General features: G+C 37.9%; 1 protein-coding gene and 1 long non-coding RNA gene across 3 annotated transcripts; one reads left to right on the top strand and one right to left on the bottom strand.

Annotated features, from left to right (window-relative positions):
• The first annotated feature begins 59584 nt into the window (after positions 1 to 59584).
• On the top strand, positions 59585 to 197297 carry NXPH1 (neurexophilin 1). Of its 2 annotated transcripts, none has more exons than XM_021538350.3 (3): positions 59585 to 59831; positions 60800 to 60961; positions 195356 to 197297. In XM_021538350.3, exons 2-3 carry the CDS (start codon positions 60908 to 60910, stop codon positions 196115 to 196117), a joined length of 816 nt encoding a protein of 271 aa, XP_021394025.1. In that variant the 5' UTR covers positions 59585 to 59831; positions 60800 to 60907; the 3' UTR covers positions 196118 to 197297. The 2 variants fall into 2 exon arrangements, with proteins under 2 accessions (XP_021394025.1, XP_021394024.1); XM_021538349.3 differs by lacking the exon at positions 59585 to 59831 and adding an exon at positions 59863 to 60078.
• On the bottom strand, positions 63406 to 65052 carry LOC116183211 (uncharacterized). The gene is made up of 2 exons (XR_013341108.1): positions 64447 to 65052; positions 63406 to 64021 (listed from the first exon to the last, which is right to left on the bottom strand). It is a non-coding gene; the product is annotated as an uncharacterized LOC116183211 (long non-coding RNA).
• Positions 197298 to 222968: the final 25671 nt, after the last annotated feature.

Here is a 222968-nt window from a genome sequence, read left to right as displayed (position 1 = left end):
TTCTGTGTTTCAGTTTACACCTGTTGCCCCTGATAGCAGAGGCCCTGAAATGATAGCCAAGTGTCAGCATCTCTGACCATCAAGGTAGGACCAAAACTGCCAAATAAGACTCAGCCAGTAATCGTGGATTTCATGATGTTCAGTCATCATTAACTTCCTTATGGTTCTTAAGACCTAAAAACAGTCATGAGCAGAAGGGCTCACCTGGATTTTGCTTCATGCTAAGTTTGTGTTCACTTTTAGATACTGTTTGAAGTCCAAATTGAATATCGCTGTCCAAGTGCTGGTTCAAGTACTCTTTTTGGCAATTCCTGATCAGTGAGCTGTGCAATACACTTCATCCCTCTTTTCTGGTGTGCACTGAACATTGTTGTACATTCTTCCGCTATCCTCCACTATATGTCTCCTTTATTGGCACTATCCAGCTCCCTGGATACCCTTGCAAACAGCACACAGGGTATTCTTTCCTGTCAAATACTTTTCATTTGAATGACAGGGATGGGGCTTGTGGAGTGATTATCTATTTTTCATAACTGACATTTTGAATCAAAATAACTGTGTTAGTTAATCTGTTGTTTAGATGGAGCTGGTATTTGCAGAATTCATCAGAGACTTAGCAAGGTATTCAAAAGAACCAGGTTTATCCTTAATAAGACAAGTAGACAGTAGGGAGAGGTGAATGGGCGTAGTGGCAATTTGCACTGATTTTCATCTGAGAACAATAATATTTTTAAAAATCTTCTTAAGTATTTACTTGAAAATATTAATTTGGATACACACAACCTACAGTCATTGGTTATATTCTGAAATGCATATGTACTTGAACTGAGATTATTTTATCTACTGCGGACTTGGATGAGCAATCCGATCCTTGCAGTAAACAATGAATTTATTTTATTATAGTCTGCAACAGTATTATTGAATAATCCCCAAACTTTTTTCCCAAAGAGGCCTACAGTCTGAAAAAAAATGTAAAATGGGAGAGAGACAGCAAGAATCACTGTTTTTCCTTTGTAAATGAGAAATTGAGACACAGATAAAATGATTTGTCAGCAAAAACTGATGACAAAACTGGCCAAGGGCTCTTACACTGATTTACCACTGCCTTTAGCTGTCCCATCTTCCAGTGTTTCCAAAGGCTAGAGATTCATAAGATGGGCTTGCTTCTCCCACAGATTTGGGAATGAGAAAGGAGCAGGGTAGTAGCAGAAACCATGTTTAATAAATACAACTTATTTGAAGGATGGTATATCAATAAAATAGCTCTTCATTGAATAGATTTTCATAGTGGCAATATGAATACATTTTCTATTAAGTTCATTTCTTTAGAAGACAATAATATAGTAAATACAGGTTGAGGCTCCCAGATGTTACCATGTTCTCTTTGATGCATTCATTAGAGCTGTTCCATATAAAGACAAACACTTTGAAACAGTCATTAAAATATTCTGGCCCATTAAGAATATGAGTCACCTAATTTTTAAAGCTCTCCTGGATATGTTAAAGGATGTTCATATGTTAGAAGTGAAAGTCTACAAAAAAAGAATCTGACAGCTGTTGTCCTGTATACAGTAGACATTGCTAATTCTTAAATGTGTGAGAAGAATTCCACTACATCAGAAACTAAATTTACAGCACAATAACTCTTGCATGCAACTACAGAGTTCGCTTTACTTTCAGCCTCTCATGTATCACATAAACATTTTTGTCATAAAATGTATACTTATTGAATTTTCTGAAGGTATGACTTTTAATACTTAGCAAGCAATACTATGGCTTGGTACAAATTGAATATTGATTTTGAGATATTGAAATTCTGAACAATCCATCTGTAGATAATTTTAAATACTTGATTATTTTTTCCCAGAACATGTTAATATTTGGGTTTGTAAAATTCTTTGACATTTGCTTGAAAAGAAACTATAAAGAAGCCATTATGCTCAATAAACCTTTGTAACAGATGCCAGAGATCTTAGTGATAAGACAATCCTAAAATTGAGCATTGTGATTTAAATAATCTCTGAGATTTCAACAGCTTGAATAAGATGTTCCAATGCTGTATAGTCTCTTTGTCCTTGAAGGCAGTATGAACTAGCTGTCCCAAGATAACTATTTTGATATAGAAGATACTTTTCAGTTCCTTATGACACATGGAGTTTATGTTATTTTTGCCATTTAATAGAAAAAATGATGGCATTGCTTGAGAAACAGAACGTTGGTGGAGTTTCATCTTCTAATATAAGGAGATATCTGACAAAAATATACCTTTACCAATTCTTTTTTTTTCAGCTGTGCCAACAGGAATCATCAAGGCTACTATTCTGAAAATATAGCTTAGTCCAACTTCAGTATATCTTTGCATTTGAAAATCAAGCCACTTAATTTTCTAAGGTGCAATTTTTTAAATGATGGAAAATATAAATTATTACTGAAAACTTAATTTTCCAATCCTTTTCATACTATGCTGTTGAAAAAACAACTCACCTCATAATAAATTAAATTATTGACCTGAACAGAGAAAAAAATTATAGAAGTATTGTTTTTAATAGAAAAAGTATTCATCCAAATACTTCTGCATCTCTCATTCAGCAATGACTTTTTCCCTCCCTCTTTTGTGAACAGTATGAATCATTTGTCCCAGGAGATAACCTATACCCTCACTGAGATTCAATGTTTTCTGTTTCTGCTGGTTTTTTTCCCATGCTATATATGTATATTCCACAGAACGAAAAAGATGTGCATACTTTGTGCATGTTGCCATGAGATTGTTTTCAGTCTGGTTCTACAAGAAGTGTTCTAATATCTAAAGAGCATTTAACAAAGGTGAAACTGTTGTGGGCAATAAACCAGTTTGCTTACTAGGTTGATGTGCTCAGCTCATTCCTGCTGAAGAGAGATAAACATTTACTTAGAATATACGCTAAAATTAAAGTCTTGAGGTTCAGCTTTTCTCTAGGCAGGATTTGAAAAAGTCTCTCAAACTCCACAGATACTGTTAGTATGAATACTTAAAATACTCTGTAATTTTTGAGAATACATATTTTGTTTATTGTGAAAGCACAGTAGATAGATTATTTGCCATTTTGAGTTATTGATAACATGGATCATCTTAATACTTTTAGAGATAAAGCATGCTAAGATTTGTTGTTAAAGCAAGTTTTAAAATTTGCTGGTTTTTTAAATTTGCTGTTAAAGCCAGTGATTTGTACCACAGTAGATTTATATCATGAGCTGCTTTAGTGAAAGACCTTTCAGCTTTTCCATTATCACATCCTTTTTTTTTGAGAGGATCATAATTCATTAATTTCAATTCTGACCAGGATAAAATTTGGCTTATAATACATATTATTGGTAGTTTTCATTGTGTTAGCATTTGGAATATGTTGTTTCTCACATCTCTACTTCTTTTCTGTTGCCTCAACAGCACAAGAATTCATTAGACTGAATTCTGGAAAATAAAATATTCAGGGCTAGACTGTTCCTTTGAGCATAGCCCTGATCCATGAATGGTGTGCAATCTGTGCAGCTTGAAGACACTGTGCCTTTGAGACTCTCTCCTCTAGTGTAGTACAGTCTTCCTGCTGGTCTACACCAGCTCATTTTAACTTCCTTTGTAAGAGGTGGTTCCTAAACAGTGTAAAGAAGAGAAAACTCAATGTATTCCCCTTCCCAATGAACCTGTGCAGAGAAAAGTGTTGTGTTTGCTACTTCTGTATACCAGAATACAAGATTTAAGTAACTTGTTCCTTAGTACAAAGGCAGACCTTTTGCACAACTAGCTGCTCTAATAGAGGCATACAATGTTATCTTTCCTTTTTGAAAATGCAATTTAAAAATTTTTGGCTAGCTAGCTATCTTTTTATGTTTGATGATATGTGTTATAGGGAAGAACAAGGGATAACAGTGCAAAATTTCATTGAATGTATTCATTGTGGCTAAGAAAAAATTAGCATTTTTAGTCATTTAAACTGCGAGTTCAAACTAAAGTCTTGATGACGTCAATGACTGCTGGTTCAAGCTCTTGTACTCCTGTTTATGTGGTTTTAGAATTTCAGGTCTATTGAGCTCAGTTCTTTTGCTGAGATATGCTTTTGGGTTTTTTTTAATGAACTCCTTAAAACTGAAATAAATGCAATATACACAGTCTAAACCAAACTGTAATATTCTAACTTTGACCAAATCAAGATGCATTTATGATGTCTGTAGCATCATCTCCCAGATTTACATCTCTTTCAAACCAGTAAAAACAATACATAACCAAATATTTAATCTGAGTAAAGCTAAAGACACTGAGCCAAAATATGGCAAACTGAAAAAAAAACCCAAAGAAGAAATTGAAAATATTTTTCTTTCCTATTGGTTTTATATCTACCTTTATAAACCTTTTATTGTGAGCTTTTTCACACAGAAGAATGTGTAAAATCATAAGTATCTCTTGGTAATTGTTGGCAAGATCTGTTTGCAGGCCTCTCAAGTCTGTGTTCTTTGTAGCAGAATCCCAGTGAAGGAATTTCTATCCATGCTAGAGAGGAGCTGGGTTAAGGACCATTTTTAGGCATGCTGACCATACCCCAGTTCATTGGGCAGGCTGGGATGCTGGCTGGTGTCATGGAGGGTGTGCTGTCTGTTATTCTGGAGAGGCTGTGATGACTAGGAGATATTTCTGATGGCTGGGAAAAGGCAAACCTTAACCCTGTGTTTGTGAAGGGCCATTCATGAAGGTGACCAGGGAGATGCAGCCTGCTCTGCCTGGCTCAGTCTCTAGGATGATTGTGGAGAAAATCCTTCTGGAGGCCATTTCCATGCTCTGAAAGGCAAATAACGCAATTAGGAACAACCAGTATGGATTTGCCAGGAATAAGTCATCCCTGAGCTATTTGATAGTTCTCTGTGATTAAATAGCTGTCCTGTCAGTAACTGAGATAGAGCAAGGGATGTTGTATGCTTTTACTTTAATAGGCTTATGTTAAAGCCTGCCATAGCATCCTTATAAGCCAAATTAGATATGGATGGATTACAAGGTGACAGAAAAACTGGCTTAATCGCTAGGCTCAAAGAGTCACTTGTTTGAAGTTCAGGTAGCCACTAATGTAGCTCTTCTGCAGCTGATCATGAGTTAACTTGTTTAATGTCTTCATTAATAATATGGATGATGGGATGAAACACCCTCAGCAAGTTCATGGCTGCCACTAAATTGGAGAAAACAGCTGATACATTTGAGGGCAAGTATGCTGCATAGGGGTATCTTGAAAAACTGGACAAAGAGGTTGATGTGCTACTTAATAGGTGTGTCTTAAGAGTAGATGCATATATCTAGGCTTACCTCAGGACAGATATTATACAGGAAAGGTTTATTATCTCTTCTGCAGTATGACTTAATTATGATGAAGTACTTTAAGTATTGGAACATTATTCCTGTTTAATAGAACTATTAATCAGTGACATGAAAAATGATTGTCATTGTTCAAATCTCTGAACAACAGTATGCCCTGTCTGGCACTCAAGATACAAAGCAGAACATCTACCACATAATGCATCCTAAAATGAAAAAGCACAGAACAAGCTTTAGCATATAATTGCATATATTTCAGTGTTGTACAAGTGTGTAAACACTGCTATTTGCTCCCTCTTTCATCACATCAATGCAAAATTCTTCTGTTACATTACTATAAATGTGAAGTGAATGGACTTAATTGTTTCAAGTATATGTTTCTAACAGAAGTCAGAATTTGACCCCTGAAGTTAGAATAATCAAACACCAAAATAATTGAAAAAAATTCATTATCTTTAGTCTATCAAGCAAGTGTGGGTGTTTTGTTGAGAATCACAGTAAGAGTAGTAGGCCTTTCTTTTATAAAGCTTATACTCAAGTTCAGTACAAATTGATTGAGAGAAGTCCTGATTTGGTATCAATGGGAGGCAAGATTAGGCTTTCTATTGTGGCAGTACAACCAGCATACCCTTGTAACATGAATTTTAATTTTTTTTAAATTAGCTTCTGTGTCTGAGGAAGGGCCTTGTTATGAAGAAGAAATAATACTGTTTTGTGGTGAGGAAATAATTTTGTATGTCTAATTCTCTCCACCTCTCTGAAAATAAAGAATGGCTTATTTAATTGCAACATACAAAAGTGCTCTTTTCTATTTCAGCATAGAAATAGGAGGTAATGTTATCACAATTTTTAACTTCTTATCTTGTATATTTTTCCAGAAAGATACTGTTCTCTAGCCCTATCCCTAGAAAGCAGTAATATATCAGTGTCAAAGAATTATTCAATTTTCTGTGTATTGTCTTTTTGAACAAAATTAAGCTTTGAGTATTTTGCATGAACATAGACTTACATTGTAGTAAACCTTTATCTATAATGGCAAACATCTCATCTTAGGTGTTTTCAACTAAAATTTAATCAATTAGAGCCATTTTTCCCTGGGGTTGGTATTCATTAGTGCAACTCATAATTTCTAAACTCCAGTCTTTTGAAAATAATGAAATTAGATCAATAGAGTTGTGTTTAATGGCTTGTGTTATACAGATCATCTGCAAGGGCTCTAAACATACATTTTCATAAGGTCTGCATTACTCAACTCATTGACCAGAGTGTGATGATGAGCTAATGCTGTTATTTTTAGTTCCTACAGGTTTTATCCAAGGTATTTTGGAGATAAAGAGCTGGAAGGAATGACTGCACTGTACAGGGAAGCAGGATGCATTATGAATGATTTTTAAGTTCTGTTTTTCAGGAATGAAAAGTTAGAAAGTTAGTTGAGTAGTGTTGCAACTGCGATTTCCTTATTTTAATGACACCAGTTTATATAGGAGTTTAATGGGTATTCCTGTTGGGAATACACATTTTCATGTTTTCATGGACTGTGTCCATTGGCTAAAGGAGCAAAGAAATTGCACTGCTGTATGTGACCTGTGTGCTGTCCTGTCTTGGATCACAGCCAGCACCAGGGGAAGATGCAAAGACCTGTACAGGAGCTAGTTGCAGATCACTTATAAATCTCAGCGTAATCCCTGAATTTAAGAGCAGAACTATGAAGTTTTCTTACTTCTGCCTGTTTGTCACTCATATTGACCATTACAACCCTGCTACCACTAGTATATAGACATGGTAAGGATTACTAAGAGATAGGAAGTGACTTTGCTGTATCTAATTTCTTTTCTAAGAAAAGCAATATCAATATTTTAAATCTCCCTTTGTAAAACTCCTTCCCCCTTTTTTGCTTCCATTCTTCTCTGAATCCCCTGTAATTCTAGAGTGGACTCCTTGGGAGGCTGAGTACGAGCAGATGCACACCCAATGCAAGGAAGGCTATTTCTGTGGCTTGTATAACAGCCTCCTGATGTTTGCTGATTTCCCTAACCCTTTCCTCACACCACCTGCCAATTTGTCTGTTTTTTGGGAGAAGAGGTGCACATTAGTTATAAAATTTATTATCCTTGTTCCATTTCTGGTTGGATTCTTTTGATTCAGAGGAAATTGTGTCCGATACAAAGGAAACCTGGTTTCTTAACACTCTTTGCTTTGTGGCCACGTGTTTGTAAAGATTTAGAAATTTACATGAAGATCCTGGTTGAGTGCCTCTTAATGAAGCTTATTGGCTCAGATCCAAACTGTTTTAAATAATTAGAAAAGTAAATATGGGCCCCACAGGATATTTTCAAAGGCACAAAGGAAAGCTAGGTAACCAGCTCACAGGACAGACCTAAGGCTTTCTCCAACTAAGCCACTAAAAAAGCCCTATACCTAGGGCTATAGCCCTATACCTAGGGCTATACCTAGCTGAAAAATGTGGTCCATAGACCATTTCACCATATTTCTGCAAACTAAATCTCAAAAAAACTCTAATTAAAAATAAAAAAAAAAGGGTGATAAGAGATTTGGAACAGTAGATTGTGTTGAGATATATGATTCATAATTTCAGATAGGAAACGGCAGTAGATTATAAAGGATCTTTGGCCTGAAATGATGTAGCAGAAATCTGTGAGAAGCTGCTTAAAGAGGCCTATCAGCAAGTGCCTGAATTTCACCAAACCTTCTGAGTTCACTTACGTTGAGCATTTTCAGCTGATAATAACCAACAAGTATGAGATGACAACTTTGATTTTGCTTTTGATAAAAAGTAGGAAATGCTAGTAATTGTCAGTTTGTATTGGTTAAGCTGATATTCCATGGCATCAACTTGGCAAAACCATTTTCTTTGAATAGGTCTAGAAAACAGAATGTAGCTTACTAGAAATGGCCAGTTTTGTGCTGGTCTGTACTTCTGTGCAATGTTTGTATAATGCACCAAGCTGGGAGATATTTGTTGCTGTCTGACCGTGCTGTCATGCTGTAGGCATGGCCTTGCTCCCAAGCTAATAAAAGAAGACAAGACAGAAGCAGCATCTTGATACTGTTCTGTTTACCTTGAACTTAGCTATGCTGCTGCCTTTGTGTTTAGTGTCTTCAGACTGCAGGTGAAAATATGCCCAAAGAGCAATTAGAATTTGTGCATTTGTCTCCTCATTCATTAGTATGGATGCCAACAGGACAGAAAAATACTCCATCTTCACCAAAATTGCTTATTTGATTCAACTTCCTTTAATTCTGAAATCATGTATAAATCCAAATCAAGTTATATATGTCTGTAATAACCCATGTAATAAAAAGTGTGCAAATGTTTTATTGTCATTGAAATCAACATATTTTACTTCTAGTCTCTAGGAATTTAGACATGGTGAAACTGCATTGATGTTTAAATTAGACAATAAATTAACTCCTTTATTGCATTCTAATCTACAAATAGGAATTACCTGCATGAAATCCCTTTAGGATTAGATTTTGAAAATATTACTTTACAAATTAAACACATTCAATACCAGATTCAGTACACAAATGGAACTGAAAAGGAAATTTGGACAAAAGTCTGATTTCAGGAAATGTTTAATGTAACATTGTAATAAAAAAAATTAAATATTGGTAAAGCATATGATGGGTGGCCTTATTTATGTGACTAAAATTGTAAAGCTATTTTCAGTGAGTTGACATTTGCCATGGTATCTATGATTTATTAATAACGTTGTTTTATGCAGGATAACTGCATTCCTTGATCACTCAGACATGCTGACAATATGTGGTCTCTGCTATGTAATCACTGTAATCTCTGCTTTGTAAATAAAATGGAAATAAATCTTTGTCTCTAAATAATCCTTGCAGGGAATACAGAAAAAGGATGGTGGAAAAAATAATTATAGTGAGAGGAAGTGCCTTATCTGTGATCCCATCATATGTAAGTGAAAAGGATGAAAACAGAAGGAAAGTCTTCTGAGCCTTAGACATCTAAGTCTCCATCCAGTGGCTTGCTTGTTAGACTAATCTGTCTTTCACATGCCTTTGGGTCTCACCTAACCGCAGTAGCCACCAACTGAAATTTCACAGGTCACTTTTAAAAGCCATTTGTTATACTTGTGGTTGCACAGAAACCCTTCCATACTCAAAGAACTGGGGTAATAAGGAGGCACTGATATGAGGCCTCAAAGAAAAGCACATTTTTCAGAAGTCATATGCTGACACTGATTTACTCATGAGAGTATCAAACTTCATGTTGAGTATAAACTTACTATGAACTTCCACTTTGACCATATCCTGTTTTGCTCTGCTTGATGGTGGGTGCTGTTTGGCTGACCTCAGAAGTATTGTTTGGTATGTATTACTACATTATCTCTGCTTTATTCTAAATGAGGAAGCCATGGAATTTCCCTAATTCTAATAATAAACACAGCAGTAAAAGCTAATATTTGGCTGGACAAGGCCCAAGTAGATTTTTATCTGGGCAGCTGAAAGGACTTGCCTCAAAATTGACCACAAGTTCAGCAACTGATGTATCAGTTTGGTGTCTGCCTGAAGATAAATAGGAATTGGAAAGTAAAAATAACTAGAGAACAAGGGGAACTGTGAATGTAGTCCTGGGTAGAGGTCCTGTTAGAGAGAAGCTTATTTTGAGCTTATGATCAGGTGGAAATCCAGACTTGAAATTTATGAGGGGAAAACTTTCATGTCTGCTTCTGAGAAATTTGTGTATGTTCTTTGTATGAGTTTTTAAATGAAAAAGTATGAAACTTTGGAAATAATCGGAGTAATGTTTTACATTTCTTTTTCAAATGGAAACAAGATGGCTTTGATATCAACTGACATTTGAGGGTTGAAGCAGATTAAAGTGTTTTAAAGTATGAGACCCAAAGGGCACTTTACCATGAGTATACACCAAAGAAATTATTTGGAGATCTCAGAAGAAATGACTGCAAGTCCCTACATTAAATTAGGGCACAACTTTAAGCAGATAGGAAAATGATGAGTCAGGAGTCTTCTCCAGACACATTTTTGTGCTGTTCATTAGAGGTGCTTCCTGCGAGTTACACTGTACTGCAGTTGGAGGAGTGAGTTTAAAAGATCATCAGAAATAAACAGTGTTGGGTGCTGCACCCATCAGAGTGACTGACAGCATCCCTGGGAATTCAGATTGCTGTGGAAATTGCAGTGTAGTAGGAGATAAGGAGACTTTCAAAATCTGAATTGCACAAGGACTGGGCTTTTTTTGCCCTTAGCCTATAGAACTTTGTCTTTATAAAATTTTAGATTAAAGTGATACTATATTCATTTTTAATAAAGGAAACCCTATTTTGTTTGCATGTTGTTACAGAGCAGAGTGATCACTGTCATTACAAAACACTCCCTTGTGTAATGTGTGTACTGAGCGAGAGCCTGCACATCATTTCAGGAGTTAGAATTTTGTATAAAGGAAATAAGTGTGTTTCAGGCCTTGAAAACAGGCATACATAGAAATATGAGGGAAGCATAAAGGTATTATGGTCATCATTTCCCTTGTGGAAAAAAACATCACATGTGAAATGTGATTGCCAACTCAGACAAATTGCTGTTTGGCTTCTGCGTACAAACACGGACATATTAATTGAATTTCTCATCAGGAAGTTGTTCCAGTCTCCTTGTTCACCTGGTAATAATCCATCTGATGCAGCAGTTGCTATGGTAGCAGCTGCTTCAACATTTCAACCTATATAAATATTGCTCAATATAGAATTCTGTGATAACACAGTTGACTTGTGTAACTATTACTCCTGAGAAGAAAATTACAGTCAAAAATCAGAGCAAACAAATTCGCAAGAATTTGCTACCAAGCCAGGAAGAGACTGGTTGGATAAAGCAAGGCTGACACCTGCTGGCTTCTTTTGCTCAGACACAAATGGATTTTCAGCATTCGAGACACGTCCAGCTTTATTTAAAATAGCCTTAAAATAGCCTAATTCCTTCTGCATTAAGAGAGTTTCGGTTTTCTAGTATCATCACTTATTTATTATTTTATCCTTTTCTTTCTGAAGGTTATGAACAATTTTTGTAGAGAGCTTGAAGCTCATATTACAGACTGTAAACATGCCTTTAGTAAAAACAAGCTTTCAATTCTTACTACCCAGATTGCTTATTCATAAAGTTTGACATTTCAGACAAATTCAGTGGTGTTAATTGGCTAGTTAGGCATGCTGATGGAATTGGTGTTTTGAGAGTTAATAAGGCATTTTGTATAAATTCTAAAATGCTCTTTGTGATTTTTTTGAGGCAGAGAATAAAAAAATATGTAACAAATAATGTCTTCCAGGCAGAGCTAGTGTCTTACTAAGCACCATGCATATGACCAGTGCTTAAAAATCCACGAATAAATCCAGCAATAGGACATACATAAATACTGTATGATGTCTATTCTCCTGACACTACCAAGGGCGCAGCAAAATCATGGGGGAACTGCAGGTGCACTGCAGCGCTGGTAATTCCTGAAAGTGTTGTGCCTGTCAGCTCTCAAGGGCACGCAGAAAGTCTCAGTGTCATGGGAAGGATTTTTTCAATGACCAGTAGTTTGTACGTCTCCTTTGTGGGGGTATAGCATAAACTCCCTCTGTTTAGTTTGGTAGCTAATGTAAGAGAAAGAGAGCAGAGCTTTAACTGCCCTCCCTTCTGCTCCACTTTCCTTTGAAAAGTGTTCTGCTGCTGGCATTATTAACTCTGAAATTCCCTATACAGCTGTGGGCTGCAAGGACTGGCTCTCCTATGCAACTGTGGAAGAGGCACAAAGGTTTCCTTGTGACCACTCATTCTTTTTGTGTCCCCACAAAAGGCCAGTCACAATGTAGTATGCTGTTAATAGCTGAAGCACAAGATGTGGTAATGTTAATGAAGCCTGAGCAGCTGACGCTAAGGTTTGGGGGAAACTGGGGCCTAAATGACCGTGCTTTATCTTTCTTATTGAGTCACTGCCGCATGACTCTTTTGGCTTAATCCCTTCACAGCATTTTATGCAGAGGCACTACGTTCAGATGTTTAAACACAAATTCATTATATGCCATGTATGCTCTGATGTCCTCGCGTGTGAATATGACTTTGTTATTACTCCATCCTCAAGTATATTTTTCACCTGCCCATGTGAATACTGAGGTATTTTGGCAAAGTGCTTCATTGTGGAGCTGTACTTCCCACTCCCTGAGCTGACATTATGCTCTTCTCATTAGCATGTGTGAAAACGTACTTTTTGGTTTAATAATGAGCCATTAAGAATCTGTGAAATATCAATGTGGAAGCAAAGAAACTGAACATCATTGAAACTAGAGATGCAGTAGAAATGCAAAGAGCTCTGGCTTTTCAAAAAGAGGCAAGGAGGGAGGGGGGAGGCTAAGGGTGTGCATGCTATGAATGTTCCTTCTGTTTGTTAGCTCTACAGCAGAGTCAAAGAAGCTCCTATCTGTGACAGGCAGACCTGGTAGACATTGTTTTTTCTGTTTTTATTCCTGCTTCATCTTCTATGTGATGTTCTTAGATCCCAGTGTCAGGATAGTGTGGTACTTAGTAAGTGGAAGCAAAGTCCTGCTTTTGTAGGGCTCAGAAGTCCATGATGCAGATACTACAGTACTCTGAGATGAAAGGTGATTTGTTTTGTTTGGTTGGTTTTTTTGTTAGGATTCAGGCAAGCCAATGTGAATGTTTAAATATATTTCTAGATGCAAAATATGTGGCCCTTCATATAATTCTTAATTTGTGTACTTTTCTGTGACAGCTTGCAAAGTTAAAGGAATGGTAGTGGTAGTGCTTGATGCTACTGTGAAAAAATGCAAGGAGAAAGTCAGCTCTTTTGGTGCTGTGCAAAATCCCAATAGGTTAATAATTTGACATTGCAGAACCATATAATTTTAGGAAACCTGAAAACCTTATTATTATTTCCTGGAAAAGAATTTCTGTTTCCTACCTGATATATGCTGTGATCCTCTATGTCAGTGTCTCCTGAAATGGAGACCTACTCTAAAGCATCTGGAGTGACAAGAACCACAGCAGATTATTGCTTTTACAGAATTGTGTAGCCTGTGAGGCTAATGTGGTGTCACATCACTGAAGTTGTATTTCTCATTGCAAGTAACTATACACAGCAAGGAATAAATATGGTGGGAAGCATGCCCACCACCAGCCAAATAAAAGGATGTCCCAGTTCTCACTTTCTAGTGTAAGTTTCCTAAATCCCTCAGATGCCTCTGAAAACCTCACTCCCAAGTCATGCCCACCCCACCCCACACCTCAGTGAAAAGTGTCTCTTGAGGCAAATTTCCTGAGAAAGTCTGTATGTAAGTAAGCATAAAACTGGGGCATCACTAAAGACAGAGGAGCATATGGAAGTTCTGTACTTCCAACTTTCTGCAGCATTTCTAAGGGACCCTTGCAAATCATGCATAGAACAAGCAGAAATGCTAACTTGGAAGAAATTAATCCAGCACTGTATTCTGTGTAAGCACATCTATGTTAGCACATTCTGCCTTCCTTCAGAGAAGGAAAATATTTTGAGGCAAGCATCACAGATGCTGATAACTTTCAGTTACTTGCAGGGAAACTTGAGTTTGTGAGGAACTCTGTCTTGTTGAAGTCACTGCTCACAGCAGGGTCAGCTGGAGCAGGCTGCTAAGGCTGTGTCCAGTTGGGTTTTGAGTATCTCCAAGGATGGAGACTTCATGTCTCTATTCCAATGTTCAACAGTTTTTACCATTAAATTTTTTTTTCTTGTGTTAAAAGTGCAATCTCTTGTATTTCAGTTTATGCCAAATTTGCTCTTACCCTGTCACTACAGAGAAGAGTCTTCTTTACTCATTCCTATCAGGTGTTTATGCACAGTGATAACATCCCAGTGAGCTGTCTCTTCTCTAGGCTAGGCAGCCACCATGCTAAAGAACAGCATAAAGAAGGCAGACTGAGAACTCATGACATCTGAAATACTTCTGGAACTGACAACTTTGTGAAAATCACAGTGAAATTCTGTGTCCTGTCTCTAGAGTAGAAGCACAGAAATTATGACCCCGTATTGAAGAGAGGCAAAAGTAGCTTCAAGATACTTCTGAGCTCCTTTAACCTTGAATTGCCCTGGGGTCTGGTGAATGCTCTGGTGTAATCTGCTCAGTTCAAACTGTGGTTCTTTTTCAGTGTCCTACGGGAATGTGAAATAGGATTGCATGAAATAGAAATGTCATGGCTGGCATATCTGGAATACTGTTTCTTTTGTCTCCACTCCCAGCTGTAGCATGCTCCTTTCACCAGACCTTGAGAAAGGATGTTAGGAACAAAGCTTCTTGGGTTCTTTCATAGTGCCTCTTCTAAAGAAACCTGGCTCAGTGTGAAGGGCTTTTAGGGCCCCTTTAGACCTCCATGTTATTTTTGCATGGAAAACAGTGATGATGAGGATTTTCTGTTTAATCTCTCTAGGTCTTAGGTATAAGATGCCTGAGACTTGTCCCTAAATCGTAATCTCTTTGTGTTGGGGTTGGATTTTGAGTTGGGTTTGGACTTTATTCCATGCTTTTGGCCTAGCAGAAAGGGTGCCATTTTTTTCCCTGTGGTTTCCTGCAGTGCTGGAGAGTAATTCAATTAGGACAAGTCAAAACCACAGTACATGACTCTGCAATAGGTAATTTTACTTCTTGGGAATGGAAAAGTCAGTGGGCCAGCAGATGATTTGTATTTGCTAGGGTGACTTTCAATTGTGAGGACACTTTCCAGAAAGGTTACCACAATGACAATGTAAGTCCAGACTTCTGGAAAATTCTCTTTATGAGCTCTTGATGGGGTGGTAATGCTTCCCTCCTCATACTCCTCATATCAAGCTGGAGATGCATCTCATTGACCTCGTAATTTTGATGCAGGTCATCTTGGCAGCTGCTGAATTAAAGAGTGGTAAGAGGTAGCTTCCTCTTGCTAGGAGACTTTTAGGTCTTTTTACCAACTATTCCTTAAGTTGACTTATTTTAAAAAGAACAGCCCAATATTAAAGGTCTTTAGGACTTTTATATAGTAATATACTTCAGTACCTAGAGTTTGCTTGTAAGAGAACTAATTAAAGATCAGTATAGAGGTAGTGTGAAAATTGAGCTTTGTTCTTGACCTGGTGACATATCTGTTGCTCTTCACTTTTTGACAGTGATACATCTACCACAATAAGTGTTACAGTTTCACGTAGTTACTCAATATTTGTCAATATTCTCATTGTTATTCAAATCATGTGGCCTACTCATGTATTCATGCAGCAGTTAAGATGATTATTGCTGGATGATAGCAACCTTCATAGTCATAACTGAATTTTGTGCCTTTATTTAATTCAAAAACTTTTATGCTCCATTAATATACGGTACATTGGATATAAGACAGATGATGAGATTTAAGTGAGCTTGTGTTTTTTGATCTTTTCATCTCTGTGCATATGCATGGGATAAAAATATGGTCTTGAGGCCAACAAAAATTGGAAAGATAATGGAGAGTAAATGAATTTTTGAAACCATTTATTTGAATATTGTAGAAAGAAAATATTTATAAATGAAAATATTAGGGAAATCCAATGTTGTCAGAAAACCAATAAACATTGATAGCAAAAGAGAAATAATTGGTAGTTTATTAGTTTGGGAGTTCAGATTGTGATCTTGCAACAAAAATTTCATTAATTTCCAGTTAAATCAGGAGAAATAACTTTCTTAAGTGACATTGCAGACAGGTGTTGGTTCTCAATCTCTGAATGAATTTTCTGTTTTTCCATAAGAAAAGGGAAAAATCAAGACTTATTTAGTATCTATGTGAACTTTTAAGCCTAAAAAATCCTGGTCAGAATGGGACAATCTGTAAATATAGGGAGAAATATTTCAGCTCTGCAAATCAGATGACAAATGCTGCCTCACTTCTCCATGATAATTATAAGGTACACTAAAAATTATCAAACTGCATTTATATTACTTGTCTGAAAAATTATCAGAATTATCATACAGGAAAACAAAATTATTTTACATCTTTCCTCACTGAAAATTTTCACTAGACTGTAATGATTTGGAAGGTGAGCTTTATTCATGTTATTTCTCTTTTATCAAATCTTCTGTTTTAGCTTTTGTACCTTTAACTCTCGGTGCGAAATCAAATGACCCTTCTGCACTTTGTTGAAGTCCTTGTCTCCACTGGACAGTGACTAGACTGAATTTGGCTAGATCACATCCAATCCAAGGTAATATAACAGTTAGAACAAAAGCTGTTAAAACAACTAATTTAATATCTCTGAAATGATGCTTTGTTTCCTAAAAGCAGGCAGGCCAACCTTCTTCAACCCCACCAGCCAATATCTGCTTAAACATACCTACATATTTCTGGCTGCCTTTTCCTTTCCTTGCTTTATATCCTTTCTCATGGAGGAAAATGTGTGGGCTGACTGGCAGTCTGAGGGAGTCTGCCTGTGGCTAGAAAACCTCCTCCTGTCCCCCCAAGTGTTTACAAAGAGGTGTCTTGTCCTCTCACTGACTGTCTGCTCGTTGTTGCGTATTGTTGCAATACTCCTCCCCATCACAGTGGAAGTGTTTTGTGTCAAATTTCAAATTAAGTGTGCACAAATCAGGGCAATTTTAACAGTTTATTGCAATGCATTGTCAATTTGATCAACACAAGTCATTCAGATAAAACAGATTTTTCTAAAAGATCAGGTTTTTCCACCTCTACAGTCTACTGATTTTTTTTTCAAGCCATACCCTAAGAATCTGTTTTAAAATTCAAGGAGTGAAGATAACTCCTTATTTAATTTGTCCTCTCCCAGTGAGCTGGTGTGTAGTAGACAGCTGGCAGACCTGTAAGGAATGGCTTCAGTGCTCTCATTCTGATTTTTCCAGGCTTTTCTCAGAGATACTAGGACAGTCTTCATTTCCAGTTTATTCTTTTGGGGTTTTGTATTGAGCTCGTGACCAAAGCACCAGAGTGACATGCAGAAGAGCACGGAGCAGCATGAGGAACAGCTGGTGTATGTTTATGCTCTCACCCTCTCCTCAGGGGGATGAGTGTGCCCAGCTGAATATTTTCCTTTGCAATTACTTTAAATACTGTGCTAATAAGAGAGAATCAAGGGTAAAAGAAATGTGCTTGTTGTTCAGTGTATAAATAGTGAGTCTTGTTATGTCGCTATTTCCTTGCTTAGCCCAAGCACTGAGAAAGCTTCCAGAAGCTGTCTGCTTCACAGACAGGCTTTACTCTTTGTAGAGATTGTGTTATGGATATTCTCTTTCTGCTGCTTTAGGGAGAAAAAGCTGTGTTTGTTTGTTTGTTTTTACTGGAATAATATGAAGGAAAGCTCAAAAAAATCGAATTTCTCTGTCTCGAGATCCATAGATGTCTGATTTTCTGAGGAAAATGGGTGCTCCTAAATACAGAGAAATAGCACTGCTATGTCAGTGAAGACAATGACAATTAGGCTTATCTACAGTACAACCTCTGTGTCTGGAACAAGATGAAAATTTGACAGGTGGCACCAGTGAGAATTATCCTTTTGGAAATGAATGTTGGAGCCATTATGAATTGTCTGTGGCATCCTGTTTGGAGCAATAGAAGTGAGCCAGAATTACATTACTTTAATTTTATTCTCAGATACTTCTTTCTGTCAAAGGATATTTTCTAAACTAAACCTTGTCTTTAATCAGGGAAAATTTTATTCTATTTTCCTTATATTGTATTGCTATGGCAACACAACATGAAATGGCATTCTGAGCTGGCTATCATAAAAATGTTTCCCCCATTGTCCAGTGACCAGCCTCTGTTAAAGGCTGTGCAGTCCCCTGAGTGCAGGGTCTGGTGCCTCCTGTTCCCTCGAGCAATGCTAGCTCAGTTCTGTGAAAGAGTCTGTGAATGACACTGTGGACATTTTGACATGTTTATACTTCCACAGGTAGTGGGGCACATCAAGGACATGTTAGTCTACAGCAGCAGTGTGCAACACAGGGCAAATCATGTCCAGGAGCATTGTCACCCTCATGCATGAAGGCTCCTGGCTCACAAGGGCTGGGTGTTACACTGTCCAGTTTGGGTAGGAGCAGCAATCCCCCTGCGACAGCTGAGGCTTCACAGCTCAGCACTTACCTATGGTTTTAGGCAAGAGAGTGCAGTCTGATGGAAGCTGTGCTGCTGCAGACGTGCTCCTGTTGTTGCCAGTGATGGGCAGGTTACACCCACCTGAGATGCAGTCGTGCCTCTGTGTTGATTTACCCCCCAAGACTTCTGTTTTTCCAACGTCCCCTCTTTCCAGAGGCGGCCTGTTGTGCAGCACTGAGCCAACACAGCCTGACCTAATTTTACTTACTCCTCAACGAATATTCTATTAACCTGATGTTTCTATTCTAGAAGGATAATAATGATTCTCTCTGGAATGAAACTTTACCTGTAGCAGAATAATTACAGTGAATTATCTGGGGGTACAATTCCAAGGCAGCAGTTCCCAGGCACTTGCTTTGAAGAATGTACCTCTGCAAATGTGAGAAGGACAATTTCTGACAATCTGCTATTGATTACAGAAAATTGTTTAGTTCTAGTTTCATCCTCAAACATTTGTCTCTCTGCCGCCTTGTTTTGGAAGATGAAGCTTCTCAGAAACTGAACAGTAGGTCTTATTGATATCAACTCTATTTTACCTAACAGCTCATTTACCTCTTTCCTCTCTGCCTGCCTCCCTCCCTTTCCTTTCCATGCTGCTGCTGGCAAGCTAATTAGGCTGCTCCCTCAAGAAAAAATCATCCAAGGCCATAATAGCCATATCAGATGGATGATAGGATAAAACTCCCCTCAGTACAGCCTTATAAGTGCCTCTCAGCTTCCCATAATGTTTCCCTGCCTGCTTTTGCTTTGTAGGGAGAATTCTCTCATCATATGTTCTATGGAAGTATTAGGTAAATTAATTAAAAGAAATTATGATGTGTGTTTCCTGAAATATCATCCTTGATTTCTTTTTATCCCATATATTTATACATTCTAGGTGCTGAATCTCAAGCTTTGTCAAAAAAAGCCCACATTTTATATTTCACTACCTTTCCTTTTGTAAATCCTTAACCTTCTGTTAGACTAATATATTAAAATTCTTCAGACATGGAGTAGCAATGTTCATAATCTCCAGTTCATTATCTTAATTAGATCTGTCTTATATTATCCCACAGTTTATTCTTGTTACTTTAAAGGTGATCAGCTTTAGAAGGGAATGTGAGCAGAATTTAGTGCATTCTATTGTGGCGACATTTCTCTGATCTGGCTTTGAATCTTGCAGGTGTAATAATGATAATGCTGCTGGTGCCGTTAATTAAAAATTGCATTTGAATGGTATGAATATTCATTTTAGGGAATGAACACAGAATTAACTCAGGGGGGTAAAATGTCTTTAATAGCCCAAGGATGTGATGTGAACCTGGCTCCCCATTAAAACACAAATGAATAATTAAAAATTATGGAAATTCAAAATCCTCCCACCCTGCAAACTATTAGTAAAGTATTGCCCAGGTCGAGCCTGTCTTCTAAGGTGGCAACAGACATTAATGTTCATCCTTCAGTAACAAATTATATGACGTATACTTGACATACAGCTCTGTCCAGGAGCTAATACCTGATGCTAAATCTCTATTAAAAAATTTAGAAGGGCTATTGCTTATTTAAAATTCTCAGGTTAAAGTGCTGTATCTGTAAGATCCAGGTTACTTTTAATAGCTTTCTGTGGAAGATCAAAATTGCTTTCCCAGAAAATGATTGTGACATCCAAGATGCTGTTGGGGAAGATACAGACAAGAAGAAGTGCTGAGACCTTTGATAATGAAGCTCACTATACCCAAATTCTCTCTCAGGCAAAATGCAGGACTTTAATATTCTGGGCAGGAGTGTTAAAAATGTATCTTCGTCATGTGATTAGCACCACTGAAAATATGAAAGTGGTGTCTGTTTTTGGTTTTATTTTTCTGAATTGATTTGTTGTCATTTTTATCCGAACAAAAGAAACATCAAATAATGAATACCTTTTTTAAAAGCTTATCTGGTACTGCAGGATGTTTAAAAAAATGAGACCACAAACTAGAGATAAAGCTTCTTTGGTGTAGGAACGTTATGTGAAGTTTAATGGGCATTTGGCAGGGAATATTTTGCTGGCTGTTAGCTAGTTGCCAAGGGGATTCACAGGATGCATGTTCTAGAACAAAATGCTCTGTGAATAAACTGGGGTCAGTTAAGGTAATTTGCATGGTGCTTTTGACTGGAGCACCAGGGTCTGGGCTTGCTGTGCAGTCAGAGATAAGTGCAGTGATGTGTGCCCTCTCCTTTCTCACTCTGCATGTAAGAAGTCCTTCTTATGCAAGACACTTCTTAGTTGAGGTCTGCACCAGATATCTGCTTGGGAGAGCCCAAATCAATTCTTCATATATCCCATGCAAGACAGAATTTGGCCTTCCCTTGTGCAAGAGAGAAACAGAAATGTTGCGTCTTAGGGATTCAAGCCTTACCATGAAATAAAAGGAGGGAGGTTTCACAGTGAGAACCCCTTCCTCCTATGCTTCAAAACCAGGATAGATAAAAGCAAAAGGATTCTGCTGACCCCTGTGTTTTCTTGCTTGTGGTGAAGAGGAGATATGGTAAGCTTTTCTCTGGGGAGCATGTAACAGGGACGTGGAGAGTATGTGATTAAGATTCTTTGTACAGTGGAGATTTCCCTATCAAGCTGCTCTAGAAGGGGGGGTCTGTCCTTGGCTTTGCAGTTGTTTGTGGTCAAGAGGGCATCATTTTGCTAGTCCTATATGGACCCTTTGGAACTGAACTGTAATTGCAAATAAAATCATAGGACTAAGTAAAGGAAATACTAAAAAGTAACGAAAAGCTATTACCAATATTTAATCTGACTTTTATTAGCAGTGTTATTTTCTGTATATTAGGTTGAAGAAGTGTGATAAATAATTTAGGGTCATGGTGTCTGGATACGGCACACATAGAAGCCCAAAATCTCTTTGTTTGGCTTGTGGGGCACATTTAAGGTTCTTTACTATTGATGTCTTGTACCACTGAAGATACTGTAGGGTGTGTGTAGTTGCTAGGTCTGACATAGGACCACAGTGGATCTGCTGCCTCCAGACCTATAGCCAGTTGACTCACTCTGGATTGTCTTTGACATTTTCATCCTTGTACAGAGAATCTTTCTGTGTGTCAAGAAACTCAGCCCTTTCTGAAATCAGATTCCTCAACATCTAAATATTAGGAGAGAGTCACTTAAGAAAATCTCTACCACAGCACATCAGGGCAAATGTATGCCACTTGCAAATTCTATTGAACAGAGTAACATGAAGGCTTAATTTGGGCTGCTAATTAGACTTGAGAAGGAGGCTACGGCTGGACAGCAGCTGTGAGAGGAAAGAATGAACAAACTCAGAGTTTTGTTTCATCTGTTCATGTTTTTCACCCTTGTTTAACTGTCTGGAAATTATTGTGCATATGCTTGTGTTGGTCTTTAAAATTTATCCTGCAAGTGAGAAACTGCAGATAGTGAGAAATGGATATTTCTTTCTTTTCCCATGGTTTTATCCCACTGTGAAGGCCAGGCTTAAAGTGATAGAGTACCTGGCCTTGCATTAGTGCCAGATATTTTTCTTGGTATTTCTTTGGAGCAGTAGTCACATTAATTTATTAATGGAATGTCATAGTGGTCAGTTTTGAGGAGGAGCATGTGCTTGCCTTTTGTACCCTGCTTTTGCTTTGTATATTTTTGTGGAGTCCATGTGTCTAGTGCCTGATAGCTAATCCCAAGGATAGTGTGATTTAATAAGAGGAAAGAATGATATGGCTGCATCCTGCCCATTATGCCCTTAGGAAAGAGATTTTTATTTGCTGTGAGATGGTGCATTTGGCTTCCTTTCACCAAGTGACAATTGCAGTTTTAAGAGTACAGTACAGAGAGCCACTTTAAAGCTAAACATCTCAGTTCACAAGTAAGGGAAGGAAAAAAAGTTGTGCAGCTGGAGGATGCTATTTCTTCTCAGCAGCTGTCATTGAAAAGGCATGTGAATGCTCTAGATGTCAGATGTCATAAATGCTCCATCCAGAGTTTGTCACGTGCCTGGAAATATCATATGAAGTGTTGGAAAGAGGTTTCTGAACATATTAGGTGTTCAGAAGACAAGCTTGCTGTGGAATTTGCTATATTGAAATTTTAGGGAATGAGGAATTAATATAAGTGAGATCTACAGCAAAATCTCCATGTTTTACCATATTCACAGAGCCTTTTTATGTTACTCAGATCAAAATGTTTGACTTTGTTAGGAAAAATGTTCGTGACAAACTCTCTGCCATTTGCTTGGCTCTACAAATCTTTAGATGTACCCACAAGGGGACATCTGCACATTTTAAGGACAGATGCACACATGCAGTGGTCATCAGGAGAATAAAAGCACTATTCCAATATAAGGAGAGGGTTTACATTAGGAAAATATTATATCATGTGCCCACTATATACTCTATTAGCAGCTCTCAAACTGTTTTCTTTTATGCCTTTCTCTTTTCTTCCCTTTTTCACTGGGAGCAGATGTCATCACTGGGATAGAAGAAAAGAGGAACAGCTGAAGCCATGAAGAATATCTGGGTCTTTTCACTTGGTTCACACTCCTATCTTCTTCTAATAGGTCCTTGTTTGGAGGAGGGCAGTGCTTAAAAAGCTGATGTGTGGAGGTTGGCTGGGAGCCTTGGTTGTATGCAGGATTCCAAGTCCCCATTGTGTGGTACATTAGGTACCCCAGATTGCCTGTGGAGTTGTTCCCAAGTTTGCACAGTCTGGTCTCCAGAAAGTACATGTGAGCTGTGTGGTAGTCATTTTGCCCCTTGCTTTCTACAGTGTATTCAATGGGATCTGTGCTTGACAGCAGCTGCACTACCTATGTATAGGGGCACTCAGTAGGAGTCACTATGAGAACCGTGAACTTGAGAATCGTTTAGGTCTGATGCCTGGTGACAGCTGGGGCAAGGAGTTTTGAATCTGCTCTCTTTGGCCTTGGACTCAGGTATTAACATACAGGTTTTCTGTAATGTCCTGTTCCTTTTCAGTTGTCACTGGCTGGCTTTCTCTGCGTATCATTTCTGTCAACTACTGAAATCAGAGTGTCTCTTCCTATTCCAGCTGGCAGTTGCCAAAGCTATGTGAAACAAAACTGGAAATAGAGAAGAACACTTTTCATTTGTTTTTATGTCAGGTGAAAATGTAACACTAGAAACCTAGGGGTGTTTATTGATGCAGAGGACACCAGGCACTGAGTGCTGGAATTCTGCTCAAAGGAAGCAAGACAGATGGGAAGAGAAAAAAATTCTGCACCTGTCAAGTGTCACGTCATCGCAGTTGAGTCTAAAGAATAAAAGTAGCATCTTCTTCCAGTATACTAGTTCCTCTGCACAAGAAATCCTTTGATAACACATGCCTGTTGTTCATTTAATAGATTTTTAAATTAAGATTATGAAAAATTTACATACAGTGTGCCTCACTGCATTAGTAGAATCTAATACTAGATTTTATGAGGTAAGGTGTACTGGACCCCACTACATCAGTCTCCCTTCTGTACTTGTGGCCATAGGTGATTGAAAGAGTTGAGATCAAGGCCACCAAGGACAGTGGAAGTACCCACAACATCTCACTCATTTTGCATTGCAGTTGTCAAGTAAGTCCATGAATATTGTGTATTCCTGTAGTAATCATCTGCGCAACAGTCTCCTAAGGAAACTTGTGGTTTCACTTCATGGCTTACCAGGTGATGACTGGTTCATGATTGCACGTAGAGTCTTCCTTTTGATATTTCCAAGGACTCTTCTATATTCCATAAATCTCAATATATTTGTTATGATTGAAGAATATTTAATATAGATTAAAGTGTAAGATTTGTTTCCCAATTTGTATGAACTGCAAAGAAATACTCTGACCACTTGACTGGTCTTACAATTTTCTGTAAGATGGATTTGTATTGTATGTTGAGAAAAATGTGACTTCTAAGATGAAAGTATGGAGTGATTTTTAAAAGAATAACAATGATGGGAAGAAAGGGTTACACTGCTGTCTATCTGTAGAATGTAATGAGAGCAGGCTATATTTGTGTTATTTCCTGGGCTGAAGTTTCATTGCAGTTATTTTCCCAATGAATACATTGCATAGTATGCTATTTCCTCTTCTCATTACTATCTTTTTCATGCAAAGGCAGTTATGGAATCTTAATGATTCTGTTATTTAAACCTTTCTGATAATTTCTGTGTTTTGAACGACCTCTCTTTCGCCTCTCCCCTAAGGTTGTTGAAATTGAGACTAGGAGTTGCTTTCAAATCAAATTACTCAACAAAGAGAAGGGCAAGGTAGTTTAGATAGTTACTGTCACAATTACAGATATTATAAAAATGATGAGGAAAAAAAAGAAAAGGAAATCTGAAACTGCACTAATTTTCCACCACAAAGCAGGGAAAATAATAATTAGTGTATGATTCAAAATTCACTGAAAAACACAGATCCCTACATATGAGATTATTCAGACTTCAGACACTACCAAATCATGGTTAGTTCTGGATTTGGGGTAAAAAAATCACTGTATAAACCATTGGTAAACACTGACAATGTGCTGTTTAAAAGTTTTGTCATCCTGAAAAATGTATAAATGCGGTGGATCATGTGCATTTGAAATATTTCAGGAATGTTTATTTATAAGACTTCTTTGTATTCAAATGAGAGGAGAAGAATAGATCCCCCACATTATGATTCAAGGTGCTGGCTGGTGATATGGAGTGAAATGGGCTGCACACTGCTTGGGATCCATAGTCTGTATGGGAAAATTGGTGTGTTGGAAGTACTTATAAAACCCCAAATATTTGTGTCCAGAAGTTACCACACAGTTTGACTAAATGGACTCTCCCAGCCAAACAACTCTCACCATTTAAAGACATGACTGAGTAGTCTGTAATGCTGCACAGACGTCTGAGATAGTCAACCAAGATCATTAAATGATAAAAATCAAGATTAAGGATTCAGTACTTTCAGTATCATTAAGACTTGTGTGTGTGCACTGACCATTCTAAATGGTAAATACACTTCCTTCACAAGCCCTGCACTTTCTATAAGAGTTGTTTCCCTACAGTGGGCAGCTAGCTTGCATGACAGACTCATGGGAAGTGCACAAAGTACAAATATAGGCAAAGGATTTACCTGCAAAGAAATTGTAGAGAGTAGGGCTGCTATATTTACTCACACTCTCCAGTCTTCATCCAAATAAATAAAGTGGTGTCATGGGGCATGTGCAATACTAATAATGAGTTTTATATTCATTCAGCCTAAGAAGCTTCAACTGATACAGTTTGCCTGTCAAATGGATTTAAAATTGTATTGTCTCTGCCTTGCTTTCTGCACTGATTGCTTTTGTATTACAGCTCCATGCCTCAACAGACACTTTGATTGTCTATATCTGTCACTTTGTTCACATGAGTCTTCCCATAATCTGTAATATGAAACTCTTTGTTTTAATACTAAAACTCAACATATGCTCCTATGAAGATTATTAATTTAGGGATATGATGGCCAAAATTATATTTTGCTTTATATCCTTGGTTTTGTATTTTTTTTTTTTTCTGTGTATCTTGCATAGTAGGCAACAGTCCACTTAGTTCAAGATTTCAGCTCAGTGATAGAACCATTTCAGAAGGGATGTTGTGGGTACAGCTGCAGACACTTCCACAGGTTTGATTACCATGCTGCACACAGGTATAATAATGAACCTTGGCTACCCTTGGCTTAAGTTTTATTTTAAATTCATAAGATCTGAATCCTAACTTTCATCACAGAGTATGACTGCAATTTAACAAGTCTTTTAAGCATGTATTCCTTCTCAAATGCATTACCTTAAGAATGAATGATTTAATCCTGACACAATGATTGGTATATATCCTATACCAAAGCATTGTGTATTGTTAAAAAGCCCCCATGTCTTTGGAGAGCACTGCTCTGAGGAAGCCTACTTGGGTACTAAAAGCATCACAATCATCCTAATAAAATGGCCTTTCTAAGATTAAATTACCTTCAGCAAGTGAGTTGAAACTGTTGTAAATATTATAGATATATTCTCAGTCAGGATGAGGATTATCAATCTGACTACAGTATTTATACCTTAGGTATATATCTTAATATATACCTTAGGTGTCACTTTTGCCATTTCTTTAAAATAAGACAAAATTTCACTTTTAATGTATCAGAATACACTGGTTTATTGTGCTAGGCCCTGGATTTGGGCTTTTAAATATATATAACATAAGAAACTTAACAGAACCCTAACTCCTGCTTTAAAGAAAGGTGATAAGTAAATAAAGAATGACATACACTGAAGTGGAAGCATAAACTAGAAACCATATATTTCAATGGTAATATTTTTTTGGATGCACTATCATTGCAATAAGGTAATACAAACTTTAAAACTTATTAGAGCATATTGTTTATTTATAGGCAGAGAATAACAGTTCATGTTTCTGAGGGCACTAGGTCTTCTGATTTCCATATGCTTCTGAGCATCCTCTAAGCATCTACTGAAACACCAGAGAATTAAGTTAGCATCAGGCAAACATATTAAAGACCAGAAAAGCAAAATTGTACACACTAGATGTCTTTATCAGTTCCTTTAAAATGGGAGCTTTAAAAATTACTAACAAGAAGATTGCAAAACAAGGAGTTAAAAAATAACTTAGAAGAAAGTTGTATTTTTCAAGTTCATGTAAGGGAGTAGCATTTATAACTGTTAATCCTTTATTTTCCTTCCCCCTGACTAAATTCAGTAATTGATTTAACTCAAACTTTAGGATTTGCATTTAAGCTCGATGGCAAGAATAATAAGTGAGATAAATCAAATTAATATCCTTGCAGATACAGTTAGTTTAATAACTTTTCCATTTCCATTCCCTTTTTATCTGCATTATCACAATTCGATAACATACTACAGTAAACCAACGCCTCAATGAACTTCTTTCTGTGCCCAGCATGGAGAGGTTAGAATTTTGAATTTTATTGCTCAGATTGTCATATCTTGTCTTATATGAGACCTTTTATTGCAAAAGGAAGCCAGATGTTATGATGTAAAGAGGAATTTTTTTTTAGTGTTTGTATATATGTACTTCTGGGGTGAAACAGAGACCTTTGTCAAAGCAACCAGCAATATCACACAACCACTAAAATGGAATGCCCAGAGAAACTGGATCAGGGTGGAGTAGTTTTCCTGGGATCTTAGGGCTTCCAGAACAGACAGAACATGTATGTACTCAAATACAGAGACCTCAATATTTGTCTGTGTTCAGGGGGCTTTCATACTTACACACCCTCACTGAGAGCTGCTCTGCTTTTATGATCTCAATATATGGGCTTTAAGGGGATGGAATATGAATCATCTGTGGAGGACAAGTGTACTTTTTAACCTAGACTACTGAGTAGGGCTATAAAGTTCCTGTTGCAGCTATTGCCAGCAAACTGCAGCCTCTCTGCATTCTCCTTGCTGGAGTTACTGGATTCAAGTAAGGACAAGTCACACACTCGTCAAAATGATCTCTATTATGAAAAGCTTTTCTGTGGTATTTTTTATATCTCCCAGTGTGAACCAAGTGTCATTTTATACATATGTATATACAGAAGCACTCCCAACCAGGATGTCCTTCTCAGCATAAAGGACAGCTATCTGAGGGAGCTGTGCAGTAGTTGTGCTGGGTCAGCAGTCTCTTTAACACTTGCAGTTTAAGCCACCGTGTCCATAATTGTCCTCTGTGTGTTTACACAAAAGATTGATATATACATGTACAAACCTTTCAAGCCCATGTGTGGGCTGGTTAATAGTTTACCAAGTGTTATCATCTGCCTTGGTCCTCCCACTTATCCTTGTTGGGGCTGCCAAGTGTGCCTGGAGCAATTTTTAATGGAAGGGTTATTCATTACATGAATAGCTAGTGCTTTTGTCTTCAGTGCTGTTCCAGGTGCACTAGAAGGGAACAGCCATTTGGAGGAAAGAATTTCAACTCTCACTCCATCCCAAATTTCAATGTGACCTTGGTAAAATATATCTAGCTTTGCACATATGGTTGGGTTCAGTTCTGAAAGTAAATTGGCTCTGGGACTGGAGTTGACAAATCTGACTTAGATGCCCAATGTATGGGGAAATTTAAGACTGAGAAAGGGATTCCTTTTTCTTTATGCTTCCGTGTCAACTCATTAGAACAGATAATCACATCCTTTTCTTCTTTGAAGGTAAAGAGAAAGGGTAGGGAGAACAATAGTGCCCACCTCTTACATAGTGGCTGGGAGATGAAAATGTTCCATCAGAGAGTAGAAGACCTGAGTAAACAGATTATATAGGTGTTTATACATTTTTCTCTTGATAAAGCAGAGCAAAGACACACAATAAGTCAGAAAGTAAAATTCATATAAAAGACTGAACATGCTGTAGCTTTTTTTGTCATTAATTTCAGTAGTTTTTTCAATGAATGCAATGTCACAAGTTATTACTTTTGGTGCAAATATGTTTTTTTATTCAGCAATAAGAGGGAGGCATAAAAAACCTAGACACAAAAGCAATACTTTTTATACTAATATGACTCCAGAAACATTAGAATGTTACTGTGCTCACGTACACTCAGCTGAAATAGTTTTGGTTTCATCAAGGCCCTCCTGAGGTAGCTCTGACAGGCTATTTAACTCTGCAGAGCTCTGTGACAGCTGAAGCTAAACACATTCAGCCTTTGTAAAAGACTTTAAGCATACCAATAATGGAAGAAATGGAAAACAAAGGATTGTAGAAGCAAAAACAGTAAAAAACACCCTTTAGGATTTTCTAAAGGATTGTTAATATTATGGTTAAGGTTTCTTAGGACTTTGGGGTTTTTTCTGCCATACCTTCTTTCCTGTTTTAGGATTTGGGGTGGGGTTTTTTTTGCCACTTTTATTAGAATGTTGCTTGCAAAGCCCATTTTTAAATATTTCCTTCTACCTTTCCTCTGTATTGTTTCTATTCTCCATCCTTTCTTTAATTTGAAGCTAAAAATTGTTAAGAGTTAATGTCTCAGGCAATGGCTTCCACTGTTTTCCTGGGGAGAAGCAGTACATGGCCCCGAGATCATTTCTGTCTCACAGGCAGGGTCTCTTTTTCTGTAAATTCATTCCATGTTGAAAATAAGTCAAAAACAGAGTTCATGAATAAATGAGAATTCACAAGTCAATTTAAAAATATTCTTCAGGCCATCACACAAGATCAAAAATTAAAAAATGAACATGTTTTAAAACTCTATGTAATTTGGTGATTGGCCCTAGAATAAACACCAGGAAACTCTATTCCCTTCCTGGCCAAATACTACACACACTTGTATTCATAGAACATATGTTCTGTGAATACATCTTGACTTTGCGTGTGTTTCAAATCTTTAAAATTTTATTTTTCAAAACTTTAATTTTAAACTTTAAATAAAATTATGTGAGCTTGAGAGAAAAAATAACATAACAGAATTGCATTTAACACTGAATTTTTATTATCCTAGCAGTGTGTGGCTTAGACAAGCTACACTGTCCCCAAAAGGTAATAACTTAATAAATATCCACTGCTTCACAGTTTGTGATCAGTCAAGGTAATACAAGTTCACAGAATGAGGAATAGCTGGATTGGTACCTCAAATTTTTCCTGAAGAGATTGAAAACCACATGCTCCTCTCATTTGACCCCATATGAACCTATTGATTTATATAAAGCCTTCTCTGAGCCTCAGTGGTCTGAGAACATCAAGGGAGCTAACATGAAACGTATTTTGATTTGGATGACGCTCTTTGGGGACTTAGCTATATGAATTTCCTATGTATTTGATATGGTCTGAAAGGATGGATATTTGAGCACTTATTGTGGATCATCCGGAGTTAGGTTACTGCTTATATGTTGTAACTTCATTGTAGACCTGAGCTTTTTGATTTGGAAACAATCAGAGATCTCACTGAAGATCCTGGGCATGACAATCACTCTCTTTAAAGATAAATGAGGACAGTGAAGTGATAGTAGGTGTTAAACAGCAACTGACACAGTGGAATTGCTACTATGAACACTGACAGCAGATCCCAGCAGCTGCAAATTTCTGCAAAGCAGTCTCAGAGCCTAAGGATCTAATAAACAGAGCAGAGAATCAGCAGCCATGAAAAAAAACACAGAAAGGACCAGAAAAATAGGTAACAGAGAAATATGTGTGGCATGATGGAAAGAAAGACAAAGGGGATAAAAACAGCTTTTGGGGCAGGATGATTGTTAAAAAGACAGATTTAGAATGTTTAAACACACACACACACACAAAAAGATGTTCTATTGCTCTTCCTGTTGTATCTGGGATTTATGCTTGCTCCTTGTAAAGAAAATGGGTTGTAGCAGAGTAATCACAGACTCTCTCATTAATTTATCCCCCTAATGAAACAATTGAGAATACCCCAAATATCTGCTTAGCTACTTGGATAAGAAGAATAAGAATATAAAACCGTGAACAATATTTCCAGCTGTGGAATTTGCTAGATATGCAGTGAAGTGTGTTGTTCATCTGAGTTTTGCATAAGAAATGCATTTAATGTTGCATTTCTAATGCAAATTGCACGTATTTTACATGGACAGAATGAATTCTTGCTGGCTGGATCTTCAGCTTTTCAAATCAATAGAAAGACTCTAATGTATTTTCAATAGACTTTGGAGCAGGCCCTTCCTCCCATGCACTCAAAATGATTTACAATCAATTTATGGCAAGAATCCACTTCAGAAAGCCTGAAAACTACGAATATGCAGTTTCATGGGGAAGCTAGCATCAGTGGCCTAAAAATAGACTCAATTTCAATATACTGATCCAGATGCCTGCCTGTGAAGAATTTAGTCCCTGTGCATATGCTATCTAGCTTTTAGTGGTTTGAACAAAAGAGGCAGAAGACTATGTTTAAGGAAGTGATGACAAGTGTCTCTTTTTATCAGATGTTCTGTGCACCAAAATGGAAATACTCAAGGAGCTTATTTTGATATCATGTTATTTCTGACCCCCCCAGTAACTTGTCATGTGACTGACACCAGAATTGTTATAGCTAATTGCATCAACCACTTACATTATACAGATGGATATGTAAAGAACCTTTTTATATGGCATGTTCTAAATGCAGTAGGGCTTTTTTTTTTTTTTCCTGGCTTCATCTATATCTTAGGATTTGGGATTTTGTAGCTTCTGGCTGTGGAGGCACACACCAGTAGTGTCCCACCTTCTTCCCGAGGTAAAACTGAGGAGCATGACCCCCCTTCCTTTATGCCAAAAAACACATTCACAGCACTATATTGGGGAATACATATATAGCATATATGCTACAACCCTCAGTTTTTCTGGTATTTACAAAGAAGGGAGGACTAGAAAGAGTCAGTGAGCAGGAAAAAGAAAAAGATGAACTAGCAAATCCCCAAAGGCACAGAATATTTTGACATTAAAAACTAGGGTAAGGAAAGATGATTAGGAAAGGAGATGTTGTATTGCTCTGAGCAGGCATGTGGGGGAGTAGAGGAAGAAGAATGGGCAGTTCAGAGTAGAAAACTACCTGGAACAGTTTGAGAGTAGAAAAGGAGGAAATGGGTGAGGATGACGGATTAGTATTCTGGTTTAGGAGCTGATAACTTACTGCTGTGCATCTGACTCCTTGCAATGTGAAATAAGAGACTTTGGGGAGTCCTAATTGGGACTGAGAGAGGTTGTGGGAGTCTTATGTTCCAAAAATGCTTTCCATTGCTGTATCAGCTAAAGCACAGCAGATAGCATGTTGTAGTAAGTCCATACTATGAACATCCAGATGGGGACTGCAGGAGAGTTGGTAGAGACACTGTTTAAAAAAGATTTAAATATTCCATATTTAGCATTGTAAGAAAATAGCAATCATTTCCATAATGCTTTGCAAAGATCACAGCTCAGGGATGAGCAGACAAAAAGATCAAAGTCTCAGTACAAAACTAACAAGATGTTAATCAGACAGTTAATTCTAAATCAGTCATGAGACCGGGCAATACAGGGAATCCTAACCCCACCAAAGCAAACAGCAGATCTCAGGTCAGGCTCACCTTCCCCCATGACTGTAAGAAAGAATGGTGAATTTCATTGTGAAATGCCTGCCACCAGGACTTGGTATCACAAGTACTTGACCAGACTCCTTAGGATCAGTTCTCTAGGAGACAACTTTGTTCAGCAAGAAGCATGTCCATAATGATGATGAAAGAACTGTGGATGTGCCATACACTCATTTGGGTACATGACATTACAGCCAAAGAAAAAGCTGCACTCTGGAAACTGATGCAGAAATCCCTTACACATTATGGGAAGACACTTCTTCTCTCTTTTTGTTGATAGAAACCAACGTTTTTTAGTTTCAACCCAACAAAAATAAAGCTGAAATATACCCAGACATTTCTATAGTACTGCAAAAACTGCCAGTGTCCTGCTGCTACAATCAGTGGAGAACAGAGCCAGCACCTGGTGTGAATGCACCTGCCAGCAAGGGCTGCCTAGGATGACTTCTGTCCTTTTCTCACCCTCTGCCTCTGTTTTTAAAACACTCCCCTTCATCTCCATCAAGTGCTGCTAAATAATTTTCACTCTTTACATCCTCATCCCTCCAGACTGTAGGAGAAGTCTATGGGACAATTGCTCCCAGCTCACAGACGGGGCTTCTTGGCATTCATAAACTGCTGTAGAATTGCAATCCAGGAAGGATAGAAAATGCTGCACTGGGCTGGGGTTTTAGTGGAATTGTATTAAACTGGCAGCTTGGTCTGTGAAAGACAAAGAGACAGATAGATAAAAAAAATGTTGAGGAAATAACTGTACATTTGTACAAAATGAAGATTATTCTGAGAATCCTTTCTTTCAGCACACTAGAAGAATTTTAATAGTGCTGGTTTTAAATCATCAAGAATATAGTTCCTAGCAAAGACATCTATTGAACAAGAAGGTTTCTTCCTATTATTTTTACTATTGTTTTTTCATTTTTTTTCATCCCCAAAGTTTTTGCTTCTAGCTTTTGGATCCTGGCATGCACTTCCCAACAAATGCATGCTTTGATGCTGATAGTTCAGCTCTGGAGCCCTCTTTTCCTCCAGACCAGATGTTTGACTTCTCCCTGCTAACAGTTAACATGGTGCTACCTCATTATACACCTCTCTCTGGAAATTATGCCAGTGCTGCTTCAGCGTCAGCCAAGAGCCATGCAGAATCAATGAGACAGCTGGCGTCCTCCATGGGGATGGACTGCTCTACCTTTTGGATTCAGGCAGTCCCTGTGAGCTGAGATCCAGGATGCTGCGAATGATTTTTCATAAGCAGGTGAGAACAAAAGGGCTTTGAAAACCTACTTCAATAGAATCTGGAGACATGGAGCTCTCTTGATTAAAAAAAAAAAAAAAAGTACATACCCAGTCCAGTTGCATTTTCATCTTAATTGATTTTTGTATGAGATGGAGAAGTGAATTTGTCAAACAAAAGCATTCATAAAAATCTTTTCTTTACATAACATTAAGTGGATTTTTTCATGCACAACAGCTGTGTTGTGTTTGCAAAAATCAAATAATTTCCTTATAAAGCTCACAAAATGTAAGTTGATTGCTTTGATCTTGTCCACAACATATGCTAATCCTCAAATATCCATGGAAGAAGCGGGTGAGATAATGCAAATGAAACAAACACCTGGTTAAGATAAAACATTTGTAGAGAGTTTGAAGCCAACATGTAGTTAGTGTATTTGCTGTTGGAAAAAAAATTTAAAAAGAAAAGAAGACTTTAAAAAGAGGGGTTAAACAGGAAGAATTTGGGATTATTCTGTGAAGTGTCACTAAACTGCAAGTTGGAAATTTCTCCTGAAAATAAATGAGAATAGACTGCACTTAATTTTCTTCCTACAGTGTGTATGCCTACTTTCACAGAAGGTGCTTGAAAAAACTCATCAAGAATGAAGCAGTCAGTTTCTACAAGCACTGTATGACTAAAATAGACTGGAGGATTCTCAAGGTCATCCCTACTTATAAGACTGCCTGGTTGATTTACAGGGTCTAGTTCAGACCATCCAAAGGAGCACTCTGTATATTTTGCTATTTCCCCTTTACCTCTGACACTGAATTTAGTTTCAGACTATAAGGTTAAGGACTGATCTTTGTTGGTACTTGAAAGTCTCTCAGTCATGCTGGATGCTGCTGAAAACAAGGATTAATAGTAGCTGTTATCCTTCCAAGGCAGATGGTCCTCCAGTAATAACTAAAGATGTTTCTGATGTCTCCCTCTGCCAGGACTGCATGGAATAACATCTAACCATGTCCCGTCTTTGTCAAATTTGTTGAAAACAATTTTAACACTGTTTTTAATCACAGCTCCTTGTTTCACTTCAAGGGGTTAATGTTTCTTGGATGTCAAGCCTCCAGATCTGCAAAACTCAGTGAAATAGGGATGAAAGTGCAAGGTATACCAATGAAACCTAGGTATCTGCCATAATTTTCATCAGAAATTGCACTGACTGTGTAACTGCTGACAGAGATTTCTCTGTGTCCCTTTTTCCCTAACCCCTTGGTATTCAAAGCAAGCACTAGCTTTGCTGAATAGAAAGAAATAGAGCTGAGTCACATGTCTTCAAAGTGGCTGCAGGAAAAGACCCAAAAATGCATTTAATATGACAGCCATCCTTCACAACAGTTTTTATGCATCCTGTAGAGATCATGCCTGGCAGAGAGAGCTACTTCCTTTAAAGAAAAGCACTGTGGTTGGTTTTCCTTTCCTGTCTGGATTACCTTTCAATTGCTTTTATTTTGATTTCTCCTCTCAAAAAATGATGAAGGATACTGAAATCTCAGAAAATTATGATCCTAATTGCATTCAAAATTTGTCAATTCCTTGAAAATATGCAGGTCATCTCTATAGTCGTGGTGTTTTTTATCATAATCCTCTTAAAAAAAAAAAAAGAAAAACAAAAAGGCTTAAACTTCAAAACATTACTGTGAGACAGGTAAATCTTTTCATAAAAGATTATTTCACCTTTTACTGGGATACAGGCACCTCCAGGGTGAAACACTGTGGTTTTTTTAACTGCCTGTAGCCACACAACACAAAAAGTGAGGGGACAGGAAATGAAAACCAGCCTATCCAATTTAATTTTAAGGAGAAAGGAGATAGGAGGAATGTAAAGTTCACAGCTGGGATTTCACTGGTGTAGAGGAAATAATACACCTTAAACAAAAGTGTCACAGTGTCTTTAGTGACTGCAGTATCAGACTCACTTTATGTCTTATCTGGAAGACAAAATCCTCTGCAGGTCAGTGCTCTTTACATGGTCCTGCAATAACAATCTGAGAATTCATGTTAGAGGCTAAAATAAGATATTACCTTCTTGAGGAATCTAGATATTCCTTAGATTTTTGCAATGCAAATGCCACCTGGCCATCACTGATAAGTTATGACGGTACTGCAGTAAAAGGTGGAAGGATCCAGCAGATGTTGGAAAGTGCCAGTGCAGAAAAACACCAGAGGAAAGGTTATCTTCCAAAAGTGTTTATTCCTGTTCTCTAGAGTATCTTAACCTGTATCTTCTTGCTTATCCATAGTTCTGTAGTGACTGGAAATGTTTAGATGTCTTAGGATCATTTGGATAATTTTCTGTCTCTGGGAATGAGCTTTTGTACTTTAGGTCCCAGCTGAGAATGAAGAAATGAGAATTGCACTTTACAGCTCTGAAGTGGCTTGAGGAAAAGCACCAGCAATGGGGACAAAAATGCACAGCTGTGACTGACATGGAAGAAACAGGGAGGGAGAGAGGGAGGGAGGGAGAGAGGGAGAGAGAGAGGGAGGGAGGGAGGGAGGAAGGAAGGAAGGAAGGAAGGAAGGAAGGAAGGAAGGAAGGAAGGAAGGAAGGAAGGAAGGAAACATTTGCTGTATTTGTGCTGTGCTTGTCTTTTTGAGAGCCACTGTGAGGTTGTGGCCATTGAGCAAATACTAGGTGTGGTTAAAGGGAGAAATAGCTGCAGAGGAAGGTTTTGAAGAGGAGAGTCAGACTGGTGGCAATGGGGTGTGACCCGAAGAAACCCTGCCCCTCTAGCTGCTGTATGTGTTTGATTCCAAGAAAATCAGGTTTGCATTCTAGATGTGTTTTTGTGAAGGGGAAAAGAGGAGCTAGTAGATTTTATTCTGATTTGTATAGTTGTATGCTTTTCTTCCACTGGATTTGTGAGTGGCTTTAGCTTTGGATAGTGTAGTCCTTCAGTAAATGGTTAAAGCAATGTTTTGAATGCATAAAAAGAAGGATGAAAACTGCTTATGGAAACTCTCTTTTGTACCTTTTCTTTACATTTGAAAGGAAATCAAATGTCTTTTTCTGTAAACGATTCATCAGGGACCACAACAGCCATATTTAGAGCTTGAACAACCTTTTCTGCACACTTTCTCCATAAATCATGCGTTTATTTCTGACTTCCCTGGTAAACCCGAGCAATGTGCTGTGCCTTTTACACAACAGGTAACTTTCATGGGTGACTTTTATGCCTCCCATGCCAAGTTATAGCTCCCAAGCTATTTCCAAACCTCCCTGGGATGTTTGTCATAGGTTAGGAAGTCTGTGGGGCTGTGGAGAACTATGATGAGAAAGCATGTGTTATATCACAAGTGGTTTCTACACATTCCCAGCAAGAGAACTTTTGAACAGCATGGTCTGCCTTGCTTTGTGTTGCTAGGGCACAAAGCTGTCAGGTGTTCTTCAGTTTAAAGAGGGCAACAACACTGACGGCTGCAGGGATTTCAAATAGGTTCTGGTTTCTCAGTTATGTAGAGAAGAGTCAGTATTATTAATTTCCTGGTTAAAAAGAGTGAGAACTAATATATCCATTGGCTAGTGAAAACCATTGGGATCCAGGCAGAAAGTTGTTGACCAAGTCAGTCTCTGTGCTGTGGAGAAACATTCATTCAGCTGGAACCTATGGCAGCAGCAACCAAAGCTGAGCTGTTCACTGCCCTGAGCCACGGTCAGTCCTGCAGCAACAGAAGGGGAGGGCTAGATCCAACCCCATTTCAGCAAAGCAGTGGAACTGGGAGAAGCAATGGCCAACTTACCTTTCAGTGGTCAGCAGTGAAAGCCTTCTCCTTATCTACAAAGGGAGAAGCAGAAGGAGATGTGCCAGGAGGGGAAGAAAAACAATGGTTCTGATAATTTCTACAAAAATTCTGCACCTGGGAGAGGGCAGCCCTGTTTGTGAATGTAAACTAGGGAATGAGAGGCTGGAGCTGCAGAGAGGGACCTGGGGGTCCTGGTCAATGGCAAGTTGAACATGCCTCAGCAGTGCCCTGGCAGCCAGGAGGGGCACCCGTGTCCTGGGGACATCAGGCACAGCATCACCAGCCAGGCAAGGGAGGGGATTGTCCCACTCTGCTCTGAGCTGGGCCCGCCTCACCCTGAGTCCTGGGGCAGTGTTAGGGCCCAAAATATAAAAAACAATATTAAACTATTAAAGAGTGTCCAAAGGAGGGCAACAAAGATGGTAAATGGCCTTGAGGAGAAGCATATCAGGAGTGGTTGAGGTCACTTAGTCTGCTTAGTCTGGAGGAGTCTGAGAGCAGACCTCATTGCAGTTACAACTTCCTTGTGAGGTGAAGAGGAGGGGCAGACACCCATCTCTTCTCTGTGGAGAGCAGTGACATGGCTGCAGGAAATGGCATGAGGCTGAGCTAGGGCTCCAGGGGTGTGGATGAGGTGTGTGTTTAGGTTAAATATCAAGAAAAGGTTCTTCATGCAGAGGACGGTGGGCACTGGAACAGTTCCCCAGAGAAGTGGTCACAGCACCAAGCCTGACAGTTCAAGAAGCATTTAGACAATACTCTCAGGCACGTGGTGTGACTCTTGGGCATGTCCTGGACAGGACCAGGAGTTGGACTTGATGACTCTGATGGGTCTCTTCTTACTCAGCATATATATGATTCTCTGAAGGGAAGGAACAGAGATCTGTCCTTGAAGCAGAGACATTTCCATATTTAAAATGGTGGACAGTCCAAGACATACAGTTTTCTCAGGACTGCCAATAGCTGAAAGCTAAAGATGTGGAAGATCATGTGTTATCCATAATTCAATTGCAGTGTTATATACTGAAAACTAGTGATGATACCATAGCCATGGAAAGGTCTCTAGCAACTGGCAGAATAAAAAAAAAACAAAAAACAACAAAACTTGACTGTCTTTCCTTTTATTTCATAAATGTAAAGCTATATCATACAATTCTCTAATACTTGTTTTGCATCCATGTTCAAATACTCAGGGGGAGTGCTTGAAATCAAGCAGCTGAGACAGAGAGAAAGGGATCAGATAGCATTAGAAAGCTAAAATTATTTCAATGGAGTTTTGCAGAAGCAACCAAGCTGGTGTCTCTTACAGATTGGTCAAGTGATGCCTGGACCCAGTGTGAATCAAATCTATTGATGATTTCTTTGATGCATAGTCCCATCTCCTTCCCTGCTTTCCTATGTGAGTTTTTTTGTCTTCTCCTCTGTCTGGTACTTTGTTTGCTTTCCCTTTAGAGAGAGATGAAAATGGTCAGAGGACTAATTACTATATCCTCAAGGCAGCATCAGAATGAAGACAAGGGACATCATTGTTGAAAGACAGTAAAATGATGAGATGTAATGAGAAATACACTCAGGGAATGCTGGCTAATGCTCACAGCCCTCTCAAGGTAGTTTTAGCAAAGAGAATCTTGAATTTGTCACAACAATCATCCTGAAATCATTATGATACTTAACAAATGACGAGTTTATAGCCATGCATATTTTGTTATATGCTCAAGGAAGAATAAAGAAAGGAGTACTGCAAAGGCAAAATAAATTTCTGTTCAAGATCAATAAGAAATTAATAAAGTTAAAATAGGACTATAGATGACCTGAGATGTCATTTCAAATGGGTGTCCTCTACTTGAGGTAACTATAACTTTCTTCTAAAACAGGTCTTTGGAAGCATATTGACCAAATATTAGCTTATTGAGGAGTTTTATAGATCATGACTCAGTTGTTCTAGGGAAGCCAAACAGGTGCCATTATCAGGAGGTGTAAGTGGCGAGATGCTGTGATGTGGTAGTCTGGGCCCAAAGGGAAAATACTCAGCAGAGGCACAGTCAGTGTTTTCAGGACAAAACATCTCTGTGCAAAGATAATCTAGGGTATTTCAGATAATTTCTGCATCGGAAGCACCATGGTAAACTAAGAGATCATCTCACCACCCTTTCAGTACAGCACAGAAGTATCTGGATGACAAAATTAATACATTTTCTATAAGGTGAAAACACTAGTGACACTTCTGTGTTTTCTTCCTATTATTATTCAGAGCCACACTACCCAGCAGCTGCAGCTTCCAGAGAGTCCAGCTGAGGCTCAGCATTATGAACTAATCTCACTGTACCTTCAGGCATTGTTTTAGCACACATCTCTTGTTCCTGTAGCTTAGCTAAGACAGAAGACTGCCACTGAAATCTGACTCCCCTGTTTTATGTGAGTAGGCAAACTTAGACTCAGGAAAAACTGCAAGATTAAGTGAGAGGACCAAGAGGACCTGTGCATATTGAAACACTTGCTGTTCTAGCAGCCCCTCCTGTGGAATGAAGAAGGAGAGGAGGTTATTTTACTCAGACTTTGCAGGTCTGTTGTAAGGCAGGCAAGAAGGCAATCTGCAGACTTCCATAGACAGTCTGGGTGTTCTGTCTCCCAGTCAGCATTTTGCTGTCTGGCAGTTCCTCTCCTGTGTTCTTTCCTCACTCATCTACTCACACTGCTGCTTAATTGACCTTACCTACCAGTGCTTCACTTTTTTACCATTGATCTATTTAGGAGGCAATACATAGTACTGTGCCATTTGCACAGCTGTGCTTATTCTGAAGATATTGACAATCTTTTTCTCTTACTAAGCACGACTCTTTTCTATTATTTCTTACTTTCTTACTCTTACTCTCCTACTGCTCACTACTCTTTCCCTTCTCTTTGTTTAAAATTGAAGTGAAATTCGGGTAGACACTTGGGTAGAAAGCTCTGTAAAAAGATCTTGGACTGCATCTACACCCATGCAATTACCTGTAAATTCCATGAGTCTTTCTTAAGTAGCCTGGAGTACCTTCTTTCTGTAGTTTTGCAGGATGACTGACTCCAAACCAACCTCTCTTCTCACTACGTCCACCTCTGGGGACATACTGCACACTCAGCCACATCTTTTTTTAAGTCACAAACACCTCCTCACAGGCTGGCCTATTAGTAGTGGTGGGAACACTGTACAAACCTTTGCCATTTGTTTCCTGGCAGTTCTTGATTTCCTGCAGCATTTTCTTGATGGCTGCTTTTGCAGTCGGCTCTGATGAACAGATATGATACTTTTATAAGGACATGCAGTTGCAAACACTTTCCTACCACTCACTAGTTCTTTAAGCAGTTTAGCATAAGTTTTATAATCTTTTCATTCACTCTCTTTTCCTTTTTTCTCCTTGAGTAGTGTCGCTTCAATGCAGTCACTAGCAGCTCATCTAGCATCAGTAGATACACAGTAGCACTCTATTTCCATTTTCAAGAACCTGTTTCTATAAATAATAGGAATCCTTTCATCACACAGCATTCTTTCATCTTTGTTAGTCACTGATTCCAGTCCAGTGACCTTTTCACTTCCCTTTACAATGAGCCTGTTTACAAACATAAACCCCTTCTTGCTTTCATCTCACTTGCCTTGTTGATCTCCAAGGACAGTGTCACATCACAATTCACTGCTGTGTTATTATCTCTTTATTTAGATCTGGGCTTATGTCTCTTTTTTTTTTCCTTTCTCCCCTTTGCTGAGATACCTAGGGTAGGATCATAGAAATACAGAATCACAGAATGCTTTGGGTTACAAGGAACCTTAAAGTTCATCTAGTTCCAACTCTCCTGACATGAGCAAGGACGCTTTCCTCTACACCAGGTTGCTCTGAGCTCTCTCCAGCCTGGCCTTGAACAATTCCATGAATGGGGCATTCACAGCTTCCCTGGGCAACCTGTTCCAGTGCTTCACCACCCTCACAATAAAGAATTTCTTCCTTTTATCTAATCTAAACCTGCCCTCTTTCAGTTTGCAGCCATGACTCCTTGTCCTGTCATTACGTGTCCTTGTTAAAAGTCCCTCTCTTTCTCTCTTGAAGCCCCCTCTATGTTCTGGAAGGTGCTCTAGTGTCTTCCCAGATCTTTCTCTTCCCCAGGCTGAATGACACCAGCTTTCTCACCATAGAGAGGTACTCCAGTCCTGTGATCATCTTTGTAGCCCTTCCCTGGACTCACTCCAAAAAATCCACATCCTTCTGTTAGGGACCCCAGAGCTGGATGCAGCACTGCAGATGGGGTTTGAGCAGACCAGAGCAGAGCAGAGGGGAAGAATCCCCACCCTGCCCTGCTGGCCACAGTGCTGTAGATGCAGCCCAGGACACATTTGGCTTTCTGGGCTATAAGTGCACATTGCTGGGTCATCCAGCACCCCCAAGTGCTTCTCAGCAGGGCTGCTCTCACTCCATTCTCTGCTTAGTTTTTATTCATGCTTGTGATTGCTCCAACCCAGTTGCAGGACCTTGCACTTGACTTTTTTGAACTTCATGAGGTTTTCACAGACCCACCTCCCAAAACTATCATCCCTTCCCTCAAGCACATCAACCAATTTGTTGAACTTGTGATACAAAGCAAAATGCTTTGTGTTGTTGGCAGATTTGCTAACTGGGAAATTCAGAATTTTGACATTTCTCCCTGTGGAAGAAAGCACAAAGTTAGGACAAGTGAACCTCAGCCAACATCATGCTACTGCTACAGATTAAAATTATGTTTTTTGATACTGTGAGATTCTTTCAAATTATTTTGCAATGGTCTCTGAAACATCAAGTTCAATTTCATTTAAGTGTTAAATATAGCTGTGACTTCTCTTCCTTTGTTGTAAGCTGTATGTCACACATTCTTGTGTGGCAAAAAGGAGATTTCTGATTGAAGAGCAGCTCAGCATGTTCCTGTAATTAATACAGGAGAAAACTAAAATCTTAGTTCAGAAATGCTTGAATACCTTCAAACACAGAGATGTTCTGACAGATGAGCATCCAGTGGGAATTCTGGATAAGAAATAGATACAAATGAAGTCATTTTTCTTCGGGCCTTTGCTAATGAGTACAATTGATGAGTGAAGCAGGCAGCATATAACTCAGCCAAATGGTGCGCAGGTCACAGGTCACACAGCTTGCTCATTGGCAGCAGTAAAATAATAGAATTACAGAATATCCTGAGTTAGAAAGGACCCAAAAGGATCACTGATTCCAATTCTTAGCCTTGTGCAGGACCATCCCCAAAAGTCAGACCATGTGCCTGAGAGTGTTATCCAAACACTTCTTGAGTTCTGTCAGTGCTGTGACCTCCTCCCTGGGGAGACTGTTCCAGTGCCCAGCCTCTCTCTGGATAAAAACCTTTTTTCTGATATCCAACCTAAACCTCCCCCTACTCAGCCTCATGCTGTTTCCTCAAGTCCTGTCATGATTTATGAGACTGAATAAATCAGTACCTGTCCCTTCTCTTTCTCAGGTAAGGATGTTGATTTGTAAGAAGGATTGCCAGGAGAGCTACATAGGGAATATTAATCTATTAATATTTTGATCTATTCCTTTTCTGGAAGAGGCCAAATGCTACATAAATTTGAGTTGTTGCCCCACCACACTGATTTTTGCCATATTCAGACTGCTTGTCACGACATTGATTTATTTTCATGTCTATTAGGGCATCTCAGTCTAAGAGGGAGATGAAGAACCCAAGGCAGAAATCTCACAGCTGAGGACTTCCAGGTGCTGGTTTGTGGCACAATCCAAGGTGGCATCTAGAACAGATATAAAACTAGACTATTCATCCACTTAAATCTATTGCCTTAAACACTGAATGGGAAATTGTTTTGCCTTTAACTAGGATGGCAAAGGGACCCCAGAAGCCTTTGTGCATTATATTATTAATTTTTTTTTGACTGGGGGGTGGAGGTAGACTTCTCAGCAGAATAAATAACTAGGGAGTTTATAAAAAGCTGTTTGTTTGCATAAAGCAGCACGTGAGTAATTTCCCTGCTGAAAGCACCTTGGCTGTGTTTGAAAATAGCTGCTTGTCCCTGACAGTCAATGTTCCTGGCTAGTTTGTATCTATATGTGGTGATATGACATAGATACCTCTGTCTGAGCAAGAGCTTGACATTATTCCTTAATAATGGAATTGACTGCTCAACATTTGTATTGGAGAAAAATAAAAGGCTTTGTAATGTGACCTTTGAAGTAATTTCAAATTGGCACCAGGTTTTTTTTTTTTTTTTTTACATGGCAGCTTCTGATTTTGACCATTAAATAATTTGGACTTTAGGGTTAGGATTTTATTGTCTGGATGATGTGTCTGGAAGCAGTCAGGCAAGGGGTTGCCTACATACTGTACTTTAAAATCCACAATTAATGGTTCCAGCAAGTTAGAAGACACAGGAGGTGTGCTTCATTCTTTCTAGCTTTAGCTGTCTGAAAGCCAGGGTCTAGTCTGTTTTGTGCCCCCTTCCTCAGCCAGTGAAGAAATATGGCCTCTTGAAAAGAAATATCCTCTAACTAAAGCAGGTGTCTAATTGGTTTCAAAATGATGAATCAAATGTCAAAGTGCTCCAGAGCTTCATGTTTGAGTTAAGCAAGATGAATTGCCCTCTGGAGTTTCCTGCCTTGGACAGTTTCCTGCCTTTTGACAGTGAAAATTAGCTATCTAAGTGTGCTGATGGTTGCACTTAACGTGTTGAATCCCTATCAGAAATGATAGCTATAGAAATACTGCCCAAACTACATCTGTTTAGTGTGTTTGGCCCCCTGTACTGCTAACACTGTTTAAGAATGAGGGATCAACTGAACAGTCCTTCTGGGAGTAAATGCTCCTGGTTTCTCCTCAGAAGGATATAAAAAATATGAAGCATTTTGCTTTGTATCACAAGCTCAACAATTTGGAAATTTCACCCATAGCAGCATCTCTTGGCATAATGGTGCACCAGGTTAGTAGTTTACAACAAGTACAAGCCACAGTTTAACCTTAAGACTGGATCCAAGTTTAGCTTTAGGTTGAATAAACGAGTTTGTTTTTCTGTTGAGATTAGAATACATTTACGCCCTTAAATTTTCCATCTTGCAATTCTCTTGCATAGCCAAGCTTCTCTATTTCAGTTATTGTTGTATGATGAATGAATTGTTGTATGAAAAATGAATTGTTTAATATTTTTTAATCTGCTTGTGTGGTAAGCATTGAAACATGAACACATCACACAGTCAGAATGAATCACTGTGCATTATATTGGTGTCTGTTTCAGGTTTTTTAAGGTACTGTCTTATAACAGATACAAACACAGTGAAAACTGTTGTGTCTGCAGCTACATTCTGAAGGCTATGTTTTTTAGCAAAATATTTCTGCAGAGGATTTAATGTTTTCCGTAAATAGATAAATAAATTTTAAAAACACAAAAAACACCCAAATGATGCTGTATTTAATCCAAAATGTAGATAGGCTTTTGTTTAGAGCACATTTCTCCAGTCAGTGGGGTTCTAGGATGCCCAGACTCCTTTAGTGAGAGGACACCAGAAACAATCTGTAATGTGAAAGATTCCCACTTAGGCTTACGGAATTGTCTGTACAGTGTCATGAAGAGATGAAGACATTCCCCACAGACACTATAGCAGCTGGGTAGAGAAAACAGTGGGAAACTAATTTTGATTTGGAATCTTACGTTTTGCACCACCTCAGGAAAAGATGTAACTTATCTGCACGTGGACTTTTTGTACTGAAGACTTCTGCAAACACATAATTTCATTTGCCAGTCATCTAACTGCTGCCTTTTTTCCAGCCTGGAAATGAAACTTGAGATCATTTAAGTAAGGAGGTAATATAAAAGAGGATCTTTATTTGAAGGCCTTCAGGAGCAGTTATGGAAAGAAGTCAACAAAAGCCCACCCCCTCCAGGAGTGAGTGTATTTTTATAGGTTTTAGGAAATCAGCATAATTGATAAAAAGCACCAATTAGGAGGATAAGTGGTGATGCAATTTCCCCCCAGGTCAAGCCCCTTCTTGGAAGCCCTACTTTCAGCACTAATTGTACTTTGTCCATGAAATATATCTCAAAGGGCTGTTCTCAGCCTTGGCTCCCAGGAAGAGCCAAGATAGGACAGGGACCTTGTACTCCCCAGGGCTTGGAGCTCTGGGATTTGTTTTGTCTTTCTGCTTAGGGGAAGGCTATGGAAAGTACTGGGAAAACTAGCTACTAATACAATAGGTGACAGAGTTACAAATATATGTGTGAAGAATATAGGAAACATATAAAAGAGAAAAGGCAAAACCCAAATGGCATCATTACATACTTGTACATGACTATACCTGCCAGGCACAGCTGGTCACATGTCTGCAGGTATGCAAGCTATAACTCTGCAAACACTTAAATGTGTGCCTGATGTCAATAGTGCTAATAGTGTTATTGATGCATGTTACTGCTTAAGTGGGCAGAATGAAAGAAGGTGCCTAAAAGCTGTAGATTACACTAGATCTAAATAACTTACGTCTTCACACAGAGTTGCACTGGAGAATTGCATGTCCTGAGTGAGTCTGCAAAGGCACCCCAGAAGTGCCCACCAGCTATGCATACAGGGTCACAAAAATCACCACATGGACAGCAATCTACTTTTAGCTAGAAATCACTAAAAACAAAGTGCTACTATCAAGCTGCCTCTTAAGATAAATTATCACTAAATTTAAAATAAATCATGTAACTTTTCCAGCTCTCCATTAAATAGACTGATACAGTTTTAGTTCTGTGGAGCAGAGTTCTTTTTCAGCTGTGTGCATTACTGAACACTATATACTACACACAAATTAAGAACACAATTAAACTTTGAATGTAGTAGTAAAAGGATTAGTTTGGGTTCTTTTTTTTTCTGTTTTAGAAAGCTGTTTAATTTTCATAGTGCTCTCCACTGCTCACATATTTCTTCTTTTTTTCTTTGCAAGAGTGGCTTTTGGGGTGAAGCTTGAATCCTGCTGTAGTGGATCTTCTCTTATACACTTTGCATTAGCAATTTCCTGCTTCACTGCTCCTGCACTATGAGACACGCTTGAAGATTTAGTGATCTTATAGCAGAGTTGAATAACACCACTTCCATTTCCTTTTACAAAAATTGGCATCTCTCTTGCCCTAGTCACTCAGATGCACCTAAACAAAAATTGCATCAGAGAAAGAAAAAAGGAGCATCAGACTTTTTAACAGTGGCTCTCAGGTATCTGCATTTTTTGGAATACTTGTTTCTACAAGTTGATGAATTTGAAGGGGATTTTTTTTCCTTCACATAATTTCATTGCTTTGCCATTGGTTTTACTAGCAAAAAAGTGGTTTGTAGAGGCTTTCCTTATGTGGAAGCTGTAACACAGTGGTGATCTTATCTTTCTCTTCAGCTTTTCTACTTCTGTTAAAGCCATTTGCTGATAGAGGAGCAGACCTGTGCAGAGTCAGTGATGGGGTGTAGTAACCATTTGTGAGCAATATGCTTCTTGTTTTCTGACTTCTTTGCTTTTTTTTTTTTTTTTATTTTTTTATTAAATACTTAAGGTCTGTTTGTCTGCATGATTACCACAGACTGTTAAGCTGAACTTTCCATACATCTCTTTCCTGAGAGGAAAAAAATTATTTAGAGCATATGATTAAAGGATCTACCTTTTAATTTACTGACATTGAATTTTACATTTTGTTGCCACTCTACATGGAAGCCACTAGTAAATGAGGTCCCTGTGCAACTTTTCACTACCATCCTAATTTTTTTTCCAGTCCTGAATAATTATCTATCATCATGGTGTGCCAATCTTGTCACATCAGTGTAATATTCCTTTCACACTTTCAAGCTGCTGAGCACCAGAAATGCATACAAAGATTGAGCCCCCTGGCTCAATCTCCCTGTTGTGAAAAATTTTAATTCATAACAAGACCTCCGTCTTCCTCCAGGCAAGCAGAGTGTTTTAAAAGCCCTTATAGAGAGAATATAACCAAACTTTTAATGAAATTCTAATATTCCTACTATACTGCAGTATCCTTGCTTACATATTAATTGACATTTCAAAGAAAGGTAGTAGATTATGAAGCATGACTTTTCACCATGAAAGTCATACTGACCCTTCTCCAACATATCATGTTTATTTCTGAGTCTATATATTCTGTTCTTTAATATAGTTTCTACAAATTTACACAAGATGAAAAACAGATTTACTATGTTCATGCCAACAACTATTAAAAAAAATTGGCACCAGACTTAACATCTCTGATACCAATACCTGTGTGTGTCTTAAGATATGAAATGGAGTTGGCTCTTTAGCAATTTCATACATTAATTTATTTAGGTGTCCTGAGTGTCAGTGAGCCTGATTTGTTTCAACTTATTTTGTAGTTTTCTTCTGTACTATTTTATTCTAGATTTCAGTTTGAGACAGATCATCCTGTTCTTATCCCATATAAGGTGCTTTGTTGTAGCCTGAGCCTCCCTCAGATCCTCCACCATGAACAGTAGTGGAAAAATTCATTTTCATTAAACATTTTCAACCTTATCTTCCATGAGCATTCCTTTTACATCTTGATCATATATCTGCCTGACTAACTAGCTGGCAGCTGTCTTACTTCTGATGTGTTTAAAAGGAAGGGTTTTTTAATGAAGCCTTTTTATACCTTCAGTAAATTGCTCCTAAAATATTTTGGGCTTCCTTGTGGTTTTCTGTAAACCTTCTAGTTTTTAATGATCTCTTTTCCTCACATGGATGAAACTACTTTTATTTTTTCTTTTTTACTTTTGAAATCTTTCTTCACCCTGTTAACTCTGACTTGTGATTTTCTTCCTTTTAAAATTTTGTTATAGTAGTTCCTGGCTTACTTAGAGCCAGCCTCTAACAGGACATCTTAAAACAATTTCCACACCATGCAAAAATTTTTGCCCTTTTGCCTCTTTTTTAGTTTTCTCTTTTTTAGGGAGTTCTCTTTTTTGAAGTTAAATACCTTTCACATTAATTCTCCCAACTCTTTTGTTCATATCGGCATAGTCACTGTACCTGTAATATAAGATTATATTATGTCTCCTTTGCATCCAGTTTGAAGTAGGCCACTGCTTGGGCTGAGTCAATAATAGCTTTTTCTGGTGGGGACTCTCCAAGCTGTTATGTCATGCAATGATAAGCGTGCAATGGCTCCAGTCCTCAGCCCTGAGAAGGGGACACAGCAGGTACCTCTGACACCCTTCTGCACAACAGCAGTTCCTGGGGCTCTTGAACCAGACTGCTGAGAGCTCACTGACCTGCTCTGTCACACGTTATGTGATCCCACCCTGCCACTGTGATGAAAGGGTCTTGCTTGATTTATCCACCAGTATCTTGAAGTAGAAGGAGGCTTTGAAGTAAACAAATATTCAGAAGCAGAAGTCTTTCCCTGGGGTATTTAGTCCAAGAAAGAAGAAGCTATTATCTAATGCCAAACATTTATTCCCTGTGACTCCTTGCTAAGAAGGAATCCTAGTTTTTAATTTCCCTAGCTATGGCTGTGAACAAAGAACAGACTCTCTCTCTCAGTCCTCGAGAGCATGGTGCTTTCAGGCTGTGTTTGTCAAGAGTATCCCAAAGCTTTGAATTCTCCAGTGTTCAGCCCATCTCAGGGTACTTCCTCAGGAAAGCAGAGACTCTTTGTTCTCAGCTGTCAGCTCTGGAACTGGGTCTCATGTCATGAACAGGGGTATCTGCTGCCTGTAAAAGGACTGGGAAATTACAGGTGTTCTGTGTGTTTGAATCACCTTGGGTTATCATAATGGAGGTGAGGCAGCTTTATTTCCAGGGTCTGTCATGCATATACACCTTTCTAAATGAGAATTTATGAGTCCTCTGAGGTACAGAGGGGAGAGAGCCTTCCTTCAAACAGTATGGGGATAAGCCCTGGAGCCTTGACAGAGGTGTGGCTTTGGTGAAGAGATATGCCATTTGTTTGTATAGAAAGAGAGAGAAGTATAACACTACTGAGTTGGAAAGAGTATGTGCAGTACCTTTTTACAGGTATTGGCTTTCCTTAACTTTTATTTACAAAAGAAAAAAAAAATTAAAACTTCTCTCTAACTGCTTCAATTAATCAATGAGTTGGTTCTAATTTGGTTTTTCCTTCCTTCTTACATAGATTTCAGCTATTCCAAAGCATTCAAAAAATTAACCTTTCTGCCTTTACTGCTTTGTTAACCTTGCTTTTCAAATGCATCTTTTCTCTGTCTCTGTGGCAGTTTCAGAGTACACTTCCTAGCTCACAAGATTACATTTTCTTCCTTTGATATTTATACTGTCATCCTCCAGAGCTACCACATCCTCTTTGATGTTGTATAAGAAACTATCTAGAAGCCTTCAGAGGTCCAATGCTATTACATGTGGCCTACAAAACACTGGCCAGGTTTCCACGGTTTTGGAAACTGGATTATCTGTGTATTTGGCAATTGAATATTTTAAAATGAAAGCTATATTCCTTGTCCACTGACTGGTATCTTTGGTGAAAAAGAATATATGGCCAGCCTAGGGTTAAGGGAACCCAGGTACTGGAAAAGATTTGCTCCTTTTCAGATGAGTGGTGCCCTGATGTTTATTAGCACAGGTGCTGTAGCCCACAGCTGGGACTGTGCTGTCTCCACGTGGGTTGGTGCTGCTCTGCTGTCTCCCCAGGTTTTTTCCATTTGTCACGTTTGCCAGGGCCGGGAGCTCGGCTGCTGTGAGCACACCCCATCTGCTCGGGGGCAGATAATGGTACAGATGATACCTGTGCATCAAGTGAATCAAGTGCTTCCGCTCTCCTTCTGGTCTCATTAGATAGTTTGCTCCAAGCTTCCACAAAGGAGATAGTTAATTAAGGGTAATTAATCTACTATTGCAGTGCCCAGCACTCAAATGGAAACCAAACAGCAACCTATTTATCACTCCTTCAGACCGGCTTTATACTGAATCCAGTCAATATTGTTAAAGCTGTTTATTTAATTCAAACTAGGAAGTTGAACTACCATGCTCAAGAATTTGCTTAATTTTAATGAGTGGCGCTCAGATTGAACAAATTCTAAAACTGTATGTGTGTTTTTTCTAAGTACACTGTACCATGCTGGCAGAGTTTTAAATTAGCTGAACTTAAAATCTAATTGAATTACACAATTCCCAACCTGTCTCAAATTTAAATATAATTCCCCCTTAAGACTAGCTGATCTGTAGAATCCAAATTTACTGAATTTATTTTACTGCAGTATTTGAAACTTGTCATGTGAGAAAAGCAGTTTTTATCCTAAACAGTCTGTTCTTTCTGAGGATTGTATATATTATACTATATATCTAAATCTGCAAACAATCTGAACTTTAAAAAAATAGTACACCCAAGTTCTGATGTGTACATAGATGCCTATGTAACTAGCATGCTCTTGGCTTAGAAGAGCATTTTTCTTCATCTTAAAACTCTCCTCCTCTGTAAAGACAAAAATGAGATCTGCAAGCTTCAATTTACCTAGGGAGCTGGGGTGATCATGGCCACCTTGCTAGACTTAAACACCATTGCTGTTTAAATCAGGCTTCTGTCAGCATCTCATAGTCTCCTTAAATCTATGTGTAGAAATAAAACCATGGACACATCTTATGTCCTCAAGAGGAAGATGAATCTTCTGAAAATGTGCTTCTTACAATTATATTTTATGATCCTATTACCTTATGAGTGGTACACTACATAAGCTCAGCACCTTTGAAAATAACATAATATATACTATTGACAGATGACAAGAAACAATATTTGTCAGCATAGCTCTGTAAGAAGTATAGAATGAAAAGTAAGAGAGATATCTGTCAATGGGGTAATTGGTTGACTCTCCAAAACACGAATCCCATTTTAAAGGCTGCTGGATGATGCTTGCCTGGCACTGCATGATCATCTAAGGCATAACTATCCAGGACTGATTTTAATCTTATTAGTAAACTCTGCCTTAGCATCTTGCAGATTATTGTAATTCATGTGTCATTTGTGGGTTTCATGGATTTTCACACTCAAGGAAATAGAGCCACTTGGTTCCCCTTGGTTTGAGTTTTTTTTTATATCCTCCAAATGTCCTTGCAGTCACTGCAAGTTATGTACAGCTGTGAATGACAGCTTCACTGTAGGATGTGAGGTTAGCCAACCTGGGGAATTGGACTGTCCACCCCCAAATCACAGCTCACAGGACCAGTCTGAGTATGGGCTGTTCTGCAGCTCTTGCCAATGTACTGCCACTGCTGCTGATGTCCCTGGGCCTTGTACATTTTTCCTTTTCAAAGATATCCCTTCCCTGTTTAAAACTATTATGTCATCTGGGATATGTGTCAATTAAAGCAACCAGTTTTATTTCAGGTGATTTATGTCTCTTAAATTCCAGCTTTAAGAAGTCCACTTGCCAATTGGTGGCACCAAGGTACTCTGTGTGTGTGCAAGGAGTTCTTGTAGCAATGTGGAACGGAGCTGCTCAGGACCTGTGATTCTATTGCTGTGAGTGTGATGTGATAACACAGCCTCAGACTGCAGCAAGACAAATCCTGGTGGCCTGAGAGAAACAATCTTCACAGCGACAGTAGTCAAGACTGAACAGGTATCCACATACGGTGATGTTTGCTTATGTTGGTACATCCCATCACATTATGAAATAAGAATAGTGGTTTAAACAAAGAAATATATATCTTTGGTGCTAAATTTCATGGTGTAACTTAGAGCAATGCTTATGTACTACAACATGGCCCGTTGCAAAGCCTCCCTGGGGATCTTTCTGCACACTGCTTTAGGGACATCCTTAGAGCAGTGCCCAAATATCAGCATTAGGTGTGATGGGTGCTACTCGCTACCAGCAAGAGCTGACATTTTCTTGTGTCGGAGCAGAAGTTTAATATCTAAGATGAAAACTCTCTTCCACCTCTCAGTTTTGTTTCTGGCCTGCTGCATGGATAACTGGCTGCTTTTGCTCGGTTGTTAGATGCCTTTTGCGGTATTATACTGCGCCACGAGGTGGCACTGGAAGATTGCTGTAATCCAACCTAATTAACACCATCACCCCGCAGTCTCTGACACAGAAAGCACGAATTTTTGTATTAAATGATGTAAACCAAGGGAATTGGCTATTTTTCTTTCTTCTGATTTTTGGATTCACTAAAAATTTTTTTAGTGAAGTTTTCTCAAGAGTGAAAGGGAAATGTCTGTGTGCAGTGTAGCTATTGCAAAAGCACAACAAACTAACTCGACAAATCGACATCCCTTTGTTTTTCAGCATGTATTCGTTAATACTGACGTTCCTAACAGCTGGCTCTGTTTTTTTAGCGAATTGTTCATACCTCAGCAGCAACTGCAATGCAAAAATGGGATTTTAATTTCCTCTGTAATTTCTTTGATAATTTGTCTGAAGCGTTCTCTTCCCTTATAAAGTAAAGTTGAAAATCTATTTCGGGTTTTTCTCAAAGGTGAAAATTCTCCCAACGTTTGTCTACTTCTAATATATTTCACAATATTCTAGTCCAAAATATCTCACTTGGTTTTAATACCAGATGTAGGCTTGGGTAAACAAAACCAGTTAATTACCGTATTGCTATTACAGGTGAAATGTATTTTTGCACGGCTTTGCAAAGTATTTGGCTCCTTCGTATATTGCCACATTTCTTTTTGATCCTCTAAACACTGAAAATATCAAAGCTGTTTCGAACTTTAGTGAAGTAACAAAATGTCGTTCACTTGGGTGGGCCATTGTCTAGCTGACGACTGTGTTTTACACCTGTGACTGAGAATGCCCTCTAGCTAACAAAGAAAATAAAACACGTTGGTGCCTATTTGGTCCTAAGTACTATAGCTAAAATGTAAAATCTTGATCATGAAATGTAAACAGCCTTGAATAGTGTAAAAGATATTCTTTACTGGTCTTAAGACCTGATCACATGAAATAATTTACTTGGTTGGGGACCAGGAAAAAGATATGCCCTTAAAAATTCTTGTTGCTGCAAGACATATCCTAAGGAGACTTCTCACAAAAGCTCAACTCCACATTGTGCAAAGGAAATCTTAATATTTTGATTTATCTGATGATGAACGGACCGGTCACCCAAGTTTACAGGACTAAAACACAAGAGACAAAATCTTTATGAATAGTTTCCTGATAGCTCATTTTGTCTTGTAGGCTAAGCAATATTAAATTATTCATTATGAAAGGTAAAAAATCCCCCTCAGGTTCTGCTACTCACTGAGCTTGAGGCAAAATCAGTGTGGTAGGTAATTTACAAACCCACCATGAAGCAAAAGAAATGTGAAAGGGTTCCGAGCTCCACAAAACACACTGAACACTCACTCAGAAAGTGGTTTCTTCCTAGCCACAGCCAGTGGCAGCTGTATTTGACATGAAGAGTCCTGTGTCTAAGCTCACGCTCCTCTATCCGAGATAATTTATCCTTTTATCAGATGCTTTCTTAAAAGAGAATAAGGTTCCTTTTGGACACAGCCATTCCAGTAATTTACCACTTGTACTTCTCTTTCTGAGGTCAACAGAGCTTTTTACTGCAGTGTGTAAAAGTTGTAGCCCCAGCCTGGCTCCGTGAGCAGGTGAGTGTAGAGCAGCAGACCCAGCACCACTGCCTGTCAGCCTGGCACCGATGTGCTTGCCACAAACCCCAAGAGGTAGAAGAGTGGGTGGAAAGAGCTGCCCCCAGAGCCTTCAGTGTGATGGCTCAAGCATCAAGAAGAGCCTGACTGGGCATACAGCCTGATGTCCTGTCCTGCCTGGCTGCAGCTGCAGCCACTCTGTAGAGTGACAAGTAAATTCTGGCTTCAGGACAGCACTGCTGTTGGGTGTAGGCAGTCAATACAGGATGAAGGAGAAAAAAAGAGGCACAGGGAAAGATACTAAAGAGATCTGCCTTCAGTGAACTTCACACTGCATCAGAGATTTTATTCCTGCTTATAATACAGTGAACGGAAAATAGCTGATTGCTGCTTCACATGGTGTGGCTTCACAATGTTGTTTTGGCACGTATGATGTAAATCCAGGATGTCCTACTCTGGCAAGCTTTTGGGGTGAAATTTTGCCATTTTTCCTCGTTCTCTGTCGAGCGTCTTTCTGCTCTGAATGCTCAAGGTTTATGCAGCTCTCTGACTCAAGCCTTGAAAAGTAAACTGCTCCCAAGGGCAGCTGCTTTGACCATGCCCTGGGCTGCAAGCATTCCTCCTTCCTTCAACTCAGCTGGCAGCCCAAAAAGTCTTCAGAGACTTCCCTGCTTTCTTCCCCATCATCACTAAAAGAAAGCAAACTGGCTTTGCAGACTCGCCCTTACATCACTTTCTTCTTCAAGACAATTTAACTCTCATATTTTAGCTCTCTTGTTTAAAGCCTTCCCAGCTGACATGATATACATTGTGTTATTTTGCAATTAAAACCCATACTCATACACATAGAAATTTTAATAAAACTTTTGTTATCAAGTTTTATTATTCCAACAAGTGTTGCTGTCAGCTAATAATCCCTAGAGTGGTCATCATGAAATATTCTAATAATTGGATTTTAATTAAGCAATTCACTTAGTCCTACATTCTTTTTGAAATCTAATTATGTCTTCTGGAAACTCACCCAAGTTGTGGTATTTTCTGGACTTAATATACAGACTTAGTGCAGACTCCTTTCTTACTTTAAGTTCTTTTTCTCCACTTTTTATAGCTATTATTGAAACACTTCTATTTCCTGTATTCCCACTGTGGAAAATTTTCTAAATCTAATGGATAAAATAAATGTGGAATACAAATAAAAATCTCTATTATAAATATTATGTTAAAAAAGAAGCTCCCTATGCAATGGAATTTCAAACGACTTTTACTTATTAAATTAATGATTTCTTCTCCTCCATGAATTTAAAGACATTATTAATGAGAAAATCCCATAGATAAACTTGGCTGTAAGTTTTATTCGTATAGATTATAATTTATATCTTACCTCATCTCAAGTATTTTTTTGGTAAAATCCTGAGTATATATGTGCACACTGAGCGTCACCTGCAATAAGTCCCATGAAGCCTGTAGGCTTACTCATGTTTGTATCACAGAAGCACTGAGTGGTCCAGACACAGCTACAGTTTCTACATTACCTTTTTGTCTTTGATGCTGAACATCACATCACACTCCAGTATGGTGTGAATCCTCACGGTATAGTGTCAGGGGAAATAGTTAAGAACACCATGAATACAAGGCACTTCTCTTGAAGGGGTTGGAGTATTCCTGTATTTTTCCATATGGGATACAGAGAAATATCACTTTGTGGTGTGCCTTTGACTGTAAGTAGGCAAAAATCAATGTAATAAAAATAAAAGTCTCACAGAGATATTTTTATATTTAGAAATAGCAGTAGTACATACAGTCATATTCTGACCTTGAAAAATGGAAATAAAAGGGACTCTGTTTGTAGTATTTATACCAACCATAAAAATGCTCTCTTCAAACATGAAGATTTCCTTGAAACAAAAGAAATCTATTTAAAATGTGAAGAGGGGAAGGGATAAGAAGAGAAGGTCTGATGAGTTAATGGTTGGCAATATGAAGAACATTTCAATAAGATTATTTACATGAGTGATATGAGGCATCTGGCCCACACACTGTACAGTACAAATATAGAAAAGCTGTGGAGGCCATAATCTGTCATTGTGGTGCATATGCAACTCCAGCTGAATTCAGTAGTACTTCAACTTGCATATAGATAAGATAGCAGAATTACATATGCCCTACATATGTACTATACAGTTTACAGGCTGGACACTTCATAGCACTCATGTAAATAATCTTACTGAAATATTCTTCATATTGCCAGACACCAATTAACCAGACTTTCTCTTCTTATTCCTTCACTTCTTCCCATTTTAAATAGATTTCATTGTTCTCTGGCCCACCTTTGCCTTCTTTGCTTTGCTTTTTTTCCCAGTTTGTTTCCAAAATAAGAGATGTGGCCTCTATGAATAGGATTCCATGGGATTCAGTTCTATTTACTATTTCATAAATAACTGTCCATATTTAGACAGGTTAGCTACATTGTGCAGTAAATTTAGCACAATCATTTGATATTTATCATTAGAGCATTGTATTTTCTTCTAGAGCCTCAAACAATTAAACCATGTGCCCATCTTCCATTGGAACATGTAACAGTTATTAATCACTTGCCATTGTCTTTGGATTTTCTGCTTGTGACCCTTTCAGTTCTTCAAGCAAGGATGCTATCTTTGCAGAAACAGGGAAGATACCTAAAGGCTAGAATTCATTTCCAATCTTTTAAAATAGTCCAATTACATCCTAAAGCCTTTTTCAAACTCCGTTACTAAGCCCAGAATTGTGATAATTTAAAACCTCACTAGCTGATACTGCTTTGATGAGGATCTTATTGTAAAAATTGCAAACAACATCCAAATGGTTGAAATTAAAATTCACTTATTCACTGCAAAAATCTAATATTCAATTTAAGCTGCTGCACCAATATTACAGAATCAGATGAAAGTCAAATGATTGTATCCAAAAATCTTAAATGTCAGATTTTTATATGCATTTTATAATTTTATTCCCTTTGAAAAAGTATCACATGTTCACAAGTGGAATACTTTGGACTTTGCATTTTTTTTCTTTAATAATAAAAATGCTTAATCCAGACTCGTATATACTTCTTGCTCCTTTCTTCTGGAATGACAGTGGAGAGAAGGAGCCATCCAAGCAGCATTTCTGAAGGAAATCTCAGTTCTATTGTATTTAGAAAGTTTGTCCCAGTGGCCTCTGGCTAAGGAGGTCAGCTGAAGGGCAAAGAAAGAAGCCCTCAGTTAAGTCAATGAGACCTTGGAACAGTCTGAACCTTCAGTGAACAGGTTCATCCATCCTTAAGAGCTTTGCCTCAAGAGTCTTCTCAACAATTCAAATCGATGTCACACAGATCAGGCCATTTATAGGAGACCTTGCTGAATTCACAGGGTGAGGACATTTCAATGGGATGAAGTAAAGATGCTTGTGAGTCCAGTGAAGCCAGGAGCGCCTCCACAATGCTCCTCTAGAAAAGGTAGAAGAATCTGGATGAGAAAGACTAGGAGGAACTTCTTCTATTTGACCAGATGAAGGAATGATTATTCTCCTAGGACTGCCTTGTCACTCTAATGTGAAAGGCTTGAACTTGAGTAAACTGAATCGAGTTATACATAGAGTTGAATTGCTCCTTCCTGAAGAAATTATGTCTTCTCCAGGAATATGACCTACTGAAACCTGGTGGACTTTGCTTCTTCTACTCCATAATAACCTGGCAATTTCATATCTAAAATAAGAGTAACTGTGCTGGGTTAAACAGCAAGTTATTGCAATGATCAGCAGTATGCTCCACACAGTCTATAGCAAGTTTGTTCTATGCAAAGAGAGCAATATCTATTATCTATCTATCTATCTATCTATCTATCTATCTATCTATCTATCTATCTATCTATCTCCTCTCTCTCTCTCTCTCTCATCTCTCTAGATTATTAGGCGTGCTTCTAGCCCCAGACTTACAGAGAAGTGAGAGTGGGAGAGAGGAAGGAAGGAGTTGCAAGGGAAAAGTCAGATGCAGTTTTTTGTTATCCTTTTGAAACAAGAAGTCCCTAGGCAGCTTTAGCCTGCACTGCACCGCAGAGGCTGTCTGGAGGGGCAGGATGACAGTATGATTGCTCGCAGGCTGCACGCTTCTGTTCAAAGCTGTGACATGAGCATTCTGCATGTCTAGCAGAGTGATGGTGCTGGAAGCATATGGAGGTGTCCATCTTCCAGGTGTTTGGAACAGAAATGGCTATGGGGGAGGGCTCTGGTGCAGCTCTTTCAAAGAGTGCTCATTACCTTCCCCATTCTTTCCCTGCTCCGCTTTTATTACAGTGTTCCAAACTCAGACCCCAAAATTAAAACAGTATTTTACAGCTTGATACTGAATCCTTGGATCACAGATATTAGTTACCCCTATGTAGTCTGAGAGAAGGATTTGACAGGACAACTTTCTTTCTCATTTCCCTCTCTGTACAGCTTACTGGCACACTTCTTGCTTTGGCTTTGGGAGGTGATAAATCTGAGGTTTGCTGTTGAGTTTGGGCATCTGGTAAGACTGCTCAGTGCTTCTGGTATCCTTCCCTTCAACCTGTCCCAATGTCACACTAATAATGATACCGTTTAGGGAATGGAAGAGTGTATGAAAAACATTCGTAGGATTCTTTGTAAAGTAGAAGCAAAACCAGGTCGGTGAGACCTTCCCATTTGTATGACAGCTGGCAGGATAAGCCACAGCACCCGACGGGGGTGAGCTTTCCAGCTTCACTCCGAGGGGCTGTCCAGCTACAGGTTCCTGCTAGAGTGGGAGAAGCAACCCTTCCATCCTGGAGCCTGGCTCCCGCAGCCGTCACCCATCTGGGCTCCGCGATCCTGCTGCCTCCGTGCCTGGCTGGCGGGCGCCCGCTGACTTCCCAGGCGGAGCCGCACTGTCGATGCACGGGACACGGCAGAGGGAGGTGGAAAAACTAAAATGAAAGGGAAAAAAGAGGAAGAAGGTGCTCTGCCATGCTTCTTTAAGGCTGACAGCCGGCTCCCGCGGGCAGGCGGAGAGGGAAAGGGCTGTGCCCAGGCAGCACGGCAGGCAGCAGGGAGGGCAGGGAGGGCAGCGCCCGCTCCCGGGCAGAGCGAGGCAGCAGGCAGATAGGGCAGGCAGCAGGGACAGGGCAGGACACACGGCAGGCAGCAGGGCGGATAGGGCAGGCAGCAGGGACAGGGCAGGACACGCGGCAGGCAGCAGGCAGATAGGGCAGGCAGGAGGGACAGGGCAGGACACACGGCAGGCAGCAGGCAGATAGGGCAGGCAGCAGGGACAGGGCAGGACACACGGCAGGCAGCAGGGACAGGGCAGGACACGCGGCAGGCAGCAGCGCGGGCAGGGTGGGCAGGGCGGGCAGCGCAAGGCAGCTCGCGTCGCCCGGGGAGGGTTCTAATTCATCACCCCGTTCAGCGGAGAGGATGGGACGCCGCTAAACTCCCCTTCCTCCCTCCTCCCTTCCCCCCTCGCCAAGCAAGCCCCCCCCCCCCCCCCCCTCCGCTGCTCTTTCTCTTTCCCCAAGCAGTGAGCCTCGGACAGTGCTCGGCTCCAGCGCTTTATTTTAAGATGATCGGCCAAGGTCTTTGCAGATAGATTTTATCTGAAGTTAAATAGCAGGCGCTCGCCGCTCACTCGCCAATAAGTCATTTTTAATAGAGACAAATCGCGCTGGACGCCCCGGAGCGCCGGTGCCGCCGCTCCTGCCCGCGCCCCCCGCCGAAGGCGAGCGGGCAGCCCGGGCAGCTCCCTCCTCCCGTAAGTGTCCTGCTCGGCGGATCCTGCTCGTGTGTGGAGAAGGGGAGGCAAGGGAGGGAGAGCCTGCCAGCCGCCCCGCCGTCCTGACAGTGCCTGCGCTGGATGCACAGCGGCCGCGGGACACCTCGGCGCGGAGCGCGGCGACGAGATGCGCAGGGGTGGTGGGCTGCGCCGCGGCACTCAGCCCCTCTAGGCTCGCCCATGGAGCGTCCCGCGGAGCCCCGTCCGCCGTCGGATCCCCCACGCCGTACGTATCCCCACCGCGGGCCCCCGCGGCGGCGGGGCTGTCCGCGGGCCGCGGGGGCCGAGAAGGGCTGGGGCAGGGGATGGGGGTCCTCGCCCGCCGGGGCGGCCCGGGGCGCGGTCCCGGCCCGGGGCAAGGCACGGCGCGCCTTTAGGAGCGGCAGAGGGAGGTGGGCGCTTGCAGGGGTAAGCAGATCCTGCTCGGGCGTCCCGAAAGCAAAGCTCCTTGCCTCGGCTTTAAGCGCCCAGAAGCATCCGGAGCCACGACCCCAGCGTCTGCTGCCGCCTTCTCCCCGCTCCGGCGCCGCTCCGCTCCCTAGCACGGTGCCGGGGCTCCTCAGCCAACTGGCGGGCGCTGCCGCCCGGTCCCCGCCGAGGGCACACAGACAGGCAGGGCTGGCAGTGGCACCCCCGGGCCGTCCCAGCCCACACCACGGGGCTCTCCCGCCCAGCAAAAGGACTGAGCGCCGGGGAGCGCTGCCTATAGGCGGTCTGCCGCCACCTCGGACCGTGCGATCACTTTGCTTTGACGCTGGATTAACTCGATTTTAATCGTTTTTTGTTTCCCCCACCCCCATTCACACACCCCATCTCCTCCTTCTCTTGCTGCCGCCCCCCCCCCCCCCCCCCCCCGCCCCTCTTTCCCTACACACCTCTCTTCCCCCCTTGTGCTGAGCCTAACCTTGTCTTGTGGTCATGGGATCTATAATTTCGTTTTTGTCTAGGCTGGTGAGAGCTCTGCTTGTTCTGTAAAGTGGATGTCAGGTGGATCTATGTTCTGGAAGAAACAAAGAGGCAGCGAAAGCAGCGCGGGGGAAGTTTGAGCGGCGAGGATGCAGGCTGTGTACTGGTACGCGGTCCTTCTCCTGCAGCCCACTCTCTACCTGGTGAGTGTCCCCGGCCCCTCGCACGGGCCAGGCATGGGGAAGCTCCTCGGGGAGGAGGGCGCCAGCCTGGCGGAGAACGAACAAACTCACGGCAACTACTTGCACCCCGCAGCCAGCCCTGCCTCCCGGGGCCGGGGCGGTGCGGGTCCCGGGAAATCTCCCGGGAAATCTCGGCGGGGCGAGAGGAGTGGGGGCGCAGACCTGTAACTTCTCCGCGGGGAAAGAGTGCTCCGCTGGGCCAGAGCAGGGTCAGGGTCTCATGGGCCGCGTCCCTCGGTGCTACTCCCGGACCGGGTCCCCGGGTGTCTGCGTGGGCACCGGAGCACCGCCGCGGGGGCGCCCGGCCAGGCTGTGGGATGGAGGCAACTTCCTGCCCTCTGCTCCCTCCTGAGGGTGGGAGCCCCTCCGGAAGGGCAGCCCCGCAGTGTGCCACTACGGGCGGTGCGGCACCGGCGGGAGGGCACTCGGCGGCGAACACAGCTAGTATTTTCTGCAAGAAGTGTCATTGACTTTCGTAGCAAATCTCCTTTAGGATTACCGCGGGAACACGAGTAAACATCGGCGTTATCTCCCCTCTCTCACACACACACACTTTATTCCCGCTACGATTGCAAGGAACAAAACCCAGGCAGACTGCTCCTTTGCAGTCTGCATCCTCTCTCGCTTGCGATGCGTTAAGCAGGCAAACGCTTGGCGGCAGCTCATCCCCGTGGCTGCGGGGGAGGGAAAAGACCTTTTTCCAGGAGCGTTGCCGAGAGAAGCACACTGGCGCCCGTGCTGGGGGTGGTGACGGCGACGGCCCGGCTCCGGTTCCCGCTCCGGTTCCCGAGCTCTTCGGGCTCCCGGGGCTCCCGGGGCTCCCGGGGCTCCGGGCGCTGCCCGCGCCGCCGCTCCCTGCGCTGTGGCGGCCGCGCCGCCCGGGGGCGCTGCGGGGCAGCGCGCGCGGCCCCGCGCGGAGCAGCCAATCGGGCGCGGGCCCGGCGCGGGCGGGGCCCCGCGCGCTCCTCCCGCGCGCTCCTCCCGCGCCCGCGCAGCGCCCGCCGCGCCCGGCCCGGCCCGACCGAATCCCGGCCCCATCCCGGCCCCATCCCGGCCCCATCCCGGCCCCATCCCGGCCCCATCCCCGCCCCATCCCCGCCCGGCACCTCCCGGCCCTTCCCGTGCCCGCCCGACGTGGGGTCCTGCCCTCGCCGGGCGGTGCCACGTCTGCCGCGGGCGTCTCTCCTCCCTGCGAATTTTATAGCCGGGGTGGGGGTGGAGGGGTGGGGGGAAATGGGGAGAAAAGTGCGTGGCAAATAATCCATCAAAAAGCCGGAGCGAGATCGATACGTCGTGTTAAATTTTAAATGTGTTTGCTGGCAGTTAAACTGCTCTCGACTCATTACAACAACAGTGCTGGATTTATTCTAATGCGCTGCAGTCTGAACAACAAGCGCATTAATTCTCCTTTAATTGTAAACTGGGAGCATTTGAAAACCATTCAGTGTGCAAATTATGCTGATTCAATTACCGTTTAGTTACAGACTTCATTACCTGAATACTTTTTTTATTCCTGAGGATTTGGCATTGCAGAGTGAAGGAGACGATTTTCAAGTTTCCCTCGAAACAATGCGAAATATGATACAGAAAAAAAAAAAACAAAAACAACGAGTCGGGAATAAAAGACAAGCTAGGGGGAGGGAATGCGCCCTTCAGCTGGTCTGTATCTTCTGCCAAAACACTCGGGGAGGATCCAAAGGATTTCCCTAGCACGATTCTTCCTTCTAACTCGATACTTCCACGTCTGTGCCAATCTCCCCCTATTCTCTGTATTTCAGGAGTGACTCTGAAAGTTTGCATTAGGCTATCACATCATAACAAACTGTTTATTAGCACCGAAGCATGAAGTTTTGATTAAAGCTTTAATGTGGCGCCACAAAGCAGCAAGGTGCAGCACTTTGTTGTGTCTATCTATATGTGCACGTCGCTCCGCGTGGACAAAAGCAGTTTCAATTAGGAATTAAATTTTCAATGCTCAGACTGTTAGGAGGGTAAATGAAATGGCAGCACAAACAGCTTCCTATAGAGTTTGTTAAAAAAAAACCAACCTTTTTGAGAGGGGTTAATAATATAGGTGAGAGGGAAAATAGCCTGTTTCCCCTTTGCCTGAATTAGGAAGTGTTCATGGAGAGTGAACAGCTGCAGTGAGGCTGGGCTGCCTTGAAGTCACTCATTTACTGACACTGTCTGCCTTGCAATTTCTCTTCACTTAGCAAACCGCTGCTCTTTTTCCTTTTTTTTTTTCTTTTTTTTTTTTAATCTTTTTTTCTCCCTCCCCTGTTTCTTTGTAAGAAATCTTTTCTTCCCCTTTTAATAGAGTCATATGGTATCCAGCCTTATTGCCTGAAATTTATAGGGATCGTGGCCGATCTGAAAGAGTAGGAATTTTGCTGGTGTAGAGATGGTTCACCATATTATGTTTATTGAAAAGAACGTTAGTTGTGCATTGCGAGGTTCATTTTCTCCTTATTTCGAGCTGTGCAGTCTATTGAAAGTGTTATATTTGATTTGAAGTGTTAGTGTATTTCTTTTGGCCTAAAAACTTAGTACTTATTTGTCAGAATTAGGAGTTAACCTTTAAATACTTTAAAGTCTTGCAGTTGTTTTCTTCTCTACTTTTAGAAAGCTGCAGAAAGTATTAAAATACCTACATTAGGTCTCGTTTACCACGACACTCCACATCACTGCTGTTCTTTCAAAAGCATCTTAGACTGATTCTAATGGATGATGTTTCCTTAACTAACAGTGCTGAGCTGAGCTAAAAATCGTCAGTGAGGAAGAACGTAAATAATAAAGAAAAAAGACCAAAATAACATCTGGAGATCGCAGTCTCTCATAGAATTGAGATCTGTTTATAAGGACGCTGGGATTTTACACCATTTCTTTAAGGGAAACCTTCTCGTTGTACCTCCTGCGTAATTGCCGGTGAACTTCCAGTCCGACGCCACAGGACAATAAAAGGCCAGGCTGTTTCTTTTCATTTCTTCCTTATTTTTTCCCCTCCTATGTGGAAGCAGCAAGCTGTAGAAGTAACAGGACGCGCGGGCTGTTAGGAAGAACGGTGAGGATCCTGAGTATTATTTCTCAGAGGGACAGGTCAAGCAGGCCCTCGAAGGAGGCGGCAGATCGCTTCCGTGCCGGCAGCTGCGGAGCCGCTCCGTGCGGCGGGGCACGGCGGGCTGTGCCCCGTGGCTCCCGGCGGCGACGGGCGCTCGTCCCGTCCCGTCCCGTCCCGTCCCGTCCCGTCCCGTCCCGTCCCGTCCCGTCCCGTCCCGCCGCTCCCCTCCCCGGCCGCCGCCCGGGCCCTGCGCACCCCCGGCGCCGGCGGCACCGGCAGCGAAGGGCTCGCACACGGCGGGATTTCACCCCCCGCACGGCCGCAGGCTCCACTCCCACCCCTCTGTGGAGACCTTCCCGCACCGCACAAGCGCGGGGTGGGTACATGCACCTCTTTTGCTGGGGTCATCCTGGCTCAAAGAGACTTCGGCTCATTATTTAGGCGCTCCTACACCGGAGTAGCTGGTACGGAACTAAAATCAGTCGGAATTTTGCGTGGCATGCTGTTAGGATAAGGATCACTCCCCCAGTTCATCCCCCGCCCGGCTTGGTAGTCTTCTCCCAGCAAAGTGTTTATTCAGCGGTGGGTTTAATTAGGATACTCTCTGGAGCTGGGTAGCAGAGTGCTTCAACTCTGTGCAGAAGTTAAGCAGAGCAAGAACGAAAGGAGGGGTGGTTTATCCACCCCGCGGTGAAGGCTCTTTCGCGGGGGGAGCTTTCCTGCGCGGCGCTTTGCCAAGGGAGTAGAACTGCGGGGCTCACGGGGCATCTTGTTAAACACGGCGATGGCTTTGGCAGAGGGGCTTCGGAAACAGCCTGCTAACCTTCCCCCGTGCCGGGCTGGGATTTTAAGGTCTGTTTCACACCGTCACTGTAGCTTGGAGGCCTTCTGACAGCCGAGAGGAGCTTCTCTGCAAAATTGTTGTGAATAACAGAGGTTTAAAATTGTCCTCCGCGATGGCACACTTGGTACAGTATTTGCTGAGGGGGTAAACAGGGGGTTAGAGGCTCCGGAGTTTGTGTACATTTAATTTCGCTGCGCGTCGCACTGTTTGCGGTCATTTCGCACCGGTTAATGGAAGCTGTGGTGAGCGTGAGGAAATATCGTGCCGGCGAAGATAAGCTGATTTTTTTTTTCTTCTTTCTTTTTAAAGATTGTTGCTGATTGTGACCTACTTTGTCATGGAAGAAAAAAAACAACAAACAACAAACAAACCTACACCTCTACAGGCAGAAAACAAAAGAGACAGGAGGCATTGTCCTATCGTAATCACCACCCACAGTATTTTCTCATAGGCATTTGGTAGTGAATGCATTCGGGTATTGCTTTTTTCTCCCCAAATAAGCGATTTCTTTCAATTTTCAAATTGACGTCGAAGGCAGGGAGGGCGGGGGAGAGCGCTTAGCGGGCAGGGAGAGTAGTGGCTTTTTGTGTGGGGGTGTTTACGTAGCCTTGAGAAGCTCCTGCTCCCTATTTCTAAACGAGTTTGAGAGAGGCTGTAGCGGTGGTGTAAAGGGAAAAACTTACCCTCTCGGAAGGTAAGACATGGGAATAACAACGGGACTCCGACCTCGTGTAGGTGGAACAAACTTATCTGTGCTTTTTTTTTTTTTTCCCCTCCAAGCAGAGGATAGTGTGCTCTTTTCCAGGCTTCCTTGCTTCCTAACCACCAGAGACCTGTGCTAGTTTTAGAAGGGGTTTCCCTGCACTGAACTTTCTTTTTCTTGATGCTTAGTACACACTATTTTAATTTAGTATACAGCTGGAGAAAGCAATCTGGAATAGATTTCATCTTCTGGGGAGGTACCTCAATATAATCCAATCCAACATCCCTACCTCTCTTCGAATAGACAAATCTCCCAAGTTTGTATGGCACCTAGAGGTATCCATTTTAACCTTTTTAATATTTCTCTGCATCTCTAAACCGCCATTTTAATTAACAAAAAACCCATTTCCTAATCGTCTTGGAAAGTGCAGTGAAGCAGGTTAAGAAACCAATTGTTCGGAATAGCCAGAACTTGGAGAAAATGAATGTGTGAACCATCTTACCCTTCCTAGGATTGGCTTCTGTTCTCCCGACTGGATTTGGGTGAAGTATTAATGTGATTTAGCAGATAGTTTAACACCCAGCTCGCTCTTCTTGTAAGTCAGCATTAAACCACCTCCTGGGTGCTTTGTAAATACAGCTTTAGCATTTTTTTCATGCAGCAGATTGACATGTTGACGATTCCGCTTTAAGGAATGTGACAATAAAGTGGAAAACCAAAGGCTGGCAAGCACTTCATCAAGGATAAAAAGGTTCTGCTGTAAGGATGTCACTCAATTTATTGTGAAAGTCGAATGAATTACGTTTAATGAAAGTGCTCCCCAGATGAATATTACCAGCAATTTCCTGAGTTGGCTCTGTCAGATTGATATGAGGAAATGCCAACCCATATCAAAAAAGATCTCCAATCTCAATTACTATGCAAGCTTTCGAAGAGCTCCTTTTTATTGATATGATATATATTGGCGGGTTCTCAATGCTGTGCAAACTACTCTCTGTTTAACAGGACAGTGCATTTCCCAGTTTATTGTTTAACACTACGTTTTTCTGGCTGTTGTATAAACTTCTGCGAGTGCTCTTTTTCGGAGGGGAAGCTGCCTCTTGTCCCCTTTCCCTTTCCGCGACCCAGAGAGATCAAAGTTGTGTGGGTGGCAGACAGCGATGCTCATTGCAGGAAGTTTGTTCAGCCTGGATGGACAAAGCCGAAGGTCAAGACAAATAGCTTGGCTGAGACAATGGCATTGCATCCCCTAATTTTCAGTGCATTTCTAGGCAATAATCCATATCACGGTAATATCTGTTACGAATAGCAATCCCAATATTACCGCCCTTTCTTCGTCATTCCTCTAGGGTTTCTAAGGGCAAATTAGGAATTCAGTGAGCCCTCGAAGGGAGAGAAAATCTCTCTGGTCACCTCATCTACATAAGAATTGACTTTTCAAGAGGCTTTTCTGTTCTATTTTAACTACTCTGACGCCAGTCGTTACTCAAGAATACACCTTCTTTTCCCATAATCCGTCTTGCTGGGCTTGTTTGTGATTGATTCAGTCAGATTTCTTCTATTGCTTTGCCATACTCTTTCAATGTTTTTGTATCAAAGCAGAGAGACGGTATTGAAGGACAACAGGGATGCCCTCAAAACTCTGCAGTAGGACAGGGACATGGTTACTTTCATGTGCGGCTGCACTTCTTGCATGAAGCATTAATGAGGAAGCAGAAAGACCTTGTCCTTAGCACATATCGGGTTAGTCTGGCTTTCGTTGCTGGATCCGCCACTGAAACTTTCTTCAGAGTATGATTACCCTATGTGTCATTTATTTATTTATTTGTTTTTTAAAAGTGTGTTTTCCCCTCCTCTGTCGGAGATGCTGAGTGTTTCGAGCCGCGGACGGCGAGTGCAAGCGCTGCGGGGAGAGCGGCCAAGCTCTGGCAATGGGGCCGAGAGAGGGCTGGCACTGAGTGAGTGTCCCGCTCGGCGCCGGCCGGGACAGCGCCAGGGCCGGGCAGCACCGCGGACAGCGCCCGGCCCGGCCCGGCCCGGCCCGGCCCGGCCCCGGCCCCGGCCCCGGCCCCGGCCCCGGTCCCGGCCCCGGCCCCGGCCCCGGCCCCGGCCCCGGCCCGACCCGCACCGCCGGCCACTCGCTCACAGGAGCCCCGTCCCGGGCTAGTCAAGGTTTCGGGCTGCCGCAGCTTAGACCTCATCCTCAACACTCTCCGGATGCTTGGTGCTCTGTGCCAGTTATCTGAAGGAAGAAGGAGGCGGGTGGACCAGCAGATCGATGTATTTGTTTACTGTTGCTGCTGACTGTCTTTCTCTCAGTGCTGAAATGGTAGCTTTATTTTCTGAGGAAAAGCTGGTCAGAGGGACAATACATGAGTATGCGGTGGAACAGCGGTGGTAGAATGAATCTGGGGATAGGAAACCTATTCTGAGATGCTCAGGTTTGTCTCATTCTATCCCAGGACCACAAAATCCTCTCCTTTTGGAGAGAGACCAGAGATATCCAAAAGCATTGGAATAAAAAATGAGGTCTGAGACATGGCTGACACCAGACATGAGAACAGGGGATTATTAATTAACAGTGACTTTTAAAATCCTATGGGTCGGGGCAGGAGTGTCTCTCCGACACAGCTCATGTCATTTTTGGGGTAGTGGCACTCTGAGGCATCTGTGAGGGGCAGCCAAATCTTGCTCACTTCAATTGATTGCCTGTGTCCTGGCAGACGGTGCTCCGGGTATCTCCCAGCCCTCCACTTGCTTTCACTAGGAGATAATCACAGGCAACTGCCTCCACCCCTGTAAATCCCACTTACTATCAACAGAGCCAGCCTCCAGAGCTCTGCTGCCTGAAAAGCACTTGTCAATGAAACAGTGACTTTTGGCAAGGCAGGTGTAAGTGAATGACTGATGAAGAGTCCTTCAATGAAGGAATGTGATGGGAATTGACTGGGCTGAGAGGTAAAATAACCCACAATCTCCACCAGCCTTCTAGATAAAACCATAAGCCATTTATTCCTGATCCATATTCTGCCATGAATACCAGTAGTGATTGTGATGCTTTTCCTGGCTGTGAACATTCTCCAGTCCCTTTTGATTACACCATATCCCTGTGCGTCGTGTCTCACAACTGCATTGTCTGCTGCAGAGATACTGCTTTTATCTTCCAAATGCCACCCTCATTAATGTCAATGTCTCACCGTCCAGCCAGTGACAAATGTCTCAGGGATGTTCATCTGCTTTGCACCCTGTGTCATCTCTCCCGCTGCCTTGTCTTTTCCTCTCTGAGGAGAGATTTGGTAATATTTTCTTCCTTGTCCCTGAAATCTGCTCAAAAACGTTTTGTCCACCAGTTGGTCTCTGTCCTGTCCATTCACAAGTTAGTTTTGCCAGTGTCCTCTGGGTTATCACTTCTTCTTTAATCTGTTTGATCACTTTGATGACAGTTTGACCAGTGCATGCAAAGATGATCTGCTCTTTCCAAATCTGCAGGTTGTTGAAGGGGGAGAAATTAGGCCTACCAAATGATTATGATATTAGTGCCCTCTTTACCTCAAATTTCATCTTCTAACCCAGACTTGACACAAAACCCAAAAGAACAAAGAGCCTGGTTGTTTCTTTGTGTGTGTAATCAGGTTATTGTGTGCACAAGAACACTGAATGCTCTTATTTTGCTGGGCTTTTGAAAACATTGACATAAGTCAAATATGTCTATGTTATTTTTTGCATATTTACTTAAAATTTGGTGATAGCTGTGCAGCAGACTAGTTTTAGAAGCAGAACTGACAGCCAAAATAATAGTAGGAAAGAAGAACTTTTGTTCTTGGAAAGGCATGGAATTAAATTATAGCATATTAAAATATATAAAATATATTAATTGTTATTATTATAGTAATATATGAGACATTAGAATTATATTTATTAATTTAAAAAGAAGAGAGTCACTTAAATCTAACCAGTACAGTATCCTCAGCTGAAAATTAAAAGATGCTTCTTTCCTTCCTAGTTGGAACATGGTTTGAAATAACAGAAGTAGCATTACCAGTGATTAGTGACCAGTGTGTTTTATGATCCTCTTTCTCCTTCCCCTGCCCTATGTCAGCCTTGCATTATGTGTGAGTTAACTTCCAGCTGGCACAATATTTCCTGCACTTGTTTTAGCAGTGCAAGTGAGCTACCAGGTAACAGAAAAAATAGAAAAGGAGAAACATTCTGGCCATGTATTGAGATGGACAAACAAAGACTCCTCTGCAGCAGATCCTATGCCCTGATCCTGCAGTGTAATGCAAGATAGGATTCCATGTAAATTGATGGTTTGTTTACTTGTGTGAGGAGGACAGATTCTGTTTATGTTGAAGATTAAGTAGACCATTTCTATTTCTGAGAATTGCTTGTCACTATTCAGCTACCACTTCAAATTGAAAGTGTAATTGGTAGCTCTTAAAAAATTTTAGCTAATGGAATTTTTGTTATGGGTAGTTCAGACCACCTGTACCATAATATTTATCTGCACAGTCATTTTTATAAGCTATTCTTGATTGAACTTTAGAAAAATAGTCCTTCTGCTAGGCTATTTTGTCAAGAAATGTTGTCATAGGCCTTCAGGTATATAAAGCTGCTTATATAAAATTAATGGACTGCTTTTTATATTTACATTCTCATGCATAGCATTTGAGGTCTTGCTAAAAAAGAGATAGACTTAAAATGGGAATATTGTTAAAACCGTGTGCTCATGCTTATTGCACTGTCAATAACAGTATTGTAAAATATTGGTGTGCTTAAAATCAGAATGCTTATGTGTAATTTGACTCTAATTTAGAATAATTTCTGCTGTCACTTACTGCAACTACTCTGTGTTACATACAGAGATTTTTCTTAATGTTTATGTGGGGAATACTTTGCACCTTGAGACGATTTTGTAAGAAATATTGATAGGTAAAACATGGCAATAGCACTGTAGCTCTGTGGAAGACAATTGCTAAGTGAACAGATCTTTAAGGATCAGGAAGATAAGAAAGACTACAGAAATGTGACATAAATGATGTGCATAATAAATAGTACATGAAAACCTTCACAATTTAAAAAAGATGGGCTCCATCCTGCAATGGATATTACTTGACAATGTCCACATTTTATATTACTGCTTGTTTCTTCTCCCGGCTTCCACAAACATCACATTTGCTTAGCTGACTTGCTTGTAGCAGGTGGCAGTGTAGTACATGTTGCAAACGGAGGGAAGTGCATTGATACCTCAGTGGAATCATGTCTGTGAGTGGTCACTCAGATTGGGTAAAAAATGGTATTATCTGGTCCTTGGCAAGACTGTTATTTGTGAATCATCATCTATATCTTTAGCTTCTGTCTTTGTTGACTTAGTGGGACCTCTTGCTGGGTGTCTCCTTCCTTTGTGAAGGAGAGCTCAGCTCTCTGTCTCTGCTAGCACAAGTCATTGCTGTGAGGTACCATCCCACAGAATTATAAATGTATTGGAATATAGCTTGTATTTGGCTCTTAAATGTGCTAAATATTTGCTAGCTAGAGCAGACTGTGAGTCTTGGAAAAGTTATTCTATGGATTAGCAGATTGTAATTATATGGTTCAGTCTTCCAGTGTAACACAACTCAAATGAATATGGAAATGTATGACTAAGTACATTAGAGGAGGTGCTGTTTTTGTTCTCCACAATTTATAGGATATTCTGAAATTGCAGTGTTGTAGCAGACACTTCAGAGAGAAGGCCAATAGCTGGCAACTACTTTTTAGAAGCAAAACACAATCTCAACTGAAGTCAGAACACTTGCTCACATATGCTTCGGTGCTTTACTGAGCTAGGAGAAAGTGAATGCAGTATGGTTTTTGCATTTTTTTTGGGATATAAAACTTCTTCCATGGAGGAAAAGATTACATATCCATGTCTTCAAAAATATTACTGAGCAATGTTTTTGCCAAGAATCTGCTGAATTTACCTCTAGACTACTTAGACTCTATTACAGTATTTTTCTATAACCAAGCAATACATTTGATACCATCCCTTATCCTAAAAATATTATATTTACTATTATTGGATAATAATTAATGATCAGAAATCCTACAATTATGAGATAATAATTATTTTTGGATTAATTTTGAATTTTTTGAGTCATGATTTGTGACTTATTCTGACTACTGCTCCAGCTTCTGAAGAAATAGTCTACAAAAATATCTTTATCTATGAAATTAAACTAAAGTGTAGGGTTTTCAAATAGAAAATTAATGTCTTTTTTCTTTCTGTAAATGTGTTTTTGAAGCATTCAGACAACACCCTTACTACTGTTAGAAATACAAAGACATGCAAATGGTGGCATGCCTCAGAAAGCAATGCATGGCCATTTTCCAGAACTATATTTGAGGTCTAAAGTTGAACTCTAACTGCACTATTGATGCACATGTTTTGCAGACCATTGCAGATTTTTTTTAGAAGAAAAATGTACTGGAACAATGACCATGTAAAGCAAAAAAATGTAGCTTTATTTATTCTTCCACAAGAAACTTGCATGTTGATTCAAAACCACTCAGACTCAGAAGAACTTTTCCATTGATTTCTTTGGCTGCAAAATGGGACCTTTAGCTTGATAAATATTTCCATTTTTATAAGGGGGTTGGAAAGACATTTAAATTTTAGCTTGATTTTCTTTGTGAGAACTCTCTATTGATAGCTGACACAGGAAAGAAGTAGTAAACATTTCTAATGAATATGAAAGAATATGTATGTATGGGTATGTGGTATTCATAGCCTCTGGTCTGAGCAACTTAGTGTTCTGTGAAGTCAAAAAGAGCTGAGTAGGTTCTATACATTTTTATTTCTTTATTGTTTCTGTCATTGTTTTATTCTTTAGTAAAATTACCCTGAAGAATGTCATCCCGTCTTTGGCCTGCCATGAGAACCTTCCTGGAGACCCAAGTCCTTTTGTTCTCTGGCAGAATGGCTCCATGGCTACATTATTCCTTCACCTAGAGTAATGACTGCATAGTTTGTCCCTAAACTTTGATATTTTATTTTATCCAGGCAGCACAGTGTTAGTCATCTATGTCTGGCACAAAAACAAACTGTGCTGCCAGCTGCTACAGGTGGATGATTTGCTTTAGCTCAACAGGTGGAGCTGTGACTTTGTTAGCCTCTTGATTCAGGCTAAAATTCATCTCCCTGGGCAGGTCCCTGACTCAATTTTGCTCAGGTGTTTTACACTCTAAATTTGTACTTACATTTCCGTTGCTGATGGAAAGTTTTTAAGCTCTTGACCTATAAAAGTTTTCAGATAATGAGAGGCATATATGCTTATGTATTCATCAAGGACAGTTAGTCTGTAGGAATGTGGTGGTTCTAGGGAGATTCTGTGTGAGTTTTTTTTTCACCTCAGCTTTGTGTAATAATGGAGAAATTAGATGGAGTCCAGGACGGTATTTCATTTAGTCCTCTTTCAGCAAGGTCCACCTTGCATGATTGATTTTTTTTGACCTATCTTTTTGCTAGGTTCTTAAAGACTGTAGAGATGTTTGGAACAATTCTGTCTTCAGTGTGTTTAGAGGAAAATAGTTCCAGTGGAGTTATACTAATGGCATTTATAAAAACAGCAAACTCATTGCTCATACATGCTAAAATTCTAATTTCATGGAATGCTTACAATCCTATGGGCCCTTTTTTGCCTTGATTTAGCTGGAGCTGATCAATTGGTGATTGGAATGAATGATCATTCTGTGTTGGGAAAATATATCATAGGACAACAGGGGAGTGGCTTGAAATAAATTGGGATTATAGTGTGAGGATCCATATATAAAGGTTCTTGCTTCTCCAAAGATTTCAATTTTCTGTATTCTCATGTTTCTTTATTAATTTTTCAACATACTTCTATATAAACTTGTTTTGTCTGAATAATGTTTAGAGAAAGGTTGGTTTCCTATGGATTTGTGCATCCTTTAATAAGTCATTGCTTCAAATATGATACTAGATGTTCGCTATTTGTGTCAGAAGTGTTCCAGATACTGCACTTACAGAGGCAAAGTCAGGGGAACAAAGACAATACTAACTGAGGATTTCAAGTCACAGCATCTCCAGCAAAGAAATAATCATTGTGATTAGATGAAGCAAAGAGCTTCTGAACAAACTCCAGACTAAAATATGCTTGAAATATTCACTGAATGCTTATGAATAAAATAAGCAGAAATCAAAATGGGAGATGTTTTTTAATTAACAGAAGTATAGGGTAAATTAATAAAATAAATTGTTAGCTATTAATAATTTGACCAGCTACAGTAAGATTCCAATAAATATGCCCAGTGGGTATGGAAAATCTACACCACTGAAATTGCATTGATGAATTTATCCTAATTTCCAATGCTTTCTGAGTTTGTATTTAGGAAGGAAAAGCTGTCATAAAGATAGCCTGGCATAAAATTGTCTCAACTTTTTTTTTTTTTTTTTTTTTTTTTTTTTTTTTTTTAATTGAGATACTTCTGTTTGACAGTGAAAGTAATTTCAGGTTACTTAAGGATGTTAAATATATCACTGCTTAAGCAGAGAATTATTAGAAGAAATGTCATATATAGCATAAAAGTGACCTCTGCTTTTGCTGGAAGACTCACTGGCAAATCCATATTATTGCCTCTCATGCCTGAAGAAACAGGAGGTTAGTCTTTAATAGAATACTGTTGGTTCTAAAATATGAATGAGTCACTGTAGTTGCATAGAGATAGGTACAGTAATCAAAAGGCAATCCCAGCACAAATTCTTTCTTAGAAATCAAAATAAAATCACAAAAACCCCAGAATCTGAATAAAGATTCATCCTGTCCTAATTGCTTAGCACTGTTTTCACAAGAGTCTGTCTCCATCTCTGAGCCTGTAGCTGTATTTCATTCTTGACTACTTAAGAATTGCTTACATCTTGCTTGTTGGTGTCCGAGTCTGTGTTACCCACAAATCTGAAACTCTGAGTTCAGTCACAGGCTCGGTTCAAGGCTGAACTCCCCACCTAAGGTTTCCATTTCTCATACAATTTTACTGCTATTGAACACAGAAAAAAACCCTCTCTCAAATGTCCAACAAAATGACTGTGCAGAGTTATTCTTACATGCAATAATTTTTATTTTTCATCTCTTGTATCACAACTTCTAGCTTTAATTGTTTAACTATTTTATACTACACCATAATTAATCCACATCAACCATGCACTTAAGCTCTGTCTTGTGACAGTCTGAATATACTTTTTGCAAGTTTTTCAGTCCTCACTGAACAGTACCCTTTCCATGGTTGGTATAAGTCAGACTTGACCATCTCAGGCTCAGCTATCAGCTGCACTCACATTTTCAAGCATCCTGTTAGTTGTAAGAAATGAACAACATATAGCAAAGCTTTGCTTCCAAATAAATGATTGCACCCCACATTCAGCTATCACAACAGAATTAGTGCCAGCTGTGATAGACTTCTGAGTTATTAACTTAAATATAACTTAAATTAACTTAAATATAACTAAAAGTTATTAACTTATGAGTTAACTTAAATGCCACCACATAAGCCTAAAATACCATCACTTCTCCAGTATTCTGTGGATTCACATAAGAACATGAAAAAAAAGAAACAAAACAAGCAAAAACTAACCAACCAACCAACCAAAAAAACCAAATGAAGAAAACTCCCCAAAAAACCCAAACAAATAAAAGGGAAGCTGACCATCAGGAAGCAGTTCTAGCTGGGTGTGTAAGACCCTAGACTTACAAAAGATCTTGTGATAGGGTCACAGGACTTTTCCACTATCATTTTCTCTGTCTCTTGTTCAGTTATGGATTTAAGAGATTCAGTTTCTTTACTTCTTCAGGAAATGTGAATCCAGACCTTACAAATAGAGGTAGTTGCTTTAAACACTGTCTGGTGAAATAATCTTTGTGGAATTTTCTTGATTTTGCTTGTTCATTTTATCATGCTTGGTTTAATACAGTCAGGGACTGCTTTAATCTGAAACAGGATCTCATTGTAGGTAGACTCTGAGGCATTTGTGTAATTAAGTCTTTCTTTCTTGCTCTTTGGCCTTATTTATTTGAGTTCACTCATAAGGAAGCACTTCAATTTTGAGAGCCCTATATCATAAAAACACTTTATTATCATGTGTAAGAAATTCTTGAACCAGAAAGCTGAAGATATGTTGCCTTGCCAATCCTATTCATTGGACATACTAGCAACAGCAAAATAAGTTACTTAATTCTAGAAGCATTTATGCTTCTGAAATGTCAGAAAGTGTTTAAGTTAATTCCTTTTCTTTCTCTGGTTGCTTAGTTTGGACAGTTTAGTAGCTTTTGTGAATTATGCTTCCAGGAAACATTTCCCAACAGAAATATGTGGGCAGCTAATTCCAGGTTATGATCTTTAACAGATCCCTTGGACAAAGAGAATAAGACTTTCACTGTAGTAATTATAGGCACCTTCTGAATCAAGTCTGAAGGATCTTCCAAGGTTGCTAACAGTAAGCATAGGCAGTCCTGAGTTCTGTCTTCTTGCTGAATCTCCATTATCTTCACAGCTACATACAAGTCCAGTTCTCATCTTACATTTTAAGAAACCCTGTCAGTCTGTCATAACACAATAACTAATTAGTAAGTAATTGCTTCTGGAAAGGTGTTTATGTGCCCAAGATCCTGAAAGCTCTATTTCTTTTTCCTGAAGATCAATACCCATGGTTAGCTATGGAAGCATATTGTTAGCTTGTAACAAGTTGCCAATTTGCAGGCCAGTACCCTCACACCTCATCCATTAATTTTAAGCTTATAATTTCCTTTGTTTGATGATTTGTATCTATCATCCATGCATAAAAACCTGTAATGAATTACTGGATTGCAAGCTCTCTTTATGTTTATCTGATTTTTCATTCTCAGTGCACCTGCAGAAACTGTCAGGAAAGGAAAGGAGAACTGGGCTCCAGCATCTTGTTTTCTTGGTCTAGGATATATGGAGTAAAGATTGAAGGGGTGTTCTTGCTTGGTGCAACTGGCTCTATGGGTTGAAGAAGGCAAACTGTTTTCCAGAGCTGAAGCCTATATAGGTCATTCTGCGAAAACAGCCATAGAGTGTTAAAACATGTAAAGAATACTAATGATTTTTAGCTGTAGAAACAGAGGTAATTCTGGGAAGTGGTTAAGGCTTGATATTGAAAGCACCCAACAAGCATTCTAGGAATCATAAAAATTATATGCCTGTCAAAAAGACCATGCCCCAACACATTTTAAAGGGTTTTCCTTCTCCAGAAATGCATCATTAGGACTTCCCAAAGAAAAACTGGCTTTGGTTCATTTTCCAAAGCCTGGGATATTTTCCTGTAGTCTTGTTCTCTAAAACTATTTTGTGTTAATCTTCCATAAAGACTAAATAAATACTCAGGTAGATATCTTGCAGGGAAAAAATTTGCTCCAAGTAGTTGGAGTTCAGCAAACATATAAGCAATTGAAGAAAGGGTCTTATTCCATGAAGTTTCAGGCAGCCTTAATCACAGCCATTGCTACCAGAACCATCTAGAGTTTATAAACACATGTATCCTCCTAGGTGCTCTGTGTGACAGTACTTGCAATATGGTGTTACTCTGTGAATAATTGTTGCCCTTTTTTTAATGTTGTACTTTGGAGTAGCTCCATGGTTAAACAGAATAGTTAGAAGAATGCAGTTATTGTTGATATCTATGGAGCTTACAAGCAAGAATGTTAGTAATAACTTTTAAATTATGAGGTTCTTAGAAAGTGCAGAGGGAATACTGTGATGTAATGGATAGATTTTTCAATCTATATATTTTTTTTTTAAATTGAAAGTGACAGGCACATTTGGTATACATACAAAAAAATATGCTGTTCTTTAAGTGTTTTAACACACAGATTGTATCCAATTATACATAGCTTTAATTATTTCCTAAAGACTCTGTTCTAAAAGTATTGACATTATAGTGCTGCTGGCCCTGGAGGATGTGATGTATTTTATTTTGAATAAGACTTTTCCAAGCTGCCATCTCTTTATGGGTAGACCTTTTTATCTGTACAGATGAAACTAGCTTGTTATAGTAGCTCAAACATAATTAATGATCTGTTTGTGCAGAACAGTTAAGGGACAAAGAACCAGTCTCTCATTATTTCTTATTTCTCCATCTTAAAATTAGGAAATTTTTCGACTGGCAAAAAAACCAGATCACCAGTACTACAAAGTCTGGGTGAAATGTACTGGTAGCAGGATTAAGAAAATCTTGCTTCATTTCAGACTATATGTGACCTTGGGGGATCTCAGTTATGACTTGGGACAAAAAAATTTAATGTTTCATTTTGTAGTGGTACATCTTTCACCTTTATGTGGATTTCAAAATGTAAATAAAATTGCTTTCTGTCAGTGTGCTGTGTGAAGGTCACAGTCATATTCACCACAAAAATTCAAAGTGCCATTTGACCCATCATTGGTTCACTAGATAACAATGCATTCCATTCCCTTCCAGTAATCTAATTTGTAAGCACTTTGTAGCTCAATATTTTATACGTAGCTGCTAAAAAGCAAGAAATAAACCTTTAAGAACTTCATTGCAGATTTATTTACTGAATGTCTGTGTATCAAATGAGAAGATTTTAGAGTGCCAGGACATCTTGTATTGCACTCTTGTAACAAGACTGAATATTATTAAAGATAGTAGGAATGACTAGAAAAGGAGTTCAAGGGCTCTCTGATATATTTACTTTAAACTTTTATGTGCTTACTATTATCATAACAATTCTCTCAGATCATCTTTGTGGCAGGTTTGGCACAAACTGCATTCTGCTAAAATTGAAAACAAATAAAAGCTACTGTTCCTGCTGTTTAGAGGTGGGGATGCATAAAAACACAGTTTTAATTGAATAGATTTTTTCTAATTTTGACAATGCAAGGTCTGGGATGAGTGTGAAGTTTATTTGCCACAATGCAGACTGCCCAAGTGCCCACAGATTTCTCTCTGGATATCTGAAATATTTCTTGGCCAGAGCTTCAGCTGGTATTAAGTCCGGATGGTTCCCCTGATCTGGCCATATGTGACTATGCATACCTTCTGTTGTTGCTTCCTCTCTTGGCTAGCAGACAGTTGTTCTGAAAGTGTGTAAACTGTTAAGCTTTGAAACAGAAACAAAATCTTAAATGCTTAATGCTGGCATGAGACTTTCCTACATGCAGCTTATTCTGCATTTGCTCAGTAGAAACAGTAGATTTTTGTTTTCTCCAGAATGTGAACAATATATTTTTCTTAAATATTTATGTGCTGCATTATTTAGAACTTCATTAGAAATACCTGATATTGGCCATAGGTAGAATCAGGACACTAAATTCAGTGAACTGATTTGGCCATAACTTCATTTTTGTATCCTGTGGAACACACTGAATACACTACCATGAGATTATCTCAACTGATTTGGGAGGAACTGGTAAAAACTAACCACTATTAGACTCTACAAACACTTTACAGCACAGAATTTGATGGAACACACTTCCCTCCAGATACCCATGGATCTCTAAAAAAGATCTGACTTGCAGTATTAAGCAAAGATACTGTGGATTAAATTTTTACAAATATATTCTTAGTTTTCTGTGGTGGAATTTCATATTGGTTCTTCTGTTAGGAACAGAAGCAGTTTTCCCAGTGGCTGGTACTGGGGAACTCAGTACGTTTCATGAAGTAGATGTCTGTAGAGAGTTATTGTAGAGAACATACTTGGGGCTCTTTCTTAAAACATAACTGCATAGCCAGATGCAAACAATTTAGGTGCTTGGCTAGACTGTCTTTTGGGCTACGGGAGCAGGAAGTATCCCTGGTCCTGAACACATGCAGCTCAGTTAGGAAATCAAAGTGTTTGATTGAGCAAAGAAAGAGCACCCTCCTCTTAGGTGAACTGTTAGCATGAGTGAGTAGCTGTGCACAAACATAATTGTCTTCATCTTGGAAATTACTCACATGCTGGCAAAGAAAATCTCTGTGTTTGACCATACAGATATGTTGTTGAATTCTATCTGGAGCCTCAGCATAAATGAGCAAGATAAATATTATGACTGAGGCATAGGAGTAAAGATTTAGCTTCCAGAAATTGCCTTGTTCTTCCTTTTGTTGCCTGCTTTACTTAACCTTTGCTTACAAAGGTATTTCTAGGCTAAAGGGATATGAGGTCAGTGTTTATTTGTAATATTCACAGCAAAACTAATCTTGAAGTGAAAGGACTCCTTTAGGAGTCTAAAGGAAATGGTTCTTTAGTTTATTAACAGAGAGGGAATATTTTTCAGAATAGATGTGTTTAAAATAAGTCTCCTGTTAAGCTCAATGAGATCTAAGAATATGGGCTGACTATAACCAAGATTACTGCATGTTTTGGAGAAGTAAAGCTTGAGGGTTTTATGTTGATTTATTTTTCCTTTTACCTTTTTATGCCATCTTTTTTGAAGAAAAGTACTAGTGGAAAAGAGCCCTAGGGGTTATAAAATGTACTCTCAATATATTATAAAAAGCAGCAAATGTATGAAGAAAAGTATAATATTTGTCTGTAGTATTTGCTAGGTGTAGTCTGATCTAAAGCCATCAATGAAATAACTGGACATTTTTCTGCACAACTTCTAGACAGGTTTAACAAATTTTTCCACAAAAAAAGGTTTTGGAACTTTTTAAAATGCCCCAAACCCCCTGCAAACAAAGACTTCAAACCCCCCCACCCCCCAAAAAAAAAACCCAAACCAAAAAAACCCAACCAAACAAACCCCAAGGAACCTCACAACAAAGATAAATCAGAAGTGCAGAGGAGTAGAAGGTGCCACCTATCTTGGGCTAGTTTTAGATGCTCATATCCAAACAGCTCCATCACTTGTCTGGCTGACTAACCACGAGGACACTGGTGAGGTGCAAAGCAGTTCCCTGCAAATCCCTCTAACCACACACACCTCTCAGCAGCAGTCGTGCTGGATACTCAGTGGGACATCACACTACAGCTACAGCTTCTCTGTGGGAGGCAATTGTCCTGTTTGTCATAAACAAGGACATTCATATATAACCAGAAACAACTCACCAGGCCAGAACAATTAATGGTATTATAACTCAACACATTTAATCTTTAATTGAAGTTGCAGACCTTATGAAATAATAAAACTGGAAGGCAGAAATAGTATAAAATGTATCGATTTGTCAGTAATTGATTAAAAAAAAAATCAAAAAAACACTCCATGAATCCTGCTCTCATTATGCCATCTCAGATTGATGTTTTGCGATATTATATGCTTTTGCAACTAACTCATCTGTAATAAAAGGATGTGAACAGAGAAATATGACTCAGAAAAGGATATAAAAGCACCAAACAAATCCAATACCTCAGTAATCTATTCATAGCTCATTGTCAATGAGAGAAGCCTTGCAGAAGAAAGGTAAACAATCTCTTTTCTTGGTATTAGCAGAGCTGTGCAACAGTCTTTAGAAGCCAAAATGTTTTGCTTTGTTTGACCTAAGGTGAATAGCTGGGCTGAGATCCTTGCAAGTTTAATGCATAACTTATGTGCTTTCTATATTATTTTGAAGATAATAGCAGATAAAGCAAAGGATATTTGCACTTGTCCATTGTATTGTTGCAAATAAATCCAGGCAGAGTTTTAGTGTTAGTAAATTTTTCACTACTGCTAAAGGGAATGAAAGGGGAATTACTTGATGTCACTTTTTTTTCCTGATATGGAAACTCTGTTAGTTTCAGTCACGTGAAAAAACAAAACATATTCTAAACTCTGAATATGTAACACAGGTTGCAGTGAGGTTCTTCAAATATATAAACATTTGCTTCCATCCTCTGCTGAATAGAAGCATATCACAGCATCACAGAATATACTGAGTTGGAAGGGATCCACAAAGATCATCTAGTCCAACTCCTGTCCTTGCACAGGACCATCCCCAAGAGTCACACTAAGTACCCAAGAACATGGTCTGGATGCTTCTTGAACTCTGTCAGGCTTCATGCTGTGACCACTTCCTTGGGGAGCTTAAATTTCTTGGCTAAATTGTTTGAGCCCATTGTTCCAGTGCCCAACCACTCTCTGGGTGAAAACCTCTTTTTTAATATCCAACCTAAACTTCTCCTGGCACAACTTCAGGCCATTCCCTCACTGGTCCTGTCACTGGTTGCCACACAGAAAATTCAGTGCCTTCCCCTCCTCTTCCTCTCACGAGGAAGTTGTAACTGCAATGATGTCTCCCCTCAGCCTCTTCTCCAGACTGAACAGACCAAGTGACCTCAGCCACTTCTCATATGGTTTTTCCTCAAGGCCTTTTACCATTCTTGTCTCCCTCTTTTGGACACTGTCCAATAGTTTAATCTCTTTTTTAATATTGTGGCACCCAAAACTGCCCTGAGTATTCGAGGTGAGGCCGCCCCAGCTTAGAGCAGAGTGGGACAATCCCGTCCCTTGCCCGGCTGGTGATGCTGTGCCTGATGCCCCCCAGGACAGGGGTGCCCCTCCTGGCTGCCAGGGCACTGCTGAGGCATGTTCAACTTGCCATTGTCCAGGACCCCCAGGTCCCTTTCTGTGGCACTGCTCTCAAGCCTCTCATTCCCCAGTCTGTCTGTACATCCAGCGTTGCTCCATTCCAGGTGCAGAATCTGGCATTTTCCCTTGTTAAATTTCATACAGTTGGTGATTGCCCTGTTCTGTAATTTTTGAGGTCTGCAGAGGTCTCTCTTCAAGGGGTCAACAGCTCCTCCCACGTTTGTGTTGTCTGTGAACTTTGTATCCCTTCCAGTCCTGTGCCTAAGTCATTTATGAAGATGTTGAAGAGCACAGGGCAGAGGATGAAGCCCTGTGTAACCCCACTACCATTACACATTGGTGAAAATAAGAGGTCTATTTAACTTGCTTTTTGGTCAGAGTTTTGTTTAGTTATTAATTTTCTAATGTAATCTCAGGTGCATATTGCAAAATAACCTAGTTCAGTTCTGGAAAAAGAGGATTGTTCACTGCTTGGAAGGAGATAATGAGAAGTGACCTTGATTACACCACCCGGAGTCTCATCTGAGACCCTCCTCTGGTGCAGCTAGAGTCTATCTTATCCCCACAGTTGTACAAGTTGTGTCTGGGGTTCTTGGTTAGGACAGAAAAGAGGTCTTTCTGCTTCACTTGCTTTTGCTGGTGATAGTAGCCCAAATGGTGAGAAAAATGTAGCCCAGGTTTGCCTATCAGTTCTTGGAAACCCTTGACATCTGACATTTACAGTGGTGACCAGTGCATAAGCATGAATGGAATTACTTTGACTTCCCACTGTTACAACACAGGTCTGTGGCTGCTTCAACTTGGTCCTACTTCTTCCCACCCCACATGTCAACAAGTCGAACAAGTTCTAGCTTTATTTATGCAGGTACCAGTGCTGTCCATTGCCAATTTGTGCCCATGCTTAAGCAAAATTCAGCCAGGAGTTCATCTGTACCTTCCTGCTGTGAAGCCTGCCCAGCTCCCTCCACATACTTCCTCTCATCCTTTCCAAGGGCTTTCAGGAATACATAGATAAAGTGGTTTTATTTGGTACATAAGGAGATGTGTAGGGATTGAACAAATTCCATGTATGCATATTTGTACAAAGTCCATGTTTTTTTGTTTGCTTTATCATAAATACTCATGCAGAAGACAAAATGAGAGTGACATCTGGAAAAATACATTACATACTTGGTTCAGCAGTTAAGTTTTTCTGTGTTATTGAGAAAGTTCATTGTGATGATGGCTGCCACATCTCTGCTTCTGTGATTATCCCAGTCTCAGTTACTGCTTCACATTCTTTGAATCAGTATCCTGCATTATGGCCATTCATCTGCTATCTGAAGGGATTAAAAAATTAAGATCACATCTGTGAAAGATTACTGGGTATGCACATATTTGGTTTGGCCTTGCTTCTGTCTTGTTTGAAGTTCTGCTCTCTCACCCTTTCTCCTGCTTGCTCTTCCTGGAGAACCATCTGTTACTATTCTATGCAGCCATATGCAGGTGCTTTGTGACACCTTAGATTTATCTTCTCTTTCACTGATATATGAGGGAGGAGAGACCCTGTCCACAACCTAAGACATCCAAGATAATCCTACCAAATTGAGTGGTTGCTCTCCTGGGCACAGGCATGTGAGAAAAGGACTGTCTGTTAAGGTGTCTCAAGCACATGGTGAGTCTTGAAGTGGCTCAGGTGTTGAGTGTTGGAAGAATGTGGTGGGTTGAATGCAAAGGCTGGTAAGGAAAGCTGTATATCTTAAAGAATTTCTTTTAATGTGCTGTGTTTTATCAAAGATTTTCTTCTTAGAAAGTGGACTGCCTTGTATTTTTTAAATCCAGGTGACTATGCAGAATTGCTTGGACAGGTGGTAACAAGTTTTGATTCAGAGATCTGCCAGGGAGGACAGAGCATAGGCTCCTGTGAGTAAAGATCAATATTTCTTTGGATCAAAGTTAAGTATAAAGAGGACATACATGAACATATATTGATAGATCTAAATCTATGAGTGTGTATGTAACTATTAACTTGGCCTGGTTCTGTGAAAGTCCATACTAGCAGAGGATTCTTAGCATTGCCTGTCTTTGATGGATCTTTCATTTTAGAGCTTTGACAGTTGAGGTGTGACTCCTCACCAAACTCAAATGTTTCAAAACATTACAGGGTGTGCTAAAGACAGGGTCCTTTGTGAAAAGGGATATATTTGCCTTCCAGATGAACCAAGAACACAGAAAAGCACTCAGGGTGCTGTTCCTTGAAGCAAAGCTGTCAGAATTCATTCTTTGTGAAGTGAGCAAAGTGTGGAGTGAGGTGAATGAAAATCTTTTGTCTTGAACAGCAACAAAGATTTTGGGAGGATGAAAAATAGTGTGACTTGTTGACATGTAACTAATCTGCTGTCTGTATGACATGGGAAGAGAACCTTGGCCTGGGTTCTGTTCTCCTACTACCTCCCTACCTCCTCATGTGAACCCAAGAATATTGCATCTAATGTTGTGTGTTCTATTCTGTGTGCTGTATTTCTAAATCTTGGTGACCTCTGATGACTTGGAATCTTCTCAGTTGTGGTAGTCTGTTATTTTACAGTTGGTTCTTCAGTAGTATGTTTTAATGTTCCTTGTCATACGTTTGTAATGGTTCAGTCTCTGTACCCCATTTGGCTTCCCTAATGGTTCAGTTCTGGGCTGTTTACCACAGTTTTCCCTGCCAAAATGTATGTCAATCCACCTGTATACCTCCCTTGTTCCCTTGTCTCACCCCTGTCTGTCAAAGCACACTCCTTTGGTTCTGGAGTGTTCCCTGTCTTTCATCCCTTCCTCAAAGCAGAATTAGGTTCTAAGGTTTGCTCCCTCCCCGTGTTGGCTTCTCTTGGGGAGCTCTTGCCCTGCACCCCTCCCCTAATGCCCTCCTGTTGGTCACAGGTTGTGTCCTCCCCATGTTTCCCCCATCCCTTAAAAGTAGCCCTTTCAGGTTCAGATTTGGTTACTTGTTCTGCCCTGACTTCGACATTATTTGGAGACTCAGCCAAGTGTCCTTCCCCGTTGCTGTGCCTCGGTTTCCCGTGCTCTGTGCCCGCTGCGCTCCCCACGGCAGCGATCCGCGCCCCGCTCCGGGCTGGGCTCAGCCTCGGGGCGGCCGCTCGGGGTCTGCGCTGGGCCGAGCGGGACAGCCAGGGAGCCTCCGGCCCGGGGACAAGGAGAGACAGGCGCACTCAGGGGGGAGGAATTCTCCAGTACATTGCAGCTTGAGTTATATCCAGAAAAATGATATAAGCAGGACATAATACCTCCGGAGTCCTCTGGCCTGGCTCTGTGGCAAAACAGGTACTTGTTTGATACATGGCCCTTTTGGGCTGCCAGATGCCATGTGCACATATACCCAGGGAAAGGCTGATAGACAAGTCCAGTTTTTGGTGTCCTTTTCCTTTAGCTATAAAATAATCAAAGACTCAGATTCAGGCAGAGCCAGTTAAGTTGTGGTTGATCTCAGGATGCAATTGTCAAGGATGTGAAGAATCCTGGGAGGACAGCTGAAGGCCTGAGAGCATGTCAGGACCTGGAGTCTGAGCTCATACAGTGTGGTCAGGAATGTGGATAGTTGCCACAGGGCAGCCATCCATACTAACCCTGGTATGGGTATCCCTTGGTGGGAGAAACCTAAGTGAGTGATGAAAATGGCATGGTGATGTTCTGAGGCCTAATGATTGTACAGTCAGGGTGTCACTACAGAACATGAAAAATAATACAGAATACAGAACATAAAACCAATTAATTTTCATGTAGTCCCATTGACTGGAGAATTTTAATACCCGTTGAAAAGTGCATCTTATAAGAATTCTTTTGACAAAACCTATATATACTAACCTTTATCAGTGAAATATTTCTGTGGGTTTTGCCCAGGATTCAACCTTTGGCTCATGGAAGTACAATCCATTAGGTAGGGATCTTTTGGTTACTGTTACTTACTGTTTTTCAATAATCCTACTTTCTCAATGCCACCACTAAACGGAACTTGCATTTTACTTTTCTACATTTTGTAATGCTGAAAAAGCCCCTCTTTTGAAAGTCAACAAAGGGAGGTTACCACTAGGCAGTAAGCATGATAGATACATAATTTGCAGTTTTCTATCTGATCCACTATTCTGTCTGCTATTTAAAAAGAAAATGAACAGGGAGATCAGAACTCTAAAGAAGTTAACACAGCAGTCTTATGTAAAGCTTTATCTGCCTACCAAGCTGCCATGGCTCACAATAAAGTGAATCTTCACTTTCTATGCAAACAATTTTAAAAACTTGAAACCCATTGTAGGCCAAGCATTACAGGAATGCAGGTATTGCCAGGCAGAAATCTTAATTTCAATCATATGCAAGACCTGCAGTGTTAACATTCATAAGGAGTTTATGAATAGGAATCCAGAGGAAATTACCTACCTCTTATCAATAGTAACTATTTCCTCTGTCTGCATAGAGGCTTGGAGGGGAATAGTTGGTATCTTTATTATTAAAATGTCAAGTTATTTCTTTTGTAGATTTCTGGAGTGTATATGTTGTGTTACAGCACAAAGAGTGCACATTCTCTGTGCATAGGGAACACAATGTCTATTATAGTTTTTAATACTACCATTATGTGGAGTGAGGAGCAAAAATAACTGGAATTCTTGGCTTTCTTCACATAGAGGGATTGCTTAGCTGTCCCTAGTCTTGTGAAGGAGAATCAGAGATTGAAGTACAAGGTTTGCAAAGCAGAGATTTGTAGGAACCCTCTGCTTACCTGGCCATAAATGCTGGCAATTCTATAATAGAAAAAAAGAAGGTGGGCTCAATTTCCCCTGCAATGATCACTGTGACAGATTTGTAGCTAGGCCGGATTTGCTTTTACTAGTAATTTTAGAAGGGTACAACATGTAACTGATGGCTTAACCAGTGAAAAGGAAAAGAAGTTTTTAGGACTAAAATGAGCCCCAATTTTTTTTTTTTTTTTTTTTTTTTTTTTTTTTTTAAGTATACATAGCTTTTGGTTTTCTGGACCTTAAATTGCTTGAGGTGAGGTAGTGGGTGGTGATTTCCAGAAAAAATATGTTATGGCTTGGGGAACTCTCTGAGACACAAATAGCTAGATGCTGGAAGGACATTACGGGGAAACATCATTACATCATTTGTTCTTGTACTCCACACTAAGCACCTTTTGTTGACTTTTGTTGAAAATAGACCTTTGGTCCCACCTGTGTGCTGGTTTTGTGTGCTTCTGTGGGTAGTGGGGAACTTGCCTCACATGGTAATAATTTCCTCTGAGTGGTGGAGGAAGGAAAATGGTTTTCTGTGCCACAGCCCTAAGATGGAGTGCAGCAACTGAGTCTGAGTTTTCTGATGTCTGTATCCAGCCCTTGAAGCAGAAACAAGTATCTGAACTGCTGCAAGCTAACTATAATCAACTCTTTGCAGACAAGTCTCTTTTCTGCAGCTAAAATACTCTCATGCAGGTGGATAATCTAATGCAATTTGACTGTACTTTCCAACTTAAAGGGAACAGGTGTGTTATCTAAAACCATCTGCCTCTACTCCTGAGATTAAATATTCTGGTTCAGCTCATAAAAAATAAAATTGGCAAACTCTAAAAAAATTAGCATTTTTCTATGACGAACTTGAGATTGGCCACCTGAAAAATGAGAAGCTCATTGGGGCTTAATTTTAATTTACTTTGTTCTTTTGCTGTTCAAGCAGCTTCTTTTCACTAGAAATATTTATAAAATATGTATTGGTGAATATTCCCTGACACAAAGTTATGTACTCTGTTTTCATACTTTTTCTAGTTCTGATATGATGTTCATCTACCAGATCTATATGGTATTTACAGTCTCTGTGACTTTCTAAAATCACCATGTGTATTCTCAAATGTACAAACTTCATTTTGATTTTTAAAATATTTTTTTTTATAAAACAGTATCTGTGTTTCAAAGCTTTAATTGAGGCTTCAGCTAGTTTTGTCTATGTAGAAGTTTCAGTGTGTAACTGTACGTGTGACTCTTTGTATTTTCATGTTCAGAGGATGACATGTCTTAGAGGAAATTGTACAAAGTAGAAAATATACCTATGTAATGAAAGAATTCAGATTATTTTTTTCCATACAGGTTTATTTGAAATGTGGTTTTAATTACACTAAAATAAATGGACTTCATTTTCTATACTTCACACCAATGCTGACATATACATTTGTTGAGAAGAAAGTGATTAGAAAAACACTAGAGTATTACACTTTTCTGTGAGCATAAATGACTATCTGAAGCCCAGAATGACAAATCAAGGTCACTGCTTATCTTGCAAATGGAAGACTAAGGAGCAGCTGGTCACCTCAATGAGATTTTTCAGTCTGTGTTCAAACAGTTCAAGTTGTAAGAGGTAGTGAAAATCCAGTACTTCCTGTTTTGTACAACAGATACTTGTGTTAAGTGCTTTTGCAATGAAAATCATTTATCTAAGTATCTTTTAATATCTAAACCTCTCTGGGGATCTCTAACTTCACAGTCTATTTTGGTACTTTAGTACTCTTTGCAAATAAAAAATAACCCTAGATTCTAACTTTTTATTTTAAAAAGAAAAAAAAAACCACCTTGCTTTTCACAGTATGGAATTCTAAATGCAGCATATCTCTGGATTTATTTGCATTTCTCTGCATTTATTGATGTGTACTGGAAATGATGTTGAAAATAATACAGAAAAAGATTACAACCACTCTAAAAGTGGACAGAATAATACATTTGGATGTGATAATTTTTGCAGCATGCACCATTTGTGAACATAAGTATCAGGTGCAGCTATTTGATCCATTTTTGCTTCCTTGACTTCTAATTATTAAAGGAAACTTTAAAAACATGAAGAGTGTATGTGTAAAAATGCTCAAGACTTGATACCAGGATGTGTTGATATCAGCCCATGTTGAGTGATCACAATATTCATGTGTGTGGGAGTACAGAGGTGAAAACAGAACTATGCTAATGTGTGTAGGAAACGGATGCACTAAATTCACTTCAGGTTGAAGAATTTATAAATTTTTTGAGTTGGTTTCCTCAATAAATGTTGCTCCCCTTTCATTGTCCCAGGTGAAAAAGCTGAAGTGGAAAAACTTTTCTTCTCTCTCTCCCTCTCTGTCTTTCTATGTGCAATTGAAAAGATATGGGAAGTGAAATATTGATTTTTTAATAACATGTCCAAATTATATTTTCACAAATTAAAATAAAAACACTTCATGAAAGTTATTGAAGATGTGACAAACTTATTTATGCTCCATTGATTTAACTCTGTTAGGGAGAATCACAGATCTTGAGTAGTAAAATGCAGAATTACCTAGATTGTTCAATAATATAAGTGCGTCTTTATCCTCAGTGAATAAAAACCACAGTTATGGCAGTTTCACAGGGTGCTGAAAAGCGATGTGAATTTTGGGGCCAAATCCAGCAATTTCTTGTTGTTCATGTTGAGAAGGATACCAATACTTGTTGCAGCAATGGAATGGGACAGGCAGAGTGAGGTGTAATTTCAGATGGTAAAGTGGTTCTTGAATTAGCTTCAAGTTGAAGGTGCTTCAACTGCACCTTCCAGACTCTACAGTGAATGTGACAGACTTTTTTGAAGCGTGTATTATGGTGGGCATTGAATCAGAGACCTTCCTTTCACCTATCTTTGCTTACCTGACTGCTGGGAGAATTGATACAAGGATCTGGCAAGGACGAACAGCACAGGACAAAACTATTCAGTGAACAAGGGCAAATGGTCTGAAGCATTCATGGAAATCCATTATTTCCTACTCATATACTCTGTATCAAATCTGCAGACACTAAGAATTACTCCTGAGATTCTGGATTTGTGTGTGTGACCTGTGCATTTCCTGATATTTTTTTTTCCTGCTAGTTTTATTCTTCCTCTCTTTCATATGCTTTCACTTTCCTAGAAGAAAGGGCCAGATGAGCTTTGGGGGAACTTCAATCAACTTTGGGTAGATCCCCAACTGATATGTTGTGAGCAGGGACTGTACGCTGCGTTGCAGAGAGCATTCATTGCAGTCTGTGTATAGTCTGTGGGAGGAAGCCCTTGCTTTTCAGCTGTGCCACTGGGATGAGCAGCACAACTCTGAGAGAAAAAGGAGTGGTTTCAAAGAACTAATCTCCTGTAGTTTTGGAGATTGCAAGCTCCTTTGATGTCTCTGTTCATGGACAAAAGCCATTGTTTTGTTGTTTAGTTAAGGGATGACCTTCTATCCTGGTTTTTTCCCCATGCATTTCCTTTATCTAGGCTATGAGGATAAGCAAGGTGCTTTCCTCTGTGTTTCTGGAAGTTCCCCATTCTGTGTAGTATCTGCAGGAGAAGGCTGTGTTGTCTTTAGGCTTTCTTTGCACTGATGGTGTGGCAAATGCTGTGCCAGTGCAACTAAGGATCGGGGCCATATGCTGACTGTCAGACATGATTATACTCACAGAAGTGAGTCCTTTGATCATATCCCAAAGGCAAGAGCAAGAGGTTCTCTCTGGTCATATTAATGTCATGCTGGTTTTCATTTATTTTTCAACGATGTTTTTTCCTTACTGTGGTGAAAATCCTCATAAATAAATCATGGAGCGTTAAACGACCCAGTATGCACTTGCTTTCAAAAGTATTTGCCTTTTAATTTAAGAATACTTTAAAACTTATTTTAGATGAATCTTCGCTGGTATAATATCAAGTGTTCAATGTCCAACTGCTGTGGCATTTTTCTGGTTGCTTGCCTCTGAAGAGGAGATGCCAGAAATAACTTTCTTGGAATATTAATTTCCGTAAAGAAGATTGCTTACTCATGAACGCCTTCTTTTAGGCCTTGGTGTAAATCATCAGTAGATCAGAGGGAGAGAACTTGTGCTTTAGCTACCTGAAGTGCTGCTGCCGTAAAGATAGATTAGATGGTGTCTAATTCTGTAAGAGCTCCATGACTGAGAAGTTTCCACTGTAGAAGTTTCTCTTCTGACAGATACAGAAGGTAAATTCTTTAATCAAGGAAGGCATGGTGTCATATTCAACATTACCACAAGTCCTGTGATATACCTAAAGTCAACATCACTAACAATTTTGGTTAAAATTATGATTTTATGAGTAATATATACCCAGTCAACATGCTTTCTTAATGGCAAATCTGGAATTATGGGAGAACTCTACTAACAAAATTTTTTTTCTTTCCTTCATAAAGAAAAGAGAAATATACAGTCTGAAGGTAGTCATATGAGTAAGTAATATTCTTATGCAGCTGCTAAGAAAATAAACTCATGTTGCCTGTATTTTGAAATGGCTGCCAGCGAGTTGAAACGAGTTTAAAATATATATGCAGATGAAGTTGTGTGTTGTGACTGTCTACCTAACACTGCATAAATACAGCTGGATGAAATGTTTTCCATGTAATTTAGATGTGTATGTCACCAAGAAGGCTTCCAGGAGATGAGATTCTGGGGTGGAATGTGTGTGTCACAGCATTGTAAGATGGATCACATGTGTTGATTCTTTTTCTTTTTCAATAAAAAACTGTTAGAACAATTAACATAAACAGAAATGGTTCTTCCACATGAATATGGCCCATTAAATATGGGGGATATTGAAATATTGGTCCTGCAAATATCTATAACTATATGCACATGCAGAAGTGCTATCAAAATTAATGACATAGTATATAGAATATGTATGCTCATCAATTTATGTGAAATCAAACATGATGGATATCATGAGCCTCTCAGATTAGAAATTAGTAAAACAACAATATTTTACTCTTACTAGTAATTTTTTCCTTCCTTTGTTTCACCCATTTTTGTTTGGAATATGACTACTTTTTTTCCCAGGGAATTTTACAAGTGTTTTATATTATATTAGGCTAATTTATCTAATTTCTTTCTTGTCCAATCTATATTTATTCCTCCAGAACTATTTTCCAAGACTTTTTCTCCTCTTTTTTTTTTTTTTTTTGGTACTATTTCTCTGTTCAAGCTTTATTATGGCTCTCTTTTTTTTTTTTTTTTTTTTTGTAGGGCTCCTGTTACACATCTATGTATTTTTCTTGGTTTCTGTGACTGTTTAACCCTTTCCCATCTATTTTTTTTACTCACGCTTTCTCACTTATGCCATTGTATTCTCTATGGCTTTTGTCCCAGGTTTTATTAAAGGTATATAGGATATTTCAAGGGTACAAGTAATAGATTTCTTACACTACAGTGGTAGGAAAAGGAAAACAGATAGATATGGTCTGGAATTCTTATTCTGTTTTACAAAGTAAATTTTTTTTTGAAATATACATCTGTTAATCCATAGAAAGTATAGCAATTTTATATTAAAGCATGTAGTAAATAGGATTAACTTGGGCCAATTGTTTAGGTTTACAAATAGTATCAATATAAAAGAGAGTGAAAAATTGTCAAGATTGAGGAAGAATTGCCGATGAAAGCCCTTTAATGAGGTTTGAAATATACATTCTTCTGGATTGCTTTTCTCTCTTGCATTTTTTGTAAGGTTGGTTAGGTGTGAACTGCATCATTAGTCTTTAAGAAATGGTCAATTACTGGGAACTGCAAATTAGGTCTACCTGTCAGTGCCTCCAAAGGAAAAGCTTTGCTGCCCTGCAAGAGGGGAGCTGAATGTCATGGGAATCTCTAAATCAGCTGTGACAATAAGCAAATCTATCTTCAAAGAAGATCAAGACAATAGCCCTTCCTGCCAGAGTGGAATTAAAAGGAAAAATGGACAAGTTCAAAAGCAGCACTGCAGAATAAGACTTTAATATTACTAACAGATCAAAGGAAATGGACTGATAGAAATCAGATGAACTAGACAAACTAGGAGAACAGCCTGCCTCATAAACCTAAGCCGAACCACAGGTTATATTCCTAAACTTATATTTCTGTCTTTTCACTAGCCACTTGCTCAAACATTCTTCAAGGTTTATTGCCCTTGTCTTTCTTTTACACTGTTGCAGAATGGCCCATGAAATAAAGGGGTTCTACATCATATTTGGTATGTGGAGGCAGGGGTAGGAAGCAGTAGGGAAATCCTACACTCTTCTCTCATTTTGGCAACCTAGAATATTTTTACAACAGAACATTTCTGCATGGAGTAGGAAATATGAGTCTGTCTTCTAGAGGTTTGGCTAAAGCAGCTAGGCTTACCCAAATAATTCTGTGTCTATTTCAGTTTGGGAAAAATCTCTTGAGAGTCCAATGACTGTGTAGGCTACTTCTCTGTCAGCTACTACAAAATCTTAGATGCTTAGTTCATATGCACAGACCTATATGTAGACACTTAAATTTAGCTCAGTATTTCCTCATTAGGAAAGATTTTTGTGAGCATTTGTCATGCCATTTAATTTGATCATTGCTTGCATAGAAGGAAAGCTTTTCTTATTTTTGTTGCCTTCTGGTGATTTTCTCTAGACTGTAAGGCAAGGTGAACAACTATGGAACTTTGTCTTGGGTGTGATGTCACACCAGAACAAGTGATACAATATTTCATGTCCACCTTGCTATTGAAGCAGGCAAAATCAGATAAATTCAGTTTTCCAGCTGAAGTATACTTAATGTAGTATGACTTAATTTAGCTCGACTGGGCAATAGTACTTTTCACTTGCTGAGGAACTGACGAAGAAAAGCAAGATTTTCAGAAATTCTAATTGTTGTTTCAGAATTTTTAAGAATTGGAATCTGGAATATGTTCAGCCTTTAGGCTGGAATAAATTTTCTCTTAGGAATCCTGAGTTTCCTTGCTGGTTGGAGTAGCAGAGACTTGTTTATTTGTTTTGCCATTGAGATCAAGACAGTGTTTTGTGACTGTGCCTAAGGAGAAGCTTTTACTTTAAAAAGTTTCCGGCATTACTCAAATATTCAGCAAACTTTCATGTTCCATACTTGGAAATTATTTTGAGGAATATAATGGAGAGGTTGTCATGTATGACTGAAAACAGGATGTAACTTTTGTGGGCCTTCCCGAAAATCATGGGAATGATTCATTTTTCTGCTGCATATGGTTGGGATGAAGTTAATTTTCTTTAAGACAGTCTGTATGGTGCTGCATTTTGAATTTGTGGTGAAAACATTGCTGATAACACACCAGTGCTGTAGCTATTGCTAAACGGTTCTTGCACAGTGTAATATAATGTCATGTTCAGCAGTGAATCTGGACAGTTTTTCCAAAGTAGACATTGTTCAGACTAGCTGGAGATTGGTCTGTTTGTGGGAGGTGGTGAGCAATTGCCTTTGCAACACTTTATTTATTTATTTAATTTATTTATTTATTTATTTATTTATTTTCCCTCCTCTATTAACAAAGTCTTTATTGTGGCCCAGAAGGTTTTTCTTGCTTTAGCCCTTCTCATTATGTCCTTTGTCCTTCTGGGGAAAAGATTGAGTGACTGACTGGTTGGAAACAGGTACTGCATGAGGCCATCCCATCAAAATTCCTAACTGCTAATAAATAGTGAATGAGATGCAAGCACTATTATCTGAATAGTCTTATTTTTAAGGTCTGCTTTTCAGTTTGGGTGTTCTGCAACAGATCACTTCCTCAACTATGTGTAATGCTGAAGAGAGGCACTAGGAACCTCTACTGCTGGGAAAAGAAGATTCTCAACTATGAGATTTTCATTTGACTAAATGAGGTGTTCAGAAGGACCCCATTGTAGTCTGGTCCAGGAAATGGGCCACAGCATAAGCCTAGCTATGTGCTGGAGAAATGTGGAAGTTGTATGAAGCAAGCTGCTGGGTGAATAAGAGGTGTAGATAATGTTATCTTTTATGAAAAAGATACCCCATACTTCTGCCTCTCCCTTTACTATTTTGATCACTAGAATTTGCAGAGATCACTGTTATAAAGGTAATGGTAGTAGCCACTAATTTGCAGTTGTTTCTGGAAGCTTGTTTGGTATCTCAGTAGAACTGAAAAGAGAAGGTATGTGAGGACAGTCTCTTTTTGCTCACAGCTTACAAAGTGAGGTTAGGCTTGGATTCAACAGGCAAATGAACATAAGTCTCTGAAAAACACAAGATGAGATATAAAAAGGTCAATATCCTCAACAGTGTCATGTGTCCTTAAGTCAGACAGTCTAGGAAGTTCCCTGAACTGTTCCTCTGCATGCGAATGAAAATTTTATGTATGAATATTGAGAAGTTGCTTCTTTGCAGTAGCTTCTCACTGTTGGATATCTTTTAGCTCATGATTGTATAGCACCATTTTTACAGGGATTCCATGGCTTCTAACTTGCTGTAGGCAAGGAAGAGCTAACCATCACTTGTAACATCAATAGATATAGATTATGAGGCTAGCAAACTAAATGTCATAGCCAAGGTCAAACAGAAAAGAATGGTAGAATTGGGATTTAAACCCACTTCTCTCCCAGGTGTCTTAACACAGAACTAATCTTCCATTCTTTGTCTTAAAGGTAATTTATTTTGTAAGTCAAATTCTTGGTATATTACTCTGAAGAAGTAGCAGGGTAATAAAGATAATTAAGCAGATGTTCAAATCACTAAATGAGTGTCATTTTTTGTTTGAAGGCTATCCCAACATGAACTCAGATTTTAGTCTCTTGTGAAAATGTCTGATATAATGCTGAGTTTTAATAGAGTAGCAAAGAGAAGAATATTTAGCTACCTTCAATATATTCAGCTATTTGATTAATTGAAGGGCTCAGCAGTCAGTGGACATCTCATTAGCCAATTCACGAAGGCATGCTGTGACTATTTTGGATCACATATCCACAATTCAAATTGATGGTAAAAGTCCAATTAAAAAGTAAATGTATTTTCATACATTGTAGCAGTGGTGTTGTCATGCAGCTTGGATTTTTTCTTTTATTTCATTTCCAATTACTCATGTTAATGATGTGCTCCAGTATGTGAGAAACGAATGTTCTTATTTTGAGCTCTGCTTGGAGAAATTGTCAGGCAACCTTTCCCATACTGTTCTGCTCATCTGCTGCAAAGTTGTGTTCTTTGACTACATGTGCAGAGGTTATTGTGCCAGATGGTGTTGCTGTTTCTAGGATGTGAAAAACCACAGAGAGACCCCTGAAATATATCCCTCATGTCATAAAACATAACTTTAACTGGCTTTTCAGAGATGAGACTTACAGGTAAATTAAGGTGCAGAGAGCCAGACTGTATCTAACATTGAATATCAAAAGGTCAGCTGATACATTTCCAAAGGCATTCAATTCATCTTCAGTATTAGACTACTTTTTAGCAGTGTTCTTTACCAACATTAGTTTCCTGCTTTGTTCTGTTGTTTAGAAGCCAGAATGTTAATTTATCCATCAAAATCATGGTCTAAGTATCTACATTTATTTTGTTATTCATTATGCATAGAGATTATAGATTGTATTTCCTAGTACTTCAAACTAGATAAGATTATACAGCTCTACTGAAGTACTGCAAAGCTTCCACAAATATAGGTTTACTCTGAATTACATCAGGGCCAAAGCAAATAATTAAGTTGTATCTAGTTTCCTATTTACCCTCTCCCCCATTCTTCAAGAAAACAAACTAAAGAGAATTTTTTCTAATGGTTAACTTTCATAAACAGTCCTTGATTTATATGAAGTAAGTTTGAGTGCTGGAACAAGGGAGTGGGCAGGAGAGGGACTCTTTCAAATGTAATCATCAGTTCTGCTGGTTGAAATATTTTGAGTCTGACAGTCCCCCACACCCCCAGCAAGAACTTGCAGAAGAGGTACAGCATTACTTCCATTGCAAGTGAACTCTTCTAGCTGGTGTAGGATTCTACAAGTCTGTTTCTGCATAATTCAAGGGCTGCATTTGACCTCATTGACCTGCAGGTGAGCTCTTGGTCATCATGAAAGGGTTTTGTAAGCCATACATGAGATCCCTTTTCTCCCTGGGTGCTTTTTTTTACCATGCAGCAGCTGAACTTCAATATACCAGTGAATTCAATTTTGGTTAGGAGCTCTTCTTGCTCCTACTTGCCACAATGTGAATATGTATATTCTGCATTGTTTTTTTCATATACACACATTTCCTTTTCCCAAAGCTTTGAACAGCATGTAGACGTGCCTGTGTATCTGGCTTTGAAAAGATCCACAGCAGTTGAATGTCAGGCAGGTCAGCAGTGAATCTGAGTGAGCAAAGTCACAGCCCTTTATGGCATATAAATTCCTTATAATTCAGTGAAAAGCCGCTAATATCTGATGTAAACTTCAGATCCCAGAAAATATTGCAGGTCTTTATTTAATCAACCCACTCAGTGTATGAACTTGAGCATTCGCTTCAGCCTGTGCATTGTATGGGGAGACAAAAAGGAAAATAAAAGATTTGCCAGTTACTGTAGATGTACATTTGCAAGCTTTTCCCTTCTGTTTAGGAAATCAAGCTTTTTTTTCCTCTGACAGTTTGTAAGTGTGTATAATTCATGATCCTTACATTTAGATGTTGGCAACATGGTTACTACTTGGATAACTTTGATATTTCATGGTCAGCTCCTTTCATCTTTAGCATACTTCAATTAGTGACAAAGCCAGCACATAAGTGCTTTGAGTAGAAGTGTTTCATTTGTGAATCCCCACACAATGAGGAGATGAACACAGGTACTGTGAACAGGGTTTAATGAGAAGCAGCAGACTGATCCATTTACATTGGAACAGACTTCTGAAGTTCATCATTCAGCGACTAAAACTAGCATTTTGCTAACTAACTTGCTATATAGATTAAATCAAAAGGTTATTTTGATTAATATTTGTAATTTGTCATTTTGTCAAGTGAACTGAGAAAACATAATTTTAATTCTACAGACGTTTATCTTTATTAATATCTCAAAACTTACTACAGGGTTACTTTATTTTTCCATTCTACATAAAAATACCCTGTTGTTTTGAGAACATTGACTAGTCAGTAATTTGTGTATACCCAGTATTCATTTAAGAATGATTTATTCCTTGTGATTAGTAATCAGATCTGGGTAAGAGACATAAAAAGTAAAAATATTCTTCTGTCTCTGAATTATTTCTTGCTTTTGAGGCAGAGGAAAAGTAAAACAGGTCATCAAGAAATTAGATACATAAAGATGAGAGGTGAGATAATGAGCTCATTTGCATTGCATTCAGGATTTGTTTTGAACTTCAAAACATGGGATCATAAACGAGTCAACATTTAAATACTGCCAGCTATATAAAAGGCTAAATCAAAAATGGGCTTTGTTTTTTTTATCCTCTAACAATTATTCTCTCACTGGATTTTTTTCTGTCTTTCATTTGGTGATCTCTGAATGTGAAGTTCTGTCATCTATTCTTTATTTCTTTTTTAAAAAAACAAACCAACAAACCAAATGCCATAAATAAATTCTGAAGTCTACTATAAATAGCATTTAGCAGAGAGTAGAAGAATAGAAGGTATATTAGAAGTGCAGGTGTTGGGTTATTCAAAGAAGCTCTCCTTAAAATTGCTTTGCTGCTGGTACAGTTCAGAGCTTTGGGCAAATAAAATTTGTCTACATAACAGATAAACAGAGGCTAAGGTAACATAACTCAAATACAGTTTTTCCATGCTTTAGAAGATATTTTATAGGCCTTTCACAGTAGTGCTTATATCTAGTAATTTGACAGACACACTATTCAGACTTCTGTGAGTGCAGAAGGAAAAGGAAGGGTTTCTTTTCTACACTGAGGCTCTAAATCTGCCACAGAGTGGTTGGTGGAGAATAGACAAGACAGCTGTAATTGCCCTATTGTAGGAATAAACCAAAGGACAAGGTTAAGATGGTGGAGTGTATGTTGGCATGTATGTTAGGGTGCTGCCAGTAAGATTTCCATCTTTATTGTTCTATTCCTCCCCCATTCAATTTCTTTGTAGAGGATAAGTTGCTTCTCCATGTTTTACTGATTAAATTCCTTCTCATATCCTTGGTAAGTCTGGACATGGGTTGTACATCTCTTAATTCCCCTTTTCCAATTACTTGGATAAAGTCTTCTTGCTCTTCTCACAGCAGAGAAATTCATATTCTGAGCAGAACCAGGCAAGAACCTATGGTTTTGTCAGGGGTTTCCTTTCCTCTCTTTCCCTGAACAGCTGGAAAAGGCTGTGACAGTATTAGCCTGCTGTGATAAATGATAGCTCAACTGGCTCATCGTTATAGTGGAGGAGGGAGCTTAAAGACATAAGAGGATAACCTTTCAGGAATGCACAAATTTGCTCAAATAAATAACATCAGGAAAGGGCACCATATTTTTCCTTAGTTTTTTTTTTCTAGTGTCTGAAACTAACCCATGCCCTAGCTACCATGGTACTGTAAAGTCATTTGTTTTTCCATTAGCTAGGTTATCTGCTCATATTTGGTCCAAGATGTCATTTGGCCCAATCTTCTGTAAATTAGATGTACTTGACTAGGAGTACTGTCATATACTCAGCAACTGTAAGAGCAAACACAAGCTTTGCTAGTATAAAAATGGAGACAGAGGCAAAAAGCAAAGTGATATGAGTAAAAAGCAGTTCAGGTGACTTTTTGCCAAGCCTACCACAGTCAGCCTCACTGATAAAGATGCTATTCCTGCTTGCAATCTATTTTCCACTGAATATAATCAGCAAAACAAACACAAAATAATCTTGTTAGTTGCAGACTGCTGTGTTGGCACCTGAAGAGCACCTAATGCGCCAGCTGCTGCTTTGTTTTGTTTTGTTTGTTTGTTTGTTTCTTGCTGTATTAATGGATTTTACATCACTTTTATTATCCAGTGGAAATATGAAAATGACTATTCAGGTTGTGTGGATGCCAAGGTGGTTTTGTGGAGAAATTTGGCTGCATAGCATCCATTTTTGGAATTGGTGATCATTGTATATTTTCACTTGATTACGCCTGTACAAAATATGTGGCCTGTGAACTGCTCTAAGTGGTCATGAGGGATCCACTCTGGGTTTTGTAAGGGTGCCTGTACATCGTGCACTGCATCACTTTACAGCAGGTACTCTGCCGAGTTGCTGCCAGCACCCTGAGCAATCATTCTCTACCTCTCTTTATCCTATCTTTCTTTCCCCAGGAAAGACTGATATCAAACATAAAATTTTTTTTGGTGGTAAAATGAAAGAAAAGTTATGAGACTTTTATTTGCATCAGCATTTCAGATAATTTTTTTTTGGTCTGCTTTCACCTTCTCAGTGGGATTTCACAGATATATTAACATTTTGCAGTCCTGGACAATGAAAGTAGTGTGACAAAATCAAATATTAGGTTATTTTGACCCATAAGAGACTAATCAGAAAAGGTACTCATAAATGTGAAAGCCAAGATATTAAGGGTTTTGTTAAATTTAGTTGAACAATCTTGGTTTACAGATCATATACTTTCCCAGGTGAAATTAGTGATAATTTCTGAAGCAGAGGGGATGAATTTTAGCACAGGGAAGAATTTTTTAATAGCTGTGGAGGAGAAAATCTCAGATAGCTAAGGACTAGCCTTTGTGCACAAAATTGCTATAGCTCTTCAAATAATTCTCATAACTCTCACATATATAATAAACATAGATCTTCACATTCCTTTTAGCATTTACAGTGTCTGTGGAGGTTTTAAAAATCATATCACAGTAACTTAGATGGGAAAATTTGATTTATTTTTATTTTGTATATTGTCCAGAGTCCTTCCCTCAAGTAATAATCAATTTCATATTTCTGATAAAGGCTTCATACTGTATTTATGGTCTTTAAACAGTTTTAGACTGAGAGTGTTTACAAAATACTTTGGAAAAATCCTTGTTTAGAAATAAGGGATAACAGTTGTCCATTAAACCAATGATGATATTAAAACAACAGCATAACATAATATTGTTTTTATGTCTTCTAGCCTAAGTCATAAAACTTAAAACAATCTCAACCTCACATTCTCCACACTGATTTTTTTTTTTTTTGTGAAATACATTTCAGGAATAAAATAGACAAGTTGGTTTTATGGCATGTGATTAAACATGGTTAGTGACATAAATAAATATATATGGAGCAGAGAAACATAGACAAAGCTATGTCAACAGAGACAAACAAATAGGTTTTGGGTGTACACACATACATGGCTTTTTGATATAGTAGGACACAGAGCTTTTATAATAATTAGTACGTGTGTTTACAACTTGCTTGCTTTCTAGTCTGCATGGTTTATTGCATATTATAATTTGAAAATATTATGTTACCAGGGTAATGAACAATAAAAAAATTGCAATTCATCCTAATAAGGTTGAATGGTAACACACATGCCTTGGACATTTCTAGCCAGGCATAATTTATCCACATCTTTGGCTGTGAAACAGTGTGGATCTTCTTAACTGAGTCCCTGACAGATGGTTTAAGCTTTTTCAGGACTACATTTCCAATCACTTTGCCCATATTACAAAATTGGCCTTGAAAAAGGGTAAAGAGTTGTTATGCTGCATTAACATCTCTTCTGAATTGCTTGCTGTGAAGGACATGAAAAAGCAGGAAATCAGAAAAGCAGTGTTTTAAAAATACACTTTTGAAAGTTACAAATGTTGGATAGGAGGATGATCTTTATGTCCCTCCCCTCAATTACAACCTTTATGTGGTCACATTATGTGTGATAATGAAAACACAACCTGTTGCCTTGTTTCATAAATGGTACAAATACCATTCATGATATAAGAAATGTTAAAAGTGGTGTAATTAGAAAGACTTATAGTCTTAAACCCTGCTGATGGATAGCACAATTGACTGCTATTAGATGAACTGGGATTTCTGTGGCACTCTCAAGATTTTTGCTACTCTGAGTGGAAAGGCTCAAATGTCTGCATTCATTTCTGCATGAAACATGGATTGATCGCACGTACGTTGCCAAATTTTCATTTTCTTTTGCAGCTTCAGCTGACTGGCTTTTCATATAAACTGCTGTTCTTTTCTTCTTGCTGCCTTTTAGTTTATGATAAAAATCAATGAAAGCTGAAACTTTCCACAGTCATCTATAAAATGCAATTACTGTATACAACACACAGTAAAGCTCCTGCAGTGTATATGTTGAGACATAATTTATGCCACTTACCTCCAGAGAGGTATTGATCCTACTCTGTGAATATCTTACAAAAGGGCTGTTGAATGCAGGCTCAAGGAAATATGTGGTTATTGGGACTGATCTGTAATTTGATTAATAATGACCTAATTCTTGAACTTTGTTCCTTACTACACTATTTTCTGTGACTGAACCTTTTATTCTTGAATATTGCCCCTGCTGATCCCCTCCAGAGACCCACCCTTCCTTGCTGTCCCTTGGAAGCACTGTGGTCTCTGTGATCCACACCAAAGGAACCTTCGGAGAAAGCTGAAGTGACCTGGCAGATTTGATTTCTGTTTTTTAAATGGCTTGCAATCTTTTCTAACCTTGAAATTGGTGGTTGTCCAGCGCAGACTTCACCCATTCTGTGATGGGATCCAGTTCTTAGTTTCCTGATGTGTATAGGAAGGGAAAATAATTCTGAACAAATAGTACACCAGGGATTCTCTGAGATAGTAAAAACTCAATCATTTAATTTAACTTGTGGTTTTGAGACCGACAATCTAATATATAAATGATAGAATTCTAGAATCATTTAGGTTAGAAAATACCTTTAAGGTCATTGCATCCAACCATTACCTTAACACTGCTAAGTCCACCACTAAAACGTAATTTAAATGCCACATCTGCATCTTTTAAATACCCCCAGGGTAGCCTGTTTCAATGCTTGATGACTCTTTCAGTGGAGAAATTTTTATTAAAATCCTACATAAACCTCCCTGGTTTATGTTTAATCCTACATAAACCTTCCTGGTTTAACTTAAGGCCATTTCCTCTTGTTCTGTCCCTTTTTACTTGGGAGACCAACCCCCACCTGGCTACACCCTCCTTTCAGGTAGTTGTAGACAGTGATAACGTTTCCCCTGGGCTTTCTCCTCTCCAGACTAAACACCCCCAGCTCCCTCAGCTGCTCCTCACCATACTTATGTTCCAGATCCTTCACCAGCTCTGCTGCCCTTCTCCAGACACAGTCTAGCACCTCAGTGTCTTTCTTGTAGTGCAGGACCCAAAACCAAACATGGGTTTTGAGGCACAGCCTCACCAGTGCCAAGTACAGGGGATGATCACTGCCTTGGTGCTGCTGGCCACACAAATTCTGCTACAAGCTAGGATGCCATTGGTCTTCTTGGCCATCTAGGCATCCTACTGGCTCATGCTCAACTGGCTGTAGACCAGATCCTCAGATGTCTTTTAAACCACTCTGCTCCCAGCCTGCAGTGCTCCATGGGGTTGTTGTGACCAAGGTGCAGGACCCGGAAGGTTTCCTTGTTGAATATCATACCATTAGTCCGTGACACATCAATCCAGCCTGTCCAGACCACTTTGCAGAGCCTTCCTGCCTTCCAGCAGATCAACATTCCTGCCCAGCTTGATTGTCTGGAAATTGTCTGGAGGAAAACTTGATCCCCTTGCCCAGATCTTTCATAAAGATATTAAACAGGACTGGTTCCAACACTGAGCCCTGGGTAACACCTCTAGTGACTGGTTGCAGTGACTAGATTTAACTCCAGTCACCACCACTCTTTGGGCTGAGCCTCTTTATTACACAGTGAACAGTGCACCCATCCAAGTAAGGAAACACCAGGGAAACCCTTCAAGAATGATATAAAAAGGAAAATGGAGTGGGGGATTTATGTAAACCTTTCAGTGTTCTGGTATTGGGTAATATTTGCATAGCAAAATAATGAGAAAAAAATGCTTCCACTTCTTCAAGAATAAACGTCTGTTACTCAGTGTCTCAGCCCCTTGTCTGAGGTAAATTCCTCAAATAAAGGGTTGTGGAGTGGTGTCTCTGACATGACAGTTTCCATTTCAAAGTTCATGTTCCTTGAGATGCTACAAGAATATTAGCAATTTGCTGTATGATATGTAAGAACCATGTGTATTCATAGAATGAGAGCTTAGGAGAGTTTAGTTCACTTTGGGCAGACTTGGGTAGGAGGTAATCTTGTCTATTATATGATTACAGTAAATAGTTCAACCTTGTTCTGACATAAATGTCCTGGTCTGGGGTTTGACAGAAGTTAATTGTCTATTGTGATTGCATTGTAGTTGTTATTACAGAGGGACATGACAAAATCATATTTATTGAAAATGAGAAAAATTTCCTGTTAAGGAATGCTAAAAATATGTTTCTGGCCCAGATTGACCTAAACGAAATCAAAGTAGAAATACACATGAAAAGGGGAATTTTTCTCTTCATCTATGTATTGGTATTTTCAACAAAACATAAGCTCATATCATCAGTTCTGGGAAATGTGAAGTGGTGCTTGAGTAGCAACTGAATGAAAAATAAACTAAAGCACAAACCACTTAATTACACATACAACCAAAACCACCAAAACCACCAAAAAACTCCAAACTCAGACTGAATCAAAACCAGAAACTGAATTTCATTTTACAATGCTTTTTATTTTACCAATCTTATTATTATGAAAACCTGGTCTCAGTGAAGCAAATGCTGGTCTCTTTGTGCATTCCTCCAATCAAGGATTACAGCTGTGAGTTGTGCAGCCAGCAGTGTTACCTGCTTGAGCAAAATCTCATCATGTCTTTATGCATTGGTTTCACCATTGATGAGATTCTTTGTATCTTTGCTAAAAGATAAAAGACATAATTGCTTTGAAAAGTATCTGTTGAAACGATGAAGCTTGACTTTGAATTTAATAAGATATAAAAGAGCCATTACTACAGTGGGAAGCAATTTAACTCTTCTAATTTCTTTGCTGACTAAAGTTTTTTTTTCTTGCAATGTATTTTCTGCAGTTTTATCCACTCTGGTAGGAAAAATGTCTTCTTGATACTGAGATGATGTGGATAATAAGTAAAATGCCTGACATAGACTGGTGGTAGTCCAGCCCAGAAATGCAATGGAAGTCCAATCCATACAGTCAAATCCAGCTGGAAAGTTCTTACACCATGAGTGGGCTTGACTTTTCTTTTGAAAAACAAACAGGAACAATAGTGAACATTTTTAGAATTCAGCCACCAGGAATCATTATCTAGGAATTTGTAAAAAGAACTTATTTGGTAAACTAGAGAAATCAAGTTTCTGAATTTACTAAGGAAGTAAGGAAGCTTGGTTGAATCAAATGGTCACAGATTGACCAACATATCCCAGTATTATTTAGCCATGAAAAATATCAAATGCTCCTAAGGCAAGTCAGGTAAAGTGCTTCTAGTGAGATGGAAAATTATATCATTGGTATTTTATCTGGAAAATTATGTGCAATTCTAGTAACTCATATTCAAGGAAGAAATAAATGACTCTGGGAAATGCCAGGCTATTTTTTTTTTTTTTTTTTTTTTTTTTTTTTTTTTGAGAGGAGATTAGAACATGGCTTGTTAGGCATAGGAGAAAGGAGTTATGTCTGCTCTGTTTAATACAGAAGATAAGTGCATCCTGGGGTAAGTGCAAAGGAAGAAGAAACACTTCCTTCAGCTGAACAACATTACCATAAGAATCAATGTGTTGTGATTGCCCATATGCAAATTCAGGCTAGAAATAATTTGGCGATCTGAGAAGTGGATTCTGGAGCATCTGACCAGTTGGGAGAGCTAAATTAAGACCTTAATTAGTATTAATAGGGATTTTGATATGTTCTGAAAGACCTGATGGAATGTGGTACCTGTAGTAGCTTATCATGATCCTTCTTTTGCACCTATACCTTTTAACTCATATGAATTAAATCCACCAATTGAAAAGGATGTGATGCTGCTGGCTTCAGTTTGGTTGCAGAGCTGTCCTAAGTGTAGGACTTTACATTTAATTTGCAAATGATGCTTTGTAGAGTATAGGAGATTTCAAATAAATTCTTACAACCACAGCTAGTAGATTCATATGAATTCACTCTCATGGGTGAAGGCCTAAGAGAGAGGTCAGGGATCTGTGATTTTTCTGAAGCCAGAAATTCAGCTAGAATAGCTTGAAGCTGTAATCTCTTGAGAACATTAGATGAACCAGAGCGTGACAAAATGCAGCCATTTTGCAACTTTTTCCTTGCTATAAACATTGCCCAAGGACTGTAAGAGGGGGCAGAATGGAAGGTATATAGTCATATCCTGTTTGGAAATCACCTATTTAATGTAAGAATTATCAAGTACCTGGTTGCCTCTGCCATCTTTTCAGCTTCTGTCAGGAAACCAGACTTCCAGTACTTGCCCATGTAAATTCTAGTTTGCTAAGCAAAAGACTCTATTATTGCACAGTAAATGCTGAACACATTTTATACATGAGAATTTGCTGTGTAAATTTTCTTTCATTTGTATCTGAGTTCAGTAGATATCAGCTGTAGCCAAGGTTGTTGTGATTCCAAAGCAAAATTTGGTCTAACTTGAACACCCCAGAATAGATCAGACAATACAGATGTGTATCCTCAATCTGATCAACAGCTTATCAGACTCTGCCTAGTCACTGGCTCACTGTCCTGTCACTGTCTTTCTACAACTGAGATTCAATGTGTTGCTACAGGAACAAAATGTGATCTACAGGACCATGATGCTGGGAAAATGAACCTTCACATCTGACCACTGCCTGGTCAATGAGGGGTCTTGAACAGATAAATACAATTCCTGACTGGGAAATTAAATCTCATGAGGACTAATACTTTACCTACAGCATATCAAATCTTCACAAAAATAGGGAATAGACAGTTGTTTTGGTCTGTCATTGCCCCTCTGCTTTCCCTTTGCCTACTGCTTGACTATTATGTTGCATTCTGGCAAAGGATTTGAATGACCGTGCTGGGAACTGCCCCAGGAGACAGGGTAGCAGCTTCTGCAAGCTGGGTGTCTGATATGATTCCTTCCTGTGCAGAGTAACTCTGTAGGCAATGGGGAGTTCTTGGGAAGCTGTAAATGAACTTTGCACCTTGAACTTACCTCAAAAAAAAGTAACCTTATATTTTCATTTGTGAAATGCGACATCAGAGTGCACACTGCCTGCTTCACTGGTTGCAATGCCTCCAATGTTTTCTTATGCATGTTTTTTTGAGTTAGATTTCTGCTAGAAAAAACATACTAAGACTAATTAATTTGAAATCTTGGTATCAGACAGGACTTAGCTTAGTGACCTAAGAAGCACCTTGAACCTGTCCTGAACATTTGTTTTTAAATTCCATAGTCTGCACACTTGATGTAGAATTTAGCCTTTTGCAAGGTTTCTTGGGCTTTCATGATCTTTGTCTACCAAATCCTTATTCATATTAATTTGTGTCCTATCCATTTCTATCTCCTATTTCAAGTGTAGACTCTGGACTTAGAGTGTTTTCTAGTGCTTTATAAAAATGTGGGCTGCTTTCTTATGTTACATTGATTCATCCAGGCTGAGGGTACTGACATAGTCTGTTAATTGTTATGCATCTACTGATGGATGATAATTAAATTTTATTGCTTTCAATTGTGTGACTGTATACAATAAATCTTTTGTGAAAACTGAATCAGAAAATAAGGCAGGTATAAAATCTGTACCTTGTTTATGAAGAAAATGCTCAAACACATATGATTTGCATCTCTTCCAGCCACATTGTGGCAACAACAAATTTCCCGTGGTTGTCTTGAATACAAGATGCAGCTCATTGGGTTTGTTTGTGAGTGTGGCAACTACTGTGAAGCATATTTTCTATTTTCAAGGTGGGCTCAAAGCAGAGCAGCCAGCAGGATGTGAAGTAATTCCAGCAACAGACTGGTTCTGCACCAACCCAAGGCTGTTGTGCTGCTGGGAGCTAAGCCAGGGCAGAGGCCAGAGGAAGGGTCAGTCACTGCTGCAGATGCCAATGCTTAAGAAATATAATCTGGAAGTTAACAGCTGCCAAGTTAGCCCTCAGAGTAGCCAAGCTAGTTGGCTTTTTTGGGAAGAGATGACAGAAAGTGGCCAAAGGGACCAGTAGTGGCAATTCTCCAACAACAGGAGTAAAACAAAGCCAAATGAGTACTGTGATTGTACTGGTGTTTTCAGAATAAGAGACACTGTCAGCAGAATCCCAATTCAGATATTTTCTTTTGTTGCATCCACATCCTGGAGGATCTGCAATTAAATATATCAAATGTATGAGCAAAATGGAATCTTCCTCCCCTTTTCTAACTCCATTCCAGTCCAGACAAATGGTGAAATTAAAAATAGACACTGCAGCCCCTTCTCCAAATGATCCATGGAAATAAAATGCTTTACAAATTAGTAACTCAGCCTTATGTGTAAGTCAGTGGGACGCAGGATGGATGGGTCACCCCCTTTAACAGGGAGTGCACAGCCTAAGGCAGGAGTTGCTCAGAAGAAAATGGTGATGGCTCAGCACTTGCCTGCTGTTCATATAAAGCACTGCTAATTCTTGCTAAGCTCCCTTTGGTCTGCTGCTGTGCCTGCTGCCCCCAGCTGACCTGGCAGCCTTCCACTCTGTGGCTGCAGAGCATCCTCCCTCACCTGTACCACAGAAGGTCAAGGGCAGAGGTTCTCAGAGGTTTGATCACCTCTGCTGGAATGTCTAGCTAATAACACTCCTGAATTGTGCTGTGGTCCCAAGGAGAATATTGATCCTGCCATCTAAACAAGCCATCCTTTCTCAGGATTTGTCAGGTCTCTTTAAAAGCTCTGACACAGTTAAGGGTGAGACCTTATGCTAGGAATCAGGGCTAAAAGAGGTTGAAAGAGAGAGAGACATTTGAAGCTAAAGGGATGATGTTTCTAAAATAAGGAAGAAAACCTCTGGGAAGCAGACCAGGAGAAAGTTTTCATATATTTGTGAAAAAATTCTAGTGTGAAAGGAGATTGATTTCTGAGGGAAAGGCAATATGAAAGCTGTTACCAGAATTGACTTTTATTCTAGCACATCTGGAGAGATCCTTTCACTTTATAGATACAGGATGGACCATGTGGTAAATTATAGAATCACACGAGAGCTGAAGAGGTCATATTCCTATAGTCATCTCCATCTATCATACAAGATTTGTCAGGCAGTTCATCTTCTTACAACTGAGCCATCATCTTAATATGCTAAAATGTAGAAGGGGAATATTTCCTGTTTCTGCTCATAAATGTAGAATTTACTATATAGTAACCTCAACCATGTACTGACAATGGCCAAGTTACAGCCATACTTTTCTATATGCAAATATGTAGCTTCAAAGTAATTTATTTCAAATCCTGGGTTACAAAGGGAGGAGTTGGAAAGCTCAGATTCCTAACTGGTGCATCCACTTCCAGCCTAGGAAACAATGAAATATAGTTTATGTTGTATACCTTAGGAGGGCAGGCGATTCACTTTCTAAACATACTTGCTTCCTTTCATTGACTACAAAGGGAGTTTTTTTGTTTGTTGTATGAGTTGTTTTGGTTGTTTACCTTATAGACATCTGTAGGATGATCAGGTGACTCAGACTCAATGGAATCATTATAGCTTGATGAGACCTTGGAGCTGGCACCCCAAATTATCAGCACAATAGTATTTCAGGGCATGGCTAAAAAACAGCTAACAGCATGCCTAACAGCTCAGTAAGCAGGAGACTTAACTACTTCGAGACATTTTTCTCATTGTCTGAAAAAGTGGAGTGCAAATTTTTTCTCACTGTGTGTTTTACTTAGAGGGTAGCTGCACCCTGGGGTTCTTTGTTACAAAACACAGAAGAGAGGCATAAAGTGTTATTATTACAAATAATCACAAAATCTGATAAAACATGTCTGGAACCTATTCTTAAAAAATCCAGTGATATGGATTTTGCAGTCTTTCCAGGCAATCTGTTCAGATGCTTTGCTCTCATCAAGTTAGAAAGTTTTTCTAATGCCTAGTCTAAAGTTTCCACTTTCCATTATTTCGTGTTCTAATCCCTGTGGACACAGAGAACAATTGATTCCGATTCCTCAGCAGGGTACTGCTCAAGTCTGTTATGGCATTTCCTCTGAAGTGTTTCACTCTCCAAAGTGAACAACTCTGGTTTTGTTCAATCTTTACCTGCAGATCATTTTTCCCCAGTCCTCTAATCCACCATGTTTCTTTCCCTGGACTTCTGCAAGGAGTTCACATCTCTTTTAAAGCAGGGTCCCTAGAGGTGCATATAGAACATTAGCTGCTTACTGATTCTAGAGTAACTACAAATCTCACACATGATACTGCCCAGAAAACCTCTGCAATAGTTTTTGCAGGGAGGTGAGACTGTTTATTTCTGTTCAGCTTGTGATCTCCCACAGGCCACAAACTTGTTTCCTACAGACTCATTTTCCACCTTCTATTTGTACAGTTGATTACTTTACCTAACTGTAGCACTTTCACTTGTCCTTACAGAATTGCATCCTATTGATTTCAAACCGCTTCTTCAAATCACCAAGTTCATTTTTAATAGTGAAAAATGAGGTCTCCTACCTCAAAGCCTCTCTGTGTTCATTATGGTAACACAGGAAAGGATCACAGATTTTCCTCTGCCTGTATTCTTATGGGGTGGCAAGGCACAATGGCCACAACTCTGCTGACATGAGTCTATGCTTTGGGATCAGAAGAAGTAAACATCCTTTGTTACGATAGAGCCTGAAGGTAAGAAAAGTTTATCCTACTGTTATCAAGTGTTTTCCAATTCTTCACATAAAATTCCTTATCCACTTACATGTATTAAAAAGAAGAGGGAGAAAAATATACTTTTATTCCTCAGCAGGAGGGCCTTTGTTTTAGGTACTGTATTAATGTGAACAAGTAAATGATTCCTGCTCCGCTAAATTTGTAACACAAGAAACTAGAAATAGAGGCAAGGGCTTTAGAAGATAATGGAAAGGTGGCAAACTGTATGTTCATTTTTGGCATTTTCTAGGAAGGGTTTTAATCATGCTGATGAGAGAAATGTAATGCAAAAATATAGGGGAAGTGTACACTGAATTGAAGTTAAATTAAGGGGATTGAGCATGCTAAGGGCAACAGAGTGGAAATGAAGGGGAAGATAAATAAAATTAAAAAAATAAGATAAAAGGAGAAGATTCTGGGAGGAGACTGTAGAAAAGAGTCAAAGACAAACCAAGAAATTCCAGACTAAACTGTATAACATTGTCTGCCAAGAGGTCCCTATTTTGTCTCTGTCAAGTAACATATCTCTAGCTGAACAAACACTAAAATTTGTCTTTAAAGCCATAGATCAGGAAAGGAGCATGAGAGGAATGGAAAGGAGTGTTTTGTCAAGATTCTTGGTGTGGATACGTGGGTGTGTGTCTCAAACATGGTTCAGGGAAGGGCTACGGAAAAAGATGGCACCTTTGAAGCTACGTTCTACATTGAGTGACATGTCTGTCATTGTAGAGCAGGCCCTTCACAAAAGAAATGCATCCTGTAGACTGGAAGAGGATGATGACACAACTATATTTTTTACCTGCTCCAAGGACACTGCCTTCAGGAACACTTGCTGTGGTGCTCTTCCATGCTGAGTTCAAAGCATACTCCTTCTGTGCACCTTTAAAACTCTCCACTTCAGAAAATTGCAGTCTATTTTCAGTTGCTGACTGGTTCACTGTGAATTAAAATGGGGTGTTCAGAAGGGTGAAATCAGAACCATTTATAATCCATGTTCTTTCTTTGTTTTTTCATTTCTTCTTCCTCTCCTCTCTCTTCCCTGACATAATTGGAGCACATTAGCTTCACTGTCTCAGTTCATTAGGTCATTTCTGAAAATCGAAAATCACAGTTTTGTGTTTATTGGTGTCTCTTATTTGTAGGAAATCATTTGCAGTGAAACTACTTCTAAATTTCCTACTGTGTAGAAGACTCCAGAGCTGTTTGCTTATACTTCATCAGCAGAACTGCTGGAAATATTGCTCTGAGTTAGGGAATGATGTTGTCCAAGGACTCCAGCTTTGATAATTAAAAATGTCAGCTCCTCATGATGCTGGAAACCTTCAGTTCTTGTGGACCTCAGAGGAACCTCATCTCTTTGAAATCTACAACCTAATTTTAAAGTGATGGAGTAAACTTTTCAGAGCATGCATAGGGCAAGTTTATCTCTGCTGCAGTATCAAAAACCAGTGCAAGAATAGATGAATGGCATCTATGAGATATCCAAGGGTAGTTTCTTTTATATATTTAACTGATGATGTCTCTTTAGCCTATGATATTTATAACAGCTACGATCTGGTCTTTTTCTATTTACAACTGACAGAAATTGAAAAGATTCAAAAACTGAAAATTTAAAAGATGACCTGTAAAGAAAACAACTTTCAGTTTACATAAGAGATGTTTTTATTGAATCTTTACATGGCCTTTACAAAGGAAGGAAAAATTCAGGATTATCTCTACAGGAGAGAAACAATCCAATGATTTATATTTTAGAAGATTACTGGTATGTAAGAATTCTCTTCATTTTGCCTTTCACAGTCTTTTTGTCTCAGTGTCACTTTACCCTTTTCTTTCTATTTCATTTCCCTTCATCCTTTTTCCTGTCAATAATATCCCTTCCCTCATTTTTCAAAATTACAATTTAAAATGTCAGCCTAACCTATGGCAAGAGTAAGCCATTTAATTCTATCTTTAATGGTGCCTTTGAGTCTGAAGAACTTTCCTTACCCATTTTTTCTGCTTATTTGAAGATATTCCAAATCACTGTAAATGCATGTGAGAGGAGGTAAGATTCTATCTGGCAAGCCTTTAGTTAGGGCTTGCAACTGGAGAAATTACTCTGAACTTTCAATGTGCAGAACACTTTTGTGGAACATTTGCTTTTTATTCTAATGTCAGCCCTTGGCTTACTTCTAAGACTCACTATGGCCTGAGCAGGGACTGTGTTTGATTGTTGAATATTACTTTGAAAATAAACACTTTCATTAGGACTTCTGTAATGGACTTGGAAATCTTTTAATCCAAAGTTTTGTTCTTGGACTAGCTGCCTGTGCTCTAGCCTGGGGGAAACTGCCACAAGGGAAAATAATATGAAAAATGGATGTAAATAGAGAACTGTGCCACTACCACTGAAAATTCAGTTCCTTGTATGTGATGTTTTCAGAGAATACAACATCATTTCTATATTAAAAAAAAAAAAAAGTACAAACCATACTAGTGTTAATATAGCAACTTCCTAAAAGAAAGACTTCGGAAAAATAATTCACACATTTTGTTTGCTCATTCATTGTATTTTGTTTTCTGTGGAAATATTCAATGATGTCAGCAGTTCAGACTAGAACTGGTGGTGATACTGTTACTCTAACACCAGGAGGTGGAGTTGTCAGTGGAAAATTCAGGTATTAGTCTAAATAAGTCTTGTTCTGGGTAGGTGATGATTGGGAAGGTATGTGCAATAAGTGTGAAGATGGGCTATTTCCTGGGATATCAATAAAGTTCTGACAATACCTGAGAGACCCTTCTGGTCAGATTCTGAACTTTTACCTATGAATTTGACAGTGGGAAGGGAAATGAGTCTTTTACAAATCAAAATTAAATTAACAGGGAAAAGATACCACTCTAAGCAACAGTTTCATGAAATGTACACCAACATGTGCAGCGCAGTATGAGTACTCAAATCTCAGAATTGTAGTAGGAAAACACAAGTAAGACAAGGAATTTAAATATGCTTAGAAATGTAGGAAGTTTTGCAGAAAAAATTCCTCTACAGAAAGTGATTCTTCTTTTTATAATAGGGCAAAACTGCTACCCCAGAGAACTGCTGACAGGTGCTAAAGAGTATTCAGGTCAGACAAAGACATCTGCCAAAGACATCAGTCATACAAGATAAGGAAAATTACAAATGAACTGTGGGAGGAAGAGATGCTGCTCACAAAGGAGTATCCTGAAAACTTAATGGCATATCGGAACACAATGCTAAATAAAAAAGCCAAATATTAAATAAAACTTATATATCTTAGTGAAAGGCTAAAATGGCTAGGAAGGTAACTTGATTACTTGGTAAGGTGGCAAGAAGCCTTCTATAACCTGGAGGAATGACAGATAGAAATGAAATGTTTAAAAAACTGGATTTGACTATTCATTATGAGTGGATTTAAGTTATTGAATGGGTGAGGAGTGCTACACCTAAATTATTTTATATTCTTCAAAGAGGTGCATTTTCTTAATACATGGAAATGCCTACAGATATAAACTACCTGTATGTATTTCACAGATTATGACATTTATTTCATTGCCAGTGTCCTGACCAAACTATTTTCCATGAAAAAACCCAAAGGAGATCAATAAGATATCAACTGGTTAAAGACTCCAAAAGGGGTGACTTTGAATATCTGGCTCTAAGCTACAACAAATAAATAATACTTTTTGTAACATATGAGACAGTCCAATTGGAAACAGCTGAAATGCCAGATGTGACATTGATATAATTAAGCCCTCTCTATTAAGTGACCATGGAGTTGGAAGTACAGTATTGGAGCTTACTTTGGACAGCTCACAATAAATCTCCACAGTAATCTGCAAAGAGCAACAGTGTAACATGGAAAAAATGGAAAGATATAGTACCATCACTTTATTAACTCTATACTACAGCTGAAGCCATATACATATAAATGAGAAAAGGCCAACAGGTACATGGCAAAAGCATAGAAGCATGAAGCAATTTTGATCTGAAAAGATGAAGTAATGAATTTTCGAAAAGAAAAAAAGACACAATGAAGGTATACAAGATAGTGAATATTAATAAGAAGCTAAATTTGAAGCTTCTATTTACTTTCTGAAGATTTCATCAAAAGGGACTTTGCTTTGAAATTGAAAGCCTCTGCAATTAAAACTGATAAAAGGAAATACATTTAAAGATAATACTTAATTAATCTGTGGCATTTATGTAGACAATGCAAATATTCTCAGGACATTAAACAGGAAACAACAAACAAAAAAATAATCAGTAACTTAAGCCCTCAGATCTCAGCATGTTTATCAACCTGGAAAAAAAAGTGTCTGTGAAAAATGCCACTTATTAATTTGTTTTTTCACTTTCTTTCATGCACTAGATACTGTTTAGGTTACCAGAGCATCTGTGTGTCATTTGTTTTAGAAAAGAGGTGAAAAGATAGATGCCAAAATACCCCTTGCAAAAGTGGCTGTAAGTATTTTGACTTCCCAGATGCTCTCTGAAATCTCAGATTTAAAATCCTGTAGATGGAATATTCTTTAAACTCTTCTAAAATATTATGGGACAATTAACATATATTTTTGTGTAATTTAGAAAAAAGAAATAATTTTCTGTCCCAAAGTAAGGGACTGTAACAATAGGCAATAGTATACTTGTATATGTTTTCGTCATTTGTATATGTGGGTGAGGAATGGAATGAAAACAGAAAATCCTATGTGTATTTTGTTATTTATTTGGGAAATGGGCCAACATGACAAAGAAAGGCCCTGAACCCTCTTCCCTGAATCTGAACATTGTGTGAGGTTTTGAGGTTGTGGCTCCTGATTAGGATGGCTTGCTGGGCTGGTGTGGTTGAAGCATACCAATAAGAGGCAAGAAGGTGATGTGATTAGTATCTTATCTGTCTGTCCTTGAATACCCCATGCTTGTGACCTTGTCTGCATTCATATAGACTGTCTGGGAAAGTGTGTGATTACAGCAGAAGTCCATTAGGAAGTGGACTCATTTCAAGTGCACCACCAGGACACTCTAACTACTCTGCTTTTGTGCCCCATGATGAATTCCTTGGTAATCTCTTTTCAGGTTACCTGCTGGCAGTAGCTTATTTGCATATCTCTTAAGGACATTTAGGGTTAAAGCTGCATTTTTAATAAGTTTTTTTTAGAAGGCCATGTTAATTTTCCACATCTAAAAACAGATTGCCTTTTTCATGGAGATATACCTATATAACAATTCTTTCAGATTTGGTTCACACTCTGAAACTTATTTCATAGATCACACATAATGCATTTTAAAATCAAATCAATGTAGGTCATCATTTGGCTCTGTGAGGGTACTCAGAGAATGAGGAAAGTAGGGGAACTCATGCCCACCTCAGGTATTGTGGAATGCGAAGTGCTGGTGTCTAATGCCTGGGTATGAACTGTCTGCAGGTGGGGAAGCCTTAGCTGTTCCTCAGATAGAACCAATTTACAAACTGTAACTGACAGGAGATATGTCTGGGGAGGGAGGAGAGAGAACAAAGTAATGTGCATATGCTGAAAACTGTCATCCCTGAGATGGAAAAGGGCTTAGAAAGGGAACTGTGATTCTTAGGCAACACTGTAGTGGAAATAAAGTAGCCAAGATTTTCCCATCCCCTGTCAATGAGAGGATTTTCCCATCCCCTGACAATTCTAAGTCATTTATTATCAAAGAGCGTATTTTTCTTATGAAAATATTTTTCAGAGCATTCTCTGCGTGCTTTCAATACCTATAATTACATGTCCCTGCTCTAAACAGCTAATAATTTACTTTCACACAGGGTACTTTAAGAGGGACAACACAAGTGGTGTGGGGAGCATCAGGGCACTAAGATTTGGGAGATTATGCAGAGATGATATGGCACAGCATGGAGAAGGGCTTATTTTGCATTTGCATCCATTTTATGACTATTCCATGTTGCTAAGCTAACATAAAGAGGCCTCATGTAAATAAATCAAACCTCCCTGGGTAAGTGATTGTATGGATTTGAGTGGACACACATTCTTGTAGCAATCATGGTAAAGTGGTTTTAAACAGTGGCTGGAATCTGAAATTATACTGGCATTGACTGCCTGGTTTGATATTGGCATGGGAAGCCTGGTTACTAAAGGGATTCCCCTGAACCCGTTTGAGGCTATCGCAGCAATTCACAGCCAGTGATCCTCCAGGATGGCTGATGGCTGCCTCATGACGTTTCTGTTACCTTGGATGTTTTGTGGGGAAAAGCAGCAGAAGTCTGCTGTATGGAAATGAGACATATTTCCATATTTCCAAAACATCTGTTGACATTATATATGCCGAGTAATCTAATTTCAAAATTGTCATATTTTTCAACATAGGACATCTGTGCTGGTAGGCAATATCTACAAAGTGCAAACAAAGATGGAATTAGATGTACAATAAATATGCTCAGACAAATACTACTTTTCAGTAGAGAAGCAAACATGCAGTGTAAAGCTTTTATCAGCTATTCTCTTTTGCCAGGGAATGCTTTCACCATTCAACAGTCTAGTAAGAGACCAATATATAGGTTACATGCCCCAAGCAATTCTGGGTCTATAAAAGTTTTCTATCCATGTAAAAAAGTTTGTTATCCAAGTCATAGCTTCTAAATTCCCTCGGTACTTGACCTTTGCTGAACAAGTTGAATTCATAATGCCAAAGTTCCTCCCGCACGCAGATTTGGTCTGGGTGTCCCAAAGGCTTATGTGTTAAAGTTCCTCAGTAGGTTAGCACCAAATAAAAGAGGAGTTACAAGCTATGCTCCTGTATCAAGCCAAGAATCACAGCTTGGAATTGCTGTGTGTCATTGTAAGGCAAGATATTGACCTCTCATTTGCAGGATGATACTTTATAAATTGTACAGTGTTCTGCTGTTATGGAGTCATGATACCTCTCACTTGCATTATCCTAGTGGGTTCTGCATTCTAGGCAGTGCCTTTAACACCACCTTTTTGGATCAAATACTCTATGCCCCTCCCGTTGAAGCTGGACTCCTGCTTTTGAGGCAAGTGCTTCAAACACTCAGCTACAATGTAAGAAGTGGGCGCCATTTGTACCTGCCATAGCTTTTCACACAAAGCAATCTCAGTTAAGTTGGTCAGAGAATGGCTAGAAAATTAGGCTCCTATAAGGTCTCAGACATCAGTGAATCTTTCTGAATTCTTAATAAATGGTGATTTATCTAGGCAGCCAGCTCGGTAAAAAGAAAGGTGCCAGAGACTTTCCTTAGTAATATATATATATAATTATGAGGGAGACAAATCCCTGACACCTATGGGGGTTTGATAGGGTTTTTCTCAATTCCTTTCCTGATTTGAGTTGCTCAAATTTTAACTGTGTTGTATTTTGAGTTTGAAGAAGATCTGCCCATGCTCCATGTTCCAGCTATCACACAGTGTCTCAGGAAATACACATGACAAGGGAGTGTGAATGTTGAGGTATGAGAGACCTAGGTAGAACTGAGGTTTTTTTGCATCAGTCCTGGTGCAAGAATGAGTGGAACATTGAAATGGGGAGAAGGGCCAGAGCATGAGGGAGTTTGCATTACACAGAGATTTTAGAGTTACAGAGAACTTGGTTTATTAGTCTTGCAGTCACAAAAAATTACTGAGTTGGTGGAGGCTCTTCCACCAGCCAAGAGTATTGCCTGATGCATTCCCACTTGTCCTTCAGCAGTAGCAGCTTGTGTTTTCAGGGCTTTGCTGTCAAAAAAGTAAATAGATAGGTAATGACCAGTTTTATGTCATAGGGATTGTCCATTTCTAATGGAAATTTCAGCGAATTTCACCACGTTTTTTTTTTTTTTTTAAATTTGAATTACTACAGTAATTTTGAAAATTGGTATTGTTATGTATTGAGCGATAGAGTTCACAAGGTCACTTGTCTTGTGCCTCTTAAATTGTCATTTCTCTTTCTTTCCCTTCACTCAAATTTTCACTAAATCTGAGAGATGACACCTCGGTCTCTAAGGCAATTAAAGCTGCTTTCTGATCTAAATGTTTGAACCCTAAATGAACACTAAATACAAAATTCATATCTACAATAGGCATTAATTTGTTTATTTTACCTGAAAGACTCTGTCATATCCTTCAAAACAGGGTCTTCATAGATTCATTCACCATCTGTGGAACATACCAAGACCATGGGAATCTGGGGTTTAGACCTTTGCTTACTATTGTTTCTCAAACATGCATCCTTCACTTCTTCATAAAGTTCCTTTGGTCTGTGGAAGAGCAGCCTAAAAGTAAGCAGATGTTCAGATTCATGGTGGTTATTTCCTCTTGTAGACTTGAAATATTAGCTGTTGAAATATTTCCTCCATGAAAAAGCTTTTGATTTCCTTGTTTTCCTTTTTTTTAAATGGTTGTCACAAGCCTATTTCGCTGTAGTAAATATAATTGCCTTCTGGAAGCAGAGGGAAGCAGCTGAAAAAATTTAACAGGATCTTATAACAAGAAATGTTTTACAACTCCTCAGGAGAGAGAGCCATGGTGACTTAGATGTGGTATGAATAGCTTAGAGAAGTGATGTTTCTCTTCTGAAGTACCTGTACAGCTACAAGCGTTTTGTTAACTTGCACTATAAAGAATTCTTGTCACTCGTAGTCAGAGAAAGTTTGGCAAAAGTTATATCTACCTTGGCTAGAGATTATAAATGTCATAGAAAAACATCTACATTCAAGATGTTTTCTATTACATGCAGTTAGGCTCATCCTTGAAAATATATTTTAGCATAGCTCAGTGGTGTGCTTTATGTCAGGTTTATTAATAATGAAAAAAATGCCCTTGATATAGCATTTGTTCCAATTGCTTAGGTGCCTAATCAGTTTGGAACCTCATGCTAAAGATTTGACATAAATATATCTGCAGATATCATAGAAACAATCCTGAGCTTATAGTTCCCAGGAATTGTTGCTTATTCTAAAACAAAATGTGGCTAAGAAGCAAAATTTATTTGATATAACAAAGACTTCCATGAATCTTTCACTGTGTTATGCTATTCATTGATAGTATGAAATGTATTATTGGTTGCTACAAGGTATTCTGGTAGAGTACTGTGCAAGTATTGAAGCTTACAGATGTATTATATTACTGTGCAGTAGATTTAGTCTTGGCACAATATCTACTAATCGTATATTATCTGGAAGAGAAACATTAGTTTATGAGTGTGAAACAAGATATTGCTTTAGAAGAATGCATATAAATCTCTATATGGAAGATATTAGGCATTGGTATAAAAAGGATATCTTTTCATGCATTCTAGTGTAATGATGTTTATCAAGGATTATTAAATTTGAAAAATCAACCCTTCAGACTAGTAGGAAATACCAGATTGTGCATTTGCTTCCAATGACCTTCAATCTTCAAAATATGTTTCAATAAATTGTGGTAGAATATGCTGATACATTGTAGATGGCCTTCAGTTTGGAATTTCTTTATTGAGATAGCAAAATGAGACATGCTGAAGAAAAATGATAATACAAATTTTAAGACTCACCACATATAAAAATATCCTGGATTGACCTTCAGAGTAATTTCAGTGGTTACAAAAGCTGTCTGTAGGTTGGGAGACCATGTCAAAATTAATGATACTCAATTTTAAAAGTTTCATTGCTAATCATTTCTTTTACATTTTCCCTTTATTATTCAGTAGGGAAAAAGTGAACTGTTTGGTGTAGAAAGATGAAACTTGCTTTTTTAGCTCTACTGGAAATCTACTGGAAGGAACAAGCCAGTTTTGAAGACTGCAGTTGAGGAACTAAGTTTGCTAACACTGTAATGCAAAACTATTACTCTAAAACTCTTGGCAAATTGACTGTCTTTACAGGTGTGTTTTTTTACTTGTCATGACATGTTGAGATGTAGTATTGTTTTCAGTAACTGATGAGCCAAATTTGATCTGAATAAAAAATAATTTTGAACATAAAAATTATTAATGAGAAAATAATTTTAGATTAATAAATAACTGAAAAAAAAAATGGAGACCAGAACTTCATCTGCACATGAGAAGCTTTACTGCCCACCAGAATAATAAGGCAAATGAACATCAGGTGCTGGAGGTCTTATAATATGCTCTCTAGAAATAGTGTTTTATAGATATGTAGTAAACAAATTTCATATATACTGTAAGGTGATGTCCTATTGTGAAATTTCATAGTAAGCTGGAAACTGACTTTTTTAAATGATGTGCTCATGAAGACCACAACACCTGCATGCAAATATAAACCCTTCATGTAACTAAAATAGTAAAAAAATTACTGTCTAGTACTTTTAGGATTTAGAATTAAGCATTTTGAAGTTTCAGCATATTATCACTAGAAACTATTTTTGGCTTCACAAGTTATTCTTTAAAGCCTGTTAAAATGAAATCCTCTTTCCCTTCATGTCTAAAAATAAGCATAGGTAAACTCTAATTTTCTGGAGGTTGTGATGGATGAGCGAAGTCCTCATAAAATCAGGGTTAGTTATAAGAAATCTCAGACTTGATACAATTTTTGGGTACAAGGATTGCTATGAATTTTGAATGCCAAAGGCATTCAGGGCTTTAGCTGCATTTCCTTACGTTACATGAATAGTAGTGTTTATTCTTTATAAGGTGAAATTATTGTGCTTTTTCCAATGGGCTTTGCTCTGACAATAACTATTATATAGAAGACCCAGGCATTTCTATCCCCTCAGGAGGCATACAGTGCCTGCATAATAGCAAAATGTTTGTGGCTTTGGTGCATGGAGTGGTTAGGGAATAGTCAACAGAAATCTCCTGCAGAGATGGAAGTGAGGGTTGTGTGTACTTGGAGCTGTGCTCGTAGGGTCTCTGTTTATTATGGCAGAGGGAACAAGGGCTTTGAGGCCTGGGGAAAAATGTGGCAAAGAAAGACCTGCCAGTTAACCTCCTGACAGTGAGTGAGTATATAGGGAGCAGTTACTATGCAGGGCTTAATCATAAGCTTCCAAAAGAGTGTAGCAGGCATGCTGAAAGCAGGCTGAAATGTTTGGAATGATTTGCAGTCTAAAAAATGTGGTTAGAAGTGATTATGAAAAGGAAAACACCTGAGATGTCTGTCTTTAGTGAATTACTGAATCTATAGATAATGATGTGGCCATACGTGCTGTTTACTGCACTCCTCATAAGATTTTGTAAGTAAGATATTCTGTAATATCACAACACATTGCTTGCATACTTGAGTCAAAATGAAAAACATTTCTTGGCAAAGTCAGGATGAGAAAGTGTAAGAGGCAAGATATTTTGGCAAATCTGATCCAGGTTATGGTAGAATCTACATTGTAACAAACATCATAAAGTCTGCATATATAAACAAGTTTAGAAAAATCCAATTTTAAAAAAGGTTTAAATATCTGAATAATCATTTTGACAGAATAAGTATGTGCAAGGTGCCAGTTATTATTGGATTGTGTATAAATATTTATATATACATATATTTGTAATGCATAAAAAATGTGAAGTGCATATATTTGGGTGCATACATCCCAGTTTAATCAATGTCTATGATTAAGTATCAAATACTGTTTGTAGGAAAAAAATGTGAACTTGATGATATCAATGGCTCCAAGGTTTAGCTTCAAACACAAGACCTGTACAGGCAAACTGACTTGGAAAGAATGTTTAAAACTTTTCCAAGTTTCTAAAGAAATACCCCATGGGCAAAACTCTCCTTGGTCACACTGGTGTTGAGTGTGCAGACAAGATTTCTAGGAAGTAAAATTTTATGTTGTTGATTTCTCTGTATTTGAACAAAAGTAGCAGAAATTATAGGTAATTGAAAAGTGACAAAGCACAGGTCAAAAATAATTTGGACATGACATTACCTTTGTAAAAATAAGACAACAAGGAGCTTAAGCAATGGTAGGGAGAAAAGAGTCAGCAATTGATGAAGAATATTTTGAAGTCACATATGAAAATAATCTGGTAGGGAATAAAACAAATGTAGAATACCACATATGAATCATGTACTGCTCTGGAATGTTATTCCCAATGTTGATATTGTTTTTCAATGCATATCAAAAAATTAACTGAAAATGGGCTTAATACAGAGGAGATTTAGAGATTTCTTTCCAGTTAAGCAAAGAAACAGGGAAAAAAGAGAATTGGGTAAGAAGGCATTTGGAAATCTTTCTCATGTTGTTATATTTCACAGGATTCAGGTATTGCTGCTTGAGAAATTTTGAAATTTCTAGGAATACTAAACTACATTGTGGCACCAGTTCTCAAATTATCCTTTAAGGAATTGACAAATTAAGAGAAATTTAAACTTCTGCTCAGTAGCAATGCCTTTTATACTTCTGCAGAAAGTTGTGCAAGAAAAAAAATTAGTGGATTTCCTAGACTTGTTTTTGATGTGTTCTCCTGTTGTTGGTAGGAGCTATTTGTGTTGTCCAGGACTCCTTGAAGCTCTGGAGAAGGAACAGCAAGAGATTACATATACATATCCCACCAGAGAATATAAAGCAGTTGATGTATTAAGCACTCAGAAACAAACACAGTTTGCCAGCAAAAACTGACAGCATTTATTTATACCTGAGTGTATGTATGTAAAATTAGCGTCTGTGCAGAGAAGATGAATAAAAATTTTCACAGTGGAATATTTTTAGTATTAGATTCTCTCTGTGCAGCAGAAAGAATACCTGTTCTTTATGTCCGCGGTGTGTCAAGAGCCCTGGATTTATTAATATGTCTAGTGTTCATGATGAGAGAAAGGGATACTAAAACAACACATGAAGTGCTGAGACACTTGGAAATAAATTTAATTAAATTTCCAGAACCAAATAACCTGTGTGGCAATGCAAAAAGTAAAAGAAGTCCATTTCACTAAATATTGGTAGTGTCAAGATTCCTTGTAAAATGATTTTTATAAACATCATGCAGAATAGGAGGGCAAATCAACAGCTCTTTTGGAAAAGTTCATTCCTATTAAGGAGTAAGCAGAATAGAAAAAATCCTTTGCAGATACTTGTTTTGGTGTACATGGGCTGTGCAGTTAATTCCCTAATTGGCTGAGCAAGTATGTGAGGGAAGGAGGAGGAGTAGTAGAAGTGCCTCTTTGATGTTCATGTCTTAATCCAGAATTGGTTTTGATTTGATGCTTGGCGTGCCAAGACTAAGTCTATGATTTGCAGAATTATAAAATTTATGTTCTTACTGGACCGTAATAGAAAAAAGAAACCAAACAGGTGGATCTGCTCTCAGTTGTACATCAAACTAATTCAATTTATATTTTGTGCTGCTTCTGATTCAAAGTTGAGAGGGCTATGGGAAAACTGGGCTCTCAAAGAGAATTTGTCATTGGACACCATTTTTGGATTTAGTTCCAGATCAGATATATAAAAATAAGGGTCTGCATATCATCTGGGAGTCTAAATTCATACTATAATAGCAGAGCTTGAGTCAGTGGCTTAAACATAGTTATCTGGTGCCGTTTGAAACTCAGACTTTCCTGCTTCAGGCTGTTCCAGAAAGGCTCCTATTTCTCATATCTTATGTCACATTTACAACATCTGTGTATTGTAATAGCTGAAAGGACCAATTTTAGGCAACTGAATTGAATCTGCAGTAATTACAGTTACTGGACCGTACGATACATTGAGCAGATTGGTAATTAGTCTCTGGTCTCCACCAGTTGTTTTTACTAGATCTCCATTGCCTATAGTAGGAGCTTGGATATCTACTTTGTATGTTGACACCTAAAACATATCTTTTAATTCCATGCTGAATTAATTCTACCCTACATGGCTGGAGCAGTGCTTAGGGACTCAGTTCAAAGCCCACACCAAGATGCCCCCTTCCACTGGAGACACCGTGAGCATCTGTGGTAGCAGTGTGGCTTTGGCACAAATGGCACAGGGCCTGCAGTGTACCTGTGTCCTTCTGGAGCGGTAGATGCCAGGCAGGCAATTCTAGGCTGTCCCAATGGCAGTAAATAGTTGTTTCTAGTAAAATAAACATTGTTTTATCCGCGGAGATAAATCGGAATCAAAGGTTAGCAAGAACCTTAAAAAAGTTCCAGAGCAGAGCAAGGTTATTAGGATGCTCCAATTCTCCTCTTAAAATGAATCAGTTTTGTTAAAAAATTTAACTAATTTTCAGATATATTTTTAAAGGAAGAAAATTAATGTACTAATATACTAATACTTTATAAAGATGCAGTTTTTAAGTTCATATAAAAAGGGATGCTGAAGACAATCACTTAACAGGATTTAGCTCCTGGTGAGGTCTGTAACCAGAATGGCACAGGTTCAGTCTGTGGCAGGGTTATAGCTGGATTTGTATCAGCAGCACCCACCCATTACAAGGGATTTAAAATCAAAGTTTTTAAAATGGTGGAATCACTAAGAAGCTTGTTGTTTTTATGTGATTTTCTATTCCTCTGTGCTTAAATCATGGAAAAAGTATGATTTTACTTCAAAGAGGTCCTAAACAGAAGGACTGCCTTAGGATCCTAGAGTGGGTTCAGATTCAGATGTTCAAAACTGCAGTACACTGGAATGTAGAAAAATTAAAATTCTGGAACTGGCCAAAACCTAATGTCATTTTATAACCAATACTTGTTTAGTGTTTTTAACAATAAAAAATAATGCTGAATTTTTCTAATGGATGTTGCTGATACTGAGCTTGTAGCTTGTGATTATGAAATAATTTATTCAAAAGTCATGTGTGGTATAAATATACAAGTTTGAAACTGTGTTTTTGATGCTTCCTTAAATTGTGGTCTCATGATTATTTTGTGCATGTGGTGAAATTTTCTACCTTGCCCCAAATCATCAAAGCATCAAGTCATATGCTGAAATTAGCATTAGTATAGTGTTACCTAAAATAATAAAAAAATATAAAAATTGGATAGTATTAACCTTCCATGTATTAAACCCTATGGTGTTATATTTGCAATGAAGTTTCTACTGATGCCAAGATACAATATTTTAATGTTCTCAAGCTTAAGAAATGTGCAAAGTACATCCTCTTATCTCTCATTGCTAGGAGAAATGACACTGCTCTAAGATCTCAGAAGGAGATTGCAGCATATCAAGTATGCAAAGACAGGCCAAGTTGAAAAGTCTTCAGAGGTCCCTGCTTTCAGTATGCTACTTCCAGATAAAGTTAAGAGAAATTAAATCCAGTGGTTTTCTGTGGACATAAATCCAAATTTCATCTGATGGCAAGTTTCCCTTATTGAGTGGTTTTAGCAGCTTTCAGACCTTGGTTCAAGGAGAACTGAAATAATCTGTAAATTATGCTGTAGCTATTATGTCTATTTATTCATACGGTAAAAAGGCAACATTATTCTGTCAGTAGATCTCAGCATCCTAGAAGGCACAGAGAAGACCTTGAAAAAGGGAATATATTTTCAGGAAGATTATTAATCTCACTCTCCAAAATAAACAATGGGTTAATTAATAGCCTATTTCAAAAAGTACCAAGATCCTATACTATTGATTGTTTTCATAATGAAAACAAAGGATATTCTAAATATCAACAATTTCAGTGCAAATGGCTTCATTAACATGCAGCAGAGAACATACGCCTACATCGTTGATACCATTTTTCTTGTTTAATCTATGGCAGCTACGCAAACTGGCAGCACTTAACATGATTATGTCAAGATCTCACACAAGTTAGCTCACAGCCAAGGGCTGACATCTAGAGTCAATGTGCCAGGTCTAATTATGTTGATGTCAAAAGTTACCTTTCTTTATGCATGTTAAATGTTTCACATAGATTAAAACATGTTTGTGTATTGTGAATTTTACCCGAAAGATTGCACCAAAAGGTCACCAAGCTTTGCTGCAATTTAATTACAATATTGTTGATCATGTGTGCATTGTAATCTGATATTATGATCAAAGTCAAGTGTGAGATTTGGGAAAAAAGTATGTATTATGACTTTTAATTATAATTTTTTGCTGGATGATTATTCCTGTGAGGACTAATACAGCCTTTGAATGGAATGCTTCTTCTCTATGTACTGTACTTTGTTTTCAATAATTCAGAGATGGGAGATATTATTACACAGTTTTCTGTGAGATTTTGAGTGGTCTGTGGTATCCACATGTCAAGAGGAGCATGCACATGTAAAGAGGAGCAGAAGTCCCAGAAATCCTCCTTCAGTCTCCAGACTCAGACATTTAACATTTTTTGTAGAAAAGAAATGTTCAGGGTTTCCAGCTCTCTGCTCAAAGCGTTCCCTTACTGCTAATGAAATTCATATTGATTATTTTCCAGTCCTTAGAATCCTCTCTTCTTCTGTTCAAATTTTAAAATGGACACAATTGCTTGGTGCTACAGGTGTATGGCTTAGCTTCTGGGACAAGCATGGATATAAGTGAACCAAAGGATAAAGTCCTCCCTCCTTTATCTGGTTTTCTTCAAACTTCCTTCAAAATTTTACAAATTTTTGTCTTACCTTTCCAGAGGGACCATCTCTGGGCAAGGTAATCCATAACTTTTCCCTCCTTTTCTATTACCAATATGTTTGCTAGTTTATGAAAATTATAATCATAAGGAGAATTGGTATGAAAACACATCACATTTCTGAATAGCAATCTTCAACTTTTGCTTGATTATATTTTCACTGTGAAGAGGAAATACAATTTCTGTAGGTTTAAACAGTGTAAAATTGCTCATTTGTTCCCTTTCTCTTGCTGTCTGCTGTATACATGGTGGAAAGAAAGATATATATCTGCTAGTTTTCATGCATACCTTAAATGTATGCAAGATAACTGGTATTTTGGAATTAGAAATGTCTCTTTTTTCCAAACCAGATTAATGAACTGTTTTTTTTTTTTTTTTTTTTTTCATGACTGAGAAATCAACTTTTTATCTTCTCTGGATAGATAAATATGTTGTGGCTCAGTTAAATTCTTTAATCCCTCTTTCCATTACTCTACCTCCAAGTACATTTCTTCAGTAATGACAGTTCACAGAAAAACTCTCCAGGGGGATATAACATCCTGGCATAAGTATTTCTTTTTGGAAGCAAGTATTCTGAAGAGCTCTCCTTGTTGCCTAATGAACCAAACCCCAAACCTTGTATTTCATTATGGTTATGATTCCTTAACCCACTAGAGTCCCTCATCAAAATGTGGTCTCATTAAGTGAAAGAGGCACTGTGCACCACTCCATTAAAATGTGCTGAGCTAATTTGTTGTCTGACGTGAGATGAAATGAAATATAATTATTTCAGATCTGTTCCTAGTGGACTGTAGCATACATCATAAGATGGAAAAATATATAAGACAGTTTTGTATTCCTAGTTCTGGGGGCCTTAATCTGAATGAGTATGTAAAGTAATGAGTTTAGAGAGGCATTGTCTTATTTTGTGTGAGGAGAATGGGAACTATGTGCTGTGGTCTGGATTGAGACTGGACATCTGTAGCTTTGAAAGAAACTTACAGCAGCTCCCATTATGCCTGATGTTTGCACATATATCCAGGAGGTGGGGGAGCAAGAAACCTTTCTCCAAATACATGCCCATGCAGACTGTGGGCATGAGGGTAGGCTCAGCTGGGAGATCTACAGAATGATTCTTGTACTTTTGCAAATAGAAATATCAGGTGAGCTGCAGCATGCTTTGATATAGTAAACAGTTATTTGCCCCAAGGAATCTGTGATAAAAGTTAAAGATTGGGAAGAGAAAGAAAATACTTGCAACAGAGTGGCAGAGGTGCTTTGGGAATATTTTACAGAGGGAAAATCCAATAAAAATTGGATTTACAAATAGAAATCAAGGCTTTGAGTATGCAATTAAATACATGATTTAAACGCAGAATATCTGTAACTGGGACACACAAACTTAACTCATAAGTGGGTGTTCAGCTTGCTGCCCATATTAAGCTATCTGAACATATATTTGTAGTACCTGCATATGCATATACAGCTTAATGTTGTAGACCCCTATTTCACGAAAAGAAAGTATGGCTTTGTATTTCTGTGAAGTGCTAAAATTTTAAATATTCTTAAATTATTTCTTCAATGGTATTCTGAAAAGACACATTGTAGATTACTTTGTGGGTTTCTGGAGGCACTAACGATCACCAGTGAAAGGGCACAAGAGGATGAGATCTTTATACTGAGCTGCTTTCCTTCCTCATCTGAAGGAAGGTGATATCCAAGTATCCTACCCAACTGCTAGCATTTTCAATTGAAGGCTTCCACACTTGTGAATTGGGAAGTTGGCTCTGTTAGCCTGTGCTATGTCTCGTAATATCAGTATGATACGGAAGATGACAAGATGAAATATGAAGGGAAAAGATATGGAGAATTAGCATTTCCTTTGGACTGCACCATGCCAGGAGTCAGGAAAACACACTGCACCTCTCTGTGAAGAATCTGTAAAGATGTTGACCTAAGCACCATATGGGTCACTGAAAACTTGAATAATTCTTGCATATTTTAGACCATTTAATTCTTAAAATGCCACTTTAAACATTTTGTATGTGGTTGATACAACTGCATAGAGAGTTACCTTGGGTTTTTTGCTCACTCTGAGAACCAATTTGACTCTTCCTGTGACTGGGAACAGTATTCCTGTTTGGCTTAAACTCAAAGATTTGCAGGAAAAGAGAAAACGCGAGAAAGGTTTGTATAAAGCTACAGGAGGTCTAAGACCCAAATCCAAAAGTGACATTGCTTACAATTACATAAACAGTGTTCCCATGCATTTATCCCAGCTATAGCCAATAGGTAATAACAAATTATGGAGACCCAATGTGATTTAGGCACAGAGGTTTCTACACAGGAATATGTGTGAATAAAAATTACTATTATTTCCTTTTCTGTTCAAAGAAAGGAAACAATCAAATTCTTGTGGAGAATATAATTTTATTCCATTTAGTTTTAAAAGGCATTAGCACAGCAATCAGATTTTGACATGAAAGATAAATACTTCTGGACCTGGTCTGTAAATGTACAAAAGCCTAAATAATAAATAAAACAACTCCCTCACCTTTGTATTTCAAAGGGCATTAGCATTTTGCAGTATAGGCGGATATATAACTGTTCTCAAACTCTTTTGCCTCCAAGTGACCTATTCCACTATTTTTAAAATACGTTAAGTAAACTCTGAATGTTAAAAACCCCTAAAATTTAAACATTAAGATTATGTAGAAGAGACTTTGATAACGCAGTGTATTAACACCATTAATTGATGATCACTTCTGATGGTGCTGTACCTTCCACTGGTGAAATTTAAGAGATTATTGTAAATTTGTAACAGTAGGGAGAAAACAGTCTAGCTCTGTCAGAAGAAAAGGATATGTAATAGCATTAATCCTTAAACTGCATTTGAAAGTAGACAGGAAAGCCAGTGTCTTGTAATTATTAAAGGCAGCAGACAAAGACAACCCCATGTGGTCATCTCCAGCAATTAGAAAAAAGGAGACGAAATAAATAAGGAACAACCCAGTTGCCAGCAGCGGAGGAAGCGCCTGCCTGTGTGTAAGAAGGCAGCGGGGCAGGCGAGGCAGCACCGATGGGCGCTGCGGGTGTGTGGGTGGGCAGGACAGGCAACAAAAGGTGGGGTGGGGTACCAGGGAGAGGATGGGAAAGCCTTGGCTCAGGAGTTGCCTTCAGCTGCCTCACACTGCACCTCTGTAACTTTTGGAGTCTGAATGCTGCATTGTAGACTTCATCTGTCTTGATTTGTAGACAGGAGAAAGATTTCCTTTTTAATCAGGGCATGCTGCAGAAAACCCACAGGAGATTATTGCTTCTGGTTCATGCTTTTTATTTTCTAACAAAGGAGACTATCTTGTTACTTTCTCATACTAGGTCAGAGCACATACACAGCATCTCACATGTCAAGTGGCTTTAATTACCCTTCTAAAAGAGAGTGATTAGAAATAAATCAAGTAGTGTTAAATCTTTGGACAGACTACTACTGAGGTCTTCCTGGAGTTTCATTGGATAGATTCTTTTGACTGCAGTGAGAATTGGCCTGAGTAAAATATTAAAAGAGCCTTAAAAAGAGCTTTAATCACTGAATTGAGCTACAGGAGAAATCAATGCCACATTCATTTAAATTTGCCATGTTTAGGCCTCATGAAACCACTGCCCTGCCTTTGTTACCCATGCACATCTCAGACGCTGATTTTTTTCACTGTTTCCTTACAGGTGGATTGCTACTGTTCCAAGTAACTGCAAGATGTGTCAGCAGCTGCTGCTGTTATTGATAAATTGTGCAGCCACTTTGGCTAGGACACACTGAGGTGCCTTTGAGGTAGTGAAATAAGAGGATTTAAAGGCAAAGCCCTAGATAGAGTGATGTATGAAGTGCTCAGCCTGCCTGGGTGTGAATGGTTGTGCTAGGTTGATAGCTGTGCTATAATGTGTTCACAGTAGTGTCTTAATGAAGGCAGCACTACATCTTTTGAAAGGTTTGGGTAAACACTCTATGGCTGCACCCCTCCTCAGACAGACCTTAGGGCAGTGTCTCACCTGCTTCCCTCCCTTTTGGGGGAAAGAATGATTTCTTTTTTTAATTTCTCAGGGGACAGTTTGCTCCCAGTGATGTGCCTGATTTTGCCTGTTCCTCCTTCTCTCTGGTTCTTCGTTTACTGGGAAGACCTGAGTTTGCTGCCCTTTGTCCTTCTACAGCTAGTGTTAAATACAAGGAAGGCTCTCTCTCCTATTTACTGCCCTGCATACACAGAACTGTATCATCTCACTGGGATTCTTCCTTCAACTTTCAGATTTTGTCATGGGCTTTTACTGCCCTTTTCCTTTTCTGTCACTTACAAGAGGAAGTTTTTTCCTCTGTTTTTATGGGTTTGGATCTGAGGGTAAAAAGTTCAATAAGCATTGAAATGAAGACACAGTAAAAGTGAGGAAGGACCCAAACAGAGAGCCCAAGGATGTGCACTCTTGGTTACATACTTAAAAGGCCCTTACATTTCTGTGCAAGAGGGAATGATTGCTTTTGAAGTTTGAAGGTATATTCAGTGATATTCACAGAAATGCTTTGTGAATATCAGTGGATGAAGACTTACATTGAAGGTAGTCAATGATAGAAGAAACTGACACAGAAACAACTTTTCAGGTTATATGAGTTACAAAAATGCAGTGCAGTATGAAAAAGTATTATAACTGTCTGATTCAGAGTGTAAGCAAAGAGGAAGAAACTAGCACATTGAAAAGGCAAGCATTAGGATTTAAAGTTAGAAAAGAAGGTACCATTTTGCTCAAATACTCAACAGGCTGTTTTGCACTTGGTAAAGCAAAGCATTTTGCTGGTATTGTCACATTGTTTTTAGCTGACATTTGGAAGTATGCATCTATGATAAACATGTAGGAGAAATAACCTGTATTGAGATGACAGGAGGTATGATTAGATCATGAGCAATCCAGATCCCTCAGCAGAGAAACAATATTCACACCAGACTGAGATGAAACTAGACAGGTTGTGAAGAGATTAAGGTTTGCATGACACAAAGCTGGGAGCTGGTCTCACAGCATGATGCAGGCTTATAAAACAGGCTTTCCTCTGTCCATACAGGAACCTTCAAATCAGTCACCCTGAAAGGAGATGATTGCTGAGAATTTAGGCAGGGTGCCTGGCATGCCTATGAGCTTGTGGCTGACAAGGGGCAGAGCAGAGCACTGGTGTTATAGCACATGTAGTAGAGGGAGACCTGGTGGGCTGGAGGTTACAAGGGGCTGCCTAAAACACATAAATACTCAGCATATTCTATTCTGCTTGTAGAAGCTGATCTGGCTTGTAGACTAACTTAGAGAGAGTTGGCCTTGGAGGCATGACAAAATGTACTCAATTCTGCCTGTTTGGCAGACATAATATTGATGTACTGCTGAGTTGCTGAACAGGTCTTCACCATGAGCTGTGATGCAAAGTATCAAAATATTTGTTGGCAGTATATCTTTATCATCCTGAGTTTAAGCATCATCTGATATCTCCCAGCTTTGTTTCTTTCAATTATATGGCATTGACTGTTTATAGAAGACATTGAAAATAATCAGATAGTCTTTCTTTGCAGAAAAAGAAAAGGATTCTACAGTTTGTACTTTTGTATACCATTTTTACTGGGCTGAAATTTCAAACTGATGTCACACATTTGAAGAAGCAGTTTGGTCAAGACTTGGGATTTTCATTGTTCATTTCAGTTGTTTCTCAACTGGTAGAGCTGTTTTCAACCAAAATGTCAGTTTTCATATTTTTCATATTTTTCATATTTTTCATCTTTCATAATGATTTAATTATTTTTACTCAAATCCAAAATATCTGCAAGAGAAAAGATACTGAATTCAGTTGAATTAAACATACTTCAGATAGTAAGCAAATTATCAGGTGTTTATAATGCATGTTTATAATCATAGCAATCTTTTCTCTCTGCAACTATAAGGTCAATTTGCTTTTTAAATTTATGGTCCTTTGTTATATTTTCGTTGTCATGCCTCCTTATTCCCATCTCCAGATGTCTTAATAATTTGAAAGAGAGTAGGGATTGCACGTCATTCCTACAGGGGACACAGATGAAAGGATCAAGGCTGAAGGGATAACACATGAAAAGAAGCAGAAGGCATTATTATTGCCAAGCCCAACAAGCTTTCAGAGCAGGGTGTCAGAATGGATTGACTTCAATAAAAAAACTGCCTTACTAAAACTGTGTTAAATGTATGAGTAAGAACCTCAGGAACTGGACTATTGTTTGATATTTCTACATTCACTTTTCATGTCAGTCAGCATTAGTGACTGTCTGGGAAGCTGACACTGTCTGAAATTGTTCAGTTGTTAAGTACTGGCAAAACTAGCCTTGTTTCGAAGGACCATTTGGGGTGTAGATTACTGTCTTATCCTTGGCTTGTTGACTGCTATGTTCTACTATATTTCATACTTGTTGCAATCCATTTTAAAGACTGCTTTGAATATGAATACTTTGTGGTAGTTTCACCTTCCCTAACAGCTCTTCAGCATACTTTGTCCTCATGCATAACTTATATAATGATAAATGGAAAATATCAGTACTACTGGATGTAGCCTGTGAATATATTTTTGTAGGTCTAACAGCATGTTTAGATTTCTACTGGAACTGATAGAGCCTGAAATTATCGAAAGCTCACCCTTCTATTTTATGTTTCTTAATACAAGCCAATTCTTATTGAGCTGCACTCCAGGAGCAGGCAAATCAGTAGGTGGCATGGAAAATTTTGCTTTTTGTTAGTGTGAATACATAACCATAGAGTCTCTAGTCTAGTGCAATTGTGTCCTGATAAGTGACAATGCAAAAATACTTCTTTTATAAATCTGTTCCCACTCTGCAGGAGCTATAGATTTATTTATAATAATGACATTAAAATGAGATGTTTCCTAGAGGCCAAAGATGAAGCTTGAAACAGGACAAGTGATATATATCTCCTGGCACTGGGGTTTCCTTAGGCTTGAATCAGGTTTGCCAAAGTGTCAGCAAATTACTAAGTTGAACCTTGACTGCCTATAGTTTTGATCACTTTCTCTCTCCAGCACTGCAGCAACCCTTCCATACATCAGAGACCCCATGGAAGCTTGGCTTCCCAGCCGATTCTGGCTCAAGAGGTGGACCCAGGTTGCAGAGTGGTAACCATGTTACTGCTCTGTTACCTTCTCTGGCAAAGAGAAGGGATGTAACTAAAGCCCAGACCTCAAATGGGTGCTACAACTGGTGCTTTAGCCTGGGGAGGAGTGTTAGCTAGAGCAAGAGCAGACCTTTCACTTCAGGCTTCCAGATCAAAGAGCTGCAAAAGGAATTTACCTGCACTTCTGTTGTTATATCACAATTTTTCATGGAACTCACCATGATGGAGCACTTAAGATGCTGTCACGAAGGAGTAGTGTGAGTAAACCCCAAATCAGTGCATTAGCTGTGGAAACAAGAGAGCTTTGCTGACAAAGATCATTGCTGTTGAACTTTAAAGAAGCAACAGGCAATCCAGAGCTCAGCCACCTAGCAATTTAACTCTGAATTGTAGTACATCTGTCAGCAGTTGATTCCTATAAAACTGGTAGGAATCAAGAAAAAATAAAAACACTGCCCACCATCAAAATACACTGTTCAATATACCTTTCTGTGAATCCAGCCATAAGCACCATTCTTTTCCTCACTGCTGGCTTAATTACATGGGAGAAAAGGTATAATTGGATAATTAGGCATACCATAACATAAAGTCTTGTGTGTGCCTTCCTGTTCTTGTTTTCATGCCAGGTGGGTCAGTTGACAGATGTGAAATCTCTTTTCAGAAGTCACTTATAATCTGTTTTCTTTCTTTTTGAGGACATTGTCACATTCATGCTTTAATTGATATTATTTGAATTATAGATGGATGTTAATTAGGCAATGATTCAAAACTCAGAGGAATTACATGCCAAAATACCAATCTGTATTGTAGAGGATGTGTCTCTTCTTGGTCGACTTATCACACCGTGCTCATGTTTCACCAGTGCATGGAAGAATATTTTCTGGCTAACTGATAGATGGGGAAAGAAGAGAATGGCAAACTGGAGTTTTGGAAAATGTGTCCAAGGAAAAGTTTTTCTGGACAAAGATTTAGGGAAAAAAGTATAAATTATACCTGCTATGATTCAGATTATATAGGCACTTAGGCATGCGAGTTGCCAGCTTTGACAGAAATTGCAATTTGTTTTATATTGGAGCTTTATTTCAAACATAACTCTGATTTATTATTTAAGAATCAAACACCTTGACATGCTGCCTCACATCCTTTCTTTTACAGTAGTGCCATATTTTTTCTGCTGATATTGCAAGAGTTGCACTGAATTTCTTAACTCTTCAACATAGTTTTAAAAAGAGCTTGCAAAAAATACTGAAAGAGACCCATCTGGTTTTCCTCTTTGTCTGTCTCTTCCACTAACACTTGAATGTTGTAACCAGCCCTGGCTCAACTTAAAGGACTGTAGGGAAGTAGGGATCCCTATTGGAAGCCTCATGTCCTAACCATGTTTTATATGTTTCATCCATACAGGTCAGAAAAACTTTTACCTTTTCAAATTGTGCTTTAAAGATTCCTGTACTATTTCAGACACAGTCAGATACCATTTTGGTTTAGCTCACACAGAAGGTAGAATCCCAGTACGGCTGCAACTTTGAATGTAATTGGAGGAGACAAAATTTCAACAGATTTCAATAGCTTCTTGGTAGTTTGTGTCTTTACCAGTTTCATCTGCTTGTTGAGAACACTGAAAAAAACAGTAAGGAGTTTGGCTTGAGGAAAATATCCTTTTTTTTTTTTTAAAGCCCAGACAAAATCTGAGATGGGTGTCCTTGAATAAAACAGGTATGAGAACTAAGAGGAAGTTTAGTGAGCAAATGGTGTGGAATATGATTTTCTAATTTTCTTGACATTTCAAAATACTTCCGAATGAGTGAGGCTGGACCTAGGTTTCTCAGGATTACATTATGGACATGATTTAGGAATGAAAAGACTCCAAAACACTCAGCTTTGAGTATATTATCTCCTTTCTTTCCCTTATAAATCTTTCACTGTTATGAAGGTCACATACCTACATTTAAGATGTTACTCTAGTGTTACTTGTTTTCTCACAGTAAGTGAACTCTACTTTCATCTTGCAATGTGCCAAATCTATCTTAGAGATTCTAAAATGCAATTAAGAGTGACTGTGTTCTTGACACTTATGGTGCACATTTGAGAGGCAGCAAAAAGGCAGGAAAAAACGTAGTAGAAAATAAGTAAGTATGCCTGTAATAGTTATTATTTTTATAGTACAGGATGTGTTTAGTGGATAGTATATATGAGGATGGGGCTTTCATTTTTTAAAATCAAAACCTTGGGTAGTTTGCTACAGTTGTAGGAAGTGTCTGAGACAAATTCTGCCTGGAGCACACCAAGTGAGCTGGCATATTTACAGAGTGGAGCTGTTCTGAGAACATGCTGCAAGGTGAGCTTTACATTCTTCTCACAGAAAATCATGATTCAGAACCTGTGATTGCTGTTTAACTATCATGGGAGAGTAAAATGAACAACGACAACAAAAAAGTGAAAGAGAATATGACTACCTCAAAGCATTGTTTCTGGCTCGTGGCTTGCAGTCTTGAGGAAAGGGGCACACAGAAGCTTCCTACTCCAAGGGAAGCCAGGCTGGAAAGAAAGCCTGGACAGAATCCAGGTACTATGTGAACTTTGTTTTCTATGTGAACAAGGAGCTCTGTGACAGGATGGGGGGGATGAGGCATCCCACAGCGAGCACTGCAGGTCAGTGGGCAGCTGGCTTCTTCAGTGCCTCCCCTGGGGTGGCCCACCCTCTGTGAGAAACTTGGCTGAAAAGGCTGAAATTAGGTCAGTCTCTCCTTTTCCCACATTCCCTGGTTCTACCTGGGAATTTACTTAGCTATTTTAGCTGCATCTCCAACAGAGAGGGAGGGTACCCTCTCATTGCTTGGACATGGGAGGTAAGAAAGAGGCTGGACACCTCTTCCCTCCATAACTCTGGGCACTTTTCTTAACCCCACAAGGCTTGCTTTATTTCACCAGCCCGTGTGCCACAGACCTCTCTGTCAGTGGGGAGTGACAGCTCTCTCTCGATCTGCAATAGCATTCACTGCTGCTCTGATAAGCAGATTGGATCTCAAATGAACTTGAAACACAAGATGACAGTTTGGGAAATGTAAAATTGAAATATGAATGGGTTATATGCTACGGCATGTGTGGGGGAGGAAAACGTGATAACTGTGCAGTTTAAATAGCAGGGTTCCCCTCTGTTTCTTTTCTTCCTAGTGCTTGTGGTAAATTACGGGCTTAGTACTCAGACTTCAGTGCATATTTTACCACCTTGTTTCATAAGTCTGAATACAGCATTTAGTGGGAGGACAGCCTGTAATTATGTTGTAAGTTATCAAACAAACTGCAGATGTATAAATGTGAGGGTAGGCTTAACTACTTTGTTTTGAAAGGGAACTTTAATATTAAACAAATGTGTATTTATTGGAAATGGCAGTGTTGAAAGCCTGCATTGTGAATCTGACTTAATAAACCTAATCTTTCCCTAAAGCTCTGTATATTATGGAGAAGTAACAAGATATCTTGACTAACTAAAATATTTTCCTTCATCTTTGAAAAAGAACCCTACTTCTAAAAGTAATTAATTGTTTGATTTAAAGCGTCCCACGTACGTGACCAGATTTTTAATATTACCTGTACAGATATGATAGATTGCAATAATGAGGCAAGTATATGAACAGTGTGTAGTTAGAAGGCATAATTTAAATATTTGTGGGCATTTAGTGAGAGGAAAATTAATATATATTTGCATCTATTTTTAGAAGTCCTTCCTGTAAGAATCAAGCTTTGACAAACAGAACTAAATATGAACCTCCATCAAAAATTGCATTTGAACCTAGGGCAAATATTTAATATTTCTCAAGAGCTGTGCTTTGTATTTCTTCACTTTTTACTGCCTTCTTTTTCCTTTTTTTTTTTTTCCCCTTCACCCAGGACAGAACAGGAGTATCACAAGAGATACACAATTTTTAGAATAAGACCAATTTGTCTTAAAGGTGTGTCCTGAACATTATTATTTAGCCCACTTTTATAGGTACAGTAAGTTTGGATTATTCATTCACACACAGGTGAATGTGGGTAAAATGGGCATTTCTGTTAGCCAACATGAACTACTCTCAAACCTTTTCAAAGTTTTCTTGCTTTTTATTTCTATATAGGAACAGGCTGCTGGTGTTGGTACTGTATGGGATATGTGCTATAAGGATAAAGGTTTTGTTAGTTGATCCATAAAGGTGTTAGTTTAAGTGCGCAGTTAAAAAATTGATCTCTTCTGATTATCTGAATAATGATAATAGAAAGTCCAGACATTTAAAACTTATTTGGTGTGGAGAAATTTGCAGTTATTGTCAGCTGGGACAAACAGGAATCAGCATGAACTATCCTGAATTGGTGATCTGGCTTTGAAACCGATGTTGTTACTGTTCCAGTGGATTTGTTAATAATTGGCTATAGGTATCTGAGAAGCAAGGAAGCAGAAGGTATTTGTGAAGATAAGTAGTGAAGGAGCAGTGTGTTGTTTACAGTACTGAGGAACAGAAGAAAGGAATGAGAGAGGAAAGAAGTGGGGCAGGGAAATGGGAGCCTTGTAATTCACATGACTCTCAGTGGGAAGACTGTCTAGAGACAGGGGTGGTGACAGATGGACACAGGGAGTCCATTCCCTGCTTGTACTTGAGGTATTTACTTTCTGTTGCAGTTTGACCTTTCATCTGAATATGTCAACTCACCTGCTGTGGAACTAGCAGCTAGTGCTTGTGTGGTCCATAAGGATATGAATATTTTTTGCTGGATCAGTCACTTTGTACATCATCTAATACCTAAGGCATAAAAATTGTCATTACAGCCATCTGCAATTTTTAGCAAAGGTTAATGCCTTTAAAGGAATTTTCTTTTTTGATTAATTCCTCCTACAACAAATAATGGGACTAAAATTTCTTGGTGGAATATTTCCAATGCTGTTAAAGGGCCATAATAAACCATGAGAAAGGGCTCTCATATTTTCTTCTTTTTCTATTAGAGATTAGAGATTTACAAAGAACCTCGTTAAGTAGAGAATTAATTAATGACTGTACTAATTGTTTACAAGAGCAAAGAGCTAAGAAGTTGCTGCAACAGGAAAAACAAGTTATAGGGAGAAGAGTTGCATTGCTTAACACTTTGAAAAGTATCTCTGTACACTGGTGCTTTCGCAAGAGACCAAACCACTGCTCTCAGGAGATCAAGTAACTATTTTATTCATGCTGAATTCAGCAAAAAATGTGTTCTAGTAGACATACCTGACTGCTTTCATGGTTAGATCAAGTTTTGCCTTCAGTGCCTGCAGCTATGGGAGTACACATTAGGTTTTCCATCAACACAAACAAATTTTTTATGGTCTCAAACCTTCTCAAAAACTTTTAAAAATCTGCTTTGCACTGCATGAGTGTGATAGCTCAGAGAACATAATTTGAAGACATGGTATAATGAGTGTATATGGTATAATGGGCCTGTGCTGTGTGAGTGTTAAAGACAGACTGTTAACACAAGAGGATATAGAAATCTCATCATGTAATATCCGATCCTGATGTAATTTGTAAGTTATACGAACATTATAACTCTTTTGGGTCTTACGTTGAATTTGAGTGGCTGAAAGGTTCAGAGACAATAACTATTAGGTTTCTTTAAAGAAATTCAACTGCTATTGCTTTCAATATAACAAAAGAACAAACAAGAAAAAATATTTTCATTTTAGAAATTAGGTCATGTTAATTTTGAGCTTAATTATGCTTATTCAATTAACTCCTATGCAATATAATAGCAAAGCTTCCACAGTTAAATTCAGGCACTGCATGCATAGATTAGGTCCTGGGGATCTGGTCCTGATCCTATGTGCTTTATTGATCAAAAAGTCATAAAAGTCATCTGATCAACAGGCACAGCAAATGTATATGTCTTTAATGTAGTCCAGTTGCAAGATATTGGGATTTGCATTAAAACTCAAAGGAAAGCCTAATCTAAGTGTCATTATATCAGATTTGAGGTAGTCTTAGGTTGTGCACATTGAGTCTTAGTTGGGTGATAGTTGTTAATAAAGATTTTGTAGATTTTGGATCAGAACCCTTTGCTTCAGTAAGTTTTTGTTATTGACTCGAAGCGAGATATCATTCTTGTCTAGAGTCTCATGTAAGAGTAGGTAGATTAGTTTGCTGCTTTTGAAAATGTGTCGCTTTTAAGAAGATCTGCTGTGCATTATTATTTGTATTTTGACTGAAAGCAGAGACTTCAGCTCTGGAAACAGAATCACGAAATATGCTGAGCTGGAAGAGACCCACAAGGTTCATCAAGCCCATCTCCTGGTCCTGCACAGGACCATCCCCAAGAGTCACACCATGTGCCTGAGAGCATTGTCCAAATGCTTCTTGTACTCTGGCAGCCTTGGTGCAGTGAGCACTTCCCTGGGGAGCCTGTTCCAGTGCCCAACCACCCTCTGGGTGAAAACCCTTTTTCTAATATCCAACCTAAACCTCTCCTGGCACAACTTCAGGCTTGGATCCTGTCACTGTTTACCACAGAGAAGAGATCCTTCCTCTGCCCCTCCTCTTACCCCATAAGGAAATTGAAGGTTGCAATGAGGTCTCCCTTCAGTCTCCTCCAGACTGAACAGACCAAGTGACCTCAGCCACTGCTCATATAGCTTCCCCTCAAGGCCCTTCACCATCTTTGCTGCCCTCCTTTGGACACTCTTTAACAGCTTAGTGTCTTTTTATACTGTGGCACCCAAAGCTGCACACATGATTCAAGGTGAGGCTGCCCCAGCTCAGAGCAGAGTGGGACAATGCCCTCCCTTGCCCGGCTGGTGATGCTGTGCCTGGTGCCCCCAGGACACGGGTGCCCCTCCTGGGTGCCACGGCACTGCTGAGGCATATTTAACTTTCTGTCAACCAGGACTCCCATGTCCACGTCCCTTTCCACAGTGCTGCTTGCCAGCCTCTCATGGCCCAGTCTGTCTGTACATCTAGGGTTGTCCCATCCCAGGTGCAGAATCTGGCACTTTCCCTTGTTGAACTTCATAATGATGGGTGATTGTGTTCTATAATTAGTCAAGGTCTCTCTTTGTGTTAAGTGCTGTTCATGATCATGGCATGACACAAATATTTTTTCAAGTTACCTTCTGATCAAAACCCCTGGTATAATATGAAAACTCTTCAATACTTGTAAGACATGGTATAAAATCACGTATACAAATTTTCATGACAGAGGATATTTTAATACCTTTTCTTTGCATAGGAAACATGCAAATGAAGGTCCCTTGAAATGGCCTCTTTTTTTTGTGGTATCTGTGCAATAATTTGGAAGAAGTTAAAAGTAGTACTGTATCCTTTGTTTCACTAATAGCATTCACTTATTGTGCCTTTATGCTTTTATTTATGAAGATTTGGCAAAATGAGGAGCAGGACTAAAGAAAGTAGGACTGGAGAACGTAGGAATTATTTCTTTTGCCCAGAGTACAAATTAAGGACCAAAATGTATTACAAATATGAATTAATCAGTGACAATCTAATTGAATCAGGATGTCTGAATGCTTGAGACTGGCGACAGCTGCTCCGTTAACATGTATTTCTAGCTGTGTAGATGCTGACACAAAAGAGGAAATTTACAATCCATGAATCCCTCAATGGAAACAGCAAAATTGCATTGATACTTTTAACCTCTTTCCCAGTAATCATGGAGATATTTCCCATATGGCCAACTTTCAATATGAAACTTGTAGTAGTAAAAGCCATCCACACATGCCCTCAATCTCTATAGGTAATAGGCCAATAACATGCAGATGCAATCACAGCCACCAACAGAGACAAGCTCCACTCCTAGCAGCACAATGAAGAAGCAAACTTGATGAACATAACAAATGTGTTCCTCAGAAAAACACAACTCGAAGTAGCATTGAAGTGACCTGTAAGTGTGAAAGTCCAGTGAAGTCTATATTTTCTAACATTCACCACCATAGTTGTTCTTGAAGTGGCAGGGAGAGACGATATTGCAGAAATTATAATTGGAGAATCTGCCTCTGTGGGGCAGGACAGTCTAATTCCACTCAGAGGTCTGCAGGGCACATCAACCAGTGTATTGAAAACTGCTACTGATGCACCAAATAAGCATTTTTTAAAGTCAAAAGTATGTCATTCACTCTGATGACTCGGCAGCCACCCAACAACCAGTAACTAGAAATGCATAGATCAGCATTTGAGAGAAGTTTGTGAAATGGAGTTTTATTAGCAATTCAGAGAAATTCATCATGCCACAATATTTTTCTTATTTACTTTTCTTGAGAAACTAAGTATTTTTTATAAGATCCAGGAAGAAATTGAACCTGCAATCTTCCATAGCTGAATGACAGTGGTTTTGATACAGATACAGTACTGCTTGTAACTAGTCCCTAGAAATAGCTTTCTAGTGAGAGAAACACATCGTTCCACAGAGGCAGTTTGTGTAGTAAACAGACCTCATTTTGTATTAATGTAAAATTAATTTAATTGATTGGAAACTTGGTCTTAGTTCTACCTCTCTGAAACCATGGAAATGTTTGCTTATCCTTTTAGTTCCTTCAGGTGCCAGAGATTTTAGTGTGAATTATTTACACCATTTGTATGTACAAAACCCAAAAGGAGCTTCTTAGCCGCTTTATAAAAATCCAGTAGGGGAAATCTAAAATTTCCCTGAGTTTTTGCAGTTATGAAATACAAATTTATATATTACAAAGTTATCCTGTTTCAAAGGAATTCTGGTAAAGATCTGGTCAAGCAGAAGCAGTAAGTGTTGGAAAATTGTCCAATCTATTGCTTTCTGTGCACAGAAATAATCATAGAATGGTTTGAACTGGAAAGAACCTTAAAGATCATCTTGTTACAGCCCCACTAACGTGGATTGGGATGCCGTCTACCAGATCTGGTTGCTCAGAGCCATGTCCAGTCTGGTCTTAGGCTCTTTTTTCTCCAAGACTGCAAGAAGTTCTAGTTTGAAAATAGTTCAAAATCAGTAATTACTCAAACTTAGTGAACATATTTTATTTATTTATAAAATGTTCAATATAATGCTGTCCCATGCTTATCTTTCCTTCATATCCTAGAATAATCAATTAAAAATGTAATCTTTACATTCTGGAAAATCCTGTCTAGGTTGGATATTGGCTGTGAGACTGTTACATCTGACCTATTAGTCAATTACAATTGATTTGGAAATTGGCATGCTGCACACATTTTTGCCTGTACAACGTCTCTTCATGATGACTTACAGAAGAAAAGCACAAAAATTAAAGACACAAAATTATGTAAAAAATAAAAAGGAAATAGATAATTTTGTGTATGTGTCTATATCCATCCAAGTGATTCTGTAAGAAATGGGGCAAAATTTCAAGTTTTCAAAAAACTAAAGATGGAGAATCACATAATATACTGTTACTGAGATTGTGTGTGTCTTGAGGTTTGAATTTTCTCAAATGGGCATAGAAAGGTCACAGAATTTAATGCTTCATCAAAAACTTGATCAAACACTAATCCCCTATTTGCTTTTTAGTTTTGTCCATCAACTTCTACATGATTTGCATGATTTTTACTGACATTTGCTTTTCTGACTACTTTGGCTTTTTTAAAATTCCAGCTTGCACATAGTATTTTGCACATTAATGTGTGCTGTAGATCCAGTTCTGTACAGTGCTCTCAAACTAAACAAAGCTCATATGATCCCCAGCACCATTCCTGAAACCATCAGCACCTTGTTGTATTAGATGCTTGTGGTCTGTCAGGCAAGTTGTGTTTTAAAAGAAAAGTGCCTCATAAAAACACACACAGTTGATCTTTATAACTATTTTTAGTTTGTGTCAATCTTCTATGGCCCTGGGCAACAGAGGCAAAATGCCAGCCTTGGCAATCTTTTCAGACACTCTAATATGCCAAAATCTGGCAGCAGCACATTTTTATCAGAATTGTTTTCCAGCCTCAGTAAACTACTTCAAATGCTGGTGTGCCTGTTATGGATCTGACATCCGTGGGGACCACAGTGATTGCAATCAAAATGTAGCAGAGAAAATAGAAAGTGTTAGTGTCAGTTCTGATTCTCACTATCCCTTTCATCATGGCAATAAATTAATACAACTCAGCTTCTGATCTGGTAAGCCTTTTCCATAAGAACAAGGTATTAGAATCCTAGTACTTAACATTCACAGTGAAATATTCTGGGAGTTACAAATGTAGAGGCAGTGTAGTATGAAATGCAAAAAGGTATGTCTGTGCCATGTCATGATAAGGATGTACATGCACAGAACAGTCAAGAAGTTTGAAGTGATGATTCTCACAGGAATTTTAACTTACTCCTTTTCTACCTTGCAGAGAATTTTCTACCACTTTCTTTGACAGCTATTTCTAGGTCTACTAGAACAGTGGATGTTGTGTTTATCCTGGAAATCACAACTTTGATTTGTCTGACATTTTGATGAGTGTGAATTTCTTAATCTAATGTCACAAAAATATTATTTTAAAGGATTTTTTTTTTCCTTTTTAAGAGTGAGTGCTTTCCATCCTTTAAAAATGTAGGCATGTAAAAAGCAAAAATAGTAAATGGTGATATGTAGTATTGTAAAGAAAATTGCATGGTGTTGAAGTTTTTTGACAATTAGTTGACCATGTAATCAGTAGCCTAACAATATCCATGTTTGCATAATGATAACATATGGTCAGAAGTGCTGAACAGACAAAGAAATTGTTTTGATTATGTTATGTGTATTTCAACACTTCCCAGGATGCCAGGATGCATTTCCTGTGTTTCTAATATCCAATGCAATACTCGGAGACTCTTTTTTGACTTTACGGAACTGGATCAGTACCTGAAGCCTTGACCTTATAGTACCTTAAGCATATTTGTAATTCATTTGCATTGGAGCATTGAGTCGGGATTGTTATAAATATCCTGCTCTACAAAGGCCAATAGAGGTTCTAGAATGTGTTGTTTTTTACATGTTAATGCATTTATTTCTTATCTGCTACTTCAAAAATCAGTCAAGTATGAAATCTTCCATTTTGACTATATACATACAGCACTTGAAACTTGCCAAATAACTCTTTTCTGGACTAAGCAGTATGCAGAAAATGACAAGGACATTTTCTTTAAAGTACAAAAGGCAGCTTTTAATGAAAAATAGCTGCATTTTACTTTATTCATCATGAAAGGTGGTAAACTGCAGACTGAGCACAAAAATGAAAAATATCAGTTCAGACGATATTTTTGCTTCTGAAAAACAAAAAAGAAGCTCTCAAAATAGGATTTGGCACAAAATTGCCTCTGTGCTTATATTTGCTCTTCAGTTTGCTATAAAAATATGACCTTTTCAATATTTTCTCCTTGGGAGGAGGCTCTTATCTCAAGTTTCCTTTCCAGAGGAGATTAGTGCATTAATACTAATGCATCCTCTCCTTAAAAGAAGCCAAGAGCAGGACCAAATGTGATTTCTTTCTTGACTAGACAGTATAGTACCATGCCATCACCTGGACTCAGAGAAAAACAAGTCTATTCTTTGCTCTCCAACACAATAGTCTCAATGAAGAATGCAGAAGTTTGCTACAGAGCCAACCCCAAGGCATGGTAAGGCATCATTGTTTAGTTTCTCAAGTGAGGGCTGGCCACCACATTTTCTGAACTGTTTCTCTGGAGATCATTAGAGAAGACATAGTGTTATTTACTCATAGTTCCAAGTTTCAGTTGTTGTTGGACACTCTTCTTTCTGAGGGGACTTCAACATGCAAGGTGAATAGGCTGTGCAGTCAGATTCTGCTTGAATGAGCTGGCTCTCCTACCCTGAAGGAGGACAACCTGATGCTGTGCAGTCATGTAAATTACATCTGTAGCAATAAAATAAAGGGTAAACCCATGAATGTTTTCTCCCCTCTACCCTGCACCCCTAAATCCTCTCACCCTGTATGGATCCAAAAGGAGATAGTGAAATACTAATACATTGTGATGTAACTTCTAAGCTGGGAGGGCTGAAGGGCACATGCAGGTGTTTTCATATTGTTTGTTCAATATATTGTTTCCATATATTCTGTAGAGGGAAGATAGAAAATCATCTTTGTTAGTCTTTTCTGGGAATCTTCTGTACTGTCTCAGATGTTGCGGAGTAGTAGGCGATGGTAACGCAACACTTGTGACAACATTGTTGAAACAGTTATGTTCATTGTATATTTACTATCTATGTGGAAAACTAATACTTGAGTAAATTAGTGAAAACAGCTCAAATGTTCTTTGGAAAGGTGTTATCTCTCGGCCTTGCAGTTAGAACTGGAATCATTTAGCATTTCTCAAATCTGCTTTTAAGATGCAGATATGACTCTTGCAATCATAATCCTTTGTCAGATACATTAACTTAAAAAATTCTATTTGACCTTAAAGACTGAATTAGGACTTGATTAATATTCTGTGTATGCTTTTCAGTTCACATTTACAAAACTGGGAATGTAACAAAATCTTGAAATAGAGTTTTCATAAGAAAATCTTCCAGCAAATAAAAACAGATCATAGAAGGAATAGATGTTTTGACTGTGAGAATCTTCTCATTTATAAAATACCTTTGAAGTTAACTAATGGTGAACAGAAACAAAAGTAAGTGTCAGTTGAGATAAAGACAGTTTAATAGTTAAGGCAAAAGCTGCACACATAAGAAAAGAAATGCAAGGAATTAATTCACTATTTCATCACTTTCTGGACAGACACATTTTCAGCTGTGTGCAGGAAAGCAGGACTCCATCATGCATCTTCACTCTCCAACAATTTACAGCTCAAGGACCTCCTGTGGTTGAGGATGCAGAATGATGCTGGTATGATACATGAACAGAGATAGGGCAAGTCAGGGAGCTTAATCTTCCTGATGGATAATAGGAATGATGACCAATTGAACAAAAATATGACTTCAAAGCTATTAATTTCTTATGCAATGAGATTTAATAAAATGAAAATTCTGAAATTCACATTGTCACTGCTGTTATATATACTAAAGATGGATATACTAACAGTTACAGAGACCTTCCTTAAGCAATCAGTCTTTGAAAAGAATAAAAGCATAATAATTTTATAATTAACCAACTGAACACTCCAAAATTAATTGCTTTTATTTCTTTCCATTGGTTGTCTCTCTAGCATATCAAGCTGACTGTCCTTTTGTATTCCATGTTGATGATAGTACTACAGTTAGGCTGTCCTCCTGCCAACACAGTGCACAGTTAGGAGAAATCTGGAACATGGAAATGTCAGCTGCTGGCTTGGCTATTAAAAGTAATTACTCTCTGGTAAAACCCAACTGTTGCAGAATTCTTTGTAGACTAAGATCAACACCTTCACTGTCTAATACTCCATTTAAATATTAATTAAGGTCTATTTTTATAAAAATTCGCATCTGGGATGATACTGGCAAATGTTATACTGCAAACCTATCAAGTTTCTGGGAGAAAAAATTTCCAGAAACTTGATAGGTTTGCAGTATAGGCACTTGAAAGGGTTTTTGCTGATGAGTACCTTTGAAGAATTAGTCTACATGTCCATTGAAAAAGAGCTAAACAAATGAGAATCAAGTAAATATTTGGAAAAAGAGAAATCACAAAATAGTCTCTAGTTCATTTCATTATTCTGCCTTTTAATTACTAGGATAATTAGGGGAGAGAAACATTTTCATGGTCTTTTGCAAGTAGAAGGCAAGCTTGGCTTGGAAGATGCTCATTTTTTGCATAAATGAGAAAATTCCTACAGTGATACACTGAAATCTTTCTTGACACTGTCTTGGTGGTGTTCACGTGTGTACAGACATGCACTAATTTTATATATTGTGTTTAATTTCTTGCCTGACTTAGTACCAATAATCTTTTTCACAGTCAATACTTGGGAATTTGCCATCTTCAGTAAAACATGCAAAGATCTAATGCCTTCCACACCTGTGATACTCATTTTTCTTGAAGCCCTGCAATATTACAGTCTGTAGCTGTGTGAAAAGCTTGAAAGCCTTCTGGTGAGCCAAGGTATATATCTTCTCATTGCAGAGCTGGCACATCTTCCTCCACCAGAAAGTGCAATAGTCTCTGTCTTACAGAATGATTCTGATTACTCTGAGGTTGTTACTGCAGGCTGGCTAAGCTTTCTTTGAGATAGCACTGACTGCTGAAACATCCTCAAACTTTTACATGCAATCCATTAGCATCTTTTGTCAGAACCATCTGCAAGTAGAAATCTACTAATATTCAAGAGCCTCCAGGAGAGCTCAACATCTGCAATTTTTTGGACCCTTATTCTTGAGAAGAATAGCTGTTCTTCTGGTGGAAGAACCCATATTTGAACCTCTTTCTGAAGTTGTGAGACACTTTTGGGCTCCCCAGCGCCTATCTGATCTGGGCGTTTGGCAGCAGCTCAATTCCTGGAGGTTGGGGAATGGCAATCAATTCTAATTATTGGCTGGTGCTGTAAATATGCACTTGATCCTGAAGGATTGGAGCTTATGCCATAAATTATGAGTGTTTAGTAGTCCCCTGGCTAGTGTAGACACTTAGAGCTACTAATTAGCAGTAGCTTTTTGCTTCCCTGCTCTGTGGAGAATGGAACTGCTGATAAATATCAGTCCTCCTGAGGCAGTTGTGCTGTGTTCAGATTATGCTAGCCCATGGCCAGCGTGAAGAAAATGTTGGTCCTTTCCCTTTCCCTTAGCCTTGCCTGCTTGTTGTGCTGGTACTTCTTGATTGTGTGATGGCTTACACCAAAACTAACCCTCCAGAAATCAGATATCAGTGAACTGATGTGATTCATTTCATGGCTCCATTCATTGTTAGAGCTGATGAAAAGGAGGAAATTGCAATTTGAGGCCATGGGAAAGAGGATCATTCTTTTTGACAGCAGGGGAACCTTGGATTGGCTTAAACCATCATGAAATGAGCCAATGAGCCCTTCAGACATTTTGATCACCTCTGAATAATTTCTAAGCTCTCAAGAGGCAAAAGACTCACAGTTCTAGAACACAGCTGGGGAAGAGAAAGGAACAAATGTGATGTGATGGAAACAAACAATGCAAGAGTAGTTCACCGTGCATGGGTGGTTTAATGTCTCTTTAAGAATCACCTAAAGACTTAGTGTGAACCTGAGACTACTTTCACTTCTGCAAACTAACTCCCAGCAACCTTTTAAGCTAAGCTGGTGGATCAGCTATGTGTGTTCCTCACTCTTGCCAGCGACTTTCCAGTGGCGCCTTAGCTCTCATGCTTGAATACATTCCTCTTCAACCAAATGGTGATTTGTATTAAGGAATTACTACAGGATTTGTTGCTGGTACAAAATAACCCAATTTTCACTCTATTTGTGTCAAGAGTGCATGCTTACAGCAGTTTGGCAGAGCAAAATGGACTATTCCAACAGCAGGAGATTTTTTTCTAGCAGAATATTTCTATAAACATTGGGATTTTGGCTTGATGTTTTTTCAGTCATTACTGGAAAGAGTTAAAGTGTCTTATCTCTTCCATTTGTCTACAATGTCTGACTTTGTATAGAACATCTGTCATTTGGTTAGTCTTTATTAACATTCATGTTGAAGCAATGATGAATTGCTGTTTCAATGTCTTCATCAGATTGCACCGATATGTTCTTTGAGCATCTACTCATTTATCCTCAAAGGATTATCTGGATGGTTTAATTGATCTAATACAGCACAATGGCATGTGTCAATCTACTAGCCAGCCATTCCTTAATATCTCCCTCCTTTTAATGTGGCTTCAGAGAATGCAACATAATGAATGAACAATAACTACCATATCTCCTGACTATATAGATGTATTGATTGATCAATGTGTGTCTATTAGGAGCTCTGGATCTTTGACAGAGTTAAGAAAGCAACATGCTTCCATTGTCAAAGTATTCAAAATATTTTTTAGCATTTACTAAAAAATTCCAGATGATTTATGCCACTGTTGCTGCAGACATGCCTGGTTTTTAATGAATTTCACTGGATTTGTGCTTATATACTTTTCAGGGTTTTTGTGTCACATAGTCCTACAGTATGGCATATTTGTTGGATGCAACTTCTTTTACAGGCTTTTACAGGCTTTTGCCTAACCTTTAACACATGGGGATCACAGTAATTCTTTTTGATAGAAGCTTAGTTTCAGTTTCAAGAAGTAATAGTTAAGTCATAATTTAATCTTTTTCTGTTTTAAAAATAAGTTTTGGTATGAAATAAGAAACTTATATTTCAGTATCACATCAGAATGAGGGGCTGGATGTCAATCAGGCTCAGTTAACAGGAGCTATTTGTGTTCTTCAAAAAGTCTGTATATGTAAGAAGAGATTAGCCTTACAGCTAGTAGCCAGCAGAGAGTTGAAAGCAACACTAAGCTGAATTTTGTATATATGTTTATACAGTATTTCTGAAAACATGAAATATGAGTCTCTCCAGCACAGCAGTATAAATAGCCTTCCCCCCACCATGTATTACCCAGTTGGCTTCTGTTATCTTCTTTGTAGCTTCTATCACATTTTCCCTTCACCTAACATGCTCTCTGTACTTAGGGCTGTGGATGATAGAACTTAGTGTCCTTCTACATGATACAAAGACTTTTGTCTCCAGGTTATTCACAGATGGTTTGGGATATAGTAAACTGTAAATCAGCTTCATAGTCTTATGAAACTATTAGACTTTTAATCTACTCCCATACTTTGCATTTTGACTCCAGAGATGGCTAAATAGTCTGGATTTATAATTTTATCTAATTTGGTCCAATTTTGTGTCCTTAAAAATCACAGTAGATTGCCCATTGCACATTTACAGGGCCATTTCTCCATTCTTTCTACTCCCATGCTCTAGTGGAGATCTCAGTGAAGGTTTTCAATACAGCTGTGCTTCTATCACTGAAGATGGCCTGTAGCATTATTTTGCTTGGCAGCATTTTGAATAGTCTGTGGTTTTGCATTTGAATATTTAGAATTTGTGTGCAGATTTATAGAATTTATTTTTACACTATGGTACAAAAGCAACTACAAAAACCTAACCAATACAACCTTGACAAACATTACACTAAAATGTTCTTATTTTAACAGAGTGACCTCTAATTCTTCATCCTCAATTTTGAATCAAGACGTAACTATGGCTGGAATTTTTAATCTGCAAATAATTGCAGCTACATTTTACAGCACTTAGCCTGATTACAGTTCCCACAGAGCTATGGCGAAATGTGACTCACATGTAGCTCTGTTTCTATTACAGGGTCTGAGTTTATCCTGCTTTTTTTTCTGATCCTGTTGATTGTGAAGCCTTACACTGTTCAGGCATATTTTGATGACATGGTATGTCTTAAAAATATACCAATTTATGGAAGCCAAAATTTTTCACAGTAATGGAAGCATTTCAGTAAGCCTAATTGAAAAGATTTCTATCCTCTAAGAGTTGAACTTCTGATTAAAAACAGTGAGATAGGCAGAGAGAGAGCTGAAACCTGAAAGTTGCTATCTCTTAGTGTATTAATGTGGGGAGAGTATGAAAAGGAACTGAAAATGAGTCTTCACCATATTGGTGGCTGATCAATTTACTCCTCAATATATCAATTCTTCTGGATGTTCTGGGCTCATTCATTTTCATTTTTAACTTATCTGTCAGAGGAATCACCTTCTGTATTTTGGAAAAATCATGTGGTCCAAAAATTGTGGGGTTGAAATAAGTAAGTTACTCTCTCCAATCTTCACTTTTAATATATCTCAAAAATGAAGAACTTAGGTAATGATGATAGGGAAAATACTAGTGAAATGTACAGACAAGCAAGCTGGCAAGCTGAGAAGGAAATGGGAGGAAAATCAAAAGAAATTTCTGGCCAGGGCTCCACATGTTTTAATGTATCTTTCATCTGTTGCTCAGTTTATGTAATTTAAGAGCTTAAGGTTATAAAGATGACATGAGAGTCATCTAGCGTCTTCAATTAAGCAAACTTAATTAGATTTACTGAAGCTGATTTTTGTTGTTCTAAATCTCTTTGCTCTCATGCTGCTAAATCAGCAATCTCCAGAAAGAGAGACAGCAATTACAGTTCATTGTAGCACTGACAGGAAGCCTTGGCTTGTGTCTGAAGGAGCAATACTAAGTGTTTAATGGTTAGACTAGTTGCCAAAGTTCCATGCTAGTAGGTTCTGGATTAAACTCTGAATTCTAAGGTTTTATTTTAATACCAACAACTCTGATTCGTTGAGTATGGAACTGGAGGTAGTTTGTCAGGAAATACCAACTGCATTTTTTGTCCTGCAGTCTGTCCAGAGAGTAAACAATTCTGTTTGATTTTCTTAGTATTTTTTGTTGTTGTAGGTAGTACTTTTTTGCTATACATGTACATGAATCACATGAATTTTCAGAAGTGAGAATAGCTTTGGCTATTAAAAAATTGGTAAGAACCTCCTTCACACATGACTGAGTTTATTCTTCAGTCAAATTCACTGTTGAGACACCCTTACTTCCTTGTGTTCCTTGGCTGAAGACAATAGATTGAGATATTTTCCTCTATATAGCTTCTTTCCATGGGTTGGAGAATGAAACCATAGTCAAAATTTTTCCAAAATAATAACAAAAATGTAATGGAGATGGTACATTCCAGGCATAAAAACATGAAGGATATGACTGGTTTGAATGTTCCCTAAGAACTTTCCATCTTCATATAACAATCTTTATTTCTTAATTTACATTCTTAGTCAAGACAATGAATCCTCACAAGATTTTTGGTGTTGCTATATCTACTATAATTCTTTTGCACTGACTCTATTTCCTGTTAAAATTATTCAGTGCATTGCTTTCCATTGACCTTTTGTTTCCAGCTAATGGTACTTTAATTGTGGCTTTGAAGTAGTCACAATGAAAATGTAGCAGTTGCTAGCAAGAAGCATGTGAATTTTACGAGTCATCTTAGTCATCTGTGATGTAGCAAGTGAGAATGCAACTGTGAGGATTTTGCTTAGAAAGGTCTCTTGCAGGTGCAATGTGAATGTATAGATTGTTAATGATGATGCAGTATTGTGACTGATGAACTCTCTAAACTCAGGGAATTTCGATATCAGACTACTTATATCCATTTTTATCTTCAAAGGACTTGAATCTTCAGAAAACAAGAAAAAGTTTTATGGTTTAATGCCTGGGCAGTAATTTCTGGTATTCAGCTGCTAGGATAGCTCCAACGCTTTGTTGTACATGACAACAAACTGTGATATTTTATAAGGAGAACTCTATGAATATATTAATTGTTCTCCAGGGTATTATTATGTTAGTGCCTTATATTCCCTTCCACCTAAGATTCTTTTCAAGTGCTGATTGCAAAGCAAAAAATCTATTGGAATTGGGGCTTGACACTACCAGATCTTAACATATGCTTAGCACAGTTGTATTAACTTTTTAAGCATGCATATCTTGCAATGGGGAATCTCAGCTGCAGTCCCTGCATCTCCACACCATGGTATTTGGGTGTAGGGCTTGGACAACATTTGTTCTATCTGACCTCTTTTATTGGTGATTACTGGCTCTATTAACAGTGCTTTGTGGAAATCTGTGGGATATGTGTAAACAAAAGAGCTTTACAAATGTACACAATTGTGGTATGGTGACACTGCTGATGTGTCGATTTTGGCACAACAGAGTGCCAGTTGGGGGAAGCCAGAGGCTAATATTCAACAGATGGCAAAGTCCTACACCCTGTAATAATGGCTGCAGTTATTTTCATTATTGTCATTTGATGACACATATAATAGTGGGGAAAGACTTGAACTGGGTAACCACAGGAATTATACTCCGAAGGACCAGATGCACTTCAAACTCCTAAAATGGTGATGGATGTTCAGGCTGAATGCCACTGTTGTCCATATTCCAGGTATATTTATTGCTGAGGACTGGAAGCCACACTGTTTGCTGTCATATACAAGGCTAGCATTTTCCCTTCTGTAGTAACCATGAAAAACCATAAAAATTGGCATTTTTTTAATGAAGGGAAATTATTGTATATTGCTGATATGTCTGTGTATTATTAGCACATATATAGTGATATATTATTTTTCAAATTTTTCAACATGAAGATCAAAGCATGAAAAATCAGGAAAGGTTTGCTGTGGAAGCCTAAAGAATGAAAAAACCCCATAAGCTTGTCTGATTAGTCCTGATAAAAATCATACCAATTTATGTGAATGAAAGCATTAGATAATTATACCTTGAAGTTTGAAAAGGTTAAAGGCATTTTTCTTCCTCCAGCTTAAGAAACATGTGAACTGTTTGTTATTATCCTGTGCATAGGGAACTTACATATAATACTTTGAAGGTTTTAAAAATTATTTAGAGTTTTATGACTTTTCTTTCAGAAATTTGAAGGATAAAATTATGATAATCTATGTTCTAGCAGAAAAGGACATTGACTTTTAGAAAATTAATTAGATCATATTTGAATATTCATAGAACTACTTTGCATTTGGGAAAAAAATAGTTCTTTTTGGTTTCTGGGAGATTTAGGAGTGACCTACTCTGACCCAATTTTAAAAAAGTTCAGCAAAGCAGGTCGTTTTCTATACTATTCATTACAGCATCTTTAGTCATGAAACAGCCACAAGCTTAATACAATTTGTATTAACAGTGTCATGCAGTGATTCCTTCATGTTTATTTTATTTTTCTAAAAAAATAAAAAGAAAGTAAAATCATGTTCCTTTATTTAGCAATTCTGTATGAGCCTTCCCACATTACAGCAAAGCCAGAATATTTCTCTCCTACCATCAGTGATCTAATACTTAATATTAAGACAGCTCCTACTGTGTTTCTTCCCTCTGCTGGGCTAACAACATAATAGGGATCATGAAAACAATTCTGAACATGGCATTGCTAAAATCTCTGAAAAAAATTCTAGGTTAAGCCTTCTTTCTGACCCTACCTTGTGTAATTGGTGCAAAGCAGATTGAGAGAACCTGGAGCAAAAAAAATCTTATTAAATCAGTCTGCTGCTTTGTCAGCTGATGTTGAGCTACTTATTTGAGGTCCTCGGTGCAAATCCTGATGTATTCATGGCTTCTATAAAATGGAGCATTGAAAAAGCCATAAACAAGGGGGGAAATCCATAAATCTACCTGACTGAGAAATTGAAATTATAACAAGACTTTTACAAATGTCCTAATAAAATGAGAGAGGTTGGTGTTTTGACTTTTTTCCCTGTGGTTTTTTTGTTTGTTTGTTTGTTTTTGTTTTTGTTTTTGTTTTTGTTTTTGTTTTTGTTTTTTTTTTTTTTTTAACTCTGCATCCTTGAAAGACATATGGAGAACATGGATCTGGAAAGAATTTCCTTATTTTTGCAAGCAGGCTGTTTTTTCATACTTGATCTGCAGTATCAAGGCCACTATACCTTTAGGGAATCACTCCCAGTGTTTGCAGTGCATCTTAGATCAGATTCCTTTAATTTTAAGCCACAGACAGAATTAAGTTGGACATCATCTGACACTAGCCTTTCAAACTGATTTACAGCCAATCAGAAAAGATGATATCATAGCCAAAGGTACAGGATTGGGACTCAGGGGTTTAGGCATTGTTTCTGTGATGTTCCTTGTATACTGAGAAAATTAATTTTGTTCTAGATAATAATTGTAAGTGCCTCCATCAATCCAGGATGAGAGTCTGTGCATTGGAAGCACAGACTGGCTTCTCACAGTCCCAATACCTTGTCTGCTTCAGGGGTGGACAGAGAAATATTTTGCTAATGGGAAAATTTGTATACCTGTTGCAGAACAGTGGTATAAAGACCCAGCTGGACCAGGTCTGAAGGGGTTTTAATGAGTGGGCTTTATCTGCTTACTTGAAGCAGTTCACTCAAGGTTATGAGGAAGGTTCTTTCTTCCCTTAAAACACTGTGGAAGTCTACATTCCAAGTTTTAATCTTAATGATCTGGATGCAATTCTGCTACCTTTACTCATCTGGGTGGTCCCAATGATGATGCTCTGTCATCCTGCACTCAGTAGCAATAAAAAATTGTCTGTACCAAAACCAAGGTACAGTTGTGTCTGCCTCTTTCCTCTAGCTGTGCAATAGCATAAAGGACATTCCTGTAATTTTAAAATATTCTGAGGACAAATGAACGATTCCAATCTGCTTGACTACAAAGGGATTGTGGTCTGTGTTAAATAAAGAGTCAGTATGCCAACTAACCTGACACAATGCAATCACAGAAACTCCAGCCAGCTATTCAAACAAACACTACTCCCAGCTTATTGGAATAGGTCTGAACCTCAAAAGTGTTGTGGGCAAAGGTTATGTAAAAATTTCATCTCAAATATATTTTTTTCCTGGACTTAATGAGTACCTTTGAGCATTGCAGTTGAGAACGCATTCCATCTGGTGACAGCTTTTTTACAAATGAGAGAAAAGGACATTTTAAGCAAACTTCTTGCTCAAATGGTAGGGCTTATTTTTGTGTTTTTTTTTGTTTTATTTTGTTTGTTTATTGCAAGACTGCTAGTCTTGCATGACCTCAGATACATAGTTTTATACTGTACAGGCCCAAAATAAATGAAAAATGGTCATTAGGTTACTGAGAATCTACCTATTGGCATTAGTTATTGTTGTAAAATGGAATGGTTTTGTGCTATTTGGAAAGATGCATAAGAATTTTAAATCTATACAAACATTATTATTATTATTATCATAAACTTGCTGACCTTTGGTTCTAATTTTTAATAGATTGACATGATTGCAGATTTATTTACTCTAACAGCAGGCACAAAATTAAAAGCAGCAGTAATTGCGCTGATACTGAAAGCCAATGGCTGAAAGAGAAAATCTGCCTCGGTTCTTTTAATTTGTATTTTTGGATAGGATAAAATAAAATTTATCTTCAGAATAAGTATGTGGGAACATGCTAAACTTATAGAGAGGAATCAGCTTAGAATCTCAGAGGTGATTAAAAGGTCCAAGTCCTGGTTTGATGCTTGCAGGCTTTCCACAATCAACAGGCATCCAGGAGATTGGAGCACCGTTGTGGAACTGCTTAATTTGATGCAATTTGATTCTGAGCTTATTTCAGAAACTTATCAGCAGAAAGCAAACTAATACTGAGGCAGTGCATAAGAACATCATCTCCCTAAGGCACGATTAAACTGGGCTGAAGTCTGAAGTCTGGGCTGTCAGATATCTCATGGAGCCAAAGAAAGTCTTGCATGAGCAGTACTGTGGCCCTGCTATTTTGTGGTGTGATGTTGCTTGAACTTGTTTATCAAGAAAAATCACGTACTATCCTTCTAGTCCCCATAGTTCTGAGCAGTGAAATATCTCCACTGACTCATCTTTCTAGTCTCCATCTGCATTGTCTTTCTTTTTCCAGTTTCATTTTTCTTCCTTTAATCTTCTTCATGTCTTTATCAGTGGTAAGAAAAAGTTATGACTAAACCAGATTCTTCTTCCAGTGTTTGGATGATGTTTAAACACATTTTTGGGGGTTTAATTCCCTATGGACTTGCAAAGTAAATGAGCTTCCTAGGTCTGTGTCTACCTCTAGAGGTATAATGAATTACTTTGATGGAGTTTCTGATTCTGTTTTCAGTTTTAGAAGTACCCAGGGATTTTGAATGAGGTTGAGGCCATCTTGTACTAGGAGCTGTGTACATAAATAGTAAGAGACAGTACCTGCCACACAAAGCTTGAAGCTGAAACAGTACAGGGACAAAAGGGAAAAGTCAGTCTCACAATGAAATAAGGAAGGTACCTCAGAGTAGACAAATTTGAATTAGCCTCCTAATTCTTGAAATTCAGTCCACTGCTAGACTATACCTTGAACACCAAGAATACTCGTAAATGGGATGAATGGATACAGCTTTCATCAGGGACCATCAGTTTCTTGGTAGTCTAGGGACTGAAACAATCACTGAAGCCACATATCTCATCACCTGACCCATGACTCACACTCACCACAGCATATTTCATGTATGGGGTTTTCAGTCCTCTGTCCTTAGATTAGTATCCAGTTTTGCTCCCTGAGACTAATTATTCCTACGGAATAGGGTAAATGTAAATGAAGAACTACTTCACTTATCAATATCTTTCTCTTTTTAGCATGTGGGACCATAATAGAACTCACTTTTAAAGGTAGATACATTTCCAAAATTACCAACTAGAAATGCCATTAGCCTTTTTTATAGTAAGGCTTTTTCCTTAAACCTTTATCCTGGAAAAATTTAGGACAATGAGCCAAAATTTTCATTCCAGTTACATTCCAGTTACAGCAGGCAAACCAGCAGCTTGATGTCAGAACAGTATGTAGCTCAAATTGTTTCATATAGATAGAATGGGATTTTAAACCTCCACAAAATTAATTAGTAATGAAAGAATTTTGTTACAGCATTTCTTTTTCAGTTATATCACGTTACATTTGTTGAGCTGAAACTTAAGATAGGTTTCTGTGGTTTTGTATTGATGAATTCCATATTTGACATATATAGACAAAATATAAAATATTTTTCCTTGTTCTACTAGAAAGGAGATTTACTACTTTCTAGTCATCTCCCTCTGGTGAGTTCTGCTGAAATTCATGGGAATATTTCCAGTAATATCTAGAGCAAACCCTTTCTAAATAGCTGAAGTAAACAGTCTCTAGGCAGGCAAACCTCCCTTGCAGGATGTGAAACTTCAAAATTTCTGTCTCTTTGTTGAGAGTCGTCTGAGATGCCTCATTTAATTATGCAAAGAAGTCATTGAATACCTGAATTGAAGCTCTTAAACTGATCAATTTGAAGGAAATGTCTATTCCTGAAAATGTGTCTACCACAGGTGTAGTTAAGCTATATGGTCTGCTGCTATAAGATAGTCTGGGAACAAATGGATTACTTATAATTATTATAGTAATCACAAATCTAATAAATATAAAAATGCTACTTTTAATATATAATTATCAAATTAGATGGTTATGCAGTCATCTCCTACATAGTTCAGCTCTTCTGTTAACTACTTATGCATGGAATGTAAATTTTGTATGAACACAGTTTCTATTTCTTTGGAAATAGAAACTATCTCTTTGCATCTTTACATTGTACAGAATCTGAACCTGCTCAATACTGGTTTAGTTCACACTATTTAGAGAGTTTAGAGTTGTCCCACAGGAAAGCAAGCAATTTGCATACAGTGATAGGAAAGAAATAAGAACAAATTATTTATCTGAATAGATAGATTTTAAATCCATTGTTCAAAAAGCTCTTTTATAGAGTGATGGATTATTTCTTTAAGGGAAAGTGGCAGTAATTAGTTCTAATACCTGAGAGAACTCAATAAATATTTGCTAAATTAAGATTATTTATTATTTATATTCTAGGAGCATCTAGATGATTCCTGTGAGATCAGACCCCCATTGTTCAAGGAAGTGTGTAAGAACAGCTGCTATCCTAAACAACATACAGTTCAAGATAGATGTCAGGGAAGACAGGAGGAAAAAACAGAGTCTCAAAGAAACAAAATTAATTGCCTAAGGGCAGAAAATGAACAACAGTTAGGTCTATGATCAGGTAGATTTCTTCAAAACCACCCTGGAGCTTTATCTGGAGCAAGTATCTTCCCTTCTTATCTGACCCTTTTGACTTCCAACCCATCCCTCAGTGCAACAACCAACCCCTGACACCCACCACAAAGCCCTTACACTTGTGACAGCAGTCTTCATTTCCTTTGAGATGGTCCCTCTACCCACACTCAGAAATCACCTATTATATAGGATAGTGAGTTTGTTTAGGATTTCTTGATATCTCTCACTTATTTTGACCATTCTTTATACCTTTCCTTTGGATTGCCATTGTATCTTGCTGTCACCCTGTTTTTCTGCAGACTGTTGTCATTGCCCATCTACGCAGTTGTTCTTGATCCTGTAAAAGTACATGGGGAATAGTGAGTCAGGTAAGTTTGGTATTTGTTGATGTTTTCCAGAAAATACACTGTAGAAGAAGATGCTATATTGTCTGGGGTTTTTGTTTGTTTGTCTATTTGTTTTTATTGTTGCTGATCTTCCTCAGTTTATGATCAGAACAGGACATGGAATAGCCAGCAAGTTAATACACCTAAGAAGAAGACAAATCCATGTGGACACCCATGTATTGGCGAATGTCCTCAGCAATCTCTTTCTTATGTATGTTCCAAACTCAAAAGGAATATTACAAATTACTGCTACAGGCATCTGAACTAATGAACGTGTTTAGGGCAAAAGCAAGTGGGTGCAGAAAACCTGTGTGGGGAACTCAAGTGAGTCTAGCCAGGTGAGAGCAGTGCTCTGCAAGGAGTCCCTTCTTCTTGAGCCAGTGTCACAGCTGTAAAACGTGGTGAGGGGAGAAGAATTCTGGGGAGAGTGGCTCTGCCATAACATGAATCTTCTGCATTTCCTTCATCATTTCCTCTTAGCTTATACATTGAAGTGAAATTTCAAGCTATATTTACTTCAGTTATTTCAATGACAATAGGCCTTTCATTTCACATAGGCTGCAGTTTTAAAACCTGAGACCAGTTCAGGAATCTCCTTTGTTTAGGGCATCTGAGATCCAAGGTGGGTTGTGCTTGTGGAGAATTCTTTCTGGGAGCTGCCATTGAGCAAGATCTTCTCTAATCTAGAGAGCAATTCAAACACCCTCTCCTTGTTTCAGAAAATAACAGACTTTCCTTTCATCTTACCTTTAATAATAGGTCTGTAGGGGTTACTTAAAGCTATGCATCATTGAGTTTATGCAGAAGATACCTTCAAGCTATCCTGTTCTGTGCTGCTTCTTCAGGGTGAGTTAAAAAGCTAACTGAAGACAGAATTAACCCCAAGGTTAGAGTCTTTTGTTTATATTACACTTGTGCACTGTCTGTGCAAACTCAAGCATTCCTAGGGGATGTGATGAAACCCTACAGATGGCCTCTGGGGAGAGGGACTAGCATAAACTTCTAGGGCTTACTTCAGGTACAACACACCCCTGGGATTTACCTTTAGCTGTAATATGTTCCATACTGGAGTTTGATCTTGATATAATCTAGAGAAAACCCTTTTTGAGTTCATAACATAGATACATCATTGGTTGATATATATTCAGACATTTAAGTGGTTTTTACCAGGTAAACTGTGCAGTTGCAAGCTGGAAGTGTATGCTGCTGTCTGGTGCCACAAACTGATAGAAATCTATTTAGAATTGTTTTAAAATTGAGGCAGAATCCAGGAGATTATAAAATAACCGGATCAACCAGATCGTGGGGATAAAGGGATTGTTGTATTGGTAGTCACCCTGAGACAGATTCCTCTTTCTAAAATTTGATTTTATAACATTGTTTTTATTGGCTTAGGTTATCTGATAACTTGGATAACTTAGTGTATCTAAAATTGCACTAGATGGCTATGTTTAAACACATAATGTAGACTTGATGCTTTATTAGTGTTTCAGATGCATTTGACAACCTTCATCAAGTTCTGAATTCCTGGTTAAAGAGTTCCTGAGTTAACATGCCTTTGTATGGCAAACTTATCTCAGAAAAAGAAAACCAACCAGTCATACTAGATATCACATCAGTTTTCATGTGCTTGGTGATATGGTTAGGTACATCAGGATCATCAGATGTGTAGGTGCCTATTTTTCTTTCTTTCTGAATACACTCTTTGTTATGCCTTAGTGAACAAATACTTCTGAAAAGTTCTGGGGAGCTATAACCTCCCTCTCTAGAAGTCTCAATAGCCTCAAAAACTTGTCCCTTCATTCCCAGCTATAAATGCACAGAAGGCTTTGGATTCTCTACACTGTGCAGAGGGACACCCACATTAGGATAGTAGAGTTTAGTTGCAATCAGTACTAGGTAAATCTCTGAAGAACTTCAGCACATATATGTGATATGCAACAAATTTAAGGGAAATATATATATATCAAGACTTCCATACCAGGTTCAGAGCAGAAAAGAATTGTGCTTTGTAGACCACTGCATAGTAGAGTGCCTTTGGAGCATTTTCAAAGCAGGTAACCCTTTCTCAATTTCTCAATCTCTCTAAAATGTAGAGCCTATTACATGTGGTAACCAAACCGGTGATGTTATTTCTTCTTGGGTGTATATGTTCAACATTAGATGCGCTATTTCTTACCAAATTCATTGTACTTATTTCATTTGGTCTGCATATGCATAGCTGTGTGTACATTGCTATGCAAGTATTAATGTAATAGCTATGTATGTATGCTATGGAATATATACATGTATACCTTCTCCTACTCTCTCTTTGGGGAAATCATAACTTCAGGTGATCTGATCTTAAGATGTGGAGATACGAGTAAAAAATAAGTATAAATAAAGAATACAGACAACCAAGGGACAGTCAGAAGCTTACTCTGAAGCATATTGGAGGATCTTGAAATCCAAATTGTGACAAAGTGGTTACTCTTTGTGATTCAGGTAGAATTGTTACTAGGCACAACTGGAGGTACTACTAAAGGACATATCTTTGTCAATATTGTGAAATTACAAAGTTACATCATTAAACAAATGAAGGTGTTGTCATAAAAGGACGTGTAAAAATTCTACATATATTATAACTTCACTACATGGGTTTTTTTTGGTGGTTTTTTTTTTTTTTTTTTTTTTTTTTTCTTCAATTCAAGTAGCCAGCGCCGGATACTGTGAAAATTAGGTTATCTTTCCTAAAATTCAGATTACACTAATAGTGCAGTGATGATGTTATTTATTTAGGTATCTAACAGTACATCTGAATAATTTATATTGTGTTTGTTTATGAATTTAGATCACACCTTTGAATTTTTAAGATTTGGGTGGAGGGAAAATTTTACTCTCTAAATTCAAGCAAAACAAATCTTTGGATGAACAGAGGAATTTTGTTTCAAGCTTTGAATAACTTCTGTCTTAGCATCATTACTATATGCTGGGTGTTTGAATAAATACCCCAAAATCACACTTCTATTCAGAAACAGCCAATTTAAATAGAAAATCCTGTTGCATCTGGGTTGATTTTTTCCAGAAATACATTTGGTCTTTGTACATAAATGGCATTTTTCATTTGCCTTTACAGCCTATTTTTGTCTATGTACTAAAATTTGTGTTTTCAGATGTTAATTAAAAAAAATTTCTGAAAGTATATAGTTTTAAAAGATATTTAATTGAATAATTTCTGATTTGAATGCTGAAGAATTAGAAAAACCTTATTTGCAACACAATTGGATTCTGATTTTATGTCTTCATTTTGGCCCAATAAAAACTACTTTTTTAATTTTATGGCATTTTCTATAAGTTGATCTGTACATTTAATATTTGTTTTAAGAAAGAACCAGAAGAAGGTGAGTTTTATTCTGTTATTTCAAAAGGTATTTCAATTCTTTCCTCAGCTGTAATATTCAGTTGTAATTTTCATAACACAGTAGCCAAACATGAAAGTAGACAGAAATAGCAACTAAATAAAATAACTGGGGAGACCTTTCAGTTTTGACACTGTATTCAGGAGACATTTATAAAGATCATTATATAGCTGTAGCTGAATTACACTATCTTCAGCTAATTTTTCTTGATTAAAAAGCTATTAATGATCCATGGAAAGAGAGCAGGGGCAAACTTTTCCTCTTGAATAAAATCTCATAATGATGAAATGCTACATGATAGCCCTGAATTCTGCATGTGATTCTTTTCCAAGGTCAATGACCTATTTATCCTTCTTTTGGCTCAGAGATGTCAATATGCAGCTTTATTCCAATTATAAATTATATATTAAAAAGGGACACGAATAAGATGCATTCTGTAGCAAGATATGCTTATCTCCAATAAGATATAAGGTGATTCTTCTGCTGATGATTTTGAAAAAAAATGTATATCTTCAAATCAAACCTGATAATGAACTCACTCTAACTGGATCTAGCAATTGCCTAGAGCAATAATTACTAGATAAAGAGGAAGGGCATGAAATGGTCACTGAAAGCAAAAGGGAGAGCGGAAATGATTGAAGTATGTAGCTTTTATTAAATTAAAACAAAATAGAGACAAAATACTATTGTATCTTGCATTTGAATATTAAAATTGGGCATCAGGAATATTTTAATGTAACATTATCAAGTGAAGTCTAACAATAATTCCAAAATCTTCAACAAGGTATGGTTAAGGACAGGCCATAAATACCCACTATAACAAAGGAAGCTCTTGCTCAATGATTAAGCAAAACTCACTACTGAGTTTATACTCATCCTGAGTGTCTATTGAAATTGTACTCATGAAACAATTAACTGCAGTGAAGGAGGTGAACTGTTATATCACTTTGATGAACTAAGTTCAGATTCTCATTTCTTTTTCATCACCTTGGCATTACAGATTCTTAGCAATGCTTGCCATATTTTTTCTGCCTCCTCCTTGGTCAGCATTTTTTATGGTTATCCAATACTGGTAGGAACATTATATTGAAATTTTAAACTGGAATCTTTTCCCAGTATTTTGACTGTATGATCTGCTACTGAATTTTCTTGAGACCTAATTTTTTTTCTACCCGGTGTAATAATCTTCCTACAGGTTAATGGCAGACTTTTTCTACTCACAGTTTTGCATTTCATAATCCTATATTGTTAACAAAACACATAGGAATTTCCTATTCCATAGTCTAAATTTCAGTCATATAAAGACAACTTGGCTGGCCTAATTATTTTATTAGGCATCACTTTCATTACAGTACAAAGACCATGTTGGAGAATGCTATCACACAGACCTTAAAATCTATTTAAATATGTATGCTGATCATGCTACAATTTTTCTTTGCCACTGAAGCATTGAAAACATCTGATACATAGAGATGAGATTTATGGAATGTTATATATGCCTAGAAACACTTGCATTCTCCTATTGTTTGTTGTCTCTAAGGGCAAAATCTATATAAAAGTGTTAAAGCTAGGATTCTATGAATCATAATCAATAGAGAAAGCAGACTGTCTCTTTACATTTTGTCTTCCTTTTTGAAGTTAGAAATATCCTTGCTTTCTTCAGTTCCCTTAGCTGTTTCACAGACCTCCATATAAAAAGACATAGATAAGTTCTCTAAGATTACAGCTTCTTGTTTTTAGCATTTCAGCAGCAACACTGTTGACACCTGGTGCTTGTTATTCCTAAGGGTCCTGATTGCCTCTTAAATCTCTTTAAAATTTGGCTCAGCTGCCTGGAAGGTGGCCATTTGTTGTTGGCCTTCTAATTTTCTTTACCGGACATGTCTAAGCACTCCTACCATATTTCTCTATTTCCATTCCTTGTAATAAGGTTGTTTTCATTTTTATATTTTATCAAACTTTCTTATTATTGATATTCTTTTCTTCATGCATTGATACCCCTGTAAAATTTTTGACAGTCTCAGGTTCCTTAAACTCAGTCATAGGAAAAAAAATTCTCTACAAACTATAATCTTCTGAAAAGGTCCACTCTTGCCTGAGGAACAAATGTGCAACTTACCAATACTCATCATCACACTATAGTATCCCGTCCAAAGAACCACTGAAAGCTCTAAATTTGGTATTTGAATTTCCCAGAATAGAATGTGTTTTACCTAAAAGCCCTTAGGAAAACTGGGGATAGGAACTGGTATAATTAAACAAATTCACACTTGAATTAACCCCTGCAGAAAAACAACAATGGCTATAAAAATACATTTTCCAGTGGAGAAATGCTTTTGACAAAATAGTCCTTCTCTCTCTGAATTTTCAGGACTAATTCAGTAAAGGTATGAAATAGTTTTAAAAGAAAAGCTTGGAAAGCAGAATTTCTTATGGCACTTGATACTAAAAGGCTAGGCCTTGTAGCTACAGACTTCAGGGAATGGTAACGGTCAGTCTTTTTACACCAACTTCCTTGTTTTTCCTATATGTTCTCATACCTCTGCTAATAAGCAGCCAATAATTCCCTCTGCCTCTCAACCTTTCACCTAAAGTCTTATTAAAATTCTCATATTTCTCACTATCAAATAACTCTTCTTTCTCAGATTTTGGAACTGTTTTTTCAATACAGATAATTGTTTTCCGTCTGTCTTTGAATTTTGTTACCCATTTTGATCTGAGGGAGGGTTTACATAAACTACAGTTTTGTATTTTTTTTTTTTTTTTTTTTTTTTTTTTTTTTTTTTTTTTTTTTTTTTGCCTTCTAGAAGTCATTTACCTCAATGTTTTCCTTGTAGCAGAGTTAGGTTTCAAGGTAATCAGGCTGATCAGGGCTGTGTTTAGTCCAGTGTTGTAAATAAATGTGTTACAGTCTCTCAAGCAACAGTTACCATGTTTGATCACACTCATGTTCTCACCATATTCAACAGAATTTCTTTTTATTTCTTGTTTTCATACAAAATTTCCTAGGAAAATTTTCAATTTGTCTCCATCTTCTCTATAGCTCCTTTTTAGGTAGTTGATATCTGACAATAAGGTCCTTCCTTACACTTTTCTCTAGAGTGAACCCAGTTTCTTTAGTCACATGCATCATCAGGTCCTTAGACATTTTCATGGTGCTCCAGGGGATTGATCCCAGCTGGACTGCCCCCCTGTACCAAGGATCCATGAGTAGTGAACACAGTAGTCTGTACAGTTAAATATGTCCTGAAGTCATGGAGGATACTCCTGTCTTTGTAAAATTATTCTGATTTATTATTTCCTTATAGTTTTTGTATTTTCTTTGTAGATTTGCAGTTTCTTCATCAGCCGTTTTCACATTCTGTAGTTTCTGAATATATTGATTACACTGGCATGCTAGCCATGTTGCATTTAGGTCAAAGTTGTTCATTTACATTTGGATGTGTTTCTGCTTTTGTGCTCTGCTTTGTTTTCCAAATGCCCTTCTTTTTGCTATCAACACATCTGCAATTGAATATAGCAGACTCCAGAATTTTTTTCTGAATCAATACTTCCCATTTGTGTGCATAATTAGAATTGTCTAAAGAAAGTGTCTTTTCTATGTGCATATATATTCTGTGTTTTCTCTGCTATGTAAATTTTCCTCTTATGACTCTCTTATGAGACAGTCATATGAGTTACTGTTACCTCCCTTCAGATTTTTGATGCCAAGAGGCAAAGATTTCTGTCTCAGTAAGTGCATGATCAGTCTAGCTAATAGTAACTCCATCTGTGCTCTTCACCAATGTTAGTGAGCACTTATAGCAGAAAATTCAGTCCTCTGTAAAGGCACTTTATAAAATCTGTTCAAAGTAATCTAGTTTCAATATCAGGAAACACTTATATTATTTCAATTTTTTTTACCCTCTTCATTTACTCTACTAAAACAGTAGAAACTGCAAACTGTCTGACAGCTGTTGAAGATATTCAGCGCATTCATCATCTAATAATCTTTATTTTTCTTCAGTGAAAGTAGATATATTGCTGAAGTCAATACTGAGCTATCTCCTTTTAATCTTAATTGAATATTTGTCCACTAATGGCTTCAAAGGTATTTCTGTTGCTAATATATTTTAACTGTTTCCATTTCATGTAGTCTTTCTTTCATTGTGAATGTAGGTCCTTCTCTATTTCTATGTATCTTCTCTCTGAGAAATCTGTGATGTGTGCACAATTCTGCTTTGCTTAGGCTATAAGAGTTTGGGGAACTTTTGGCCTGTGTAAGACCAGATGTTTCACATTTCTAATTCCTAATTTTTTACAAAGCTGATGGCTTTTATTCATATTGTTATTCATGTTTTTTTTAAGTTTTGGGGATGACTCCTTAAAATTGTTCTTTGCTGTAGATCAGAGAAGCCATTATTAAATTTCTGTTTCCCATATACATTCTTTTAAACTGTAGACTAAATAATTCCTAATCTGTAAAAGTATTGGACTCTTGGAGTATTTAGCTATGAGGAGATCTTCTGGTCTGCTATGCATGCTGAAGGTTCTTCTGTCAACCAAGTAAAAGTTATCAACATACAGCAGATTGGGACAGTATGTTCTTGCAGTCCTTAGGCTGTTGTCAAATATACAAAATAACATTACTACATTTTTCTATGAAATTTTCCTTTTACAAAAAATTTCTAAAGACGCCAAGGTGATGGGAACTTTCAGCTGACCCAGTCTCCTCTTTATCCAGTGATTTCAGGTGTTGCAGATCATGGGGTGGTGTAAGATTCCGATAATTCCTTGTTCATAAAATTTATGGTTTTTGGGAGGGCTTAAAAAAATCCTTTCTGATGTTTTTTCCCCACTTACTAAACTGTCCTGTTGGATTTGTATTGTCTAATTATCTGTAGGTTTGCTATCTATTACTTTGACATCTGAGTGATTAAAAGCCTTTACTGGTAATGTTACCTTACAGATCACTAAAAGATATTGGTAAGATACATGGGGCCACAAAATCTGTGAATTGCATGTCTCAGCTTCAGCATAAATATATATTTCCTTGGGAAATTTCTCTATGTGGTTACATTTTTTTCTTATCCTCTTCATCCTTTATTTCTATTACAGCAAAACTCAGAATAAAACCATCAAAGGTAATGAGCATTTATTTTAAGTTAGGGTACATCAGGCAGTTTGACATTTTATACCCATTTTAGTTTTCGTGAATTAAACTATGTGAGAACTATGTGCTGGAACAGGTCATGTCTCTTTCTGTCACAGTCCACCTTGTTTTGTGGTTGTGCACCCTTGGATGCATAATGGAGATATGGGTACTTGTGCATAAAGAAACATAGCTTAAATGAACTGTAAAGCTCTGTACTTTATTGGGCAGCACTTTTTGAACTTTTTTTCCCTTGGTTGAATTATTCAGAAGATCTCTGTAAATGGTGCATAACTTCAAATTGGATCCATAGACTGTAGATCAGGTAATTGATTCTCCTTAATTTCATTTGTTACATGTTCACATGATTTCTTTTTCCTTTTTGATTAAGTTTTTTTTTTGTATTCATAGTAGTACACAAATAATCTAAACCAAGTTCTAGTGTCTTAATCTCTTGTTAATTAACATTTCCTCACTCACTTAAATTGCTATCTTGCAAGGTCATTTCTTGCTAAATCAGAGCATGATTTCAGGTAAAGATGTCTTTTTGAATTTGGATTCAGATTGAAGTTGATATTGGTACGAGATATGTTGGAAGTGATATTAGAAAAATGATCAATACCCACTGAAGAAAACTAGAAACAGGTAGAGAAATTCTAGAAGATTATGTACTTAGGTGTTTTGGGTTTTTTTTTTTTTTTTTTTTTTTTTTTTTAAGATTTCTTTTCCCCAAGAGAACCTGAGTTTCTTCTTAAAGTGGTTCAGCATTTTAAGATGAAACTCTGCTTTGGTTAGCCTTCTCATGGGCTAAGACAAGAAGTCTGCTAGCCATGTTCATGTGAAATAAAAAGTCCTTATACTGTGAGTTCTCAAAGCTGAGCTTCTGCTGCGTTTATAATAAGCAAACCTCTTTGTATTTGTTGCATGGAGAGAAAGTTCATTCTTTTGTAACATGTCCATCAGAGTTGCATAGCTGCTACTAAGGCACTAGCAGGTGCTAGCCATAGAAAACAGTTTCCTGTTCAGCTGCACTTTTTTATTGTTATTTTTCCAACAGGTTTCTGATGTGAAAGTTGTAGAGTTAAATTTCTCTTGAGATAAGAAATTACAATTAAATGGAGACTGGTTGATCAGCCATGACACAGTGTTGTCAACATGAAATCAAAGTGGGGACAGTACATTTGCATTTGATGCCTTTGTAGAGTGAGATTATGCTAACAGCATGGAGCTGTCTCACTCCCCTAGGAGCACAAAGAAACTCCACAGCTGCAATTCTGAAATGCTTCCTGAAGAGGTGAAGATTACACCTGTTTTGTGTTGTCTCCAAACTGTTTCTGTGCTGGAATAGCCTCTGGCTCTGCCCAGTACATGCAGTTCCATGCTTACCTCCCATGGATGTGCTATGAGATTAATGAACTCTATGACTGATTAAATTTTCATAATTAAATCATTTTCCCATAACTCAGATTGAATAAAAAGATTTGATGCAGAGTTGTGTCATTCATGAGCATAACTGATATGATTTCATATCTTGCATTTTTGGTGTTTTGTGTTAACAAAATGGAAACGCAGGAAAAATTTAGTATCTTTAGCTTTCCCAAAGTCCTAAGTCATTTGATCAAAACAAACCCCATGACTTTCTGTGTTCTTGTCTGTATAGAACATACAGATGTCAAAATTGACTGCTTACATCTCAAAATCAGAAATTACTGTATGATTTATTGATGTCTGTGGGAAATTTGGTAGGTGTATAAATTTATATATTTTTCTTGCATGTGTATCTCTTGTTGGATAGATGCTAAAGTTCTCCAGCTGATTGACTGATATCTGATGAGTACATTATTGAATTATATCTGTCTAAATCAATTTCTACACCTCTGTGTAGTAGTTGCATTGATAATGTGTCAGACCAGGGAAATACCTATCCTTCTTGTGAATAGGGGTCATTCCTATGAGTGTTATATTAGTCTGGTAAAAATAACAAAAAGAGACAAGATGCGAAGGGAAAAAATTCAGTGACTGAGGATGTATTATACATATAGAAGACTTAAAGGCCAAAGTGAAAACATCAGCCCTCACTGTAACTCTGAGATCCATGCAGGAGGTTCAGTTCTTAGAAAGAACTTTTAGTGCAGGTGCAGAGCTGCTTTGGGTGCATGTATTATTAGGGAAGATTACAAATAACTTTAAGATCTGAGAATATAAATAATGCTGAACAGAGACACAGTGAAATATGTGATGAGAAAAACATTCACTTTTCATTCTGTTCTCCCTTATCTGTGGAAAAAGAATTCTTTCTCATCCTGAAGGAAAATCCTTTCCATGAGAAGTGTCAGAGGTGGAGTCTGCCTTCACAAGCAGCAGGACTTGGGCTATACCCAGCAAACAATGGCAATCAGGGAAGGAAGAAAGGAAATTGCTAATCCCCAAGAAAGACCTCATCCTTTCCTTGAAGTGAATCCTATTTGTACTGTTCTAAGGGGCAGGAACAAGATAGAGAGAAAACAGGTTTGAACTTCTCTATCCTCTGAGATATAAAAATTTGCTGAAACACTAGCTTTTCCCTCTTACTCATAGTTTCCCTTTAAAATACTTTTTTTTTTTGAAGAGGGGAATGTATTAGTCCTTCAGTTGGGTGTTCCCCTCTGAAAAGAGAGTAAGGACTTTGAGATTATATTAGAGGTGCTTTTTATAATTACTTGTCAGAAACTAACACAAAAGAGAAGTGTGAACATGTTTGCAGGAGCTAGCAAACTATAACGAGGAGAAAAGCCTTTTCTTCTGATTCTTATTTATATTATCAACACCAAAGAGCTCTAAGTCATAAACCAGGACCACATGGGGAGGTTATGATTCAAATGTAAGAGACAACACATGTATTGAGACAGCTGAAGGAGCACAAGGAAACAATGAGGCAATGTTGGTCAGTATGAGAGAAAGCATCTCAGTGCATTATTAGCTTAAACATTTTCTCATGTTTTTTTGTAAGCATCACAGCAAGAGAGTTTTAATGAGGGATTTGAAGGAAGATAATGAGGTTGTGTGGCAGATGCTTGGAAAAAATCACAGAGGAGCTTGTTTAAAAATATCTGACAAATGGGTAGTGGAAGCCAACATTATGGTTTAACTGGAGACAGCTCATTGGAGATGATAGGTGGGATGAAAATGAGGAAGAATTTGAAGATGAAGGCAAATAGCTTATATCTGATTATTTAGAAAATAATAAACAGGCATTGATCAAAAAGGCTGGCACTTTTGTTCCATTTAGATTCTGTGTGAGGGGATCAGAGTTAAACAGATGAACAGATGAACAGATGTTATGGTGGATAGAGATTTGAAGTGGATTATGACAGCGTGGAGAAGACATTTGTGGGTGAACATCAGTGGGCACTCATTAAAGGTGTTATGCAGAAATAACCAAAAAAACTAGGCTGAAGTATATTGCATTGGACATTGACTTGTTTACAGAGCAGATGATGTGATCTAACTTTCTAGAGGAGCACGTGATAAGTTTTATATTTAAAAGGGAAGCACTGTCTGGTGTTGAAAGAAAGTTGTCAGTGTGTAGATTGTTCCTCTTTTCTAGTAGGGAAAGCTAAAAATCTTTTGTCTGAATGAGGGCAATAAACAACATTAAAAAATAAATACATAAAAGAATACAGTATGAGCAGTCATAGCAATAGAAACTTCTGTTTAGTTTTCTTGGAGATATACTTATGCTGTCCCCTTACATTTTTAAAAAAGCTTCAGGTCTGATTACTTTGATTTTTAAAATAATCCTCACAATTAGAAGTTCAGTTTCAAGAGTGATTATATTAAAATGCAGAAAAAATGGTTAGGTTCCATGAAAATGAGGGGTTTAATACAGATGATCGAAGCAATTAGTTCATGTCACAGTTGAGACCAGGTAGTTAATGGGAGATTTGAAAAAACTAGTGCACACAATGGATTTCTATTTTAGCTTTTATAGAACAGAAAGGCAAATACATATTCTTTGTGGGAAGTCTAATCCTATAGAAAAGTCAACATGAGAAAAGACATGCTGAGCTTCTTTGTGAAGGAATTTTAAAGTACTTTGCATGGGAAGTCCATAAAGGTAGATGGAGTAAGAAGCTAACATAATTAATGGACAGAACTTTTAAACATTAAATTAATGATTTGCCTTAGCATTCACAAGTGAGTGGGTGACAGATGCTGGAAATGGCTGTAAATTTCCTCAGAGAGGAAGAAGAAATACTGAGGGAAATCAAGACCTACCTGAACAGATGATCAGGATGTTAGAATGTCTAAAGATTAGCAAAACTTCAGGGGCAGATGGAGTCTGTCTCAGAGATAAGAAACCTAAGAACCTATGCAAATGGAGGCAATATCATATTATAATAGAAAATACTGGTAGACTTAGAAGTGGTGAGTAGAAATTGAGAGACAGGAAACGAATGATATTTAGGGATCACTTCTGCTCTTGGGGACAGTGACAGCTAAATATTCATTTTCAGAATGACATTTGTTTGCAGGCAGAACTCAGAAAGGGAAAACATTTAATTGTTTGAAGTAGTGGTCTCTGATTAAAAGTGAAATAGAGAGAGGGAGAAATGCATATAAGTGGTGATGATTTTAAGATTTGTCTATAACACATTCTAAAAGACTGGCCAGATTTTTAAAAGCTTTTCTAGCTAGCCAGCATCTATATATGTATATATGTTCCTGGGGCTTCCTTTTCAGAGCTGGTGACTCGTTGAAATTTCTGAGGGTTCAGCGGTGCCAGGAAGGCTCTGCACACATCAGATCCACAGTAGTGGTATGGATCTGGTGCCAGACTGGGTTAAATATTGGTCAGAGGCAGCTGCAGCAACCACTGAGACCTTCATCTTATTTGGCTAAGGGAAGGTGATTATCTTCAGGACATGAAAGAGCTCCGGAGTTACCAGGTAATAAGAAACACAAATGAAAGCAAATTACTTCAGCCATTTTGTGAGGATCAGCGTAGTGCCAATTTTCACTTACTAGAGTGACACAAACAGGGAACATAAGTGAGTAAAAGAGCAAAAAGTAGAATTTGTGTAGAACTTGGCATTTTGATACAAGTGAGCAAAGTAATTCACACTAACTTGGGAGAGCTGGCGAAGCAAGTTCAGCAAACTCGTTTATATATACTGTGTGAAAAAATGTAAGAGAATTGTAGGAGGAACAAGAAAAAGCAAATATCCCAAAGTCACATGCAAATTGACATTAATCAGGAGGATGATCTAAATGAAAGAATTATAAGCATATAACTAATTTTTACATAATTACTTATGTAATAACAAAAACCCAAAGGAACATTAAAATTCAATAAATACTGCATTGAATATAAATTATTTTAGCCTGCGTTAAAAATCACAAAATCTGTGATACCAAAATCTCTATTGTCTGTGTAATTTTTAATCCTCTAGTTATATCTTGATATACCGAGGAAGTCCATATAAAAATATATGGGCTAATAATTCTGGAAAGAAAAGCATAAAGATCTGTGTTTATTTTAGCCACAGCACTTATTTCTAAAATGAAAATAAAAATGTGTATGCCACCAGTTATGGCAACAATCAGTCATAAAACTTAGTGATGAACAAAATGCCATTAATTCCATATTTAATTTGTCACTGACCTGCTCTATTTAAATATAAAGCTGGTTGTTATAATCTAGCAACTGTGGTATGGCTATGAGTACATCCCCTGAGTTTTTCTTGTCTAGTGAAAATGTCAAGATTATATTTTTTCTCTCTGTTTTTCCAGTACAATACCTGTTAGAAGATCCACAGTTCTTAACAGTGCTGATTGATGACTAAGACCAGAGTCTATCAAAGTTAATTGAAAGATTTCAATCCCTCTGTCCTCTGAAATTTTGGACTTGTGGCTTTTCCTTCAGTAAGAAATTATTTCTATTGTTTCCTCTTCATAGAATAAGGGAGATAGACTTTTAATCAGACCTCACCAGCAAAGAATTTGTTCCTCAGGAGAGAGAAACCCACTTTTCAGAGTCAAAGATTTTGAGAAGTCTAGGGGTAGATGAGGAAAAACCTTGCTCGAGACCTCAGAGAATGCATGAGAGAGCAAGCTCAGAGATCTTAATATTATGTTTCATGGTTCTGGAGTTTGAAGGTCTAAACTGGGAGGCAAGAGACTTTACCAAGGAGGATGGATCGTATATCACAACCCCCAAAATCTACAGACTCACTGGGAGCCATGGGGGAGATTACTTTGTATTGTTGCTCAGTAATGAATAACAGGCTGCAAATACTGAGGTGGGTTGGAAGTGAGAGTGCAGAAAGTCTCCCCTTTCATGAAGAAACACATTCTGCCTAGAGAAAATGATGGCAAAAGTCTGGTACACTATTATCCCTTAGTGCTTCTGTTGTAAATAGTTGCAGTAGCTTCCTAGACTAAGCAGATTCTTTTTGCCATCCCATTGTCATTGCAGGCATCAACTGATCACAGATGCCAGATCTGCAGCCTTTAAATCTTCCAAGTCAGACCTGCTTAGTTTGCTGACAAAAAGAAATTTCCCAATTCAGTACTGTGGAGTCAATAAAAATGTAGCTGTGGCAGAGCAAGGTGCATTCTCTGCTCCCTGATGTACCATAATCATCAAATTGTAAGCTAAGATACAGTTCCAGAAATAACGTTGCTCCTAATAGTTGATGTATGAAGCGGAAAGAACATAGTTAATTTGCAGAGGTGAATTTGAGCTTTCATGTCCATCAGACAGGAAAATCTGGTTTTGACTTCAGACTGAGAACATTTAAAATGGGAACTTCTGATGCAAATATATATGGAATGCAAAGAAGTGTTTATATGGTCAATTTTCTATCCAGATGAACCTTCTTATTTCTTCCTGTCAGTTTTACTGGGACTTTGTATTCATTTCCTTGCAGTTTTTCCTTGCATATTTTTCTGACTGTAAATTTTTTCATGGTTTCTTGTTTTTACAGAGGTCTTCTCTGTCTTTCTGTGTGAGAAAGAGCGCCTCTTTAATGACTTAATATAGGGGTTACAATCCAAAAGACAAAAATATGTAACTTTCATTGCAGTATTAAATTTCTAATTCTTATTCTAGTCAGTGTTACTGTACAGGTCTTTCCCATAGAAGCAGTGACTCGGGACAACATCTAAACATTAAATTTAGTCTTTAAGATATTTTCAGGGACTGCACCTTAAGCTGCATCCCTCCAGGCCAGAAGTGTCATTTTTGGATGTAGGAAGCTTATTGCAGTGGAATTTAAAATGTAAACTTGAGTATTCTTTAATAAAAAAATCCATGCTTATGCTTTTTTTCCTGTGATAACTTTTTGTTGTTGTTTATTCATAAGTGGTCTACAACTACCTTGAATTTACATCGTGGTAAGGATAGGTGTGTTGGCTCTAACTGTGAAACAGCTGATACAAAAGATACCTGAATCTTTTGTGATTACTTGCTCAGGCATCAGTGTCATCACAACTAGCTGGGAGTGCAACTTCCATATGGCCACATTTTTTCCTACTTAGATGTCTGTACCAAGATGTGCTGCAGAATCTTTGGCTGGTTCTTCATTCTTAGCAGATGGCAGGATGGAGCCATGCATAATTGCCTTGAATACCTTGATACCAGTGTATATTTTTTTCAGAACAGGCTATTCTTGGAGGTTATAGAGGGTTTTTTAGAATGCTGTCCAGCAGCTGCAGATGGAGTAGGCTGAGAATTTCTGGACAAAGCTCTTTTTGTGAAGACTGAAGGTGCTGACAGGAAATAGCTTGGTGAATTTGAGTTTCAAGTCTTCTTAAACATATTTGTTTGGTTCAGAAGGAGCTTCTTTACTGCCAAGAAATGAAAGAGGAAAACTTCTGGGTGCAGAGCAGGTGAGGTGGTAGTATGCCCATCTCCATTTACGCAGTTGGTTGTTTTTTGTTCTTCCAGTACAAATCTACTTAAATGTTGGCCATAAACCTTGGCTGCATTTTAATATTGGCTGTGTACTTGTGATCTTTCTCTACTGATGCTTAAAAAGGGCATTGACTCTTCCTTTTATTTGATTTCTGTCTGGAGCTATAAAATTAATCTCCCAGTGTCATGCTGCAATGAACTGTGTCAGTGGAAGAGAGATAAGTTTCATTTTTTTTGCCTTAAAACTTCTTCCAAAGTTACAAAGAGTTGAGCACATTTACTTTCTCTTTTCAATTTTAACAAAGCCCTTGTCTTTTTTCTGCATTTCTATTTTATCCATGTCATTTTGATTCTTTTGTTTTATACTTCACATTTTTCCAGACTCTTTTTTCCCCCTTCAAGCCTAGTTTATAGTCTCTGACAGGATTCTTTCTATGCTATCTGCCAAAACATCTGTTCCTTTTCTGAATAAAAAGCTTGCTTCTCCAGAATGTGTCACACGGGTCCACATCAAGTATAAACCTCCATTCCTCTCTGCAACTCTGCCAGTGATGGAGTAGCACTGGGAAGCTTTGCATTCTTGTCTGTCCTGTCTCATTTTTCATTACACCAAATTCAGTAGTGTAGTGGGGCAAAAAAAAAAAAATGTATTTAAATTTACACATTTCCTTTCAAAATATGCTAGTGCTTATATGTACTTTCTATTTTTAATCTTGCAATTACTTTCTGAATTTTTAATTGAAGCAAATACTTATTAACTTCAAATTGATTCTACTTAAAAAAAAACCCCAAACTTATATTGCCTGTTCTTTTCTGCCAGAACCACATTTGAATTACTACTCTCACTGAAAATCCAACACAACTGTCCTTGATTCTTCTTGGATTCATTTTGGCAATTTTACAGTTTTGCAGTCAAAACAAAATAAAAAAAAAATTTGGGTTGCCATGATAAAATTATGTAACTTTCAGTACTTTGGTAATTCTGATGCAGTTGACCAACTTGCTTCTATTGTAAAGTTCTTAGACACATTTAGAAAAAATGCAGTATTTCAAAAGAATATTATTTTTGTATTGTATTCCCACAGATAATAAGATTAATGTAGCATTTTATAATTGGTCAATACTAGTATTGAATAATTTAAATATTTTTCTCCAGTATGGATAAAATATTTATTGTTCTCTATGTTGTGAAGTAAAGGAAAAAAGTGTTTTTTGTATGTATTTGTCTGTGTTATTATTTGCTCTTGATTTATTGCTGAGATCATTGACCTTGAACTATAACAATATTAAGAAGATGAATACTAAGTTTGTGGTGAATAATTTTAAGTTCCTGCCACCTTTGAGCTTTAGTGTGGTAAATAACATGACATGACAATGGATAGAAACTTCCCTCTGGACCGCATCTGATTCACTAATTCAGCCCCCTGAAGTTTTAATTAATTTTAAAATAAATTAATGACTATTTTTTTGCTTTTTTTTGGTCTTTGCCAGAAATATCTTCATTCTTTAGAGGAAAAAAAAAAAAAAAAAGTGCATTTCCATTGTAATATTTGTAGTAGTTACTTAGGGGTTTCCAGTGGCAATCTGGTATGGGGATGGAGAACACATTCTGTTTTGTTCCCTCTCTGCCAGACACAAAGAGGGCTTCTCCAGGTGGCAGAGATTTGATAAATGCTGGGAAGCTGTGTAAAGAGAATTGCTAAGGAAATTGAATTCAACCCTTCTCCATGGCTTGATCCCCCCTAGAACAGGTGGCCTGGCACGCTGGCCACAAGTTCCTGTTGACTGCCTCCATCCAATACCTCAGTACCCTCGTGCTGGGATTTGTTTGTGGAAGCTGGCGAGCTGCCTTCCTGGAGGAGCTGCAGAAAGAGGGCTGGGAATGGTTCAAAAGTCCTGAGTCTTTCATGGCTCTTGTGTTTTGCTGATCCTTTGAAATGCTTAAGAAATTTGATGTGTGATTTTCTAAATGAAAGTTTATAAATACTTAGTCAAAGAAATATTTTCCACACAACACACATTCTCAGCCAGCTATCTGTGAGGACTTGAATGTGTCTCTTGCCAAGATCTTAGGGTAGAGTGAGTTTTTTAATTTTTGGCTTATACTGACAAAAATATTTATTTAAAATAATTTTTGTTAGCTGTGTAGGCCTGTCTTTGTATGACAAGACAGCAGAAAATGGGAAGTGTTCTCAATCCTGAAAAATGTCAATTACTCATTTAATAAGTTGCTATTGACTGGGCTATTCAGTAACTGTGTGGAACAGATTAGAACTTCTGTTTATGACAGTGTAGTTCAGTAGTAACTCCAGTAATGTGCAGTCAATGATTCTATTTTTATACTAGAAAACCAGCATTCTCTTTTTGTCCCTTGAGGTGCAACCCATGTGGCTGGAGGCCCATCACACTGAGAGGTACCTTTAATGTGTTCCTCTGTGAAGCCTGAACTCAGTTTTCATGGGAAATTACTCTCTCCAGTGAACAACTACAGTGATTTGTATTTACTTTAGAAGATCTACGTTTTTCAATGGATAAAAATGAAGAGAACAGGGCTCTGACATTACAAAAAACTCAGTATAGATCTCTATACAGACCTCTGTTTCCTGAACCAGTAAGCACAGAGCTGCATGGTGCCCTAGGTAAGGTCTACTAATAGGTGGATTTAATTACCTGCTGCACAACTTCATGTCCACACAGTTTGTCTGCTTTGAGGGACCTTGCTAGTGTTTCTGTCTGAGATATTAATCAATACAATCTCAGGGAAGTAGATGCTGCATTCCAGTTTGCAATGGCAATGCCTTCGAAGTATTACAGAAAAGTAAACATAATGCAGTACAGAAATCTTCAGTCAGGTTTAAAACAGAAATGTGGTTCTAATCTTAGTTATAGATATGACCCTCGATCCTGTAAAAAACCAATATATATTGACAAACACATGTAAGAGGCATGAAACTGTGTGACAGGCTATAACAGTACTAGGCACTGATATTTACAGAAAAATTATTATCAGTTTAATGTGATTTTAATATGGATGAAAATTTGCAGGTAGAAGCTTGTGTTCTTCTGGTTTTAAGCATTGCATTAAGACCTGATTTCTTCTCTCTTAGTTAGCAAATGTTAGTCTGAAATATAACTGAATGTAGATTTGAAAATACTCAAGGAGAAAGTTTAGATTTGGAGATACAGAATTTAGAATAACCTAATTGTACTCAGAAGAATGATTAAAAGAAAATGTTCTCCATTTTGTAACTTGAAATTTGAGGAGGGGAAAAGCTTTTGTTCCTTTTTTTTCCTGTATGATCCTTTTTTAGAATGAAATTCAACACAAAGTGAATCTCAGCTGGTTTGGAATTATATTACCATCTGGGGAAAGATTTTGAAACAAGCCAAAACCAACAGATTTTCACCAGCCCCTTAAGAATTCTAATTGCCAGGAGCTGGGCATTTCTTAGGAGCAAATTGACAGTGCGGTAGTGTGAGTCTGCAAGATTTGTCTTGGCTGCAAAGCCTTTTTGGCTGGAGACACTTTTTTTTATTCATGTAGAATCACCTAGAGCTCAGCAGATATTTTTAATGTTTCTAGTTAGACAGTTTTTTCTACTTCATCTGGAAACTCTGGCCAAAGCTGCAATTAACATTGTCAAATCTGAGTGTGTTCTTACTGATGTTGTTGGTTAAAGGCAGTGCTGAACAGAGAGGGTCAAGCTGCATGCCTTGGGGGCTCTGTAGTGTACTTCGGAGTCCCTCGGTAAGGATTAGCAATTAAATTACTAGTTTGAGTCCAGGAAAGGTCAAGAGTGATTAACAATCTTTGTTCCATTGGTTAGTGGGAAACAGATGTAAAATGAAGTGATGATCAAAATCCAATTCCTAGTAGATATTTTACATCATAGACACCAAACTCCTAATGATCCCTTGTTAGCAATCTGATTAGAATGGACAGTAATTGAACAGGCATGGAGAACCACCATGAAGCTTCTACTGCCATTCTCCATAACCAAAATTATTGCCATTTTTGGTCTGAAGGACAAGCTGAGAGTTTCAGTCTCTCTGTCTGAGATTTTTGTATTCTGTTTGGGAATCTTTTACCCTGAGTAATACCAAATCATATTTTGGACCTAAAATAAAGATGAAAATTATCTGAAGGGCTTTGAATGCAGAATAACCTACATTTTAACTCTGGAAGGTTTTATTTGATAATTTTAAATATATGTGGTTGATCCTCAGCTGGATTAATCTGACATGGATCTGCTTAAAAATTAGTTAAGTAGTAGTTGGTGAACCTGGAAAAAGATCTGATTCTGCATTACTCAAAGTACACAATCATATTTAAGGTGCACAAGTAGTTTTAGAGAAAGTATAGCAAAATTATGTGTACTATACATATAAGGCCTGCCCTTCTTTTTCTTGCCATCAAATATCTTAGGATGAGGTGAGAGGTTGTATGTTAGTGGCTTAGAATGAGTAAGGGTTTGAGGCTGTGGCTTAGGCTTCAGGCATTTGCCTAGGGTTACTACCATGATATAGCAAAACTTAAAATTCCAAAGCTTTGTATTCTCATACTCCTGTAATTTGTGATATAATGTCTTTCTTGCAAATATGATATGTTTTAGATCAAATCTGTGTACGTGCTGTTCTCCATGGAAAAGCTGTTCTGAAATTACCAGGAAATCTGTTCTATTAATTAATCTAGGAATATTGCTGGATTACACTAGATAAAAAAAAAATCTTCCATATTTTGGAAATAAAATCCATAAGATAAATGGACAAAAAATTTAAATGGATGAATAAAAATCTTATAGTATCATGTAATAAGATTGACTCTTTTTGCTGTTCTATGGTCTCTTGTCTTAGTTATCTATACAGCAAACTAAGAAAGAAAACACTAAAAACTGAATAACTTGAAAAACTTCTTCTGGTTTCCTCTAAGTGTATAAAAATTATATCATTAGATTTTTATATAATGAATTTGAAACAATGGAAAAATATTCTTGTTATTCACTAGGTAGCTTATATTCTACCCAGAGCTGGTGTTGATTGGCTGCTGAAAGATAAAGGGATTCACATTTTGAAAGACATTTATAATGTCTTTCCAAATTGTGAATCCAATTTTATTTCTTTTTTGTTTTTCTTTTATAACAACATTGCAACACAACATTCATACAAGACATGGGTATGATTATTTTCACTATCATCTTTTGGCAGAGGAAGAAATCAAACATTTCTCATTAACAAGGGCAGTTTTTCCTGCTCCTGTAGAAAACTAGAACCACCTAATGGTCTACAAATGGTTTTCAGGCTTCTTGTTGACACAACTTACTTCAAAGCTGACTTTGTTTCCTTGAGCTTGCCTCCTTTTTAAAGTAGCATTACGTATAAATAATTATTGGAATTGGCCTTTTCATTGGTACATACTGGATATGACATGGGAAAGAGAAATCCAGAGATTTGTACTAGCTCTTAGCTCTGCAATTGAGTTAGGACACCACTAATATTTCTTCTTTATCTTTGCCTTTGTCAAATCTGTTTCAGTTAGAAATCTTTCTAGGTCAGTGGCTATATATGTTTAGCTTCTAGTACACCTTAACCCTGACCAGGGAGGTCTGTGAGCATTGCAGTAAGAGTAATAATATATATAACAATAACTAGAGGTTATGAAAGGATGCCTATTCTGAAAATACATTTAAGAGAAACACAAGCAGGACTGTCATTTACTCTTTGAAAAATTGAACTGCTAAGCATTTATATTTAAATTAAATGCTTTTATGAGTTTATTGAATATTATTTAGAAAGTATATTATAATGAAGACGTTACCTTCTGCTTTAGAATGAGGACATTATTGCTTTTTCATATTTATCTTTTGTATCAGCATTTGGCAGGTAACAAACGCAATTTGCTTGCTAATGTTAAATTGTTTTGTACTGCTGCTCAGCCACAAAGATATGGAAGGATGAGACAATGTAAAAAAGTTATTTGCACTTTTGGGCAGACAGAAGAATATAACAGTGATCTTGATCTGTCCTTGATGAAATGTTTATTCTATGAAAGACAAAGCACTTAATTCTTGTCTGAATTACTCCACTGAAATCTTGTTCATGCAGGAGGCTGCATGAGTGGAAATGGAGAGAGAATTGGCTCAAATATTTCAGTGTGATCAAGATGTTGATGTTTAGAACTTTCTGAGATCAAAGCAGAGCAATCTCCATGTATCAGTCAAAAAAGATGAAGGCTTCCTGAAACTTGATGTGAAAAGTTTGTGTTTGCCTATCCATCTTTTGGAGTCCACCTCATTTCCTAATTTGAGCAGATTTTTGGACAAAGAATGCCTGATTGTCTCTGAAACCTGATTTTTTTTATACTATAAGAATATGAAAAGGATCTTGAGTAAGTAATGAAGCCCAAACTTGTAAGGATTCCAGATTAATTGTCAGACCACAGACTCCAGTGGTTTCTTTAAATTTAGAAAAAGTATTCTGGCAACCAAAATTTGCAGGTATCACTTTAGTCTAAGCCTAATTGGTTTTGATAGACCAATTGAATTTTTTTTACATACCTGAGAAGTTCTTGGGATACAAGTTCAGAGCAATAAATGTTTTTATTCTTTATGTAGGATAAGTTATGTAATTACATCATACTTTATTACTCTGCAGTAATTTTGTTACTGTGCAACTTAAAATATTTTTGCCATCAGCATTTGGAGAAAGCTCATAGGTGGGTAGCACTATATCATAATCTGCCTGTAAGACTACATTTTTTCTAGTCACCCTGTCTAGAAATGCAGTGATAGATCAAGACACTGGAACTAGCTTTGAGTTGAACTGGTAAACTGAAAATACACTTTATTTGCATTAGAATTGCTGCAGTATTTCTCTTTATGAGCTGAGTTAGTACTTATTGCTAATTGGAAATATCTGGATCTTTTATGAAGGCTGAAGGCTGGGAAAGTCTCTGAAGGGTTTATGAAACTGGTATTATTTAAAAAAATAGAAGTCTTTCTCTTATTTGAAAATGTCCAGCCAAATTCGCAGGCATAAAATAAATCCCAAAGATGTAAATTTACTAAACCTTGGACTGTCTTGTATTTTACTTGTTTCAGTACATCTTAACAAGAATTTAAACTGATGTATCAGAACTACTCAGGAGAAGACTCATAACTCCCATAGACAAGTTCACAGTGCTGTTCATCCTAGAAGCTGGCATGCTGGAGCCAATATTCATGTATTCTCTTCCTAAGTTTTTTGTTACAGTGTGAAAAACTTAGCAATGAATAACCTCCTTCAACTTATGTGTCAATGCCCAAAGGACTCTTAACTCATCTCAATTTAAATTAATGACCTTAGTATTAGCAATTGGACCATGGCTCTCATGAGCCAGCTATTTGCATATGGAATTTGATTAATCCTGCTGGCTATCAATTTTCACTTTTAATTAGGTCTGATACTATTGCAGGAGAAAATTTAAGACTACTATCAGCAGTGACAATGTTGATTTTCTGTTGAGTATTCTATTCTGGTTTTTTTTTGGCTGTGGTAAATTCCTTGACAAGACCTGTCTGGATCAGCTCCAAAAGGTACCATAAACCTTAAAACAGGTCTGTGCAAACTCAGTGATAGAATATTAAGAGTTTATAGGATGTAGAGAAATTTGTTTATAGTATCCCCTACCAGTACTCAGTATCTCTACTTCTCTTAATGGCATAATAATCTCTTGTAATGCAGCATCCAGAGCCACATAAAGACCAACTCTGTAAGCAAGCGTGGTTAGGACTTTTATTGAGGCTGCTCTGTTTCCTGCATCCTGACAGAGCAAATGTACACTCATGATAGAGTGCTGCTCAGATTTGGATCAAGACTAAATTTTGCCTGGATCCTGTAAATATGTAACATGTGGTATCTCCTGATTTCCAACAGGCCAATCCATATTTCTTTGACATCTTTGCACTTCGGGAACATTGCAACATGTTTGTGTATGTCATCGCCAGGAAAACAATGTTCAGCACTTGGCTTGCCTAGTAGAGCTGGTGCCCACATGCTGCTTACCACTGAGCATACCCCTGTAAGAATTAGCAGACCTTGACAAAACTATCAAGAAAATCTCAATAAAAATTAATTGAATACACTTGCAATAGAATAGCTGCTTAATGCTTCCCTTCCTTACTACAACAATTTTAAAGAAGTATACCTCTTTCCTCAGAAATTAATTTTAATAAAAGTTGATATCCACTAACCAAAAAAAAAAAAGAATGATCAATGCCTATCAAGCAAACACAGTTAGAAAGGCAGTATCTGGTTAAAATTCAGAGAAGAAAACCTTCTCTGAGATCACAAAAGACTTCTGAGAAGTTAGTATGTGTATGCAGCAAGGGCATAAGGTGAAGATGAAGGCATAAAAGCTAGCAGGGATATGCCAAACATTGAAACAGCTTCCTCTAGGTTTTTAAAATGCATTTCCTGAAGTATTCAGCTGTTTGTAATCAATGAGTAACTCATGGTGAAGAACAGGGAATTTTATTGAAAGGAATTTGTATTTTTGCAATAAAATTTCTTGCACTTGTGGGAGCCTTTTTTTCCCCCCACAAGCATCTCATGTAGATATAAAATTTCTTTGTGTGGCAATGCGCACTCTGTCAACATCAGTGGGAGTAAAATTTCCTCAAATGGATCTTTGTTCAAATTCAGATTTCTAGGAAGCCCCCATGAATATCTATGTGGAAAGTGACTCAGCTGTATCAATATTCTAGTGCTTTTCTCTGGAAAAAATATAGCATCAGACAGAGGAGCAACAAACAATTTGGGTAGATTTAAGTTTATTTAAATTTTGCATTGACAGTGGATGATTGGAAACATCATGTAGAAAATGAACAATATTAATAGAGTATGTTAATAGTGCAGAGTGGACTTGTCCATTATATAGTACCAAGATATTTCAAGTTATAATATTTTTTACTTTCTTCAGAAGATATGGCTTCTCATATGATAATGGATATTTTCTTCAGTGTGTACACGAAAAGCAAACTATAGTGTTAATTTTGATTAAAATGTTGTTCTGTGGCCTTTCACATAAAATCTAATTTTATTTAATATTACTTTCTACATGTATGCAGAAAATGGCAAGCTAATATTAATAAAAGAAGGCTTACAGGAATGTGGAAAAAGAACAATAGATCCCTGTCAAAATTTATTTACCTAGCTAGACTTTCATTTCAAAGTTAGCAGACTCTGTGATACTGGCATAATACAGGGATCTTAAAACTCTGTTAGATATTTTTAACCCACTTTAATTTATTCCACGGTAGTTTAATCCCCTGCTGAACAGAGACGGGGTGAATTTTCAAGAGTCATAATCCACTGAAGTAAAAAATCTGTAATGACAACATGGACAGCAGGCTTCAAGAATTTAGTTTAAATTATTTCCAAAAATGTTAAACTTAGGGCAAAAGTTAATAGGATATTTCATACAGTTATATTTCAATCATTTTCCAAACCTTTATACCTTCACTTGCATCTCTGCCATCAGAAATACTTGGGCTCAATTTCTGTTCTTTTAAGGCAAAACCCAGAAAGCTGTAAAATTTGAATGCAAAGATTTTCCCAGGTTATTGTAACTCATTTGGTCCTTCAGTTCACAGAATTTTATATGTGATAGCATAATATTTTCTAAACTGAAAGAGAAATGACATTTTACAAACTGAACACCTTCCATTTTGTCTTAATTGGGCACAAAAATTAAATTAAGATACTTTATAACACCCTGTCTTCATCCTTCTGCTACTCTAGGATTTTAATGATTGACTTTATTGGTGGGTGAACATTTGGCCCACAAATTGATTGGGAAAAGTTCATGCATTTCCTATGTACTTGAAACCTACAGTTTTACACCCTTGCTTGACTATACCTTTGGAGCTGCCTAGTTCTCGAGGTAGCTGTAAGTCAGACAACATCTTATTTTCTTTAACAAGGAAGCTCCTCTAGTGCCAGCCATAGATGTTTACAGCTTTGCCTGGCCTCAGCAGCCTGGCACCAAACTTCTGCCTGAACCCCATGGGAAAAATGCTGCCTCCTTCCTAGGTTTTGTTGTGTCATGTTAGACCAGATTTTGGGTGGCATCAGATAAATCAGATTTGGGAGGCTGGTGACTTGTTCAAAACAAGAGGATGATGAAGTTCTGAGAGTCTGAAGTAGAGATGAGGTGGCAGGCTGTTTCACATGGTAGAAGATTGATCCAGAAACAAACAAGTGCTTGTAAGCAATACTTATGGAAAATTAATAAATTCATAGCCACACCCCCAATTTAAGGAGTCTTTGATCTACAAAGGCTTGAAAATGAAAAATATATTCTAGTACAAATAGTATATTCCTCCCCTCATTTTGCATTCCTTGATAAAATCAACATTTAGCTATTGTTGAAAGCATGGTGCAAGGCCAGATAGACTTCCATTTTGACTTCCTAATTCTTTTGAACTCTTAAATTAAATAGATAATTGCAATAATTTCATTTTTTTTTCCTCTAAAAGCTACATGTTTGGAGAGAAAACAAAGCGTTTTTTTCTTTGAAAAACAACAGTGACAGCAGTGCCTGTCTTTGCTCCTGATTTCCAGGAAAAGGGTGGAACAAATTGTAGGGCTGGCTTTTCATCGCTTCCTGATGTGGTTCTGTAATTTTGGTTCTTGCTTCAAAGGTTCCAGTTTTATCCAGGCAGCTAGAGAAGGCTGGATGTTTAATTCTGGGTCTGATTTCCACTCTGAAAGTTTGTGAAAGACTAGAGAAAATCTTTCTATGTATCTAACTGTCACAGGGGAGAAGGGAGCACTGGCAGAATGAAGCAGAGAAAAAAAAGGAGGAAGAGAAAAGTATCCATTAAGGCACTGCTACTAGAAGAAATGTCTCTGTAATTACAAAGTCTGATTGATTTAAAGTACCTATCTGTCTTAGATGACTAAACACTTCTTAAAAGCCTACTTACTAAACAATTCTTTTAGTCACTCGTGAACGAAACAGGATCAAGAAGTCTAATTTTTCAGATTCTAAATACTTGTGAAAATTTTTCATGTGATTAAATCAAACTCAAAAGACAACAGAATAGTACAAATCCATTGATTTGTAACCTTCAGATGGGGAATTTCCTCTGTCTAAAAGGAGGAGCAATACTAATAAGTGTGCATGCCTTGTTGTAGGAGCACGGCGTCACTTCATCAGCTTCAGCATGCTTACAGATGTATAGGGAGAAGTGCACTTTAGCAGGAATGGAGAATTTCAGAAGGCATTTACACAGAGCATTCATTGCCCTGCTTCCAGCCTATAGCCTTTGGATTCTCTCCACAGAATTGTCTCCAGGGCAAGTTATGCACCACAGGTCAGATTATCCTTGGTTACTATTGGGCAACTAGATGAAGAGCATTTATTCAATTTGGAAAGTTCATCAACAGTTCATGGAGGTAGAGGACACAATCCATTCTGTTTCTCTCTTGATTATGGAATAGGCCTAGAATTCCAGGTGAAAGAATAGATCAGTGAATCCCACCCAAGATCATGGGCTGAACTGACAAAGAATATGATATCATTCAGGACCTAACAGCTAGAAGGCCACCAGAGTTTTTCATCAGTCTGTTACCATTCACAGGGCTTGTGGCAGAGTCACAGCTTAGTCCACAGTACAGGAATGCAAGGGAGAGGAAAATAAAGGATTTTTATTGGGACCTAACACTTAAGATGCTTTACCATCTTTGCATTTCCTGAAAATTGAGACTTGCTAGTTTTCAGATTTATTTATAAGGCAACTTACATTGTGTAAAAAGCACTGCAAAACTGTAATTTTTGCTAGCTTTTTTCCTTTGCAGAACAGCCATTCCAGTAGCTATATATTTTATGATAACAACTGTTAAGAATTAAAATGCACCTAAACAACGCCGTGTTGCCACTGTTTTATTAGTACCCTCATCTTTCTGTGGGTACAAATTTTCTAATTAGTCTTTGATGCTTAGTCAGATCTCAAAGAGATATCATCTGATACAGGCAGTGTAATTTCAATGATGTTAAACTTTACTGAATTTATATCAGCTGTTGTCAGCTGAATTTATATCAGCTTCTTGTCTTGCATAACTACTGTTGTGTGAATGATGAGCAAAGCTCAGGTAGCTACATTTTTGATTTAACAAAGGCTATTTGAAAAAAGAATGATAGCTCATAGATTAATACCAGAAAAATACAGAATTTAAAGCTGAGCAGAGCAAAGTTAATAGAAGTATTCTGAATTTTGTGATTCCTAAGGATGCTCTATAAAAAAATTGCAGTAACAGTGTATGTGAAGTTCATTTCCTTAACCTAAAGATAGTAAAAAAAAGTTATATTCCCTCTGTGTTCTGTGTGACAACAAATTATAATTTTTTATGCTTAAATGAGTGATTCAAAGTGATTACTTTAGAAAATATTATTAAAACCTTCAGATACTTCTTTTTATATCATTAGTAATCAGTTCAGTGCTCTTTTATGACCAAATCCAAATAAAACACTGACTTAGTAGAGAAAAAAAGACTGAACAAATAACAGAAGGCCATATTTGCCATCATACAGGACCGTGGATGGTGCCACATCCTGAACAGCATGTACCATTTTGGTCTCCTCATTTTAAAGACAGAACTGGGAGCAGAGAAGGACAAAAAGGAAATTCAAAGGTATAGATATAGAATAACTTATGTACAAGGATTATTTGCATGATTCAGGAGGCATTTAGGGCTGGAAAAGAGATCAGTATTTGTTTACTATTATGAATAGATATAGCTGAGGCATGTACTAGTGAGCTAGAGGGAGGCTTCCTCATGCAGCTAGGAATCAGCAAATTTTCCACTTAGTGGTATTTGTAGGAAAAATATTTAAAGCATAGCAACAAAGAGAAATAATGAGGAGCATGGGAAATTTGGATAGAGTCAGAATTTTCCACATGAATGTTTCTCCAAAGAAGGTGTCAGGAACCAGGTTCAAAACAAACCATAAGAGGAAACAGAGTTGTGGAACTCATTACTGAAGTACTTTATGAGTGTTAAAAGTTTACAAAGGGTCAAAGTGAATAAATGCACAGAAAATCAGTCTATTTAGAGTTACTGAAACAGAAAACTCATTTGATCCTTCAGTTCACAGATTTTTATATGTGACAACATAATATTGTAAAATTGAAAGGAAAATTATGAAACAGAAAGCATATTTGGAAATATCTAGCAGAGGAAACTAGAATTATTGGACAGTTGGGAAGAAATTAGGGGTCTATAATATGCTTGCCATGCTCTTGACCTTCTCCAGGCATCTCTTATAGTTACTATTGGAGACAAGATGAGTCTTCTAAATGAGTCTTTGGTTTGATCCTGCATAGCCACTTTTGAATTCTCACTTGACACAATAGATCATGGGTTACTGTCCTGTTTATCAGACTCATTTGAGTTTGCAGATATTGTGAATGACCAACACACATCCTTACTTTTTTAATGTTGTGCACCAAAAAGGTTTGTAAGTTAAAACCAGAGAGGCCTGTTTATGTGAAATATCCATGTATGTGCTTTTCTGTTTTCAGCCTTCCTTTCCAAAGTGTCCATTTAAGAGATACAAGTCCTTCAGTGTGTTTTACTATCTTCCATTATAATAATATCCCCATTAATTTGCATTCTCAGTTTTTGTTTATAACCAGATACCTGAAGAATATTGACTTTGACTTTTCTGGGAATTATTCACTGAATAAAATATTTCCATGCCCCTGGTAACTTCATACAATGTGTAGAGAGCTGCAGGAAGAAAAATGGATCTAAATGGAAGAGTAAACTGGGCCTTGTTTTCCCTCTACCCATTGCATAAACAGGATGAATATAAGAATACTGGACTCAGTGACCACTTTCTGTGTGCTGCCCTGCCTTGATAATAGTCCAGTGTATTGTAATGTCCATCAATACTCCCCTGCCTTTGTTGTCTCTGAGATATCTTACTGAGGAAAGAAAATTCTGAATTCTTTTATACAGAGCATTTGCAAACACAGTGCTGCCAAATTCTTACAGTGCTACGCCAATAAAAACAGTCTTGGTTTTTTATTAGTTATTTACCTGAAGAGAGAGATTTTCCACCTTGAGTATTAGATTGTTGGTTTGCATTTTCATTTGCTCTGAAGTAGTCATATATTCAGGGAAATAAATGCATAATTTCTAAACCAGGACTGTAATTATAGGTAATGAACTGTAGAAGAGCTAAAGGAAAAGAATGAGAAATCAAGATGCTTTCTGTACATTTTTGAATTAATATTTTTTAATCTCAAATTGATCAATCTTAAATTATTGTTAACATACCTACAGTTGATTTTACACTGAGAAAAGGACCTAATTCACCAATTGAGGCCTTCATGGTTTCCTGAAATTCCTTTTTAACTTCATTTTCTCTGCTCCAAATATTAAGGTTTGACTTGGCAAAGAATTCATGGCTTAGTGTCTTGAAAGATAACTCCAAAATTTCTGAGATAAATAAACTGCCTATCCTTTAGGAAGTCCTAAAATAACTACATATATTAATTAAAATATGCTTAATGAAGCTAAACATTAAAAAAAATCATCACACTCAAAACACAGGATACAAAATGGAGTATTCTATTTTAATAGATTAAAAATTATTTACATATCAATTCCTGTATTATTTTAATGATGCTTTTTGATATTGTGCCCAATGAAATCACTGTCTTTCACTGCCTTTCAAAGAAGAAGTAGAAGAAATGGAATAACAATTTGCCAGTATTTGCTGGAAAAGGGTTGCCAGGCAGTAGAAAAGCTCCTGGTGCCTTTTTGGTATCAGTAGACTTTCCAGTAAAACTACAAGACCAGAACTAAATATCAGTCTGCCATGCTTAATAAGTGCTTTTCCAATGACACTTGTAGCACTAGATAAGCTCTTCTAAATTTTTTTGCTCCTAACTATTTTTCTATACAAACATTTCTGCCATCATCATCATTCAGAACCACTTCTAGCTATGCAGTTGTGGAGGAAATCCCCCTACTCAGCCCTTTTACAACACTGATTTATTGCACTGCAGTGGTGTTTTGGGTTAACACTGGTGAGCAGCTAAGCACCTCACAGTTCTTTGTTTACTTTCCCCCTTTTCCCCTTTCCCCAGTGGGATGGGGAAGAGGAACAAAAGAATAAAAGCAGAAAAACTTGTGAGTCAAGATAAAGAAAAGTTTAATAACTGAAGGATAAATAGAAGAAGAAGAAAGAAAAGAAGAAAATGATCCAGAACAAGTGATATAAAGTCAACACTCAACACACAACCTACTCCAGTGGGTAGAATGATGATCAACCAGTTCCTGAACAAAAGATGGCTACTTCCTCTAAACCCCTCTCTCTTTTAATTATTAAGCATGATGCTACATATTATAGAATATCTCTGGTGAATTCAGGCTCTCTGCTCAGTTGTGTCCATTCCCAATCCATTGTGCACCTCCCCAGTCTATTCATTTGAGGGCTGAGAGAGAAACAGGCCTTGGTGCTGAGGTAGACCATTAGTGTGGTACCAGCATTTGGGTCAAAACCCTAAACCACAGCACCATATGAGCTGCTATGAAAAAAATGGACTCCATCTTAGAGCCATTAAAATGGGGCCAAACATTTCAATGTTTCATCTAGGAGTGACATTTAGCTGTGGAAAAGGAGTCAAAACTGCTTGTAGTGAACTAATTGATAAAGTAGAATATGCAAATTTCTGAATCACATATAAGTATCCTTAGGAAAGAGAACAAGAAAATGACCATAGAATTTAGGTTGCTCTGTGTTTTGTTATCCACTTTAAATTGTCTCTTTTTCCACACACCCTGAAAAAATGTCTGTGTTTCATTTTCACAATGCTAAGTGCAAAACCTCATACTTTTGTATGGTCTTTTTTGTATTATTGCAACCTGGTGTTTGGGAAGAAGAGAGATTGAAGCAAATTGAATCAGTTGATGTGAAAGAACTACTGAATTTGCAGAAATTCTATTACACAGCAATTCTCTGTGCCATTGGGTGTGTTAGTCTCTGAGGATACTTTCTATAGCATAGAGTATACTAACAGCATATGAAAAAGCAGTTGGATGGAAAATGTTAGTGAAACACAATGAATTCTAGAGCTTTTTTTATTAATGCTTGTGGGCTGTTTTTATAGTGCTAACACAGACTCTTGACTAGTAATGGTAGGTTCAGGCCCTTACTCATTACTGCAACCAGTTACCCACCCTGAAAATCACAAACAGGGGTCTCAGGGCTAACTGCACAGCCAGAAATCTTTCAGGTATTACAAAATCAATGACAGTAGCAAGCAGTTGCATCTGTTAGACTGGATATGAAGCAGTATAGAATGCATGTAGCCTAAATCATCCATTTCCATGAAATACACTGGCTTTCAAAAGACCATGTATAGGATCAGTCATCAATCATTTCAGAAAATTTCCTTCCTTTCCTGAGTCTTCAGTTTCATATAGCTGAAAAAAAGAGACCTATTTTCAAGGTTTTTATACTCTTACATGGAACTGGTAGTCTAATCCTATGAAACATAAATAATTAGATGAAGAGAGGAAATCAAAGGAAAAACAAACTGTAAGCAAATTAAATAGGAGTGGTTAGTAGTCTGCATCCTACCTAGAGATTGCTGGTTTACTAGCTCTGCTAGCTAACTGCTTAGATTAATTGTAGGTTGACATATTCATTCTAGACAGGCAAATTTTTCCTTTTAACCACAATTCTTTTCGTATTTTGCCCTCCTTCCCCATATGCCATAGAAAAAAATATATTCTGAGTCTCTCTCTCTCCCTGTGACATCTTCATTGCTGCTTCATTAACCAGTGCACCATCAGTGCATTTTATTACAGCTTCTCTCCTGGCCTACTGTGTTATTGCTAAGATGCAGCTATGAACTGGCTATCAAAATCCTAGTCCATGTTTTAATCCTTCTGTCCATTCAAAAGAGTGGAAAGCTGTCTCTTTGTCAAAATCCTGAATTAAATCCATATTTTATCTATTATCCTTACTGGCCCGACATGAAATAGATTGGGCAGGTATAGTGTAGGATGTGACAGATTTATTTACCTATTTATTTGCTCTAAAAGGCTGGGGGCATATCTCCTGTATGATCAGTGTATTAAGACAATTTAGACTGATTTTCTCTATGTGCCTTCAAATGACCTTGGAAAACTACTGAAGTTAATGAAAGTATGTTTCAATTTCATGATTGTTAAGAAATGAAAAGGCCATGCTGTGATAGATATCCTCTGTGACATATACCTCCAGTTGTACCAGTAGGGAGGGGACATGATTTAAATACTTTCTGGTTTCCAGTGGGTTTCCTGGGTATGGAATGCACTCAATTCATATTTTACTGGAGAGAAAGATATAACTGCAAGTGTGATAGAAGCACATAAATCAGTGCCAGAACACAGAGGAATAAAACAAGAATATTTGGAATCTCATATATAGCCATGAAAAGGAAAATAAGAAACTTGATGGCCTCTTCAGAGCAGTGCAAATGTTAAAACATTGGGCAGTGTGTGTGGTGCAAATTTTAGGGGGAATGGGGCTACACATGTTGTCAGTCCCTTTCCATCCACCCTGCATGAATTCCAGCCCTCCCAGGTACTCTTTGTCAGAGCTCTCTGCCAGTGCTGCACGTTAAGACAGCTGCGAGCCTGCATCTGTTCTCTGTTTTCCACTCAATTAAAGCAAAGAGAAAAAAAATATAAATAAGACAAATTGCTCTGACAGTAAATTTCGTGAAAAACTATGTCTGAAATGTATGATTTTATAGGAACTTGGTGGAAGATTTTCTGTTTTTTTAAAATGTGATTTTGCAGGATTTTTTTATCACTGCTTTTAAATTGGTGCCTCTGTTTTTCTTGTCTTTTTTTTTTTTGTAAATATACAAAAAGCTTTCTATCTTACAGAGATATCTATTTAATTTGGGGAGGAAATGGTGAAAAAGAAGTGAAGCGAGAGAAGAGAAATGCTTGTCATATTAGATACAGACAAGACAAACCAGTAGTTGATCTATAAGGGATTATTAGAAAAGGCTGTGACTCCTCCTGCATTAACTGATGTGGAGTACACTGTATGTACAGCTGTCAACTCAAAACTCATTAAAATTTTCATTATTCTGTTATTTATACCATAGTTGTGACTCAAGACCCCAGTGGAGAAAATAGACCAATGAGTATTCATAAAAGGAGTAGGGAAATTGAATTATTATTATTAGATTCATAATGACATAGAATCCAAGCATGGTCAGGCTGGCACCACCAAGGCAGCACCCTGTCAGTGGACTCCAGGGGCAACAAAAATAAATGAATGCATCTGTGATGGTGGAAGGCACAGCAGCCTCGCAGAGTGAACATTCAAGCAAGAACACTTCACTCTGAGATGCCACATACAGCCTGAAGGATGACAAGACTGTGTACTTCAGTTATTGTAGAAATTCATTACACACTCATCACTTGCAGACATCATAAGAGACAAATAATGTGAATGTCTGTGATTAAATCTGAAGGCCAATTTAAAAAAACTGGCAAAGGAGAATTGGGTAATATCTACTCGGAAAGTGGAGGAAAACAGACATTTCTCTTTTGGTTTACTGATTAGAGAGGTACAATTTAATTTCTCAAAAATTATTTATCTATGTTTAAGAAATGTGGTTATTTTGGTCTCAGGTGGAAATGATGGGGTTTGTATCACATAGCTCAATATGTCGTTTCTTTCTTCTTCCCTTCTTTTTCAGGTTACCTGTGCAAATTTAACAAATGGAGGAAAAACAGAACTTCTAAAATCAGGAAGCTCCAAATCCACACTAAAGCACATATGGACAGAAAGTAGCAAAGACTTGTCCATCAGCCGACTGCTGTCACAGACTTTTCGTGGAAAGGAAAATGATACAGATTTGGACCTGCGATACGATGCCCCAGAAACTTATTCTGAGCAAGATCTCTGGGACTGGCTGAGAAACTCCACAGATCTGCAAGAACCTCGGCCCAGAGCAAAGAGACGGCCCATTGTCAAGACTGGGAAATTTAAGAAAATGTTTGGCTGGGGAGATTTTCATTCCAACATCAAGACTGTGAAGCTAAATCTGTTAATAACAGGGAAAATCGTTGACCATGGCAATGGGACGTTTAGTGTTTACTTCAGGCATAACTCCACTGGTCAAGGGAATGTATCTGTGAGCCTAGTGCCCCCTACAAAAATAGTGGAATTTGACTTGGCACAACAGACAGTGATTGATGCCAAAGATTCCAAGTCCTTTAACTGTCGAATCGAGTATGAAAAGGTTGACAAGGCTACCAAGAATACGCTCTGCAACTATGACCCTTCAAAAACCTGTTATCAGGAGCAGACCCAGAGCCACGTGTCATGGCTTTGCTCCAAGCCCTTTAAAGTAATCTGTATTTACATTTCCTTTTATAGTACAGATTATAAACTAGTACAGAAGGTGTGTCCTGATTACAACTACCACAGTGACACACCCTACTTCCCTTCAGGGTGAGGACCAACTTGTGTCTGAGACTGAAGCCTGGGGAATAAAAGAGTTCGAATTACAGGGCTGTAACCTCAAGGAGGAAGGCCACATCTATTGCCTGGAATGTGTCTACCTGCTGCTGCTGATGTCAAATGGCTGCAAATATGTTAGTGGAAAACAATCTAATGTATTTTTTGCCCAGTCAGCTCCATGTATCCATCTAGGTGTAAATCACTATGGATTTGAAATAAAACCATTACACATACACAGAGACACACACACACTTTTCAGTGCACATTATTGAGATTCCTGTTAAGAAATCGTTCATTGTCTGATATCTAAGGATTCAGCATAACCTATCATCAAGCAAAATGGATTAACTAGACAGTACAAGGTTTCTAAGGCAGACTGTTATGGAAATCTCCTTGAAAGTCCTTTGAGTATATGCCAATCAATAATCCCCACTCATGCATTCTACTGCTTGGAGCAGCTGTACTGGTGAATAATACTGTAGGAAAAAGTACTTGTTAAAATGGGAAAAAAGTGTGTTTAGAGTTCAGTATTCTGTATTATATAAGCACAGTAAAGTGTCGTGACTTTTCCCAGCACACAGTAGGCACATTCGAGGTGGTGTTGGTGGCTCTTTTTCCACAGAGCAAGCCTGTTTCTAGTAAAGATGGGCAAACATTTGGAATTTACATGTGAGCAGACATTCTGGTTTAATGTTTCTCTGACTCTTTAAGCTCTGATTCTTTAAACTTGTTTGAGTTTAGGCCAGTTAAACTACTTAAAAACTGGAATTGATCTCTAAGAAGGAAAATGCATAGTGGAGAACATGTAAGTTATAAGTGGCTGTCTTATCTTTATTACAAAATATTGTAACAAATTCAATATCCTAGTCTTCATTTGTATGAATGGTTTGTATTGTACATAATTTAACCAGTGTTATTTGAGCTGCTTATTAATATTAACTTGTAATTGTCTCTCTGCTTGTTATTGTTTAAAACAATCAAAGAAATGAGGAATCCATTTTATCAATGTAGCTGTAAACTCCATTAAAAGACAGAACTATGTACAAAGCATTTATTCAGCTAAAGTATTGTTGAAAGCTATACATATACGACATTACAGTCTGTCTGTATTTAGATATTTTATTTCCAGAGGAAAAAAATGAACTGTACATAAAAATAAAAAATCTTAAAGTTGAGTTTCAATATGTACTGTGTAGATAGTAGTTTAAATAGTTCTGATAAGCGCGTAATGCTCCAAGTCCAATATGATTTTCAATATTGTCTCTTTGCATATGTACATATATAGACATCTATTTATGAATTTGTGTGTGTGCATATTTGTGTGTGTATAAGTACATGTGTGTGTGAGTGTGTGCAAATACATATATATGTTGAATACATAAAACTTTCTTGAGCCCTTTTCCTAGCAAACAGATCTTATTACTGAAGGTCTTGCTAGTTCAAGCAGAAGCCCCCACTCCGATAAGAAATTACAGATGCAGGGCTTTGTTTAAAATGAGTAATTATAATTTAGAAGTGGGAACACATAGAGCCACTCTCTGTGTACAAAGGCCTGTCTTTGCCTTAATTTTAGCCTCCTGTGAGGTACTGATCTCTATAGAATGAAGAGATCCCTTTTTATGGTACTAGGGAATTTTCTTCCTGTAAGAAAAAGCTCATAGCTTTTTTATATATATATTTTGTGGATAGTGGCATACTTTACCCCCAACATCCAGAAAACCAGCAACAGTAAGAAGTCCTTGCCTAAAAGAAGGCTTCCCAAAGAACTCAGTATTTCATATAATGTCTTTCAGAATTATCATTCCTGGAAATGTTTTCTTTCCCCTTCCACCCTTGCCTTCATATTCTGTGCTCTTGGGTCACAGCTGCAAATGCAAATATGGGTCAGCTTCCAGCTATGTGCAGCATTATGAACAACTTTTCCAAAATCCCAATAAACACTCCACTAGTGCTTCAAGAACAGAAAAGTTCAAAACAACTACCAGTTGAGGACCTCTTTTGCTGAAATGTGCAGAACATAAATGAAAATAGAACAAAGAAAATGGATAATGTTATTGAAAGTAAATGTTTTCCCAATGATGTACCAGTAGGAGACTTTCATATTATTATTGCTTTGGCTTCTTTGAATAGATATGCTTGTGGGAATTTCCTCATTATGTATGACATTTCCCAGGACAAAACTGTGACCCCAGACCATGTCTAGATTTGGAGAAAGAAATTTTCCAAACCATGTAGTCCATATTCTGATCTTATTCAGGAATATGCTGACACATAAATTTTGTTTTCTTTTGACAGGGATCATGATTAAAGTGGTAGTGTTTATCCCTTGTGCTCTATTAAAAGTAATTGTTATGAATACAAACCATAAATTACTTTGTGTTGTTGCCAATAATTATATCTTGGGTCTATTAAATCAATGGGAATTTTGCTATTGATTTCAAAAAGTTCCATTTAATAGTATGTAGAAATCCGGTGTTAAATATGATTAACAATCTTAGCAATCTGTATTACAATTGAGCACTATATGGTTCATTTATATTCCTGGGAAATGGACGTGAAATACTATTGCTGGTACAATTTCATTATTTTCTATATTTTTTAAAACTTCTCATAAGTATATGAAACATATACATTCTATTAATATATAAATATTTGTCCACTTTTCAGGTAGCATCCATACAAAAAGGAACTATTCATGATGCAATGTTTGATCCTATTAATTGTGGTTGTTGGCATTTTATCTGCCTCTGTCACAGTCATTCATACTACTAATTAGTCTTAAGCCTTTGAAGAATTTGCTATTCTTCATAAGCATTGTTGAGTTTGAAGTTGAAAGAGTTCTTTTGGTGATTGAGTTGTAAAACAGTGATTTAATACTGGAATAGATAATTTATAACTTAGGTGCTCATTCATTGCATTTTATTCAATCTATATGGGAAATATTTTGTGTTTACTAACTTTGTTAAAGAATGTTTTTGTTTTGTCATTTGGAAAAGGATTTTAATTAACATGAATGTGTTAAGTCAGTTAAACAATGTATGTATGAGTGTCTGGGTCTTGCACACGAACAATGCCTTAATGGAGTGCTAGGCCAGGTAAATGTTGCCACAGTATAACTCACTAATTCTAGGAGTAATAAAGATGTATATCTCTAAAGGTATATTTTTAGGATTAAAGAAGACTAAGTTACTTATTTTTAAGAAGTGAAGAGACTGTTTCTGTTCACCTTTTTTTTTTTTTTTTTAACTTTTAAGTCATGCTTTGGCTCTTATTTTCACTTCATAGAGAATCACAGATAGAGATATTTTATTGGAATAAATTATTTCTGGTGGAAAAATACATGGATCATGCACTTGAGCAAGTATCAGCATATTAAAATTGCATTGCATGGATCAGTGATATTATTTATGTGTTCAGTTCCTGTGCTTTTTAAAAAGGACTCCAAGATCTAGGAAATGGGTGGTTTGCAAAAAAACCTGCAAAAATCACTGATCAAAGTTTTAAAATGTGGTGGGGACATGTAAGTCTTTCACTTGTTAATTTTATCAAAATATTTCAGCCTGGGGCAGAAAATATACTGTCTTCTCTCCTAATGAAATCACTTGTAAACTTTTATCCCTTTCTCCCTTCTTCCTCTTACACTGATAGTAAGCAAACTAATAAATTCATCTTTACACATTGTTTTTCAAAGTTTGCCCTTACTTAAAAAGTAATGATGTCAGAAAACATTGAAAATTACTGTAGTAACTTACAGTAAACTTATAAATATTCAAACTCCACTTATAGGAGAACAGAATGAAAGTTTTGTAGTGTTCTGATACATGTTAGCACAGAAATTTAAATAATACTATTCAAGTCATTTGGTCGGAGGGCAGTTTAACTATGATTAAATCATGACATCCTCATGAGTTCTGAATGCTGTGCTGTAAATTGCAATTCTAGTAGAATATCATAAACTGCTCTGAAAATTATGTGTTAGAGAATTGTGGAAGAAAATGGATTAAAAAATATCTGTGAAGCTTACAGTAAAACCTAAAGTGTAGACAACTGATCTGAAAAATTTTTCTTCAACAGAAGACAATGAACCTCAGTCTTGGCATCTTGTAGGTCCTCCTCTTGTCCTTCCATGGCAGAGGTAGATGCATGACTGCATCTAGTAAAGGAAGAGCAGCTTTTCTCCAGTGATTTGCACTTAACTGAATGTCTTAGGACTGCTGGAGACCTCAAATGGCTGCATCAAGGATCTGTTGTGCTAGGAGCTGCATAATATATAATGTATAAAATATCTATTTGGGAATGGTTTGGATGCCAAGAAGTCCTAATTTCCAAGACAGTGTACAGCAGAATTTTTATAAATAATATTTCCATTATTTTTCTTTTTTTTTTAATGGTCAGTATCTTACTAAAATATGAAAAAATTTGAAGATTAAATAATTTTCTGGATTAATTTGACAAAATAAATATCTATGGATATGGTTTACACCTTTTACTGCTTGTAAGAGGAACACTCATTAAAAATAAACTGTCATATGTAAATATGAAATAAATTTTGGGACTGTGGGAATATTGTATTTCCTTGAGTAGTATACACCTGACAATATGATCAAATACTTGTAACATTTCTCCAAAAACATTGATCCATCTTGTAGTTAAAAATTACATTTTCTCATTGTTTCCTGTATTTTGTACTAGCAAGCAGATTACTTTGTTTTATACAGGAGTATTTTCTCATTGGAGAATATCTATACAATTTTTTAATTCTGTTTGAGGGACACAGCTGGTGAATCTCTGCTTGTGCTTGGACTGATGTCCTGTATATGACATACATAATTTTGAATCCTTTACCTTAGTTTGCCTTTGGGATAAAGAAGCAATGTACTTTTTGTAGCAGCTTTAGATCAGGAGCAAGCCAATGACTCACTTGAACTTTAATTCTAAGAGAGTTATATTCCCATTGTCAAAGAAGGAATTTGAGAAGACAAAGCATGTTTGGGATTTATTCCTAGTTCAAGCTGTACCTCAGTCATGTATCTAGTAGTGATATTGCTATGAGGGAAGGCTTAAGTGGTGTGTGAAATGACTTCTGCCTGTTGTTAGTAAGAAACTAGAGGGACCAAAAGAAAATTTATAAGTTTGATGCCGTTCATACACATCAGCGAAGAGGTGGCAATTAGCCATTTCAAAAAGTAAATCATTATTTTATGAAAGGACTACTGAGTTTCTGGGAAAAGCTCAATGTACTTGCAGATCTGTTCATCACAGAAAATAAATAAAACCAGACTTGGCAAAGGCATGAATAACATAAGATCTTTAGTTCCTCATCTAGGTCGCAGAAAATCTGGAATGAGATGCAAAAGCCTACTTAGGAACAGGTAACCTAAGGAAAATTTGAGATCACTTATGGAATGTAAATGAAAAGTCATACTAATTGTTCCAGTATTCAATAGCTGTTGTTAAATTTATTATGACATATTTATGAAGCATTTTACAATTTCTTTCATGAAAGCAAAGCATTTTGATTAGTCATAGAGTGGAAATAAAGATGGAATTTTCTGCAAGGAAATTTCTACAATTGCAACATACTTCTTCCAGAGGTAAATAATTTTAACTCCTTTCAACTGGCTGCATACGGAGTCCAGAGTTGTGATTGATGCTAGTGAACAAACCAGCAATAATAGAACTTGAAAGGCAGGGGCCATGGTGATCTTGGGTTCATTGTGTGTTAATTTTGTTCTGTTTGTCTGTTTCTGGTTTTGTGTTTGTATTTTTTGTAAATCTAGAAGCATAAGAAATGCACTTATTTAGCTGTGGTTCACTTTAACGTTCTAAGTGTGGAGGTCACTCATAAACTCTGTGAAACAAGTGGATAAATAGCTGCATAGGTGCTCTAGTCTCTATTTTGCTAATGACCTGTAGGTCATGTCCAGTTAATAAGGTGGACAGACACTAACAACACAGCTTGTGTATCAAATGAATTCCCAAATGAATCTTCCCTGACTTGAGAAAAACTTATTGAAACCATTAGCTGATGAATTTCAGTAAGTTAGCTGTAGCCCTTCAGAAAATCGGAGTAATACTCACAAATTTTGAACTGTATTTTTCTCAAGATCTCATCCATATTTTCCAGTACCATCCCATTTCATGGAATTATATCTCCTCTGCATAACAGAGGCTTACCATTTCTTTAATCAAAGGTATTACTCTGCGAAATGCTTTAGCAAGTAATCTCCCATTTTTCAATTAGGTATTTTTTCCTAAAACTTCTTGTACTATTCTACAAATGTTGAGCAAGTTTCTACTTTTTACCCTGCAGACTATGGTGTTACTGAATTTCCCCTCCCAAAAGAAGACTTCTTCCTACAGAGGTAAAAGCATCCCTTTCATTTATTCACTGGAATCACACAACTTTGCCCAATTTACTTCCTTTTGTTAATTGTACAAGTATTACCTGCAAAATTGCTTTTAATTAACCACTCCAAAAGAACTGTGTTGGTGTTTTCAGAGCAACTCCCATATCATCAGACTCTAATACAGTTAAAGTCTACAAAATGAATGCAATATTTTACATGGAATTCCAGTGATAAAGGGTCTCATCACCTTTCTCTAATGAAATTCCTTCATATTCATAGTTACAGTGGTTTCTCTCAGGTCCCAAACTGCAAAAAAATTACTGCTAATGAGCTCTCCACTCTTATTTCTATTAGAAGCAAGTCTTAATTATACTTATTTCCAGTGTTCCTTCTCATTTGAGTTTTGAAGTAGTAGTCTTCAGATGTATTCATGACTACTCTATGCAAATCTACCTCTTTAGACCCATTTTTAATACATTTCTAACTTCACAGATGGAGGAATTGCATATGAACTTCATTAGCACATTACATAGACTTCCACCTAACTGCTGTGATGTCATAAAGATAGGAAATATTTTATTGTTCTTTTCTGATTGATTTCTGGCCTGCCTTCTTCCCTGTTTGGTGTGTTTTTTTAACTCTGATTTGAAGTCCATTTGTCTACTTCAGATCATATGTGAGTAGTGCTCACTGATGTGTTTGCACATAGGAAGGGATGAAATACATAATTGTTTTTTCTATTAAAAATTGATCAAATGAGGTGATTGTGTAAACTAATTTAGAAATACTAAGTAACAAGGGATTGTCGTAACTAATCCTCAGGTAAAGATTTACGTATGCCATAAAAAAAAGAGTTCTTTATTCATAGGACTGGGAACTAATGTAAAAAAAGTTATGCCTGTGTCTAAATATCACTAAAGGCAAAATGATTAGCTTCATGGTAGAACAAACCAGTAATAAAATTTCATATCATTCCTAGGAAATACACGTAATTTCCATTTAGTTTCCGCTATTTCTTGCATCTTTCTAGGTAGAAGGCTAATATACAATTGTAATTGCTAGCCTGTAGGCCTATTCTATTCCATTCACTTTGTCTTATTCTCCCCCAAATATGATTAACATTTTAAAAAACTTTCACATTGGATTCCTTTTGCTACTCTTACGTGATTTAGACCATCTTATGGCTAGTTACCAAAAGAAAGCAACTAACTTTAAGTAACTGTATTCTCCCTTTTGACCTTTTGAATTTGTAAATTTCCAGAACTTTTAGGTTATCCAGTTAGTATACTTTATATTTACTCTTCACTCTTTTTCTAGCAGGTACTGATTTTTGGTTTCTCAGTTTAAGATAATTTCTATTTGCTATCTTTGTGGAATAGAAATGCAGCCAACTTAGAAGTTATTTATTAGTCTAGCTGGGTCCTAATATATGGTGGGTTAAATCCATCATAACATGCAAGTTGTAATTTCAGCATAGAACAAACACATTCAGTAATGAAAATTATATATGGATAACTAAGAGGCACTTAGAATGACAGTTAAGTAAGCAAATTCAAATTAATAATAAAAGAACACATATAAATATAAACATAATTTGCATATATTATAATTTACATATTTATTTCTCTTTTTAACTATGAGAAATATATCACTAAGATTTCTTCTTACAGAAAGCAAAGATGAGGAAGATTAATTAGATGAGAAACTGAAAAATAAGTGGTAAATAATCAGATATAAAATTAGAGCCCCATTGACTTCTTGTCAGGTTTCACTCAATAGGTGCTGCTGCCCCATAGCAAATTGCAAATAATATATTTGAGCCAAGTACACACCACTAGGTCTACATTTTAGTAAGGCTGCTATAGGTCTAAAAAGAAACGAAAGGGAATTGCAAAGCTGTTTACTTCTGAGCTCCTCTCCAGAGAAAGTTTCAAGAATGTTTAGACCACATGGAAAGATGTTTGTCTGTGAATAGTTTTTAGGACCCTCCTGTGTCCTTAATTATTTATTCTTTCTAGGTAAATTATCTTCAAACTCAGTTGTTCTCAAACTCTATGTTCTTGTACCTTTTCTTCAAAGAAAGTTAATTATTATCACTTTCTCAATGCTGTTCTTGCACTCATTCCTAGAACATGTCATGATGTTAGAGAGCAATGGACCCATTTACCCTTGTTTCCAGTGTTGCCCTGCTCTTGTACCCCTCAGGATGGTATACACCAACACTTGAAGGTATGGAAAATCACAATTGCAAATGAAACAATTATTTCCTTCCAAGTCTTCTTGGACTGAAAAAAAAAAATCAGGAAGTTCTCTTAACGTGCCCCTTTAATGTCTTTGAAAATTGTTACCATACTCAGCCATCAGTCCTAGTTTTTCTGGATTTAGCAATCCTTGTTCTTATAGCATGTTTGACTGCATTTTCCTCACTACTCTAAAAACTGCCTACCTTTGAAGTGGAACTCCAAAGAAAGCAGACTATTCTGGCTTATGTATTGCCAACAGTGAGAAAAGCAGAATGTGAATAATTCTCTTCTGTTCCTTTTTATGTATCTGTAACAGTGTTCTATGTAATACCAATATCATAGTTATTTATCATTATTTGTCATTGACTATGCTGGCTGTGCTGACTACAACCTGCTTAAGCAGTAATATTCCACATTTTCTATTTGCGGATTTGATTTTTTTTCTGCCTATGGTAGAATTTAAACTACCAAATTTCAGTAAGATAGGGTATAAATTTACAGCACACTAGCTTCTCCATGCCAGATTCCCTTGTGGATACTTGTAGCCTGCACTAATGCTGTCTCTGTGCAGAATGTGAAGTAGAAGACATCACAGAGAGCTATACTTACTGCTTAGCAAAGTGTCAGCATGAAAAGTTAGTATGCAGCAGCAAGTGTACTGTAAATTCATGCTTTAGTTTGCTGTACTAATCTGTTTGTGCAGACAAGCCCCAAGTGTAGTACTCTGCACTTGTCTCTATTGAATTTCTTGTTATTGATTTCAGACCAATCCCCCCATTTATCAAGATAACTTTGGTATTCAATAAAGGACTTCTCTCCTCCCTCTATTTTTTTTTTTTCCACAGTTACAGCAACTCTTCATAGTCTTTGTAGTCTTTAATGATATTGTAAATCATTGCAAGATGGCACATGTGGAGTCTTAACTTTGTGAGAGTAACCAAGCTGGCATTTTTACACTTACAGTTTTTAGACTATAATCACAAAAATTTAAGGCAATGATTAACTGGAGACTAAACAGGAGACTGAAAAAAATATTCACCAGAAGAGATATTTTAATGGTTTGAGGGAATTAGCTACCTTTATAATTTATCTGCTTTTGGAAGGAAGAAAGGTCATAAACTTGAAGTAGATTCTTGCATGTAAAGTCAAGGCAGAAAAGTATTTCTCTTGGAACCAGCGACAATTAATAACGACCTAATTCCTTCTCATATTAATGAGTGAAATAATTCCTTAGAGAATGCTGTTCATAGTTTCTTTGGGATTTATGCTGAAATTTTTTAATATATTAGAAATACCTGTTATCTCTGTCCTGTTAGTATGTATGTGTTACAAATAAAAACCTTTGCCTAGATCAGAGGTTCTAGTTTAGGAAAATTACTTTTATATAACTCTAAGACAAGCGCCCACATTTTAGTAGACATTAAATGTCTAAGAAATGTTAATGGTATGTTCTCATGAAAACAAGGACTTTAGCTCTCTAAATATAATTTCCATTTCCTCATCATTAAATTTTCATAATTTAGTTTTAATCTGAATTTGATCCTTCTTTATAAAAATTTAACTACAAATATTTGTAAAACAAAACTCACCTCTGTCTACTCTTTGCACTGTTTTACTATTAGCCATGAGCTCTCTGTTTACCTCTGGTTCTAATGTGGTTATCAGAACAGACAGAATGTGAAAACAAAGGTCCATGTCTCTAATTACTTGCAGGCAGAGACTTTGCTAGTGCTCTGATCAAAATGGGTGTGAGAAAAAAGCTGTATTAACACAATTGCCTATGCTAATAGACCTCCATGATGGGTTTAAATGTGAGAATATCTCTGAGGTGATAAATATGCACAGTTTTCAGGCTGAAGGAGATAAGTTCATAAGTGAAGTCAGATCACACCTGGCTGTTAAAAAGTGCCTGAAAAAATTTGTGGATCCTGGACTGCAACTGAGGAAGTGATTTCATTTAACACCAGTCTAATTTCTGCAGTTTGCTCCTAAAAGAAGTGTTCTGCTCTTTCTCCTCCTGGGCTGTTGTCTCCAAATACTCAGACTTTTGTTTTTCTGTCAATCAGATCTCATGATACCTACAGCATAAATTGAATCAGTCCTCAGTCCTGTATTTCCTTCAAAACAATGAAAAAATTTTCCCTTTTCCAATGTACAGGTTTCATCCTCACCATTTCTATGAGAACCATTGGGTTACATCACTTGCCTAAAAAGTGGAAGATGTGAATTATAGTTCAAAATTCAGGGTTCCCTACTCTGCCAATTCTTCCACTCTACTTGCATCCTCTAAGGCTATGATTTCTCTTCTTTTCTGTTCTATGTGCTTGAATAAAACTATCATTCTGAGCACCTTCAAGGTTTCAAGAAGAGAGAAGTGTAAGGCTTGACATTTAAGCAGAATAGAAGCTTCCAAATATTCTGGAGTTTTATTGTTTGAAATTGTAAGAAGTGTAGGCTTTACCTTCTCTCCTGATAGACAGCAAATTAGCAAGGACAATTTTGGCCTGCTGGGCAATTTGGGGAAGGACATCTAGCTATTCAAGGGGACTATTTAGTCAGTCAGCTAGGAAAGAATAGCATGAAAGTTCAGTATCATAAGGACAAACTTGATGGGTTTCAAGGTGCATTTGTCCTTCTGTGACTCTAACCTCTATAGCTTAATCAAAAAACAAATGAAAAACTATTTACATTCTATTGGAGGAAAGTGTCTCTCTCCCTATTTACTTGCTCACTGATTAACCAATGTACTCAGAATTTATTTACAGTGTTGTTCACTACTGGAACTAAAGTACCAGTTATTCTCAATTGCCTAACAGCATAAATTACCTCATTTCTGCAGAAATTATGTCAGAAGAGGATCTTTCCACTCTTCACTTGTATTTCTGATGTTATTAGACATGTATAACATCAGTCTAAATGGGAGACAGTGTGGAATCTCTGTTTTCCAAGGACTATGCTTCTGTGAGGAGATAACAACTGCAGAGCAGTTTACGTGGAACTGCATCAGCTCATGCGTCTATGTGGTCTCTTCTCACTAATACAGCTTCCTGCTGTAGAAAGTAAGAAGATAGATCTGTCTCCTTTTCCTACCTAAAAATGTTTTGGCAAGACCTGTGTGAAGGACCTCACACTTCCCTCTGTCCCCTTCGCCACTCTAGACAATCATGTAAAGCCTTTTTATTGCACATATTCCACTCTAAGTAAGGCTATTCTGCTGAGACGTGACAATATTTTTTTCACCTAGAATTGCAGGTCATTGTTTTGGAGTTTCTGAAAAGAGCTATTGAACAGCATCATTATTGTCAATTTCTTTTTTTGTAAGTTTGAACTATCAAATGCCCTCAGTGTATTGAAAAAATAATGTTTGGACAATCTGATTTATGATGAGTAGTTTCGAAGGTCTGTGGACTTAAAATAAATTGCTGGTTTCTAAGAGATTTGGCTTTAAACTCTGTCTGCCAATCATCTGAAGTAACATATCTAGACATCATCTGCAAATGAGTAAAGTATGCTTGATTTAAGAGCAGATATATTCTTTTGTGTGTATTTTTAACTATAGAAGGAGATATCATGCTCCAGCATTTCACTGTTCACGCAAGTTACATGACACCTTTTTCACAGAAGGCATAGTTACAAGGTCAGATTTACACTATGAGGGAATCAAGTCTTCTGAGTATATTGGATCAAGTGTGAGAACCCCAGCCTTGCTTTGGGGCCTCATGTGGTGGTGAAATTCCTCCTCCAACCTGTGCTTCCAAAGAAAAACTCCGCAGGCTTTAGCTGTTCAGTCTCAAGGCAGTTTATTGCTAGTTATCTAACAGATTATGTTCTTGGACTGCGGCTATTTGATCAGCGGCCTGGGCAGAGGCACACACACACCCTGACATCCTCTCTGTCTGCTGTCTTCTTCGTCTCTCCCCCCGCCCAGGGCTGCTGCTATCTTTTATAAGATATATTATGTATAACATGTTTACAATTATTCCCCAATACCTACTACCTACGTTGCCAAGTGTTTTTCTACTCTAAACCAATCTGTGAGTGCCAACATCACCAAGAACATGGAGGTAAGGAAGAAGAAGGAGGAAGAACAGGATCAGCCCACATTCCTCCATCTTAGAACTTCTGACCCCCATGTACAAAGTGAAAACCCCCCTGTACATGTGCTAAAACCCCCCTGTACAGTACTAAAAAAATTTCCCCTCTACTTTGTAATTACTTTTACTATACTATCTAACCTTTTGTGACTGCTCGTTCCACCTCCAAAGTTGGTAATTCATTCCATGGCTCAAACTCAAAATCACAGCTGTTTTTCAGTTGTCTGCCAGGGTCTAGAATGCTTCTGACCAAGGCCTGGAACCTCTAAAAATGTCTGAGAGACATTTTGAGTTCCCACAATCAAGTTTTGGTCTGTAATTTCTGGCGTTCTTTGCTTATACAAAAACAATGACATTATTTGAAGCACTCAAGTTTGGAACAATCTCAAATGCATATCAGAGTGTTCATGTGATATCCAACTTCAAGCTCACCAAAGTCTGGGCTTGAAGATTCAGTTTGGAGTCTCTGGGTTTTCTGCCAGAGAAATGTAATGAATACTTTACATTTATTAATTTTAATGAGTACTATACAATCAAAGCCATCATGCTTATATATAAAATTGTAATTGTCTCATAGACTAACATAGCTGAATCTTCTCAATGAGACAGGATAGCTGAATAAATCTTTCCATATTTTTGACAAGATATAATCAGTGAATGCTTTAGTGGTGGATTTTAGTCCTCATCTTTGAAACTAAACACCTCTCTAACTCATTCCCAGGGAACATAGTGGGATCTTGATACTGCAAAAGGAACTATCCTACAAAACGTTGTCTCCCTTCAAAGGACTGCAGAGGAATGAAACCATTTGAGTTTTTTGGAGTTTTTTCATATGTTTATTTATTTCTTTCTTACTATTTGCATAATGGGATATATGATCCTACTGTGCAGCCAGAAGAAACAGTCCCTGTCCCAAAAACCAGTTAAAGAGAGATGGGAGTTTAAAGATGTGCATTATGGAGGACAAAAAGGAAGGTTAGGCATAAAGACAAGGAAAAGGAGATACTGCATGGTGCTTCAAAACTATCTCAGTGCTACTGTATCCTATTGATAGCATAAAATCAGCATTTCCTAATTATTCTCTGAACTGCTCTCATCAAACACCTGAAAACTGGTAGGCTTGTAAAATGAAAGCCTCAAGGACAAGCATAGTGGTATACAGTAAAACAGCACTCAAGAGAAAACCTATAGAATAATTGTGAAAAAGAAATCTAGCATGACAGCAACAAAGGAAAAATAGATAATAAAACCTGCCATGCTATTTCAGTAGTTACAGGTGGGATTACTGTACTGTGCTCCATTATATAGTAAAGATAGACCCTTGGTTTGAGCCTTTTTCTTTTCCACATCTAGCCTCTGCATCTCTTCACCTGAGAGGTACTCCTGACCCAAAAGGAAGATGCATATAAATAAGTATCAGGTTGGGTTTTGTTGTTGTTGTTTTGTTTTAATTTGGTTTTTTTTTTTTTTTTTTTTTTTTTTGTGTAACATAATTCCTAATTTAATGGCCTGATCTCATCCTCACTGGAAGCTGAACTTCACCTTTTATGCAATAAGGGAGATGCAGAATATTGCCTGTGTTTGAGATACAGCCAGATTTTCTCTAATGTAGTATTGTCAGTGTTTTGAAATCCTTTTCTGAGATGCTTACCCATATCTGTGCACCTGGCTAACTATATGCTGGGTTGCATCCTAAGCAGTGTGGCCAGCAGGGCACAGGAGAGATTCTGCCTCTCTGCTCTGCTTTGCTGAGACCCTACCTACAGAGCTCTGTCAGCTCTGGGGTCCCAGCACAGGAACAACATGGATCTCTTGGAGAGAGTCCAGAGGAGGAACACCAAGTTGATTAGAGTGGTGGAGCAGCTCTTCTAAGAAGAAAGGCTGAGAGAATTGGGATTGTTCAGCCTGGAAGTACAAGGCTTCAGGGTGACTTAATTGCAGTCTTCCAATATCTGAAGGGAGCCTACAGGAAACATAGAAAGAGACTACATATGGAGTGACAGGACAAGGAGGAATGGCTTCAAGTCAAAAGAATACATTTAGATTAGATATTAGAATGAAATTCTTCACTGTGAGAATGGTGAAGGCACTGGAAAATGTTGGACAGAGTGGTTTGTGCATGCACCATCCTTGGAAGTATTCTAGGTCAGGTTGGATGGGCTCTTAGCAAACTGCCCTGGTGAAAAGTGTGTCTGCTCTTTTCAAGGGGCTTGAAACTAGATGTTCTTTAGGGTAACTTCCAACCTAAACCATTCTATGGTTCTATGATGATTCTATGATTCTCTCACTCTATGATAGGAATCTCCACCACAACAGCATTACTGGGTGTGTTTTGAGATTTTTTGCTCTTGTAATCAAGCTGAGATGGGAGGTTTAAGTTGAATATCGGAAAAAGGTTTTTCACCTGGAGGGTAATTGAACAGGCTCCCCAGGGATGTAGTCACAGCACCAAGTCTATCAAAGTTCAAGAAGGATTTGGACAATGCTCTCAGGCACATGGTGTGATCTTTGTGGTCTTGTGCAGAGGGCCAGGAGTTGATCTTGACAGATCTCTTCCAGCTCAGCATAATCTGTGATGCTATGATTCTACGATTCTATGATTCTGTGAGTCTATTCTAGACTAAGCCATGCTGTGATTTTATAATTCTGAGGTGGGGCTTCTTAACACCAAAGATTCCTAAGGGCCACCTGAATTGTCTAAATGATCAGAGGCTGCCACTTGTACATTAACTTGCCCAGTGCTCTAACCTGGTCAGACTGCCTTATACCAATAAATCCATTTGAGAAGCAAGACGTGTTAGCTGGGACACAGTAACATACAGATCTGTCTAAATGACTCTAGAGTCTTGGCTAGTTTTGGTAATGATTTATGCACTCAAAGAACAAATTTCACATCATTATCTTCTGGAGCACCTTTTATCAAATTCCAGCAGTGTGTCTCTACCCAGGTGACATATAAAATGGTTTCACTGCACTAAATTCCACAGAATTGCATTTAGCCTACAGGTAGTAAAATTGCTCTACACCATGAAAGGATGTATGGATTTTTATTTTTTAAAATTCAGATCAATTGTCTGCTAGGAAACCTGCTCTCTTTATTGATAGGCAGAAACTGCATGAATTGATAATCAACTTCTAAACCTCAGAACTGCTGGATATTGTGGTTCACTGGCTACATGAGTTATTCTGGGGGAGTTTGAAACATATCATGCAGACAACACAGTAAATTGCTCACTTATGAGTTTGCTAGTTTCTTTTTTATTTTTTTTTATCACCAGACCCATATAATTTTCTTTTCTGAATTCATTCTACTTACACTACACTTGCTGTCTATTATCCATTGCAATCCTTCTCATTATCTGAATTTTTGTACATTTTGTGGCACAAACCATTACAAAGCCTAAAAATATTTCCATCATTTATGTATTTCCAGACAACTTGAAATTATTTTCTTATAATGCAAGTTTTCTCTTTCATAGCCCTAAAGAATGTTTGCTATATGCTTTTGACAGCATACTAATTTTATTTATAGTATAAGAGCTGCTGTGACTGAGCACACTGTCAGTGTTATAAAAATATTCACTACAATCCTCATTTGGGTATGCATTTTTTTGATATATACAGTCTAAATACTCCACTTCCATTGAAAATCTTCTTTGGAAAACATATTTCAGTTCATTTCACACTGTGTTAATTGTGTAACACACTGTAACCATTACCTTTTACCAGCCACAGTTGCTCATCTAATGGGAAATTATGATTTTAACAAGGAATTATTAGATCTGTTTGATCTGAGTATGCACATGTGGACAATGGGAACTGCTGGCTGGAACATGCATCATTTTCTTCCCCTATGAGTACATAATTGAATTACAAGTCTCATTTTATGAAGGAAAAAAATATCAGTAAGCCTTATTCTTTGTAACTAGCCCTGCTGACTTGTAATTTGTATTTAACATTGCTAAATATATTTAGAACATTCAATGCTATCTCAAAGCTTGTTTAAAATACATCAGATGGAATAGGTGAGTAGGTAGGAAGAACTCTTTTTGTTGTGTGTTAGAAAATTTTTGTACTATTTTTTCATTATATACTCCTACATCTATAAAATTAGTTTTACTAAAACTAGGAGGAAGACAAGCAAGTATTAGAAGGTAATGGTCAATGCTCTATGTTATGAGAAAATTTTTTTCCACAGTGCTGCTTTAAATAAGATTTTTTCTGTCTTCACTCAGTAAACTGAGAGTCTTATATTCATGAGACAGATGTTTGATGGGAACATAAACCCTGAATGTACCATACTTAACTTCACCATTGCCTTCTATTCCTCACTGGTGGAATAGTAATTATTTCTGTTCTAGAAATTCAGAAAGAGATGTGAAATGCCAGTGTAAAATGACTTGGGAACCTGAAGTCCAATTTTCATAAGTCACAGAGGGGTGTTGGAGTTTTGGGATATCCAGCCTGTACTGCTGTGAGCAGAAAAGGTAGCTCTTTCCTAATTGAATTTTCTCCCAGTCACCAATTGTACCAGTCTCTGCAGAGTTCTTAGTCCAAGCAACCATCCCATTTTGAGAAAGTAAATACACATATTGGAGTGGACCTGGACTGATGTGACTACCTCAGGACCTAAGAAAGGACCTGTGAAACATCCAATAACAAGTCATAGCTGTAGCTCTAAGTCTCCTTGACAGTAATTTTGTAGGTCTTTCAAAATAATTCAGGCTCCCAAAACAACAGATTGGTGCTTAGATTCATGGTATTGGCACGGCTGCTGTTTTCACAGCTATAACTACAGCCCAACCTCCCAGGTGTCCAATTCAGTTACGTGTATGGTCTCTTTCAACAGGCAGCTTCACAGCATCCAAAGCACTGCTGCAACTTTCCCTACTGATTAGCTGCTTGGAGCACCAGCTCCAGCATTGAGGCCTTGAAGATGGACTATTACAGAAGCTGGGATCATCTAGTTGGTGAATGATATATAATTCACATAAAGTGCCTAATGCTTTCTATCCTGTAAACCTTGTAGCAGAAGGGCCAGATTAAAGTCCTTAACAGCTGGAACATCTGCATAAACAGTCAAGTGACACCAGCTGTGTCTGAAAGAGGTACCGTAAATGGGAAGAGAGACTGAGAAGCCTAATTTCATGTGAGATGCACAGTGGGACAAGTTATCAGTCTTGGTGCTATCAAGCCCAGCTCCTTATTCCTTCCACTTTCTTCTCTCACTCTCCACTGTGGTGGATCCTGGATGCCTACACAGCAGCTCATACAAATCTGGTTAGCACCACCAGGAGTTTGATCAGTTAAAAGACCCCTAAATACTTCTAAAAATGGGGCCCAAAGACTTTCATAAAAAATTGTGCTAATGCAAATGTACATGCCCCCAGCTGGCCCTGTGGATGTCTTTTCAGATAAATGTGAGGTTCCCTGTGGCCTGCAGTGCATACTAGACTTTCTGGTTGGCCAAGCTCACAAAAGTGGTGTTCAATGAATGCAGATCTTGCAGCATCATGAAGTCCTAAGAAGTCAAGTTACACCTGTACAGTGGGATCTAGCTGAATTTGGGCTTTGCAGGCCCACGGAAGGATAGTAGAGCTGAACTGTGAGCTGAGTACCTTCTGCCTCCTGTTTTTTCATTCCTCACACTTCTCCTGTTTTCACAAGCCCCTATTTGTCCAAACTGGTCTTGAAAGACCTTATATACTTGTGGTGGTTAAAAAAAACAGCTGGGAATTAAACTCCAAATAAGCTGCTCCTCTTTCCTCAGTCCTCCTCTGGAGAGAGAGAGCAACAGAGGGCAGAAACTATGGGTTGAGGTAACAAATAGCAATGGAATAAGAAATACAAAGTAACAGCAACAATATTCATAACAAAAGTATAAAAAAGCAAAGGGTCTTTACACAAAAAGGACGTTTACCATCTTAATTCTGCGTGTCTGTCATGACAAAGACAAGTTGGCAGAGGCTCTCCACAGCTGGTGTTCCTCATCTCCATGCCCAACACAGTAAAAAATGATGATGGACAACCCCCTTAAAAGATGGATTATCAGCACAGCACTGCAGTGCCCACCTCCAGACTGCTCGACTCCACTGATTTAATTCCTTGTGGTGCTGCTGCTTTGGACCTGTGTGCTTGGCTCTGCTGGACTCTGCTGGGTCTCAGCTCAGGCTCATCTCACTGCTGAGTCTAGGCTGAGTTTGTGGCTTTTTGGAGATGTGCCATGGATCAGATGTGTTCACTGTCTGGAGCTGCATTCTCTGACGGACAGGAAGGGCAGCAGCAGGAGAGGTACAGAGTCCTCAGTGATGGTCCTGGTGGCTTCCCCAAGGAAGAAATGGAGCAAAACAGCAAAGTTCTGTCCTGAGGTTGTTTTTTAATTCCCTCAAATGTCTTGAGTGATGCAGTGGGTGGTATAGAACAACAATTCAACCACATCCACACAGCTCTAGGCACCTCACATGGCTCTGCTCCTGTGAGAGCAAACCAAAGACAATATTTATGATACTTTCTGAAGGGAATGCGAGATACAAGAGCCACAGAATCAGATTCACCAAATCATTGAGGTTGAAAGGGACCTCTCCAAGTCATCTTGTCCAACCCTGTTCAAGCAGGCTCACCTAGACAGGTACTCCAGGACCAGGCCTTTAAAATGGATGGCTTTTTAATATCTCCAAGGATGTAGAGTGTGCAACCTGTGCCAGTGCTGCATTGCCCTCACAGTTCAGATGAGACCTTCAGTGTCCACTGACTCCTGTTTTGTCACAGATCACCACTGAAAATAACCTGGCTTCATCTTCTCTACTGCCTCCATTCAGATAGTCATGCACTTAGGTAGGGTTACTCCCCTAGTCAGGCTCAATAGAGCTCCATTCCTATGAAGGACACTCCAGCCCCTACATCTTCTCTGTGGCCCTTCAGTGGGTGGTCTCCAGAATATCTTTTTGTTCTGGGGAAACCAGAACTGGACCTGGTAGTCCAGGTATGGCCTCAGCAGTGCTGAAAAGAGAGAAAGGATCACATTTCTTGACCTGCATGAGGCAATACTCCTCCTAATGAAGCTCAGGACACTTAACCTTCTTTGGTTTAAGGTCAGTCACATTCTTACAAAAATGTAATGAAAGCAACACAAAATGCTATGTTTTTTACTTCTTGCCTAATCTTCTGAGCCCAAATTAAATATAGTTGTGTCTCACTGTGGGAGGGGGCTTGGGTGACAGTCCCCCTGAGTTGCCGTGGGAGGCAACCAATTTGTAATTTCCCGCCTCCCCTGATGTCAATCTTCTGTTGTACCTTCCCCTTGTTCCTGTCCATCATTATGTTAGCTGTCCCCCAGTTCTACCAGAAAAGTATTTTGAAAGTTAAATTATTAATTGAATCCTCTTCACACCAATATATTAATTTGCGAAAGTATTTTACTAATTCCAGCAGACCTAAAAAGTGTACATTGTTCAATAGCAAACACTTTGGACTTTCAGTACCTCAGGTGTGTATGGAAAATGAAAACTTGATAGAAACATAATCTATGTATCTCAACAGTTTGTTTACAAAAATCTCAAGTTAGATATCTAAAATGATGAATTCTGATATCAGTTCTGATTTTCAATAAGACAAGGTCTCACACCCACCTAATACTTAGTGTTCTGTTAACAACAATTCATGAAATCCTGTACAGAAAGGAAGTACCAGACATTTCCATATTCACTGAAGGCAGCAGTTAGTGGAGTCAAGCTACCACATTGTTCTCTCCCAAGGATACTATGCTATCGTTTGAATATAAAGATGAACTGAAGTAATTCTGAATACAGTAGGAGGTTGTATTTTTCTCTGAAATTGGTATTAATTTGATATTCTCTCACACTCTGCACTGGCTTTGAGATTCACTGCCTCTTAGAATATGCCATCAGAAATGTCACTGCATTTCTGGGCAGATTTTTTAGCTTTGACTTCTCTTCATTACACTGTTATTTATTGAAGTTATGTGATGTACCACTGTTAAATTGGAATTTGCTTATATTCCATATCATATTGGTTTGAATTACTATGCTCAAACCTCCCTGTAAGCAAAAGAAAAACTGGAGAGATTACATCCTTGATAAGATTACAATCCCCTCTTGTAAGTAATATTAAAATTGACTCCCTGAATATAATCAAGAATTTGTCTTGTTATCTTTAATTGATCTCCCTAGAAAGACAGTATAGACTGCAAATGAAATTGCACTACATTACAAATCACAGAAATAACATAAAATCAGAGAGTAAAGCAAAATAGCAATTTGTGCCTATCTTGGCATTCAAAACTTGTCTCTAACTGACAGGTGAGGTCAGCTCCTGTTTATGGGAACAGTACTTAAAATAAGACATCCAGAGCAAGACAAAATTGTGCATAAAATGCCAAGATGTTGAAAAATGTTTTCCTTTTTTGTGAGTGCCATTAGACTTAATAAACCTATGAAGAAAATCTGGAACAAACGTAACATTTTAAAAAATATGTTCTTAGGCATTACCAATCACAGTGGATTCAAGAAACTTAAATCTCATTGCTGCCTTTATTTGCGATAAATTGAATAATTTTATCTTCCTGCTTATTTTCTGCAAGGCAGTAGGCCGTAATCCCACATTCCAGCTATTTTAAATGTTTGCAAACTGTTGGACCAATGGTTTGTAGTTAGGTGTTTGGAAAGTCCCTCAAGGTCCCAGTCCTCTAGTCCTTGCAGCCATCACCTCTCTGGAAGTGGCCCAAGACACACAGTCTGTTGTTGATCCCCATGCGTGCTACTGCCCTTGCACAGATTTGTCCAATCTTGGCTTTCTTACATCATCATTTCTTATAGATTCAACAGGATATCTGGTCCCTGGAGCATACTAGTTCCTTGGAGACTGTCACATGCTATATCTCGTCATGTCCTTTTAAGCTCTTCAGCCTGCTCTTTTGCAGTTATCATTTCTGTATCTGTACGTATAGATACCTAGAGAAATTATTCACACAGACTCACAGACAAATGGTGATTCTTTTTTGTTGACTAAAACAGGGCAACCTGGGTAAGTGCATATGAAGAAGATGGTGAAGAGGTTTTCCTCTGAAGCCTGAAAAGAAATGATAACCAGGTTTATGAAATTACTTCCAACAGTGCTGACACTTTCTGTGAATGCTGTTTATGCTAATTCTCTCCAGTGAAGTCAAGGTTGAAATTTATATTTATAAGCAGCTCTAGCTTCATGTGTATGTTGATATTCCTGTGACTATATTGTGGGTTATATGTAGTTGCTTCAATTACTTTATTTTTTGTAATATGCTGTGTGTTGCTGTATGTGTATCTAGGTATCTACATGTGTATGTATGTATCTATAAACATACAGAAATACAAGTAATTGCACAGTGGAATACTTTCGATTAGTATTATGTGTAATATGAAAGAATGCTCTGCCTTATTGCAAGGAAGTCATAATGCTTAAATACTTGGTACTGTATGCTTACTATCATTATTTGTGATCTGTACTACTTGAGCACTTAAACTCCCCCAGCCTGGTCCCCTACTATATTAAGTATTTTGCAAACCACTAAATCAACAGAATTCTTCTGCATATATACCAACATTAATGGTTCTCCATGGATAAAAAGAAGAATGCTGTGTTCAGTGTTTCTCCATAAAATCCTAAGTGCAATTCAACCACACAAATAACTCATTATCATATTCCACATTTCTGTTAGATATAGGATTAAAGGATCCTTGGAAAATTCTTTTTATGGTTAACTATGAGTTCAACACAGGATACTCATGGCTTTATCCAGTCTTCAAAATCTACAAAGACAGAGACTACCTAAACTCTCTGGGAAAACTGGTTCTTTCAAGCTCCTTTCATGGTAAAATTTTCTTTTCCTTATATTTAGTCTGAACTTCTCTTATTTCAGCTTATGTCCATATCATCCTCCCACCACACACCTCTGTGAAGAGCCATTCTGATGCCCTCCTTGTAGGTTCTGGCATTCATATTTTCCAGCTGAGCAAATCCAGTTCCTTCTGTGACAGTAAGCTACATTGTTGTGAATAGTCATGACAATCTTGTAGAAATCCCCACTGATAATATATTTTTTATATTATTTGACTGAAAAATCAGTTTTTGTTGAGTCTATATTGTTTGATTGCTGTGTGGTTTATATTCCCATTCAATGCAATTTGCTAGAAGGTCAAATACTGCTAAAATAAATATTTATCTTAATTTTATTTTGAATTAAAAGGAGACTTGAGGGAGAAATTTATAATGGTAAGAATGAAGACCTATTGTTTCTTGTTTTATTTTTTTAAAATTGTTTCTCATCATTATAAAAACCATGAAACTACAAAGTATCATGAGTGACAGCAATGATTAGCATCCAGAAATAACAAAAGTATCTTTAAAGGAAAGAGGTGTAATCCATACCTGAATGATTGAAAGCCATTACAGGTCTGTAAAATCCTACTGTCTCCATTATGGAAAAAAAAAATCTTATATACAACAGACAGCATTTACTACAGTTTGTCTATGAGACTCCTCCAGGAGAATTTTGAGACATGTTTCAGAATTTAGTCAAATTACTTTCCAAATATTTTTAGATTCTAATTTGAAATGATTATTCAGCAAATATGGTTATTTTTTCTGATTCAATAACAAAAGAACTAAAATTGATTATTCAAACCAATGAATAGTTTCAAATATTATTTGCAACAAGTTACTTGATTAAAAAAAAAAAAAAACCAAAATTTGCTGTGCAAAATACCCATAGCAAAAATCTCTCCCTTAGAAATGTCAGGATCAAATCAAAAATGGGTCACAATGAGTGCAATAAACAACAAGGCAAGGAAAAGAAAAAATTGAAAGGATAGGAATGAAAATGCGTAATAGTTTCATGACTTGCCACACTGACATGTACAGAGATTGGTAGCTACAAATCATATGGAAGTTTTGCCTTGTTTTATGTTCCTGTCTTGAAGCTTCATTTCAAGTCAGTGTGTAAACAATGTGGTGCAGGTAAGTAAAAGTGATACATGTTGATCCAGAAGCTCTGGACTGCACCTGTGAGAAAGCTATTTCTTGACATGCACTGTGTAACTACACTTGTATTCCAGAAAAGTTCTGACTAACTGAAGCCCTATAAAGGTTCTGAGTGTTAACATCTAAGTTAGAGAATTTATATAGTGCTGTAAAAGTATTTGCATTTTTTCTCGCTTTCCATCTGCATTATTTTAGTTAAATTGGACAACTTTATTTTTAACATTATCAGTATCCTATTATCAAGTCACAGCTCAATGCAGTTCTTGGGTTTGTCTCTATTCTTGTATTTAAAATTTTCTAGGATTTATTCTTTATGGTCTATAAAATACATGAGAATTTTACACTTGAGAAACATTAAATTAGTTTTGTATCTTTGTTATGTCAATACATTTAAAAATAATATTCCACTTTTGCTTTTATGTCTCAATGAAATTTTTGTAGAATGACCAGTTATTGTCAAAGAAACTTCCAAAGTGAGTGGTAATATTTTTGGTTTCCATGTCAATGTCACCCTTTATCAGAAAGCTGAAAAGGTACATTTTATCAGAAAAGATGAATAGTCCTACCATCAAACTATGACAATGGACAAAGTAAATGTTGGAAAAAACTCCAAATAAGCCCTTCCTGGAAGGGGTCATTATACCAAGCAGAGGAAACACAAACCAAGCTCTGAAGGTTCTGTACCAGTGCTAGCCTGTTGAGTGTGCAATGTGGATGGATCACAGAAAAAAAAAGGCAGGGATGATGCTTCACTGCTCCTAAAAGGCATTTGAATGGTGTCTATGCAAGAGAAACAGAAGCTAGCAAAATTTGTGACTGATTTCTAGTTTGACTTAAATACGTGGCTGTACCTAAGCCAGATGGAACTTTAGTTGCATCTTCCCTGAAAAAGATCTGGCAGGCATTGGGTCATCTTTGTTAGTCTTTGGGCTATATTTGGATGGATAAAGAGGCTTTTCTGTTTAATTGTATTAGTTCACTTGATTTTAGTTAATGGCACTGCAGAGCTGGGCTTACATATCTGAAGTCATGTTAATTGACCATGTTGTCATGTCCCTATCCCTGATGTTTTCTCCTGAGGCTAACTGAGCCTGAAATGCAGTAGCCTATTTTGTCAAGGGCTTTTTAATTGGGTTAAAGTCTCCTGAGCAAACAGCACTGAGAGTTTCAGGTATAGCCTGAATGCTGAATGAAGTGCATAAATGAGTGCAAAACTTCTGCAAACCTTTTTGCACTGGATGAATTTCCCTTTAAAAATCCTCCTCTCAGCTAAAGAATTAAACATAAAAATGGGTCTTCTGATGATTAGTTGCATTTTAGAATAGCTGCTATATGTAAATTCGTTCCAAAAATTAGGCTTCTGAGGGGAAATTTTGATTAAATCCCTAGAAACAATAAATCAGCTATAAAACAAGCAAAGTAAAACTTTTTTTCCCCTTTATGGATGCCTTCTTGTGTGGGAAGTAGCACAGATATAATATTGGCATAGGACAGGGAAATAGGATTTACAAATGTGCAGCACTACGTTATGAATACATACTGAAATAAATCAATTGCTCGTGGTACTCTGAAAATTATAACATAAAGAAAAACTATTCCTTTAATTTCAAGCAGCATTATCTTTAGCAAGAATAGATCAATGATTTTGTTCTTATTTTTAAACAATCAAAACACGTGGTAAATGATTGATAATAAAGATAATGGAAAGCTATCTTAAAGTGATCTCTTTATTTTCTGTGATAAAGCAGCTTAGAAGGAATGAATTTTTGGAAAGCATCTAATAGCAGCTGTTTTCAGTTATATCTAAATTAAATCATACATCTTCATTAATTTTCCTCTTAACCATTCAAAATTAAACTTGTGTTTTTCTTCAAGAACACTGAAATCACCTGTGAATTATTGTACTGTCATTCACATAAATTTTATTAAAATTTGAATATCCTTCTACTCTGATGACAAAGATGACAATTATGGATAAGGTAACCTATGAAAGGTGTAAGAAATGCAAATTGCATTTTTGGTTCCTTAAATGACCTTTTATTTTCAGTGTTTATTAGAATATTAAATATTCTATCCCTGCATTGGAAATATACAGAATTTTGTGTGAAATTCAGAAAACAGTTTATTTCAGGTTTCAAGCTAGGAGTTTTTTTTCCCTGTGCTGTAACAAGGTGAGTACAGTCTGGTGTAGGTCATGAGAAAATCTCAGGTAGTCCTTTAGCACAGATTTTACATAATAACATTATTTGTGAAATTATTGATATGGTCTGGGAAAGGTACTGGTAAACCCATACTAATCTGTTCTAGATTGTGAATAATTTAAAAATATAAATCACACTAAACCTTATATCAAATGATTGTGTCATGGTTTGAGACTGGGCAAATGTCAGGCACCCGTGAAAGTCTCTCACTCACTCCCCACTGCAACTAGACAGGGGAGAAAATATAATGAAGGGTCCCGTGTTTTGATTTTTTCTTAAATAAGTTATCACAGAGGTATTACCAACATCTCTAATTGGCCAGCCTTGGCCAGCAGCATGTTAATCTCTGGAGCCATCAGGGATTGGCTCTGCTAGACATGGTGGAATCTTCCGGCAGCTTCTCACAGAAGCCACTTCTGTGGCCCAACCTGCTAACAAAAACAAGGAGAAGTAGTCAAGGTAAATCTAAATAGACATATTTAAGTTGATATATTTTTCATGCTTAGTATTTCTGCAAATATTTTTTTAAAATCTTATCTATATTTACCTGAAGTGCTATTGTTTTTGTTAAACAAATTTGTATCTGAGTAATGTGGAATTTTCTGGGAAAAAAAGTCTGTGATTTCTGTGCCAAAGTTATTGTTATTACTTATTGCTAAGTCTGTCAGATCAGCTGAAAATAGTAAGGCTACCATAAAGCATCATCTCACCAAAACTAACAAACTCAGTGAAATTCATTTACATAAGTGGAATAAAGGGAAAATTTTTGTCTACTGAGAAATGGGGAACAAAAATCTAGAGTGGACTGGAAACAAGGACAGAGTAGAGATGGAAGAATGAGATCATTAGGTCAAGTCCTTCAATCAGCTAGTCTATTTTTCAGATCCAAGCTAACTCACTGACAAATGCACATTATCACTCTTC

This window comes from Lonchura striata, chromosome 1, assembly GCF_046129695.1.
Source record: "Lonchura striata isolate bLonStr1 chromosome 1, bLonStr1.mat, whole genome shotgun sequence".
Taxonomy (NCBI): domain Eukaryota; kingdom Metazoa; phylum Chordata; class Aves; order Passeriformes; family Estrildidae; genus Lonchura; species Lonchura striata.
This window is presented reverse-complemented; position numbering and strand designations above follow the sequence as displayed.

What these genes read in the sequence shown, in the direction of transcription:
- NXPH1 (XM_021538350.3), top strand. Translation starts at nt 60,908, where the DNA reads ATGCAGGCTGTGTACTGGTACGCGGTCCTTCTCCTGCAGCCCACTCTC. An exon ending in TGCAGCCCACTCTCTACCTG is followed by an intron (nt 60,962 to 195,355) that starts GTGAGTGTCCCC and finishes CTTCTTTTTCAG; the next exon opens with GTTACCTGTGCAAATTTAAC.